General features: G+C 40.4%; 1 protein-coding gene across 6 annotated transcripts; it reads right to left on the bottom strand.

The window, feature by feature from the left end:
• Positions 1 to 45,848: 45,848 nt before the first annotated feature.
• SHROOM4 (shroom family member 4) lies at positions 45,849 to 253,522 on the bottom strand. 6 transcript variants are annotated; one of them, XM_081222329.1, is made up of 12 exons: positions 253,115 to 253,163; positions 178,278 to 178,410; positions 177,061 to 177,145; positions 148,196 to 148,347; positions 91,434 to 91,568; positions 86,634 to 89,094; positions 81,303 to 81,364; positions 59,357 to 60,160; positions 55,678 to 55,827; positions 54,620 to 54,800; positions 50,838 to 51,107; positions 45,850 to 49,927 (listed from the first exon to the last, which is right to left on the bottom strand). In XM_081222329.1, exons 4-12 carry the CDS (start codon positions 148,309 to 148,311, stop codon positions 49,658 to 49,660), a joined length of 4,449 nt encoding a protein of 1,482 aa, XP_081078455.1. In that variant the 5' UTR covers positions 148,312 to 148,347; positions 177,061 to 177,145; positions 178,278 to 178,410; positions 253,115 to 253,163; the 3' UTR covers positions 45,850 to 49,657. The 6 variants fall into 6 exon arrangements, with proteins under 6 accessions (XP_081078454.1, XP_081078455.1, XP_081078456.1 ...); XM_081222330.1 differs by lacking the exon at positions 178,278 to 178,410 and having other exon boundaries at positions 253,115 to 253,184; XM_081222328.1 differs by lacking the exons at positions 177,061 to 177,145; positions 178,278 to 178,410 and having other exon boundaries at positions 45,849 to 49,927; positions 253,115 to 253,522.
• Positions 253,523 to 288,358: the final 34,836 nt, after the last annotated feature.

The following is a 288,358-nucleotide window of genomic DNA, read 5'->3' as shown; positions in this document are numbered from 1 at the left end:
CAAGTATCCATATATGTGAGAGTGCTTTGGTGTGTTCTAGTGTGTCTCAGTTTACTTGTCTATACTTGTGCCAGTACCACACTACCTTAATGACAATAGCTCTCTCTATAGTCTTAGTATGTGGTAAAGCAAGTTATCCTGCTTTATTCTTCTACGTTAAGTGTGCTGTGGATATTTTTGGCCCTTTGCATTACCACATATATTATAGAATCAAGGCTTCATTACCTAAACACACAACCACCAAATATCCTATTGGGGGGAGAGACCTTCAAGATGGCAGGGGAGTAAGACATGGAGATCAACTTCCTCCCCACAACTACATCAGAAATACATCTACACGTGGAACAACTCCTACAGAACATCTACTGAACGCAAGCAGAAGATCTCAGACTTCCCAAAAGATGCCCTCAGGTGATCTACATGCAAAGGTGGGGCCAAATCCAAAGCTGAACCCCAGGAGCTGTGCGAACAAAGAAGAGAAAGGGGAATTTCTCCCAGCAGCCTCAGGAGCAGTGGATTAAATCTCCACAATCAACTTGATGTACCCTGCACCTGTGGAATACCTGAATAGAAAATGAATCATCCCAAAATTGAGGCAGTGGACTTTGGGAGCAACTGTAGACTTGGGGTTTGCTTTCTGCATCTAATTTGTTTCTGGCTTTATGTTTATCTCAGTATAGTATTTAGAGTTTATTATCATTGGTAGATTTGCTTATTGATTTTTTTGCTCTCTTCCTTTATATATATATATATATATATATATATATTTTCTTTTTCTCTTTTTGTGAGTGTGTATGTGTATGCTTCTTTGTGTGATTTTGTCTGTATAGCTTGGCTTTCATCATTTGTCCTAGGGTTCTGTCTGTCTTTTTTTTTTTTTCTTTTTCAGTATAGTTTTTAGCACTTGTTATCATTGGTGGATTTGTTTTTTTGGTTTGGTTGCTCTCTTCTTTCTTTCCTTCTTTTTCTTATTACTTTAAAATATTTATTTATTGTTAATAATATTAAAAATTATTTTAATAAATTTATTTTATTTTATGTTTTATTTCTTTATTCTTTCTTTTTCTCCCTTTTCTTCTGAGCCGTGTGACTGACAGGATCTTGTTGCTCCAGCTGGGTGTCAGGCCTGTGCCTCTGAGGTGGGAGAGCTGAGTTCAGGACATTGGTCCACCAGAGACCTCCTGGCTCCATGTAATATCAAACGGCAAAAGCTCTCCCAGAGATCTCCATCTCAATGCTAAAACCCAGCTCCACTCAATAACCAGCAAGCTACAGTGCTGGACACCCTATGCCAAACAACAAGCAAGACAAGAACACAACCACACCGATTAGCATAGAGGATGCCTAAAATCATAATAAGGTCACAGACACCCCAAAACACACCACCAGATGTGGTCCTGCCCACCAGAAAGACAAGGTCCAGCCTCATCCACCAGAACACAGACACCAGTCCCCTCCACCAGGAAGCCTACACAACCCACTGAACCAAACTTAGCCACTGGGGGCAGACACCAAAAACAACAGGAACTATGAACCTGCAGCCTGCAAAAAGGAGACCCCAAACAGAGTAAGTTAAGCAAAATGAGAAGACAGAGAAATACGAAGCAGATGAAGGAGCAAGGTAAAAACACACAAGAAAAAACAAAAGAAGAGGAAATAGGCAGTCTACCTGAAAAAGAATTCAGAGTAATGATAGTAAAGATGATCAAAAATCTTATAAATAGAAATGGAGAAAATACAAAAAAAAACGTTTAACAAGGACCTAGAAGAACTAAAGAGCAAACAAACAGAGATGAACAACAAAATAAATGAAATTAAAATTTCTCTAGAAGGGATCAACAGCAGAATAACTGAGGCAGAAGAACCGATAAGTGACCTAGAAGATAAAATAGTGGAAATAACTACAGCAGAGCAGAATAAAGAAAAAAGAATGAGAAGAATTGAGGACAGTCTCAGAGACCTCTGGGACAACATTAAACACACCAACATTTGAATTATAGGGCTCCCAGAAGAGGAAGAGAAAAACAAAGGGACTGAGAAGATATTTGAAGAGATTATAGTTGAAAACTTCCCTAATATGGGAAAGGAAATAGTCAATCAAGTCCAGGAAGTGCAGAGAGTCCCATACAGGATAAATCCAAGGAGAAACACACCGAGACACACATTAATCAAAGTATCAAAAATTAAATACAAAGAAAAAATATTAAAAGCAGAAAGGGAAAAACAACAAACAGCATACAAGTGAATCCCCATAAGGTTAACAACTGATCTTTCAGCAGAAACTCTGCAAGCCTGAAGGGAGTGGCAGGACAGATTTAAAGTGATGAAAGGGAAAAACGTACAACCAAGATTACCCAGCAAGGATCTCATTCAGATTCGATGGAGAAATTAAAACCTTTACTGACAAGCAAAAGCTAAGAGAATTCAGCACCACCAAACCAGCTTTACAACAAATGCTAAAGGAACTTCTCTAGACAGGAAACACAAGAGAAGGAAAAGACATACAATAACAAACTCAAAACAATTAACAAAATGGTAATAGGAACATACATATTGATAACTACCTTAAATGTAAATGGATTAAATGCTCCAATGAAAAGACATAGACTGGCTGAATGATTACAAAAACAAGACCTATATATATGTTGTCTACAAGAGACCCACTTCAGACCTAGGGACACATATAGAATGAAAGTGTGGGGATGGAAAAAGATATTCCATCCAAATGGAAATCAAAAGAAAGCTGGAGTAGCAATTCTCATATCAGACAAAATAGGCTTTAAAATAAAGACTATTAGAAGAGACAAAGAAGGACACTACATAATGACCAAGGAATCAATCCAAGAAGAAGACATAACAGTTGTAAATATTTATGCACCCAACATAGGAGCACCTCAATACATAAGGCAAATGCTAAGAGCCAAAAAAGGGGAAATTGACAGTAACACAATCATAGTAGGGGACTTTAACACCCCACTTTCACCAATGGACAGATCATCCAAAATGAAAATAAATAAGGCAACACAAGCTTTAAATGACACATTAAACAAGATGGACTTAATTGATATTTATAGGGCATTCTGTCCAAAAACAAAAGAATACACTTTCTTCTCAAGTGCTCATGGAACATTCTCCAGGATAGATCATATCTTGGGTCACAAGTCAAGCCTTGGTAAATTTAAGAAAATTGAAATCATATGAAGTATCTTTTCCGACCACAATGCTATGAGACTAGATATCAATTACAGGAAAAAATCTGTAAAAAATACAAACACATGGAGGCTAAACAATACACTACTAAATAACCAAGAGATCACTGAAGACATCAAAGAGGAAATTAAAAAAATACCTAGAAACAAATGACAATGAAAACACGACGACCCAAAACCTATGGAATGCAGCAAAAGCAGTCCTAAGAGGGAAGTTTATAGCAATGCAATCCTACCTTAAGAAACAAGAAACATCTCAAATAAACAACCTAACCTTACACCTAAAGCAATTAGAGAAAGAAGGACAAAAAACCCCCAAATTTCAGTCTTCCTTGGTGGTGCAGTGGTTGAGAGTCTGCCTGCCGATGCAGGGGACATGGGTTCGTGCCCTGGTCCGGGAAGATTCCACATGCCACGGAGCGGCTTGGCCCATGAGCCATGGCTGCTGAGCCTGCACATCCAGAGCCTGTGCTCTGCAATGGGAGAGGCCACAACAATGAGAGGCTCAAGTACCGCAAAAAAAAAAAAAGAAAAAGAAAAAAACCCCAAAATACCCCAAAGTTAGAAGAAGTAAAGAAATCATAAAGATCAGATCAGAAATAAATGAAAAAGAAATGAAGGAAATTATAGCAAAGATCAATAAAACTAAAAGCTGGTTCTTTGAGAAGATAAACATAATTGGTAAACCATTAGCCAGACTAATCGAGGAAAAAAAGGGGGAAGACTCAACTCAGTAGAATTAGAAATGAAAAAGAAGGAGCAGCTCAATCCTCTTAATTGCTGAATAGTGTTCTACAGCATAGATGTACTGCAGTTTGTTTATCCATTTACCTTGAAGGACAGCTTGGCTGCTAACAGTTTTTTGAAATTAAGAATAAAGCTGCTATAAACATTTGCATGCAGGATTTTGTGTGGACATAAATTCTTAAATCATTTGGGTAAATATTTAGGAACAGGATTGCTGGACTGCATGATGAGACTAAATTTAGCATTGCAAGAAACTGCCAAATTGTCATCCAAAGTGGCTGTATCATTTTACATTCCCACCAGCAATTAATGAGAGCACCTGTTGCTCTTCATCCTCACTAACAATTGATATTATCAGGGATTTTATCCATTCTAATAGGTGTGTAGTGATGTCTCGTTTTAATTTGCAGTTCCCTGATAACATATCATTTTGAGCGTATTTTCATATGTTTATTAGCCATCTGTATATCATCTCTGGTGAGGTATTTGCTCTTTTGTCCATTTTTAAATTGGGTCATTTGTTTTCTAACTGAGTTTTAAGTGTTCCTAATATATTTTGGATCCAAGTCTTTTATCAGATATCAGTTTTGCAAATATTTTCTGTGGCTTGTCTTTTTATTCCCTTAACAGAGTTCTTCAGAGAGCAGAAGGTTTTAATTTTGATGAGTTCCAACTTATCAATTTTTTCTTTAATAACATGTGCTTTTGGTGAGATATGTAAGAACCCTTGGTCTAATCAAAGGTCGCAAAATTTTTCTTTTATTTTTTTTAAGTCTTATAATTTTACATTTAAAATTTAGGCTTATGATCCATTTGAGTTCATATTTATATAAAGTGTGAGGTACAGATCAAGGTTCATTTTTTAATATGTGGATATCCAAATGTTCCAGCACCATTTGTTGAAAAAACTATCTTTATCCATTAACTTGTCTTCACATCTTTGTAAAACATCAGTTGACCCTATTTGTATTAGACTATTTCTGGTTTTCTGTTTTGTTCCATTGATCTATGTATCTGCCAATACAATAATTACCTTGATTTTTATGGCTATATAGTTAGCCTTAACATTGGATAGACTGATTTCTCCAAATATCACACTGGTTTCATTACCATAGTTTAATAGTTAAGCCTTGAAATGAGATACTGTGAGTTCTTCAACTTTGTTATTTTTCAGAATTGTTTCAACTATTCTCATTTCCTTACCTTTCAATATGAATTTAAGAATCAGCTTGTTAATATCTAGAAAAAAATCCTGTTGGGATTTTAATTGGGTTTCCATTGAATCTATAGATCAGTATTTGGGAGAATTGACCTCTTAACAGTATTGAATTTTCCAATCCATTAATATGGTTTCGAATCCATTAATATAAATATTAATATATTAATATTTATTAATATAGTAAATATATACATTTATTTCATTTTTATTTGATATTTTTCTCAAATGTTTTGTAGCTTTCAGTGTACATATACTGAACATATTTTGTTAGTTTTTTTTTAACCTAAGAATTTAATTTTTCTGGTGCAATTGTAAATTATACTGTTTTTTTAAAATAAACTTTGACTTCTAATTGTTCATTGCTAATAATATAGAAATGCAATTAGAGACCTTGTTAAACTCATTTATTAGTTCTAGTAGATTATTTTGTAAATTCTATGGAATTTTCTCATGTTATCTGTGAATAGAGATAGTGTTATTTCTTCCTCCATACTCTGTATGCTTTTTATTTTTTTGTTTCTTGCATTATTATGCCAGTTAGGACTTCCAATATGGTGTTAAATAGGAGTGGTGAAAATCAGGATGCTTGTCTTTTCTATGGTCTTAGGGGAAAAAGTATTCAATCTTTTATATTAATTATGATTATATCAGTAGATGCATGTTATTAGGTTAAAGAAGTTCTTTCTAGTTTTAGTTAGCTGTGAGTTTAAAACAGTTTTATTGAGGTATAATTTACATACCATAGAATTCAACTATTGTAAGTATACATTTCAATATTTTTAGTAAATTTATAGAGTTATGCAGCCATCACCAAATCCAGTTTTAGAACATTTACCACCACCCCCCAACCTCAATTTCTTGAATCTCTTTGTAGTCAAGCCCTGCTCCCATTCACAATCCAAGGCAAAACTGCTTTCTTCTCTAATAATGTGCATTTTTCAGGATATTTTATAGAAGGAGAGCAGTGCTTGTCCTTCCTGAATTTTGCCACTTGTGGTGGTGGGATTCCCCACTCCCAATGCTGTCAGGTCTATCAGTGTCTCTAGGTGAGCAAAGGGAGTCTTCAACTACAGAATACAAAGAATGCTTTCCAGGCTGGGCCACTTGTTGTAGTGGTATTACCCCTGCTGGTGCCACTGGGGCCACTGGGCATCTCTAGGTGAGAGAAGAAACTCTCTGGCTCACAGAAATAAAGATTATTTCCCCTGGCCACCTTTTATTTTTGGAGCTCCCACATGATCACCCTTACCACTGCCACTGGACCTGACTGGAATTGTCAGCATAACTCCCATTTAATCTGGAGAAAGCATGAACCTGCCTGAGTCACCTTCATCTAATATGTTAGGGTCAGGAGATGCGAGGCTTGGGTAGCCTTCTGTTACTGAGTGAGGAGTTGTAAGATACCCATCTGCTGTATCTTTCCTCCAGCACTGGAGTCTTTAGCCAGTCTACTTTCCTTTCTCCACCATCCAGAGTCCTCCCATGGTTGTCTCTTATGTCATGTTACAGTTGTACTTAGCAGAGAGAAACGAGGAGAGATGAGTCTTTGCCATCTTGTCCAATCAAAGTCCCTAGATAATTTACATTTAATTTAACTATCCATATGTTAGGGCTTAAGTCCTTCACTGTTTATGTGTGTGCTTGGTGGTGGTGGTGGGGTTCATGTTCTCTTTGTTCTCTCTGCTCTTCATTTCTGTTTTCTTTTTCCTGCTTTCCTATGGGTTACTTCAAGATTTTTTAGAATTCCATTTTGAATTAGCTAGTATTTTTTAGTGCATCTCTTCATATAGACTTTTTAAGTAGTTGCTGTAGATATTATATAATACTGTGCATATTACATATTACATAACTTATCAAAGTCTACACGTTTTATTAGTTACATTGAGGTATTTCCCTTTAGATTTAATACACCTTCTCCCATTCATACTATAATTTTATCAACTATATCCTCTATATACATTGAGAATCATATCAGACAATATTATAATTTTTATTTCAACCATCAAACATAATTTAGAAAAGTCAAGAGGAGAAGGAAAGTTTACTACATTTACCCGAAATTTTATCCTTCCATTGCTCTTTCTTCCTTTCTGATGTTCTAAGATTCCTTTTTTTATATTTCTTCTATGTTTCAAGAACTTCCTTTAGGCACAGCATAGGTCTACTGATGAAAACTTCTCTTAGTTTTCCTTCGCCTGAGAATGTTTTGATTTCTGCTTCATTCCTGAAGCATATGCTCACTGGATTTAGAGATTTGGCCTGATTTTCCATTCTTGTCATTTCACTGTCTTCATTTACCTTTGACGTAGGATTCAAAGTCCTTGCAGGGCCAAAGTCTAGCACAACTAGAGGTATAATTTTCACTGTGTTCTATACTGTGTTCTAGGACTGCCATTCACATATGAGAGAGTACCTCTGGGGTTGCATAAGGTGGAGTTTCTCAGCCCATTGCTGAAAAGAAGAGGGATTGGAGGGGTTTGATGAGTGTGGTGCCAATTTGAATAGGCACTGAATAAATGGGAGAGGAAGCTAACAAATAAAGAGTTAGCCGAGTGGTGCAAGAGGGCCCAACTGAGAAAAGAAGCCATTTGTTTGTGGTGGCTTCAATCTGCATAGCTGTGTTGTTTTTGTTTTTTGTTTTTAGCAGTCTGGAATAGAGGGTAGTTGGAGGCAGCAGTAAGAGGATAAGTTCAATGACAGCTTTTGTTGTTTTGCTCTTGTATTTCTTCTAACTGTCATGGTACCTACATTATCTACCCTCACTATAGAAATCAATAGTAACACCCAAACTACAGTTAACAGTATTTGTGGATATATCAGAGTATATCAGGCAGCAAAAAAAAGCCCTGTTTGGTTGAGTGGAAGGTTGAAAACAGGTGGGGATTACCTAATTGGACATTCACTCTTCCATCCCTTTCAAATCCCAAAGGCTGGTAGATTACAACCTGGGGACATTTGCTCCTCAACAGTGCTGCTTATTTCAAAGAGTATCAAGATGAAGCCTTGATCATAGCAGCAAATGGGAATGATCAACAGGTTCTGTGGTACCTGGGGCTCTCTTTTCTCCACTTCTTAAACACATTTTGGCTGACACAGACTAGGAGAGATAAGGTAAAACCTGTATATGTATATGTATGTACACATACACATACACACATATTTTAATGGCACTTAAGAATATCAAAGACTTCTCAAATCTTCCAGATAGAAAAGTAGAATTCTCTACAAAGGAAATAATTAAATTTATATAACTTATTAGCAAAACTAAATACAACAATCAAGTAATATTTTTAAGGGACTGGATCTATCATGTTTAAAATACTTTTAAACTATAATTTTATATTCAGTCATTTTTTATTTAAATGTAGTAGAGTAATAAAAATATTTGGGTGCATACAATGTCTCAGAAGGCTTGCCACTCAAAGATCCTTGTTGAAGACAATTTTGGAGGAGGTCTTCAAATGAGAAGAGGTAAAAAGAGATACTGCAAGAGATATGGGAAGTAAGGATAATTTAATATCATGGTATAGTTTATTTCTGATGTGAAAAATTAAAAAGACTGAGCAGAAAGAAGAAAAATCATATCCCTAGTAGCCCAGAACTAAAGTTTGAAACATTATCAAAGTGATGGGGAAGGTGTGATGGGATGCAAAGGACATAAGAACATTTTCAAATACTTGTATTGTTAAGAGGAAAATATACTGATAAATTAATAGGGGTAAATAAACATAGATGTTAAGGGAAACCACAATAAGAACAAAAATAGAATGTATAACTTTTAAACCAGGAGAAGAAAATTCCATCTATCCTATAGAAAGCAGGAAAGAAGAAAAAGATAATGAGTCAAAAAAGATTTCCAATGTGGATTTCCTATAAAGATCCACTGTGTAGTCATGGGTGACAGTGGCTGAAGTGAAATGGGGTTGAGGCATTCAACACAATTGAGAATCTAAGGTGCTGGGTGTCATGTCTGCATGGATTCCATTGCCAGAGATGAAAAATTTTATCTTCCTTTGAGACTTCTGTTGTTGGGATTTCCCATTCTCTACCCTCTTTGTCAAACCATATAATTTATGGGGAATAAGAAAATAAATTTCACCAGAGAGGGCTATTTGGAAAGTATAATCTTCATGGGAGTACCAAGTCTCAGTTAAGGAGGGCAACAAAGTACATTTTCACGAACTGAGCTTGCTTTACTGTGCAACGGAGTTCCAGGTAGAACTATGGAAAGGTTTTAAAAGAAGGAAATCAATAATGGGAAGAAAAGTGGATAAGGAATTCATGATTAGAGTACGAATGTAGGAGGAGGGTAGGTGATGGTGTGGGGAGGTGCTTGCCTTTGAGTAGTGTCTGTGTATTAAAGGATGAAAAGCATAGATGAAATTGGTTGTCCACAGACTCTCCAACATTCATGCACATTGTTTTGTACCCAGAATGAGCTGAATTATTAGGTGGAAAACAACCTGATACTAGCACCACTGACACCACCACCACTACTACCTCATTCTTAACTTGCTATATTAAAAGTGAAGATAAAGCCCCCTCCAGCCCCATTCTTCATTCCATCTCTCTGTTCCTTCTCTCATCTCCCACTTCTCTCTCACATCCCTATATCACATTCATTTTGGACAGTTAGGGACTAGACCAGATACACTTACTGTAACCATTGGTCAACCCATAGGACTTTAGACAGAGGTTGCCACCTTGTGGTTGGAGACCAATATAACCAAGATGGGATTGGTAAAACAAATGTGACTTGAATTTGGGGTCTCACACTTGAGTGTGCATCAGAATCACCTGGAAGCCTTGTTAAAACAGAGTGCTGGGCCCCATCCCCATAAATTCTGATTCAGTAGGTCTGGGTTGAGACTAGAAAACTTGCATTTCTAACATGTTCCTAGGTGAGGCTACTGTTGCTGCTTCAAGGACCACAGTTTGAAAACCGCTGCTTTAGGCAAACCTCATTCAGGATAGGGAGACCTCCATTTAGCCATCCAAGATTGGTAGAATTGGAGTTAGAACCTAGGAGTGTTCAAAGTACATGAAGTTTTTGCTACACTATTATTAGGAAGTGCAGATGGTACTGCTTGGGCAGCAGTCTCGATTGTATTCTGTATATCTGGAAAGGGTAACTACCTAAAAAAGGAAAGAATAGTATCCATTCTTTCTGCATGGATTAGATGTACCATGTTATAATTAACAATTTCCCTACTATTGGACATTTAGGTTGCTTCCAAATTTTCACAATTATTTAAAATCTTAACTGAACTTCCTTGTTCATAAACCCCTCTCTTGCTATTTACTGATCATCTCTGATGGAATCATTTTAATGTACTTTTATGATGCTAACAGTCTCCCTTCCCATGAGGGGTGAGGATAGGTAGGAGTAAGGGGGATATGGGGGAGAACCATATTCCACCAAAAGTACTGTTATAGGCAAAACTGGACACTGGCTCCTGTTCCTCTGGAGATTAGAGTTCAGCATAATACTCAAATATTAATCAACTAGTCATACAAATAAATGTAAAATTGTGGCAGAAAAAAATGTTATGAAGGAGAGGTCAACAGTATGGTAGGCAGTGTGATAGTGCTTGGAAATGTTATTCCCATATTATAATAATAAACTTTAAAATATTGACTACTAACAAATAATAAATTTATGATTAATATTTTGATATAATTTCAAATTTACTCTTGTATACAAGAATTTCAATATAAAATTAGGATTTGGGTGTTTGGCCTTAGCTTTGGCTGAATATTATTTTTGATACCTGGCCAAGCAGCATTTGTCCAAACTCTGAATTAGGTGAACGTCTACCACCTAACTAGCACCACTATGCGTCTGCGTGGTGAACAGGTTTTGAGGTAGACCCTTAAGATCCCCATCACCTGGTATTCACACTTCTGTGTAATCCCCTTTGCTTGAATGTGGGCAGAACAGGTGGCTTGCTTTTAACCAACAGACTATGGCAAAGGTGATAGGAGGTCAATCCTGTGACTACATTACATTACATAAGACTCTGTCTTGCTAGCGAACTTATTTTATTTATTTTTATTTTTTGAACTGAAGTATAATTGACTTATTATATTAGTTTCAGGTATACAACATAATATTTTGTTGTATATATTTACAACATTATCACCATGATAGGTCTAGTTATCATCTGTCAGTATGCAAGTTATTACAATATTATTGACTATATTCCCTACACTGAACATTACATCACCTTGACATTTATTTTATAACTGGAAGTTTGTACTTCTTAATATCTCTCACCTAGTTCACTCATCCCCCCAATTCTCTCACCTCTGGCAGCCACCAGTTTGTTTTCTGTATCTCTATTTCTGTTTCGTTATGTTTGTTCATTTGTTTTATTTTTACATTTCTCATATAAGTGAAATCGTATGGTATTTGTCTTCCTCCGTCTGACTCATTTCACTTAGTAAAATACCCTCTAGGTCCATCAGTGTTGTGGCAAATGGCAAGACTTCATTCTTTTTTGTGGCTAGGTAACATTCCATTTAATCTATTGAAGGGCACTTAGTTTCTTTCCGTACATTGGCTATGGTAACTAATGCTGCACTGAACATCAGAGTACACATAACTTTTTGAATAACTGGGTTTTGTTTTGTTCGGGTAAATACCCAGAAGTGGCATTGCTGGATTTTATGATAGATATATTTTTTATTTTTATTTAAAAATTTTTTAATTTATAATTTAACATCTTTATTGGAGTATAATTACTTTACAATGGTGTGTTAGTTTCTGCTGTATAACAAAGTGAATCATCTATACCTATACATATATTCCCATATCTCTTCCCTCTTGCGTCTCCTCCCCACCCTCCCTATGCCACCCCTCTAGGTGGTCACAAAGCACCGAGCTGATCTCCCTTAGCTATGTGGCTGCTTCCCACTAGCTATCTATTTCACATTTGATAGTGTATATATGTCCATGCTACTCCCTCACTTCGTCCCAGCTTACCCTTCCCCCTCCCTGTGTCCTCAAGTCCATTCTCTAGGTCTGCGTCTTTATTCCTGTCCTGCCGCTAGGTTCTTCAGAACCATTTTTTTTCTCTTTTAGATTCCATATATATGTGTTAGTATACGGTATTTGTTTTTCTCTTTCTGACTTACTTCACTCTGTATGACAGATGCTAGGTGCATCCACCTCACTACAAATAACTCAATTTCGTTTCTTTCTACGGCTGAGTAATATTTCATTTTATATATGTGCCACATCTTCTTTATCCATTCATCTGTCAGTGGACACTTAGGTTGCTTCCATGTCCTGGCTATTGTAAATAGAGCTGCAATGAACATTGTGGTACATGACTCCTTTTGAATTATGGTTTTCTCAGGGTATGTGCCCAGGAGTGGGATTGCTGTATCGTATGGTAGTTCTATCTTTAGTTTCTAAAGGAACCTCCATACTGTTTTCCATAGTGGCTGTATCAATATACATTCCCACCAATAGTGTAAGAGGATTCGATATCCTCTACACCCTCTCCAGCATTTACTGTTTGTAGATTTTTTGATGATGGTCATTCTGACTGGTGATATGAGGTGATACCTCATTGTAGTTTTGATGTACATTTCTCTAATGATTAGTGATGTTGAGCATCCTTTCATGTGTTTGTTGGCAATCTGTATATCTTATTTGGAGAAAGGTCTGTTTAGGTCTTCTGCCCATTTTCGGATTGGGTTGTTTGTTTTTTTGATATTGAGCTGCATGAGCTGCCTGTATATTTTGGAGATTAATCCTTGTCAGTTGCTTCTTTTGCAAATATTTTCTACCGTTCTGAGAGTTGTCATTTCCTCTTCTTTATGGTTTCCTTTGCTGTGCAAAAGCTTTTAATTTCATTAGGTCCCATTTGCTTATTTTTGTTTTTATTTCCATTTCTCTAGGAGGTGGGTGAAAAAAGAACTTGCTGTGATATATGTCACAGAGTGTTCTGCCTACATTTTCCTCTAAGAGTTTTGTAGTGTCTGGCCTTACACTTAGGTCTTTAATCCATTTTGAGGATTTTTTTTGTGTGTATGGTGTTAGGGAGTGTTCTAATTTCACTCTTTTCCATGTAGCTTTCCAGTTTTCCCAGCACCATGTATTGAAGAGGTTGTCTTTTCCCCATTGTATATTCTTGCCTAGTTTATCAAAGATAAGGTGACCATATGTGTGTGGTTTTCCATCCTGTTCCATTGAACTATATTTCTGTTTCTGTGCCAGTACCATACTGTCTTGATTACTGTAGCTTTGTAGTATAGTCTGAAGTCATGGAGCCTGATTCCTCCAGCTCCATTTTTCATTCTCAAGATTGCTTTGGCTATTCGGGGTCTTTTGTGTTTCCATACAAATTGTGAATTTTTTTTATTCTAGTTCTGTGAAAAATGCCATTAAGTAGTTTGATAGGGATTGCATTGAATCTGTAGATTGTTTTGGGTAGTAGAGTCATTTTCACAGTGTTGATTCTTCTGATACAAGAACATGGTATATCTTTCCATGTGTTTGTATCATCTTTAATTTCTTTCATCAGTGTCTTATAGTTTAATGCATACAGGTCTTTTCTCTCCCTTGGTAGGTTTATTCCTCGTTATATTATTCTGTTGGTTGCAATGCTACATGGGAGTGTTTCCTTACATTCTCTTTCAGTTATTTCATCATTACTGTAGAGGAATGCAAGAGATTTTTCTGCATTAATTTTGTATCCTGCTATCTTACCAAATTCACTGATTAGCTCTACTATTTTTTCTGGTAGCACCTTTAGGATTCTCTGTGTATACTTTCATGTCATCTGCAAACAGTGACAGTTTTACTTCTTTTCTGATTTGCGCTCCTTTAATTTCTTTTTCTTCTCTGATTGCTGTGGCTAAAACTGTCAAAACTATCTATCTTGAATAAAAGTGGTGAGTGTGGACAACCTTGTCTTGTTCCTGATCTCAGAGTAAATGGTTTCAGATTTTCACTATTGAGAACAGTGTTGGCTGTGGCTTTGTCATATATAGCCTTTATTATGTTGAGGGAGGTTTCCTCTATGCCTACTTCCTGGAGAGTTTTTATCATAAATGGGTGTTGAATATTGTCAGAAGCTTTTTCTGCATCTATTGAGTTGATCATCTGGTTTTTCTCCTTCAGTTTGTTAATATGCTGTATCACATTGATTGATTTGCATATATTGAAGAATCCTTGCATTCCTGGGATAAACCCAACTGGATCATGGTGTATGACTCTTTTAATGTGCTGTTGGATTCTTTTGCTAGTATTTTGTTGAGGATATCTGCATCTATGTTCATGAGTGATATTGGCCTGTAGTTTTCTTTTTTTGTGACATCCTTGTCTGGTTTTGGTATCAGGGTAATGAAGGCCTTGTACAATGAGTTTGTGAGTGTTCTTCCCTCTGCTGTATTATGGAAGAGTTTGAGGAGGATAGGTGATAGCTGTTCTCTAAATGTTTGAAAGAATTTGCCTGTGAAGACATCTGTTCCTGGGCTTTTGTTTGTTGGAAAATTTTTAATCACAGTTTCAATTCAGTGCTTGTGATTGGTCAGTTCATATTTTCTATTTCTTCCTGTTTCAGGTTTGGAAGATTGTGCATTTCTTAGAATTTGTTCATTTCTTCCAGGTTGTCCATTTTATTGGCATAGAGTTGCTTGTAGTAATCTGTCATGATCCTTTGTATTTCTGCAGTGTCAGTTGTTACTTCTCCATTTTCATTTCTATTGATTTGAGTCTTCTTCCTCTTTTTCTTGATGAGTCAGGCTAATGGTTTACAAATTTCGTTTTTCTTCTCAAAGAACCAGCTTTTAGTTTTATTGATCTTTGCTATCATTTCCTTCATTTCTCTTTCATTTATTTCTTATCTGATCTTTGTGATTTCTTTCCTTCTGCTAGCTTTGTGTCCTTTTTGTTCTTCTGTCTCTAATTGCTTTAGGTGTAAGGTTAGGTTGTTTATGTGAGATGTTTCTTGTTTCTTAAGGTAGGATTGTATTGCTATAAACTTCCCCCTTAGAACCTCTTAGGACTGCTTTTGCTGCATCGCATAGGTTTTAGGTCGTTTCGTTTTCATTGTCGTTAGTTTCTAGGTATTTTTTTATTTCCTCTTTCATTTTTTCAGTGATCTCTTGGTTATTTAGTAGTGTATTGTTTAGCCTCTATGTGTTTGTATTTTTACAGACTTTTTCCTGTAATTGATATCTAGTCTCATAGCCTTGTTGTCCGAAAAGACACTTCGTATGATTTCAATTTTCTTAAATTTACCAGGGCTTGATTTGTGACCCAAGATATGTTGTATCCTGGAAAATGTTCCATAAACACTTAAGGAGGAAGTGTATTCTGCTGTTTTTGGATGGAATGTCCTATAAATATCAACTAAGTGCATCTTCTTAAATGTGTCATTTATTTATTTATTTATTTACATTTTATTGGAGTATAACTGCTTTACAATGGTGTGTTAATTTCTGCTTTATAACACAGTGAATCAGTTATACATATACATATGTTCCTAAATCTCTTCCCTATTACATGTCCCTCCCTCCCACCCTCCCTATCCCACCCCTCTAGTTGGTCACAAAGCACCGAGCTGATCTCCCTGTGCTATGCGGCTGCTTCCCACTAGCTATCTACCTTATGTTTGGTAGTGTATATATGTCCATGCCACTCTCTCACTTTGTCAGAGCTTACCCTTCCTCCTCCCCATATCCTCAAGTCCATTTTCTCATATGTCTGTGTCTTTATTCCCGTCTTACCCCTAGGTTCTTCATGACATTTTTTTCTTACATTCCATATATATGTGTTAGCATATGGTTTATGTATTTCTCTTTCTGACTTACTTCTCTGTATGACAGACTCTAGGTCCATCCACCTCACTACAAATAACTCAACTTCATTTCTTTTTATGGCTGAGTTATATTCCATTGAATATATGTGCCATATTTTCTTTATCCATTCATCCGATGATTGACACTTAGGTTGTTTCCATCTCCGGGCTATTGTAAATAGAGCTGCAATGAACATTTTGGTACATGACTCTTTTTGAATTATGGTTTTCTCAGGGTATATGCCCAGTAGTGGGATTGCTGGGTCATATGGTAGTTCTATTTATTTTTTTTTTAAAGGAACCTCCATACTGTTGTCCACGGTGGCTGTTCCAATTCACATTCCCATCAGCAGTGCAAGAGTGTTCCCTTTTCTCCACACCCTCTCAACATTTATTGTTTCTATATTTTTGATGATAGCCATTCTGACAGGTATGAGATGATATCTCATTGTAGTTTTGATTTGCATTTCTCTAATGATTAATGATGTTGAGCAATCTTTCATGTGTTTGTTGGCAAACTGTATATCTTCTTTGGAGAAATGTCTATTTAGGTCTTCTGCCCATTTTTGGATTGGGTTTTTTGTTCTTTTGTTGTTGAGCTGCATGAGCTTCTTGTAAATTTTGGAGATTAATCCTTGGTCCCTTGCTTCATTTGCAAAAGTTTTCTGCCATTCTGAGGGTTGTCTTTTGGTCTTGTTTATGGTTTCCTTTGCTGTACAAAAGCTTTGAGGTTTCATTAGGTCCCATTTGTTTATATTTCTTTTTATTTTGATTTCTGTAGGACGTGGGTCAAAAAGGACCTTGCTGTGATTTATGTCATAGAGTGTTCTGGCTATGGTTTTATCTAAGAGTTTGATACTTTCTGGCCTTACATTTAGGTCTTTAATCCATTTTGAGCTTATTTTTGTGTATGGTGTTAGGGAGTGTTCTAATCTCATACATTTACATGTACCTGTCCAGTTTTTCACCACCACTTATTGAAGAGGCTGTCCTTTCTCTACTGTACATTCCTGCCTCCTTTATCAAAGATAAGGTGACCATATGTGTGTGGGTTTATCTCTGGGCTTTCTATCCTGTTCCATTGATTTATATTTTGGTTTTTCTGCCAGTACCATACTGTCTGGATTACTGCAGCTTTGTAGTATAGTCTGAAGTCAGGGAGCCTGATTCCCCCAACTCCGTTTTTCATTCTCAAGTTTGCTTTAGCTCTTCGGGGTCTTTTGTGTTTCCATACAAATTTTGAAATTTTTTGTTCTAGTTCTGTGAAAAATGCCAGTGGTAGTTTGATAGAGATTGCATTGCATCTGTAGATTGCTTTGGGTAGTAGAATAATTTTCAAAATGTTGATCTTCCAATCCAAGAACATGGTATATCTCTCCATATATTTGTATCATCTTTAATTTCTTTCATCAGTGTCTTTTAATTTTCTGCATAGAAGTCTTTTGTCTCCTTAGGTAGGTTTATTCCTAGATATTTTATTATTTTTGTTGCAATGGAAAATGGGAGTGTTTTCTTGATTTCATTTTCAGATTTTTCATCATTAGTGTATAGGAATGCCAGAGATTTCTGTGCATTAATTTTGTATCCTGCTCCTTTACCAACTTCATTGATTGGCTCTAGTAGTTTTCTGGTAGCGTCTTTGTGATTCTCTATATATAGTATCATGTCATCTGCAAACAGTCACAGCTCTATTTCTTCTTTTCCGATTTGGATTCCTATTATTTCTTTTTCTTCTCTGATTGCTGTGGCTAAAACATCCAAAACTATGTTGAATAGGAGTGGTGAGGGTGGGCAACCTTGTCTTCTTCCTGATCTTAGTGGGAATGGTTTCAGTTTTTCACCATCAAGGATGATGTGGGCAGTGTGTTTGTCATATATGGCCTTTGTTATGTTGAGGAAAGTTCCCTCTATGACTACTTTCTGCAGGGTTTTTATCATAAATGTGTGTTGAATTTTGTCGAAAGCATTCTCTGCATCTATTGAGATGATCATATGGTTTTTCTCCTTCAATTTGTTAATATGGTGTATCACGTTAACTGATTTGCATATATTGAAGAATCCTTGCATTCCTGGAATAATCCCCACTTGATCATGGAGTATGATCCTTTTAATGTGCTGTTCCATTCTGTTTGCTAGTATTTTGTTGAGAATTTTGCATCTATGTTCATCAGTGATATTGGCCTGTAGTTTTCTTTCTTTGTGACATCCTTGTCTGGTTTTGGTATCAGGGTGATGGTGGCCTCGTACAATGAGTTTGGGATTTTTCCTCCCTCTGCCTTATTTTGGAAGAGGTTGAGAAGAATAGGTGTTAACTTGTCTCTAAATGTTTTACAGAATTCGCCTGTGAAGCCATCTGGTCCTGGGCTTTTGTTTGTTGGAAGATTTTTAATCACAGTTTCAATTTCAGTACTTTTGATTTGTCTGTTCATATTTTCTATTTCTTCCTGAGTTAGTCTTGGCAGGGTGTGCATTTCCAAGAATTTGTCCATATCTTCCAGGTTGTCCATTTTATTGGCATAGAGTTGCTTGTAGTAATCTCTCATGATCTTTTGTATTTCTGCAGTGTCAGTTGTTACTTCTCCTTTTTCATTTCTAATTCTATTGATTTGAGTCTTCTCCCTGTTTTGCTTGATGAGTCTGGCTAATGGTGTATCAAATTTTTTATCTTCTCAAACAACCAGCTTTTAGTTTTATATATTAATGCTATAATTTCCTTCATTTCTTCTTCATTTATTTCTGATCTGATATTTATGATTTCTTTCCTTTGGCTAACTTTGGGGTTTTTTTGTTCTTCTTTCTCTAATTGCTTTAGGTGCAAGGTTAGGTTGTGTATTCGAGATGTTTCCGGTTTCTTAAGGTGGGATTGTATTGCTATAAACTTCCCCCGTAGAACTGCTTTTGCTGTGTCCCATAGGTTTTGGGTCATCGTGCCTCCATTGTCATTTGTTTCTAGGTATTTTTTGATTTCCTCTTTCTTCAGTGATCTCTTCGTTATTCAGTAGGGTATTGTTTAGCCTCCATGTGTTTGTATTTGTTACAGACCCTTTCCTCTAATTGATATCTAGTCTCATAGCATTGTTGTCGGAAAAGATACTTGATACAATTTCAATTTCCTTAAATTTACCAAGGCTTGATTTGTGTCCCAAGATATGATCTATCCTGGAGAATGTTCCATGAGCAGTTGAGAAATATATGCATTCTGTTGTTTCTGGGTGGATTGTCCTATAAATATCAGTTAAGTCCATCTTGTTTAATGTATCATTTAAAGCTTGTGTTTCCTTTTTTATTTTCATTTTGGATGTTCTGTCCTTTGGTGAAAGTGCATTGTCAAAGTCCCCTACTATGAGTGTGTTACTTTCAATTTCCCCTTTTATGGCTGTTAGTATTTGCTTTAAGTATTGAGGTACTCCTATGTTGGGTTCATAAAAATTTACAATTTTGTATCTTTTACTTGGATCGATCCCTTGATCATTATGTAGTGTCCTTCTTTGTCTCTTCTAATAGTCTTTATTTTAAAGTCTATTTTGTCTGATATGAGAATTGCTACTCCAGCTTTCTTTTGATTTCCATTTGCATGGAATATGTTTTTCCTTCCCCTCACTTTCAGTCTGTATGTGTCCCTAGGTCTGAAGTGGGTCTCTTGTAGACAGCATATATATGGGTCTTGTTTTTATATCCATTCAGCCAGTCTGTGTCTTTTGGTGGGAGCATTTAATCCATTTTCATTTAAGGTAATTATCGATATTTATGTGCCTATTCCTGTTTTCTTAATTGTTTTGCGTTTGTTATTGTAGGTCTTTTCCTTCTCTTGTGTTTCTTGCCTAGATAAGTTCCTTTAGCATTTGTTGTCAAGCTGGTTTGGTGGTGCTGAACTCTCTCAGCTTTTGCTTGTCTGTAAAGATTTTAATTTCTCCATCAAATCTGAATATGATCCTTGCTGGGTAGAGTAATCTTGGTTGTATATTTTTCTCCTTCATCACTTTAAATATGTCCTGCCACTCCCTTCTGCTTGCAGAGTTTCTGCTGAAAGATCAGCTGTTAACCTTATGGGGATTCCCTTGTGTGTTATTTGTTGTTTTTCCCTTGCTGCTTTTTAATATATTTTCTTTGTATTTAATTTTTGACAGTTTGACTAATATGTGTCTTGGCGTGTTTCTCCTTGGATTTATCCTGTATGGGGCTCTCTGTGCTTTCTGGATTTGGTTAACTATTTCCTTTCGCCTATTAGGGACGTTTTCAACTATAATCTCTTCAAATATTTTCTCAGTCCTTTTCTTTGTCTCTTCTTCTTCTGGGACCCCTATAATTCGATTGTTGGTGTGTTTAATGTTGTCCCAGAAGTCTCTGAGGCTGTCCTCAGTTCTTTTCTTTTTTTTTTCTTTATTCTGCTCTGCAGTAGTTATTTCCATTATTTTATCTTCCAGGTCACTTATCCGTTCTTCTGCCTCAGTTATTCTGCTATTGATCCCTTCTAGAGTATTTTTAATTTCATTTATTGTGTTCTTCATCATTGCTTGTTTCCTCTTTCGTTCTTCTAGGTACTTGTTAAATGTTTCTTGCATTTTCTCTATTCTATTTCCAAGATTTTGGATCATGTTTACTCTCATTATTCTGAATTCTTTTTCAGGTAGACTGCCTATTTCCTTTTCATTTGTTAGGTCTGGTGGGTTTTTGCCTTGGTCCTTCATCTGCTGTGTGTTTTTCTGTCTTCTCATTTTGCTTATTGTACTGTGTTTGGTGTCTCCTTTTTGCAGGTTGCAGGTTCGTAGTTCCTGTTGTTTTTGGTGTCTGTCCCCAGTGGCTAAAGTTGGTTCAGTGGGTTGTGTAGGCTTCCTGGTGAAGGGGAGTAGTGCCTGTGTTCTGGTGGATGAGGCTAGATCTTGTCTTTCTGGTGGGCAGGTCCACATCAGTTGGTGTATTTTGGGTTGTCTGTGGACTTATTATGATTTTAGGCAGCCTCTCTGCTAATGGGTGGGATTGTGTTCCTGTCTTGCTAGTTGTTTCGCATAGGGTGTCCAGCACTGTAGCTTGTTGGTCGTTGAGTGAAGCTGTGTGTTGGTGTTGAGATGGAGATCTCTGGGAGATTATAACCGTTTGGTATTACGTGGAGCTAGGAGGTCTCTTGTGGACCATTGTCTTGAAGTTGGCTATCCCACCTCAGAGGCACAGTACTGACTCATGGCTGCAGCACCTAGAGCCTTTCATCCACATGGCTCAAAATAAAAGGGAGAACATGTAGATAGAAAGAAAGAAAGAAAGAAAGAAAGAAAGAAAGAAAGAAAGAAAGAAAGAAAGAAAGAGGATAAAATAAAATAAAGTAATATAAAATCAAGTTATTAAAATAAAAAATAATTAGTAAGAAAAAAAATTTTTAAGTAAAAAAAAAACAAAAAGAAAACGCATGGACAGAACCCTAGGACAAATGGTGAAAGCAAAGCTATACAGACAAAATCTCACACAGTAGCATATACATACACACTCACAAAAAGTGTAAAATGGGAAATAATAATAAATCTTGCTCTCAAAATCCACCTCCTCAATTTGGATGATTCATTGTCTCTTCAGGTATTCCACAGATGCAGGGTACATCAAGTTGATTGTGGAGCTTTAATCCGCTGCTTCTGAGGCTGCTGGGAGAGATTTCCCTTTTCTCTTCTTTGTTCTCACAGCTCCCGGGCCTCAACTTTGGATTTGGCCCCGCTGCTGCATGTAGGTCGCCAGAGGGTATCTGTTCTTCGCTCAGAGAGGACGGGGTTAAGGGAGCAGCCGCTTCTGGGACTCTGGCTCACTCATCCCGGGTGGAGGGAGGGGTACAGAATGCGGGGTGAGCCTGCGGTGGCAGAGGCCGGCGTGTTGTTGCACCAGCCTGAGGCGTGTGTGTGTTCTCCCGGGGAATCCGTCCCTGGATCCAGGGACCCTGGCAGTGGTGGGCTGCACAGGCTCCCCGGAAGGGGGGTGTAGATAGTGACCTGTGCTCGCACACAGGCTTCTTGTTGGCAGCAGCAGCAGCCTTAGCGTCTCATGCCCGTCTCTGGGGTCTGCGCTGTTAGCTGCAGCTCACGCCCATCTCTGGAGCTCCTTTAAGCAGCGCTCTTAATACCCTCTCCTTGCGCACCAGGAAACAAAGAGGGAAGAAAAAGTCTCTTGCCTCTTCGGCAGGTCCAGACTTTTCCCCGGACTCCCTTCCGGCTAACCATGGTGAACTAATCCCCTGCAGGCTGTGTTCACGCCACCAGTCCTCTCCCTGCGCTCCGACCGAAGCCCAATCCTCAGCTCCCAGCCCCGCCTGCCCCGGCGGGTGAGCAGACAAGCCTCTCAGGCTCGTGAGTGCTGGTCGGCACCGATCCTCTGTGAAGAAATCTCTCCGCTTTGCCCTCTGCACCCCTGTGGCTGCACTCTCCTCTGTGGCTCTGAAGCATCCCCCCTCCACAGTCTCTGCCCGCGAAGGAGCTTCTAGCATGTGGAAACCTTTCCTCCTTCACGGCTCCCTCCCACTGGTGCACGTCCCGTCCCTATCCTATTGTCTCTGTTTATTCTTTTTTCTTTTGCCCTACCCAGGTATGTGGGGGAGTTTCTTGCCTTTTGGGAGGTCTGAGGTCTTCTGCCAGCGTTCAGTAGGTGTTCTGTAGGAGTTGTTCCACGTGTAGACGCATTTCTGATGTATCTGTGGGGAGGAAGGTGATCTCTGCGTTTTACTCTTCTGCCATCTTCCCCCTCTGCTAATGTGTCATTTAAAGCTTGTGTTGCCTTATTTATTTTCAGTTTGTATGATCTGTCCATTGGTGAAAGTGGTGTGTTAAAGTCCCCTACTATTATTTTGTTACTGTTGATTTTGCCTTTTATAGCTGTTAGCATTTGCCTTATGTATTGAGGTGTTCCTATGTTGGGTGCATATATATTTATAATTGTTATATCTTCTTCTTGGATTGATCCCTTGATGATTATGTAGTGTCCTTACTTGTGTCTTGTAACATTCTTTATTTTAAAGTCTATTTTATCTGATATGAGTATTGCTACTCCAGCTCTCTTTTGATTTCCATTTGGATGGAATATCTTTTTCCATCCCCTCACTTTCAGTCTGTATGTGTCCCTAGGGCTGAAGTGGGTCTCTTGTAGACAACATATATATGGGTCTTCTTTTTGTATCCATTCAGCCAGCCTATGTCTTTTGGTTGGATCATTTAACCCATTTACATTTAAGGTAATTATCGATATGTATGTTCCTATTACCATTTTCTTAATTGTTTTGGGTTTGTTATTGTAGGCCTTTTCCTTCTCTTGTGTTTCCTGCCTAGAGGAGCTCCTTTAGCATTTGTTGTAACGCTGGTTTGGTGATGCTAAATTGTCTTAGTTTTTTCTTGTCTGTAAAGATTTTAATTTCTTTGTCAAATGTGAATGAGATCCTTGCTGGGTAGAGTAATATTGGTAGTAGGTTTTTCCCTTTCATCACTGTAAATATGTGTTGCCACTCTCTTCTGGCTTGCAGAGTTTCTGCTGAAAGATCAGTTGTTAACCTTATGGGGATTCCCTTGTATGTTATTGTTTTTCCCTTGCTGATTTTAATATTTTTTCTTTGTATTTAATGTTTGATAGTTTGATTAATATGTGTCTTGGCATATTTTTCCTTGGATTTATCCTGTGTGGAACTCTGCATTTCCTGGACTTCACTGACTATTTCCTTCCCCATATTATGGAAGTTTTCAACTATAATCTCTTCAAATATTTTCTCAGTCCCTTTCTTTTCCTCTTTTTCTTCTGGAACCCCTATAATTCGAATGTTGGTGCATTTAATGTTGTCCCAGAGTTCTCTGAGACTGTCCTCAATTATTTTCAATCTTTTTTCTTTATTCTGCTCTGTGGTAGTTATTTCTTCTATTTTATCTTCCAGGTCACTTTTCCATTTTTCTGCCTCAGTTATTCTGCTATTGCTTCCTTCTAGGGATTTTTAAATTTTCATTTATTGTGTTGTTCATCAATTTTTGTTTGCTCTTTATTTATTCTAGGTCATTGTTAAAGGTTTCTTGTACTTAATGCATTCTGTTTCCAAGATTGTGGATCATCTTTACTATCATTACTCTGAATTCTTTTTCAGGTAGACTGCCTATTTCCTCTTCATTTGTTATGTCTGTTGGATTTTTATCTTGCTTCTTCCTCTGCTGTGTGTTTTTCTGTTTTCTCATTTTGCTTAACTTACTGTGTTTGGGGTCTCTATTTCACAGGCTGCAGGTTCGTATTTCCCATTGTTTTTGGTTTCTGCCCCCAGTGGGTAAGTCTTTTTCAGTGGGTTGTGTAGGCTTCCTTGTGGAAGGGACTGGTGCCTGTGTTTTGGTGAATGAGGCTGGTTCTTGTCTTTCTTGTGGGCAGGACCGTGTCCAGTGGTGTTTGGGGGTATCTGTGAACTTATTATGAATTTAGGCAGCCTTTCGCCTAATGGGTGTGTTTGTGTTCCTGTCTTGCTAGTTGTTTGGCATGGGGTGTCCAGCACTCTAGCTTGCTTGTTGTTGAGTGGAGTTGGTCTTAGCGTTTAGATGGAGATCTCTGGGAGAGTTTTCACCATTTGATATTTCGTGCGGCCAGGACATCTCTGGTGGACCAATGTCCTGAACTCAGCTCTCCCCACATCAGAGTCTCAGGCCTGACACCCAGCCAGAGCACCAAGATCCTGTCGGCCACATGGCTTTTGGGAAGTCTGATGTCTTCTGCCAGCATTCAGTAGGTGTTCTGTAGGAGTTGTTCCACATGTAGTTGCATTTTTGACATATTTATGGGGAGGAAGGTGATCTCCATGTCTTACTCCTCTGCCATCTGGGTTCAAGTGAAAGAGGTTCTAAACCATCAAAAGCTATTTCCAGTGTCTAGCTGGGAGATCTGAGTGGCCTGGGCATGGGCACCGGCTCTTCTCTATTTTTTAATTATTGATGAACCTCCATACTGTTTTCCCTAGTGGCTGTACCAATTTACATTCCTAGCAAGAGTACATGAGAGTACCCTTTTCTCCACATCTTCATCAATACTTCTTATTTATTGTATCTTTGATCATAGCCATTTTGACAGGTGTGAGGTGATATCACATTATAATTTTGACTTGCATTTCCATGATGATTGGTGATATTGCGTATTTTCATGTGTCTTTTAGTCATCTGTATGTCCTCTTTGGAAAAAGATCTATTCAAGTCCTCTGCCAACATTTTAATTGGGTTGTTTGTTTTTTTGATGTTGAGTTATATGTGTTCTTTTTATGTTTTGAATATTAACCCCTTATCAAATATATCATTTGCAAATATGTTCTCCCATTCAGTAGGCTGCCTTTTCATTTTGTTGATAGTTTCCTTTGTTCTGCAAACCTTTTTAGTTTGTTGTAGTACCATTTTTTCATTTTTGTTTTTGTCCCTTGCCTGAGGAGAGAAATCCAGAAATATATTGCTAAGACTTATGTCAAAGTGCATACTGCCTAGTTTTCTTCTAGGAGTTTTATGGTTTCAGGTCCTACATTTAAGTCTTGAATTCATTTAGTTTACTTTTATATATGGTGTGAGAAAAAATTCACTTTAATTCTTTTGCATGTAGCTGTCCAGTTTTCCAAACACCATTTATTGAAGAGGCTGTCTTTTCCCCATTGTATATTCCTGCCTCATTTGTCATGGATTAATTGACCATATACATGTGGGTTAATTTCTGGGTTCTCTGTTCCATTGATCTATATGTCTGTTTTTATGCCAGTACCATACTATTTTGATTACTATAGCTTTATAGTAAAGTCTGAAGTCAAGGAGCATTATTCCTCGAGCTCCATTCTTCTTTCTCAAGATTGTTTTGGCTGTTTGGGGTCTTCTGTGTTTCCATACAAATTTTAGAATTATTTATTCTAGTTTTGTGAAAAATGCCATTGTTATTTTGCTAGGCATTGCACTGAATCTGTAGATTGCCTTGGAGAGTATGGTCATTTTAGCAATATTGATTCTTCCAACCTATGAGCACAGTATATGTTTTCATTTATGTCATCTTCAATTTCTTTCATCACTGTCTTATATTTTTCTGAGTACAGGTCTTTTGCCTCATTGGTTAGATTTATTCCTGGGTATTTTATTCTTTTTGATGCAATTATAAATGGTATTGTTTTCTTCATTTTTCTTTCTGATAGTTTGTTTTTATTCTAGAGAAACACAACAGATTTCTTCATGTTAATTTTGTGTCCTGCAACTTTACTAAATTCATTTATTAGTCTAATAGATTTTTGGGGAGTGTTTGGGGTTTCCTACATATAGCAACGTTGTCATCTGCAAACAGTGACAGTGTTACTTTTTCCTTTCCAATTTGGTATTCCTTTTATTTATTTTTCTTTTTTCTTCCTTCCTTCCTTCCTTTTTTCCTTCCTTCCTTCCTTCCTTCCTTTCTTTCGCTAGGATTTCCTATACTATGTTGAAAAAAGTGGTGAGAGTGGGAATCCTTGAAATGTCCCAATCTTACAGGAAATGCTTTCAGCTTTTCAGCATTGTCAGATGTTGGCTGTAGGTTTATTGTGTTGAGATATGTTGCCTCTATACCCACTTTGTGGAGAGATTTTATCATAAATGGATGTTGAATTATGTCAGTAGCTTTTTGTGCATCTATTGAGATTATCATATTATTTTTATGCTTAATTTTGTTGATGTGGTATATCACATTGATTGATTTGTGGATATTGAGCCATCCTTACATCCCTGGGTAAATCTCACTTGATCATGGTGTATGATCTTTTTAATGTATTACTGAATTCAGATTGCTAATATTTTGTTGAAAATTTTTACATCTATGTTCATCAATGATATTGGCTGGTAATTTTCTTTTGTGTGGTGTCTTTATCTGATTTTGGTATCAGGGTAATGCTGTCCTCATAGAACGAGTTTGAAAGACTTCCTTCCTCTTTAATTTTTTGGAATAATTTGAAAAGGATAGGTGTTTACTCTTTTTTAAATGTTTGGTAGAATTCACCTGTGAAGCCATCTGGTCTTGGCCTTTTGTTTGTTGGGAGGTTTTTTAAATTACTGATTCAATTAATTACTGATAATCTATCTGTTCATATTCTCCATATCTTACCAATTCAGTCTTAGGAAATTGTACATTTTGAGGAATTTTTCTATTTCTTCTAGGTTGTCCATTTTATTATTGTATAATTTTTAGTAGGAATCTCTTGTGATCCTTTGTATTTCTGTGGTGTCAGTTGTAACATCTCTTTCCTTTCTGATTTTATTTATTTAGGCCCTTTCTCTTTTTTTCTTGATGAGTCTGACTAAAGATTTATCAATTTCTTTCTTTCAAAAGAACCAGCTCTTAGTTTCATTGATCTTTTCTATTTTTTTAGTTTCTTTTTTTATTTAGTTTTGCTCTGATCTTTGTCATTTTTTTCCTTCTTCTAACTTTGGGGGTTTTGTACTTCTTTTTCTAGGTCCTTTGGGTGTAAGGCTAGATTGTTCATTTGGGATTTCTCTTGTTTCCTGACGTAGGCTTGTAGTGCTATAAGCTTCCCTCTTAGAACTGCTTTTGTTGCATCCCATAGATTTTTGGATCATTGTGTTTCCATTTTCATTTTTCTCCAGATACTTTTTGATTTCCTATTTGATTTCTTTAGTGATACATTGGTTGTTTAGCAGCATACTGTTTAGCCTCCATGTGTTTGTGTTTTTGCAGTTTTTTTCTTGTAATTTATTTCTAGTCTCATACCATAGTGAACAGAAAAGATGCTTGATATGCTTTCGATCTTTTTAAATGTACTGAGATTTGTTTTGTGGCCTAGCATATGATATGTCCTGGAGAATGTTTCATGTGCATTTGAAAAGAATGTGTATTCTGCTGCTTTTGGGTGGAATGTCCTACATATATCTATTAAGTCCATCTGTTCTATGTGTTATTTAAGGCCCATGTTTCCATATGGATTTCCTGTCTGGATGATCTGTCTATTGATGTAAGTGAGGTGTTAAAGTCCCCTACTGTTATTGTGTTACCGTCAATTTCTCCCATTGTATCTGTTAATATTTGATCTATTTAGGTGTTCCTATTTTGGGTGCATATATACTTACAAATGTTATATCTTCTTGTTGGATTGGTCTCTCTGTAATGTCCTTCTCTGTCTCTTGTGACAGTCTTTGTTGTAAAGTCTATTTTATCTGATATAAAGATTGATACCCCAACTTCCCTTTTGTTTCCATTTTTATGAAATACCTTTTTTCCATCCCTTCACTTTCAGTGTGTGTGTCTTTAGATGTGAAGTGAGTGTCTTGTAGGTAGCATATATATGGGTCTTGTTTTGTATCCATCTGGCCACTTTTGATTGGAGCATTGAGTCCATTCACACTTAAAGTAAATCCTGATAGGAATGTATTTATTGTCATTTTCTTAATTGTTTCTTGTTGTTTTTATAGTACTTTTTTGTTCTTTTCTTCTTTTCCCTTGTGATTTGATGACTATCAGTTTTATGTTTGAATTCCTTTATCTATTTTTTGTATCTCTTACAGAGTTTTGGTTTGTGGTTACCATGAGGTTCATGTATAACAACATATATACAATCAAATATATATATATATATATATATATATATATATATATATATATATATATATATATATATATATATGATTATTTTAGGTTGATGATATTTTAAGTTCAAATGCATCTTATAACCCTGCATTTTAATCCCCCATAACACATTTAATGTTTTGACATCATGTTATTTTCTTTTATCACTTTAACTACTTATGGTAGATATGAATGATTTTACTATTTTTGTTTCTTAACTCTCTTACTAGCTTTATAAGTAGATAATTTACTACCTTTACTGTATGCTTGCCTTTACCAGTGAGATTTTTCCTTTTATAATTTTCATATTTCTAGTTGCGGAGGTCTTTTCTTTTCTGCTTAGAGAAGTCCCTTTAACATTTCTTGTAAATCTGATTCAATGGTTCTCAACTCTTTTAGCTTTAGCTTGTCTGTAAAACTGTTGATCTTTCCTTCAAATCTGAGTGATAGCCTTGCCAGGTAGAGTATTCTCTGTTGTAGGTTTTTTCCTTTCATCACTTTAAATATATCATGCAACTCCCTTCTGGGCTGCAAATTTTTGGCTGAAAGTCAGCTGAGAGTCTTACAGGAGTTCTCTTGAATATAACTCATTGCCTTTCTCTTGCTGCTATTAAGATTCTCTCTTTACTTTTAATTTTTGCCACTTTTTTAGACATCTTTATTGGAGTATAATTGCTTTACAATGTTGTGCTAGTTTCTGCTGTATAAAAAAGTGAATCAGCTATATGTATACATATATCCCCATATCCCCTCCCTCTTGCATCTCACTCCCTCCTACCCTCCCTATCCCACCTCTCTAGGTGGTCACAAAGCACCGAGCTGATCTCCCTGTGCTATGTGGCTTTTTCCCACTAGCTATCGATTTTACATTTGGTAGTGTATATATGTCATTGCCACTCTCTCACTTTGTCCCAACTTACCATTCCCCCTCCCCGTGTCCTCAAGTCCATTCTTTACATCTGCATCTTTATTCCTGTCCTGCCCCTAGGTTCTTCAAAACCATTTTCTTTTTTTAGATTCCATATATATGTGTTAGCATAGGGTATTTGTTTTTCACTTTCTGACTTACTTCACTCTGTGTGACAGACTTTAGGTCCATCCACCTCACTACAAATAACTCAGTTTCATTTCTTTTTATGTCTGAGTAATATTCCATTGTATATATGTGCCACATCTTCTTTATCCATTCATCTGTTGATGGACACTTAGGTTGCTTCCATGCCCTGGCTATTGTAAATAGAGCTGCAATGAGCATTGTGGTACATGACTCTTTTTGAATTATGGTTTTCTCAGGGTATATGTCCAGTAGTGGGATTTTTTATTGCCACTTTTAAAATAAAGTGTCTTGGTGTGGTCCTCTTTGGCTTCATCTTGTTTGGGACTCTCTGTGCATCCTGGACCTGGATGCCTGTTTCCTTTTCCAGGATAGGGAAATTTTTAGCTCTTATTTTTTTCAAATAAGTTCTCTGTCTCTTTCTCTCTCTTTTCTCATTCTGGGACCCCTATAATGTGAATGTTAGCATGCTTGGTGTTGTCCCAGAGGTCTCTTAAACTGTCCTTATTTTTTTTAATTGGTTTTTCTGTTCAGCTTGGGTGATTTCCACTACTCTTTCTTCCAGCTCACTGATACGTTCATCTGTACCACCTGTCTACTGCTGATTACTTCTAGTGTATTTTTAATTTCAGTTGTATTCTTCAGCTCTGTTTGTTTTTTCTTCATATTTTCCAACTTTTTGTTAAACTTATTGTGTTCACCCATTCTTTTTGCAAGTTCACTAAGCCTCTTTATGATCATAACCTTGTAGTCTTTATTGGGTAGATTGCTTATTTCATTTTGTTTAGTGGGTTTTTTTTTGAGGTTTGGTTTTACTCCTTAGTTTGGAACATATTCCTCTGTCTCCTCATTTTGCCTAATTCTCTGTTTATTTCTATGTATTTGGTAGGTTAGTTACATTTCCTGATCTTGGAGAAATGGCCTTATGTAAGGAGACATCCTATGGGGCCTAGCTGTGCATTCCCCTCTGGTCATCAGAACTATGTTCTCTAGGAGTTTCCCCCTATGTGGGTTGGGTGGGAAGCTCTGTTGTGGTGGGCCTGACTACTGTATGTGCACTGGTAGGCAGGACTAAACCCTGGCCTGGTTGGCTGCCAGGCCCTGCCTTAAATGGGGCTGCCAACCCACTAGTGGGCATGGTTGGGTCCCAGCATGGTTTGCTCTGTGGCCCAGAGGGTTCTGGTGCTGGTACTGGATTGCTGGTCGGCAGGGCTGGGGGCACAGTGTGACTGGCTGTGGGGCCTGGGTTTCCCAGGGTTTGTGCCAACCTGCTGGTGGGTAAATAATCCCTGGTGCTCTTAGGTTAGAGAGAGGACTCCAAAATGATGCTTGCCAGCACCAGTGTCCTCGTGGTAGAATGAATTCCCAAAAGTTGGTACTGCCAGCATCTCTGATTTCAGAGGGTGTCCCAGTTGCCACCTCCCTCTCCAGGAGGCTCTCCAAGATCAACAAATGCTTCTGACCTTGGTTACTTTCAAATTACTTCCTCTGTGTTGGAACTTGGAGCACATGAGGATTTTCATGTGCCTTTTAATAGAGTCTGTTTCCTATAGCTCTCCAGCTCTCCTATATGCAAGCCCCACTGGCCTTCAAAGCCAGAACTTTTGGGTCTTGTCTTCCCAGTGCAAGACTGCCGAGGCTGGGGAGACTAATATGGGGCTCAGACTCCTCACGCCTTGGGGAGAACCTTTGCAATTGCCATTATCCTCCCATTTGTGGGTTGCCTACCTGGAGGTGTGGGTCTTGATTATACTGTGTCTCTTTCCCTCCTACCATTCTCATTGTGATTCCTTCTTTATATGTTTAGTTGTGGAAAATATTTTCTGCTAGTCTTCAGTTATTACAGATAGTTGCTCTGTAAATAGTTGTAATTTTGGTGTGTCCTTAGAAGGAGGTGAATTCGGGATCTTCCTACCCTGCCATCTTGGCCATACCACTAGCTGACTTTTATAGAGTCTCTCTCTCTCTCTCCCCCCATTGCTGGCTTGGAGGAAACAACCTGCCATGATTCCTAAAGCCACAAGGAAAGGAATTCTGCCAACAACTGGACTAAGCTTGGAAGTGGCCCTTTCTCTAGTTGAGCCTCTAGATTAGAGCCCAACCTTGGCTAAGATTTTAATTTAAGCCTTACAGAGAACCCAGCTTAACTTTGCCTGGATTCTTGACACATAGAAACTGTGAGATAAGAAACGTATGTTGTTTTAGGTCATTAAGTTGTGGTAGCATAGTAAACTAATATACCTTCCTCACAGCACTTCAGCCCCTTAACATGTACTCAGTCTTCTCATTCTTTTATATGCCACCCCCTCTACTTGGAATTTCCCTCCAGTTTCTTCACTATACTTTTGCCTGGCTAACTCCTTCGGGTTTTACTTTAATTGTCATTTCCTTTGGAAAGAATTCTTTAACCTGCATTTTTGAGACTTTCCTTCCTTGAAAAATTTGAGATAGAAAAGTTGACATACTGGTTTTAAGCCATTCCCATAAGATGTGAACAATTTCCAAATAAGATATTTTTTCTTGAAAGAATAATGAAATTAATCACTAAAAATTAAGAATATACTTAAAGGTTATTTTGTTTAGTATTATGAATGTTAATACCTCAAACATGTCTACAGTTTAGAATTATAATATATTTGGATCTCTGTTACTTAAAATTTTTAAAGAATTTATAGTTTGAAATTGATATATTATTCTTCCTAAGGTTATCTAGTGAGTACACTATTTTAAAATTTGTATTAACCACCAATATATTTTTCTATTTAACTATTTGAAAGTTCTTAAGTTTTATAGAGGTAAAACTAACAGTTGTTACAACCAGCATTAGTTTTTGTTATATTTTACTTTTGCCATAATAGTATATATTTATTCTTCAGCTGATTGATAGAAGTAAAACATATAGAATATATGACAATACTTTCTCTTCAAATTCCATCTAAAATGCTTATCTATGTTTAAAAGCGAATGTTAGGGCTTTCCTCGTGGTGCAGTTGTTGAGAGTCCACCTGCTGATGCAGGGGACACGGGTTCGTGCCCCGCTCAGGGAAGATCCCACGTGCCGCGGAGCAGCTGGGACCGTGAGCCATGGCCACTGAGCCTGTGTGTCCGGAGCCTGTGCTCCGCAGCGGGAGGGGGCACAACAATGAGAGGCCCACGTACCACATTAAAGAAAAAAAAAGAAAAGAAAGTGAATGTTAATCGTGAAAATGACTATACTACCCAAAGCAATCTACAGATTCAATGCAATCCCTATCAGACTACCAATGGCATTTTTCACAGAACTAGAACAAAAAAATTATTTTATTTTTTAAACATCTTTATTGGAGTATAATTGCTTTACAAAAACGGAACTGGAGGAATCAGGCTCCCTTACTTCCGACTATACTACAAACTACAGTAAACAAGACAGTATGGTACTGGCACACAAAGAGAAATATAGATCAATGGAATAGGATAGAAAGCCCAGAGGTAAACCCATGCACATATGGTCACCCATTTTTGATAAAGAAGGCAAAAATATACAGTGGAGAAAGGACAGCTTCTTCAAGAAGTGGTGCTGAGAAAACTGGACAGCTACGTGTAAAAGAATGAAATTAGATCACTTTCTAACACCATATACAAAAATAAACTCAAAATGGATTAAAGGCCTAAATGTAAGGCCAGACACTATAAAACTTTTGGAGGAAAACATAGGCAGAACACTCTATGAAATAAATCACAGCAAGATCCTTTTTGACCCACCTCCTAGAGAAATGGAAATTAAAACAAAAATTAAAAAATGGGACCTAATGAAACTTAAAACCTTTTGCACAGCAAAGGAAACCGTAAACAAGATGAAAAGACAAACCTCAGAATAGGATAAAATATTTATAGATGAAGAAACTGACAAAGGATTAATCTCCAGAATTTACAAGCATCTCATGAAGCTCAATAGCAAAAAACAAACAACCCAATCCAAAAATGGGCAGAAGGCCTAAACAGACATTTCTCCAAAGAAGATATACAGATGGCCAACAAACACATGAAAGAATGCTCAACATCACTAATCATTAGAGAAATGTAAATCAAAACTCCAATGAGGTATCACCTCACACCAGTCAGAATGACCATCATCAAAAAATCTAGAAACAATAAATGCTGGAGAGAGTGTGGAGAAAAGGGAACCCTCTTGCACCGTTGGTGGGAATGTAAATTGGTACAACCACTATGGAGAACAGTATGGAGGTTCCTTAAAAAACTAAAAATAGAACTAATGTATGACCCAGCAATCCCACTACTGGGCATATACCCTAGGAAAACCATAATTCAAAAAGAGTCATGTACCACAATGTTCATTGCAGCACTATTTACAATAGCCAGGACATGGAAGCAACCTAAGTGTCCATTGACAAATGAATGGATAAAGAAGATGTGGCACATATATACAATGGAATATTACTCATCCATAAAAAGAAATGAAATTGAGTTATTTGTAGTGATTTGGATAGACCTAGAGTCTGTCTGTCATACAGAGTGAAGTAAGTCAGAAAGTGAAAAACAAATACCCTATGCTAACACATATATATGGAATCTAAAAAAAAAAATGGTTCTTAAGAACCTAGGGGCAGGACAGGAATAAAGACGCAGACGTAGAGAATGGAATTGAGGACATGGGGAGGGGGACGGTTAAGCTGAGCTGAAGTGAGAGAGTGGCATCGACATATATACATTACCAAATATGAAATAGATAGCTGGTGGGAAGCAGCCACATAACACAGGGAGATCAGCTCATGCTTTGTGACCACCTAGAGGGGTGGGATGGAGAGAGTGGGAGTGCAACAGAAGAGGGAGGGGATATGGGGATATGGGGATATATGTATACATACAGCTGATTCACTTGGTTTTGCAGCAGCAAGTAACACAACAATGTAAAGCAATTATACTCCAATAAATATGTTTAAAAAATGAATATTAAGATGTTAACAATAAGTCTTACTGACTTCCCTTGTTTATATTGCTATCATTATTATGATAATGAATATGACAGGTTATCCCATGATTATTGATTACACACAAGCTTAAGATTGCCAGAGATTAAGTATTTGGTAGATTGTATTATATACTTAACATTATTTATTCCTTCCCCACTCTGTAGGTCGAGTATACCTTACTGCTCCATCGTTTAGGGAATTGGCCAGCCATGTGACTTACTTCAGTCAATAGAATGTAGGTAAATGTGGTGTACAGACTCTAGAATTGTGTCCATGATCCTTACCTGGTGTTCGTGCCCTTTTGCAATCCCTACCCCTTGAGTTTGGGTGGGACTTGTAATATGCCTCTAACTAATGGAATATGGCAAAGGTGACGAAATGTCACTTCCATGATTATATTACATGATATAAGGTCTAGTCTTACTAGCAGATTTACTTTAGAGACTCTTCTTGCTAGCTTCATGAAGTCATCAGCCCTGTTGTCACATTGCAAGGAACTGTGGAGAGGCCTCTAGGAACTGCAAACAGCATCTAAAACTGTGGGCAGCCTCTAGGATCTGAGGGCAACCTTTAGGAGATGAGGGTAGCCTTCAGCTTACAGCCAGCAAGTAGCTGGTGAACCTTTAAGCAGTGGATCCAGTTAAGCAATGTCCAGACTCCTGACCCACGGGAAATGTGAGACAATAAATGTGTTGTTGTAAGCCACTAACTTTTTTGTAATTTATCATTTAGCAATAGCTAACTAATATAGTGGACATGGTATACCTCACATCAGAAAAGAAGGTTTAAACACCCTTTCATGGTTTGGCTCTGTGTCCCTCAAGCTTTAGCTTTCCAACAAGAGAAGAGTGGGCCAAAGGGAGTGGCAGTACCTTTAGCTTGGGTCACTGAATGAAAAGATTCATGAGGCCCAGCCAAGCAGCAAAGCTGTAACTAACCATTAGCCCTCATGTAAGAATCATAGGGAATGTTTGTTGTAAACCACCGAAATTTAGGAATTGTTTGTTGCCACAACATACACTAATTAATTAAAAGTTGAAGAATATATTGGCTATTCAGTCTGCAAATATCAAAGCCAAAGCTAAGGAGTGATGTCATCAAGATGGTGAAGTAGAATACCAAGCCTCTGTCTTCCCACAAACATCAACAATTACATAACTATCCACAAACAGAAACAGCTCTGGGAGACCACAAGAGTCCACTGAAGAAACTTCAGCAACACAGTGGAACAAAAAACCTAAGAATAATCACACAAAAAGAGAAGGAACAACAGCTTCATTTTGCCTGTATCATCCCATCCCCTAAGCTGACATTACTCAGTGCCAGGAAGTAACTCTCCAGTTAGAAAGAGTTCCATTGCTAGGAAAGGGAGAATGGGGTGAGGGACCAGCTTCCCCAGCCTTTCAAGGCACCACATGGAGGACCCATTTCAGTTTTTTCTCACCCAGTGACTGGCAAAGCTGAGACATATAGAGGTGGCAAGGAACAAGAAAGAGAGCAGGGCTACCAGTATTAGCTATGCAGCAGGAGAGTCCATGGTTCCCAGTGGCCTGCACTATAGAGGACCCAGCAGCCTTTGCCACTAAAGAAACCGATGGCCAGCACAGCCTGTGTGGATCTCCTGCAGATTTCACCATTTTTTGCTCCACAGGTATTCGCATTCACAGATGCCAGCTACCCAAGACCCTACCAGCTCCCTCTACCCCCTCCTGCTGGAGCCTGAGATCTGTACCAGCAGCCAGCCCAGGCCTCTGTAGCCATGTGAATGCAAGACACTAGTCTAGATGCCTGTGGCTGACCCTAGCTGCTATATGAGTGCTTGGGGATAGTCCCCCGAGCTGTGCACTAGCACGCCAGCACCCTGCCTCTCATCACTGCTATGTCTGTGCCCATGGCAAGTTCCTGTAGTCAAGGTCCTCACAGCTGCTTCTGGGTCTAGATTTGGCCTTATATCCAGTCACTGGCCTTATATCCAGGTGAGCCACCAATGGGCTCACCTGCAGCTAGCCTCCCCCATCCCCTAGCTATGCACCTGCATGCCCCTTGCCTGACCCGCATCACCCACATCCACTGTTGGGCACAAACCCATGTGGAGACACTGCATGCCATGCCAACAAACAAGGCCCCTGAAACTGCTGTGGACCTGGCTCTGGTCCTGTCTCCTGTCTTTAACCTGAACCACTGGTCTCACCTGCTACAAGCCCCTCCAGGTTTGCACCTGCATAACTCTAGCTGATTTCCTTCCCTGGCCTCAACTGCTGTATGTGCACTCATGGGGAAGACCCTACAGCAACAGGAGTGCATGCCAATACCCAGGTCCTCCACAGCTGCCAGTGTGAACCAACAGTTGGCCCAGTCCCTTACTGTTGGCCCTGGCCCCCACCACTGTGTGTATGTCTGCAAGCAGCCCCTCCCACCATACAGGCACCTGCAGCTGGCCCCCATAGCCAAGCATGCGCATGCCACCAGCTCCAGCTACCACCACTGCCTGCCCTGGTCTCTAGCTGCTAGACCTGGAGGTACAGCTGAGGACTCCAACAACCCCTGTAGCCACTGCAACCTCACACAGTGCTCACCACACATTTATTGATGCTGTGGATCCCAGCAGCCTGAGCTGACAAGACATCATGACCCCACTCAGACCTGGAGCCACCACATGCCCCTGAACTTGTGCCCTTCACCACCAGATCCAGGGTCACATCATGCTCCATCATGCTCCAATTGCAAGTGAAGGCCTTTCCTTACCAAAGTCAGTCCATAAAGTCTGGAAAGGGTGACTGAATCTTCAAATGTGCAGGAACCTATGCAAGACTACAGGGATCACAAAGAATCAGGGAAATATGAAGCCACCAAAGGAACATAGTAAACTTCTAGTAACTGACCTTAAATAAATGGAGTTATGTGAATTGCCTGACAAAGATTTCAAAGTAATTTTTCTAAAGATGCTGAGAGAGCTATAAGAGAACACAGATAAACAATTTAACAAAATCAGAAAAAAATACAAAAACAAAATAAAGTCCAACAAAGAGATAGAAAACATAAAGAAGAATCAAACAAAAATTGTGGAGCTGAGGATACAGTGACTGAAATGAAGAACTCAATAGAGAGCTTCATCATCAGATTGGACCAAACAGATCAATGAGCTCAAAGCCAGATCATTTGAAATTACTGAGTCAGAGGAACAAAAAGAAAAAAAAGAATGAAAAAGTCTATAGGACTTATGGGACATCATTAAAAGAAACAATCTATGGTGTCATTGGATCCCAGAAAGAGAAGAAAAGGAGAGAGTTTAAATAAATAATGGCTGAGAACTTCCCAAACCTGGGGAGAGATTTGGATATCCAAATTCATGAACCTAGGAGGCCACCCGATAATATCAATCCAAAACAATATTTTCTAAGAAACATTATAATAAAACTGTCTAAAATCTAATACAGAAGAGATTTTAAAAGCAGAAAGAGAAAAAAATCTCTTATACAAGGGAACCCAGCAGAAACCTTGCAAACCAGGAGAGAATGAGATGATATATTTAAAGTGCTGAAAGAAAAAGCTACCAACCAAGATGACTTTACCTAGCAACGTTGTCCTTCAGAAATGAAGATGAGATAAAGACTTTCACAAAAAAACAAAAGATGGGGGAGTTCATCACCACCAAATTTGCCTTACAGGAAATGCTAAAAGGAGTTCTTCATGCTGAAATGAAAGGATGCTAATGAGTAATATGAAAACATAAGAAAATATACAACAAACTGGTAATGTTAAGTATATAGTCTGATTTAGAAATCTCTAATACTGTAATAGGGTAGTATGTTGACCACATAACTCTAGTATAAAAGTTAAAGGACAAAAGTATTCAAAATAGGGAGGAGATATGGGGATATATGTACATGTATAGCTGATTCATTTTGTTATAAAGCAGAAACTAACACACCATTGTAAAGCAATTATACTCCAATAAAGATGTTTAAAATATAGCTACAATAATTTGTTAATGGCTACACAATATAAACACATGTAAATTGTGACATCAAAAACATAAAATGGAGGGAGCAAAAGGGTAGAGTTTTTGTATACAATCAATATTAAGTTGTTATTAGCTTAAGTAGACTGTTATATCAATAAAAGGTTTCCAATAAGCCTCAGGGTAACCACACACAAAAAATCCTATAATACATGAACACAAAATAGAGAAAAGAGAATCAAAGTACACTACTGTGGAAAAAAAATCAATTGGAAAGGAAGACAGTAAGAGAAGTAAAAAGGAGCAAAGGAACTTCAAAACAGCCAGAGAACAATTAATAAGCTTTTAATAGTAAGTCCTTACCTATCAAAAATTACTTTGAATGTAAATAGATTAAATTCTCCAATCAAAAGGCATAAAGTTACTTAATGATTAAGTAAAAACAAGACCCAGCTATATGTTGCCTATAAGAGACTCACTTCAGCTTCAAGGACACACATAGGCTCAAAGTGAAGGGGTGAAAAAGATATTCCACAGAAATGAAAACCAAAAGAGAGCAGGGGTACTATACTTATATCAGACAAAACAGACTTTATTTTTTTTATGGAATGAAAGATTTTTAAATTCTAAAGTGCTTTACAATTTTTATGTTTCACACACATGATTTCATTATAATCCCATAATAACACTTTTTTTTCCTCTACCCCTATATTGCCCCTCCCTCCTTCTCTCCCCACACTGGTAATCACTGTTCTCTATATCTGTGAGTCTGCTTCTTTTTTTGTTTTATTCACTAGTTTGTTGTATTTTTTAGATTCCACATATAACTGATATCATACAGTATTTTTCTTCTCTGTCTTACTTATCTCATGCATCGTAATATTCCCCCAAGTCCATCATGTTGGTGCAAATGGCAAAATTTCATTCTTTAGAGAAAACAGATTTTAAGTCAAAAATTGTATAAATTGGATAAAGAAGATGTGGCACATATATACAATGGAATATTACTCAGCCATAAAAAGAAACGAAGTTGAGTTATTTGTAGTGAGGTGGATGGATCTAGAGTCTGTCATACAGAGTGAAGTAAGTCAGAAAGAGAAAAACAAATATCGTATGCTAACACATATATATGGAACATAAGAAAAGAAAATGGTCATGAAGAGCCTACCAGCAAGAGGGGAATAAAGACACAGACCTACTAGAGAAGGGACTTGAGGATACGGGGAGGGGGAAGTGTAAGCTGGGACAAAGTGAGAGATTGGCATGGACATATATACACTACCAAACGTAAAATAGATAGCTAGTGGGAAGCAGCTGCATAGCACATGGAGATCAGCTCGGTGCTTTGTCACCACCTAGAGGGGTGGAATAGGGAGGGAGGGAGGGAGGGAAATGCAAGAGGGAAGAGATATGGGAACATATATATATATATATATATATGTATAACTGATTCACTTTGTTATAAAGCAGAAACTAACACACCATTGTAAAGCAATTATACTCCAATAAAGATGTTAAAAAAAAGACACTCAAATATTTAATAATTGTGTTGAGGCAGAGAAACCAGAATAAAATATCTCCAGAATATGAAGCTCATAGTAAAGACTTCATGAATGCATCCTCTCATAAAATATTACTACCCTCTATTTCTGAAGTGTGTACAATGAGCTAGATCCACTGTGAAAAGTGGACCTTTTCACCACTGTGAAAAGTGGTGGTCTAAATTACTTTCTGCCCTCAAAGAGCCCACAGCCTAAAGCAAGAGACAGAAAGCATAATTATCATATCCAAATATTATATACTCTTATTAGTATAATAAAGGGATGTTTCTGAAAGAGGTGAATTCCGAGTTGACATCAAAGGACAAGCTGGAATTAGTTAAATGGGTGAAGTCAGGGGAGGGATTTTCAGGCAGTGGAACCTGTCTTTCTGCAAGCACAGAGGGATTAGACTGCATGACATGTTTGGAGAACTGGCTAGAGCTGAGGATGAATGTGAGGAGGTGTCAGGAGTCCTAGCTGGAGAAGAGAGAGGCCCGCAGGAGACAGATCACAAATGGCATTGTATGCAAGGAGTCAGGACTTTATCCTGTGGGCAGTGAGGACAGTTAGAGGGACCTGGCCTTGTATGCCATTTGGGGGCCAGGTGTGGAGAGTGGTGTTACATGCACCCTATATTCAGAGCTTGGAGCCAGGAGGGGTATTACTTCTTTAATAACCCCAAAAGTATCTGCTTCACAGACCTGACAATGGAGCTCTAGGTCTCAGAGGGAGGGCAGAGATAACTCTAGGTCTAAGGGTCTGAGTGCCATTACAGCAAGGTCCAGAAGACATGTGATTTTCCTCATTTTCAGATTGTTCAGTAACAGACATGCTTTAGGCTATGTTTGTCAAAACCGGATTTGTCTGATTCTTACAACAGGCTTAGTTAATAGCTACCAGGCTGTGTGAAAGTGACCAAAATTATGTTCTAAATGCATTGCATTATCTAATTTACCCACAGTCTCATTACTCTTCTCTCCTCACTCTTACCATTGCCTACTTTTCTGAAAGAAAAATAAAGCTTTCCTATTTGTAAAAGGTGTTTAAATATATAGTCATGTATGAGACTTCTAAACAGTAGCTATTTAAGCTTAGCCAAAATAAGAGATTTCTCTCAATTAGAAGTTATCATTTATTGTATCTACTAATGGGTTTGGTCTGCTATTTTACCTTTCTCAAACTAAAAAATGTGGACAAATCAGGGAACAGATGATTTTTTCCAGCACTTTGACTTATTCACATTTAACCTAATGCATTTTCAAGTTGGAAAGATTTGTCACTCATGGCCTTTCCCCAAATTATTTCCTCTGTAAAAAATATGACCAACTCAGCACCCAAAGAAGTGAGTTCCATTAATTATATCCTTTTTAGATGGAAAATCAGTAGCTGAGAGGAAAATGGCAATTCAAACCATGTTGTTTCACTCAGTTAGCAGCAGTGAGCAAATCCAGGATGAAGGGACATATTTAAGAAACTTAGTTTACAAACAGAGCATGGTCTTTTAAGATTTACATTGCCCAGTAGCAGGGAGGCTTTTGCCAGAACGCTTTAGCCTGTGGCTATGTTTGAACCATGCACAAAATGGGCATTAGTTCCATGTGATATAAGTTAGTTGTCTTTATTAATAGTGGAATTCAACCTTTCTGTCTAAACCATCTTTAAATCCAGCTTCTTCAGGGACAGGGGTTTGCCATCCTTTTGCTAGGCATTTTTTAAAAATCCCATTACAAATTCCATTCAGTCAGAAAATAAGAATATCACTGCTAAAAATTAACATAAAATATTTTAGTTATTACAGTAGCAAAGAGAGTCATGAATTTAATCTATTGCTAATAGCTGTGGAATCAAGGAAAAGTCTGTTTTGTCTTGCTCTACTAGGGTAAAAAATGATTATGTGTGTATATTTCTATATATAAAGCATTATGTAATTGTCTCATTAGGATGAAAGCCTCATGAAGGTGGACAATTTGCCTGTTTTGTTCACTTCTGAATCTCTACTTAGTAAAGTGTTTAAAAGTCACAGAGATATTGTAAGGATTAAATGAGAGTTTTTGTTTAAAATTGTATATCTAGCTAGAAAAAAATAGTGGCACATATGTAAAAGTGCCTAACCTAGGGTAGGGAACTCAATGACATTTAAGTTGACACCAAATCTAAAGAGAAAGTTTGAGGAGAAGTAGAAGATTTCCCTAAGCCATCCTCAAATTGGAGCCCAAGTAGTCCACAGGCAAAATAATTCTTTCTCTACTGCTCTGAATGGGGTATGTTCTTAGAAATATAGGTGGTCATCTTGCAGGCAGCTTACAGATGGCATTGTTCCCATCAGATGGTAGCATTGAGCCTGCCAGAAAATTCTACTTACCATGAAGACCTCCTTAGTCTGAAACATTTTCTCTGCAAGTCCGAGGAAATCTTGACCTGGTTCACAGAGCAGGATGGGTGAGGAAGGGAACCACCTTTTACTGAGGACCTACTACATGCCTAGCTTTACCAAGGATCTCATTTGTTCCCTACCTTAGCTTTATAACAACCATTAGTATTCATTGAGTACTTACTGTATGCTAGGCACTATTCTAAGCACTTTACACGGATTAACTCAATAAATATTCATACTAACCCAAGGAGGTGTAAGTATTTTTGTTACCTCCAATGGACAGAAGAGGATACCCACACAGAGAAGTTTAATATGCTCACAGTCACACAACTTGTAAGTGGTGGAGACAGTATTCAAAACCAGGTAGTGTGGGTTCCAGTGTCTAGGCTTTAAACTGCCTCCTTAGAGAAGGATTATTATCCTCATTATCACAGGGAGCTTAAAGCTCCATAAATGAAGTGACTTCCCCAGGTCACCCTAACAGAGCTGTCTGATTCCAAAGCTGGGGGTGCTTTACTTTTCCTCATATGGTTTTGCTTCAATTTTACCTCAATAAAAATAATAAATTTAGCAGCTAACCTTTATTGAATGCTTACTGTATGGCAGGCATTATTTTAGGTGCTTCATGTGGATTATTTAATCTTCATAACACTTTGAGGTAGTGCTTTTTATTAGCCCCCTTTTAGAGATGAAGCTTGAGAGGGGTCAAGTAACTTGTATAGGTGACATAGTAAGTTGGTGGACTCAGGATCTAAAACCTGATTTATTTGCCTAAAGAGTTGAAGTCCTTATCTACTCTACCATACTCCTTGCCTAGAAAGATTGCCCTCTTCCCCAGTAGGTCCCATCCCTATTATTCCTGCTGAAGTCATGAGATAGAGCTGAGACCACTCTTACTCCTTGTGTTGCTGGGTCTGCCAAGTCTGCAAGGGGAAGGATGTAATGACAAGCTCCCTCCCCAAACACAAATGGTGTGAATATTGTATCTTTCAGGCTCAGGCATGAACTACATGCTTACCATCAATTCAGATTTTGGTCCATAGGAATGAGACTGACAGAAATAGGTCAAAGTGTTTTTCTTTTTTAAAAAAGCACTTTTATTGAGAAATAATTCATATACCATACAGCTCACTCATTTAAAGTGTACAATTCAATGGTTTATGGTATATTCACAGAGTTGGGCAACCTTGATGACAATCTAATTTTAGAATATTTTCATCACCCCAAAAAGAAACCCCATGCCCATTAGCAATCATTTTTACCAGACCACCAGCCTTTGGCAACCACTAATCTGCCTTCTGCCTCTGTAGATTTGCCTATTTTAGACATTTCATATAAATGGAATCATACAACATGTGATCTTTTGTGACTGGCTTCTTTCACTTAGCATAACATTTTCAAGGTTCATCCATGTTGTGGCAGGTATCAGTACCTCATTCCTTTTTATGGCTGAATAATATCCCAACAAAGTTTGTTTATCCCTTCCTCAGCTGATGGACATTTAGGTTGTTTCTACTTTATGGCTGTTATGAATAACGCAGCTTTGAACATTTGGGTACATGTTTTTGTTTGAATGCCTGTTTTCAATTCTCTTGGCTATATGCCTAGGAGTGGTATTGCTAAGTCATATGGAGACTCTATGTTTAGCATTTAAAGAAACTGCCAAATTGTTTTCCAATATTGCCACATCATTTTACATTTTACCCACCAGCAATGTACGTGTTTCAATTTCTCCATATCCTTACCAACACTTGTTATTGTTTGCCTTTTCTATTATAGCCATCATAGTCAGTATGAACTGGTATCTCATTGTGGTTTTGATTTGTATTTCCTTAGTGTTGAGTATTTTTCCCCATGCTTATTGGTCCTTTGCATATATTCTTCAGAGAAACGTGTATTCTGATAAAAAGAAAAAGTCTTTGCCCATTTTTAACTGGTTATTTTTTCATTGTAAGAGTTCTTTATGTGTTCTGAATAAAAGCCCAATATTAGATACTTTTCCAATTATGTGGATTGTCTTTTCACTTTATTGATGGTATTGTTTGAAGCACAAAAGTTTAAAGTTTTGATGTATTCCAATTTATTGATATTTTTGTCACTTGTGCTTTTGGAGTTCTACTGAAGTAATCATTGCCTAACCCAATGTCAGGAAGATTTATTCCTATGTTTTCTTCTAAGAATTTTGTAATTTTAATGCTTACATTTAGCTTTATAATCCATTTCAATTTAATTTTGTTGTGTGGTGTAAGGAATAGATCCAACTTCATTCTTTTCCATTTGGATACCCAGTTGTCCCTGCATCATCTGTTGACAGACTATTCTTTCTCCATTTTATTGTCTTGGCACCATTATTGAAAATTAAGTGACCATAAATATGAGGGTTTATTACTGTACTCTCAATGTTATTCCATTTATTTATATGTCTATCCTTGTACATATACTGTCTTGATTACTGTAGCTCTGTAGTGAGATTTGATTTTGAAATTAAGTGTGAGTCCTCCAATTACGTTATTTTTAAAGATTGTTTTGACTATTCTGGGTCCCTTGCAATTCCATATGAATTTTAGGTTTGACTTTTCCATTTATGCGAAGAAACCAGCTGGGATTCTCATAAGGATTGCACTGACTCTGTGGGTCAATTGGGGAGTATTGTGATCTAAACAATATTAACTCTTCCAATCGATGAACATAGAGTGCCTTTATTTAGATTTTAAAAATTTTCTTTCAATAATGTTTTTAGTTTTCAGTATAAAATTCTTATACTTCTTTTGTTGAATGTATTCCTAAGTATTTTATTCTTTTTGATGCTACTATAAATGAAATTGTTTTCAGATTGTTCATTGCTAGTGTATAAAAACAGAAGTGATTTCATATATCAGCCTTGTATCCTGAGACCTTGCTAAACTCATTTAGGCAGGTAGCTGTGAGCAATATGAGAAGAGCAAGAATGTGTCTGGGTTGGAAAAGAATGAATTAAGTAAATCAGGACTCGAATGATGGTTACTATGTACTGAGCCTGTTTGTGATAAGCTGGTGCTTCTCAACTTTTAATATGCACGTGAATCTCCTGGGAGCCTAGTTAAAATGCAGACTATTATCATTGGGTTTTGAGTGGAGCCTGGGATTCTGCCTTTCTAACAAACAACCTCTTAGTATATATAGCTGGTGGCTATCATTTATTATTTTTAAGCCACAACAGTCTTGTAAGAAAGATACATATTATTGTTTCCATTTTACAGATAAGAAAATGAACTCAGAAGTTGAGCAAATAAGCCAGATTCATAGAATAAGAAGTAAGTTGCAGAATCAGGATTCGAACACAGTTCACTCCAATACCCAAACTGGGCTCTTTCTACTGTACTGCACTGGATATCTGGAATAGGAGGAGATCAGTTGGGATATCAGTAATGTATGGATGGGGGGGGCAAGTAAGATTTTCAGGGTCAGAGGAGCTGCCTGGAGTGTATTTGGGTCTAAATCTTGAGGTTATCTTGGAAAGCTGATCAGTGACTAAGAGTAAAGGTGTGAGACTGAACTATCAGGTAGAAGTCAGATGATACTAGTAGAGAGAACTCAAGATTGGAGGAGGTATAGAAAGTGGCTCACCTCTGATCAGGATAGACTCCAGAACTGGACTCTGTATACTGCTGAGGTCTACACTTGAGATCATGCCTACTGTTGACTCTTCCTGAATTCTCAGTTATTGTACTGGGAATAATGAATGGTGTAGCATCAATGCTATCCCTGAGGGGCCAGCGTAAGGGTTTAGGGATGTGGGTAAGGCTGTGATCATACGGTTACCTATGAAGGACTATGGATAGGTGACCAAATTCCTTTCCAATACTTTTCAGCAGAATATTAGGGAATTTCCATGACCTTAGTCAAAACACGTGAGATAATTTTTTTTTGTCCTTAGCACCTTTTATTGAAGTATGACCCTTGATGACAATCTGGCAGGCATATCAATGTCAGCCAAGAAGGGAGTGGTGGAGGACACAAATGCAGAAACAATAAATTCAGAAAAATAATAGCTTCACATGGGATAGATGACCCCCCCCCAACATTTGTACAACAAACACTGGTTCTTTCTCTATAGAAATTGCCCCCTGCCCCACCCCCCTCTAAAGACCTACTAATCTTCAAAGAATACAATATGCTGTTACAGAAATATTATTGGCATAGACAACTCCTTTGGCAAAGACAGAGGGAGACATCAAGCTCCAGACAGGAGAAAGTGGCCAGAAATGTGCCCAGCTTCCTCCATTTGGGGCCTGCTACTGGCAGAGCAGCACCTTTAGGGAGGCTGAGGTTAAGGCTGTGGCTCCGGTGCCCCTTGGCAGCATTTTGGCACATGAGGTGAAATGGAAAACAGAACCTGAACCTGGCCTTGAAAGAGGCTTTTCATCTTTCCACCCTCTCCGTTCCTCAGCTTCCAGTCTCTCACTTTCTAGGGCTTTTTTTTTTCAGTGTCTCTGTCCTTTCTCTTGGCTTCCCCTTGAGCATTTACTGCTCTACCCTGGCTGAGTCTGCAGCTGGTGGGACTCAAGGAGACTCAATTACCCAGAGCCCCTTACACTGATTCCTCTCTAAATTTCAACCACTGTGCTTACACATTAACCACTGTGGCCTGTACGGGGAAATCCCTTGCCCTGCCTTCCAAACTGCTACTCCCCGGCAGGCCTTGGTGGAGGGCTGAGCACAGGAAATGAGAACGGGCAAGAGATATTGCATCTCAAGTAATACCGGCGGCTTTGCAGTGCTATCACTCATGATGGGCCTGCCACGTCAGCACTGTGGGGCATCTGTGCCTGTCTGGTAGTTCACCTTTGTCTGCCGAGCTTCACTGCTCAATATAGTATTAAGTGCTTTGGAAACTGTCCCTCCGTGTGAAAATGAGCATTCTTGTACTCTGATCCCAACTTTAGAATAATTGGACGTGGGATAAGGGACACAAATAACAAAGTCAATAGTACTTTTAGTCTGATAAACTTAAGATACCATCATTCTAATGCTGACTAGAAAAGCCCAGGCCATGGTCATGGTGTCCAGGTAAGTGGCCACTTTTTTCCCTGGGCTATATTCCCAAAAAGCTGTTCTGACAACAACAACAAAAAATATTAGAATGTTGGGCTACATTGGCCTCATCCTCCCCAATAGAGGACATCTCCGCCTGCTCACTGTTTAAGAGCCTGTTTACAAAAAAAAAAAAAAAAAAGATGGCAACCACAGCCTCTATTCAAAGCATTCCCCCATCTCATGCAACCTTGGCTTAGGTAAACCTAGCCCTCTATAAGCCATCAGCCTTCCTGAATAGAGTAGAATCCTCCACTTGATGGGAGAATGGCAGGTTGACATTTTAACAGTGGTTCTGACAGCAGCAGTGTACTAAGAGCATACTCAGGGCACCCCTCCCCACAGGACACCCCGCTGGCCAAGATTTTTCCATTGTTTTCAAATACAATGAAGAGGAAAGGGAAGCTAGCAACCAGTATTTGTAGCAGCAGCAAAGTTCCTTGGCAAATTCTTTGGTTGAATGAGGCACCCCTGCTGCTACAGTTAACCTCCAAGGACCCTGAGGAACTGAGCAGTAACTAGAAGCGATGCCAATGCCGGGTTGGCTGCACAGGGCTGTGCAATACCAAGCATGGGCCCCAGTTAGCAAGGAACAGAAGACTGAGCTGCGTAACAGGGCAGCATTTGGCCACAACTCCCTTCCTGCCATCACCCACCTGAGGGCTTTTCCAAGATAGAAACTGGCTACCGGTGGCCACAGCAGCAGCATTCATTATTTGTGTGCCTAAGATCCCGGCTGGATTATAACTTGCTCTGGCGGGCTGGCCCTGGCTGGAGCTTCCAGCTACCATGAATTTCGGTTCCTCGAGCCAGGCCACAGGATAAGAAAATGATTAGATAGCGGAGCTCTTCCTGAGCTCACCTGTACACCTTCCTTAGCTTGGAAATGGTAGAGAAATGGGTGAACCTTTGTCCCTTTCAGATTTCTTTGGTTTCAAGAAAAAATAAGAAGCAGTTGAAGCCTGTTGGGGAACTCTAAGCTCATGGTCATCCAGACTTCAAGGGAAGTATATGGCCAGGCCACAGTGGGGAAACTCTGAGTTCGAAGTGAGAACTCCTTCCTTAGACACTTGTCAGCTATGGTGGGAAGAATTCAAGGCCTTGGCACTTGCTTACCTAGCCATGGTGAATTCAGGCTGATCTGCAGAAAATGCTTTCCTTCTGGGCTAACTTTTCCCTCTCCAACTCCCCTCTTCTTACCTTATTAGTTAAAAAAGAAAAAAAGCCATCAAGACATAAAAATAAATAAAATCAAAAGGCCATTTAAAATATAACAACAACCCCCTCCCCCCAATAATAAAACATGTATCCAGAAGTCAGCTTTAGTAGAGCTATTCATGGCCCATAGGGTGAAGCCCTTAGGGTAGGCACCTGTAACTCCCAGCAGTGAAAAGGCACGAGGAAACAGGAAGTGGGAGGCCAAAGTCTTAGGACAGGAGGAGGGCCACACTAGCTGGGGCTGAAGGTAGGCCTCCTCCCCCTCAGCTAGATAATGGGGAAGGCAGGGGTAGAGCCAGTTTGTTTAAGCATAGCTCCTTCTAGCAGGGCATCAGGTGATTCCCAACCTCTGCTCACATTCTGTTAAATGTCATTTCTCCTTCTGTGCTTCCTACTGCAAAGCTGGGGTGAGGCCCTGAAGCTGGTGGTAGGTGAATGCCCTCAAGACAGCCAGATCTCTGTGGGAAATGGCTGGGCCATGAGCCCTGGGGAAGAGTGGAGCTGCACAGGCAACTTCTCTCTGAGACTTCGAAGGCTGATGATGGTGTGGGGGCGGGGGGCTGAGTACATGATGTTCCTGGTGTCCTAGTACAAAGGATAATGAGGGCACTTTGTTGGTCCTGTGTGTGGTGAATGCTTGGCCGTGCCAACTGTGCGAAGGAGAGTGTGGTTGTATGATCACACTTTGCTGCGGCTCCTGCTTCTTGCTTCTACTCCCTTGGGTAGAAGCTTGGGGCCTCCCCAGGTCCTCTTAGCTGGTTGGGAACACTGCTAGGTTAAGGGGCAGTGAGAGACGTCCAGGGTAGAGAATATGGAACAAACTGCTAACTAACTGTTACCTACTTGCTAACAAAGTGCTAACAAGGATTGAAAGCGCTTCCCATTATGGCGGGGCAGGGATGGTGCAGGCAGTCTGCTGGTGGAATTAGAAATTACTGGGCCCCAGGAGTAGGCTCTCCCTGAGACATTTGAGTTGCTCTTCCCCGAGCTTGATCTTCTCTTCCAGCTCTCGCTGTTCAATGATGAGAGCAGATTTCATCTTCACAAAGTGCTGGTAATCTTGGAGCTGGTCCTGAGGCAGATAGCGGGAGACCATACCAAACACCAGCTTCTCCCGGCGCTCCATGTGCTCCTTCAGCTCCTTGGCATCTGCCAACTGCCCTGTCAGCTGCTGCTTCTTCTCTATCAGCACCAACTGGGGAAGCAGAAGACCAATAAGGGCTATCCCAATGACCAGTCATCTGCCCGACCCAGTGCTCCACCAGTGACGCTCCCACAAAGCCACTAGCCCCTCTGCTCAGAGATCAGTCCTAGATTTCTTGCCCTGAAGTCCACCTTCATGCAAAAGACTTTCTTTTCTGTAGCAAGGGGAGGATAAACATGACAGCCATTCTGGATGGGGGATGAGCAATCACCTCTTTCTATCTCTAAACTGTTGTTAATCTGTGGACCACCACTGGGATTGGGGTGGGGGAAGGCTCTGACAAAGCCAGCTTGTACACCTTCCATCTGGTAAAAAAAAAAAAAAAAACCATCGCTGTGACGATGCTTTCAAAACAGTGTGTGTCTCTGTATGAGTGTGTGTGTGTGTATATGTATCCATGTGTGTATGCACAAGCATATGTGCCTTTCACTGTGGGTTCAAATTTGTATCCAAGAACCACTTGGATAGAAAAAGGTAATGCCATTTGGGTTTAGGAATTACGCAGTGTCCCAACCTATGAAATTGACAGACTCCCAATCCCAACTACTTGCTACTATTACTACTACTACTACTGGCAGCTAGCAATGATTTAGTGTTCACCTTGTTCCAGGCTCTGTTTTAAGTCATTAACATGGATTATCCAATTCAAGTTTCACAACCCCATGAGGTAGGTAGTATGTTTACCCTATTTTTGAAGGGATGGAGACAGTGAGGTTAAGTGAATTGCCCACAATCATACAGTTACTTAGTGGTAAAGCCAGAATTTCCACTTAAAAGCCAATGCCCACACTCTTCACACTATGCTCTGCTGCCTCCAGACTAGCCAAACTTGAAAGAGGGATCCCTGGGAAGAAGCAGATGGCACTTCCCTCCATGCACACCCTGGAGACCTCAACCCTACCTTCTCCTGGTTGGCCTCTGAATCGATGCTGTTGAGAGCATTTTCCACACGGGCCAGTCGACCAGAGAGTGACAGCAACAGGTTGACTACTTTGTCCAGGTCCCCAATAAACAAACGGTATTTTTCAAACTCATTGGATTTGCAGACGGCTTTTAGGTTGGTCTCCACCTCCTCCCCAAGGGCAGAATTGGCAGTGATGTCCTCCAGCAATCCTCGCTGGGCCTCCTGCAGGACAGAAAGTTTTCTGCCAATGCTTTCGATGAGCTGAATCTAGGAGAAATAAACAGGAGAAGCAAAGGATGAGCATGGGGACTGACAGAAACGGATCTGTCCCTGGAACCGCTGTTTTGAGATCTAAATAACCGAAGGCGGGCTCTACCCTAGTCACTGCAAACAAAGGAAACCTGAGCAAGTCACGAGCAATTCCAGCTTTCTGGACGGGCACCTTCTTTCCCATCTCTTCAGATCTGCTAGCAATCTCTGGCACCACCAAACTTCGTGGCATTAGATGAGTGGTACCCATTGGCTAGTTCTCGTTTGCCACATGTAACTTACTAAAGACTTGCTGAGGCTATTTAATAAACAGGAATGCTTGTGAGAGCGTAGGTAAGAAAAGCACTGCCATCAAGTGTTTGCCTATTACTTCATTCATTCTCCTTCAATCCCTTTCAGTACCTCTGATGTTGATGACACTGTGCTAGATCTTCCCCCACTCAGCTTGGCTCTTGAGGCCTTTTGGATAAAAGTGTGAGTCCTGGAGTCATAATGACTAGGTTTGACTGCTAGCTCTGCCACTTCCTAGCTGTGTGACCTTAGGTGAATTTCTGTATGAAGTTTTGCTTTCTTTATCTGCAGAATGGGGTAACTGCAGTACCTACTTCACTGAATTGTAATAAGGGTTCAGTGAGATAATGCATGCCAAGGGTTTAGCACAGACTAAGTGCTCAATAAAAGCAGCTGCTATGATTATGATTCAGTCTGGCCTCACCCTACCATTCTAATCTCATTCCTCAGAACCTCTGAGGATTAGCCCCCTCATGCTGTGTCCACAACACTCATTCTTATATTCCTGATTTGCTTATGCCAGCTCTTTATCTCTTCCTTCACTTTGGCTATTCCCATTCTTTCTTCAGAGCCCAGCTTTGCTCCTACCCTCCCTGCCGGAAGCCCCTGCCCCCATAACTCCTCTCTCAATGATCTTTTTCTTTTCTAAACTCTCCAGTCTTTTAGAATGAGAACCCTTGAGTGTAATTTGAGGTTGTTCAGTTTCTGTTTCCTGTGTGTGCATCTGATCCCTCTCCTACTACTGATTGTAAGTTTCTCAAGGGAAGGACTGCTTGTGTCTTCTGATTTGTCTCCCCTATAGGTGTAACCAGTTGTGGGACTGCACTCACAGGAAGGTAGTGTGGTAGAGTGGAGTTTTAGAGTCAGAGATGCCTGGATTCCAATTCCACCTCCTCCAAACTGTGTGACCTTGGGCAAGATACCCATTCCCACTGAGACTTCTGTTTCCTCATCTGTAAATTGGAGAAGTGCCCTCCACCAACCTTCTCCATTGTTGTGAGGGTTAGATGTGATCACAGGAGTAAAGTACTTAGTATTGTGCCTGGCACATTAAGTGCTCAATATATGTTTATTGATGCTGTTACTACTACTACTACTACTACTACTACTACTACTATTACTACTACTACTACTACTACTACCACCACCACCACCACCACCACCACCACCACCTGGCACTCTGAGCTAATGGATACCTGTCTACCTGCAAGGTCCTGACAAGAATAGACCTGTCCCAGATTGCTCCCACCCTTTGCAGTCAGTATTGCATTATGGTCAGTGGCATGGACTCTAGTGCCAGGCTATCTGGGTTTGAACCCCATCTCTGCCACAAAGTAATGGTGTAAACTTGAGCAAGTTACTCAACCTCTCTGTGCCTCAATGTCACCATCTAAAAGATGGGGTAAAAATATTACTTACCTCATAGTGTTGTTATGAGAATGAAATGAGTTAATATATACTACATGCTTAGAATAGTGTCTTCTATATAGGAAGTATGCTTCAGTGTTTTATTACTATTCCTGCTCAGGCACTCTGGGAGCATAAGCTTGTAGTTATGTAGAGTATGTTCTTTTCTCGTCCTTTATCTAGAGATGTCCAAGGTGACAAAGGACAAGAGAGCCTGCTCTGGGTCTGGGCCAGGTGTCATAATTCAGAACTGGTCAGAAGTCAGGAGCTCACCATGATCTTAGTGTAAAGTGTAATAGGTTTACATTTAGGGAAATTTCCAAAACCCACTGGAAATTAAGGATCAATGATATGAATGAGGCAACACAATTAGATGCCAAGAAGCTCCCAGTTATACCCGCACCCTCTGCTTTCCCAAACAAAACTCAGTGCCAGGGACAAGGGAGGGCTGGGGGCCAAATGATCAACTTGGAAAATCACCTACCTTCCCCCAGCTCTTAGGTCCCATAGATCTGGAAGTAAGAAAGTGGACAGAGCCCTTTGTTTCTCAGCACTTGGGCTTTATAACCTGAACTTCAACTCTGGGGAAAGAGTAGTGGATAGAGCTGTGGAGTCATCACAGACCCAGCTAGAGCTGAGTGGCTTTTCTGGGATATTACAAATTGGTGACCTTCCTCACCTATTTTCCTCAGAGACAAAAACTGTCTTAGCCCACCCACAATCACTTCAAGTCACTATCTGCTGTTCTGTGCTTTGCCATTTCTGATCATGTCTCTCTTCTCCTCATCAGACGTTTATTAGGTTTGCTCCTAATAAAAAAAAATCCTGGGTGAGCCAGGAGCAGCCCTGTCATACTTAGGAAACATGGAATCCAAGGAAGCAGGCACCTGGATCAATAAAACTTTGATGCCACCATGCTTCCTATTCTTTCCCTGACATTTTGCTTCAGATTGGAAAGTGGTGGGGGTCTCTTGCAAATGGCCTTGAGCTTTTGTACAGGTCATGTCCTGAATAAGAAATATGGGCAGAAGAGCAATTTGCATTGAGTTTAGATGTCTACAAAGTGGTAAATTGGGCCTTTGAGGTTGCCATGGAAACCCTATTTGCTTATGAAATAAAAGGGGTAAGTGCAGGGAGGGCAAAGTGATTCCAGGAATTTGATTAGAAACCCAGGCTAGTGGTACTTAGAGGAAGAAAGGGGAGGCTTCAGAACAACATCATCTCCATTTATCTATTTTAGTACTTTTAAGAGAAGATTGACTATCCTTGCAAATAAATATTAAAGTTGACTGGCCTATAATTTTTCCTTTTCTTTCTTGGCCAGTCTGCTCTCTCTTTGAAAGTTACACAGAATAAAATCAATGGCTGCCATTGGCTAGAGCTTACTGGCAAAGACTCTGATGTGCCTTGGGTAGCGAGTTACTTACAAGGCTGGCTTATTTCAGAGTAGAAAGTCAGACAGTCTTGACTTTGAGTCCTGGATCAACACTTAGTCTGTAACCCTGGGCAATCTGGTCCTCTCAACTGGTAAAAGGAAGACAGTAATGTCTATCTTATAGAGTTGGTTTTAGGATCTGAGAGACACTGGGATGATGATGATGATGATGATTACCATACTATTATTACTATAATTGACTGGATCAAAAAGAGACTGCAGTTACACTTGTGAGAAACCCAGACAGGCTGTTTGATTTCCATACTGAAAATACAGGAATGTACCAAGATATTCTGGATTGTGTAGAGGGCAGGTCAACCTCCAGACACACTCGAGCTAAATGCAGTAAATCTCTAAGGCATGCCAAAAACTTCACCTTTTTTTGAGCCAGTTCGTGGTCAATTTCCTCCTCTCCCAGGCCAATCTCTGCCATCTCGGGTTGGTCTTTCAACTTGTTCAGCAGCTCTGCTTTGGCCACGGAAATATTGTAATAAGCTGAATAAGAGGTAGGGATCCCTGGGGCACCTTGAGGAGGTGAGAAGTGCTGAAACTCTTGTCTGTGGAAACAAAAAAATGACCATTTGAGCACCTCTGTTGACAGCCTGCTGACCTTTCCGCTCCTTAATTTCCTCATTTATAAAGTGGGACCCCGCTTCACCAAGGAGTTATAAAATAAGGAAATAATGGACGGGGAGGTACTGTTCAAACATAAACAGGCCATGTGAAGGCTCTCTAGAAACCAAGTCAAGGCCAACTTTAAGAACTTAGAAGGCTATTTCTACATCCCTGACTTCCACAGCTGGGGGGGCTTCTTTAGAGGTCAATGGGTTTGGTCATTAACACCCCAATAAAATCCAGAAAAAACTAGCAGGCCCCTAAAGTTCCAGGCTTCTGATCATCAGTGATTCCCCTTGGTTCAGGGTCCCAGTATATGGATCCCGTGGGAGGGGCTAGGTGGTAGGGACATGTCTGAGACCTTAGCTATTTGTCCTCTAAGGCTGTTGGGCTCCAGCCTATCCATCCTGGATGCCAGCCCAACGTGGCTCTATCTAGTCCGCTTGCTTATAAAGGCACCCCTGGCTCTCCTGGACACACTCATCATTTTCACCTTTCCTGGTGGTGCCCCTCCTGCTTGAAATAACCCCTCCACTGCATCTCTCCCACAGCAAAGAGGTCACCCATGACCTCAGCAGTGGTCACCGTGTTGGAGGATGAGTTTAGCACCCCTGCCAGAGACTTTTCACGGCCCACCACATCTCTCATGAGCTCTTCTGAGATTGCCTGAGGTGGGGCAGGCCTTTGGCCTGAGAAGGGATAACACCTCTCAACTTCTGGCATATCCCCAATGGTCCCAGCCTCCTCCATGGTTGCAGAATGAAATGGGGGGAAATGGAACCAGTGGTGCCCAGGGGCTTGACAAGTGTAACAGCAGACCCTGTTGTCTTGGGTTCACTGAAGCCTGCGGGGTTGAGGTGCTGCTTCTCGGAGCCCCAGCCCATGAAAGAGAACTGCTCCTCAGGAAAGAAGTAGCTCTGGCTCCATGCTGGCTTAGGTTTGGACTCTTCTGCCATCAAAGCTTCTGGTCTGATGTGAGGAAAGACATGAAATGCTTCAATGTTAGGGTTCAGTGATGGAGGGGCAAATAATTCCGCCTATGTTTTATAAGAGGGGGAAACCCACCCCCCACTATGTTCTTGTTGCCTACCAGCCATCCCTACCCTCCACCTGTCTGTGTCACTGCCCCTTCACTAACCTCTAGCTGTTTGAAAGGAAAAATAGGAGAAACTCATTAGTCATTTTTGCAGCTATTTGCAGCTCTTAGATAAAGGTCAAAAATAATGGGTAAAAGGCTCCACAGCTATTTACTGATTCATGCTATGCTGTCTCCTAATTCATCACACAAAAGAAATTTGGGCATGCCAATATTGCTCATCCTAGGTATTCATTTTACATGTAGGTTTTTAAGCTGATAGCACTGATAAAAGAGCACCACTAGCTAACATTCACATAGTGCTTACTATACCCAGGAGCTGTCCTAAGATATATGTGTGTGTGTGTGTGTGTGTGTGTGTGTGTGTGTACATATAGACATAAAATGTAATGCTCATGACAACCATTTTATGGATAAGGAACATGAGGCACTGAGAGGTAAAGTGACTTTCCCGGGATCACGACAGTAAATGGCAGACCCGTGATTTAGACCTAGGTGACCTAACTCCAGAATCTGTGCTTTTAGCCACTATACTATACTGCCAAAGGGTCAACTTGACATCACATAAAACCCTGCACGTAAGGAATTTTCTGGTTGGACTGTATCTATGTTAGCAGAGAAGAGAGAACCTTCTGGAGGAAATATAAATGTATGAATTTAGGGAATTCCTACCTATAAGAAAAATATTTAGGGGCATCTGTGCGAGTTGAAAGTTAGAAAGTACTGAAAGAAGGCACAGAATTTTTTTTTAAAAAAAGGATGTGGCTATCTGTCAATTATATCTCAATAAAACTGGAGAAAAATTTTGAAAAAGGATGTGCTAATTAGAGACTCAGTTCCCTAGCAGACAAGGCCCTGTACTATATTATAGTGTATCATATCAGGCACTGTGTTCTAGGGCTCCTTTCCTCATACTCTCCATTAATAGGGCAGAGGTTATAGGAGATCTATGAGAACATAATTTGACCTTGATAATGAACTTTGTTGCAAACATAAGATTCCTTCTCCAGAGCACTGAGAGAAAATGCATAGAGTCCATAAGACAAACTATACCTGTAATTAAGTCAGAGTTATCAGATTTAACGAATGCTCAATAATTCCACTCACCTGCTTCTACATGTATCCTGACATTTTGTAACTAAAGAGTATGTGGGTTACAGAGAGACTCTAGTTTAACGTGGCTGAAATAAGGATGTCTTTTTTTTTTTTTTGCATTTGAGTTTCAAAATATTACACATCTACTTGCCCTTAACACTACTTTCCCTTACAAAACCTTAAAGACACTTCCTGCTGGGTAGAACCCTGTGCTCTCTGAGGGTCTGGAATAGGATCTTCTTGAGGAGCCCAGAGATCCTGGGGTGATGTAGTTGGCTACCTGTGATCTTCTGCAACTTAATTTATATCCCTGTGCCTCACTCTTCTCATCTAAAAACTGTAGGAAACTAATGGTATCTATTTCATAGGCTTGTTGTGAAGATTAAATCAGTCAATACACAAATGTGCTTAGAACAATACTTGGCACATAGTAAAGAGGCAAAAAATATTAGCTATGTCGGGAATGATGTTTCTCCTTACATCTCCATCACTCAAAGAAGCATCTATAATTGATTTTTTGCAGCCACAAGCCAGGCTTGTGTGCAAACAAATGTTTCCCCTTGCATCCCATAGTCATTAAGAAAAAAAAAAATCTGTGGAACAAGTTACAAGATCTCTAGTAATAGCAATTTCCTTCTCTCTGGACAAGGTGCCAAGATGAATGGAGGTACATAAAGGAGGAAGGACTAGGAGGCTGAAAGGGGTAAGCCTGGGGCCTGTAACTACTACCTCTGGTACACATTGCCTTCCAGGGGACAGGAGGTCTAAGTAAAGGCCTGGCTACTGCAGGAACCAGATCTCCCTGAGAGAGGCTGCCTAGGATGGCAAAAGAAGCATGGAATTTGGAGTAAGATCTGGCTTTGGGCCTTTTCTGTGTAATTCTGAGTTAGGTAGTCCCTTATTTTACTCAGCTTTAGTTTCCGCATCTGTCAAATGGGAATAATAATGGCCCATAGGGCCATTGGGAGAATTCAATGAAATAATAGATATACAATGACTAGCAGTGTCTGAAACATATCAAATGCTTAATACATGATCATTCATTCATTTATTCATTCTTCAGAAATATTAAGTGCCTACTATGTGCTAGGTTGCCCTCTCTTCTCTCTGCTGTGATTGATAGGTAACAATCCACAGTCACTTTCCACAAATGTTTTCTAATTACAATAAGAATACTTCCCAGGTAGATGGGCAGCTTGAGAAGCAGCCACTAGGGATCTGACAAATTCTCATAGTGTCTGGGAGCCAGGCCCTGTAAGTGCTGTGCCTGTGGCACCTTAGGCTGGAAAACTTGTCAACTAGCTCCAGATAGCCAAGTAATGGATTTGTCCATCAGTAAAAGACACAATAACAAGGTACTTCTAATAGCAACAAGTCTCAGGCAAGTTCCTTCTGTAAAGGTATTTAAAGAAAGCAGTAAAAGGATAGACACCTGCCCCTCATCACCATCCCCAGCAGAGAGTTGGTGGAGCTCTCTGCAGGAGGATTGGCAGAGCCGAAAGCCAAAGCTCTTTTGTTTTGGAGCAAAGAGGACAACCACACATTGTGGGGCACGCCAATGAGCATTGGCAGAGTGAAAGGAACAGTTCTGTGGCCAGAGTACACTCCTTCTTTGGCCTCTCCGCCCAGACAGCTGACCCTCTCAACTACCACTTTTGGTACTACCATTTGCCCACTGAAGCAAATGCAAAGAGGCAGAGGAAACAAGCGTGGGGGTGATGGAGAAAGTGGAAGATGAAAAGAATGCCTTTGGCTGTTGTAAGGAATGGTCACGGCATAAAGCATCCAACCCCAGGAACGCCTTTGATGCTGGGGGTGGGGGAAGAGTTTAGAAGCTCAGACAGGTCCTAGAGCAGAGGCAGGTCAGGTTGTGAGCTGGCCTCTTGTTCTAGAGAGCAAGCAGCAGAAAAGGCAGTAAAGGACCTGAGCCAGGCTTCTGGAAAAGGCCACAAGGCAATAAGGGTTTAATGCCTTATTGCTCAGGGGCCAGAAACTGATGCATACCTTAAAGACGAACTAGAAAAAAATAAATATAGTACCTTGATAGTGATATTCAGGGATAAGAACATCAATGACATTTACTGAGTACCTACTATGTGCTAAGTATGGGGCTATGCCTTTTACGTGGATTATCCTCATATTCACAACAACCATGTATCATCATGCCCATTTTCCAGGTGAGAAAACTGAGGCTGGAAATAGTTTAATTGACCAGCCCAAGGTCACACAGCTGGCAAATGGTGAAGGTGGAATTCAAACTCATGCTGCCACCTCTTCAGGGACCTAACGTCTTTCATAAGCACTTACTTGGGGGAATCAGTGGTCTCCTGCTCTGATGTTCTCCAAAGCCCACCAATGCCATAATAGCAAGGGGGCAGAGCCTTCTCAGCTTGAGATCCCAAATGGCCCCTTACTGGAGGCAGGAAATTGCTGGAATGGAGAGCAAAGGACTCTTGCTCTGCTGGAAGGCTTTGTGAGCCCTGCCTTGAAGCCTCCAGGTGGCCAAAGCCCAGCGGTTGGGGCTGCTCCAGGACCTCCTCAGGATTGAGGGCACTGGAACCAGTGGTTTCTGAACTGAAATACTGGGGTGGCAGCTCTTCCTCCTCCCCCTCCTCCTCCTCCACCCCCTCTTCCTCTTCTTCCTCTTCCTCCTCCTCTTCCTCCTCCTCTTGCTGCTGCTTTTGCTGCTTCTGCTGCTGTTGCTGCTGCTGCTGGGCTGCACGAAATAGCCTGTACTTCTCCCAGTTGGGAGGAGGAGGGCGAGGAGGAGGAAAGGCCTTCTTCCTGGCACCCAGAGGATCTGGCTGGATCTCATCAACTTTGGTAAAGGGCTCCTTCCTATGCTGCCCCCAGGCCCGGGAGCTCTGAGGATCCAAGCTGATGTGGCTCTCTGAGAAGGCCCGGCTGCGCAGTGGGCGGGGCACGGAGGCTAGGGAGCTCTCCTCTTCATAAACGGAGGTTTCCTCTGGTTTTTTTGAGGAGTGCTTGAAGTCTCCAAGGAGGTCAAGAGAAGAGATTGCTCGGTAGCTTGACAAGTCCAGTGCTGGGTTCTCAAAGCAAGGATGGAAGGGGGTTGCCCATGAAAAGCTAGCCTTGGAATGAGCCATTTCCCTGCAAAACAGCAGATAAAGGTTGTACAAAGCAAGCACGTTGCAGATGGTCCCATAATTTTGGATAACATCATTTATATAAAATTTAAAACGGCCACAAAACAATATAATATAGGTAGTAAGTGTAGTAATAATAATATATGATATATAATACTGATAGCTAACACTTACTGAGTGCATACTAAGTGCCAGACACTGTTTTAAGTGCTTTCCATGTCTTAACTTATTTAATGCTCACAATAACCCTAGGAAGTAGCTATTATTATTGTCCTGATTTTAAAGCTGGGGAAACTGAGGCATGGGCAGGTTAAGCCATTGCTCAGGGTCATAAAGCTGGTAAGTGGCAGAGCTAGGATTTGAACATGGAGAGTCTAGCTCCAAAGTCTGGATATACACAGCACCCCACTCAAATGTGCTGTGTTCTGGGGCTTGCAAGTGTGGTTATCCTGCTACATCTGTTGTTTTTGTTTTGTTTTTAATTATGAAACATTTCAAATGTTTAAAAACATACAGAGATCATTATAATAAATATTCATGTTCCCACCTACTGCCCACAATTAGCACATTTTAATACTTTACCATCTATGCTTCATGAATTTTTAAAATAATAATATCCTTTGTTTCACTCCCCACTTCTATTCCCCTGCTGCCTCTCTACATGCAAGCTATATCATGAATTTGGCATGTATACTTTCTGTCCATGTTCTTATACTGGTACCAAAAAACATCGAGCAGGCCATTCACAAATATCTGCTCTTTTGGATTTAAAACATATCTTTCTGATGCAATTCCAATCAGAATTCTCACCAGGACTTTTAACTATAGAATTTTTGTGTTAACTTGCAAACTAAAGCAGGATATGGTAGTCCCCATTTGTCCGCTGTTTCATTTTCCAAGGTTTCAGCTACATGTAGTCAACCACAGTCCAAAAAATAGTAAATGGAAAATTCCCAAAATAAACAATTCATAAGTTTTAAAGTGCACACTATTCTGAGTAGTGTGATGAAATCTCCCGCCGTCCTGCTCCATCCTGCCCAGGAACTTAAATCATCCCTTTGTCCAGAGGATCCCACCCATTAGTCACTTAGTAGCTGTCTAGGTTATCAGATGGACTGTCACAGTGTCACAGTGCTTGTGTTCAAGTAACCTTTATTTTACTTAATAATGGCCCCAAGGCCTAAGAGTAGAGATGCTGGCAATTTAGATCTGCCAAAGAGAAGCCGTAAAGTGCTTCCTTTAAGTGAAAAGGTGAACGTTCTTGACTTAGTAAGGAAAGGGAAAAAATCATATGCTGAGGTTGCTAAGATCTATGGTAAGAACGAATCTTGTATCCATCAAATCATGAAGAAGGAAAAAGAAATTCGTGCCTGCTGTCATACCTCAAACTGCAAAAGTTACAGCCAGAGTGCATGATATGGGCTTAGGTAAGATGGAAAGGCATTAAATTTGTGGATGGAAGACATGAACAGAAAGCATGTTCCTACTGACAGCAACGTGTTGCACCAGAAAACATGGAGCCTATACAAAGACTTCAGCAAGGGATCCCCTGAAACAAGTGACTTCAGCCATTTACTGCAAGTAAGAGATGGTTACAAAGATTTAGGAATAGGTTTGGACTGAACAACAGGAAAGTTACTGGAAAGGCTGCATCTGTCAATGAAGAAGCCACTGCCACGTTTCTGGCAGAGTTGAGGAAGTTGATCAAGGAGAGAGACAGAATTCATATAACTTTTATTACAGTATATTGTTATAATGTTCTATTATTAGTTATTACTGTTAATCTCTTACTCTACCTAATTCACAAATTAAACTTTATCATCAGTATGTATGTATTTAAAAGAAACATAGTATATATAGGGTTCAGTACTATCTGTGGTTTCAGGCATCCACTGAGGGTCTTGGAATATATCTCCCACAGATACATGGAGACTACTACTGTATAATAAAAAACATATTTTGCTACAGAAGAAATGGGGGATAAGTAAGGCATAAAGCATAATATAAAGCAATTATAATTAAAACGGTTTTACTGACTAATAGAACATAATTGAAAGTCCAGAAACCTATCAAACTATTTATAAAAATGTCATATATAATTCACCTTCCATAACAAGAAGATAAAGATTATTTAATAGATATTTTTGAGACAATTGCAGAGCAGTGTTATTTGGAGCCGCACCATATATTATATACCAAAATAAATTTCAGATTCAAGAGTTAAGGGTGTGTGTGTGTGTGTGTGTGTGTGTGTGTGTGTATAAAATTTTAATGTGTTATATGTGTATATATGTATATATATATATATTATATAGTTATAAGAAAAAACTATCAGAAAACTTTAAAACTATGACTTGTGAGGTGAAATAAGACTCTCATCTCATAAGTAATAGAAAAGTATATGCAAGGAAAACAAGTCCAGGTTTATTTAAATATGTATAAAAAGTTAAACTTCTGTATAATAAAGAGGGACCAAAGCAAAGGACATCTCTTTAATCTCTGAGTTTAAAGAGTTAAGCCCTCTAAGCCAGAAGATCTGGTTTCCTGCTGTAGTCTGTGAGCAATCAGCATCATGCTAAGTACTGCCTAGTGACAGGAAATTCCAGCAGTTCAATTAAATCATCAGACAGAATATCCATTCAGTAGTCACGTTGAAGACTGAGAATATTTCCTCAAAAAATCATAATACACATAATGGTGGCCCAGGTCAGATAGAATGGAAAGCAAAATCTCCTTCATTCCCCTCATCTGCAGTCCCCATCCTGGCTAGCTCATCCCTCATGTAGATCAGAAATTCATAGCCACACATCCCCATTCTCTTCTCATTTGGACCTTAGCCCACCTATAGCTCCTTAAGATTATAATAATCCCTTGTGTACAAACTGTTCCACCTGGCATTTCCTCCCTCAGGAAACAAACAAACAAGGTGGTGAGTGGGAAGTAATAGGATGATAAATGCTATCAGGCAGAGAGGCCTTTCCTGACCACCTTATCTAAAGTAGAGACAACTGATCCTTAATTATCATTTTTCTATTTTGCCTTTCTCAGAGCATACACCCCCACAAGGGCAGAGATCTTGTGTGTCTCATTCATCTGGTACCTACTGCCTGGCACATAGTAGGCATTCAATGAATACTTAATAACTGAGCTAATTCCCAAAAAACCCCCAAGGACCATGATACTCATATCATAAAAAAAGTTGAATTAAAGGCAAAAAGCAATAAACAAGACAAAGAAGGGCACTATAATATTAATGATTAGAAATCACAATTAAGATCTAATTACCCTGAATCTTTATGTACCAAATAACGTAGCATCAAAATTCATAAAGCAAATATGTAGAAAATGCAAAGGTAGAAAAAGCAGAAACAAAATATAAGACTTTTTCAGCTGATGACAATACTGTATCTAGTCACAATAACACTAGAAATTAATAGCAAAATGAAAAACAAATACTTCTAGCACACAGAAAATAAAAGGGAGAAAATATCCCCCGCTCTAGTCAAAGAGGAGATCTAATCTAAAATTGTAGACTACCTAGAAAATACCAACAATGAAAATATCAGAAGCAAGAGGATGTGGTTGATTAAAGCAATGATTAAAGGAAAATTGATAGTCTTAAGTACTTATATTAATACATAAAAACAAATTAACATAAATGAATTATGCTTTCAACAAAAGAAGTTAAGAGCCACAAAAATAGACCTAAGCAAAGCAGAAATAAAACTAATGGCAGAAATTAATACACTAGAAAACAAATGATAGAACTAATAACTAAAGCCAAACCTTTCTTCAAAAGAAAATATAAAACCATGAAACAGATAAACCTTTTGCTAATTTAATTAAAAACCCTAAATGCGCAAAATTAGAAATGGAGAAATAACCACAGTTACAAAGTAAATGAAAAGAGTAAGAGAACACTTTGCTCTACTCTATGAAAACAGATTTGAAAACTTAGTTTTCTAGGAAGACATAATTACCAAAACGAATTGCAGAAGAACGAAAATATCTAAACCACCAGTTATCATAGGAAAAAAATTTGATAAATTTGACCAAAAAAACAGCACACTCCCATGATCTTGTGCTAATTCTACCAACCTTCAAGGAACAGACAACCTCAGTGCTATTTACGCTTTCTAGATTCTGGAATCTAGAGACTAGTGGGAGAAGAAAAGAATCCTGCATAACATCAATACCAAAACCCAGCAACTAGAACATACATAAAGGAAGACCAGAGACCATTCTCATTGAGGAATACTAATGCAAAACTCACTGTTTTTTGCATTTAAAAACATAAATATTAGAACATTAGTAGATATAAGTAATGTATTAATAAACTACCAACACATATTAAAGGTGAATGCTCAAAACAATTCTTTCTGAGAAGGGTGCATGATCCAAAAAGTTGGAAACCATTGGTCTGAGGCAGTTGTTCCTAATCGAAGTGGCTCTTAATTGGAATTACCTGAAGATGCTCTTTAAAATCCAAATTCCTCGGCTCCACTTCTATCAATAGAAATTGAGATTTAGTACCTCTGTGGTGGAGCCCAGGAATCTACATTTTAAACAATTTCCCAAAGGGATTCTAATACCAGTGGTTCAGGGATCATACTATGGAAACAAAGGTCCAGGGTGAAAAAGATGGGAGTGTTGTGGTTTGGAGGTAGAGGTTTGGGGATAGAGTTATTTGTTCCAGTTAGGTTGGTTTCCAATCTGTACAGTATGTGTCCCACCCCTCAGCACACACATTCCTACCTTCTGTCCTTGCCTCTCCTGTTCTTCCCCACCTTCATCTCTAATCTAGATCTTATGAGATGCAGGTGGTGAAAGCAACGTCTCCAAAGGCTCAAGTTGGGCCAATGTCCTGCAGCTGTGGTGAGAAAAACCCTGCTCCATGATAGTCATCAAATTCAGCACTCTTTCCTTGCCAGGGCACAGGAAAAGCAACAGAGCAGAACACAAAGAACACAGTGTTAGAAAGACTTGGGTCTGAATTTCAGTAAAATTTAAAAATCTGCCTCCAGAACCCAAAAGCTGCATGACCTTGAGGAAAGTATTTAATCTACCTCAGTTTCAGTAAAATATCTATCTTAACAAAGCTGCTGTGAGGATTAACCATATAAAATAAAAGGGACCTAGCAATGATGCTGGGTACATGGAAAATTGATTAATAAATGACAGAACTATGCTTATTATTAGAGTGAAGTCCTTACTCAGGGCCACTGCATATGGTTGTGCAAACTGTGCAGTGTACAGCCTTCACTGCTGTATGCTTCAGCCCTGCTCCTTGTTCCCATCAAGGGAGTTGAACTGCACTGTCCCCTGGTTAATGTTCAGCCCTGCTTAATAGCCAAGAAACCAAGAGGCCTGGGGTCCCAGCTCAGCTACATGGCTGCCGGGCCAGGAGGCCCTAGATAACCAAGGATTTTAATCCTAGGCTCATTCACTCACTCTTCTCATCTACTAAAAGGGAGAGAGAATAAAAGGCAAGTTTCGGCTTAAAAGCAGTGTGACGATCAACAAGACTAGATATTCTATGTTGTCTTGTTTAGGTATGAATCACTTATGTCAGCGTTACAGAATTTACCTCTAAGTAGCCAACTCCAGAACCAGTTGGAAGAAAAGAGCACACCCTTCTAGGGACATCTGGTGCACCAATTTATGGCACTGTGACACCACCCTGAGGCGCTAGGCTCTAGCAAGGCAACCTGGAAATTGCTATTCTCTGCATCAATCCTAATTTCAAAAGCACTGCTCTCCCACCGACACAGCTTGTGTAAGGGCAGCCTGAACCTTGCAGAGTCATTTACATCAGGGGAGCAGAACTAGGCAAGACTCCAGAAAAGGGGAAGGACTGCCCTCGATGGGACCAGCTGGGCCAATGTGTGTACAAGTCATCCAAGCTGTCATTCAGTATTACACTGTGCAAGGTGACCAGATCTCAGGGGAGCAAAACCCGTAGCCCTTGCTTTCCAGGCACTAATAGCTGAAGCAGACTGGTGAATGGGAGGCTTCCATTGAAGTGTGTCAGGCTCAAGCCAAGGATATTGGTCTCTAGAGGCCCTAGTTTCAAAGGGCTCAAGCCACCTATATGCAGAGAAATCTAAATCTACAACTCTTCTTTGGGGTGAAGTAAGGATTCTTCCCTAGAGTGGAGGATAAGGAGCTAAATTAAGGGAAAAGAACTATGGTTTCTTACTTCTTACTTACTATGTGTCACACAATGTTGTAGGCACTTTCATGTAGGTATTTCTATTAATCTTCACACCAGCTCATTGAAGTAATTACCATTAGTGCCAGTTTGCAGGTGAGGATCCTGAGGCTTAGAGAGGGTCATTAATTTTCCCAGCTATTAAGAAGTAGTAATGTCCAGACTGAAACTTGCCTTATCTGGCTCCAAGGGAAATCCCACTGAAGCAAGGACTTCTGAGTTAAGGCAAAAGGTACTTGCACTACATTCATCCCCAAGGTGTTCTCAAAGACTTTAGCTCCTTGCTGAAGAGAGGGGAGGAAGCATGAAAGCTAAGTCTGAGAAAGGGCTTTGTTGACACCAGCAAGGGGCCTACATCTCAAAAACAAAAGCAAATCGTGTGCCAAGTCCTGGGCTGTTCTTCTCTTTTCCTCTTGGCACAGGTCGCCTGTTCTTCTGATGAATAGATTTTCCCCTTTTGTTACTATCTTTTTTTTGGGGGGGGGGAGGGGCTCATAGTAATTGAAAATGCAAACCAGTATTTTCAGAGACTGAAAAGTCTCCTCCCGCCTCTTCCTTAGGCCTTTTGAAGTTTTCTTGTTCGGAATTTTTATTTTTAACCTCACCACAATAGCTTGGCATTCCAGGATCTCAGCAGCAAGAGTGCACAGTCCCAGCCCCTCTCCCCTTCCCCTTTCCTGGGCAGCCAAAAGATAAGACTGCTCCAAGAGAAACAGCCACTCCCAGCTTATTGCTGAAGGAAATATTTACAAGATCCAGGAAGTGAGATACAAGGAGGCTACAAAGGGAGGGGAGAAGGGCCCAGAGAGCTTGTTGTTGCCACCCTTCTCCGCCTCTGGGGCCACAGAACTTCAAGCAAGGAACAATTAGTCTGGCAACAGCAAATACAAGTGGCAGGACTCACTCTGAGCCTTCTACAGCCCCCAGGAGCCTGCTGCAAAGTGTCCTTTGAAGAGATCAGAGAAGTCCTTGCTATATTGGGGCTGTTCTGGGTGAAGCTTAGATTCCTCTTTCCAATGACTCCAACTTGGAGTTTCCAAGAAGGTCTTCCCATTACTCCTCTGAACCCTACATAGTGTCACAGACATGGTGCTAAGGGATGGTAATGACCACTCTTGTTTACTCAGAGTCCACCATGTGTCAGGCACAGCACTGGACAGTTAACAGACTCCATCTCGTTTCAGCCTGAAGACAATCTTCTAGCCTGAGTATTCTCTTGCCCATGTTAGAAATGAGACTCATGGAGGTTAAACAACTGAGGGAACATCAAGAGAATAAGCAGCCAGGAGAAGTTACAACTAAGGTCCATCTGACTCCAATGCCCACGCTTTTGCCAGCACAACATGCTGCCTCTTCAGCATTCTCATAACCTTCTCAAGAGATTTAATAAAAGACATTTTAGGGGCACGTGACACATTGTGGAGGGGCCTGGAGGGTTTGATATCCATGAGAACAATTTAATGGAGGATCAGGCTGGCCGAGGTTATTGAGGCTCTATTCTCTAATAGGCAGTGGTTCTGAAACTTGAACATGCATCAGACTCACCTGGAAGGCTTATTAAAACATAGTTGGCTTAGTCCTACCCCCAGAATTTCTAATTTGGTAGGTCTGGGGCAGAGTGGAGAATTTTTATTTCTAACAATTCCCAGGATGATGATGGTATTGCTGGTCCCAGATCACACTTTGAGATCCACTGCTCTAAACAGTCATTATCTACCAGGTTCCCAACTCACCAGGGTATCTTAAGAGGTATAAAGCCATTAAAAAAAACCTCTCAAGGAGTCCCCTGGTGGCACAGTGGTTAAGAATCCGCCTGCCAATGCAGGGGACACGGGTTCGAGCCCTGGTCCGGGAAGATCCCACATGCCGCAGAGCAACTAAGCCCACGTGCCACAACTACTGTGCCTGCGCTCTAGAGCCCATGAGCCACAACTACTGAGCCCGTGTGCTGCAACTACTAAAGCCTGCGTGCCTAGAGCCCATGCTCTGCAACAAGAGAAGCCACTGCAATGAGAAGAATGAGAAGCCCGCGTGCCACAAGGAAGAGTAGCCCCTGCTCACTGCAACTAGAGAAAGCCCATGCACAGCAACAAAGACCCAATGCAGCCAAAAAAGAAAAAAAACTTTCAAAACGAAATGCATTTTAATTAACTATATACATACACCCATGTAACAAGTGCGATGAAGACTTACAAAATAAAATAATGGGAGGTCCATAAAGCTCTGGGAATCCTGATGCTATTTAAGGAAATTCGGTGCCCCACAATCATTAAACAATGGATGTGCCAGGGGAAGAGAGCAATTTTTGTATATTTGAGTCCTCATATATATCAGATGTTAATGTGCTAAATTTCGAAGACCTAAAATACAGTGGAATAGACTTAATACCAAAGTTATAAAGAACACGATTTTATCTCAGTTTAAAAGGCATTCTGGGTGCTCAATTATCACTGACAATTATTATCATAGAGTAGCTCTTTGGCATAAACATATTTAACATTTGAGGTTTTAACCCTTTGAGAGTAGCCCTAAAGATCCATGAAGTGTAATAACTGGTCATTTTGCAAAGGGTATGAATTTGACTTGCAAGGCCTCACAATACTGGTTTGTAGGGCAAGTCACCAAGCAAAGGAGGGAACCTAGTCAACCACTTGGCATTCCCATCTCAATGTGGCTTGATAGGTCTCTATTTGTTAACAAGGTACATAGGTGTGCAGTAACCATGGTAGAGAGAATATGTGCTTCTCTGTGAATAATGGCACTGAAATGCAAACTATTTGCAAACTAGTGCTGATGATGGAAGTGAAGAGAAATGTAACGGTCTTGAGAAAGTAATGGTTCTGAGTCAGATAATAAAATGTTCATTAGTGGGGGTGGAGAGGTTCTATGTTGTAGTAATGGTGACAAATTTGAAGATTCACAAATGTCCGGTGATGTACCCCCTCAGAAATGTCAAGTTCTCACAGATTTAGATAAGCAGAAGTGCTGGTTGATAGAGAATTCTAGCAAAACAAATTCTAGCTAACAGAGATCAAGCATGTCCGGTAAGTAACACTGTCTGTCATTGGTATGGGGATTTTTCTAAAGCCCTTGATCTTTAACTTTGCAGGCCTAAATCAAACCAATGTGAGCTGCCTCTTCTTCAGATTTTCTTTTTTATTATGAATTCCAGCAACTTGACATGTACCCAAAGAACACCATGTGCATTCAACTCCAGCTATTTACATTTTACCAGATGCCTTTCTGAATCTTCTTTGTGCAAGGCTACTATCAGATTCAACATGTGAGTTTAGAATTTAGCATTTTTTGTTGTTAATATTATTACAAATACCCATTTCTGTGTAAGACCCAATATTTGTATACCTGTCACTGTTAATGGCTATATTCTAGTCCATCATGATGATATATTAGGTTAGTAAATATTTTCCATGATTATAAATAGCACTACTTTAAATATCTTTAAAAAATTATTTTTTCCTTTTTAGGTTATTTCCTTGGGGGTATGCTGGATCAAGGAGTATGTACAAACAGTTTTGTAACTCTTGTCACATATTTCTAGACTGTCTTTTAGGAAAACTGAACCAATTTATACTGCTCCCCAAAACACATACTGTTTCCTTAAGTCTTGTCAAGATAGGGTTTTGTAATTTCTAGTTATAATTTCCATTAATTGTTGATAATTTAATAAGCAGGTTGTGATACCTTGATGTTGTTTTTATTTGCACTTCTTTAATTGGTAGAGAGGTTGTACTTTTCCAGGCAGTGATTTTACTGCCTTTATTTCCTCATGTGTAAATGGGCTGTTCATTTTCCTTGCCCTTTTATGAAGCTGAAGTTGAAAGCCGACCTTCTATATCTGTATCCATTCTTTATATTTTTCGGACAGTCAACTCTTATCTGTGATGCTGACCCCAGACATTTTCCTCATTCTGCTATTTAGCTTTTTATTACATTTTGTTGTACAAAGGTTTCTTCCCCCAACTTTTAAATATTTGAAACCATCCATCTTGTCTCTGATGATATCCTCCGTTTAACAGGCACAAATTTATCTTCCATCCATAGCTGGAATGAATATGCTGTTCCACTGGTCTGCCTTCTGAAATTTACTACAGAGTATTGTATGCACCGTGGCTCTAAGTTAATTATTCTCCATAGTGATACCTACAGTTCCCAACATTTATTGAAGACAGATGATTGCTTTCCAAAGTTCACGGTTGCATCCAGTGTGCTCTAGAGTCTTAGTATCTGTTCCTAGAATCTCTCTTTTTTATTTAATTTCACTGTTTGACCTTTTTTCAACCCACTATCATATGGTTTTAATGACTGTCACTTTATGACAGACTTTAAAATCTGATAGGGTAAGTCTACCACCATTACCTTTTTTTTTTAACATCTTTATTAGAGTATAATTGCTTTACAATGGTGTGTTAGCTTCTGCTGTATAACAAAGTGAATCAGCTATATATAAACATATATCCCCATATCTCCTCCCTCTTGTGTCTCCCTCCCACCCTCCTTATCCCACCCCTCTAGGTGGACACAAAGCACCAAGCTGATATCCCTGTGCTATGCGGCTGCTTACCACTAGCTATCTATTTTACATTTGGTAGGGTATATATGTCCATGCCACTCTCTCACTTAGTCCCAGCTTGCCCTTCCCCCTCCCCATGTCCTCAAGTCCATTCTCTACGTCTGCGACTTTATACCTGTCCTGCCCCTAGGTTCTTCAGAAACATTGTTTTTAGATTGCATATATATGTGTTAGCATACGGTATTTGTTTTTCTCTTTCTGACTTACTTCACTCTGTATGACAGTCTCTAGGTCCATCCACCTCACTACAAATAACTCAATTTCGTTTCTTTTTATGGCTGAGTAATACTCCACTGTATATATGTGTCACATCTTCTTTATCCATTCATCTGTCGATGGACACTTAGATTGCTTCAATGTCCTGGCTATTGTAAATAGAGCTGCAATGAACATTTTGGTACCTGACTCTTTTTGAATTATGGTTTTCTCAGCGTATATGCCCAGTAGTGAGATTGCTGGGTCATATGGTAGTTCTATTTTTAGATTTTTAAGGAGCCTCCATACTGTTCTCCATAATGGCTGTATAAATTTACATTACCACCAACAGTGCAAGAGGCTTCCCTTTTCTCCACACCCTCTCCAGCATTTATTGTTTGTAGATGTTTTGATGATGGCCATTCTGACTGGTGTGAGGTGATACCTCATTGTAGTTTTGATTTTCATTTCTCTAATGATAGTGATGTTGAGCATCTTTTCATGTGTTTGTTGACAATCTGTATATCTTCTTTGGAGAAAGGTCTATTTAGGTCTTCTGCCCATTTTTCGATTGGGTTGTTTTGTTTTTATTTCCATTTCTCTAGTAGGTGGGTCAAAAAGGATCTTGCTGTGATGTATGTCATAGACTGTTCTGCCTATGTTTTCCTCTAAGAGTTTTATAGTATCTGGACTTACATTTAGGTCTTTAATCCATTTTCAATTTATTTTTGTATAGGGTGTTCAGGAGTGTTCTAATTTCATTCTTTTACATGTAGCTGTCCAGTTTTCCCAGCACCACTTATTGAAGAGACTGTCTTTTCTCCACTGTATATCCTTGCCTCCTTTGTCATAGATTAGTTGACCATAGGTGCATGGGTTTATCTCTGGGCTTTGTATCCTGTCCCATTGATCTATATTTCTATTTTTGTGCCATTACCATATTGTCTTGATTACTGTGGCTTTGTAGTATAGGCTGAAGTCAGGGCATCTGGTTCCTCCAGCTCCATTTGTTTCCCTCAAGACTGCTTTGGCTGTTCGGGGTCTTTTGTGTCTCCATACAGATTTTAAGATTTTTTTGTTCTAGTTCTGTAAAAAATGCCATTGATAGTTTGATAGGGGTTGCATTGAATCTTTAGATTGCTTTGGGTAGTAGAGTCATTTTCACAATGTTGATTCTTCCAACCCAAGAACATGGCATATCTCTCCATCTGTTTGTATCATCTTTAATTTCTTTCATCAGTGTCTTATAGTTTTCTGCATGCAGGTTTTTGTCTCCTTAGGTAGGTTTATTCCTAGGTATTTTATTCTTTTTGTTGCAATCTTAAATAGGAGTGTTTCCTTAATTTCTCTTTCAGATTTTTCATCATTAGTGTATAGGAATGCAAGAGATTTCTGTGCATTTATTTGGTGTCCTGCTACTTTACCAAATTCATTGATTAGCTTTCGTAGTTTTCTGGTAGCATCTTTGGGATTCTGTATGTATCGTATCATGTCATCTGCAAACAGTGACAGTTTTACTTCTTCTTTTCCGATTTGGATTCCTTTTTTCTTTTTCTTCTCTGATTGTTGTGGCTAAAACTTCCAAAGCTATGGTGAATAATAATGGTGAGAGTGGGCAACCTTGTCTTGTTCCTGATCTTAATGGAAATTGTTTCAGTTTTTCACCATTGAGGATGATGTTGGCTGAACCACAATTACCTTTTTAAATAAATGTATTCTTTGGTCTTCCTGCCCACGTACTCTTTCACATAAATTTCATGGTTAATTTGATAAGTTCTACAAAGTATACCACAGTGACTCTAATTGGTAGTGCATTACATCTATATATTATTAACTTAGGGAGTATTGTAATCATTACCATATTAGTCTTCCCAAATTGAAGCAGAGTATAGCTATGCATTTATTCATGTCTTTATTTCTCCCATTAGGGTTTTATAATTTTCCTTGAATAGGTTTTGTGTGCCCAGGATTAAATTAATACCCAAGTATTTAAATTCACTTTGTCACACTCTTTGACAAATCCTTTCATGCCTCTGAAGGTTGCATTCTTCTTAGCTGGTAAAGCCTTCCTGAAAAGTGTACTATTCCTAATGAAATGAGATTCAATTCTGAACTATCCGTTTTCTTTTACTCAATAGGCAAATAGGAAATGTGTACTGGATATTCCACACTCTGCTCATGATGTTGTATGATAAAAAGAAGGAAGAGAGCCGTAGGCTGCCAACTGAAAAACCTGGGTAGTAGTCTAGCTTTGTCACGTAGTTGCTGTATAATCCCAGAAGTAATGGGCTCTGGAGTCAGATGCCTGTTTGACCTTGGGCAAGTGACTTTAATCTATCTGTGAGTAAGTTTCCTCATCTGTAAAACTGGGTCAATAAATGGTAACTATCTCATAGGGTCATGATTAGTAATAAATAAAATAATTCATGTGAAATGCTTAGAGCAGTGCCTGACACCCAATAAACACTTAATAAATGTTAGCTATTATACCTTTTGTTGTTGTTGTTGTTAATAATAGTATATAATACCTTTCCTGAGTCTCAGCTTCCTTATCAGTCAAATGGGAAAAATAAGGCTTCACAGAGTTTCTGTGAGGATTAACTGTGGTTATATATATATATATATATATATATATATATATATAAACACTCTACACATTCTAAAGGTCTATGCAAAGTAGAAAAATGGAAACGATCGCAGGAGGCAATTATAAGTATGGAAAACCAAATGAGATAATCTAGGAAATAATTTCTTTGGGCTTTTAAATGCTTCACATTTATGTAGCTTTTTCTCCCAGCAGATCTACTCACCAATGTTTTTTTCCCTCCTGCTAATATCAAAATGCGTTTGCATTCTCTGCATGCAAACTAAATAACTGTGGAGGGAGACAACCAAGAGTGTAACTACCTGGAATTAAAATTCATTGCAGGCTTCCAGGCAGAGAATGGCTCAAGAATATACATTTGATTTTCCCACCTACACCCATCATTCCAGTTGTGACAGAAATGATGTAAGAAATGTTAAAAATGTGTGTGTAGTGGGGGGAAGGCAAGCGGAAGCTGCATCAGGATTTCTCCTCTTTAAATGTCATCTCTGCCCTTGACCTTTCCTAGGCCTTCTCATCTTCCTTGAGATCATAAACTATGATCTGCTGCCTCCATATTCAGCATAAATATTCTTTCCCTTTCCATTGACCTCTCCTTTCTGCTTTTAAACTTAAATCAGTTTCCCAAGTCCTGATCAAACCATCACTTAAACCAGAGGTTCTCATATTTAGCTTGCATCAGAATTGCCTGAAGGGCTTCTTAAAACACACATCTCTGGGCCATGTCCCAGTTTCTGATTCAGTAGGTCTGGGTGGGGTCCAATAATTTGCATTGTTACTTCAGTTCTTAGGTGATACTGAGGTTGCTGGTCCTAGGACCACATTTTGAGAACCACTAACTTAAACCTTATCTCCCCCTCTAACTACCACCCCATTTCTCTCCTTCCTTTTCCTAGCCAACTTCTTTTTAAACATTTTAAAATGTATAAATGTCTTTTCAAGCACTCTTCTTTTAAACCCTTTTCCAAATCACACAGTAGCACATAATCATTGTATTAAAATTAATGAAAAGAAACTGAAACCCTCTTACTTTGCTGGTGGAAGTGTAAAATGGTACAGCTACTTTGGAAAACAGTTAGGCAGTTCCTTAAAAAGTTAACAAAGTTATCATATGGCCCAGAAATTCTACTCCTAAATATACACCCAAGAGAACTGAAAACATATGTCCACATAGAAATTTTTATGTGAGTGGTCATAGCAGCATTATTCACAAAAAAGTGGAAACAACCCAAATGTCCATTAATGGATGAATGGATAAATAAAATGTGGTATGTCCATACAGTGGAATATTACTTGGCAAAAAATGGAATGAAATACTGATATATGCTACAAGAAAGATGAACTGCTAAAGCTTGCTAAGTAAAAGAAGCCAGACTCAAAAGCCCACATATTGTATGATTCCATTTATATGAAAGGTACATACAGAATAGGCAAATCCATAGAGACAGAAAGTAGATTAGTGGTTGCTTGAGGCTGAGTGTGGAATAGAGAGTGACTGGAAATGAGCAAAAGGGATCTTTTTAGGGAGACAGACATGTTCTAAAATTGGATTGTGGTGATGATTGTATAGCATGCAAATTTACCAAAACTCACTGAATTGTACACTTAAAAGGTGAATTTAGGATGTGTAAAACTGTGTGCATTTCTTCTGTATGCATCCCCTTTACAGACCATCATGCCATCTGCTTTCTATGCCCACCATTTTACTAAGTTTGCTTTCTTGAAAGTCACTTGTGCGTCCAAAACGTCAAAGCCAATAGCAATCCTCTCCTTATCGCCTGTGATGGTACACTGGCATACTTCTCCTTCTTACCACTCCAGATGCTTGCCCCTTCAATCCCCTTTGCTGGCTATTCTTCTTCATCCTACCCCCGCTGGCTGGGTGATCAACAGTGCTCCTCAAAAGCATCCCCTTGTCTTCCTCACTAACTTTAAATTCAACATATCCCAACTCAAACTTATTATCTCCACCAAACCAGGTCCCCTTGTCACCTGCCCCCACTATGTCAGTAATTTTCTCTTTCTAAAGTCCTGGGGCAGAAAATTGTTTTTGGCTTAACTCCTTTCATTCCCAAGTTCTTTCTACTTTTTGCTCAAAAGTCGTCACGTATTTGTAAGCAAATTATCTGAACCAACAATTCACATGGGAATCAATGCAAAGATTAAACAAATACATGAAAAATGTTCAAACCAGAATAATCAAAGTAAGCAAATTGAAATTATAATATGTACCATTTATACTTATTGTATTAGAAAAAGAAAAATTTCCATGATGGCAAATTTTAGGGGAAACTGGTATTCTCCTATATTGTTAATGGCAGAGTAAAACACCTCCAGGGAAAGCAGTTTGGTGAAATATATCAAGAACAATAAGAATGCTAATTTTCTTTCAACAACTAATCCCAACTCTGTATAACTGTTTTTAATGAGATAATTCAAAATGAGAAAAAGGTTATAGCTGCTCAAAAATTTTCAGCAACATTACTTTATAATAGCAAGAAATTGGAAACAGCCTAATTATCCACCAATTTGGGAATGATTAAGCAAATTAGGGCACATTAAGCTGGTGAAATATTATGCAGCCATTAAAATTTATAACTATTAAGGAAGCCTTTATAGCAACAGGAAAAGTTGTTCACCAAGTAATGCTTAGTGGGGAAAAAAGAAGCAGGACACATAAAATCACACCTACATAGTTATTATAATCATGACATGACACCCCCACCCACAAATCTCTGCACCTATAGATAAAGGCTGGCAGGGAAATGAAAACAATCAGGGTGTTCGGGTGGTAGGAATAAGGATAATTTGTCTATGGTTCTGAAGAACCTAGGGGCAGGACAGGAATAAAGACACAGATGTAGGGAATGGACTTGAGGACACAGGGAGGGGGAAGGGTAAACTGGGACGAAGTGAGAGAGTGACATGGACATATATACACTACCAAATGTAAAATAGATAGCTAGTGGGAAGCAGCCGCATGGCACAGGGAGATCAGCTCGGTGCTTTGTGTCCACCTAGAGGGGTGGGATAGGGAGGGTGGGAGGGAGATGCAAGAGGGAGGGGATATGGGGATATATGTATACATATAGCTGATTCACTTTGTTATACAGCAGAAACTAACACACCACTGTAAAGCAATTACACTCCAATAAAGATGTTAAAAAAAGATACTTTTTCTTCTGTTTTTAATTTCCTGTAATATTGCTTTCACAATAAACATTTCCCCCCAAATATCCACATATTTATCTATCTCTTCTGTTACATTCCTATTGCACCCCCACCTACCCAATCCAAGGCCACACTCATTCATGCCTGGATCACTGCCCCTAATTGGTCTTTTTTCAATCCATCTAGGCTGCAAATGCTGCTAAATTATCTAAAGTGCCATATTTACCATGTCACTTACCTGATCAATAACCTTCAATTGCTTCCATATTTACCATCCTACTTAGTTTTCAAGCCCTAACTTATCCTGGTGCAATACTTCACTCTTTACCCTTTTTCTCTGCTGTTACTGTTGCTGCTGCTGCTCCTCTTCCTCCTCCTCCTCACTACAACTAACATTTACTGAGGGTTTATGGTGCCAGATTTTGCCCTAAATGCTTTACATATATTAACTCAATTACTCCACACAACAGTCACAGGAGGTAAGCACTCTTACCCCATTTCACAAATAAGGAAACTGATGGGGTGGGGTGAAAGAGAGGAGCTGGGCGGGGTGGGGGTCGGGGGGAAGAGAAAGCCACTTGCCAAATTCACACAGCTAGAGAACAGAAGAACCTGGATTTGAACCCAGGCAGACTGACTTCAAGGCCAGAATTTTTTTTAATTGAAGTACTGTTGATTTACAATGTTGTGCCAATCTCTGCTGTACAGCAAAGTGACTCAATTATGCACATGTATACATTCTTCTTTTTATATTCTTTTCCATTATGGTTTATCCCATAAGACTGGATATAGTTCCCTTTGCTATACAGTAGGACCTTGTTTATCCATTCTAAATGTAATAGTTTGCATCTACCAACCCCAAACTCCCACTCCATCCCTCTCCCTCCTCACCTCCCCCTTGGCAGGCACAAGTCTGTTCTCTATGTCTTTGAGTCTGTTTTTGTTTTGTAGAGAGGTTCATTTGTGCCGTATTTTAGATTCCACATATAAGTGATATAATATGGTATTTGTCTTTCTCTTTCTGACTTACTTCACTTAGTATGATAATCTCTAGTTGCATCCATGTTGCTGCAAATGGCATTATTTCGTTCTTTTTTATGGCTGAGTAGTATTCCATTGTATATATATATACCACATTTTCTTTATCCATTCATCTGTTGATGGACACTTAGGCTGTTTCCATGTTTTGGCTATTGTGAACAGTGCTGCTATAAACATAGGGGCACATGTATCCTTTTGAATTATAGTTTTGTCCAGATATATTCCCAGGAGTGGGATTGCTGGATCATATGGTAATTCTATTTTTAGTTTTCTGAGAAACCTCCATACTGTTCTCCATAGTGGCTGTACCAACTTACATTCCTCCCACTGACAGTGTAGGAGGGTTCCCTTTTCTCCACACCCTCTCCAGCATTTGTTATTTGTAGACTTTTTTTTTTTTTTTTGCGGTATGCAGGCCTGTCACTGCTGCGGCCTCTCCCGTTGCGGAGCACAGGCTCCGGATGCGCAGGCTCAGCGGCCATGGCTCACGGGCCAAGCTGCTCCGTGGCATGTGGGATCCTCCCGGACTGGGGCATGAACCCGTGTCCCCTGCATCGGCAGGCAGACTCTCAACCACTGCGCCACCAGGGAAGCCCTATTTGTAGACTTTTTAATGATCAGGCCAGAACTCTTAACAACCAGCAGGGTTTATTCCTCCAATACAGCCTGCTTAGTTTCCCCTCTGGGCCTTTCCTCCTGTAGGCCCCAGCCTTTAGTTTTCTTACACTCCAATGAACTTAAATAGGGCACAGTGATACTTATCATGTATTGGACCCTTACCATGTGCCAGGCTTTTCTTGTTTAAACCATGTATTTGACACTTTTTCATCTTATAGCAACTAGCCTGAGTTGAAAACCTGGCTTGTCCCTTTAGTATCTGTGAGATCTTGAGTAAGTTACTTAGCTCCTCTGAACCTCAGATTCTTTATCTGAGTCATTGGTTCTCAAAGTGTGAGCCCAGGACCAGCTGCATCAGCATCACCTGGGGAGCTTGTTAGACATACACATTTTGAGCCCCATTCCACACTTACTGGATCACACTCCCTGGGGGCAGGGTGGGAGCTACCATGTATCTGGATTTTTTATTTAACAAGCCCTCCAGGTATTTCTAATGCACATTCAAGTTCAAGAATCACTGCCCTAGTTATAATAATGCCTACCTGACAGTTTTGAGGAAGATAAAACAGGATATGTGTAACTTAGCTAGTGGCACATAGGTTGTTTTGCAACTGGTAATTTATTATTACTGCTACTTAACTTTGTGTGGATGAGTCTTCCTTGCTCAAGCTGGGGATGGGCAGGCATTATGCTTCCTGATGCTCTTCCTCTAATATTTCCCTGCTTGCCTAGAAACAGGCAGTACATATACTAGGTTTTAAATAAAGTCCTCTTCCTTGACTGGCTGATTAGTAAGAGAGCCATTTTGGAGGAGCACCATAGCATATTATAGTGTCTCTGAAGCTAGACCACCTGGGTCTAGTCAACTTACTAGCTGTGGGACTTTAGGCAACTGAATTTATCTATCTGTGTTTCAGTTTCTTCTCTCGGTCAAATGAAGAAACTAACAGTACCTACCCCTTAAGGTTATGGTGGTAAATAGATATTTGTAAAGCGCTTTGAATGGTGCCTCGAATAGAGTACTGTGCTCAAGAAATGTTAGTTGGCATTATTATTTTTGTGTCATTTTACCTATTCAATGGTGTAGGAGGCTCTGTTTCTTCATTTGGCAAGCAAATGACAAATACATCTTGAGCAACTTCTGTGTCAGGCACAGTGCTAGGCATGGAGAATACATCCGTGACCAAGGTGTGGTCTCCTTTCTCGACAGTCTCAGTCTAGTAGGGGAAACTCAGCAGACCCACTAGACTGAAATGACTTCTCCAAGAACAGTGGGGAATCAAGGCCAGCCATAGAATCCCACAGTATCCCCACCCAGGCCTTAGGTCCCTGAGACATGATACTGAGGGGTCCATTTGAAGAGTTTCCTTAGGGATCCTAATTGAAGCAGTTATAATGGAGAAAGCATGAACTTTGGGGCCAGACAAACCTGAGTCTGAGTCCTGGCTCCATCACTTACTAGCTGTGCGACCTCAACTAAGTTATATAACCTCTCTGGACTTCATCTATAAAATAGGTAGTAAAATTAACTGTTGTGGAGAATAAATGAGATTATGGGTATAAAAAGATCCAGCCCAGTGACTGACACTTAGTTGGTGATCAGTAAATGTTGGCTTCCTCTCTTTCCATTGCCAAATCAGAAAACCGATAGGTTTCCCAGACTTTGGAGTCAAAAGAAAGCCCAAATTATTCCTGACTATACCACCAAATCACAGGGGATAATACAGACCCTTGGAAAGAACTCTGGGCTTTTCAGAGGTCAGGGGATCCAGATTCTAGCCCTCTCCCTAGGTGCCCCCACAGAGGCACAGCTAAGAGCCATCTTCCCTGTCCCTCCTTTATTCCTGGAGTTTGAGTTAAAGAATCCATACAATTTACGGGCCTCTTGTCCTGGAGAAGAACTAGCTGAAAGAGTATGTCAAACAATTTCACAAAAGAGGGATTCCAACCAGACTGATGGAGAGCAACCTGGAGGAGGTAACTCTCCTCCGCATGGTCACCTATGGCAGGTAGGCCCATGTCTTTGGAGCATAAGTGCCAGGTGCCATGTTCCCCACATTACAGGAACAGATTCTCCACTCTGGGCGTTCTTTTTTCCTTAAGGGCTCTGCAGAAGCAACTCTTTCCCCTCTAGCCCAAGCCATACATACCATTTTGAAAAATGTCCCTGCCTTCTTTTAGGAATTCTAACCTATTGTTAGCATGATCTGCCTTGGATTTTTAATGAACAGACCTTAAGCTCTCAACAAGCCCTATAGAAAGAAAGGTGGCAGAACCCAAGAAACACTCTGAGGCAAAGGCACAGCAGTAGCTGGACAGTCTTACCTCCTCTCTGGCCCCTCCAACCACCCAGTGGCTGCTGGGAAGGCAAGCATTGTTTATGCCTTCCCATCTGTGTTTTAGCATGGTCTGGTCCCCTCTGGTCCCCATGTCCTTGTGCCTGGGCACCTGCCTCAGGCCTCTGAGCTGATGGGCACAATGTCCCACAATACTCCTGACTACGTATTCCAAAATGTTCTACCCATCAGTTTGGTCTATAGCCCAGCTGCCCGGTGGGCAGGCTGGATTACATCTTACAGCATCAAGGCCTTTGTACTGACACCAGACAAGGTTCCTCAAAGGAAACAGAGCAAATAGAAAACAGAAAACCTTACCAGTTTCCACAGAAGCCTCAGAGGTACTAACTCACCCCAACTCCCAGACTGGTCACTTACCTCCCTGACTGGCTGGTCTTCCTGTTTCCTGTTATTGGTTTCCATTTGTCCCCAGGAAAGTCCTGCAAAGCAAAATTCTGATAAGTTAGGGAGCTCTGGGCAGCCAGGGATATAGATGGCTTCAAAAACGTAAAGAGGTCAGGAGCCTGTCCTGGGCCAGGCCCAACCCCTCTTCCCCGCCCCTGCAGCTGGTTCCTTCTACTTTCCCATGCAGCCTATAGAACTATGTACCTAGAGGGCTGCCTTTCTGTCAGGAGGTCTGCTGGGCTGCTGGGGGCATGCAGAGTCTAAGACAGCACTCAAGGACCTGGACAATGTGGTCTAGAAACTCTGAGTTTCCCTCTCTTTCTCCACTCCCCTCCCAAACCACGTTAAAAACCAGTTTAGCATGTTTGCTGTTTGTTCTGGCTCTTGTAAAGAAAATCTCTTTGTTTGTTCTTCCCAGTGAACCTGCTTGTTCCTCTTGCCTCTTCCACCATAGAAAGCATCTTCTTGGAAGCTGCAGCCCTTGAGGGGGCTTTGAGGCCTAAAGCTCCTGCTGCTACAACCCTGTCCTAGCCCACCCTGTACTGCAGGGGCCCTTCCTCCTCATTCCAGATCCGCTGACAGTGGCTGAGGTGGGCTTATTTCTGGGGAGCATTCATCCCCCATATTACAGAAGGAGACTCTTCACCCTGGGCATACTGTCCTTAAGGGCTTTGCCCAAGCATTCTTTTCCCTGCAGCCCAAGCCACATATGCCATTTGTAAAAATGTCCTTGCCTTCCTATTCTAGCTCCAAGCCTAATGCAAATTTGCCTTTGACATTCTCCCTGATTTCAGCATTCAGTACCCTCTACCTCGTGACTCAGAACTTAGCCCAATGGGAATGCACAGGTTTTCCTAAACCTCACTGATCTTCCAAAGTCCTGCTTTCTCCAATGCTATTATTGGTCCCATTCAAAGTTTTATTAACTTTGCCTCAGTAAAAAAAAAAAAAAAAATACTACCTTTTGGGGTAAGACACCTGGTTGTCAGTCATTCTGGCTAAGATACTCATTATTTGAGGGTAGTTATGTCACTTCCCTGAACCTCAGCTTCCTGTCTGGCAAATAAGGACTAGGCTATCTAGCCTTGCTGGATTCCCGGGAGTGAGGATAAAATGGAATGTGTATAGAGAATGTTTAGCACAGCACTCGGCACATAGGAGGCTCTGGACGTTAGTAGCCATGGAAACGATGAGGTTTCACAGCTTTCACAGGACCAGAGCAGTCCCTGCCTGTACCTGTCATGTGAGAGCAGCAAAAACCACTTGTTCAACTTAGATTCTGCCTTGATGCCCTTGTAATCTTACTGCTTTCAAAGACACTATTACTCGTTTTGCCACAGTGGGAGCCAGGATTTCCTGTCCATGCCCTGTCTAGCCCTGTGGGAAGTGCTCAGTAAATAGAAGTGGCCAAACCAAAGTCCTGTCCCAACTCTCAATCTCCTCAACTCCCCAGTATCACCTTACTTTTTTTTTTTTTTTATCACTGAGCCACTTAGGTTGCTGTAAATTGTCCGCACTCTTTGAATCAAAGAGGCAGATATCTCCACGGCTTGCTGCAGATGGGGATTGATTGTGGTAGAAACTTGTTGCCCTAGTGGAAGTTATACTGCTAGAAGGCAACCTGTCAGAGTGGGGAGGGCCTGGGCTTTGCAATCAGCTTTTGCAGAGGCAGTGTAGCACAACTAGGAGCTTGGCCTCTGAGGCCACACTACATGGATTCAAATCCCACACTGAGTGTGACCTCAGGCAAACTACTGAGTTCCTCTTAGCTCATTTCCCCCAGCTATTTAATAGTGACCATTTCTTGATTGCTTTGAGGATGACATGAGTTGACACACGTAAAGCACCTAGAACAGCACCTGGTACGCCGTAGACACTCAAATATTAATTATCATTATGTTGTTCAAATCCTAGCTTCACCACTTGCAAGATGTGTGATCTCACTGAGCCTCAGCTTTCTCAGCTGTAAAATGGGGATCCTATTATAATGTATCTCATATAGTTGTTAAATGATATACTTCGATAATATATGCAGAACTAACTGGCATGAAGCATGAGGGATTTAGGTGTGTGCTGATTTTATTTCTCTTAACAGCACCAAAGAGGAGCCAATTGGCTCCCCATCCTCTTCCAGGGACCATAAAGAGCAGGATCTCAACCCTACTTCAGATAGCTACCATCACAACTACCTTAGCCACCTGAGCTGGGGTATCCTAACCCATCTACAAGTTTTCCCCATGTCTGGGGGGAGGGTGAGCTCAGATGGCAGGGGTAGAAATGGGCATGAAGTGGCTTCTGGACGGCTGTCCACATGTCTGAAAGCCTAGCATCTAAGCAGACCTACTTATCTAATCTAACAGACATTAGGAACCTAATGTGTCCTTCCCTCAGAGTACAAAAGGAGAGGCATGGTATGGGCACAGGCACACCTGCATTGCTGCTGTCAGCTGCTGCAGCCTGCAAGTTTCACCTCCTTCCCTTATGGAGTTACTGGCCCTAGGATGACCGTTCTGCAGCTGTCATCTGCTTACCCCACCGCCACCCCCAACTTTAGCCCCTTTTCTCCATTGTCTACTTGCAGGTCCTTGTTTCAGCAAAAGTTTCTCAAGGTAAGCCCCAATCTCCCTTTATTCTAAAAGATAATAACTCACCTTTAAAAAATGATTAGTATCTGGTAGTTACTGTTCTAAATGCCTTGCACATGTTACATCATTTAATCCTCTCAACCAACTTATGAAGTAGGTACTGTTATCATTTCCATTTTTTTTTAGATGGGAATGCTTAGGAATTCAAACCCAGGTAGTCTGGTTTCAGCATCATGCCCTTAAACCATATTTTATATTTCCTCTCCTTTTTTCCCCCTACATTTTATTATGAATATTTTGAAACACTTAGAAAAGTTGAACAAGTTTACAATGAACACCTATATATCCACCATTGTATAGTTTCTACAGTTAGTATTTTACTATATTTGCCTTATCATATCTATTCACTCCTCTATCCATCCACAAATCCATCTTAAATTCTTGATGCATTTCAAAGTACAACTTTATCCCCATACATCTGAAAACTTAAATGGCATGGACAAATTCCTTGAAAGGCAAACTACCAAAGCTCACTCAAGAAGAAATAGATAACCCAGATAACCCTATATCTATTAAAGAAATTGCATTTGTTGTCAAAAATCTTTCCACAAAGAAAACTCTAGGCCCAGATGGCTTCAATGATGAATTCTACCAAACATTCAAGGAAAAAGTAATACCAGTTCTAGGCAAACTCTTCCGGAAAATAGGAGAGAAGAGAACAATTCCCAACTCATTTGGTGAGGCCAGTATCTTGGTATGAAAACCAGACTCGGACATCATGAGAAAACTACAAACTAAAATCCCTGATATACATAGACAAAAATCCTTAACAAAATACTAGCAAATCAAATCTGGTACTATATAAAAAGGATACGATGTCATGACCAAGTGGGATTTATTCTGGCAATGCTAGGCTGGTTCCTATTTCACAAATCAATCAATGTAATTCATATCAATGGACTAAAAGAGAAAACCCGTATGACCATCTCAATAAATACAGAAAAAGCACTTGAAAAAAAATTCAATATCCACTCTTGATAAAAGCTCTCCCAACAAACTAGGAATAAAAGGGAATTTCTTCAACCTGTTATAAGCCATCTACAAAAAAATCTACAGCTAACATCAAACTTAGTAGTGAAAAATTGGGAACAAAGTAACAATATCTGCTCTCACCACTTCTACTAAACACTGTATTGGAGGTCCTAGACAGTGCAGTAGGGGCCTCCCTCTCCTAATAAAGCCATACACAGTGGAAATGAAGACAAAATTACTTATATTTACAGATGACATGATTGTCTATGTAGAAAATCTTTTAAAATCTACCAAGAAAAGTGAGTTTGGCAAGGTTGCAGGATACAAGGAAAATATACAGAATTAAATTGCATTTCTACATAATAGTAAAGAATTTTAACTTGACCTTAAGAAAACATTAGTATCTACAATGGCAGCAAAAACATGAAATCTTAAGGATAAATATAACAAGATATGTGCAACATCTGTATGCTGAAAACTAGAAAATAAGTTGTGTAAATCAATATACTTCAAAAGCTCAAGCATACATATCATTAAAGTTTGATATTTGTTTACAGTATTTTAGGCAAAATGTACTTCCAGCGAAATGCAAAAACATTAAGTGTACATCTGTTAAGGTTTGGCAAATGTATACACCTGTGTAACTCAAACTCTTATCAAGATATAGATCATCACCCAACAAATTTCCCTCATGCCCTTTCCTAGTCAATCTCTGTGCTGCCTGCCACAGGCAACCACTGTTTTGAATTTTTTTTCCATAGAATAGCTGTTTTAGAACTTTATATAAAGGAATAGTAGAGTATGTACTCTTCTGTGTAAGGCTTCTTTTACCCCTAAGTTTCGTTTCTTCAAAGAATATGTATTGAGCAATTTCATACAGTTAGTCTTTCAGAAGTGTAGGCCTATGCAAAAACAGTTCAACACAGGAACTAACTTCTGGTTTGAATGCACCAGCCAAAAGGTGGCACTAGGAAGGCCATGGGGAAGGAATCTGGTGGTAAACTGGCAACAGCATAGGGAGTCCTCCCACAGATACCCTGAGGGATGGTGGTGGCTTGTATTAGAGTTGTAGGTCATAACCAGGGTATAGCAACAGCCAGTTTAGACCTGGGTCTCTGCAAACAAAGCCTGGGAGACATCTGCAAGTTTTTCAGCTCCAGATATATTTTAAAGCAGGAAATGGAAGGGAATACATACCGTTTTGGATCAGGCACTGAGCCTGGCACTCTGTGTTACACAATCTCATTTGATCCACCCAACTAATTCATGAGGCAGCCATTACTTTCCTCCACTTTAGAGATGAGGTAATAAGACTTTATTTAGTACTGGCCATTTTATGAGGTAAAAATTCTTTTCTTTTTCCCTTTAAAAAGAATCACATAACTACAACTTTTGGTGGCTGGATGACTTGCTTAAGGTCACTCAGATACCAGTTATACAGTCAGGATATAAGGCCCAGTTCTGTTCATTTTGTGAAGCAAAAGTTATTTTATTCTACCTCTAAAGATGAGGTAAGTGCAATTTTGATCACTGAATGTCTTGCCCAAGGTTAGTAAGCTACCACCTGGTGGACCCAGCACTATATAATTTTAAGATATTATAATTGTTACGCTTTCGAATGATTTACCTAGCTTTCACCTCACAAAAAGAATAATGAAGCTCACCCATCCAAAAGCCAAGTCCTCACCTGCACTGTTGGATTCCTGGGTTTCCAAGTGTTGCCAGGTGCCAAGCTGCTGTCCTCAAGGGTACCGTGCTGGGGATTATGATAACAAGCTGAACACCGGATGCACTGGTGGTGGTGGCACCGGCAGTTGTAGCAGTTTGGCATCATATTTCTCTTTCGCAAAGCAGGGCAGACTTCCCCAGAACAATAAATGCAAGGGTCACGGACTACAGCTCCCTGGACGTTGCAGGAGTAAGAGCATGTCCTGCGGTAATCAAAATCACCACAGTGTAGTGGCTTACAACACATGGATTGTTCTAGACCTTTGCTTGCAAAACATTCTTTGTAAGTGGTAGTTTCTGACTGAAGGGGTGACATGGAATGATATGACTGGTCTGTGGCATGATAGGGTTGGTCTGTGGAGTGGTATGATTGGTCCATGGGATGGCGCCTCAATTCCCTATAGCTGGAGCTCACTGGCTGGAAGTTTTGGTCAACAGGTTTTGGTCTCTGGGTAAAAGTCTTGCTATGAGTGGTTAAACCTGGCAAATGAGATGTAGATAAGGATTTGCTACTCTCTTCAAAGAACTTTCTTCTGTCTGCAAAGGGCAAGAGGATGGCTTCCTCCCCAGCTTGGGCAGTAGAAGCCTTCAATTCCTTGTCACCCGGGTTGGAAGAGTTTTCCACGGCTAGTGTCACATGTGGCTGCAGGTTGTGCTCTGGCGACCATCTCCAGTGACCTCCACGGACTCCACAGTGAACATTTGTTTTTTCAGAGTCTGAGGAAGATGGGTCAGCTGCTTTCCACCAGGTGTTCAGGCTCAAAGAAGACTGGCCAGGTCTCTGGCTAGGGCTCATTCGTCCCTCCAAGCCCGTCCTAGATTCATGGCCCTCAGGGGCTTGGCTGAGGCACTCTGAAGACCTAGCCCTGAGTATCATGCTCTTGTTGAAGAGCTTGTCTCTGGGGCTAGGTGGTTTTTTATACGAAGATAGAAGGGATGAGTTAGAGGCAGGAAGTGGAGAACTTTCTAGGCGCTCCTCGGTCTCTTCCACTGGCTCCTTGGTGTCACACAGCTGTGACAAGGGACTTTTGCCTTTCTGGAGCTGGGCCTTCCTCCTCTGAATTTCATTACGTAGATTGGTAGCGAAACGCTCGCTCTTCCGCCGGTTTTGTATTGAGCGGCCCCGGGTCCCTCCATTTCGCCTACCACCCACCCGGCCACACTCCTTGGGCTCACTGTCCCCTTCTTCAGTTGTCTCTGTGCGGCCAGCTACTTTAGTGGTTTGTTGAACAAGGGAGCCAGGGGCAGAGGACTGCTGGCTGGCCAATTCACCGTCAGCTCTGCTTGCTCTGTTTGGATCCTGGAAACTTCTTTCTGGAGGGTGTCCATCAGCCTCTCCATGTGGGGAACTGCTTGGGCTCTGATGCCCCGAACCCATTAGTCTATCGTCCACTGGCCTGGTCTTTCTCTCTTTGCTGGGCTGGTCCTGGGTTCCTCCTGCAGGGGGACATGGGCTTTTCTTGCCTGTGTGGCTACTGTGCAAAGGGGATAGAGTCCACTCCTGCCCATCCTGCCCAGCTGGAAGCTCCGTCCCCTTGCTGTCCCTAGTATCAAGGTGCACATGCTGCAAGTGGGACGCCAGTAGCTGTTCAGGGGCACTATGGCGATGTCCTGTGAGGTGTGGAGGACTGCCAAAAGAAGAGGCCTTAGCTAGTTCTGCTGAAGCCTGGTTAAGTGGGCCGGAATCTGTGATGGAAGCTTTGTCATATGCTTTTGGGAATCCAACAGCTTTGGCCGAGGCCTCCATCAGTAGATGCTCAGAGCCCTTCTGGCTGGATTCAGGAAGTTGGCTGAGCTCACAGTTCTGATGGCCCTCATTTGTCACTTGGTCTTGCCCGCCGAGGCAGCAGAACCTGTTAGGGTGCCTTGGGGATAGCATGGTGTCCAAGCTAGGTTTCTCCTTCTGTTGCAAGGAGTCCACAAGCTCAGAAGCCCTGCTCTGCTCTCCATTGAGGAGTTGGGCTCTGGAGGCCTGAAGACTGTCTCGCCTCACTGGAGGTTGTGGTGGACCCCTGGCAGCCTTGGCAGGCCCTGAGTGGTGGACCTCCTGTGGACGGGATGATATCTGGGAGCTAGGAGTCAATTGGCCCCCACTGGTATGCCGGCCACCTCCTAAGGTTTCAGCCACATTAAGCTGGCCATTAGGGGCCTTAGTTGGCGCTGGGCCTTGCATGATGCAGTCCACAGAGCCTGGCTCCTCTGGCCTGAGGGAAAGGGCGCAGTCAGAGGCATTTGAGCTGGCTGAGAAGGAGCTATAGGCTGAGTCACGCTGATTGGGGTATGTGCTCTGGTCAATGGGCAAGAGGTGGCCCTCATAGGTGGCTTGGCCTGGTTGCTCCAGGCTCTCCATGCTGCCAATGGAGCTGCTTTTCTCAGTGCTGCAGTGCCGGGAGAGTGGACACCACTGCACACACACGTCACTGCAAGACACAGGACACACCAGTTAGTTACGTCACCGGATCCCTTTCCCACCTTGGCCAGCCCTGCCATGGGAGAAGCAGGACAACCCAGAGGCACCCATGTCACAAGTGAGAGAGAGATAAGGCAAAAGAGGAAGGAACGGAAACAGGGGAACAGATGGACACTGGGGGTACCACAGAAATGTGGTAAAATGGGAGACAAGATGATATGTGGAAGAAGGATAGGGCAAGATCCCAAAGACTAACAGTGTGAGAACTCCACTGAGGGTTGTGCTCGGTTTCTCTGCCTTCAGTGAATCTAGAATTGCTTCTGGACTATTGCTGTCCCCAGGGAGTCAGCTATAGCTCTCTGCTAGAAGAAACAAGCACAGACTATTAGCATTTGAGAGGGGCCCTAAAGGGCTGATTTAATTTCAGCCAGCCCATTTTGTAAATCAGTGGTTCTCAAATTTGGGCATGTATCAGAATCACCCAGAGGGCTCATCAAAACACAGGTGACTAGGTCTCATGCCCAGAGTTTTAGGTCTGGGTGGATCCTGAGAATTTTACTTCTGACAAGTTCCTGGGTGATGCTGGTGCTGTTGGTTCAGGGACCATGCTTTTGAGAATCACTGGTGTCGAGCAAGCCCTGCAAAGGGAAGTGATTTTGAGGATGTGATTTTCTCAAGATCGCCCAGCTCTAATTCATGGCCCAGACAGGGCCAGAATTTAGGCGTCCCCCTGTTCTTTTCTTGGTAATAGTAATCCTCACCATTTACCGAGGACCTACAATGTGCCAGGCACTTTACAATGTCTCATTTCAAACTGAAGGGGAGAGATTATTATCTCCACTCGACAAATGAGAAAACTGAAGCTGAGAGACGGAAAGTAAACTGACAAGCTCACACAGCAGCTAAAGACGCAGACCTGGAATTTGAACCCAGGCCTCTATGAGTCTAATGTCCTAGGTCTTCTGCTATACTGTCTGTTAAATGTAAATAATAGTAATATCTGTATCAGAGGGTTGCTTTGTGGGTGAAATCAGATAATAAAAGTGAAGCTCTTGTCGCAGCCTGGGCACCTAGCGAAGGTTCAATACCTGGAGCCGCTGCTCCCTTGACTGTTGTTTTCATGGCTATTGTTACCAGCATCCTCTCTACTACGACTTTTGATACTACAGTGGTCCCTGCCCACCCAGGCCGCCCTCATCCCCCATGGCAAAGCCAAACCGGGGAGAACAAAGAAGGGACTAGGATCAGACACAATCTTGAATTTTAAGTACCATTTCCCACACACGAAGCCAAGCTGAGCCAAGTCATGCCAGTAACACCCTGTGGCTAGAAACCCAGGAGGTTGCAGGCTGCCCTCAGAAAGGCCACAGTTCCAAACACCAGAGCTGAGCGGTAGCGGAAGCCCACAAGATCCCCCAGGTCAGCCTTTCCTAATTCTTGCTCCTTGCCTTGCCCCTTAGCCACTCCACTTACTTGACCTCTGGGCTAGGAATCCATCAATTACTCCTTGGCAAGGAGATCTGCTACCCAACCCACCACCCTTCCTGTTGAAAACAGCCATGCCCCCACTCAAACAGGAGCCAAGCTCAGAATGTATTTCTGTGTATTCTCCCAGAACACAGCTGCCCCTGCCTCTTCCCTGAGCCCCTGGTTTCCGATGCCAAATAAAGACACCGAGTCGGGGCAAACTCAACCCTTAGCTTCCCTGAGCCTCCTCAACAGAAATCCCTTCTCAGAGGGAAGATCTTGTTGTGGAAGGGAAAAGGCAGCTGAGGCCAGCAGCTTTGCTGGCTCTGGGCTTGCTGAGAAAGTTCTCTGAGTCTGCTGGGCAGCTGTTTCAACCACAGACCATCCCAAGCACCCTAAATTGAGAGATCCTCATTGCAGGTGGACCCTGTTATTCAGGGAGGTTCCCATTCTGAAAGCTTTGGTTCTGTGACAGAGCTGGGATGAGAGGAACAATGGATGAAGTCACCATGAGTCACTGTAGCTAGAGAAGAGGACCAGAACACAGCCCCAGGGCCACCGATACCAGAGACCGAGACAATGCAGAGGAGCCAGGGAAAGAGACTGCAAAGGAAATAAGGTGAAAAGGAGAGAGTGGTGTTTTGCAAGTCAAGCGAGGTCAGTATTTCAAGGAAACATTTTTTAAAAGGAAAGGGACTGTCCCAAAGTCACAGACAGTTCTCAGTAGACGAGGACCAGAAACCAGGCACTCTGGAACCCCACCCCATTTTCTGGGATAGCACTCTGGGCTCTACAGCCGCCAATGGGGATGAGAGCAGAGGAGAGGGAGTGGCTGGGTGATCTAGCCTCTACCCCATCTTGAGGGGAAGGTTCTAGACTTACCTCGTGTTGCAGCCGGAATGCCAGGACAAGCTGAAGGCTTCAGAAGGGAAATGCATGTTGGTGGCCGCTTCAGGGCATCCCTCCAGCAGCTTGGCCACATGCCATGAATGTGGCCTACTGACGGGGGTGTTCCTCCTACAGTAAGAAAGGGACAGGAAGTCAACTTAGGGAACCAGAGCTGAAATCACTTCCCAGGCAGCTTCCGCCCCCACCCCCTCTTTCCCTTAAATGAAGTAGAACATCTTGCAAGGAGCTGATGTAGGAATCTTAGTGGCCACCCCCTCAGCTCTCAGTACTCAAATCTCCTTCACCCCGAGGACAATCCCTGGAGATACAGAATGTTAGCGTCACAGGGCTCTTTTGCTCATGGGTGTATCCCAAGCGTGTACAGCAGTGCCGGATGCATAGTAGATGCTCAATAAATATTTGTGGAATAAGTGAGTGCTTCTGCCCAATGAACAGTGTGCCCACCCTAAGTTTTCTCTGAGAAAAAAATCATTCTGGCCATCTTCCCATTTTTCTCTAAGAAAGGGATAGGTAAATGACTGAGAAGTTTGAGCAAGTCAACACCAATTGGCTGCCAATTTTTGGCTTATTCATTTGATAAGCATTTGCTGTATGTGTCTTGTGTACCATCTGTACATAGCTCTGGGGATACAGAGATCAATCAAATATGGCTTTGCCCTTGAGAACTTACAGATTAGTGAGAGAGAAAGACCTAATTCAAATAAAGCATGGCACAGGCATTCAGAGAGTGAAGGATAAGATGGGCACAGAGGTGAGATCCCCAAGTTTGTAGGCAAAAGGGTGGCAAGGAGCCCCAACTCCTGCCAGGGAGAATAGAACGAGATGGTGGATGGTGTACTAGGCTGACAGGGGAGACCGGCTGTTCAGCAGGACAGGGGTGAATAAAGGGAAATGGGTCTGAGGCCAAGGCTCTAGATACAACCACAGCATCTGTCTGGTGCTGGAGGCTGCAGCCACAACTCTTGCACTGACTGGCTTCTACAGGACCCATCCCTGTGCTCAGGTATATTTCACATGAATAGATGCCACCCTTGCAAGTGGGGAAGAATGGGATGGGGAAGAGCATGTATGGGGCATGCGTAGTGCCAGAAGATAAAGAGATGATTGATGCGAGAGAGAATGAGGGGAGGGGGGAGAAAAGGAGAGAGGGGAAAGGGAGGAGGGAAGGGGGAAGGAGAGAGAGAGAGAGAGGGAGGGAAAAGGAGGGGAGGGGAGAGGAGAAGAGGGGAGGGGAGAGAAGGGGAGGGGAGAGGAAACAAGGAGAGAAAGATAGATGTCAGAAGGGCCAGACAGATGACAGAGATAAGAGGGAGAGATGGTACAGAGAAAAATTAAAAAAAGGAAGAAAAGTCTGAGAAAGACTATAAGGAACTACACAGACAGAAATGGATGATAGAGAACAAAATAATGACAGAGTAAGAGAAACATGATAAATAAAGGAGATGATGGAGAGATAAATAGATGATAGCTTATTTACTAATGTATTCATTCATTTACTGTGGCAGATTCCATACTAGACACACTGAGGGAGCAGATAAGGGCCCGTGTTTTCAACACTCTTGTTATAGAGGGGGTAAATCAGCTCTCTACCTCCCAGGAGCAGTAGTAGACAGACTCAAGCTGATTCCATCCTAGCTGGGAATGCCCCTCACCCCAGCGGAAACACAGAATATCCCAGCTGTGCAGAGCTCTAGAGGGCTAAGGCCTAAAAAGGTAGTCCTGAGGAGAATGACCTTGCTGGGGAAAACATGTGTTGAGCGGTAACAGGCCAGACACAGAGAAGGAGGTGTAAGAGGAAGGGCACGGGAAGCTGCCTACCAAAGGTCAGGAACCAGAGCCACAGGTCAGTAGCAGTGGCTAAAACTTATGGGAAGGAAAGGAGGTGAGGCCCCCACATTTAACCACACTGTTCTATTATGGATTCAGAGTGCCCAGCAGGGAGGCTCAAGGCACTAGAAGACCTTGTGGGGAGGCACCTGCTCCAGAGTTTCACACACAAAACCATGATGCTAGAAATCTCTCCAGCGGCTGTTACCCAGAAGTCATCCATTAACAACGATTTATAAAGCATCTCACAGAAGTACTATGTACTAGTATGTGCTAGGTACCATGTGTATCTACCATGTACCACATTTCTAGGCACTGTGGATACAGTGGAGAGCACGGCACCTCTCTTAGTTTGGGCCCTTCTTCCACATCCAGCATTCCTGAAGTTGAGTGCACCAACCATCCAGTCTCTTACTGAATTCTACTGAGCCTTCTTTTACAGTATCTCTTTGGCTTTTCCTCTTTCTATCTCTCCCCCAGCCCCCCACCACTATTTTCATTGAGGCTATTCCACATAATCATTTTTCTTCCCCACAGAGCCCGCCACCCACAGCTCCTGTTCTAGCCTTTAACACTTTGTGTCCAAAATGCTGTGTTATTCTGCCAGCCAGTCTCACCTTGTTCCACCTCCAGTCACTGCTTTTAGATCATATCATGTCAGACACCAATTGGATTGTGGCACTTTCCTATTCAAGAATCTTCACTGGCTCCCTATTTCTTAACCTGTCCTGCAGCAAATGTAAACTGGATCAGACTTTCAAAGCCCTTTATAAGCTATCTTTACCCACCCAGCCCAACCTCTCATGTCTCGGTTCCAATCACACCCTGCAACCAGCTTTGTGCCTCTGCTTTCGGTTTTCTAGTAGAATCTAGCACAGGCTCTGGAATTGGCTCTTGGAATCCACCACTTAAAAGCTCTGTTTCTTGGGGCTTCCCTGGTGGCGCGGTGGTTGGGAGTCCGCCTGCCGATGCGGGGGACACGGGTTCGTGCCCCGGTCTGGGGGGATCCCACGTGCCACGGAGCGGCTGGGCCCGTGAGCCATGGCCGCGGAGCCTGTGCTCCGCAACGGGAGACGCCACAGCAGTGAGAGGCCCGCGTACCGCAAAAGAAAAAAAAAAGCTCTGTTGCTTTAGACAGGTACTTTCACTTCTCAGAGCTCTAGCTTCCATGATAGTAAAATGGGGATAACGGTAGCGAATTAATGGAGTTGTAAAAAAATCAAATGAGACCATGAATGTCAACTGCCTAGAATAGGGTTTCAGTTGTTACTGTGAATGTTCCCTCTGCCTGGAATGCCCCCTCTCGTTTTGTTACTCTAAATCCAACCTGTTATTCAAGGTACTGCTCGAGTAATGTCTATTCCAGGGAGCTTGTCCTTAGTAATCTAGTCCCCACAATTTAGCCCATCATAATATAATGTTTGATATTGCTCATCATCATTTCATGTACGTTAGTCTCATCCTACCAACTATACCAAGCCAGCAGGCAACGAGACAAAAACAAGTGAGACAGATCTACTAGGTTCATAGCCTAACTACCATTTTGGATGTGTGATTCTGTGTAAGTCGCTTAACCTATCTGAGCTTTAGTTAGTTTTCTTATTCAAAAAAACCCAAACCAAAACAAAACAATAATCCTTACCTGGCTAGGTTACTGTGGGGATGAGAGAGAATATTCTCAAAGCATCTGGGACACATCCTGATGCATAACAAGTGGTCAATATGTAGTAGGCGCTATAGTAAGGGTTGTCAGCTCAGACTTTTCCTTCTCGATCGTTTAGGAGTACTTCCACCCAGATTTGTCCATCCACTGTCAAGGTTCCACTAGCATCACTCCCTTGCCACACTTTGAAAGATAGCTTACAAAGGCTCCTACTCTCTCTAGGCTTTCTCCAGGAGTGGGAAACAACCCTAAAGGAGACAGAAGCAAGGCAGTGGGGGCTTTGGGACCACTGGGAGAAAAGCACAAGCTGCAGGGAGGAAAATCCCAGTGGAGGAACTGTAGCCAGAGCTGGAGCCTTCCAGCCCTAGATTAGGAAAGGAGAGGAAACTATCTATAGGGTCTAATACTTGGCCTATTATTATTCCTGAAGAGCCCTAGACTTGGAGTCAGGCCACACTCACATTCCAATCCTAGCAGTGTGACCTGGGGCAAGTCACTTCTCTCAGTTGTAGATTCTTTATCTGTAAAATGGAGACGATCACCATCCCTTACTCATGAGTTAAAGTCTGGATTAAATGCAGTCCCATGTGTGAAATCACTCAGCATAGTGTCTGACGTACTATTAACTTAAAAAACCATAACACTATTAACTTAAAAAAAATAACACAGGGACCACTTACTGGGTACTTAAGATGTACCTGGCACTGCGCACTTTGCATGCATTAGCTGATTCATTCCTCACTCCAGCCTTTTCAGTAAGCGCTATTATTATGGCCCCTTTACAGATGAAGAAACAGAGACACAGAGAGCTGAACTGCTTTGCCAAGAACACACAGCTAGTAACCAGCAGTTGAGAATGAGGCTCAGGTCCTCCAACCCTTTTTAGGATACCACACGACCTCGCCTCCCCAAAGAGGGATCTATCTCAAAAAGCTTATACACCTAAGGCTTCTCCTAGCCATTCCTTCAAGAAGCAGTCAGAAAAGGGAAGTCTCAGTAGTCCTAAAGTTTAAACCATCCCCTCCTTAGGCAGTGGGGAAAGAGGATGGGGAGAAATAAGCACAGAGGTAAGAAAATGCCAACCACCAACCATGTAGCTCCAGGCCTAGCTGTGGAGGCAACAACCCCTTTCTCCTAAGGCACTATCATTAAACATACACCCTATCATTCATTACCCCCAAATTCCTTTCTTAGGAAGCAAAACAGGATATTGAAGAAAGAAAGCCAAAGGGGGAAGAGGGAGCAGCAGCCATGATTGCCATGGCTACCAGTAGTACCTACCATGGAAGTTGCCCAGGATGGGGAGATGGCTTAGGAGAGAGCTGGTTATCCAGCCAGCTCAGATGCTCCTCAACAACCCCTCCAGCCAGCCCCCTGGGCTTCTTTCTGCAGGCTGGATCCTCCTTTAGCAGAAACCCATCTGCCTTCCTTTAAGTCCTCTTGACAAGAGGGGCCATCAGCCCAAGCCCCTGAGTGTGATTCAAGGGGCTCAAGCACAGCCAGGTCCCAGTTCCAAGAACAGAAAGGAGTAGCACTGAAGGCAAGGTATGGCCATCAGCCTGGTTGGGCCTAGAGGAGGCCACAGCCTTAGGGAATGAAAGCCAGTGTCAAGAGCTGGATAGGAGTGAAGACGCTGCTCCAGAAACCAGCCAGCACCCTGGTGGCAAAGGGAAGGATGAAAGGCAGCTCCAGCAGCATAAACAGCCCCCCTGTTCCCTACTCCAGCCTCCTCTGAGCCCTGGCCCGCCCCCTTCCACAGCTCAGAGGCCAATAAGGAAGCTGGGCCCCCAGCCACTGCTAGAACTCAGGAAAGGAGCAAGGAAATGATGTTTGGGAAAGATAAAGCGGGTGTCTAAAAAGAATTTTTAAAAATACACGTAAGTGAGAGAGAAAAATACCCCAGACACATACACTTAAAAGAATTCCTGTGCTTCCTGGACTGGGTTGACCCCACCCAGCCATCTCCGCAGGTCCTCTGGGCCCCAGAAAAGGAAAGCCCAGATCAGCCAGGCCCAGCAGCCTCCAGGTCCAGAAAAGCAAGTAGCACTACAGCTGATTTTACATAGATGGGGGCAAGTAACCTAGAGATCTCCCAAGATGAATGTCCTGCTGAGATAGAAAGATTCACAAACCATTCTGGGCTGTATTTTCAGGGTCTGCACGTCCCACAGGCACCTGAGCAGACCCAAAGGAAATTGCATTTCACACCAGAGACTCCAACTCCAGAATAGTGCTGCTTGGAGTAAGCATCCCTGCCTCTGCCATGATTTTGCTCTGACCTCTGGCAATTTACTCCCCCTCTATGGGCTTCTGTTTCCTTTCTGCAAAATAAAACATTAAAGTCTATTGTCACAAACAACCCGTCCAACTATGGCATGCTCTGACGTAATAGTCCCAGGCCCGAGCCTGGGGGTCCACATGATGTCCTCAATGACCTACGCAACAGCCAGAACCCAGAGCAGCCCCACAGGAGTTTGTTGCACACACTAAGCCCAAGCTCAGGCATCAGAATTTGATTTCTCTTGGGGATTTAGAGTTAGGGTTTTCCCTTCATAATATTCCTGGATCCCCACTCCAGTTTCCCTTGGCCTCTGGTCCCGATTCCAGCCATTTCTGGCCCCTGAGAGGGTTTATGTGAGCTTCCTCAGGACAAGAAGGATGTCAGGACCTTCGCTTTCTAGGGAAATCATGCCGGGAGGCACCTTCCCCTCTCTTCCCTCTGTACCTCCTAGGGAGGTTTGGGTGGACTTTTGTCTGTTCCACAAAAGGCAGGTGCCAAAGCCCTCCTTTGGTAGTTAGAAGTACTGTAAGGGGGAAGTTTGGGGATTTTATGTGCATGTGGATCTGGCTTGGAGTCTCAGCTTTCCCACCCACTAGTTGTTTGGCCTTGGGCATGTCACAGAGCCTCAATTTCCTCATCTGCAGTGCAGGCCTGGCATGTGATAGGCATTCAATAAATGATATCCATTATTAATATGATCCTCTACCCAAATAATAATGGGAAGGGTATTGTTAGTGGCTAGAAAAAGAATGTCTTCAAGCCAGATGAAGAGGAGAGCAAAAGGACTAATTGAGAGAATGTTCAAAAGCCAAGCCTAGTTCTCTAGAGTAGCACTCCTTAAACTTCAGTGGCCAGACTAACCACCTGTCCATCTTGAATCAGATTCTGATTCAGTAGCTCTAGACTGAGCTCCAGATTCTGACTTTCTAACAAGCTCTAGAGTGATGGTGATGCTGCCAGTGTGATAACCACATTCTGACGATACACTAGGGAATATAATACCTTTAGTGTTCGCAGTACACTAGGGAATGGCCCCTGGTCTGAAACAGCATCAGAATAAACAGTCCCTTCTAATGTCATTATTCAGGCCTGGGTACCCAGCCTTCCCTAATCTGGTCGCCAAGTGCCTTCCTCCCTCCACTCAGTAACCCAGTCCATAAAAATGCTTCCCTGACCCCCCATTTCCTAACAAAATAAAGAATAACAAATTTCATAGCAGTCTGGCCCTGTCAGTGGCCAGGTGGGCTGAGGAAGTTTTGATTAAAGGTGCAAGCACGTTCTTGGGACTGGCTCAGGTAGGGAGGCAGGGTGTAAACATGACAGTTGGGTAGTCACCAGAGGAGGTGATATGATGGGCAGATGGGCACAGATAGCATATACTGAAGAACTCCTTGGGCAGAGGATGATTAGAGAGGAATGTGAGCAGTTTGGCCAGTTTGGGATTTAGAAAGGAGGCTGGGAGATGGGGTGGAGGTAAAAGAGGTACCCGCTCACTTAGCAGGGCTAAGTTCCAGACAGCATGAGCAACTATTACCTCCTATGTTCAGGGGAAGGAAAAGATGACTGCTTCGTTTCCAAGTACTAAGAGGATAAGAACTTGGCGTGGCTGCAAAGAGGGTGAGTACATGCAGGCAGAAGTGGAAGATCTGTCAGAAGCTGGCTCCCAGAAGAGGCCTCATAAAGGCTGTTGTGAGAGGTGAGGGGAGGGAGGTGGACCCATTCTAGAAGGAGTCAACCTCTGGCTGCTGTAGTGGGGTGTCACCCCAATACCTTCCGACAGCACTACCAGTCTCTGAGCCTGGCTCCCAGCAGACCCCTCAAGAGCTACTTGGAGGGAGGAAGGTAGAGGGCAAGCAGAAAGAGAACCGTGGCTCTGATCCAACCCAGGGCAAGAAGAAAAATATGGCCCCTGTTGCTTGGGGTTATGCTTAGCCTGAGGTCTGGCCCATAACCTACTGCAGGCTCTTTCCTTTTTTGAAAGTGTTTAGATAAGGAGAAGCACAAAAGAGTGTCCTTGATTAGCTCCGTTTACTTTCTGTGGCTCTTCCAGCCTCCCCCACCCCAAAACAGCACATTCCACCTGCCCCACATGAAGGAATCCATGCTCATTCTGGCCCGCTCAGCAGGAAGGGAAGCCCGCACACAGCTGGTGGACAGAACAATGCATGGCTTGTTTATCTGACAGAAGGAGGCAAAAGTCGCTTGATCACTGTACAGGGATATAGAGCTGTGAAGGCCTCCTCACACCCTCACACTGTTACCTGGGGGACCCTGCAACCTGGTGATCTGGAGACCTTCCTTATACAGACCCAACCAAGGGAGAACATGTATGTGTATGTAAATGTGTGAATGTATATGTCTGTGTACATGTATGGGTATGTATGTGTGTATCTGTGTGTATATCTATGTGTATGTGGCTGTATATATGCATGTATAATTTAAAAGAGAACTTTTAGGACAAGGCCTTTCTTGTCAGTTGGGGAGCTATAATTTGGGTCATCTGAGATACAGGTACTTTACATAGAAGGGACTACCTCCCCTCACCTCTCGGAATAGCCAGGTCAAGTTCTTTCATGTAAACCTGCTGGATCCCCCTCTCCAGCCTCCACCTCAGGATCCATTCATGGCTTAAAGGAAACCCAGGGTAGTGAATAAGAAAGGAAAGGGATGTTGGGGTGGGAGTAAAGACTCCCTGAAATGCTGTGCTGCGTGTCAAGGGGTGTCTTGTGGCTTTCCAAGTAAAGAGCAATACCCTCATCTGGCTAGGGCCTTTACACTTGACCTTTTGCTTTCATTTCTCCACTTTTAAACATTGGAATGTTTAAAACACAGGGACACCTCTTTTTCTAAAGAAGGTTGGCACGAAGCAACCATATGAATGATGTGGGAGAGCTCTGCCAATATTAGGGGCTAGAAAAATGCTTAGTAGTTTAGAAACACAGTACTTGGAATTCTCTTTCAGAGTGGGCTGTAAAGCATACTCTATCTACGTATAGTCTGATAACAAATACCCATCATAGACTATTTCTTGTCAATGATCCCAAAGGCAAGGAGGAGGATGGTGCATATTTCACAGCTTCTAGAAGCAAGGGGAGCAAGTCAAGAATCTGAATAACAAAGAGGGCTTTTCTCTCTTCCCTTATATACAAAAGCTAAGGGTGCAACACCAGAGGCCTGAGGGAGACTTCAGAGGAGCACATAGGGAAAATGACAATAGGTTCACAGAACCCCATCTGTTGAGTCAGCTTCTGCTGTGATGCCCAATTTCCTAAATCAACACCCAGAGTGATAAAGAAGGTGGAGGATGTTTGTCCTCCAGCTCCAATTTCTATCAGTAATATTTGTAGCATCCCTTGGGAAGAAGGTTACAGGAATAATATAAGATTTCCTTTCTTTTCCCTTTCAGCCAAATACCTCCTTCAGCTCAAATTCAGTATTGGAGTACCAATTTTCAGCAAAATGATGGACTCCACAAAAGTTTTGCCTAAAGTCAAGTCTCAAAACCTTTAGAATTGCTTCTGGCCACTCCCTGAGTCATCTCCACTACTAAAGGCATGAAGCCCAAAGACAACGTCCAATAACAGTGAGGACCTAAATAGAACCAAGAGAACCTACTCACTCTGCTTTGAGCAAACATGACAATGAGGAATGGCCAATGCTCAGCAGAGCTGGAGCACAGTGAGCAAGGTAGACAGTACAGGGCCATGAGGTGGGGGAAGTGCCAAGGCCAGATCATGGAGTTTCCAAAGGCCAAGATAGGAAGTTTGTGTTTTATTCTCAGTGTAGTGGGAAGTAAGTTACTGGAGGTTGTTAAGCAGAGGACTACCATGATCTAAGTTTTATAAACATCTCACTTGGCTGATAGATTTAGGCAGGACAAGAGTAGAAGCCAGGGAACCAGTTTAAAAAGGCTCTCATAGGTAAGAGATAATGGTGATTTGTTCTAGGGAGGAAGCAGTAGGGGTAGAGAAAAGAGGTTTGATTAGAGGTATCTTGAGGTAGAGCTTACAGTATTTGTTGATGGATTGGCTGTGGACAGTGAGGGAAAAAGAAGAATAAGCCATGACATTTGGGTTGTCTGGTATCTGTACCTTCTTAGCACAGAATTCATTCCCGAAACTGAGTCATTAGTAGTTCTTAAAAAAAAAGTTGGCAGTCTTTACCATTCTTTTATTCAAGCATTTATGGAGCTCCTATCTACATTTAATGTGCTTGGAGAGGTACTATGGAACATGCCAAAATGAAGAAGATATAATTCCTGCGCTCAAGAAATTTATAGTGTGGTAGGGGGTGAATAAAAATAGCTAAGTAACTAAACAGGGCAGAATATCGTGTCATAAAGGAAATGCTAACAAAAATGAGAGTTTATAAAAGGAGAACAACAAGGATTTACTGTACAGGGAACTATATTCAATATCTTGTATAACCTATAATGGAAAAGAATCCAAAAAAAGAACCTACACATACATACATACATATCCAAATCACTTTGCTGTACACCTGAAACTAATACCACCTTGTAAGTCAACTACATTTCAATAAAAATTTAAAGCCACTCATGTAATAAAAACATTATTAAGCAAGCTTCCTTAATTTTTTGTTGAAAACACTATAAAATTGCTGTCTAAAACCAGACAATGAGGAAAAAAAGGGGTAAGTACAGCTGATTGAATCAAGGAAGACTTCACAGAGCCTCTGATTTTGAAGACTCAGGACAATTTCAGCTGGAGGAGACTGGGGAAGAGGTCATGCCAGGTTTTGCAAAAACAAGAGTGGATAAAGCAGGAATATGCTGAAGGAAGAACACAGTTTCTGTAAGGCACACAGGAAGTAAAATTAGAATGATGCAACAACACGGTGGGCCTTAAGTGTCAGGATAAAGCATTTACTTTACCAATAGCCGAGAGAGAGAGGCTTTGGAGGTTCCAGGATAGGAAAGCAACATGGTAAAAGCATATGTTAGGAAGGTTATTCTCAGAGCCACATGTAGAATGAATTATATGGATAAATACTGAAAGCATAGTGAAGTGAGTAGGCTAGTGTAATAGACATAATAAAAGGTAGAAGTAGAGCAATGACAGTGAGGGTGGAGCAGAAGGGAAGGATGTGAGAAAGGACATAAGAGACAGAATCAAGAAGCTTGGACTTGGGCTTCCCTGGTGGCGCAGTGGTTCAGAGTCCGCCTGCCGATGCAGGGGACACGGGTTCGTGCCCCTATCCCGGAAGATCCCACATGCCGCGGAGCGGCTGGGCCCGCGAGCCATGGCCGCGGAGCCTGTGTGTCCGGAGCCTGTGCTCCGCAACGGGAGAGGCCACAGCAGTGAGAGGCCCGCGTACAGCAAAAAAAAAAAAAAAAAAAAAAAAAAGAAGCTTGGACTACTAATTAAATATGGAGTAGGAAGAGGAGTTAAGGTGACCATGAAACACCTAGGAGAATGGTGGTATCACTAATCCAGATAGGGAAGTTGAGAGCCAGAGCCGGCTTCAGGAGTCATGAGTTTGATTTTAGACATGAGCGTGTTTGATATGCTGTCAAATATGCTAACACATATATATGGAATCTAAGGGGAAAAAAAAGATCATGAAGAACCTAGGGGTAAGATGGGAATAAAGACACAGGCCTACTAGAGAATGGACTTGAGGATATGGGGAGGGGGAAGGGTAAGCTGTGACAAAGTGAGAGGGTGGCATGGACATATATACACTACCAAATGTAAAATAGATAGCTAGTGGGAAGCAGCCGCATAGCACAGGGAGATCAGCTCGGTGCTTTGTGACCACCTAGAGGGGAGGTATAGGGAGGGTGGGAGACGCAAGAGGGAAGAGATATGGGAACGTGTGTATGTGTATAGCTGATTCACTTTGTTATAAAGCAGAAACTAACACACCATTGTAAAGCAATTATACTCCAATAAAGATGTTAAAAAAATGTAGATAGTCATGCCCAGCAAGCAGCTTGACATCTGGGCTGCAGTGCCAGAAAGAGGTTAGGGCAGGGTATGGACATGTGGTCATTATCCACAGAGAGGAGGCAGCCGAGGCTGTCGCAGTGGATGTGACTGCCCACGGTAAATGCGTGCAAAGGAAAGAGGGTGGGTGACATATCTCTACAGAACAGCTACAGAGGAAGAAGAGCTAATCAAAAATACAAAACAATAAAATGCCATTTTCAATGATATTGGCAATACATTTTTTAAACTAAGTGTCAGCAAAGTTGCAGGGGAAAAGGCATTCTTATACATTGCTGAATGGGAATGGATTGGGTATACATTTGCTAGAGGGAAACTTGCCATATGTCATCAAGAGACATAAAAATGTTCCTACTGTGCTTGCTTTAGCTGACATATACTAAAATTGGAACAATACAGAGAATATCAGCATGGCTCCTGCACAAGGATGACATGCAAATTTGTGAAGCACTGCTTGTTTTTTCTGAAATTAGACAGTGGTGGTGGTCATACAACCTTGTAAATATACTAAAAACCACTGAATCTCATACTTAAAAGTAGTGAATTTTATGGTAGGCGAATTATATCTGTTTTTAAAAATGTTCCTACCTTTAATCTAATCTTTCCATTCCAAGGATTCTATCCTAAGAGAGCAATTAGAGATGCACACATTGATTTATGTACATGAAGTGTCATCGAATGCAGGGTTATTTATAATGTAAAATTAGGAATATCCTAACTGTTCAACATTTAGGAAGTTAGGTGAAGTACTGTATATCTACAGGAAGGAATAATAGTCTGCCATTACAAAAGTGAAAAAACAGTGTACAAACCTGTATGTAGTACCAGCCCAATTCAAAAAATATATATCCATACACATATATTCATGTATAAGCATACACATATTAAAAGGCTGAATGAAAATGTACCAGTATCTTACCACTAAGTATTTACCTCTGTGTGGCAGAATTAAGGGTCATGTTAATTCTTTATACCGTTAGAAAATTTCAAAGTTTTCTACACTACACATGTATTAGTTTTGAATGAGAAAAGGTTTCCAAAGAAAAAGGACACCCTTCTACACAGACATATCATTTACCCTGGCAACTGTCTAATACAACTGTCTGACACATTCCTAAGTTAGAAATCTGCAATTATACTTATGATTCCACTTAACTCTTTCAAACATCTGGATTTTGCCCTCAGGGAAATCAGCTCAGAGCCCACCAACCTAGCAAAATGGTTTCCCCAACAAATGCTTTCCTGCTTGGCAGTGGATTCCTCTGTTTATGCTACTAATTAAAAAAAATTCCATCTGACAGTTTTTTACCCCAATGTCAGCACTAGTTGCTGTTCTTTGCTGTGAGAGGTGGCCAGGGCTGGAAGAACGAGGGGCAAGTTGAGAAGAGGCCAGTCAGAGGAAAAGGGAGGTCAAGTCAAGGTCAGCATTATGGCCATGCCCAGTGGGTTAAAATTTTTTTTTACTACTCAGGGCCTTCTTGGCTTTAGTTTTTCCTAGGCGCCTGATGGACTTGGTGGGACAAAGTTGTGTGGAGAGGGGACAAAGCACAGGAAAATCTGCTGGGGGGGGTGGCAGCAAGTACTATTTGTGAAGCCGTTTAACTGCTAATATTTACAGTTCACAAAGAACTTTCATAGACACCATGCTATTTAATCCTTCCAACAACCTTATAAACTCCATGTTAGAAAAGAAGAAACTCAAGTTCAGAGGTGAAGTAAATCATACAAGGCTTGAATCCAAGTTCTTTGCTTCCAAATTCCTGTGTTTTTTTCCCTAAACAGTAGTTCTCAAAGTCTGTCAAATAGATCAGCATCAGCATCACGTGGGAAATTTGTAAGAAATGAAATTCTGGGGCCCCACTCCAGACCTTTTGAATCAGAAACTCTGAGAGTAGAGCCCAGCCATCTGAATTTTAACAAGACTGCCAAGTGATTCTGATGCATGCTCAAGTTTGAGACACATCACTCTAAAGAATGCTATCATACATTTGAAAACAGATTTTCAAATGGCTTCTTTAAAATACTGGCTGCTGCTGGTTTGACTTATGTGGGGTCTTGTCTTCCAAGGGAGCCTGGGAACCTTCCTTCAACTTCCAGCGGCTATGTACACAATAGAGGGCAGCTGCTTGAATAGAATTTGGACTCCAGGGGCAGGAACATTCTACTTCATGGTGAGGCGCATCCCAGAACCAAGAGGGCAGTTCCCACATCACAACTTCCCATGTTGAGTGGAGATATGAGCTGACAAGCAGCTGCCATATATCTGTCCCCCTTGCTGAAGTTTCTCTTCATAAAGCTTTCACATGGTTTCACAATGCTCCACATGAGCCGCTGAGAAATTCCCTGTTCTGATGTATTTACGTTTACGAAACTCTAGTTCATCAAGCTTTTCATTTCTTTGGATTTCAGTTTGGTTTTCTAATGGATTTGGAAGCAACAATTTAGAAAAAAAATAGACAGCAATTTGAACAAAATTATTTTCCTTCTGGGGAACCTGGACTCCCTACTCCCGCCTCCCCAACCTACTCCCTACCCAATTTCCTCACTGCAGGTAACTGTTCTTTCTCTCTCTCTCTCTCTCTCTCTCTCTCTCACACACACACACACACACACACAATCATACACATTCCTTCCCCATGGGATGGAAAACAAACAAATCAGCATTTTTTTGTAAAATTGGACTTGATTTATATTGGATTTTAACTTTTGTCAAGGTGATGTTTATAAAATTGAAACAAAACCCATACATGGATATGGATTTAATTTGAAAATGCTAAAGCTGAAAGACAGAATCATGGACTGAAAATTATAAAGTTTTCAAAATTCTAGGAGTGAACAGAATTTGTTTTATTTCCCCTTCTACACAGGTACTTGCATTGAATTCATTCCTTTATTTATTCATTCATTGATTCTTTCATTCATTAGTTACTGAGAGCCAAGAAAGCACTGTTCAAGGTGCTGGGGACAAACCAATGAATAAAACAGACTAGACAGACCTCAGGGGGCTCAACTCAATAAATATATAATATGACAGGTAGTGCTAAGTGCTATGAAGACAGAGAAAGCAGGGTAAGGGGTAAACTGTCAGACAGGGCTATGTGAGGGCCGATTCTATTTTAGAGTGTGGTCAGGGAAGGCCTCTATTAGGAGGTGATATCTGAGCAGCGACTTAAAGTCAGGGAAGGAGCCAGGCGAATATCTGAGGGAAGAATGTTCTAGGCAGAGGCATCAGCCAGGGCAGTGGTCCCAAGATAGGATCAGCTTGCCATGGTCCAAGAACCATGAAAGCCAGTGTGGCTGGAGCAGAATGAACAAGACAAAGAAGGTTAGGAAATGAGGTTGGGGAAGGAGCCAAGGGCCAGGTGAGTGGGTCATTGTAAGGACTTGGATTTAATTGTAAGACTGATGGGAATAAATGTGTCTATCATGTGTTTAACAGGTGCCAAAGAGTCTTAAAAAGTCTACACTATGATCCTTGCTCTCAAGAAGCTTCAATCTGTCATCCATTTAGGGAAACAAGCCAGAATTACAGGAGACTTGAAAAGGGGTGGGGATTCTTGCTGACTCATATATACTTGTTCCTAATACTAACGAGCCATCTTTAGTAGAAAAGAGCTCCAAAGGAGAAAAAGGCCTGCCTCCTATGCCAATTTGAAAAGATTCTTCCACGCCATACTTCAGGCATTTTTATATCAAAAGCACTTATAGTGTTCACTATGTATTACAAATATTAAAACATTTAATACTCATAACAACCCAATGAAGCAGGTGCTACTCATCTCCATTGTGCAGAGAGGAAAATCAGAGGTTTGGAGAGGTTGAGTAACTTGCCCAAGATCACAGAACTACAAAGTCACAGAGATCGTATTCAAACACAGGCAGCCTGGCTCCACAGCCCATGTTCTTAACCACTATTCTAACCTGCCTCACCTACAGGTAGAGATAGAAGGATGGGAAGGGGGGCATGATGAATCTACAATTGAGAATAAAAGAAAAAGTCTCCCAGATGTCCTGGGTGACCAAGAAGAGTTCTGGGGCCTATGGGAGACCTGGGGAGAAGACTGAACTAGCTGGGGAGAGAGCTAGAGAAACAGGCTGCAGGATACTGTATCCATGTTGGGAGTCCATGAGGAATGTGAATGCACAGCATTCAGACAGGAGTGCTTTGATAGTGGAGACATCTCCTGTGGGAAACTGAGAGGCCATGGGACTTTAGGGTATCCTAACCTGCCTAGTACAGAATACATAATGTCTAATAGCCGGCAGCCAGAAAAACCCACATAAAGGAGGTCATGCTTGAGGTCTGGTCTTGAAGGAAGGGTAGGAATTGACCAAGATAAAACATACTTCTATAGAAGGAGTAGTATGTAAAAATCATGGAAATGTGAGGAAAAAATAGTGTCCTGAAGGTAGGGTGTATGAGGAGGGGTGGTGGGAGGTAAGGCTAGAGAGGCAGGCTGGGCCAGAACACAGAAGACCCAGGTTGCCATGCTAATGAGTTTGGACTTTTCCCACAGGCACTGGGGAGCCAGTGAAAAACTGTAAGCATGACAATAGCAGAATCAGATTTGCATTTTGGAAAGATGTATCTGCTAACATTTTTAGGGAGAAAAGAAGCAGGTGTACCAGTTAGGAAATGAATGTTATAGTCCAAAGTGATCTATGATTCAGGGATAGAGTGGCAAGGCAGATTTGAGGCTTGTCTGAGAATGGTCTAGGAGGTAGAACCAATAAATCTTGGTTCCCAGTTGGACAAAATGTGAGGGGTAGAGGCAGGAGCCCAGAGTGTCTGCCATATTTCTCATTTCAACCAATAATTGAGCCTGTCACCAAGAAGAGTGGGGAGGGAAATTAGTCCAATTTTGGACAAGTCGATTTTTAAGTTTTTATTTTTTAAAGCAATACTTGCAAAAGGTAAACCATTCAAACAGTACAAAAGCATATACAATGAAAAATGAGTTCCCCACACTCTGGGGGAAACCACCATTAACAGGTTCTTGTTTATCCCAGAGCAGCAGTATGGCATAAACATAAGCTCTGGAACCAGACTGTCTAGATTTGAACCTGCCACTTCTGGCTGTGTGGCCTTGGGCTAGTTATTTAATATCTCTGCCTCACTTACATTATCTGTAAAATCGGAATTATAATAACAGAATACAAAAGAAAACATACTAGAATACTGTTCAGAACCTTGCTGTTAGTGTTTAACAATATATCTTGGAGTTAATTTTGTATCTGCATGTAATTTTTCACAAATTTTTAATAACCGCCTAGTGTTGCACTTGTGTGACTTTTTCATAGTTTATTTAACCTTTACCCAATTAATGAAAATTAAGGTTGTTTCTAATTTTTTGTTAATACAAATAATGCTGCAATGAATATCTTTGAACATCTCTTTACACACATATATGATTATATCTGTTAGATAAATTCCTGTAACTGGAATTCTGGTTCAGAGCATATGAATGTTTAATTGTGATAAAGTCTCCTGAAATCCAAAGAGGTTATGCTAATTTGCATTTCCACCAACAATGTATTAGAACAGTGCTTTTCAAACTTTCATGTGCAAACAAATCACCTAGGGATCTCGTTAAAATGCAGATTCTGATTTAGTAGGTCTGGGATGGGGCTGCATTTGTAACAAGCTCTTAGTTCATGCAGATCCTGCTTGTTCAAGGGTCATGCTTTGAGTAGCAAGGTATATAGCAGGGTGTAAGAGTGTGCATTTCTCCACATGCTTGCCCAAAATTGTATATTACATGCTGTGATTTTTGCCATTCTGACTGGTGAAAGTTGTATCTTAAGGTGAGAGTTGTTGCTTAAATTAACCTATATTTCTTTCATTATGAGTGTTGTTGAGCATCTTTCTGTTTATTTTTATAAGCCAATTTTCTTTTTCCTTGGACTGGCTGTTTAGGTCCTTTTTTCCTCTTTTTTTAATAATGGTTTATGGGTATTTTTCTAAGTGATTCTCAATCTCAAGAGCTCGTTATATATACAGGGAACCAGCCCTTTCCCATATCAGATGCAAATCCTTCTTCCCAGATTTTTGTCTTTGGATTCTGTTTCTGTATTTTTGTGGTGTTGTAAATTTTAACTTTCATGTAGTCAAATTTAACAATTTTCTCCTTTATGGCTTCCTTTGTGTCTTGCTTAGAGAGACCTTTAATACTTAATAATAAAATCATATATTAAAAAATCTAAATTATGGCTTTGGATCAATTCCTAGGCTCAATTATGGTCCATTGATCTGTATTCATGTGGTAGTACCAGACTATTTTAATAACTCTAGTTTTATAATATGTTTCAACAGGACTGGTTCCTTTCTCCCTTATCACTCTTCTTTTTCAGACCTTTCGTGACTAATCTTACAGATTTATATTTCCATATGTACTTTAGAATCAGCTTGGGCATGTTGAATTATGATATGTTTGGGAGACAACTTGGTGGCAAAGTGTAACATGCAGTTGAAAATGATAATCTGGTGTCTAGTAGTGTGGTCTTCTCTGGATATAGAAATCTGAGAGTCATCAGTGATACCTAAAGCCTCTCAAGAAAAGTCCATAGAATGAAAAAGAGGGTCTGAGGCTGAACTCTAGGTTAGTGTGGTTCTCAGAGTTCAGTCCTCAGACCAGCAGCACCAGCATTACCTGAGAACTTCTTGGATGCTGACTGGATCAGAAACTTGGGGCGGGGGAGCAATATGTTCCTTAACAAACCCTCCAGAGGATTCTAATGCACACTCAAGTTTGAGGACCACTCTTCTAAGGTATACTGTAGTTAACAGACAAATTAAGGAAAGAGAGCTGAAAATAAGTAGTAGTAAGAAAACCAGGAGAAAGATATATTTAATAATCAAAGAGAAGAAATTTCCAGAAAAAAAGTTCAATAGGGCCAATATTAATTAAGCAACAACTATTTTCAAAGGGCTTTATACATATTACCTCATTTACTCATATAACTCTATAATGTAGATACCATTATTCCCATCTTGCAGATGAGAAAATTTTGGTTAACTAACTTGCTAAAGGTCAGCCAGATGATATGTGATTTGACACCAGTGCTGTTATATACCAATGGCTATGTGCCTTCCGTTGTACTCCTTCCACTGTATTGCTGAAAAACTGCTATTGAAAAATTGCCCACTGGAAAAGGAGAAAAAAAGATGCTCCTTGATGTTTTTTTCTCAACCTGGAGGATACTAATTCATCTGGAACTATAGAGAAGACTGTCATGTAGTGGAAGAAGGCACACTTCAGTGAGAAAATGAGAAGAAGAAAATGGAGGATGAAAGTTAAGGAGAGCTGAGATTTTTAGGATGAAGTGACCACCAGAAGATATTTATGTGTAATTGAGATCAGCTTAGATTAGGAGTAACATTCAATAGGCCTAGGACAATCTCTGGTCCTGATCTGTACCTAAACAACACACCACTTCTACCTATGCTCTACAACTGCCAGTTGAATCTCTACATATCCCATCAATCCCCTCAAACTAAAGACAAAACAAAACAAAAACCAAACAAACACTGACATCAAGCCTAGCTCTTCCTAATTTATCTTTTTATTTTGTCTTAAATCCTTAAAGGTCTGACTGGCTCAAACCTTGTAACCATTGTTTCCTTCTCTTCTTCGGCCTTTATATTGAATCACTCACCAAGTCCTGGCTTTGAAATATCTCCCCCATTAACTCGTCCTGTCCATTCCTACTGTCACTACTTTACATAAGCAGGCATGTCACATGGCCTCCCTACATCCAGTCCAACCCACACCAATTTCCCACAAACACCAATTTCATTCTTATTCATCTATTCACAATCCTGCAATGACTCCTCACTGCCTACTAGATAAACTTTGCTTTACTGGGCCTTCTATTAGTTCAAATTTGCCTCTCACTGATGGGTAAATTTGGATGGGCTTCCTAAATATTCCTCAAACCTGCATCTACATTTCTCTCCATCCTCTCTTCATGCCTTCCCACATACCATTTAGGAATTGAGCCAACCTCCCCTTCTTTTGTTCAAGTTCCTTGTGATGTTCTTCTTCCAATTTTCATAACCACTTGCTGCTGGTATCATTCATTTTGTCAATCACCTACTTCCTTTCTCAACCATTTTACCTATATATGTCTTATCTCCATCACTAGAGTTCAGGGGTGGAACATACTCCTGCTGTGAGCCCCACTACATTGTTTAACATATTGCTATATACATGCTAAGCACTCAAGCTCAAAAACACTTATTAAATCAATGAAATTGTATCATGAGAACTTGGTATTTAAAGAGATATTTGGTGAATTAATGTTTAGAAAATGCCTACTTTATTTTTCACTTTCAAATGTCATATTAAAAACAGTACACATTCACTAGTTATTACCCAGTGTCTAGTACTATTGTAGGCACAATCTCATGAAGTACCTATTTAATCCTTACCAGATACCTGTCAGGTGGGAATTACTGCCCTGAATTACTCATAAGTACAAGACTATGAGATGGTTAAAGACTTGTCCGGTATTTCTACTGAGTACTCAGAGCCTACAATGAAAACCCCCAAGTCCACTGCTCTATCCTCCATAATACAGATTCCTTTCTTTCATTGTAATTTTTTTTTTTTTCGGTATGTGGGCCTCTCACTGTTGTGGCCTCTCCCGTTGCGGAGCACAGGCTCCGGACGCGCAGGCTCAATGGCCATGGCTCATGGGCCCAGCCGCTCCGCGGCATGTGGGATCTTCCCAGACCAGGGCACGAACCCGTGTCCCCTGCATCGGCAGGCAGACTCTCAACCACTGCGCCACCAGGGAAGCCCTCATTTTAATTTTTAACCAGGCTCCTATGGTTCTTAGTTGAACTATAAACATGGTTTTTCTATAGTCTTGATGTAAGAAAAAAATATGACTAACAAAATAGGTAAATAATAAATATATTTATATCTCAAATTTAGTGTCTAATTACAGTTACTATGAATAATGAGAGAAAGTACCTGTGTGTCCCCGAAGTAAACTTGTGCCATAATGCAAATAAAGATGAGATGCAGCAGAGTGCTATATTAACATTCATAATTATGCATCTTATGTTCCAAAAATGAATTGTTTGCCAGCAAAGGAAAATGGCAATAGTAAGAATTATGGCAAAAGCACAAAAGGTTAATCAACATATAATCGACTCTCAAATATGCACATTTTAGCTATTTTCTTTTATTGGTGCTTATGATTTATTATTTAGAAACACTGTAATCTACCAGAATATATTTCCCTATTAAGGACACCCAAAATGAAAACACACTCACATCAAGTGAATTAATTTTTATGACACATAGTAGATATATCACTTAAGGGAGATTTTGTTCTACAAATGCAATAACCTACATGTAATAAGGTGTCAACTTCTTCAGTGATATTTGGTCTACACACACACACACACACACACACATGCACTTTGGGGGCAATTTAAACTTTCTGGGAGAAAAAGACTAGATTAAAAACTCTTTTTTCAATATCTCCTAATGCATGCTTTATTAAACATAGCACAACCCAAAGAAACAGGAGGAATGCAGAATACAAATGACAACACTTTCCCACTGACTGAGACTGACCCAGCTTCAGGTGACAAAGGAAGATGCCTTCACCCAGCAGATGGCTATTGGATGTCTTTATTAAGGTGCCAAAACCTATCAGTTCAGCTGCAAACAGACCCATTCCTAGAACCTTAACTCTCACCCTATCTAAGAGCCAATTAACTCAGATTATTCTTCTGTCAAGATTAGCAAGTATCCCAGGTCAAGGCAAAGCTTAAGCCTGGATGTCTGAGAAAGATTCATTTGTCCTCTCAGACTACTTCTTACACTTTCTTTTGCTCTGGGCTCTACTGGAGTGCAAGGTTACTGATGAGGATAATACTAACAGGGTGAGGCAAGGGAGAAAGCATGCACAGCCTAAGGATTTTTAAAGTCACACAAGGATTTCTTGAAGATCTCAACCAATATATTCAATTTAAAGCCTCGGACAGAAGCAAAATAGTAGGGAAGCAGGTAGGTAGGAACAAATGAGGTATTACAGACAGCAAACTATATACTATGGAGTCAGATGGAGCTGGCTATGAGACAGTGGACATGTCAGTTATTTCATTTCTTTGTACCTCCATCTCCTCATCTGTAATATAGGGATATATTCATCCCTATACCTCATAAGAGAGCTGTGATGATTAAATGACATGATGCACTTGAGAGCTCCAAGCACTGCATCTGACCCACAGTAAGTGCTGGGATAGGGGGACAGAACTAACATTTACAGAATGTCTATTAAATCTGAAAGTAATCATGGTTCTGGCTGTACCGCTTCAGACTTAGGTGGGAAGGCACCTTGGAGAAACCCTTCGTCCTGAATCCAAAGCCCTGTGGAGAACTCAGTTCATCCTTACTGGTCTTAACATATTCAAACGAACTACTTGGTAGAGAACTGATACAGCACTATCTCAGTGAGTTGTAGAACTATGACAGTCCCTATGACTGGAATTCACAGCAATGTTAATACAGGAAAAAGAGATGGATTCTGGAGTCACACACAGAGACTGGATTCGAGTCCCAGCTCTGACACTTATTAGCTATGAGGCTTAAGACAACTGACATGTCCATTCTGAGCCTTGGTTTCCTCACATAATACATACTTTGTAGAACTTTGGTAAGGATTCAATAGATGTAAGGGTGCTATCACTAATTAAGTTCTCTTGATCACATGAGGTCTCAGGCCAAGCAAGCCACTTAGATCCTCGGATATAATACACAGGCAACGCAGAGCTACTTTCCCTGTCCAGTTGTGGCAAACCAATGGCTATTGCAAGTGTTTACCCTGATAAGCATTAGGGAGGAAAGAAGAAATTCTTTTTACTGTGGCATGACAAAGTGCTTCTAGCAATTCTTCATTCTTCGTGTTCGGAAGGATTCATCATAATCGTGATCCTGAATCACATATAAGAGATCAGCCATACTCTCCATCACTTCATGAGTGCCCTTCTCCACTCATCCTTTTTTCTTTGGCTGTGCAGCTTGCACGATCTAAGTTCCCCAACCAGGGACTGAACCTAGGCTCCCTACAATGGAAGCATGGAGTCCTAACCACTGGACCACCAGGGAATACCCTCCACTCACCCTTAAACTTTTCTTTATTAAACCTCAAGCTTCTCCCAAGAAGTACAGAGTAGCAAAGAATCTCTCCCTCTCTCTCCCTCTCTCTCTCCCTCTCTCTCTCTCTCTCTCTCTCTCTCTCCCACACACACACACACACATATACACACACAAAGAGAGAGAGAAGGAAGGATATCACAAGAGAAAATTTTCCTAATTTCATACAAAATTCATGTACCAAGACTAGTTTTGAATTTTTGTTTCAAATGTTCCATTCTGTTGGAAGGGCCATGAGTACTTTAAGAAATCTATTCCTGAAGTGCAAAGAGGGATAACCCCAGGTAAGTAACTTTCACTGTATGTAAATTTATTTATTTATATACATTTATTTATTTATTTATTTTGGCTGTGTTGGGTCTTCTTTGCTGTGCGCTGGCTTTTCTCTAGTTGCGGCGAGTGGGGGCTACTCTTCGTTTCAGTGTGCAGGCTTCTCATTGCGGTGGCTTCTCTTGTTGTGGAGCACGGGCTCTAGGCGCCCAGGCTTCAGTAATTGTGGCTCGTGGGCTTCAGTAGTTGTGGCTCACGGGCTTCAGTAATTGTGGCTTAGGGGCTCTAGAGCACAGGCTCAGTAGTTGCGGCACACGGGCTTAGTTGCTCCGCGGCATGTGGGATCTTCCCGGACCAGGGCTCAAACCCATGTCCCCTGCACTGGCAGGCAGATTCTTAACCACTGCGCCACCAGGGAAGACCAACTGTATGTAAATTTAAATCACACAAGTTTTATGACTGAGAGAAAGAGAGGGCAGGTGATGTTCTGCTCCTTCCCCTAGAGAGAAAAACTATCCTTCATAACTTCTCAAAGACTATTCAAAGGCATACATTAACTTTATACTTAACAAAATTGAAGGATATTCTGCACCCTCATCACAGGAAAAAAAGGAAGAATATATCTTTGCATTAGGAGCCAGAGACATAATCATTTTTAGCTGAACAAGGATGCCAGAACGGCCAACCAATGCTTTCCCTTTGATTAGCTGGAAAGCAATCAATGCACTCTTGCTAGATTGAAGCTTTCACTCAAAATAGAAACTGGCCTGAAGTCCAGAGCTGGCAGTTCAGAGACAAATCCCCAGAAGGGATCTTGACACTTGCAATAAGATCCAGGTTTGGCATATTCATTAGGATCCAAGTTTAAGACTGGGGCTTGAAGAAGCTAAGTAATAAGGACTGGTGAAAAATAAAATACTGACTGCCTTCAGGATTCACATGTTTCTTTCATCAGCTAAAAGAAACACTTTTGGTGCTTAAGGTTTGCTTAGTTTAGCTGTTGTAAAAAAGATATTGGATTTTTATATGTATAACTGATTCACTTTGCTGTACACCTGAAACTAACACAACACTGTAAATCAACTATACTCCAATAAAAATGTTTTAGAAAAGAAAATGTATAGAGACTATTTTTTAGTGTAGATTTAGATTCATAGCAAAAGTAAGAAGTTACAGAGATTTCCCTTATACCCCTTGCCCCTACACATGCATAACCTTCCTCATTATCTATATCCTCCACCAAAGTGGTACATTTGTTACAACTGATAAACCTACCTTGATACAACATTATCACCCAAAGTCCATAGTTTACATAGTTTACTCTCAATGTTGTACATTCTATGGGTTTGGATAAATGCATAATGACATGTATCCACCATTAGAGTATCATGAGAATAGTTTCACTGCCCTGAAAATCCTGTGTTCTGCCTTTGCATCCCTCCCTTCCTTCCCTCTAACCCTGGGCAACCACTGATATTTTCGCTGTTTCTATAGTTCTGCCTTTTCAAGAATGTCATATAGCTGGAATCATACATTATATAGCCTTTTCAGATCAGCTTCTTTCACTTAATAATATGCATTTAAGATTTTTCCATGTCTTTTCATGGCGTGATAACTCATATATATATATAACACTGAATAATATTACACTGTGTGGACATACCATGGTTTATTTATCCATTCATCTACTGAAGGATATCTTGGTGCTTCCAAGTTTTGGCAAGTATGAATAAAGCTTATATAAACACCCATGTGCATGTTTTTGAATGAACATAAGTTTTCATCTCATTTGGGTAAATACCAAGGAGTGCAATGGCTGGATCTTATGCTAAGAGTATATTTAGTTTTGTGAGAAACTGCCAAACAATCTTCCAAAGTGACTGTACCATTTTGCAGTCCTACTAGCAATAAATGAGAGTTCCTGTTGCTCCATATCCTTGTCAGTATTTGGTACTGTCAGTATTCCAGATTTTGACCATTCTAACAGGTATGTAGTGGTATCTCTTTGTTATAATTTGCATTTCCCTGATGACATATGACATGGAGCATCTTTTCATATGCTGATTAGCCATCTGTATATCTTCTTTTATGAGTTGTCTGTTCAGGTCTTAGGCCCATTTTTTTTTTACATCTTTATTGGAATATAATTGCTTTACAATGGTGTGTTAGTTTCTGCTTTATAACAAAGTGAATCAGTTATACATATACATATATTCCCATATCTCTTCCCTCTTGCGTCTCCCTCCCTCCCACCCTTCCCATCCCACCCCTCCAGGCGGTCACAAAGCATGCAGCTGACCTCCCTGTGCTATGCGGCTGCTTCCCACTAGCTATCTACCTTACGTTTGGTAGTGTATATATGTCCATGCCTCTCTCTCGCTTTGTCACAGCTTACCATTACCCTTCCCCATATCCTCAAGTCCATTCTCAAGTAGGTCTGGGTCTTTATCCCTGTCTTACCCTTAGGTTCTTCATGACATTTTTTTTCTTAGATTCCCTATATATGTGTTAGCATACGGTATTTGTCTTTCTCTTTCTGACTTACTTCACTCTGTATGACAGACTCTAGGTCTATCCACCTCATTACGAATAGCTCAATTTCGTTTCTTTTTATGGCTGAGGAATATTCCATTGTATATATGTGCCACATCTTCTTTATCCATTCATTCGATGATGGACACTTAGGTTGTTTCCATCTCTGGGCTATTGTAAATAGAGCTGCAATGAACATTTTGGTACATGACTCTTTTGGAATTATGGTTTTTTTCAGGGTACATGCCCAGTAGTGGGATTGCTGAGTCATATGGTAGTTCTATTTGTAGTTTTTTAAGGAACCTCCATACTGTTCTCCATAGTGGCTGTACCAATTCACATTCCCACCAGCAGTGCAAGAGTGTTCCCTTTTCTCCACATGCTCTCCAGCATTTACTGTTTCTAGATTTTCTGATGATGGCCATTCTGACTGGTGTGAGATGATATCTCATTGTAGTTTTGATTTGCATTTCTCTAATGATTAATGATGTTGGGCATTCTTTCATGTGTTTGTTGGCAGTCTGTATATCTTCTTTGGAGAAATGTCTATTTGGGTCTTCTGCCTATTTTTGGATTGGGTTGCTTGTTTTTTTTTTTTTTTTTTTTTTTTTTTCTTTTTGCGGTATGCGGGCCTCTCACTGTTGTGGCCTCTCCCGTTGCGGAGCACAGGCTCCGGATGCGCAGGCCCAGCGGCCATGGCTCACGGGCCCAGCCGCTCCGCGGCATATGGGATCCTCCCAGACCGGGGCACGAACCCGTATCCCCTGCATCGGCAGGCGGACTCTCAACCACTGCGCCACCAGGGAGGCCCGGGTTGCTTGTTTTTTTGTTATTGAGCTGCATGAGCTGCTTATAAATTTTGGAGATTAATCCTTTGTCAGTTGCCTCATTTGCAAATATTTTCTCCCATTCTGAGGGTTGTCTTTTGGTCTTGTTTATGGTTTCCTTTGCTGTGCAAAAGCTTTGAAGTTTCATTAGGTCCCGTTCGTTTATTTTTGTTTTTATTTCCATTTCTCTAGGAGGTGGGTCCGAAAGGATCTTGCTGTGATTTATGTCACAGAGTGTTCTGCCTATGTTTTCCTCTAAGAGTTTGATAGTGTCTGGCCTTACATTTAGGTCTTTAATCCATTTTGAGCTTATTTTAGTGTATGGTGTTAGGGAGTGATCTAATCTCATACTTTTACATGTCCCTGTCCAGTTTTCCCAGCACCACTTATTGAAGAGGCTGTCCTTTCTCCACTGTACATTCCTGCCTCCTTTATCAAAGATAAGGTGACCATATGTGTGTGGGTTTATCTCTGGGCTTTCTAACCTGTTCCATTGATACATCTTTCTGTTTTTGTGGCAGTACCATACTCTCTTGATGACTGTAGCTTTGTAGTATAGTCTGAAGTCAGGGAGCCTGATTCCTCCAGCTCCATTTTTTGTTCTCAAGATTGCTTTGGCTCTTCGGGGTCTTTTGTGTTTCCATACAAATTGTGAATTTTTTTTGTTCTAGTTCTGTGAAAAATGCTTTGGCCCATTTTTAAATTAGGTTGTTTGTTTTTTTATTGTTGTGTTTGAAGAGCCCTTTGCATATTTTGGATAACAGATGTATTTTTTAAAACTATTTTCTCTCAGTTTGTGGCTTGTCTCCTCATTGTCTTGACAATGTCTTTCCCAGAGCAGAAGTTTATAATCTTAATGAAGCCTAGCTTATCATTTATTTCTTTCATGGATCCTGACTTTGGTGTTGTATCTGAAAAGTCATCACCATACCCGAAGTCATCTAGGTTTTCTCCTACGTTATTTCCTAGGAGTTTTATAGTTTTACATTTTGCATTTAGGTCTATGGTCCATTCTCAGTTAATTTTTGTGAAGGGTGTAAGGTGTGTTTCTAGATTCATTTTTTGCTAGATATTGGTTTTTAATAAAGACATTTATTCAGTTTAGACACTTATTTAATTTTGAATTAATTGAAGATATGGGGAGGTAAGGCTTAAAAATCTCAGGATGAAGGATTAAAACATTATTGAGACTTCCACTTCTGTGAAAATCTAGTAGATGAACTTTTCCTTATTCCTTCCACGAAGTACAACTAAAAATCTTGGACACTAAAACAAACATAAGACTCTCATATGTTTTCCTCTGATACCACTTACTAGGAGGAAATATTTGCAAAACATACATTCAACAAAGGACTAGTATCTAGACTATATGGAGAAATTTTAAAACCCAATAGTAAAAAACAAACAATCCAATTAGAAGAGTCTTAAGGTAACGAAGAAGACATCTATTACATTAAAAAAGCCGACTGACAAAGGACCTTCCTTTCCAAGGAACAATATGGTTGTAAGTTCCCTGGGCTTCCTTTTTGCCTTATATAGCCAAGGCTTGGATCTGAGAGGCAACAAACTGGAAATGCTAAATGGGCACAGACAAAATAAGTCCCAACAGAAGTCTGCTCTTCCTGTCCAGAGAACCAGGAGAGGGGTAGACTAGCAAGACAGAAAACTTTTAGATATAACTTCTCTATTCCAGCCAAATACCACAGAAAAACTGTGGCCCCATCTCTCCTCATGCCAACAAAGGCTGAATGGAGAGCCTAGATTTCCACCCTGGCCATGCTATAATAAGGTCTTTTCTGATATCATCACAGCCAAGGTGGTGGCAGAAAAGGCTGAATTCTGGGATAGGACTCTCATCCATGCTGGGTGGTAACAAGCCCTTCTCTATCCACTCCTCTCTCCACTGTCATGGAGACCATGTAAGGAACATGGTCATGTAATCCCACCTGGGGTAACAAGGAGGCACCCCCTCTCCCTATTGAGGTGGTGTCAGAGGAGGCCACATGGGGAGCACCAAGGACAGATTTAGCAAGAGAAAGGAGCCTCTCTCCTTGGGTATTAGTAAATTCCAATCGGGAACCTGGACTTCTACCTCCATGTGGTAGCAAGGAGGCAGCAACCCCTTTCCCCTGCCAGAAGAAGCCAGCTAAAACAGAAAGTTTAAATATGACTCAAAGTTTCATAACATAATACTCAAAATGTCTAGATTTCAACTGCAAATCACCTGTCATACAAAGAACACAGGAAGATCTCAAAGTGAATTTAAAAAGATAATCAATAGACACCAATATCAAGATGACAAAAATGTTAGAATCATATGACAAAGTGACCATAATAAAAATGCTTCAGTGATCAAATATATACATACATGAAACAAATGAAAAAAACAGAAATTCTTAGCAAAGAAATAGAAGCTATAAAAAAGAACCAAATGGAAATTTTAGAACTTAAAATACAATATTCAAAATAAAAAACTAGATGTATAGTCTCAATAACATAATGAAGGGAACAAAAGAATCGGTGAACTTGAAGACAGAATAATAAAATTTACCCATTATTAACAACAGGAAGAAAATAGACTGAGAAAAATAAAGAGAACCTTAGGGACCTGTGGGACTATAATGAAATATCTAACATTAATGGCATTGGAGTCCTAGAAAAAGAGAAGAAAGATGACAGGACTAAAAAAAATACTTGAACAAATAATGCCTGAAAACTCCCCAAATTTGACAAAAGACCTAAACCTGGAAACTCAAGAAGTTAAGCAAACTCCAACAGGATAAACCCAAATAAATTCATACCAAGACACATCTTAGCCAAAAATCTGAGCTAAAGACAAAAGAAAATCTTAAAAGCAGAGAGAGAGAAATAATACCTTACCTGTATAAGAAAAATAATTTGAAAGCCATATGATTTCTCACATAAATCAATGCAGCCAGAAAGAAGTTGACACAATATTTTTCAACTGCTGGAAGAAAAGAACTATCAACCCAGAATCCTATATCCAGAGAAAATATCCTTCAGGAATGAAGGGGAAATCAGGACATTCCCAGATGAAGGAAAACTAAGAGAATTCATCACTGGCAGACCTACTCTAAAATAATGGCTAAAGGAAGTTCTCTAAAAGAAAGGAAATGACAAAAGAAGAAATTCTGGAATTTCAGGAAGGAAGAAAACAAGGCAAAAAACTGGGTAAGAACAATAGACTTCCTTTTCCTCTAGAGTTTTCTAAATTATGTTTGATGGTGGAAACAAAAATTATAGCAATGTCTGATATGGTTGTAAACGTATGTAGCATAAATATTGAAGACAATTTTATTATAAATGTTGGGAGATAAAGGGCTGTAAAGGGAGATAAGTTTTCTGTACTTCACTCAAAATGGTAGTGACAACACCAGTAGACTGGGATAATTTAGGTACATATAATATAATACCTATAGTAGCAACTAAAAAGGCTATATGAAGAGATATGCCCCAAAACTAGAGATAAATAAAAATGGAATTCTAATGAATGTTTAAGTAACCCAGAGTAAGGTAAGAAAAACAAAGAGTACAAAGAGAAAGAAAAATAAAATATTTTACTTAAGCCCTAATTTATCAATAATTATATTAAATGCAAATGGTCTAAATACACCAATTAAAAGATAAGAGATTGGCAGAGTGCATAAAAACACATGACCCAACGACATACCATCAAAAGAAACTCACTTCAAATAAAACAATATAGGCAGGTTGAAAGCAAAAGGATAGGAAAATATATTATGTGAATACTAATCAAAACAAAGAAGGAATGGCTATATTAATAACAGGTAAAGCAGGTTTCAGAGAAAAGAAAATTACTGGAGAAAGGGAAGGACATTGCAAAATGATAAAAGGGTCAACCCACCAAGACGAAATAACAACCCTAAATGTGTATGCATCAAACAACAGAACTGTAAAACGCATGAGCAAAAACTGATAGAACTAGAAGGAAAAATAGACAAATCCACAATTATACTTGGAGACTTCAACGCTCCTCTCTCAGCAATTAATAGAGCAACTAGACAGAAGATAATCAAGGATACTGAAGAATTCAACATTACCATAAACCAACAAGATCCAATCTACATTTACAGACTACCTCACCCAACAACAGTAGGATGTGCATTATTTTCAAGTGCTCATGGAACATATACCAAGATAGACTATATCCTGGGATATAAAACAAACCTGAACAGATTTAAAAGAACTGAAGTCATACACAGCATATTCTCTGACAACAGTGAAATTAAACTAGGAATGAATACTATTGTAGAAAACAAATGGAAGCTAAACAATATACTCCTAAGGAATCTATGGATCAAAAAGGAACTCTCCAGAGAAATACAAATTACATTAACTAAATGAAAATGAAAATACAACATATCAAAATTTGTGTGACACAGATGAAGTAGTGCTGAGGAAAATTTATAGCACTAAATGCTTATACTTGTAAAGGAAAAAGGGCTCAAATCAATAATCTAGGCTCCCATGTCAAAAAGCTAGAAAAAGAAAAGTGAAAAACCCAGAGCAAGCAGAAGACAGGAAGTAGTAAAGATAAGAGCAAAAATCAGTGAAATTTAAAGTAAAAAAATAGAGAAAATCAATGTGTAAAAAAAGCTGATTTTTTGAAAAGGATAATATAATTGACAAACCTCTAGCAAGACTGACAGAGGAAAAAAAGAGACAAGATACAAATTACCAATATCAGGACTGAAACAAAGGCTCTCACTATAGACTTTGCAGATATAAAAAAGACAACAATGAACAACTTTATACACATCAATATGACAACTTAGCTGAAATGCACAAATTCCTTGAATACTACAACTTACCCAATGTGAAACAGATCATTTGAATAGTCCCATAATTATTAAGGAAATTTAACTTGTAGATAAATATTCTTCTTAAAGAAATCCCCAAACCCAGATGGTTTCCCTAGAGAATTCTACCAAATGCTTAAAGAAGAATTAGCACCAATTCTACACAGTATCCTCCAGATAAAATAAATCCCAATTTATTTTATGCAGCTAGTATTACCCTGATATAAAAACCTGACAAAGACAGATTTATAAAACTACAGGCTGCATGAATAATGACACAGGTAATAAAAAATCTTTAACAAAATATCAGAAAAAAGAATTTGGCAATATATAAAAAGAATAATATAATGTGGCCAAGTAGGGTTTATTCCTCTGATGTAAAGCTGGTTCTATTTTCAAAAATCAGTCAATGTGATATATCACATCAACAGGCTAAAGAAGAAAACTCATACAATCATATATTCACACAGAAAAAGCATTTGACAAAATCCAACATCCATTCATGATAATTCTCAGCAAACATGGAATAAAGGAGAACTCCATCAACTTGATAAAGAGCATCTACAAAAATCCTACTGCTAACATCATACTTAATAATGAAAGACGATGATTTCCCCCCAAGATAAGAAACAAGGGAAGGATATCCACTCTCCCCACTCTTATTCAAAATAGCACTGGAATTTATAGCCAGCACAATAAGGCAAGTAAAAGCAATAAAAAGGCATTCAAATTGGAAAGGAAGAAATAAAACTGTCCCTATTTATAGATGACAAACATAGAAAATTCAAGGAATCTAAAAACAAAAACGAATAAAGGAAATTCCTGGAACTTCCAAGTTCAACAAGTTTGAGACATACAAGATAAACACAAAAAGCAATTGCATTTCTATACGTTAACAACAGACATGAGGAAACAAATTTTTTAAAGTATCATTTACAATTGCTGCAAAGGAAATGAAATACTTAGGTGCAAATCTAATAGGACATGTATAGGATGTGTGTGTGTTGAGAATGACAACAATGCTGATAAATCAAAGATCTAAGTAAACAGACACACTGTGTTCATGGATTAGAAGACTCAACATAGTAAAAATGTCAGCTCTCCCAAAATTCATATACAGATTTAATGCAATTCCTGTCAGAATCTCAGCAAGATTGTTTTTGTAGGTATAGACACAATTATTCTAGAAAGACAGGGACCTAAGAACAAAATAGAAAATCCAGAAATAAACCCAAACAGATATGCCCAACTTATTTCTGAGAAAGTTGCAAAAACAATTTAATAGAGGAAAGATAGCCTTTTCAACAAATGGTGTTGAAGCAATTAGACTTATGAACCTTGACATAAGTCTTACACTTACACACAAAAAACTCAAAATGGATCATGGATTTAATGTAAAAATAAAACCATAAATTTAGAAAAAAAAGGAGAAAATCTTTGGAATCTAGGGTTATGCAAATAATTCTTAAACTTGACACCAAAAGGACTGATCCATTAAAAGAAAAATTGATAAATTGGATTTAGGTTACATCATTCATTCTTTATTGTTATCACAGATCATTAAATGCTGGGATTTTAAAGACGAGTAAGATGCAGTCCCTGCCTTCAAGGTGCTCATAGTTTAGTAGGAAAAGAGATACCTAAACTGATAGGTATGATGAGATACGGTAAGTGCACAGAGGAGAGAACCATGAGCTCTCCTGTGGGAATGAGGAATGGCTTGTAATATATAGTGGGGCCCTTTACAATGAGTAGGGGCTTACCAGGTAAAGAAGGGATGGGAGACTATTCCAAGCAGAGAGAAATGTATCTGTAAATGGCAAAGAGTCATTAGAAGATACTAAAGTTAAGTTAGAGAAAGACAAATATCATATGATATCACTTATATGTGGAATCTTAAAAAAATGATACAAGTGAACTTATTTACAAAACAGAACCAAACTCACAGACTTCGAAAACAAGCTTATGGTTACCAAAGGGGAAACATGGGGCAAGGGGAGGGATAAATTAGGAGCTTTGGATTAACATATATGCACTACTATATATAAAATAGATAATCAACAAGGACCTACTGCATAGCACAGGGAGCTCTATTCAATATTCTGTAATAACCTATATGGGAAAAGAATCTGAAAAAGAATATATATATATATATATATATATATATATATATATATATATATATCTGAATCACTTTGCTGTATACCTGAAACTAACACAACATTGCAAATCACCTATACGCCAATAAAAAATAAAAATTAAATCAAATTTAAAAAAAAAGAAGATGCTGTATATTCAGGGAATGATTAAGATGTTCAAAGAGGCTGAAAGCATGAGGTGTGAAAGAAGACATATTTGAGGTAGAATCAACAGGATTTGGTAACTGATTAGATAAAAGTGAAATGGGTAGCTAAGAGAAAGGAGGGATCAACATGTTCCTCTACGTCCTATGTTAGGTGACTAGGACTATTAAATGAAATAAGGAACAGGAAAGGAAGAGGGGTTCTTGTTTTTGGAGGGGGAATATCAAGAAATGTTGAGGTCGAGGTAACTGTTTTTAGACAGAAATGTCCTTTGACAGCTGGAAATATGAAGCTAGTATTCAGAAAATAGTTCTGGGCTAGAGATGTAAATGGGAGAGTAATCAGAATTCAGGTAGTTGAAGCCATGGTAATAAATTGCATTACATGTTGAAAGGACAGACTGGGAAGCTGTGTGTGTGTGTACATGTGAGGGACAATAAGACACTGATGGAGCAAAGTCCAAATGTTCTTTTCTGACTGCTTGCCATTCAGTCTTCACAAAAGTAGTTTAGATTCCCCTCAATGCATTTTGAGAACTCTGTCTTGAATAAAATAAAGAGATGAAAAGGCTGTAGTTCATCCATTTCTCAGCCATTGCTGCCAACTCCCTTCTCCTGTTCTGTCTCAGCACGGCATCTCTGGGGAGGTAAGGATCTGCTGAGGTCAGTAAAGAAAATTCCATAGCTTTCTTTGGTAAATTATCACTGACTACAGAAAGTGATTTGGAAGTCCTCTAGAAGACCTAGCTAAAATCCCTTCTGCTACAAATGATGCCATTTCCTCTTGTGCTGTCCTTAATGGAAAAAGAAAACAGTTAGACATCCTGTTGTGTGTGTCACAGAATGTATTTTCTGGTATGGACAGCATGGGAAAGTAGATTTTTTTAAGAAAAATAAATTGGCTGACGGGAAGTCTTAGGGTCGACAGGGAAATGGGGGTGGATAGAGGAGACCATGGGACTCAATTCCTAGCATTCTAGAAACGTGGATTTTTTTTCCTAGAGAATACTTTTCAATACTTAAAAGCAATTATTAAATCATGTCTTCCTGTCTTGCAAAACAAATATATAAAGAATCCAACACAAGGCTTATTTACTTTACAAGGCAAAATTCCTCCATGAACATTAAATTGGTTGTGGAATGAGTTAACTTGGCATTTTTTGTGTTTTGCTTTGTTTTTTAAACCATCCATGGTAAGTGGCTATTTCTCAAGGTCTGAAAATTTTATCTTCTTTGGGTTGAATAATCTTGCTTCTTTTACAAAGCCTTCACTTGAATGACTTTTCAATCCATGAATCATTTTACCGCACTTCCTAGATTGCTCACCAAATTCTCTGCACCCATCTTTAGCTGTTATGATAGGATCACTTTAGCTCTCTGACAAAAAACTATGTTTAAATATTGTCCAAAACATTCTGTTCCGTGCAAGGGATATAAGCCCTTGGAATAAACATTTCAGAGAAAAAAAAGTGTCAGGCAGTGTTGCTAAAGGAAATGACCTGCCCTGGGATATTAATTAAGCCCAGTTATTGTATCCAAATTAAACCAGTGTCTCCTAACTCCAACTCAAAAAGCAGCAAAGTGGAGGGAAGAGAAGAAATACAAAAGAGAAAAAGAGAAAATAACCTTCTGCTTAAGGACAAGAGAGAAAAGAGATTTTTATACATTTTTAATGAAGCTATTCTTTTATTTATAAATTCTGTCTGGTGTGGAACGACCAAAAAACGACAGAACGAAATCCAGAAGAAAGGAGGTGGAAAAGGTAAGCTTAGAATTTCTTCCACTGGTTAGCTCCAACAGCTAAGGCCAGCGGAGCAGCTTATCTGTGGCCAACATAGTGTGAATTACAGTTAATCACTGAGAGCGGCAGCCCCGGGTGTTTTGGATACTGACCCGAGTCCCAAGGATGAGGACATGTTGCCAGAGAGCTTTTTTATTTTGTTTGCATTAAGATTTAGGGTTGAGCTGATAAAAGCAAAGTGAAGGAGTATCATACCCGATAGTGCCTTAGCTGTTTATTGTTTTTAAAAATTGCTCTAAAATTGCCTGCTGTGTCGGTTAATGGTAAGCTAAGCTGTTTTAACATCAATATCTATGATTTTTTAAGAGAAAAGGTATAATTTTCTTTATTTCCAACATGGTAAAACATAAACAGAAAGTTTGACTTGTTGGGAGAGACTGAGTCTGAAAAATAAACAGGAACTAGAGCTAATACTTTTTAAGGTGATAAATGCCAAGCATCTTATCTACATGCTCTTATTTCATCCTCAGAAGCACCCATTGAAAAGGAAATGAGAAGGCTGATTCAAATATGTTAAGGAACATGTTCAATCTATCAGTCCTGCTTGTATTATACTGGTATTCCTAAGTGTTCTTCCCAAGGTGCCATTCATTAATTCATTAGCTATTTATTCCTCAAATACTATATTCCAGGCTCTGGATTCATGTCCTGAAATCAATGGTAAACAACACAAGGCCTTAATTTTAGGGAGTTTTACCTGTTCCTAACCATCTCTTCAAGTTTTGAAGAAGTTTGTCTTCTCCTCCAACCTCTTGGCCCCCCATTCCATATTCTGTCATCAGCCATATTCTGTCCCTGCCTAATCAATGGACATTCTCTTTGTTATAACCCTGTGGTCAACTCAGGTATGAGTCACTCAACAGCAGGAAAACAAAATGATCAACCAGTTTTTTCTCTGACACAATCAACCAAATTAGTGTAGGAAAAAGCTATTAGGTCATATCCAGTCCATCCCTCTGGGAACAGAGCAAAACCACTCCTTGTATTATGCTGCATTATTTCTCAACTACATTGTCCTGCCTAATTGTAAATAATTATAAATGACTCAGTGGCAGGGTTTCCACTATTTCCTCTCAAAGGTTAGCCCACAATCCAGTAATTTTCAGTGTCAAGATGGTTTCTCTGATAGCCAAAATATCCCTTGTCTTGATTTCATCTAATTATGCTCTGATCAACCCTGATCCCAATGTCTGCAATTCCTCATTTGTTGTTGTATTTATACCCTTCAAATATAACTATATGGCTATCACACCCTATTCCCTCCCATCCCCAAGAGTCAACTGGCTGACTCTTAAGCTAACATCGGCAAAGGAAACTCTGCAGCCCCGTCACAACTTCTAGCCACCTCAGTATTTCCTACCCTATGCAGAAAACACCATCTAAGTTCTTGCAGTTCTGGGGTCAGACCTTCCAGGTCTCCACCTATACACTGGGCAGTGGTGTGGGTGTCCAGACACCACAGATTGCATTTGAACTTCCTCCTTTGTCATCTCCGTTCTTCTATTCCTCTAGGGTACAGAAGCACCTCTTTAGCTATTTTTTCCAACCACTTGTTTTGAGGGTAGTAAAACAGATACAATTTCTCAAAAGAACATCTTAGAAGATTTCATTGACTCTATCTGGGTACAGAATTCATTCATTCACTCACATACTCAATTTTTATTGAAAACCAGCAGTGTCATATCCTGTACAAGTTACTAGGTATACCATGTGAATCTGACATATTCCTCTTCCTCAAGGAATTCACAGTCTAATAAAGAAGATAAATAGAACGTTCTCTCCAACTTATTATCCCCTACCTCCTTTTCTTTTTTTTTAAATTTTTATTGGAGTATGGTTGATTTACAATGTTGTGTTAGTTTCTACTGTACAGCAAAGTGAATCAGCTATACATATATGTATCTCCCCTCTCTTTTGGATTTCCTTCCCATTTAGGTCACCACAGAGCACTGAGTAGAGTTTCCTGGGCTATACGGTAGGTTCTCATTAGTTATCTATTTTATTATACTTAGAATCAATAGTGTATATATGTCAATCCCAATCTCCCAATTCATCCCACCACCACCCTTTCCCCTTTGTTATACATACGTTTGTTCTCTACGTCTGTGTCTCTATTTCTACTTTGCAAATGAGATCATCTATACAATTTTTCTAGATTCCACATATATGTATTAATATATGATATTTTTCCTTTTCTGACTTACTTCACTCTGTATGACAGTCTCTAGGTCCATCCACGCCTCTGCAAATGACCCAATTTCATTCCTTTTTATGGCTGAGTAATATTCCATTGTATATATGTACCTCATCTTCTTTATCCATTCGTCTTTTGATGGGCATTTAGGTTGCTTCCATGACCTGGCTCTTGTAAATAGTGCTGCAATGAACGTTGGGGTGCATGTGTCTTTTTGAATTATGGTTTCTCTGGATATATGCCCAGGAGTGGGATTTCTGGGTCATATGGTAATTCTATTTTTAGTTTTTTAAGGAACCTCCATACTGTTCTCCATAGTGGCTGTATCAATTTACATTCCCACCAACAGAGCAAGAGGGTTCCCTTTTCTCCACACCCTCTCCAGCATTTGTTGTTTGTAGATTTTCTGATGATGCCCATTCTAACTGGTGTGAGATGATACCTCATTGTAGTTTTGATTTGCATTTCTCTAATAATTAGTGATGTTGAGCATCTCTTCATGTGTTTGTTGGCCATCTGTATGTCTTCTTTGGAGAAATGTCTATTTAGGTCTTCTGCCCATTGTTTGATTGGATTGTTTTTTGGGGTTTTTTTGATATTGAGCTGCATGAGCTGTTTGTATATTTTGGAGATTAATCCTTTGTTGCTTTGTTTGCAAATATTTTCTCCCATTCTGAGGGTTGGCTTTTTGTCTTGTTTATGGTTTCCTTTGTTGTGCAAAAGCTTTTAAGTTTAATTAGGTCCCGTTTGTTTATTTTTGTTTCTATTTTCATTACTCTAGGAGCCTATCTCCTTTACTAAAGAATATTATTTACAAATACAGTTCCTTTTATCCCGTTTACCCTTCACTGAAATTGGGCCTCTGTCTCTAATATTTTAATGAAGTCTTTTCTGCCAACGTCAACCAGTTACCTAATTAGCAAAGCCAATAGCCTCTTTTCAATATTCATACAACTTCAATTCAAGAGCATTTAACATTATTGATCGATGGCCTGCTCCTTCTTGAAATCCTCCCCCTGCCCTTGGTTTCCACTCTCCCATATGTCTCCTCCTACATCTCTGAAAACAGCCTCATATTTCCATCACTTCATTACCAACCTACCTTGCTTTACCTCTTCTTAATATAGATCATTATGCTTAGTTTTTAAAATCAAAGTTCAAGCCCCTATTTCTGCTCAGACCTCCCAAGGACTTTGCTGCTGAAATTATCCCTTATTCTCTACACCATCTATTTCTCCCTCACTACTGGTTTATCCCATTAGCGGTCAGATATTTAATATTAAATAGTCAGATATTTAATATTAAATCTCCCTTTCTTGATCCCAAATCACTTCCAGCTAATACTCCACTTTTCCATACCCCTTCACAGCTAAACTCCTAGGGACTTATTATCTTCACTTCCCATTCTTTAATGAAATAATCCATTCAGGCTTTTATCTCCAACATTCCATTGTCAAGGTTACCAATCACTTCCATGTTGCCAAAATCAATAGTCAGTTCTCAGAATCAATGTCTCATCAACATTTGACACAGTTGACTACTCCCTCTTTCTTCTTCTTCTTTTTTTTTTTTTTTTTTGCTCTGGATGCGCAGGCTCAGCAGCCATAGCTCATGGGCCTAGCTGCTCCGCAGCATGTGGGATATTCCCGGGTGGGGGCAGGAATCCGTGTCCCCTGCATCGGCAGGCGGACTCTCAACCACTGCGCCACCAGGGGAGCCCTCCCTCTTTCTCTAATCAGTTTCTTCACTTGGGTTGTAGACACCATTCTCTTTTGGTATTTTCCTACCACACTGGACATTTCTCAGCTTTTTTTTTTTTTGGTTGCTCATCTGACCTACCTCTAAATATTGGAGTACCCCAAGGCTCAGTCCAAGGACCTCCCCTCTTTGCTGTCTACACTTAACCCATTAGAGATTTCATCTAGTCTCAAAGCTTTATCAGAGGGTGATTCTAAAATTTAAATAGTTAACACTGACTTATTTCCTGACATCTATGTCATTTCTTTGTAAATATTAGCATGTGGCTGTCAAATGGATATCTTAAACTTAACACGTATAAAACCAAGCTATTTATTTCCTATTCCTTCTTACCACTCACCAAACTTGCTCCTCTTCCAGTCTCTCCCACTTCAGTTTTCTCACCTTGGTTTTCAGGCCAAAACCAAGGAACCTTTTATTCCTTACCTACCCACTCCATACCACAACGCTGCCCAACTCAAACCTAATCCATGAACAAGCCCTCCAAAACAAATTCCACATCCAACTACTTTTCACTATTTCCACTATTAAAATCCAAGCCAAGCCATAACCACCTCTTGCCTGAATTAATTAGCCTCCTAACAAATTTCCCTGCTTCCTCTCTGCCCCCTACAGTCTGTTCTCCATACAGCAGACAGGGTGTTCATCTCCAAGTGCAAAACAAATCATAGTGCTGTCCTGCTTAAAACAGGTTTGCTCTGCAATTAGAATAAATCTGAACTCCTTACCAGAGCTTACAAGGCCCTATGTGACTGTGTTCCTGACTACCTTTTCAATTTCATCTCCTTTCATGCTCCTTTTTGCTTACTACAATCTAGTTTCAGTAGCTTTCTTTCTGATCCCTGAATACATCATGTATTTTTCCATTTAAGGACTTTTATACTTGATATCCTTCTGCCTGGAATGCTCTTCTCCCCAGATCTTTATATGGCTGCCTGTCTCTCATCATTTAATTCTTAGTTCAAATATCTTCAGAGAAGCCTTCCCTGAACTAGCTAAAGTCTCCTCTGTCCCCATTGTATCCACACTCAGTCATTTTATATGCTCTTACACTTATTTGTTTTCCTTTACAGCACTTCTCACAAACTGATATTATATAATATGTTTACTTGTTTGTGATTATTGTGTACTTCCTCTATTCCCACTAGAGTATCAGCTTCATAAGAAAAAGAACTATTTTGTCCCGTGGTATATCCCCAGTTCCTATAAGAGTACCTGGCACGGAGTATGGCCCTAGTAGATATTTGTCTGATGAAGGAAGAAAGGGAGGGAGGGAGGGAGGGAAGGAAGGAAGGAAGGAAGGAAGGAAGGAAGGAAGGAAGGAAGGAGGGGAAGGAGGGAGGAAGGAAGGAAGAGTTTCTCTCCCTGTGCTTAGCTCTTAAGTATACGTCCCCCAGGATTGTGTCCACCCCTCTTCCCTTCCCCTCTATACTGCCCTTTTTGGAAGATCCCTCCCACATCCCCAAGGTTTCAATTACAATCTACCCAACTAACTCTCAATCTAATTTTTGCGTCTTTGTTTCTTTTCTATACCCAAGACTTATAATTACAATTGACTGCTGGACATTTCTACTAAGAGGTCTTAATAGATACTTCAATCTCTGTCTGTCTAAAACTGAGCTCATTATTTTACTTCCTTCTGATATAATGTATATAAAATACTGAGTCAAATGAGCCGTGTCTAGTAGGGACTCAATAAATCCTAGTTCTTGTAACTCCATCTAGCCTATTAAGCAAGAAACTCTGGACTCATCTTTGACTCATATTTATTTTCTTGAACCCACCACCTCAATTTTCAAGTATTTGGAAGTCTGACAACCCAACACCCCTGGGATTCTCAGCTTTTAATCCTCACTCTGGTAACCCTGATTGCCCTTGCCTGGCACACATTCATTCAATTCAATTAGCTATTCGATGAGTATTGAACTTGTATCCCTGCTAGGCACTATGATGGCTATGTCAAAGATACAAGGATAAATAACACATGGACACCACCCAAAATTTATAGGGGGAAATGGATGAGTAAACAGGCTGTTACAATATAGAATAAGCATTTCTAGACAGAGGAAATCAGCGGGTGTTGTTTATGGGAGGAAAACTTAATACAGTCCAGGGATGAAAGAGCTAAGGAAAGAGTCTTACAAGTGGCAAAGCCTTGGTCAAGTCTTGAGTTAGCTAAGTAAACAAGAGGAGGGAGCAGTCATCATGCCAGGAAGAAGGAGCAGAATGTGAAAAGACACAGAGATATGGGAGATGATGTCATAGTTGGGGAGTGCCTGCAGTTGAACATGGGCATAGCATAGATTGGAAGCTTGTGTAGAGATAAATATGGTTATATTCTAAAGGGCTTTGTTCAACCAAATTAAGGAGTTTGGATTTTATCTTAAACATAATAGGGAACCTTGAAGGGTTGTGGTGAGTAAGGGTTTCATGACCAGATCCAAGTTTAAAAAGAAGACTCTGGTTGTAGTGTGGAGAACAGATTCAATTCAGGAGGTGGAGAGCATGGAAAGGCTAGAGGTAGATAAACTAGTTGAGGGCCTACTGCAGTGAACACATAAGCGAGGAGAAATGTGAGAAATTTTCAGTAGGTAAAAATTGCCAAGACTTGGTCGATTAGATACAGGACTGAGTAGTTGAGAAAACTGAGTTCACTGGGAACTATTTACTTATACAGAGGTACACAGGAGGAGAAGCAGATTTCATCAGGTGTTGGAGGTGGAGGTTAATAAATTTAATACATACATGTGGAGTTTTTGAGATATCTGTGGGGGCATACAAATATCCATAAAGCAGTGGGATATATGAGAGAGTAGTATGGGATAGAATGAGATATTTAGAAGTCTTACTTGCTAAGTAAAATCATGAGAATGAATTAAAATCACCGAGATTGTACAGTGTGAGAAGAGTAGAGAACCTTGTGTAGAATTCTGGAGAATATATACTTAAGGGGAGTGGAGGAATAGAAGAGAAAAAAACAAAGAAAAACTAGGGGAAATGTAGTGTTACTGGAGCCAAAGGAAGAGGAAATTTTGAGAAGGAAGCAGTGTTCAACAGTGTTAAGTACTGAGGAAAGGCTGTACTGGGTTGAATCGTGTCCCCCCCCAAATTAATGTCCACTCAGAACTTCAAAATGCAAGCATATTTGGAAATAGCGCTTTTGCAGATGTAACTAGTTAAGATCAGGTCATACAAGATTAAGGTAAGCCATAAATCCAATAAATGGTGTCCTTATAAGAAGGTCATGCAGACGCAGACACAAAGAGAGAAATGCTATGCACAGAAGGAGGCAGAGATTAGAGTGATGTGCCTATAAGCCAAGGAACACCAAGAGTTGCTGGCGACCACCAGAAGCTAGGAAGAGGCAAGGAGGATTCTTTCCTAGAGTCTTCAGAAAGAGCATGGCCCTGTTAACACATTGATTTCAGATTTCTAGCCGCCAGAACTGTGAAAGAATTTCTGTTGTTTTAAGGTACCCAGTTTGTGGTACTTCGTTATGGCATTTCTAGCATACTAATGCAGAGGTGAAGTAAGATAAGAATAGGAAAAAGTTCATTGCTTTAAATAATTAACAGGGCGCTGGTAATATTGGCCAGAGTCACTTGAGGAACATGGTGAGGGACAGAATTAGATTCTTATGAGTTATGTTGTGAATGGAAAGTGGAAGAGTAGGAACAGTGAGTGTAGACAAGGTAATTTAGCTATGAAAGAAAAAAAGGGTAATATCTAAAGATAAACATAGGTCTGACAAAGGTTGTTTCCAAGATGGGAAAGATCTGAGCTGGTTTGAAGACATAGAGGGTGGACTCAGGGCAAGGAGAAGGATAACAGGCTGATAATATGTGAAAAAAAGGAGAGTGGGAATCAAAAGTGCAAAATTTCTCCAGGAAGTAGAGGGGAATGAGGACCAGGCCACAAGTGAAAGAATTGGGTATGTCCAAGCGAGGAGATAAACACTTCAAATGCATATCCCTTGAGTTTCAGGGAGACGAGGATAGAAAAAAAGTCCTTTAGACCCATCTATACAGGGTCTTCAATGCTGGAATGAAGTGGCTGGACTTAATTCTGGAGGCAATTGCAGCTTTTTTTTTGAGAAAGGGAATGACATGACCCAGGCTAAGCACAATTGAGATCTCATAATTCATGAGGTTTACCCAGAGCACAATTACTGCAGATTGAAATGAATACGGAGATGTGCTTTAGGGAGATTCATTTGGCAGAACTGCAGAGAATGGGTTAGAGGGCATCCAGACAAGAGGTAATGAGTCCCTGGCAGTAGCAGGAAGAAGGCAAAGGAGATAGATGAGTTGGATATTAGAAACACTGCAGAAGAAGCTCAGAAAGGGCTTGGGGACTGTTGGGGATAAAAAAGGGAATGGAAGAGGATTCTACAGTTGTGAGCTTGACTTACAGGGGTGGGAAACATGCCATGGTCAGAAATAGAGATAGTAGGTGGGGAAGATGGGTGAGGGGTAATACACACTTTGGAATGGAAGTCTGCAGGTCAGAAAGAAGGTAAAGTTGGGCAGAGGTATCTGGCAGTCTCCTGCATCTAGGAGAGAGGTGAAACACTTGGATGTGGATCAATTGATGAAAGAGTTGGCAGAGGGAAAAGATAAGGTAAAGGTTAGGACAGTGAAGGTACTTTGGGTGTAAGAAGATGATGTCTCCCTCAAGTGCAGGAAGGCTTCTTAGAGGAGGTAGCAAATGTGAGACATCCCAGAAGTGGTGAAAAGAATGCTTAACTGGTAAGCAGAAGCTGCTTGTTTAGTCCTACCTCTGTCACTTCTAAGCTATGTGAACTTAAAGTCTTTTCCTGTCCTGGGCATTTTTTTCACATATAAAATGGGGTTGCTAAATACAGTGATTTAGAGAGACCCCTTTTAGCTCTGACAGTACATTTTCCTTTGATTGCAGCTTGACTTTAGTGTATGGCCAGTCTTTGGTTCAGCAGAGAAAGGTGAAAAACTTTCTAGGTCAAGGAACACCATAGAAAAGGCAAAGAGGCACATTCAAGGAACGAGAAGTAAACCAATTTGGATCTAGTTGTTTTTCACAACTTGTGCTATCCAACCTAATGATTATTCTGGTTGACAGTTATTATTATGATTGATAATAACACCTCATCTATGTTGTTAAAACTGCTAGCCATTAAAAGGAAATCTGTGTGACATAGTTTTAACCAGTATTGTACTCCCTGCTAAAGTCAGTACTGACAGATAAGGACTGCCATCTTTTTATTTATTGGGAAAAGGAGAAGAACAATCATTAAATCCTACTTTGCTTCAGGTACTTTCATATATTTGACTAAAATGCAACTTCCATGAGGGCAAGATTTTCTCTTTAAATCTACTGTATTAACTGCTGTATCACCAATACCTGGAATAGTGCCTAGAATATAGTTGGCACTCGATAAATATTCTTTGAATGACTTGGGAAAAAAATATATATAAAATCTCATTTAATCCTTACAACAAACTTGCAAAAGAGGCATTAGCATTCTCATTATACAGGAGGGAAAAGAATGGCTAAAAGAAGTTATGTAAACTTGTTCAAAGTCATGGCAGGGTCAAACACAATAGACTATAAGCTACATATGGGCAGGGAATGTGTCTGTTTTATTCTTTATGGTATCCCCAGCAGTTAGCTCATTATCTAGATTAGAGAAGCACTCAATGCATACCTTTCTTAATGTATATGTATAACTGATTCACTTTGCTATACACCTGAAACTAACACAACATTGTAAAGTAACTATACTCTAATAAAAATTTTAAAATATATATCTTTTTTATTGAAGTACAGTTGACTTACAATGTTGTGTTAGTTTCTGGTGTACAGCAAAGTGAATCAGATATATGTGTGTGTGTGTGTGTGTGTGTGTGTATGTATACATATATATAAACATACATATATACATACATATATATTCTTTTTCAGATTCTTTTCCATTATAGGTTATTACAAAATATTGAATATAGGTCCTGTGCTATATAGTAGGTCCTTGGGGTTTTTTTTAATATATATAGTAGTGTGTATATCTTTTGAATAGGAGGAAGCAAGCAAGCAAACACATACTTGTATGAACACAAATCATCACCCAAACTCAAAAGAATAATTGAATCTCAAGAATTCATCAGTTGGCCTCACATGTTTGTTGGTTTAAACATTCTGTGATTTTTTTTATGCAGTCTCACTTGTAGACAGTGGTGGTTCTCTTTCAGTCCTTTTAACCTTTAGATAGTCTCAAGGTCTTCTTTTTGGAGGATGTTTATACCTTCTTTTTGGAGGATGCTTCTTTTTGGAGGATGCATTAAACGTTTTCTATAAAGAGCCAGGTAGTAAATATTTTAGGCTTTGAGGGCCATATGTTCTCTGATGGAAATACTCAACTCTGCCATTGTGGTATAAAAGCAACATGTAGATGAATGAACATGCCTGTATTCCAATAAAACATTATTTACAAAAACAGGTAGCGGGCCAGATTTTACAATAGACCATAGTTTACCTATCCCTGTTTTATAATAGTACTTCGATTCTTCCATCTCTTGCCTTTCCAGGACTTCTCTAACACTGTGTCAACTGTGAAGCTCCTCCTATCCTTGGTATATTAATACATGACAGGACAAATAGAGTTTTAATGAGTTTTAACAGTTAAACCCCTTCCATTTAATAACTGTAGATGGCAGAGGCATAATCACGAGAGAGAAATATCAGCTTTCTGATCTTGAGGAACTTTCCTCAAAATAATAAAGGCCATATATAGCAAACCCACAGCCAACATGGTCCTCAATGGTGAAAAACTGAAATCATTTCCACTAAGATCAACCACGAGGGAGGTTGGCAGGGAGCCTGGACAAAGCCCCAAAATGTGGTTCCTTCTCCAATCATGTTGGTAGAAGATCTGGACACCAGGTTTGCAAAGAAAAAAAACTTGATTTTTCGGCTTTTTTTCATCAGTGAACCTAGACTTGGTCACTTAAAAACAGGCTCACAAATAACCATACCCATAAGAGACTGCATGCAATCTCATAGGCCAATTTAGGTGACCATGAAAACTATCAAGTGGACCAATTACTCATATTCTCTACTTTCCTACTACCCTACATCAGGATGTGTAAAAAAAAATCTTGAGTATTAATCAAGAAGAAAAGGGAGAAGACTCAAATCAATAGAAATAGAAATGAAAAAGGAGAAGTAACAACTGACACTGCAGAAATACAAAGGATCATGAGAGATTACTACAAGCAACTATGCCAATAAAATGGACAACCTGGAAGAAATGGACAAATTCTTAGAAATGCACAACCTTCCGAGACTGAACCAGGAAGAAATAGAAAATATGAACAGATCAATCACAAGCACTGAAATTGAAACTGTGATTAAAAATCTTCCAACAAACAAAAGCCCAGGACCAGATGGCTTCACAGGCAAATTCTGTCAAACATTTAGAGAAGAGCTAACACCTATCCTTCTCAAACTCTTCCAAAATATAGCAGAGGGAGAAACACTCCCAAACTCATTCTACAAGGCCACCATCACCCTGATACCAAAACCAGACAAAGATGTCACAAAGAGAAAACTACAGGCCAATATCACTCACGAACATAGATGCAAAAATCCTCAACAAAATACTAGCAAACAGAACCCAACAGCACATGAAAAGAATCATACACCATGATCAAGTGGGGTTTATCCCAGGAACGCAAGGATTCTTCAATATACACAAATCAATCAATGTGATACACCATATTAACAAATTGGAGAAAAACCATATGATCATCTCAATAGATGCAGAGAAAGCTTTCCACAAAATTCAACACCCATTTATGATAAAAACCCTCCAGAAAGTAGGCATAGAGGGAACTTTCCTCAACATAATAAAGGCCATATATGGCAAACCCACAGCCAACATGGTCCTCAATGGTGAAAAACTGAAATCATTTCCACTAAGATCAGGAACAAGACAAGGTTGCCCACTCTCACCACTCTTATTCAGCATAGTTTTGGAAGTTTTAGCCACAGCAATCAGAGAAAAAAAATAAATGAAATGAATCCAAATCGGAAAAGAAGAAGTAAAGCTGTCACTGTTTGCAGATGACATGATACTATACATAGAGAATCCTAAAGATCCTACCAGAAAACTATTAGAGCTAATCAATGAATTTGGTAAAGTAGCAGGATACAAAATTAATGCACAGAAATCTCTTGCATTCCCATACACTGAGGATGAAAAATCTGAAAGTGAAATTAAGAAAACACTCCCATTTACCACTGCAACATAAAGAATAAAATATCTAGGAATAAACCTACCTAAGGAGACAAAAGGCCTGTATGCAGAAAATTATAAGACACTGATGAAAGAAATTAAAGATGATACAAATACATGGAGAGATATACCATGTTCTTGGATCGGAAGAAACAACACTGTGAAAATGACTCTACTACCCAAAGCAATCTACAGATTCAGTGCAATTACTATCAAACTACCACTGGAAAATTTCACAACTTGTATGGAACACAAAGGACCCCAAATGGAACAGGATAGGAAGCCCAGAGATAAACCCACGCACATATGGTCACCTTATGTTTGATAAAGTAGGCAAGAATATACAGTGGAGAAAAGACAGCCTCTCAAATAAGTGGTGCTGGGAAAACTGGACAGCTACATGTTAAAGAATGAAATTAGAACACTCCCTAACACTATACACAAAAATAAACTCAAAATGGATTAACGACCTAAATGTAAGGCCAGACACTATCAAACTCTTAGAGGAAAACATAGGCAGAACCCTCTATGAAATAAATCACAGCAAGATCCTGTTTGACCCACCACCTAGAGAAATGGAAATAAAAACAAAAATAAACAAATGGGACCTAATGAAACTTAAAAGTTTTTGCACTGCAATGGAAACCATAAACAGGACGAAAAGATAACTCTCAGAATGGGAGAAAATATTTGCAAATGAAGCAACTGACAAAGGAATAATCTCCAAAATTTATAAGCAGCTCATGCAGCTCCATATCAAAAAAACAAACAACCCAATCCAAAAATGGGCAGAAGACCTAAATAGACATTTCTCCAAAGAAGATATATAGATTGCCAACAAACACATGAAAGAATGCTCAACATCATTAATCATTAGAGAATTGCAAATCAAAACTATAATGAGATATCATCTCACACCGGTCAGAATGGCCATGATCAAAAAATCTACAAACAATAAATGCTGGAGAGGGTGTGGAGAAAAGAGAACCCTCTTGCACTGTTGGTGGGAATGTAAATTGATACAGCCACTATGGAGAACAGTATGGAGGTTCCTTAAAAAACTAAAAATAGAACTACCCTATGACCCAGCAATCCCACTACTAGGCATATACCCTGAGAAAACCACAATTCAGAAAGAGTCATGTACCACAATGTTCATTGCAGCTCTATTTATAATAGCCAGGACATGGAAGCAACCTAAGTGTCCATCAGCACATGAATGGATAAAGAAGATGTGGCACATATATACAATGGGATATTACTCAGCCATAAAAAGAAACGAAACTGAGCTCTTTGTGGTGAGGTGGATGGACCAAGAATCTGTCATCCAGAGTGAAGTAAGTCAGAAAGAGAAAAACAAATACCATATGCTAACACATATATATGGAATCTTAAAAAAAACAACAAAGGTTATGAAGAACCTAGGGGCAAGGCGGGAATAAAGACACAGACCTACTAGAGAATGGACTTGAGGATATGGGGAGGGGGAAGGGTAAGCTGGGACAAAGTGAGAGAGTGGCATGGACATATATACACTACCAAACGTAAAATAGATGGCTAGTGGGAAGCAGCCGCATAGCACAGGGAGATCAGCTCGATGCTTTGTGATCACCTAGAGGGGTGGCATAGGGAGGGTGGGAGGGAGGGAGACGCAAGAGGGAAGAGATATGGGGACATGTGTATATGTATAACTGATTCACTTTGTTATAAAGCAGAAACTAACACACTATTGTAAAGCAATTATACTCCAATAAAGATGTTAAAAAAAATTCTGAGTCCTTCTTATGTGCCATAAGCTGTACTAGGTGCTGAGGACACAACAATGAATATGAAGCAGCTGCTCCCCTCATGGTTCTTCTAGTCCAGGGGTCAGCACATTTTTTTCTGTAAAGTGCAAAATAATATTTTTTTGGCATTTCAGTTGTGACAGTTCTGTCACAACTACTGAGTTGTGCCATCATAGTGTGAAAGCAGCTATAGACAATATGTAAATGAATAGGCATGGCTCTGTTCCAATAAAACTTTATTTATGGACACTGGAAATTGAGTTTCATATAATTTTCACATGTCATAAAATCCTATTCTTTCTTTTCCCCAACCATTTAAAAATATATTTTAAAAAACACTCTTAGTAGCAGGCCATCCCCAAAAAGGTGATGGGTTGGATTTAGCCCATGGGCTAAACTCCTGGCCTGGTGTAATGGGGAAGATAAACGTAGAAACAGATTATTTCAACACAATGTGATAAAACCTACTAGAGTTCTATGGGAGCCAGAGAAAGTTCACCTAACTCAAGCCAAGGCATCAAAGAAAGTACCCTAGAAACATCCCCAGAGCTGAATCTTAAAGGTTAATATGAAGGCATTAACTAAGGAAAGAAAGAGGAAAGTATGCTCCAATAGAAAGCAGAGAATGATCGGAGTCAGAGGTGACAAACAGCATGAAATTCTTAGGGAATGGTATTGCTCTAGCACAAAAGACAAGTGTCAGATGAAGTTGCAGGTATGGGTAGGGATGAAGATATACAATGTCTTATTTACCATGCCTCTGGGCAACGAAGGCCACTTACAAGTTTCCAGTAGGGGATTAATATAATTGAATCTGTATTTTAGATTTACTTCTGTGGCAACACCTTGGCAGACAGATCTGAGACAGCCAAGAGGCTACTGAAATAGTCCAGGGGAGAGATGATAAGGGCAATAGTGGTGAAAATAGAGGGAGGAGTGTAAATTCTGGAAATGTCTAAGAGGTTAAATCAACATGGCTTAGTGAGGGAGAACAAGGAGTGAAAAATGACTCAGGTTTCTCACTTGGATGGCTAGATGGATGAAAGTACCACCAACTGCTATTGGAAAGGGAGAGAGTTTTATAAGCCAGATAATGAGTTCAGATTTATACACATTGCCTTTCAGTTTCTGCTGGGTTTTCCTGTAGAGATGTTTACCAGGCTGCTGTGCATATGAGCTTTGGAGAGAGATCAGAACTAGAGATATAGTCGTGAGCACAGAATAGTGTAAAATGATATTTGAGGGCTTGATGATATTGAAGAGCAGCTGTAAAGAGAATGGGGTATGTGAAAGCCAGAAAGAGGTAAGGCTGTTATCAGAGAGTTGAATTTAGTCTTTCTCAGCTGATTCCTGAGAATTAAGCCCGAAGCCCTCAAGACAGTGGTTCTCAAACTGTAAGCTTTACACCTGGAAAGCTTGTTAAAACATATTGCTGAGTACAACCCTCAGAGTTTTGATTCAGTAGGTCTATGGTAATGCCCAATAATTTGCATTTCTAACAAGTTTCTAAGTGATGCTCGCCAGTAAGAAACACAGCCCTGAAGAATCCATTGTATGTAATGAATTAACTTCTCTCTTCTGCATCTAGCACACTCCTAGTTATGTGCCATCCTTGGGAAAATTGAGATAATGGTCACTCAACTTACTTTCTTTCTTCTGTGATTCAGATAAGGAACTCCAATGGAGAAAGACTGGAAGGTGTCAGGGTTCCATGATTGAGTCACCAGACCCCAGCCTAGGTTAGACATTCAATAAATACTTGTTGACTGAAAGGTTGGCACAGTCCATGGTACAGTCGGGGGGAGTGAGCTGCTGATATAGAAAGGTTTATCTCTGAAGTTGAGATCAAGGACCCATAAGACTAAAGTTTGTGATTCTTTACAAGAACAATGAAATCTTTCAGTATGACGGCAGGAACTGGGGGAGAGAAGATGATGGTGAAGCAGGTGCCAAAGTATAAAACGGAAGTGGGAGAATGACCTGCAGGCTGATAGCTGACATTGGTAAGGAAATGAAAATGATAAAACCTGCTTGTTTGAATTTCAAAAGGGATTTTTGTGTGAGGGTAGAGGAATAATGGTTTAGAAGTTGTCTGTGGAAAGCATGCCTAAACCAGGGCATGTGTATATACAATCCATCAAATTGTGTCTTAATTTTATCATTACAACAGTGTCCTGAGACTTTACCCACGTGATAAAAAATAGCGTCTACACATTTTCTCTTTCTGGACAGTTTTGTAATTTCCAGCATAAACAACTTCTTTCTTTCATACATATTTCCTACTAAGGTCATTTCTAAGAATTGTATGTGTTTGGTTGCTATCGTGAATGGGATATGTTTCTCCTTATAGCTCCTCATTGGTTAACGTGGTCTCGTTTTAAATTAAATTTGTGCTTCTTTGACTTATCCTTTGAACTGGTTGTAACACCTTACAATTTTCTTATTAATGTTAAATAAAAATCTTTAACACGTTCATTTTTCTATCGCTATGAGTTAAGATTTTATCTTTTTAAAAATTATCTTTTAACATTTGCAATGAATTGTTATTGTCCAACATTACTGAATTAGATTTGATAGAATTTCATTTATAGGTTTTCCATCTAAGTTCAAAAATTGGATAGAGGGCTTCCCTGGTGGTGCAGCGGTTGGGAGTCCGCCTGCGGATGCAGGGGACGCGGGCTCATGCCCTGGTCCGGGAGGATCCCGCATGCCGCGGAGCGGCTGGGCCCATGAGCCATTGCCACTGGGCCTGCGCTTCCAGAGCCTGTGCTCCACAGCAGGAGTGGCCACGGCAGTGAGAGGCCCGCATACCGCAAAAAAAAAAAAAAAAAAAAAAAAAAAAAAATTGGATAGAATGTTCTTTTTGGAGCAGTTTGTCAGATGTTGGTATCAGAGTGATGCTACCTTCAAAAGCAATGTGAATAACTCTTCAAGGTGTTCAATTGTATAACATTGCTATAGAATTGAATTTGTCTATTCCTAGAAAGTTTGAAGGAACTCACTGGTAAATACATCTGACCTTAAAGTATTTGTAGAAGTTTCTCTTTGATGATTGTTTTCAATGTTTTTACAATTACAGGTCCATTTAGTTTGCAACTTCTCAATAATGCTTGCCATTTAATATTTATTAGATATTTTAAATTTCTCTGAGATTTTCAAATTTATTAAGGTACAATTTAGTAGTATCCTATAATTTAAGAAGCCTTTGTATTTGCTCTTATATTCCATTTATCATTTAAATTTTATTTATAATTCATCATTGTTTTCTTGATTAAATTTGCTAGAGGCTTATCTACTTAATTCATCCCCCCATTAAAAAAAAACCTACCCGTTGGCTTCATATTATATTGGATTCTTAGTCACATAATTTCATTCTTCATATTTAATAATGAAATATTTAAGGCTATAAATTTACTCCTGAATATTACTCTCAAAGATTTGATAAGTCGTGATCTCGTTTTTGTTATTTTTTATTAGTCTGCCAGTGTTTCTTTGAGCTAATACTTGCATATAAATTGTGTTCTGAAATATTCATGCAGTTGAAGACTTCTGCTTACATTTGTTTTCAAGTTTATAAAAGTTTTACATTATCATCAGAGAACAGAGAAAGTGTGCCTACTTGCAAGAGTTTGCAAAGGTTTTCTTTGTGGCATATCAATGATCATTTTTTAAAATGTTACCAGAATATTTGAAAAGATAGTGCATTCACTGTCTATAGAATACAGTTTTGACATTTATTAATTAACCCTATGAATTATGGTTTTCAAAACTTTGAAGTATATAGTTCAGGTCTACTTTATCTGATACAGTTAAATTACGTTAAAGTTTCCCATATAGACATTTATATAATTTTTTTTCTTTTATTAAAGGTTTTTTCTTTACATATTTATAGTTATATCCTTTTTTTTCCTCAAAGAATGGTTTCATGAATACCAATCCTTAATATAGTCTGTATCTTCTATCTCTTGGGACCAATGTGATTGTATGGTTATTGGTCCTGTTTTGTTTTCTTTTTTTCAAATAAATAAGTGACATGAATTGATGCTTATTTGGAGAATGGATTGATTGGAAGGAGGTGAGACTACAAGATGAGAAGCCAGTGAGAAGACTATTACAATGGTCCAGGTAAGAAATAATGAACAATTGGATTAAGACAAGGGCTACAGAGAGGTTTTTAGCAAGTAGAATAATCAAGACTTGGAATAACTTGGATTGAAGTGGCTTGAGGCAAGTGAGAAGAGTTGAGGGCAACACCTAGATTTATGACTTAGTTAACCATTATCTAAAGAGCAATATAGGAGGAAGAGCTGGGCTGGCTTTTCAGAATAAGCCATTTTCTGAAGTTCCTTCTTTATATATTCGCCCACAAACACTCAAGCTCAGACCTAAAGCTCAGTGTTGAATCTTCGTCAGTTGATTGCTTTACTCAAACCAAAGACTTTCTGCCTTAGTATAAAACACTAGGCTAAATATTATATTTCATGGAGATCACATTTCTTTTACGTGCTGAGAGCTCTTTCATAAATTAGAAGAATAACTTGGACCAGGAAAGAAGGAATAAGTGTCCTACACCATCCCCAGGGTAGTCCATAGGTGAAGGTTAAGTTTTCCACAAGAGGGCAGCATCACCTAATAAATTATGTCATTGAACGCCTCCTCCAATAGGGGTTGAGACGGGGAAGGTGAAAGGGTAGACGACGTAGGTTCTGGGAGCCATAGGACCTGCCACACCATGAAGACCAAAGGGCCCGATTATCTCCAAGGCCATAATTATAGCCACTCTTAAGTGACTGGTAGTGGCAGATGTCACCACAGCAGGGAGAAAGAAGACATGGAGCTCACCAAGGGAGGATGAGTGAGTGACACACCTGAACACTCTCATTCTTATGACTGGATCAGAAGCCAATACGGATCATGTCTACATTCTTTCTAAGTGCTGGTACCTCTGTATAACCAGTATTTCTCAAGGGGCTTTATTTCCTGTCAGATCTTTTTCACCCCTAATGGTTTCCCAGCAAATCTTGTCTCTGAAGGTTAGGTTGCAAAGCACAATACAGTTTGATTATCTCCTTATTTCATAATGGTGTTTGGTTACTCCAATTATGCTTCTTTTATACCCTAGGGAAAGGAATGGGACTGAAATTCACTGAGAACCTATTATGTTAAAGGCATTTTACATAAATTGCCTCACTTAATCATCATCCTACTATATAGGAACTATTATTTCCCATGTGACAGAACCAGGAAGTAGCATACATGTGTCTATCTGATTCTAAAACAAAAACTTCTAAATTCACCAAGCTGCCCCTTTAAGAAGGCTTATTTAAAACCTAAATTATGACCTATCCAATACTGAGTCAGTGACAATGTGTCTATTGTATAAGACATTATTTAACATGTCACCTCTTACCTAGGTACATGGGCAGGCATGGCTTAGTCTTATGTAGCAGCAGGTAATATAATAAATCAATGGGATCCTATATAACTTCACCCTTACTAACTCAAAATCTTTCCCCCTAAGTATTCTCTCTCCTCAGGATAAATCATTTTGCATATAGAGCAGGAGAACAATGGAAAAATTAAAGATGGCTTCTGTGTTTCTGGCTTGGTTGACTAAGGGCATGGTGGTCCCCGTCACTGAGATAAGGAGCTTGGGAGAAGAAGAAGATGATGCATTAGGTTTTGAGCATGTTGTGTGTGAAATGCTTCTGAGACATCTAAGTATAAATGTCTAGTAGAAGTTGGTTATAGGGGTCTGGGGCGTAAGAGATCTAGTCATCCACATACAGATGATAATTGAAACTCGGGGACCAGGTGAGATTTTCCATGGTATATTGATGAAATTAGAAAGGGTAGAATTAGGGGAAACACCAACATTTAAGGGATGGGCAGAGGAAGAGCAGGTGGCAGAGGAACCTCATTTTAAAAAATGAACAGAGAGATAGAAAAAGAACAAGGAAATGGGGTATCTTGAAAGCAAGAAAGGAGAGTTTCACAAAGAAGGGTGTAATCCAGAGCAACAATGTCAAACGCCACACGTAAGTCATACATGATGAAGACTAGAAATAACCCATTGACTCTGACAACTAGGAGGTAATACATATATTTTGACAGAGTAGTTTCAGTGGACTTCTGGGGGTCAAATTCAGACTGCAGTGGGTGGAAACCTAAACGGTAGGTGACGGTAGGTGAAGTAGAAACAGTGAGTATAGACTCGCCTTTTGAGAGACTGGATATGAACAAAAAGAAGACGGGGCAGAAGCCAGAGGGGGAAGTATGAGTACAGGAAGACACAAAATTTTTTCTAATAAAAATAATTAAGATGGAAAAACTTAGGCATGTGTATAGGATAAAGGAAACTAACAGAAAGGGAGAAGTATGAGCTCCAGGAGTAGAGAACAAAGATACAGCAGCAGAATGAAAGGGAGACCTATGGTAAGCTCACCTATAGGTGGATGCTTTGGCAGCAGTAGAATGACTGTCCCTATCTTCCAAATATGTCCTTATCTTCCTCCTGCTTGTGCCACTCCACTTACCTAGAAAGCCTTTCCCCTCCTGATGGTTTCTTTGTCAAATTCTACCTGTCTTTTAGCTTAGATTCCACCTCCTCTATGAAGTCTTACCCTAACCCTCTCTTCTGAAGTGCTTTCTCTTTCTCTTGAACTCTAATAGCAATTTCTGTCTGTTCATTTGACAATCACCCTTCACCCTGTGGAATCTCCTTTATGGCTTTCTTTAAAAAATGTATTGCTAATTAATTTGTCTTATGCGTGTCTTTTCTCCCCTGTTAGACTGTACACTCTTCAAGGGCAGGCTTCCTGTCTTAGAGTTTGCCACAGCCTCCAGAGTGTCTAGCATGGCTGGGAGTAGGATCTCTTTAAATCTATGTGGTTCAGCAGTGGCAGCCTTTTATGAAGGAGGATTCAGAAAAACACTGGTTAGGTAGGCCCTTGGTGTGTATTGAGTCATTTAGTTCTCTCAAAAGCAAATGAGGAGAGTGAGTCTTGCAGAGGTAAAATAAATTTATGCAAGATGACATGGGTAGTATGGGATAGTGCCAGGATTTGAACCAAAGGCCCTTTCTCTTATGCCATTCTGCTTCAGTTGTCTGCAAAATTCTGTTCACATGAAACACCTCTTTCCTTGATATTGATAGAGACATGCCTCTATTGAGGCTTTACTACCAACCAAGTGGTTTCAGCGGCCCCTGCACCTTATAGCAAATCTCCCTGTGCCTTACCTCCTGACAATCAGCTTGAGGATCCGGAAGGAGCCTTTGATGAGGATGAGGGCCTCTTGGCGGGAGCCATACAATGGAGTGCCATTGATATTCACCAGCTCATCACCAGTCCTCATCTTCTGGGACAAGGCTGCCTTGCCTCCATCTTCAATCTGTGTTGCAGAGGACAAAAAAGAAAGCAGGTGGTGAGGCGATTCCTTCCCCCAAATTCTACTTCCTGGCTCCTCCCAACTTCTGAGCCACAAATAGTCCTGGGGGATGGCACCAAGACGCTCCAGGGAGCAGCTAAGAAGTTGATTATAGGCCATTATTTACTGAAGGAAAAGCTTTGGCAAGCCCTTGAGGAAGAAAACAACACAGACATAATGCACTCTTTGCCCTGGAGGAATCAACAGTCCATTTGGGGAGACAAGTGCTTCTAAATAAGAAAACGATGTTCGAAGGAACTCCACAGTGTGGGCATGGAATAGCAAATTGTGCACACAAATTAGAGCCAGAAGAACTAGGATTCAGCAAAATGACCTTTGGCAAGTCCTTCTCTCTTTGGGCAGGTTCTGAAGTCTGACAAACTTGAGTGTGAATCTTGGCTCTAGTACTTCCTAGCTCTCTGACCCCAAGCAAGTTACCTAACATCTCCATGTCTCAATGGCCCCATATGTGAAATACAGATAATAAGCATCCCTACCTCACAGGGTTGTTAGTATGTGAAGTATCTGGGAGCAAGGGGTTGACTCTGAAGACCTTGAAGGTGGCTTCCAGCTCAACCTTCTGTGAGTGGAATTGCAAATCCAAAAGATACAAAGTAACCGATCATTTATCTATATCTCTTCAACAAGTATGTTGTTGACAGTGGGCACTGACCAAATGCTGGGAGCATGGGTGTTCACTGTTCCACCATAGCCTACAGTATTTCCATTGGTCAAGGGCAATCTTGGCAGGAATGTAGTCAGGCTGGGGCATGGGCATTGAAAGAAAAGGAAGAAATAATAGCCACTAGGGTAGGCAAAAGCAAAGCAAAGCAGAATGTTCCCCCAAGGATCCTTACTTACGGCTACTTTTGTATGTGACATTTCTTCTACTACAAAGGTGAGTTCCACCGACTGGAACATCAATTCCATCCATGGTGGTAAGAGTCATCTCATCCATCCATTAATCCATCCTCAAGTTTTTTTGTTAATTTCTAGTATGCAGGGGACAACATGCTTAGTGCTAGAGATACAGAAATGAACAAAGTACACACAGCTCCCAGATTCAGGGGTGGGTTACCATCTAAAGTTCATATGTCCATGGAGATGGGCAGGTGAAAAAAGGTCCAACTCACTAATGGAATCAGGAAGAGGTGTTTGTTTGTTTCTCTCAGAAGCAAAAGAGTTGAGGATGATTAAACCATACAATTCTTAGGGAAAGGCAGGTTCTAAATGGTGCAGCTAAGGGCTGGTCTTTGCTGCAGGTGTTTTTACATTTACTTCTACTCTTGTTCCAATCTTCCTTTCAGTCCTTTATAGCATCCCTCCAATCTATCCCCACACCACGTAAGTTAGAATATTGCTGAGCTTTAGGTTGGCCAGCTCATGTGCAATTTGGCAGATGAGACCTCCTGAGTTCAGAAAAAAATGTTAATTCAGGATTTTAAAAATCCCATCAAATAAATGGAAATTCTGAGTTAAATCACAGACTGTTATTAAATTTATTGCTGCTAACCCAACAATTTTTAAAATTAACCTTTGTCTGACAAATCATAGGTTAGCCAAGTGACATTGAATATATATATACCTTTGTTCCAATACCTGGGCCACCACTCAAGACAAAACAAGCCAATATTGGTAAATGGGGAACAACTCTCAGCAAATTAAGTAGGATCACACTCTTATTTCCATTGTCATTATCATTATTACTTCACAGTCACTGCTGCCAAAAACAAAGAAAAAAGAAAAAGAAGAAGAAGCCAAGTGCTGTACTTGAATTTCAGAAGTTCTGTTTGAATGATTCATTCCTTTGGCATCCATGGAAGGCCCTCAGCATCAGGCAGGACTTTCAACAGGCATCATCAGCCATTTGAAAGAGCTTCCTCAGGCTAACAAAGAACCACAAACAAGAGTCTAACTAATGAATGCTAATAGATTTTTCCTGTTGATGTACATTAGTCTTAACTCACTCTACCCATTTTTAAATTCATATAACTCAATTATCCATATTACTGTTAACCATAGCAAGTCTTTCCTTCAATATGTATTGATATTAAGTACCACCTCGGGTTAATTAAGCACTTTGTTACATCAATAAGATTTGTTTATTCTAGACCAGAAAATGAAAGAGGGGTACCTTTTAAACTAAAATGCTTAATTATGGCTGCAGCAAAAGATCAGGCATTTTGCATTCCCTACTGCCACTTTGTTGGCCACTATCTGAATCCTTGCAGGGACTCTTTCTTGGACTATAGCCTCAAGCCAATTGTCCACGCCCCTTTTTCTGTTCCATGCCCTTTCTCAGTCACCAGCAGCATCACCTTCAGAACATGAATAATAGTAACTCCATTTTAGCACAAGTTTGAGGGTTCGCAGACAACAAACCAGCAAATTATGGCACCAAATCCCAAAGTACAGACAGGTCCAGATCAGGAAATGAAACTCCATTTGGTTGAAGAGCCCTTGGACTATACCCCAAACTAGCCCTTTCCCAAACCCAGGGCATTTACTGAGCTATACAACAGATTCCTTCTTATTCCTCCTAACTTTTGGACTCTTTTAAAAAGTATTGCTCATGGGTCTTCCTCCTCCCCCCTCCACCTCTAGACTCCTGGGATCCAGCACGCCTTCCATTTATTGTTTGGCATCCTGACAGACAGTTCTCCAGGTTGATGGCTCAACCACATATTTGTTTATATAGAAGATAAAGCAGCTGTTCATTTTTCTAGCAAGGAAAAGGAATGAAAAGGAAAGGAAAGGAAAGGGAAGGGAGGGGAGGGGAGGGGAGGGGAGGGGAGGGGAGGGGAAAGGGAGAAGGGAGGGGGGGAAAGGGAAGAAGGAAGGGAGGAGAAACAATATGTATATTCTCCTATAAAAGATTTTGTTTTTCCCTTCCCACTGTGCCACTCGTAACTCTGGCTGGGGCACAGAAGAGGTGTGAATCAACAAACATGTTGAGAATAACATGTCCTTCTTGAGAGGGCTGTATAGCATCATTTGATGCTGTCCGTTCAGTAAGGCTGGTCAACTTCCCAGCTCTTCCTGAATCAGCCCTTCAGGGTGGCTTTCTTGTTTCATTTGAAGTGTTGTGAATTCTCAGATTGGACCCAGACGCATTGGAATGTCAGTATAAACACACACCACAAAGCCCAATGTAAACGATGGTTAACTTATGTGTCATTTTGGATTATCCAAGTGATCGCTGGGCTAGCAGTGAGTGGTCCAAGTAATTGAAAATTGATTGCATAAAGGTCATACAGCCAAAAGCCAGCTGTTGCCTGGAAAGTTGGGAAGAACTGATTGACCTTGGACAAGTCCCTTTCCCCTCTTTTGGCCTCTTTCACCCTTACTGGTAAAACGTGGGGGTCTGACTAGATGGTCTCTGACGACCCGTGGAGCTCTGACATTCAGTGACCTGTGTACAGTTAGCAAACTCGTGCATTACCATTCTGCTGACACAGATAATCCCACTGTGCTTTGCCTTCACCTATGTTTCACTCCTTCGAAACTAATCAACATCCATCTCTCATTTCCCTGTGGTCTTTATCCATTGTTTCAGAGTGGTCCATCAAGGTTTGAACACTTATAAAAGCACAGTTGGGACACTGAGAGAAAGAGATTCCTGAAGCCCCATTTTGTGCTAATGAGCTGATGAATTGGAAATTTTTGATGGATCTTCTATGAAGCATGAAGTGCTCTAATAACTGTCAACAAAGTGACAAGTTGGCCACTTGAGAGTAAAGGCAAAGGAAAATGGACTTAACAGTACTTACTGGCTTTCTAGTAGCTTTTATACTAAATAAAAGATACTAGCAGATACTTGCTTAGGTCTCTTGACTAAACTAGGAAATATGAGAAAGTGAAGGAAAGAAAAGTTAAGCCAGATTTATCTTGGGGGAAAAATGCATCAGCAGGAGACATGCCATCTGCGACAATAACCAGCAGGTACTGAATGCTTATTACAATAGTGTAAGAGCAGTATTAAAGGTCAATGGCATGATTGTGAATACCTCTGCTTGCTACAAGAAATTTATTGGAAAAACTAGGCATTAACTGAAACTTTGTTGGCCAGTTCTAGGAGCTTCTAGAACTTCTAGAACATGCCACAGCACATGTTCCGCAGAATGTTCCGGCATTCCACGGGTTCATCTGGTTGGCTGAATCCACAGATGCAAAATCCCATGCATGGGGGGGGGCACCTGTAAGGTACTTGAGCTTCCATGGATTTTGGTATCCACGTGGGGGTCCTAGAACCAATCTCTCACGGATACCTAGGGACCACTGTACCCGCCCGTTCTCCTACCTCCACCAGCGTGTCCATTGTCTAAGAAGGCAAATAACATAGTTAATTGTAATGAATTGATTTTTTTTTGACTACATAAATGGAAAAGGTCCACCTAGAATACAATAGTTATATTGCTTTTTTTAAAAATAAGTATATCCTCTGAATGTCTTTTTATCACTTTTTGAAAGATTTTCAAGTTTTTAGTAACACTCCAGACACCAAATCAGCAATTTGGCCTTTTCTGGGGAATCAATAGAGAGAAAATGTAGAGATGGAGATAATCTGTCTTTGAGAAGTTTAACTATTAGGAAGTAGGATCATCAAATAATAAAGTCTGTGCTTATTCTGAAACTTAGTTTGACTTGAGCAGACCACAAGTTGGGGGCTGTTTCTGATCTGCCCTCTCTTACCCCATTGGTATCCCTTAGAATCTGATCATGCTAGGAGAGATCAATCAGAGTGTCCTGGACAAGGGAGATACAGGCTTTGAAACCTCTGTGATCCCTTTGCCATGACTTTCAACGGACTGATCCCGGGTTGCAGACAAACTGCCTGCCCTAACTTGTTTCTTTTAGCAACTTTCTCCCTTCAGAATCCCTCCCAAATTCCAAAGTAGTCTAGATTTGAAAAATAAGAAATTGCTGTTCCTAATTTCATCTTCCCTACCTTACCCCAGCTTCCCAAAAGGCAAAACAGAAAACAAAAACCTCTCTCAAATAAATGAGAATTCAAAAACATCACCCAATTAAAAAGATGTAAGTAGGCATGGTTCTAAGTAGTAAGTCCTATATGGAACTAGACTGAGGAGGTGAACACCAAAGGAAAAGATATTCTTTACCTTACCAGCTAAGAATCCTACAAGGGGCTGCCCCAGAATGTTCAGTTCTGTGGATCACGCCCATCGGCTCTCTTGATCTTGGACCAAGGGAGCTATGCTGTGCCCCACAGTATGACCTATCCTTACAGACAGCTCCTTCCTCCCCAGCTGCTTAATTACCATCTATTTTACTAATCCTCACAAGGAAAGCTCTCTAAGCTACAAATCATTAAATTTCCCCGGGGATTACCCCAAGTCAAATTCTAAGTATCTTTGCCAAAAAGCCAGTCCAGAGCCAAGCTCAGCTCTAGGAACTTGGTAATGAGAAAAGGGATAGGGAGTCAAGAGCACTGTACCCTACATCAGCGACCAAAAGCAAGTCTGTCTTTGCTCCTACCAAGTCAGATTAGTCTTGCTGTCTCCGTAAGTCAGGCAAGGGAGAACAAGCATCACTGTGCAAGAGCAAACTCAGAGTTTCTTACATTATCAGCAAATATGCTCATTGGGGTCCTCTTCACACTTTGTCAACTCTCGCCATTTGTTAACACTGAAGGCTTTTGCTGACATTAATGTTATCAGTGTTTGTCAAAAATGTCATTTAGTCTTTGGTGCTTTAGAACAGTAGTCTCCAGGGTGGATTTATATATCCCAGGCTATGCACAAATGATCTACTGGAAAGGGTGATAATGGAAGTTCGGTTTATATTTATCTAATTTTTTTTTAAAAACCAAGCTTTAGGGCCTCCCTGGTGGCGCAGTGGTTGAGAGTCCGCCTGCTGATGCAGGGGATACGGGTTCGTGCCCCGGTCTGGGAGGATCCCATATGCCGCGGAGCGGCTGGGCCCGTGAGCCATGGCCTCTGGGCCTGCGCGTCCGGAGCCTGTGCTCCGCAACGGGAGAGGCCACAACAGTGAGAGGCCCGCATACCGCAAAAAGAAAAAAAAAAAAAAAAAAAAAAAAAAAACCAAGCTTTATTAGTATTTAATATTGGTGGTGGTAGATTGTATCGTCCATAAATAAAATTATGTATATTGGGGACACATGCTCAAAACATTTTTACTGACATAAATTTTTACTAAAAAAATTTTGGTGAGATCATAGACTTCAATGAGAGGGCTAAAACCATAAAGCTTTCAGAAGAAAACATAGGAGAATATCTTTATGACCTTGAGGTGGGCAAAGTTTTATGGGCAGGATACAAAAAGCAATAATCATAAAAGATATAGTGTTATATTGGAGTTCATCAAATTTTAAAAAAGTTCATTTAAAATGTCACTGAAAAAGTGAAAAGCCAAGCCACAGATTGGAAACATATTCATAATACGTATATCTGACAAATGACTTACATTCAGAATATAAAAAGACATGCAAATCAATTAGAAAAACACAACCAATTGGCAAAAGACTTGAACAGGAACTTCACTAAAAAGGTATGTACAACAATATGAACTCCACATTTCTGGTGGGAGTGTAAAATTGTACAACCACTTTGGAAATCTGTGTACCTAATTTAGCACCTAGAAATTCCACACCTAAGTATCCCCAAGAGAAAGTAGCATATGTGGCCACAAAAAAAAGGACTTGATTATTCATAGCAGCTTTATTCACAATAGACAAAAACTAGGAATAATCCATCAAAACATACCTACACACAAAGTAGCACACTTCATAACAATAAAGAAAGAACAAACTACTGATACAGGCAACGAAATGGATGCCTACCAAAATATTACACTGAGTGAAAGAGACCAGACTAAAACAATACATACTGTATGATTCCATTTTACTTAAAGGACAAGAACAGACAAAACTCATCTATGGTGATAAAACTCAGACTAGTAGTTACCTTGAAAGGGTGTACTGACTGTGAAGGCACATGAGCATAACTTTCAGGGGTGCTGGAAATGTTTTACATGTTAATCTGGGAACTGATTACATGGAAATATACACATCTAAAAATTCACTGAGGGCTTCCCTGGTGGCGCAGTGGTTGAGAGTCCACCCGCCGATGCAGGGAACACGGGTTCGTGCCCCGGTCCAGGAAGATCCCACATGCCGCGGAGCGGCTGGGCCCGTGAGCCATGGCCACTGGGCCTGCGCGTCCGGAGCCTGTGCTCTGCAGTGGGAGAGGCCACAACAGTGAGAGTCCCGCGTACTGCAAAAAACAACAACAACAACAACAACAAATTCACTGAGATATGTGTTTTATATATATATATGTATAAAATATATATATATATATAACTTATTCCTTAATTTAAGAAAGAATTTTAAAAATTAAGAACTCTACACTATACGGATATACAGATTATATTTCTGAGGTAGGGCCCAAGGATTGGGCACTATTTTCACATACTCATAGCTTTAATCAAGGCAAAAACATCTCACTTAAAGGGTAAGTCTTTACAATAGGCCTATAATTTATGAATTTGCCCATTGTTCCTCTGGGCTTTGAGACAGTATTCATCTGCTCTTCTTCCCACACCCACCCTTCCAATAAGGTGGATGATTTCCGTAGGAAATGAAAATGAAGACAAACATTTTGTTTTCCTTACCTGCCAACTGGTAAAGATGAAAAGTGGTTTTTTTTAAATCACCAGCCAGTTTCTATCTTGACATATCATAAAACCGGAATCAATCCCTCATCTAATCTTGGAGCCATCCACTTCTGTTCCTCCTGTCTCTCCCAGATACCTCTCTTTGTCATGGTCCCTAGGGTTCCTGCTACCCACTCTGAGAAGCAGAACTTTAGGTCAGGCCATTGTCACAGAGGCAACAATCTCTTCTTCAGGTATCATTACTGCTTCCTACTGGATTACCTATGCTCCTTAGCTGTCTAATAAGCTATGAATTTCAGTGGTACAAGTGAGCAAAGAACCTTGCAAAGCTGATGTGGTAGAGGGAGTTCAGGGAGGACCGGGGTGGAAGAAACTTGACAAAAGGATATGGTAGCATGTTAAGGACTTTGCTCCTGACTTCTAGAAGCAGTTACCAGCAAGAGTTCACTGTATACAACCATGATATAAGCTCCCCTGTATAGGGTTAAAACATAAGTCTAAAACAAACCAGAAAGTCCATGATGCCACCCAGCATTAAGAGAGTATAGTATGCAGATCTAGTGGCTGAGCCCAGGGGGCTGAAAAGACAAAACAGTCTTTTATATACCACCTAATAGAAAAACACTGTAAATAGGACACATTAACTTATTGGCATTTATGAACTGTGCATGAATGCTTGTAAGAAATGCCCAAATTAAAAATACAAGTGGGTGTTACTTTTATCACCAGATTACTACACAGAGATGGAAATTATTCTTCTTGGATTAATATAATCTTTCTTTCTCTAGTACCAACCTATTTTTGATGTAAAAACTATTCTTCAAGTTGATCAAAAGTATCTTTTTAACTTTCTAGCTGAATGTGAATGGGTTAGATACAGCCTTCCAGCCCAAGAGAATGTGATTAACTATCTGGAATCTGAACCATCCCATAGCCAAGTTCACTCAATAACTCATTTCTGGTTCCCTGAAGCCATTTATTTATAACCCATTATGTAAAAAGCTAAAGACAATTTCTAAAGAGTGCACGTACCCCACATTAGTCATTTCTGACTAGAAAAAGACCAAAGGACTAACACCCTTCCGGGAAGGGACGAAAGGCTGCCTCTGGAAACCACTAGGCCAGCTCTACCGCCTGGAACCCACTTGTCCAGCTTCCTAGGCACCCGTGTGCCCTCTGCCAACGTGGACCAAGGGGTTGCAGCGGGGGTGCCGGTGGGGGGCTTGCTTCCTATTGCCCACAGCTGGGCCCCTGCATTCTGCTCCCAGAACATTGTTTGCCTCTGCCCAGGTCCCCTTCACCCAGCAGTGATTTGAATCTTTGGTCTTCACTTAGCCCTTGGAACAGTATTAGATAAAGATGGGGGGGAAAGAGGCATTTAATTTCCTCTCACCCTTCTGCATAACTGCTACCAAAGCAAACAACTCCCACAGAAATAACCTACCAAGGTATATATACATGTTGCAAAGGGAATAACAATACCATTCCTTACTGACCCTAGGACAGATCCAGTGTTAAATTAAACCGGCACACTTGCCGCTGCTTTCACATAGTGCTGCAAATCTGGGAGCAAGTAAGCCATCATACTGTTGTGTTCCAAGCTACTGTCCTGTTCACGTGGTGGCTGAGAAGTGACATACCATCTCTTTTCCGCTCAGTGAGATGCGTCAATAACAGAAAACAAAACTGAGTTTCCACAAATGAAAAAACCTAAAGGGAGAGAAAACGTACTCAATTGTTCGCGTGTTAGTGTTGGATAGGGACTCTTACATCAGAGCGCATTTCCCTTTGCAATGCCGGGATTTGCTGGGGCAGAAAATAAGGAGGAAATGATGGGCATTTGAGCTCAAGGTCTGAGGAATCAATAAGGGTAAAGCAGTACAGAAGCCTTTCTCCTGATTAGCAGGCTTGCTTTTCAGGTTAAGGCTCGATGAAAAGAAAGAACCAAACTTTTGCCTCCTGCCATACTCACTCCCCCACTTAAGATTTTAAACACAAAGGCAGAGCCCTGCCCCTTCCCCTATAATGGTTGACCCTTCTGACAGTGGACTCCACAAACCTAGGCACTGAGGGTGTTTCTCATAGCCAAGGTCGCTCTGGTGCTTTTCCTCCTCCCTCCAAACTTTCTCCAGCCCTCTCTAACCATTTCCCTTGTGTACACACTCACTCTTTCATCCCCACCTCTCTCTCCCCCAAGAATTTGAGCTTTCATTCTCTGTTTTAACCCCCACATCCACCCCCCTCCACCAGTGCCTCTTCCTGGGTTTCTCTGTGGGTAAATATCAAGCAGCCCTATCATTAACATCTGGCACTTATGTTTACTAATTGAATCAGAGAGACCAAGGAATGATTCTTACAGTGTAAATAGCAGCAGATTAGAAGCCCTACACAATCTGGCTATGTCTGCCTTTCTGGTCTCATTTCCTACATGTACTGCAGTCATACCAAACTTTCTGTTCTTCAGAGAGGTCAGGCCAATCCTCACCTCAGGACCTTTGCACTTGCTGTTCTCTCGGTTGAGAACATTCTTTTTTAGATCTTTATGTAGCTCCTTTCATCATTCAGTTATCAGCTCAAATGCCACCTCCTCAGAGAGGCCTTTCCTGACCACCAATATCAAGTAGATTCCTTCTTTGTTTCCCCCACCCCAATCCCCATCATTCTCCATCACGTTACCTTGTTTTATTTTCTTCACAGAATTGATCATTTTGCATTATTTTATTTATTCCTATATGTGTTGACTTTCTGTCAGGATACTTGCATTATAGTGAGAGAGACAGACAATGTCTTTTTACAGTTCTATCACTGGACCTAGGAAAACAAACGTCTGTACTGAGTACATAGTATTTGCTCAATAACTCTGTTGAAATTAGAATTAGAAGGGACCTCAGGATATCACCCCACTCATTTGCCTAATTCTGGACAAGTAACATTATTTTCACTTTTCCGATCATGTAACTGAGATTCAGGGATGTTACGTGACTTGCCCAAGATAGAGAATCTGTTAGGCTTCAGATATTTTCTTCTGCAAGGTTGTGACAAAGCACTTTTGTTCTCCATGGGTATATTGCTAGTCATGATCCTTAACTAGAAATGCAAAGAGTTCTGGTTAAAGAGGCACTTTAGGTTTCCAAGCCTTTTAAAAAGCATTGTTATTATTGGCTCAGAATTATTATCCTTTGAGCTAAACATCTCCTCTTTTTCTTTTTTAAATAGATCTTTATTGGAGTTTACTTGCTTTACAATGTTGTGTTAGTTTCTGCTGTATAACAAAGTGAATCAGCTATATGTACACGTATGTCCCCATATCCCCTCCCTCTTGAGCCTCCCTCCCATCCTCCCTATCCCACCCCTCTGGGTCATTGCAAAGCACCGAGCTGATCTCCCTGTTCTATGCCGCTGCTTCCCACTAGCTACCTATTTTACATTCGGTAGTGTATATATGTCCATGCCACTCTCTCACTTCGCCCCAGCTTCCCCCTCCCACCCCGTGTCCTCAAGTCCATTCTCTATGTCTACATCTTTATTCCTGCCCTGCAATAGCTTCATCAGTACCATCTCCTCTTCTTGGTGAGCGCCCAGAGGTGAATGCTAGACTCTTAATTTGGTGGGAGGAATGAAACTTTTAAGTAAATTTAGGTGCATGGCAACAATACCTTGTATCCGTATATGATTCTGCTTAGTTTGTAACATTCCCGGCCTTAGGAAGTTAATTTAAAACACACACAAGCCCTCACAAACAGACGTGAACACTGAGAGATTTAACTGCTCCCAGCATCTGGGAATTCAAAGTAACATCTACTCTACCTTCCTGTGTACAGAAATTACAACAGGCTCCTTCAGTCTACCATCCCTGGAAATTTTAAGAGCAAATCCAGACGATGGGCATAAACCAAATTCTAATTTGATTTAGTGCTTAGTTAACCAATTCCCTCAGACCCCTAAAAAGGTGTGTGTATGGGACCCTCACCAATGTTTGAATGTAAGTTAGCCCTGACCCAATTTCATGTAACTATAGTTCCCTCCTTAAAGGCCATTTGTTCAGTGTTTAACTAAGTGTGATTTAGTGTTTATACTTTTGTGAGGTTTTTCATATAAACATATTCACAAGTCTGAAAAAAAATCCTTTGTGAAGCCAGGATTCCTGATTTGGGTTTTAGAAAATATGGCCATCATGATATGACTTTTAAAATGTTTAAATATCTGTAGTATGCATTCAGCACTAATGGATAATAAGTGATAGGGAAGTTTTGTCAGGTCTGATTCAGATTACCTGTGGCTGCTGTGAATTATATGGAATTACAAAGAGTTTAATGGTTCTCTGGCAATTTGCCTTGGCTCGGCGCCAAGGCAGCTAATGCTTCAATCAAGCTGTTCTCTCCACCCCCACCCCAAGACAATTTCTGTTCCTAAGTCTTTAGTGTATCTGTGATGAAGCCTTCAATGACACCCTCATACAAATGCCAACTTCTTTTTTTTTTTCTCTGTCACTTTCTCTTCCTTCTTTATGGCTGGGTATATTAACTGCTCCTATAGCTTTGCTGAGACAAACTGCCTGGCTAGCATTTATGAAAGGGAGAGCTTTTAAGGTTTTATTAAAAAGGAGGGGCCAAGAGTGAGAAGATGAGAACAGGACACGTATCAGTTGGCCCTATGCTTTTCCTGTGCAGCGCCATCAGCTAGATCTATTTCATTCTGATCAGCAGAGGCCCTGAACCCACCCTACAGTGTGACCTAAAACAGCACATGAAGAGCTCAGTAATGCATCCCACCGAAGGCATGTAACCCCCCTGACAAAGAGAGTCGTTTCATGTGGCAAGTTATCCTCCTCTCTTTAAGAACCAAACTGGCCCTGAGGCTGGGATTCTGCCACAGATCTGGCATGACTTTCACAGAGTTGGTGCAGTGGACAAAGGCCAAGTACACAAACAGAGGCCAGACAAGTCCTCCACAAACTTGCAAAAAAAGGCATGTCCAACTCTGAGGTGCAATCATCTGGTAGATAGCAAACATTCCAGATCCAATCTCTCTCACAGATCCCTATTCACCTCTGCCCCCCCAGCCTCTCCTAAACCTCACGTGGAGCTTCGGCACTAGCACCTCCTGCTCTTTGGCTAATGTGATTCCTAGACCCTTTGCCCAACTGATTCCAAAGTCACATTTACTGGCCATACTAAGGAGAAAGCTTATTTTAAGAGACTAGCTGCCATAGAACCAGCAGGAGGGAATGGCAGAAACCACAGGATTCCTACTCTGTGCTGATTGCCACTAACTCATTTCAGCTGCTAAGGGGAGGCCCCGTTGGGGGAGCTGGGAGAGGAAATGGGTTCCATGTACAGTCCACTTTAAATTGTTCACAATTGTGTGCTCGAAAATAGTCTCTACTAAACATTTAGCACGGCCATTAGCACAAGTCATAAAGCTTTAGGCTTTGCTGCACTGTTGGTCCAAACTGCCTAAGCTGCTTCCCCACGGCAAAGATGATTAAATGGTTGGCAAGTCAGATACACGCAGGAAGGATAAAGGAGCTCCAAGGATGGTTAAACCTGGGCCCAGGAAGGATGGTTTAATGACTTTTAAGCCATAAAGAATGTAGAGGGTGAGGACCAGCTGTTCTCAATTTTGATTGAAAGCAGAACAAGGGAAGAGAAACTGAAATCACAATGAGAGGGACTGATGTTAGCAAGAAGGAAGAACTTCCTGCCAGAGAAAGTAGGTAAATATTAGACTGAGTGGTTGGTCAATGAGGGATGTGGAATTTCCTTCTTTGGAGTGAGTGGCTCTTCTGTCTGGGCTATTTCTGTGTGGTCCTTCCAGAGGGCGGGGGAAGGAGGAGAGAGAGGCAGCCAGAGGTCCAATTCAGTCCCTCTCAGCACTCAGAATCTCATATTCATAACATTCAAGGATCTGTAACAGGGATCACTGAGAGACGCTTGTCAAAAAAGGAGCAACAAGCAGCTTGTTGCCGATCTCAGATGTTTAGATTTACCCCAATTCTTTAGCCCTTTCTATGAGCCAAGCTTTATGCCCTGGCCGCCACAATCTCAGGAAAGAAGGGGAAGACTTGCTTTTGGCTCCCCAGGACACCTAAGCCATGCATATGGGAACAATATTTTTTGAACCCAAAGCGGGACATGGTCTGCCAATTATATTTATGGGGACAAGAGGATAGAATATGTGAAATCAGAGCTGTCCTAGGAAATCTGGTATGTATGGTCTCCGTAGCCACATATTATCTCTTTCTAAGGGTCCCAACACAGGAGGGAGTGAAAACTGTGCCATGTGGTTTAAGGCCTGGGTTCTTTCCTTGTCTGCAGCGAGATCAGTTAGGAGCATGAAGAAGCCAGGGTCATAATAAGCCCAGTACGAACTGAAACCCCTGCTGTGGCGGTTGCAGAAAGAAGTAGTGTGTATGTCTTCTCCAGTATCCCCTGCCAACTCTAAAACTTAGCAGGAACAGGCACACCCTCTACGGTAGTGTAGTGTAGGGTGTGCCTGTTCCTATTTATTGTGTCCTACTATAAACAATACCATAAGGTTATAGAGGGGAAAAATGCAGTCTTGTACAAGAGATCCTATTCACTCATTCATTCATTCAAGCAGTGGTCCTCAAAGTGTGATCCCTGAACCAGCAGCACCAGGGTCTCCTGGGAGCTTGTTAAAAATGCCAATTTTCCGAACCCACCGTAGGTGTACTGAATCATGAACTCTGAGGGTGGGCCCCAGCCATTTGTGATTCAATCCCTCAGGGTGATTCTGATAAACTCTAAATTGTGAAAATTCCTGGATCAGAAGTCCTAGTAGTGATGATCCCATTGCCCGCCAGCAACAGTACCATTAACCAAAAGGACCAAAGCCACAGGCATGTTTGGTAGGCCCATCAATATCTCTGCCAGTTCAGCCTAAATGCCTTTCAAAATCCCCAGATCATAGAATAGCCTGACTCTTACTACATACCAGATTACTCGAAGCCTGGGTTTCAAGGAGGTAACCCTGCTTATCTGTTCCAATAGCCCTCTTTCAAATAGGGCAAAGGACCTTTGGGTTTCTCATTTAGGTCCTACTCAGGCACACACACTCCTTTGGGTGTTCTATGTATATTTCAACTCTTAGCCCTGATCTGAGTTTCAACGAACTGACTAGAGTTCACTTTGACGTCCAAGCCGGGAACGTTTTATCTTTAGCAGCATTACTTTTACTTTAAAAAAAACACAGACGAAAGATTCCCTGCTGAAAAGAGCAGGCCCTTATACATTACTGACATTAAATTACAATAAAATAAAACAAATTAGTCATTGTTTCACTTCAGTTTAAACTGATAAAGTTAATTGCCATAATCAACGGGCAACCTTTCACAAATGTTTGCCTGAAAGGAGAAGAAGTGCTTCTAGGCGAAATTTATCAAAGTGAAGGGACCTGAGGACCAAATCCTGTTAAGTGCCACCTGGTTCACTCCCAAAGCATCAGTCAATGAAGGAAAAGCAATCTCAACACATCCTCCCAGTTAGAATCATTGACGTCTGCCTTTCAGTGGAGTTGCTGGTTCAGTTAGGGAAGCTGTACAGCACAGTTAAAAGCAACATATGTGAAGAAAATTTCTGTGTTGATAACATTCTATATATTGATAGGGGTTTGGGATACACAGGTGCAAAGTGTGTCAAAACTCACCCAATGGTACACTGGAGATTTGTATATCTCATTGTATGTAAATGTTACCTCAAAAGAAAAAAAGAGAAGATTGGTTCAAGATAGCAGAGTAGAAGGACGTGTGCTAACTCCCTCTTGGGAGAGCACCGGATTCACAACTAACTGCTGAACAATCATTGACAGGAAGACACTGGAACTCACCAAAAAAGATACCCCACATCCAAAGACAAAGGAGAAGCCAAAATGAGATGGTAGGAGGGGCGCAGTCACAGTAAAATCAAATCCCATAACTGGTGGGTGGGTGACTCACAAACTGGAGAACGCTTATACCACAGAAGTCCACCACTGGAGTGAAGGTTCTGAGCCCCACATCAGGCTTCCCAACCTGGGGGTCCAGCAACAGGAGGAGGAATTCCTAGAGAATCAGGCTTTGAAGGCTAGTGGGATTTGATTGCAGGACTTGGACAGGACTGAGGGAAACAGAGACTCCACGCTTGGAGGCCACACACAAAGTAGTGTGTGCATCAGGACCCAGGGGAAAGAGCAGTGACCCCATAGGAGACTGAAACAGACTTTCCTGCTAGTGTTGGAGAGTCTCCTGCAGAGGCAGGGGTGGCTGTGGCTCACCGTGAGGACAAGGACACTGGCAGCAGAAATTCTGGGAAACGCTCCTTGGCATGAGTCCTCCCAGAGTCCGCCATTAACCCCACCAAAGAGCCAGGTAGGCTCCAGTGTTGGGTCACCTCAGGCCAAAAAACCAACAGGGAGGGAACACAGGAACACCCATCAGCAGACAAGCAGATTAAAGTTTTACTGAGCTCTGCTCACCAGAGCAACACGCAACTCTACCCACCACCAGTCCCACCCATCAGGAAACATGCACAAGCCTATCAGATAGCCTCATCCACCAGAGGGCAGACAGCAGAAGCAAGAAGAACTATAGTCCTGCAGCCTGTGGAACAAAAACCTAATTCACAGAAAGACAGAAAACATGAAAAGGCAGAGGGCTATGTACCAGATGAAAGAACAAGATATAACCCCAGAAAAACAACTAAATGAAGTGGAGATAGGCAACCTTCCAGAAAAAGAATTCAGAATAATGATAGTGAAGATGATGCAGGGCCTTGGAAAAAGAACAGAGGCAAAGATCGAGAAGATGCAAGAAATGTTTAACAAAGACCTAGAAGAATTAAAGAACAAACACCTAGAAGAATTAAAGAACACACAAACAGAGATGAACAATACAATAACTGAAATGAAAAACAAACTAGAAGGAATCAATAGCAGAATAACTGAGGCAGAAGAACGGATAAGTGACCTGGAAGACAGAATGGTGGAACTGACTGCCGCAGATAAGAATAAAGAAAAAAGAATGAAAAGAAATGAAGACAGCCTAAGAGACCTCAGGGACAACACTGAACGCAACAACATTTGCATGATAGGGGTCCCAGAAGGAGCAGAGAGAGAGAAAGGACACAAGAAAATATATGAAGAGATTATAGTCGAAAACTTCCCTATCATGGGAAAGGAAATATCCACCCAAGTCCAGGGAGTGAAGAGAGCCCCAGGCAAGATAAACCCAAGCAGAAACATGCCGAGACATATAGTAATCAAATTGACAAAAATTAGAGACAAAGAAAAATTGTTGAAAGAAACAAGGGAAAAATGACAAATAACATACAAGAGAACTTCCATAAGGTTAAGAGCTGATTTCTCAGCAGAAACTCTACAAGCCAGAAGGGAGTGGCATGATATATTTAAAGTGACGAAAGGGAAGAACCTACAACCTACAATTACACTACCCAGCAAGTATCTCATTCAGATTTGATGGAGAAATTAAAACCTTTACAGACAAGCAAAAGTTAAGAGAATTCAGCACCACCAAACCAGCTCTACAACAAATGGTAAAGGAACTTCTCTAGGTGGAAACACAAGAGAAGAAAAGGACCTACAAAAACAAACCTATAACAATTAAGAAAATGGTAATAGGACCATACATATCAATAATTACCTTAAACATGAATGGATTAAATGCTCCAACCAAAAGACACAGGCGGGGCTTCCCTCGTGGCGCAGTGGTTGAGAATCTGCCTGCTAATGCAGGGGACACGGGTTCGAGCCCTGGTCTGGGAGGATCCCACATGCCGCGGAGCAACTAGGTCCGTGAGCCACAACTACTGAGCCTGCGCGTCTGGAGCCTGTGCTCCGCAACAAGAGAGGCTGCGATAGTGAGAGGCCCGCGCACCACAATGAAGAGTGGCCCCCGCTTGCCACAACTAGGGAAAGCCCTCGCACAGAAATGAAGACCCAACACAGCAAAAATAAATAAATTAGTTAATAAACTCCTACCTCCAACATCTTTGGAAAAAAAAAAAAGACACAGGCTTGCTGAATGGATACAAAAACAAGATCCATATATATGCTGTCTACAAGAGACCCACTTCAGACCTAGACTGAAATTGACGGGATGGAAAAAGATATTCCATCCAAATGGATATCAAAAGAAAGCTGGAGTAGCAATACTCATATCAGATAAAATAGACTTTAAAATAAAGAATGTTACAAGACACAAGTAAGGACACTACATAATCATCAAGGGATCAATCCAAGAAGAAGATATAACAATTATAAATATATATGCACCCAACATAGGAGCACCTCAATACAGAAGGCAAATGCTAACAGCTATAAAAGAGGAAATCGACAGTAACACAGTGATAGTGGTGGACTTAAACACCTCACATACACCAATGGACAGATCATCCAAACAGAAAATTAATAAGGAAACACAAGCTTTAAATGACACAACAGACCAGAGAGATTTCATTGATATTTACAGGACATTCCATCCAACAACAGATTACACTTTCTTCTCAACTGCACACAGAACATTCTCCAGGATAGATCACATCCTGGGTCACAAATCAAGCCTCAGTAATTTTAAGAAAATTGAAATCATATCAAGCATCTTTTCTGACCACAATGCTATGAGATTAGAAATCAATTACAGGGAAAAAAAAACGTAAAAAACACAAATACATGGAGGCTAAACAATATGTTAGTAAATAACCAAGAGATCACTGAAGAAATCAAAGATGAAATCAAAAAGTACCTAGAGACAAATGACAATGAAAACACGACGATCCAAAACCTCTGGGATGCAGCAAAAGCAGTGCTAAGACGGAAGTGTATAGCAATACGAGCCTACCTCAAGAAACAAGAAAAATCTCAAATAAAGAATCTAACCTTACACCTAAAGGACCTACAGAAAGAAGAACAAACAAAACCCAAAGTTAGTAGAAGGAAAGAAATCATAAAGATCAGAGCAGAAATAAATGTAATAGAAACAAGGAAAACAACAGCAAAGATCAATAAAACTAAAAGCTGGTTCTTTGAGAAGATAAACAAAATGGATAAACCATTAGCCAGACTCATCAAGAAAAAGATGGAGATGACTCAAATCAATAAATTTAGAAATGAAAAAGGAGAAGTTACAACAGACACCTCAGAAATACAAAGCATCCTAAGAGACTACTACAAGCAACCCTATGCCAATAAAATGGACAACCTAGAAGAAATGGACAAATTCTTAAGAAAGGTATAACCTTCCAAGACGGAACCAGGAAGAAATGGAAAATACAAACAGACCAATCACAAGTAATGAATTTGAAACTGTGATTAAAAATCTACCAACAAACAAAAGTCCAGGACCAGACGGCTTCACAGGTGAATTCTATCAAACATTTAGAGAAGAACTAACACCCATCCTTCTCAAACTCTTCCAAAAAAATTGCAGAGGAAGGAACATTCCCAAACTCATTCTATGAGGCCACCATCACCCTGATACCAAACCAAGGATACTACAAAAAAAGAAAATTAGAGACCAATATCACTGATGAATATACATGCAAAAATCCTCAACAAAATACTAGCAACCAGAATCCAACAATGCAGTAAAAGGATCACACATCATGATCAAGTGGGATTTATCCTAGGGATGTAAGGATTCTTCAATATGTGCACATCAATCAATGTGATACACCATATTAACAAACTGAAGAAGATAAACCATATGATCATCTCAAGAGATGCAGAAAAACCTTTTGACAAAATTCAACACCACTTATGATAAAAACTCTCCAGAAAGTGGGCATAGAGGGAACGTACCTCAACAAAATAAAGGCCATATACAACAAACCCACAGCAACCATCATTCTCAATGGTGAAAAACTGAAAATTTCCTCTAAGATCAGGAACAACACAAGGATGTCCACTGTCGCCACTATTATTCAACATAGTTTTGGAAGTTCTAGCCACGGCAATCAGCAAAGAAAAAGAAATAAAAGGAATCCAAATTGGAAAACATGAAGTAAAACTGTCACTGTTTGCAGATGACATGATACTGTACATAGAGAATCCTAAAAGTGCCACCAGAAAACTACTAGAGCTAAGCAATGAATTAGGTAAAGTTGCAGGATGCAAAATTAATGCACAGAAATCTCTTGCATTCCTATACACTAATGATGAAAAATCTGAAAGAGAAATTAAGGAAACACTCCCATTTACCACTGCAACAAAAAGAATAAAATACCTAGGAATAAACCCACTTAGGGAGACAAAAGACCTGTATGCAGAAAATTATAAGACATTGATGAAAGAAATTAAAGATGATACTAACAGATGGAGAAATATACTATGTTCTTGGATTGGAAGAATCAACATTGTGAAAATGACTCTACTACCCAAAGCAATCTACAGATTCAATGCAGTTCCTATCAAATTACCAATGGCATTTTTTACAGAACTAGAACAAAAAATCTTAAAATTTGTATGGAGACACAAAAGACCCTGAATAGCCAAAGCAGTCTTAAGGGAAAGAAACAGAGCCCGGGGCTTCCCTGGTGGCGCAGTGGTTAAGAATCTGCCTGCCAATGCAGGGGACACGGGTTCGAGCCCTGGTCTGGGAAGATCCCACATGCCGCGGAGCAACTAAGCCTGTGCACCACAACTACTGAGCCTGCGCATCTGGAGCCTGTGCTCCGCAACAGGAGAGGCCGCGACAGTGAGAGGCCCGCGCACCGCGATGAAGAGTGGCCCCCGCTCACCGCAACTAGAGAAAGCCCTCGCACAGAAACGAAGACCCAACACAGCCATAAATAAATAAATAAATAAATAAATAAATAATAAATTAAAAAAAAAAAAAGAAACAGAGCTGGAAGAATCAGACTCCCTGACTTCAGACTATATTACAAAGCTACAGTAATCAAGACAATACGGTACTGGCACAAAAACAGAAACAAAGATCAATGGAACAGGATAGAAAGCCCAGAGATAAACGCACGCATCTATGGTCAACTAATCTATGACACAGGAGGCAAGGATATACAATGGAGAAAACACAGTCTCTTCAATAAGTGGTGCTGGGAAAACTGGACAGCTACATGTAAAAGAATGAAATGAGAACACTCCCTAACACCATACACAAAAATAAACTCAAAATAGATTAAGGACCTAAATATAAGGCCAGACACTGTATGACTCTTAGAGGAAAATATAGGCAGAACACTCTATGACATACATCACAGCAAGATCCTTTTTGACCCACCTCCTAGAGTAATGGAAATAAAAACGAAAATAAACAAATGGGACCTAATGAAACTTAAAAGTTTTACAAAGCAAAGGAAACTACAAACAAGATGAAAAGACAACCCTCAAAATGGGAGAAATATTAACAAACGAATCAATGGACAAAGGATTAATGTCCAAAATATATAAACAGCTCATGCAGCTCAATATTAAAAAAACAAACAACCCAATCCAAAAATGGGCAGAAGACCTAAACAGACTTTTCTCCAAAGAAGACATACAGATGGCCAAGAGGCACATGAAAACCTGCTCAACATCACTAATTATTAGAAAAATGCAAATCAAAACTAGAATGAGGTATCACCTCACACCAGTTAGAATGGGCATCACCAGAAAATCTACAAAGGGCAAATGCTGGAGAGGTTGTGGAGAAAAGGGAACCCTCTTGCACTGTTGCTGGGAATGTAAATTGATACCGGCACTATGGAGAACAGTATGGAGGTTCCTTAAAGAACTAAAAATAGAATTACCATATGACCCAGCAATCCCACTACTGGGCATATACCCAGAGAAAACCATAATTCAAAAAGACACATGCACCCCAATGTTCATTGCAGCACTATTTACAATAGCCAGGTCATGGAAACAACCTAAATGCCCATCGACAGACGAATGAATAAAGGAGATGTGGTACATATATACAATGGAATATTACTCAGCCATAAAAAGGAACAAAATTGGGTCATTTGTATAGACGTGGATGGATCTAGAGTCTGTCATACAGAGTGAAGTAAGTCAGAAAGAGAAAAACAAATATCGTATATTAACGCATATATGTGGAACCTGGAAAAATGGTACAGTTGAACCAGTTTGCAGGGTAGAAATAGAGACATAGATGTAGAGAACAAACGTATGGACACCAAGGGGGGTAAGTGGCGGGGGAGGGGGGTGGTGGCGTGATGAATTGGGAGATTGGGATTGACATATATACACTAATATGTATAAAATGGATAACTAATAAGAACCTGCTGTATAAAAAATAAATAAAATTCAAAAAAAAGAAAGAACTATGAACAAGGATATATGATATGCATGCTGAAATGTTTATAGAGACCTGTACTGATGTCTTCAATTTACTTTGAAGTGCATCAGAAAATAACAGGGATTGATGGATGCAGAGAGAATCAATAAACGAACAGATATGTGATCAAATAAATATAACAGTATAACATTAATAATAGAATCTAAATGATGGGTATTTGAATGTTCAATGTAAAATTCTTTCAGTTGTTCTGTATGTTTGAAAAATTCAGTTATAAAATGTCAGAAACACATACCAACAGGCCCAAAAATTGCTCCTGGATATAGCTGTCTAAAAGACTGTTCATTCATTTATTCATTCCATAAACAGTATGCATGAGCTGAGACTCTACTGTGTGTTAGGCATGAGTTCAAATCCTGGCTCTGCCATTTAGTAAAGGTTTGAGCTCGGGCAAGTCACTTCACCTCTCTGAAACTTGCCTTCTTATCTGTTCAGTAGGGAGAATAATAACTTCACTAATTGGTGTGAGAAAGGTGAGGTGTTCTATTTTCAAGGCCAGGCCCATGCAACTGGTTGCTTCTGGCTTTTGTGAGTCCTCCAGCTGGTTTGGAGCAACAGGGAGGCTGGCTGTGTCCCCTAGGAAAGCACTGTCAAACTGTGGGCCTGGGGAAGTAACTTGAGGACAGGCAAGTGGGTAAGTACCTCAGGAGGTAATAAAGCACAGAGCCGGCCAAGGAGCAGAAACCTGGGCCTGAGAAGCTGTCCAGGAGGGTGCTTTATGAGCCTGTGAACAGCAGAGCTCTCTGGAGCACAGGAAACCATGCACCAAAAGTGCAGCAGACTTTCTAGTGGTCAAATCCAATCAGGCTCTAACTAAGGCGTTTTAGGAGGCAAAAGCCTTGGGCAGCAAATATCTCTACACAAGAAAGTGGTGACATGTAAGGCTTTGTCACTGAGACTCAACATCTAACCCTGAAGTCTGGTTCAAGGATAGATTCTTTTTTTAACTTTTATTTTTATTGAAGTATAGTTGATGTACAATGTTGTGTTAGTTTCAGGTGTACAGCAAAGCGATTCAGAGATATATATATATATATATATATATATATATATATATATATATATATATATATACACTTCTTTTTCAGATACTTTTCCATTATAGGTTATTACACGATATTGAATATAGTTCCCTGTACTATACAGTAGGTCTTTGTTGTTTATCTATTTTATATATAGTAGTGTGTACCTCTTAATCCCATACTCCTAATTTATCCCTCCCCACCTTTCCCCTTTGGTAACCATAAGTTTGTTTTCTGTCTGTGAGTCTGTTTCTGTTTTGGAAGTAAGTTCCTTTGTATCATTTTTTTACATTCCACATATAAGCAGTATATGACATTTGTCTTTCTCATAAAAAAGAATGAAATAATGTCATTTGCGGCAACATGGATGGACCTATAGATGACCATACTAAGTGTAATAAGTCAGACACAGAAAGACAAGGATTAGATTCCGCAGGCCTTATATACCCTCTCTCCACAGCACAACCAGCAGGTTCAGGGAACTGATAAGGTTGATGAAAACAGCACGTGAAAAATACTAAAAGATTGCCTTATATTTAAAGAATATTTTGTTGTTTTAAAAATGTATATAAACCCTTTATGAATACAGTTTTAGATTAAGGTATGTTAAGACAGCAACATAGGATAGAGAATTGTAACTTTTAATGATAGGATATGTGAGGCTCTTCAGCCAAATAATCTTTTCTGAAAAAGCTGATACACATGCCCCAACCAGTTATTAGAGGTCCAATCTTCAGCAACCCCCAGAGGATATGCTATAGCAGATCATGAGGCGACTTAGGAGGATACTGTTCTGTCAATGAGAGTCAGTGTTCCATGACATTTTTTGAGGCCCCATTATGCATGGAGATGCTTAGGTTTCAGACTGTAGATGTGGACTGGAACCTCTAGGGAGCATATGTGGTGGGTTAACCACAACATATGGAGACGAGGGAGGAAAGAATTCGTCACTCCATTGTTTTCTACAGGCTCTACTCTTTAGTTTGCTCCTCAAGTATAAAGTAAGAAGGCTGTTTGGGGACATTGTTATATAGTTGTCTATGCCAGATGGTTCTCTTCTTATCTTCTTATTGCTTTATAAGCTCCCAACACTACTCCTATCCCTTCCCTGTGTAGCCTGGATAGGTTAGTAACTCCTATGTACTCCCAGAGCTCTCTACACTCACCTCTACTGTTCCATGCACTTACCGCATTGTACTGAAGTTGTCTGTTCGTGGGTCTGTCTTCTCTGCTCTACTGGGAACTCCCTGAAGACAGAGACTAGGTCTTTCTCATATCTGTTTCCCCAGCACCTATGGGTGCTTAGTGGATGTTTGTTGGACAGTTTGGGGGAACTTGAGGGTATTAACTGAGTTTTATTTTAACCTTGTAATCTAACAGTACCTTATACACAGTAGGTGTTCTATGTATATCTTCTCTGATAAAAGTAATTTTTAAAGGGCTTCAAGATATATGGTACTGTCATACAGAGTGAAGTAAATCAGAAAGAGAAAAACAAATACCGTATGCTAACACATATATGTGGCATCTAAAAAAAATGGTTCTGAAGAACCCAGGGGCAGGACAGGTATAAAGATGCAGATGTAGAGAATGGACTTGAGGACATGGGGAAGGGGAAGGGCAAGCTGGGACGAAGTGAGAGAGTGGCATGGACATATATACACTACCAAACATAGAATAGATAGCTAGTGGGAAGCAGCCGCATAGCACAGGGAGATCAGCTCGGTGCTTTGTGACCACCTAGAGGGGTGGGATAGGGAGGGTGGGAGGGAGACACAAGAGGGAGGAGATATGGGGGTATATGTGTATGTATAACTGATTCACTTTGTTATACAGCAGAAACTAACACACAATTGTAAAGCAATTATACTCCAATAAAGATGTTAAAAAAAGATATATGGTACTTTATTTGGCTTACCAAATGCTTTCGCATTATGTCACATGATCCCCACCATGAGCTTGTTAGGAACCAAATCAGATATAACAATTGTCATTTGACATGTAAGGGAACTGCCTCACAGCAGTTAATGGACTTGTGCAAGGCCACACAGCTAATGTGAACTCGGTGGGTACTCTGAATCTACCCTACCGCTCTACACTGCCCATGTTTCTCTACTATCTATAAAGATGGAACTGAGAATGTTGGACACCAACTTGGTTTCCTGGACTTCCTAGTTATTAGATTCTTCTCTCTCCTGCTGGATAAGAACAAGGTAACCCTGGTACATGTTGACAGTCATTATGATCAGCTGAATCAACCCATCTTGAAGCCTACTCTTTCCCTGGACTTCCTGTTATGTGAGATAATTTCTAGTTACAGTCAGTTTCAGTTACTTGCAGCCTAAGTCATACCTGATGAATGAGGCTTGTTGACTAAGTTCTTTGAAGATGGGGCCCAGCCATTCTCCCAGCCTGGTCTTCTCTACAGTCCTTACAGCTTGGCTGGCTACAGTGGACTATTCTTGTGGCGGTGGGGAAGATAGGTTGTAAGAGAGCTTCCTGAAACAAAAGTTAGCTTCTTGCTCAAGGGACCACCAGTTATGAAGCCATGTTAATGAAGCAGAAGCTGGCAACGAAATCAAGAGAGATGTAATATATTCTCCACCCCAACCCCACAAACTGGTGTCTTCCCTGGCAGCGCTGGAGGAGAAGGGGCAAGACATTTACATCACTTCCGACAGATAGGCCTCAGGCCCCCCTTAGAGAGACTGCAAGCCAGCATCTCACCAGAAGTCAGTGGTCTACAATTACTCACATTAGGACAGCAGTGTTCACCCCCAAATCCCAAAGGGCTTTACAGCACTGTGGGTAAGGGAAAGTTCCAGAGACATGACTGTATGTCTCAATTCTATTAAGCATTCATTGTGTGGTTGAGACACACTCTTGAAATATTTCCATTTCGCAGTAAGAGAATGGAAATAGTATTTGCTCTTTCCCTCCAACTTCAAGGATATTGGAAATGTGAATAACATTCAGGATGTATGTAGTAAGACCAGGAAAGTGCCTTGCATCAGCTTCAGGTCTGGACCCTGGAGTAGTTTAGAGGATTACAAACAGAAGAGTTCCATCTACCAGCATTCTCTATGTTAAGAAACAAGCATGTATTGAGTGTCTACTATGTTCTGGGTTCTGAGCTGGGCTATGGGACTACATGACGGAGTCACTGTCTCTGCCTGCAAGAAATTTCCAATATAGTTAGAGAGACAGGTGTATCAATCCAGACATGGAATATGAGGACTTCAGTGTTATTGCCATCTGTGGGGAGAACTTGTGAGAGATGAGGCCAGAAAGATGATCTGGGATGAGATGAACCATGAATGCAGAGATAATCCTCAAAATATTTAAAAACCAGAACATCAGGAGCACTGACCAAGCAGAACAGATGCAGATCAACACACAAAACAGTGTCCTCCAGGCTCCCTGCTGTGCTGGGCACTATCCCTTTAGTTTCTGGGTCTTGCGGAGGTTAAAAGTGGGTCCAGGAGTGGGGAACAGGGCAGAAGGAGGGGTCTTGAGAGGACAAAGAGGAGCAGCTGGTATTAAAATATTCCACAATTTTAACAAGAGGTGTGACTATATCTGTGCCCTGCTTCAATGTCATGTGAAGGAACATGTATGTTACCTTGTGGGCAACCAGGAGCCCAGGAATTCCATGTGGGTTGGAAAGGGCACTTTAGCAGCAGTATGGAGGCTGGACTGAATTGGGGCAGCACGCAGCCAGGGAGACAAGTAGAAACGCTTTGCAATACACCAAGGAAGACAGATAGCAGGGCTTACTGCAGTGGCAACAGGTCATGTATTTCTGTAAGCATGCTCAAAGACGTTTGCACAAATCCCCATCTCTATATACCACCTTTGTTCCTAAGAGTTCTCCAGTCTCTTTGCTGTCATGCCTCCAATATCCTAGCCCAGTGCAAGCTTATACATACAAACACATATATACACAAATACATACACGTGTACACTTGTGTGACAGGTCCTGTTTAAGTATGCACACTCAACCAGTGGCTGGCAGGCTATAATTATGGCAAGTAAGAGGCCTGCCAAGAAAACTTCATTTAAATACTGAGGTCATCCTATTCCCAGCTGCAGGAGAGTGGCTGCAGTATAAACATCTACCTTCATGATACCAACCTATGTTATGGATCGTCCTCTCTAATTTTCCAAGCCTAGTAACACAATTATCTCATTTGTTTTCTTAACAATGGTCCTGGGAGGTGGGTAGGACTGGTATTATTTAGTTCCAATGTATAGATAGGGAAACTGAGGTTTGGAAAGAAGGTCATTCGTGATGGGTCAGTGGTACCACTTGTTTCTGTTTTGTTCTTCTGCCTCTGTCTCCTGTTTCTCTCAACCTTCCATGTGGAGGCCTCCTTCAGAATAATTCCTGATCATTCTTGTTCTCACGTCCTGCAAACAAATACTAATTCTAATGCACATTGCTAAGAGAGTACTGTGAATGACTCAGAGTCTCCAACCCTATCCTCCACGGCCCTGCTCAAGTCTTACCATCCCCTCCAGGAAATCTGCTCTGGGACACCAGTTCAGTAACCTCAACCCCTTCTCCTTTAATATTTAGTTTGTATTATTGCCTTAGTGCTTTCTTTATTCTCTCCTATTGTGTTCTGATTTCTCCATCTGTGACTTCTGGTTCCCTGGCTTCTTTTTTTCTCCCTGTCTAGCACAAGGCTTGGCACACAAGGGAACACTTAATAAAGCATTGTTAATGAATAGCTGGATCCAATAGAGCCTTACCCTGGCATTGTAATGCCTGAAATTCCCAGTTCACAACAAAGCACTCTGAATATGTGTGTGTGTGTGTGTGTGTGTGTGTGTGTGTGTATCCATGCACCACTCATCCAGTGACCCTGAGGATAACTAAATCAATGCCTTCAAAGTGCAGCATCAGCACATAGTTATTGTACATTCCAGTAGGAATTGAAGCAAGGCAACTTTTTTCCCTCTAATTTTTTAAAAAATAAATATTGCTCTGGTTCCAAGTGGTATATTTTTGACATCTTGTGTACATTTCTGAAATAGAGTCCAGATGAGAAATGAGCTCGTGTATGTCCATCTCAACCGGAGAACAGTAGATTCCTATTCATGGACAATTTCATTTCTGAAATCCCAATTGCGGAAAAAAGCCTAGGGAGCAGGTTGCAGGAAAGAACGAGGCCAACGTGGAGTGACTGCTTGATAATCTCTTTGAGGCTTGAGGACAAGAGCAGGGCATGAGGAAGAGAAGAAAGAGGCACTAAAATGTTACCCTCCCCTCTCATACCTGCCCATTTAGATTTCTAAGGGACATGAATGGGAAGGCAGCTGATGGCTGCTCCAAAGAGGGCAGGATACTTGCAAAACACCCTTTAGATATGAGGGTGGCCAAAGGCAGGTGAACCTCAAGAAGACAACTAGGTAAAGCAGGTCCCAGAGAACATCACCCACTAGTTTGCCTGGAGGGAAATGCCTCCATAGAGTCCCAACTGAGGATGAAGGAACAGTTTTTCTATCTCTTTTATAACGTGTAACATTGCCCAAGTACCTACCATGTATCAGGTACTGTGCTTGGAACTTATAAACATCAACTACTTTGTACTGTTGGGATTCACATTCCGATTTTACAGGTATGGAAACTGAAGCTCAGAGAGAAATTAAGTCATTTACCTGTCATCGCACAGTCTGGCTGACTGCATATTCTGGGTTCTTTCCATTGCACCACTCTGCCTTCCTCAGGTATATTCAGTGAGCTCTGGCAACAAGAAAAAAGCTGAAAACCACTCCCAGTGAGCACTTGGTCTTAAATGATGAGTGAGACATCGTCTAATGGAGAAAAAGAGGAAAACGGTATTCATTCCTGGCTGAAGGAATAGCAGATGCAAAGGGGCTGATGAAGGAAAGAAAAAAGCACATTCGGGAAAATGGTAAATAGTTTTGTGGGGTTACTTGAGAGTGAGTACAGGTGATGAAACATGAGGCTAGAGCAGTTGAGGCCAGTTTATAAGGGGTCTCATCTATCATGTTAAGGAATGTGGTTTTCTCTCGCAGGAGATGAAAAATACTAGAAGAGAGGGAGTAGAGATCACACCTCTGTTTTAGAAAGAGCACCAAGGCATTCATGTGGGCAGACAGTTTGGAAGAGGCACTGACTGGCTGCAGGGAGACCAAGTCGGGAATGTGTGGTAACAGTCAAGGCGAGAGTCAGGGTGGTGAAACAAATGGAGGCCCAGCTTATAAAATGCTGCCTCCAGAAGAGTCATTGCAAGTCAGCCTCAGTCTAACTTCAAAGCTTGGATTCCAGGCTTCGCAGCATCTACCCCCACAGCTCTTAAACACTGTGTGTGTTGCTTTGGCCTCAAAACTAGTAACAAGTCTTGTTTTGTCCTTTGGGGCCTTGCCATTTGTCTCCATCTTCTAAGCTGGCGGCTTTGTAGCTCCCCTGAGCCTAGCCTAGCCCAGCAGTCTGGCGAGGGAGGAGAGAAGTCAGGTAGGCTCCAAGCAGAAAGGGCCCTGATGAACACATGTTCCACGTTCCCCACATTGCATGGCAATTCAAAACCAAACCCTATGGGATTGTTTTCTTAAAGATTTGGGATGGGTTTGGGGCTTCTTCTCTTTCCTTCTTTTTCTTCTTTTTTTATTATGTGTGTTTCTGGACTGCAACTATTTCCTCTGTCCTTGAGTTAAGTAATAGCAGAGGGTGAGAGAAGATGAAAATTTGCAGCAATGCAGAAAAGATGTTTCTGGAAAAGTCCAGAGGAGGGAAGGAAATCCAGTGTGGGGGCTCACAGCAATGTTCAGAGAAGGCCAGAGAATGTGGCTGTGGAGGGGTGGCAGTGGGGTTTCAGCTAGGGCAAGTGTATAGAAGTCAGGCAAAAGCCTACCTAAGGGACATGGCCCCTGACATGCAGGCTAGTTGAAGCCCTTGGCTCCTCTGCAATCAGCACTCAGATTGATTTTGCTCTGGTCATCAGCAGCTGTATAGCACCAGCACAGCCCTCAAGGTGTGGGCTCTCCCTGTTAACCATGGAAATTAAAGCACTAAAATGAACCAAAAGCACTTTACAGGTAAAGGCAGCCAACAATGCACTCCTCAGAAGCCCATGCTCCCCAAGAACTGGAGGATCTTACAAAAACCTCCCAGGCTTCCCTCTATATATAACTGTACAATTCTGAAATGGAGCCTAGATGAGAAGCCAGGTCATGTGTATGTCTCTCCCAGTCTCAGAACAGTAGATTCCTACTCATGGACAACTATATTCTTGAAATTCCAATTGTATAAAAAAGACTAGTGGAAAATAGATAACTAACAAGGACCTACTGTATAGCACTGAGGACTATACTCAGTATTTTGTAATAACCTATAAGGGAAAAGAATCTGAAAAAGAATATATATACATATACATAGAATATATATATACACATATATATACATATATGTATATATATATATATATATATATATATATATCTGAATCACTTTGCTGTACACCTGAAACTAACACAACATTGTAAATCAACTATACTTCAATATAAAAAAAGACTAGTGGAACAGATTTTGTTTTATTTTCCATCTCACTCCCTTTCTATCATTTCCCTTAAGATATAATGAGAAAGTACAGCTGAAGTCTTCAGACAATGTGTAGCATTTAGGGGAACAATTATTTATAATTTTTAATGAATAGCTTTGTTGAGATACAATGTATATACCATAAAATTATCATACCATAAAATCCATCCATTTTAAGTATATTTCAAAGGTTTTTAGTACATTTATAGAGTTATGCAACCATCACCACCACATCTAATTTTAGAACATGTTCATACCCCCAAGAAAGAAACTGAGCTCATATTCAGTCAGTCCATGTTCCTACCCACGGTCCTAGGCAACCACTAATCACTTTGTGTCTCTATAGACTTGCCTTTCTTATAAATGGAATGATAAAACGTATGGTCTTTTGTGCCTGGTTTCTTTCACTTAGCATGTTTTTGAGGTTCCATCCATATTGTGGCATGCATCAGTGCTATCAATTCTTTTTATTGCCAAATAGTATGCCATTATATGGATGTATAATAGTTTGTTTATCCAGTCACCATTAATGGACATTTGGGGCATTTCTGCGTTTTGACTATGAGGAATGATGCTGCTAAGAATATTCATGTACAAGTTTTTGTGTAGACATATGTTTCCATTTCTTTTGGGTAGATATCTAAGAGTAGAATTGCTGGATCATATGGTAATTGACCATAGATGTATGATTTTATTGCTGGACACTCGATTCTATTCCATTTATCTATATATGTCTTTCCTTATGCCAGTACCACATTGTCTTCGTTACTGTAGCTTTGTACTAAGTTTGAATTTAAGAGGTGTGAGTCCTCCAACTTTGTTCTTCTTTTTCAGGATTATTTTGGCTAGACAGGGTACGTGCAATTCAGTATGTATTTTGGAATTAACATTAAATGGATATGAATGCATGAATGAATATTCAGCTTGTCAATTTCTGCAATATCTGCAAATCAATCAATATGAAACACCTCATTAACAAATTGAAGAGTAAAAATCATATGATCATCTCAGTAGATGCAGAACATTCTTTTGACAAAACCCAACATCCATTGATGATAAAAACTCTCAAGAAAGTAGGTATAGAAGAAACATACCTCAACATACTAAAGGTCATATATGACAAGCCCACAGCTAACATCATACTCGATGGTGAAAAGGTGAAAGCGCTTCCTCTAAGATCAGGAACAAGATAAGGATGCCCACGCTTGCTGCTTTTATTCAATATAGTATTGGAAGTTATAGCCATAGCAATCAGACTAGAAAAAGTAATAAAAAGGATCCAAATTGGAAAGGAAGAAGTAAAATTGTCACTGTTTGCAGATGACATGATACTATACATAGAAAATTGTAAAGATACCACCAAAAAACGACTAGAACTCATTAATGAATTGGGTAAAGTTGCAGGATAAAAAATTAATACCCAGGACTCTGCTGCTTTTCTATACACTAACATAAACTAGCAGAAATAGAAATTAAGAAAACAACCCCATTCATAATTGCATCCAGAAGAATAAAATACCTAGGAGTAAATCCAACTAAGGAGGTAAAAGACCTATATTCAGAAAATGACAAGGCACTGAGGAAAGAGATTTAAGATGACACAAATACATGGAAAGATATACCATGCTCATGGATTGGAAGAATTAGTATTGTTCAAATGACCATACTACCCAAGGCAATCTACAGACTCAAGGCATTCCCTATCAAAATACCAATGGCATTTCTCACAGACCTAGAACAAGTAATTCTAAACTTTGTACGTAAACACAAAAGACCCCTAATAGCCAAAACAATCTTAAGAAAGAAGAAGCAAACAGGAGGTATCACACTCCCTGATTTCAAACTATATTACAGAGCTACAGTAATCAAAACAGTATGGTACTGGCACAAAAACAAAGAGATAGATCACTGGAACTGAATAGAGCCCAGAAATGAACCCACACTTAAATGGGCAATTAAGTTATGACAAAGGAGACAAGAACATACAGTAGGAAAAAGTCTCTTTGATAAATGATGTTGTGAAAACTGGACAGCTATATGCAAAAGAATGAAAATGGGGCACTTTTTTACAAAATACAAAAATAAACTGAAAGTGGATTAAAGACTTAAATTTAAGACCTGAAACCACAAAAGTTGTAGAAGAAATCATACACTTGTGCTCTTTGTTATCAGTCTCAGAAATATTTTTTTTTTTGGATCTGTCTCTTCAGGCAAAGGCAACAAAGCAAACATAAACAAATGGACCTATATCAAACTAAAAAGCTTTTGCACAGTGAAGGAAACCACCAACAACACAAATAGGCAGTGTACTGAATGGGAGGAGATATTTATAAATGAAATATCCCACAAGGGGTTAATATTCAAAATATATAAAGAACTCACACAACCCAATTTAAAAAAAGCTGATTAAAACATGAGCAGGGGATCTGAATAGACATTTTTCCAAGGATGACATATGGCCAACAGGCACATGAAAGATGCTTAACATAACCAATCAAATCAAGATGCAAATCAAAACCACAATGAGATATTACCTCACACCTGTCAAAATGGCTATTATCAAAAAGGAAAGAAAAAAGAAGTGCTGGAGGAGATGTGGAGAAAAGGGAACACTTGTGCACTGTTGGTATGAATGTAAATTTGTTTGGCCACTATGAAAAACAGTATGGAGGTTCCTCAAAATATTAAAAATAAAACTATCATATGATCCAGCCATTCCACTTGTGGGTATTTATTCAAAGAAATTGGAGACACTAATTCGAAAAGATATGTGCACCCCACCCCATGTTCACTGCAGCATCATTTACAATAGCCAAGATATTGTAAGTGTCCATTGATAGATTAATGGATAAAGAAGATGCTTTTGCAAATATTTTCCCCCAGTCTGGTGGCTTGTCTTCTCATTCTCTTGACCATGTCTTTTGCATAGCAGAAGTTTCTAATTTTGAATGAAGCCCAGCTTATAAATTATTTCTTTGATGGATCATGCCTTTGGCGTTTTATCTAAAAATTCTTCACCTCACCCAGTCATTTAGGTTTTCTTCTATATTGTCTTCTAGGAGTTTTATAGTTTTACATTCCACATTAAGTCTATGATCCATTTTGAGTTAATTTTTGTGAAGGGTATAAAGTCTGTCTTGATTTTTTTTTGCATGTGGATGTACAGTTGTTCCAACACCATTTGTTGAAAGGACTATCTTTGCTCCATTGTATTGCCTTTGCTCCTTTGTCAAGAAACAGTGAGCTACAATATCAAAAACACAAAAAAAGCAATCCAAAAATGGGCAGAAGACCTAAACAGACATTTCTCCAAAGAAGATACACAGATTGCCAACAAACACATGAAAGAATACTCAACATCATTAATCATCAGAGAAATAGAAATCAAAACTACAATGAGATATCATCTCACACCGGTCAGAATGGCCATGATCAAAAAATCTACAAACAATAAATACTGGAGAGGGTTTGGGGAAAAGGGAACCCTCTTGCACTGTTGGTGGGAATGTAAATTGATACAGCCACTATGGAGAACGGTATGGAGCTTCCTTAAAAAACTAAAAATAGAACTACCATATGACCCAGAAATCCCACTACTGGGCATATACCCTGAGAAAACCATAATTCAAAAAGAGTCACGTACCAAAATGTTCATTGCAGCTCTATTTACAATAGGCAGGACATGGAAGCAACCTAAGTGTCCATCAACAGATGAATGGATAAAGAAGATGTGGCACATTTGTAGTGAGGTGGAGGGACCTAGAGTCTGTCATACAGAGTGAAGTAAGTCAGAAAGAGAAAAACAAATACCATACGCTAACACATATATATGGAACCTAAAAAAAAAAAAAAAAAAGAACCTAGGGGCAAGATGGGAATAAAGACACAGACCTACTAGAGAATGGACTTGAGGATATGGGGAGGGGGAAGGGTAAGCTGGGACAAAGTGAGAGAGTGGCATGGACATATATACACTACCAAATGTAAAATAGATAGCTAGTGGAAAGCAGCCGCATAGCACAGGGAGATCAGCTCGGTGCTTTGTGACCACCTAGAGAGGTGGGATAGGGAGGGTGGGAGGGAGACACAAGAGGGAGGATATATGGGGGTATATGTGTATGTATAACTGATTCACTTTGTTATAAAGCAGAAACTAACACACCATTGTAAAGCAACTGTACTCCAATAAAGATGTTTTTTTAAAAAAAAAGAATCAGTGAGCTATATTTATGTGGGCCTATTTCTGGGCTCTCCATTCTGCTCCACTGATCTATTTTTCTATTCTTTTGCAAATACCACACTTTCTTGATTACTGTGGCTTTATAGTAAATCTTAACAGGCTTCCCTGGTGGCACAGTGGGTGGGAATCTGCCTGCCGATGCAGGTGACACGGGTTCGATCCCTGGCCCGGGAAGATTCCCACATGCTGCGGAGCAACTAAGCCCGTGTGCCACGACTACTGAGACTGTACTCTAGAGCCCGTGCTCTGCAACAAGAGAAGCCACGACAATGAGAAGCCCACGCACCACTCACTGCAACTAGAGAAAGCCCACGCACAGAACAAAGACCCAACACAGCCAAAATTTTTTAAAGAACAAATAAATAAATAAATTTATTTTTTAAAAAATCTTAATGTCAAGTAGTGTCACTCCTCCAACTTTGTTCTCCTTCAGTACTGCGTTGGTTATTCTGGGTCTACTGCCTCTCCAAACCAACTTTAGAATTAGTTCGTTGATATCCACTAAATAATTTGGTGGGATTTTGATTGGGATTGCATTGAATTTATATATCAATTTGAGAAGACATGACTCGACAATATTGAGTCTTTCTATCCATGAACATGGAATATCTATCCATTTATTTAGTTCTTTTTTAATACCATCAGACTTTTTGTAGTTTTCCTCATATAGTTGTTGTACATATTTTGTTTGATTTATACCTAAGTATTTCATTTTGGGGGGTGCTAGTGTAAACGGTACTATGTTTTTAATTTCAAGTTTCACTTGTTCATTGCTGATATATAGGAAAGTGATTTACTTTTCTATATTAACCTTGTATCCTGCAACCTTGCTGTAACTGCTTATTCGTTCCAAGTTTTTTTGTGTCCATTCTTTCAGATTTTTGATATATATCGTCATGTCACCTACAAGCAGTTTTCTTTATTCCATCCCAAACTGTATACCTTTCATTATTTTACTGCATTATATAGTACTTCCGGTACAATGTTGAAAAGGAGTGGTGAAAGGGAACATCTTTTCCTTGTTTCTGATCTTAATGAGAAAGCTTATCATCATTAAGTATGATGTTAGTGCTATTGCTTTTAAAATAAACTTTTATGTTAGAATAGTTTTAGATATACAAATTGCAAAGATAGTACAGAGATTTCCCATACATCCCATACACAATGTCCCCTATTATTAATGTATGACATTAATATGGTACATTTGTAATAACCAGTTAACCAATATTGGTACATTATTAGTAACTAAAGTCCATACTATTCAAAATTTCATTCGTTTTTACCTAATGTCCTTTTTCTGTTCCAGGATGCCATCCAGGATACGACATTACATTTAGTTGGTACATCTCTTTAGGCTCTTCTTTCCTTTGACAGTTTTTCATACTCTCCTTGTTTCTGACAACCTTGACATTTTTGAGGAGTACTGGTTAGGTATTTTGTAGAATGTTCCTCCATCGGTATTTGTCTGATGTTTTTTCTCACGATTAGACTGGGGCTATGGGTTTTTGAGGGGAAGATCACAAAAGTGCAATGCCCTTTTCATCACATCATATCAAGGGGCATACTATCAACATGACTTAATACTGGTGATGTTAACCTTTATCACCTGGCTGAGGTAGTGTTTGTCAGCTTTCTTCACTATATATTACTCTTTTTTCCTTTTCCATAGTGTACTCTTTCAAGGAAGTCACTATACACAGGCCTGACTTAAAGAGTGGAGAGTTATATTCCATGTACCTGAGAGAAGGGTATCAACATAAATTATTTGGGATTCTTCTGCATGAAAGAGTTGTCCATTCTCCCCATTTATATATTTATTCAATCATTTATTTATACCCATATAGACTCATGGATATTTATTTTATATCTTGGGATATAGTCCATTACTAATTTATTGGGATTTTTTTCTGCTCAAGCTGTTTCAGCTTTGGCCATTAGGACCTCTTTCAGTTGACTTCAGTGTCCCTTTCACATACCCCCTTCAGTGTGTGTGTGTGTGGGGGGGGGGTTTGTTTTGTTTTGTTTTGAGCACTTCCATACTTTCTGGCACTACAAGATTCTCCAGGCTCATCCTGTATATTTTTTAGCCCAGTCCTAGAATCAGCCATTCCTCCAAAGATCCCTGGTTCCTTTTATTGGAGAATGGTACTACAATCTAAAATCTTGGTGCTAAGTATGCTCATTGCTGTTTCAGTATGCTATTGTTTTTTAAATAAACTAAGGAAATATGGAGAAGAAATATGTAATTATACTGTCTTTTAGAGTTACTACATAATTACTTTATAAGCACTCTTTTTTTTTCTGTATGGATTCAAATTACTGTCCATTATTGCTTTTTTTTTCAGCCTGAAGGATTTCTTTTACTTTTTCTTGTAAGGCAGGTCTGCTAGCAACAAATTCTCCTCATATTTAGTTTTCTGGGAACATCTTTATTTAATCTACAAAGTTAAAGTTAGTTTTTCCAGATATAACATTATTGGTTGATTTTTTTCATGCTGAATATGTCATCCCCCCATCCCATGATAGCTATTGTTTCTGATGAGAAGTCAACTGTCAAACTTACTGGGGTTCCTTTCTGTGATGGGTCTCTTTTCACTTGCTACTTTCAAGATTTTCCTCTTTGGCTTTGAATTTCAACATCTTGACTATGATATCTCTAGGTGTGGATCTGTTTAGTTTATCCTACTTGGAGTTCGTGAACTTCTTGGATGTTTAGATAAATGTCTTTCATCATATTTGGAAACTTTTAAGCCATCCTTTCTATGAATAATTTTTCTGCCCCTTCTCTCCTCTCCTTCTGGTACTCCCATTACACATATGTTGGTGTGCTTGTATTCTACATGTGTCTGTTCAATTTTTTTATTCTTTTTATTTTCTTCAGAATGTATACTTTCTATTGATCTGTTTTCCAGTTCACTAATTCTCTCTTCTGCCATGTAAAATATATTGTTGATCCTCTTTTATGAATTTTTCATTTAGTTTATTGTACTTTTACAATCCAGAATTTCCATGTGGTTCTTTTCTTAAATGTGTTCTATCTTTTCATTGATATTCTTTATTTGATTAGTCATTGCCATTATATATCCTTTAGATCATAAAACATGCTTTCCCTTACTTCTTTGAATATATTTATAATAGCAACTTTGAAGTGCTTATCTGACAAATATAACATCTGGGCTCCATCAAAAGTAATTTCTATTACCTGACTTATTTCCTTTCCATGGTTACACTTTCCTGGGTTATTTTTGGGGGGGTGGGAAGGCTCATAATTTTTATTGCAAACTAGATATTTTAAATAATAGAGCTAAAATTAGAGCTACCATATGACCCTGCAATCCCACTGCTAGGCATATATCTGGAGAACAACGTGGTCTGAAAGGATACATGCACCCCAATGTTCGTTGCAGCACTGTCTACAATACTCAAGACATGGAAGCAACCTAAATGTCCATCAACAGAGGAATGGATAAAGAAGATGTGGTATATATATATATATATATATATATATATATATATATATATATATATAATGGAATATTACTCAGCCATTAAAAAGAATGAAATAACGCCATTTGAAGCAACATGGATGGACCTAGAGATTATCATACTGAGTGAAGTAAGTCAGACAGAGAAAAAGAAATATCGTATGATACCCCTTATATGCGGAATCTAAAAAGAAATGATACAGATGAACTTACAAAACAGAAACAGACTCACAGACTCAGAGAACGAACTTATGGTTACCAGGGGGGCAGGATGGGGGGAAGGGATAATCAGGGAGTTTTGGACTGACAGGTACACACCACTATATTTAAAATGAATAACCAACAAGGACCTACTGTATAGCACAGGGAACTGTGCTCAATGTTATGTGGCAGCCTGGATGGGAGGGGAGTTTGGGGGAGAATGGATACATGTATATGTATGGCTGAGTCCCTTTGTTGTGTACCTGAAACTATCACAACATTGTTAATTGGCTATACTCTGATATAAAATAAAAAGTTAAAAAATAAATAAATAATACATTGCAGTAACCTTGGATTCTGCTTACCTCCCCTTCTTGGGTCTTATTTCTGTTTCTATTTTGTCTTGTTTTTCTCTATTTGTTTAATCACTTGCCTGGACTAATTCCCGCTGAAGTCTATTTTCTCTGCAGTGTGCAACCTCTGACATCATGCTCATTTTTCCCTTTGTTTTATTTTTAAACCTGGCTTTCTGGGAGTCACCTCTGGTTCAGCATAATTAGTTTTAGCCTGTGATCAAGTGGTCAAAGGTTTTTCTTAGGCACCCAGATCCAGTAAAGCTTCTACCCTTTGCCAATGTATTTTGTATGGCTTGTGGAATGCCTTCATAGTTCAGGGAGGTTTTGATTCTACCCTGCATTCAAACAGAATTCAGCAGTTCACAAATAACATTTCTGGTTGCCCCTGCATGGGTTGCTCCTACCTACAGCATGTGTACAGCCCAAACTAGGGATAAGTTTGATCTTAGCAGGGCCCATTTTGATGGTTTCTTTCCCTAGGTCTCTCTGCAAAATGTCTGGCTGGTCTGCTCTTTTCTGTCTGCTACTAATATATAATTGCTCTTCTAATTTTCACTACTATGATCTCTATGGTTTTCAACAACACCTTTAGGCATGAGTTCCTTCACGCTCTGTTCTAAAGAAAGTCAGCCTCCATAGGCTGTGCAACTATGCTGGAGCTAGGTGAGGAAAGTGTGATATGGCAGCCTGTTTTTTTCTGGAGTGACACCTCTGCCCTGTGAGCCCCTGAAGTCCTTGTCTGACAAGTACAACATCTGGGTCCTGGCCCTGGACGGGGGAGGGAGAAAACAGGAGTTGCCAGTCTTCTCCAACTGCCTCTCATAGTTTGCTGTACCTGCCGAGGAAACAGACTTCATCTTAAGAGTGGGAGCTGGGCCGGGGATGAGAGCCCTCCATCTTCTTGGCCATTTTCGCCCAGAATAAATCTTCCACAACATAAAACTAGGGGGCAGAATTAGAGTCACTAGCAGCCTGCCCATCCTGGAGTGAAACTATACCCTATAACCAGGAGTCAGTGAAGAAGAGAGCCCTTGTGCTTTCTGTTTGTTTGTTTGCCTTTTGGCTGTGCCCACCTAGAATAAATTTTCCACAATATAAAGCTAGGAGGAGAAGTAGGAGCAAGTCCTGGATCAAATGCCGCATATGACAATTGTTCTTACCAAGATTCCATAGATGTTCTTAAATAAATGCTTCTCAATGTGTTGCATGCCCTTAAACCAATTTCCTGACACTTTAAACAGTTGTTTCTGATAAAAATTTTACCAGTTTAATGGTTATTTCACTAGTGAGGGTGTCTGCTGAGCTTCTCACACAGCCGTTCCAGAAGTTGGTCTGTCACAATTATTTATCTTAATTCAAGAACATACTTAGCGAGCACTTACTACATGCCAGGTGTTATAGTCACTGGGTTTAAGTAAGAGCTTTATTAAGGTACAATTGAAATACATTAAATTGCACATGTTTAAAGTATATTATTTGATGAGCTTTGACATATGTATGTACCATCACCATAATCAAGATGGTGAACATATGTCAAAGCTCATTAACACCAAAAGTTTCTTTCTGCCCTTTGAACTGCCACCCACCCTTCCGTGGCCCCCTCCACAGGCTTGATCATCTTTCTGTCACTATAGATTAATTTTTGTGCTTATTTTTAACTTATAAAGCTGGTTGGTGGCAAAGTTTATCCTTTACTAAGTAACCCACCTCAGCCAGATTGCTCTTTTCTTGTGAGCAGAATATTTTAGGGATTTTCTTTTTGTCTCTAGGGCAAGATTCCTCAACAGGAAACAAAGATTCCAGTAACCTCCCTCCTCCCTAAAGGGAGCTTTGGTGACTGGCTCACCAGATTCATGAATATACGTTTATAGAACGCCAAAATGGCAGCAGCATTTGACTCCTGCTTGGGTTGATAAATCCAAGTACTTGCATTTAAAGAATTGTGGGCAAGAGAACAAGCAATACATTACTCCCCAGGGTTCTTCTCAGTGTTTTTGCCCACATGCCGCCAAGGGCTATTAAACAACCCAGTGTATTCCCATTGCCCTTCAGGTGAATGATTATAAACTTCTAGCAAACTCTGAAGGACTCAGGGTGGCTTAGTTTCTACGTGAACCCAGGAATTGAATCCCCAAATCATGTACATGATATTACTCCTTTCACTCTCCAATAGGGAAATGATACTGCAACTCCAAGGGGCTTAACTGCTATTAACTGGAATTGATCCTAAGAGCAATGATTTATTGCTTGCCTACCATATGCCAAGCACTGTGCTAAGTGGTACAGAATTGTTAACCTCATTTATAATACTCACAATAAATACTTGGTATAATTCTTCCCCATTTTATACAAGATAAAGCTGAGGTAAGGTGAGGTCAAAGGACCTGTCCTAGATCATACAGCTAGTGAATGGCTGAGATGGAATTCAAACTCAGATCTGACACCAAGACTACCCTCTCTTCACTCTACTATAACGTCTGATTGCCAGGCTTAGGGATTTCCCTCCACACCCCAAAATCCTCTCATAGAAGATAATTCTAACGATGTGACCTTTCACTAGTGTGGCACTAAGAACCATTTGGGTCCCTGTATTTTTATTGCTCTTATGCAAACCTACATCACCCTGTCAGAGGAATTAAAATACCAATTCATATACATGTTCCTTCTCAGAAAGAACACAGGAATCATATTATCCAGAAGACCTGTGAATGAAATTCATATTCAGGCTGTGATTTTTACTGTTTACCTGACAATGAACAACAGAAATTGGATTATATTCCAAACATCAATGATTAGCACCTTGGGATCTTATAATACTTAAAAAAAAAAAAAAGTCTCACCAATAGCTATCCATGCAGTATAGAACTCTAATTCAGTTGTGCTGTGTCAGAAATTGGCAAAGATATCTACTGCAATATTTTTACAAGAACTACTTTCTCAAAACTGAGTCCAGTCCACCAGTTTATGTTATATCTCATATAAGACTGCCATTCTTTAAAGGGCTAAAAAGAAAGTGAATGGAACAGAGCTACTTGGCTCAAACCAGAAATGAGAAATGCAAGTTCAAAGCAGTTACTGACTCTCCTCAGTAGAGGGCAGTGGTAGGCAGGACCAACTGGCAGGAAGAGAGGGACATTAACTTCTATTGTGTACCCACTAAGTGCTCAGGCACAGTGCTTAATGTTTTATAGATAGTATCTCTTGAATCCTGACAATGACCCTATGAAGGAAGGATAATTAGCACTCAAAGAGTCCCAAAGAAGTTACATAAATTGAAAACAGATCTTGTGCCCTCCAATTCAACTAGACCATACTGTTTCAGGAGAGGTACTATTTCAAAGTCCCTTAACTGGGTACTTATACTGATTAACTAAAAGAGCAGACTCACCTAGAACATGGCAGGTCTCACATATGATGGGATCTTAAAGATCTGGACTGGCTGGAATAATGGGAAGCATTTAACAAGAATATCATGTAACAAGTTCCAAACTTTGGAGCCAGTGACAAGGTGGAAATTATCTATAGAAGTGGTTCAGAGGAACCTGATACATGGGAAACAGTTGAGGGACCTGGAGAAGATTAGACCAGGGTGCCTGGCACTAGGAAGGTGCTCAAAAATATGGAAAAAACTGAATTTAGAAAATATGTCATGAGGAATCCAACACTGTCATTAACTACCCAAAAGGCAGTTGGTTATTAAGAAGGTACAGATCATTTTTTATGGACCAGTTGGAGGCAGATTTTAGTTCCTTAAAAGGAATAATCTTCTAAAAGACAGAGAAACCTCTAGAAGGGGGAGCAACTCAAAACTGGTACGAGTTGCTTTGTGAGATTAGGTTATACAGATGACCTTCAGGAAGGCTTTTAACTCCAGGGTGCTCAGATTTTTGAGCTGGTCAAGATTCCTAGAATGGCTTCTTTACCCTTGTCAAGTGAAAGTCTTAATGTTTTCCAAGAAGTAACCGGTTGGTTCACAACACTTAGAAGCCAAAGCATTCAGACCCAGAACAACTTTACTAAGATGTACTTGTCCACAGACCTCCTAAGAAATTAATTATAGGAGAAATTCTGAGACTGCCTCACAAGAGGGAGCCAGTGGTGTTCCACTGGAATCTGGGAATTGGACCAATTCACTTGAAGGCTACAAACGTACCTTTCGCTCAAAGAAACAAACAAAAAAGCTCAAAAAGTTTAATCATTCCATTAAACAAGAGGTCCCTGAAATACACATACACAGGGTATGATACCAAATAAAGCCTACTGATAATGGAATTCAGAAATATGCAACCCCAACCACATCTGGATAAATAATTCAGTTACTTAATCGGCATTTACCTGGTTCAGCATGCTGTATGCCAGTCTCTGTTCTGGCTAATAGAGATAACAGAGATAATAAGATACAATTCCCACCTTTGAAAAGATCACAATGTAACAGAGAGATCTCCTCATAGATGATTTACTTCCTAGTATGAACAATGCTAGAATAGTTCTGTAAAAAGGAGAGGGGTATACTCTAGAAAGGGTACAACATGTGCAAAGACAAAGCGGTGGGAAAGATCTTGGTGTACTTGAAGAATATAGTTTATCAGGTATGGACTGGTTAGGGCATAGGATGTGTGAGGAAGTGGTGAATCAACTTCTTGATATTCTTGCTACGGGGAGATTCTCTCTAAAGCTAGACTTTGGGGATTAACATATACACACTACTATATATAAAGTAGATAATCAACAAGGATCTACTGTATAGCACAGGGAACTCTACTCAATATCCTGTAATAAACTATATGGGAAAAGAATCTGAAAAAGAATGAGTATATGTATAAGTGAACCACTTTGCTGTACACCTGAAACTAAAACAACATTGTAAATCAACTATACTCCAGTATAAAATAAAAATTAAATTAAAAAAATAAAACTAGAGTTTCAGCAAGCTTACCAATTGCTGATACCCTGAACTGGCTTCCACTGCTGACCCCAGACTGGGCTGTGACCTTGCCACTAGAAATCTCGTTGTTAGAAGACCTCCATCAGCTATCTCTTGAGGATTGTCAAAGCCACAGTGAACTGGTCTTGGACAACAGAGACACTTCTTGGGGACTTGGAGCTGGTCATAAGCCACCAACAAAAGTGGGAAGCCACCTCATTATTTTGGCCTCCTCCAGGCAACACTTCCAGGAAGGGAAGGATTATTATGGAGGTCTTTGCTAGAATCTAGGCAATGAGACTCTAATACTGAGAGACCAGAAAGGAGTGCCATATGTGCCAGCCCACCTGGCCAACATCAGCTACTAAAGGCCCATGCTTTTCCAGAGGAAAGTGTCCAAAGGGCTTCAGTCAGGAACTCTTATTGCTGCTATTACAGGCCCTTCCTAAAGGGATGAACTTCTGAATTTGTCGGTAGCTTTCTTTTTAAAGTGGTTCCAAGAGGTCCTATTTCTATAGCTATATCTCTTCGGAAGCAGTCAAGTCTCTGAATTATTTCTAACTGCATTTACCTCAGTTGAGTTTAAGGAGTATAAGGAAAGAAACCTTATAATGTTCATCATCATCCTTCATCACCCTCAAGCAAATGATCAGGTTGGAAAATGGTAGACAGTAGTAGTACAGTGCTGGGCATTTAATAAAAGCTCTCCAACCACAGCTTGGTTAAGATTGTTCTGAAATGGGTTACTAGAAGAGGTTGGTCATTAAGACTTGTCAAGCCATTAAGACATCATTTAATATATCACTCCATATGTCTTTCTTGCTCAGTAAAAAGGGGATGAAATTTTAAGACTTGTCTTTGTTATCTTCACCCAAGGTTTCACAAAGACATACATATAGAAGAATGTATTTTTAGAAGCACTGTTCATTGAACCCATCTTTATTCATTTATAATAAGACAATTGGTTTTGTTAAGACTTATGAGGCAATGAGAGAATTCTATCATTCTAATTGAAATCATGGAGTCTATGCTAAACACAGTCCAGAATATAGATGGACCCATGTGGTACCACTGCTTTGATTAAGTGTGAAATTTTTGCTTCTAGGGTGATGTGACAGTGGGACAAAACAATATTGGAACTTTTGTCGTCAAGAAATATCAGGCATTGAATCCGCAGCTATGTCTCCTAGGGAAATAGTAAAGATCTAGTATTTCTTCACCCACTGCTATAACTCAGACCTAGCCTTGCCAAAAGGGCGTTTCTCCATCACTATGGCAAAATAATGTTAGCGAAGGAGCTAATGATATTCTGCATACCAAGCAGAGCTGGGGTTCATTGTTAAATTTTGGTCCAGGTTTGTTTTTGAGATGGTTTGGGGGAGGGTGACCATAGTCATTTTCTTTAGTAACACTGGACTGTATTGTTGACAGCTCTTTGTCCAATTTTCCTACTACCCAACATGAAAGCAACCAACACCATCAGGGAAATACAAAGTCTGCTCTGACCTTAGAACTGTTCCTGATCATGTCAAATACATGCTGTCTCTACTTTACATTATTAGTGTTTAATTATTGTTAACATAGAACTTTCTTTTCTCTGATTGTTTCTTGAGAATAGATGTCATGTCTCCTTAGCTAAACAGTAAGACAAGACAGCAGCATAGGGCAGTGGGAAGAATGGGCTTTGGAATAAGGCGTATCCAAGTTTGAATTCCCCCTCACTAACTATAAGTCACCAAAGTCCTATAGATATCATTAGTCCCCTCATCGATAAAGTAGGGAAGATGCCATCTACCCCATAGGATGGCCTTAAGCATATGTAAAGTGCTTGGCACATTTCTGTAAGTGAAAGTTACCTCCCCCTTTCGTCTCTACGATTCCTACATCTGGGAAGATAACACAGGATGTTCTAATCAGGTGTTCAGTAAATCTTGACTAAACAGAGGATAAACAATTTTATTCCACGCTTTTTGTTCCCAATATTTACAAGGATTCCTTTTCCTGATCTCCCTCTAGCTTTAACCCAGGTTTAGTCACTCCTGGCTGCACATGGTTCTTCAATAGCAGACTAAGCCCTCTGGGAAATGTGGTCTGTAAGCACCTCCTATTCTGATAGAGCAGACAGGGTAAGTCTCACCCACACCTTAATCCTCAGGAATGTGCCTTTTTTCTTCTCTTTTGATGCACTGGCTTAGAGCCACATCTTCTCCCTGGGGAAAGCAGACAGCAGACAATCTGTGATTGTGTCTGTTTCAGAGCAGGAAGATGGCCACCTGTCTTACTTTTCAGATGATTAACCCCATTATCCAGATTGCCTTTACAAGCAGTATGAGGGAACCCCTGATGTGGCTTAAGGCCTGCTGGGAAGGGCTCCCTGAAAAGTACTACTCTCTCATCCCTTCTTTCCTTTCTACCCCGAAAGGTTAAGAAAAGAAACCTGCCTTCTCTAAGGGCTCTCTTTTAAAACACATTGCCAAGTCACCAATCAAGGAAGATTGCCTAAAACTTAAGATAACTCTAAAGCCCTTTATGTGAGAAAATAGATTTAAAATACTGTCTTCCAAAGGAGAAAAACCGATTCCAGGTTTGACTCCTCCTTTGTGGCAGACAGCCCCTGCAATGACAGGGAGAGTCTGTCGCTAGAAACTGTCAGGTGAGCTCAGGGCCTAAATTCAGGCTACACTAATTTGTGTCACTTTCTGAGAGGACACGAACTAGGAAGATTTCTTTTACTTGATTATTCCTAGATATACTTTTGGGGCTGTAAAGTCACCTATCCATCCCTTACACAGCTGAGTTATGACAGCACAGACACAGTCCCACAGACAGCCACACGCTTTCACACAGCCACACACATGAGTGCACACGCTCACACATACAGTTACATATCCTCCAGAGTGCAGAGGTGAGACAGGGAGCCCCTGAGAGATGGACTGTCCTGGGAAAAGAGATTGACTATGGGAAAGGGTACAGGATAGAAAAGAGAGAGAATTCCCAGGCTAGTAGGTAGTTCTTTGTTGGTACTTCCCCTGGATCACTTGAAGGACTTGAATACCAGGGGCCTCTTCTTTGATGACTCTGATGTTCCCACCTTAAATCACTTCCTGCCTCAGTTCATGGCCACTCTCCAGAGGCCTATGACCTCCCTGCCTTGGAGAATATTTGCAGAATCAAAATGATGTCGTGCTTTAAGAGAGTTGCTCTCCCAAAAGCAGTGGAGGAGATTTTGAAGGAGCTTAAAGGACTGTTAATGTTACATGGGGTTCTAACCTCATGATGTGCAGCCCATGTGGGTAATAATTGAAAGAACAGCTTTCTGCTGAACAAATTATTATCAGGCTCATTCCCACTAATGTGCCTTTCTTCATCACCTCACAGAAAGGTATCTAATACATTCCAGTGTTCCTGAGAACAAGGCCTAGCGCTGAACTGTCCTGTCCACTACCTACCCACTAGCCACATGTGAGTACTGAGCACTTAAATGTGACTCGTCTAAACTGAGATGTGTTTGTAAGTTTATTATACACACCAGACTTCAAAGACTTAATATGAAAACAAGAATGTAAAATGTCTCATTAATAACATTTTATATTGATTACATGTTGAAATGTAAACATTTTGGATATATTAGGTTAAATATAGATTAAAATTTCTTCCAATTTTTAATTGAAGTATAGTTGATTTACAGTGTTTCAGGTGTACAGCAAAGTGATTCAGTGAAAAAGAATATATATATTCTTTTTCAGATTTTCCATTATAGGTTATTACAAGATATTGACTATAGTTCCCTGTGCTATACAGTAGGTCCTTGTCATTTATCTATTTTATATATAGTAGTGTGTATCTGTTAATCCCAAACTCCTAATTTATCCCTCCCCCCCTTTACCCTTTGGTAACCCTAAATTTGTTTTCTATGTCTGTGAGTCTGTTTCTGTTTTGTTAAATAAGTTCCTTTGCATCAGTTTTTTTAGATTCTACATATAAGTGATATCATATGATATTTGTCTTTCTCTGTCTTCCTTCACTTAGTGTGAAATCTCTAGGTCTATCCATTATTAAAATTTATGTTGCCTCTTTTTCTTTTCTTTTTCTTTTTTTTTTTTTTTTTGGCCACACTGTGCAGCTTGTGGGATCCCAGTTCCCCGACCAGGGATAGAACCCGGGCCCTGGCAGTGAAAGCACCGAGTACAAACCACTGGACCACCAGGGAATTCCCTCGCCTATTTCTTTTTACTTTTTTAATGTGACTACTTGATCACTTACAATGGCATATACATAGATCTCATTATATTTATATTGGACAGCACCAGCCTAGAACCAGGCCTGCCACATAGTTGACATCCTATAAATGTTTGTTGAAGGAACAAAAGAACAACAACAACAAAAGGGACAAGAACTTTAATGGAAGTATCAAGGAATGGTTGGTTCAGCCCTGGGTTTAATCCAATCCGTTTCCGCCTCCTTCTGAGTCTCCAAGCCCAAGAGGGGCAAACTGTATTGCTGGGACTCCTTATGTGACCCTTTAAAGCCCCTTTAACTAGCATTAAATAGATTTAGGATTTTTAAAAGAACATTCTTGAAAGGAGAGGCTGTATTCATATGGCTCTGACTCATCTGATATAAGGTAAGCATTTTGGGGGGAGCATCTCAAGTACTGAAAGCCAAAAGAAAACCTTTGCGAGTTAGATATGATGGAGTTTGTAAAACCATTGCTTGAGATTTCATTCATCTTCTGGGACTAAATAAGATACTCTTACCCCAGGGGACTTGCTGAAGCATTTGGGAAGAGGAGAGGTAAAGTTATTTGATGTCTCTTGGTAGCTCCAAATTACTAGGCATCATAGTTATGGGAAATAGGAAGAAATGGTGTTAGAAAATGTAAGTGTTTTTTTTTGTTTGTTTTGTTTTTTGTTTTGTTTTTTGTTTTTTTTGTGTGTGTGGTACGCGGGCCTCTCACTGTTGTGGCCTCTCCCGTTGCGGAGCACAGGCTCCGGATGCGCAGGCTCAGTGGCCATGGCTCACGGGCCCAGCCGCTCCGCGGCATGTGGGATCTTCCCAGACCGGGGCACGAACCCGTGTCCCCTGCATCGGCAGGCAGACTCTCAACCACTGCACCACCAGGGAAGCCCGTAAGTGTTTTTAATCACATTTCAGCAGAGCAAGATTCCCTTTCCCTTCAGAAAGTCTAAGTGTCTGGCATACAACAGAGCTTAGAACTTAATAAATGTTCCCTGAATCAATGAATGATTAGTAACACAGAAAAAGAGGCAATGTACTATATTAGAGCAAGTATAGGATTAATAGTTGGGGGAAACTGGGGTTGGTTACTGGCTCTTCTCCATACTAGGAGTACAGCCTTGTGGTGCAATCTATTTAAACTCCCCAGGCCTCCATTTCCTCATCCATAACATGGACCTAATTGTCTCTTTCATAGGGCCATTATGAGGATTTAACATGTTAATGCATGAAAAACACTTATCTCTCTACCTAACATACTGTAAACACTCAATAATTAGTAGCTATTCTACCCAAAGACAATGAAGAGGACTTCCTAAAGCAATCTCATCTCATCACCAAGTAACATCATTTGTTTTTACATAATTACTAATGAGATCCTTAGCTGGCAAAAAGTGAGGAGCCTCAGTGTTGGTCTCTTAGAGATCTCTGAAAAAAAACTTGCTTTCAAGTAGTAGCCAGGTCTGGAAAAGAGCTACAGGCCTGGAGGCAAATCATCCATTCATCCATTCATCCATCCCACATATTGAGTGTCAAGCACTGTTCTAGACAACAGGGATCTAGCAATATACAAAACAGACAAAGATTCCTGTTGTTATGGAGTTTTATTTCTAATTTTAAAAAAATAGGGGACTTCCCTGGTGGTCCAGTGGTTAAGAATCCGCCTTCCAATGCAGGGGATGCGGGTTCAATCCCTGGTCAGGGAACTAAAATCCCCCATGCCACAACTAATCCTCACACCGCAACTACTAAGCCCACGTGCCTCAACTACTGAGCCCACATGCCGCAACTAAGACTCGACGCAGCCAAAAAAAAAAAAAAAAAAGGCATAGATTTGTTTTCAGAAAATTGCTTCAATCATTTATGTTCCCTAACTTGATTTGAAAACCACTACCTCCAGGGACAGTAATGACCTCAAATGGACAATTCTAGGCCTCGCCTGAGGCCCAAAAGGATTGTGTGCTGCCTCAGTGCCGCTACCACTCCTCTGGAATAGTCAGGAACTCCTGGCTATTCAATTCAGTCCCTCCTTAGCTCAAATTAATCAAAGGGTTTAGAAGTCCCCTGCCCCACACCAAGGTCTTCACCACCTTCCCTTCCTGCTGCCCACAGAGAGATTACCCTAACATCCTCTAGCAAGTGAAATGCACTTCAAGTGATGTGCATATGTCCAATCCCCAGAAGGTGAACAATATCTAGGGCACTACCATTGGAAAAGTACATTGTCTCATTCTCTCTGCTGCTAGCTTTGCTGTAGGAGGTACCATGGTACAATGAAAGTAGCATGGGATTTGGCATCAAAATGATCAGGATTCAAATCCTAGCTCTGCAGTATACTGTGGGGCTTTGGGCAGACCATTTTAACTCTTTGAGCCTCCATCTACTCACCTGTGAAATGGGTATCTCCCTCACAGGTTTATGAGGAGTACTTAAAGGGCACAGTGCCTAGCACAGAATTGGTATTCCAGAACCATTCATTCTCTTCTCCCCAAAGTCCTTCCAACTAAGTTGGGTAGAATTTCAGAGACAGTGTGAAAGCTGTCTAGATTAGGGATTAGGACTAAGCAATTACCTCCCAGAAGGCTCAGACTGGATAGCTTCCCACCTCTGCATTCAGTAATATCATGTTAATAACTTGAAACTGACTATGGTGGGAGTATACCCACTATGGAAATCACAAATTCAACAAATCAGGTTTTATTCATTTAATTTCCCTGGAGTTCCTGTTTACCAGCACACCACTGGCTTAACCCCCAAACAGAGGGACAGCTCAGGGACTAAGAGAAGGCAATTACACACTTGCCATTTTGAAATAGAGAACTTTATATAGGTTGAACAAAAATTGCCATGAAATATAGCTCTTTAGAACTTCTACACAGAATATTTTATATGCCACATTAAAAATTCTTATTGTTCCCCAAATATAAAGATCAGCAACATAGGCCACCACAAGTATCATCACAGGGTCAAGTACACAGCAGATGCTTATGTCAAATGCATAAACCCCAGGAGAAATTATGTTCCCCCTTTGGTCAAAGAAATAGAACCAGCAGTTTGAGAAAAACACTCATGATTTGGAAATGAAATAAAACCTCAGGAGAAAAGGACTTTAGGAGAGAGATGAGAGCACAAACCATAATGCTGGGAGAGAAGGAAGTTCTGGAAGGGTAAATAGGCTCAAGGCAAGTGAAAAGGTGGGACACAGAATTGAAAGGAAGAGGTCCATGGTAGGGTACAGAAGGGGTACGTGGAGGAAATTGACAAATGGAACAAGATCCTGAAAAGGTAACAGGAATAGAAATTTGGGAGTTATACTTTATCTGGGAATAGATTTTATAATTTGTTTTAGTGATCTTATTCTTTATAAAAATCATCACAATTATTACTTTCTCAAACTACTGCATTTAACAGCTTTGTTGATATATAATTTACATATGACAAAATTCACCCATTTAAAATGTACAATTTAATGAATTTCAGCATATTTATAGAGTTTTGCAACTATCATCCAATCTAATTTTAGAATATGTCCATCATCTTAAAAACCCTTGTGCCATTTACAGTCAGTCCCCATTCCCATACCCAGCCCCAGGCAATCACCAATTACCTTGTCTCTATAGATTTGCTTTAAAAAAAAAAAAAAAGAAACACTCCATATAAATGGAATCATACAATTTGACCTTATGTGTCTGACTTCTTTCACTAAGCATAATGTGTTGGAGGTTCATTCATATAGTGGCACGTAACAGTGCTTCATTTCTTTTCATTGCTGAACAATATTCCATTGTATGGATATACCACACTTTATCCATTCATCATTTGATGGACATTTGGGGTGCTTCTGCTTTGGGACAAGTGTGAATAATGATATTATGAACATTCACATACAAGTTTTGATGTGAACATGTTTTCATTTCTCTTAGGTAAATAGGTATCTAGGAGTAAAACTGTTGATTCATATGGAAATTCCACGTGTAACATTTTGTGGAACTGCTAAACCATTTTCCAAAGAACTGCATCATTTTACATTCCCCACAGCAATGTATGAGAGAGTTCCAATTTCTCCACATCCTCACCAACAGTTGTTATTGTCTTTTTAAATAATTATTATGGCCATTCTAAGAGTGAGAAATATTCTCATTGTGGTTTTGATTTTTATTGCCCTCATGTCTAAGGATGCTGCGTATCTATTCATGTGCTAGTGGCCATTTGTATATATTCTTTGGAAAAAATATTTATTCAAATTCTTATCCTGATTTTTAATGGGTTATTTGTCTTTTTAGTCAGTACTAAAGTTGTAAGAGGTCTTTATATATTCTGAATTCAAATACTTTAGAAGATATATCATTTAGAGGTATATTCTCCCAGACTTTGGGGTGACATTTCAGTTTCATGATGGTATCTTTTAAAAAGTGAAAAATTTTAATTTTGACTAAGTCCAGTTTATCATTTTTTCTTTTATCACTTGTGCTTTTTTGTCATGTCTAAAAATCTGTGGAACCCAAGATCATGAAGATTTACTCCTATGTTTTCTCCAAAGAGTTTTATAGTTTAAGGTGTTATACTTAGGCCTATTATACATTTTGAGTTAATTCTTTGTGTATGGTGTGAGGTCAAGGACCAAATTCATTATTTTGCATGCGGATAGCCTATTGGCTAAATACCAATTTTAGACAGTCCTATTGGCTAAATCCTATTAGCTAAACATCATTTCTTCCCTTTGAAATTTCTTGGCAATTTTGTCATGAATCAATTGATCAAAAATGTAAGGGCTTATTTCTGGGATCTCAACCAATCTCCATTAATCTATATGTCTGTCCTTGTGCCAGAACCACACTGACTTGACTACTGTGGCTTTGTAGTAAGTTTTGAAATGAGCAATTGTAGGTCCTCCAAGCTTTATCTTTTTCAAAATTGCTTTTGGCTATTCTGGGTCCCTTGTATTTTTATGTGCATTTTAAGATCTATCTGCTTGCTATTTTCTGAAAGAAAAAAAAAAGCCACCTGGGATTTTGATAGGGATTGTGTTGAATCAGTAGACCCATTTGGTGAGTACTGACATCTTAACAATATCATCTTCTAATTCACGAACATGGGATGTCTATTTATTTAGGTCTTATTTCATTGCTTTCACTAATGTTTTATAGTCTTCAGTGTACAAGTCTTGCACTTTTTGTCAAATATATTCCTAATTATTTTACTTTTGGTGCTATTACAGGTGGAAATTTTTTTTAAATTTCATTTTCAGATTGTTCATTGCTACTGTACAGAAATACAAGTGCCTTTTAATGTTGATATTGTATTCCGCAAACAAGATGAATTTCTTTATTCATTATAGTAGTTTTTTTAGTGGATTCCTTAGGGTTTTCTATGTATAAGGTCATGTCATCTACAAATGAAGACAGATTTACTTTTTCTTGTCTGGTTGCCCTGGCTAGAAGCTCCAGTAAAATGTTGAGTATAACTGGTGAGAGCAGACATCCTCATCTTCTTCTCATCTTAAGCAGAAAACATTTAGTCTTTCTCGATTAAATATGATGTTACCTGTAGGATTTTGATAGATGCCCTTTATCGGCTTGAGGAGTTCCTTTCTCTTCCCAATTTGTTGAGGGTTTTAATCACGAATGGGTGTTGATTTTTGTCAAATGCTTTTTCTGCATCTATTGAATTGATCATGTTCTTTTTGTACTTTATTCTACTAATGCAATGTTTACATCGACTGATTTTTGGATGCTAAACACCCTTGTATCCCTAGGATAAATCCCACTTGGTCATGATGTATAATCCTTTTTATATGCTGTTGGGTTCAGTTTGCAAGTATTTTGTCCTGGATTTTTACATAAGGGATATTGGTCTCTAGTTTTATTTTCTTGTGATATCTTTGGCTTTGGAATCAAGGCAATACTTGTAAAATGCATTGGATTGTTCCCTCTTCTATTTTCTGGAAGAGATTGTGAAGGATTGGTATTAACTCTTCTTTACATGTTTGGTAGACTTCACCAGTGAAGCTATCTGGGCCTGGGCTTTTCTTTGTGGGAAGATTTAAAAATACTAATCCAGTCTCTTTATTTGTTATAAGATTATTCAGATTTTCTATTTCTTCTTGAGCAGTTGTGACAATTTTAATTTTTCCAATAATTTTTCCATTTCATCTGTTATCAAATTTGTCGGCATACAGCTGTTCATTGTTTTCTCTTACCATTTTTATTCGCTTTTCTGTAAGTTCAGTAGTGATGTTCTCTCATCATTCTTGATATCAGTAATTTCATTCTTCTTTTTCTCAATCAATATATTTAAAGGTTTGTCAATTGTTATGGGATGAATTGTGTCAACACAAAATCCATATGTTGAAGCCCTAACTCCCAGTATCTCAGAATATGACTGAATTTGGAGATAAGGCCTTTAAAAGAGGTAATTAGGTTAAAATGATGCCATTGGGTTGGGCCCTGATCCAGTGTGACTGGCATCCTTATAAGAGTATGAAATTTGGACAAAAGAGACAACAAAAGCATGCATGTGTACAGAGGAAAGACCATGTGAGAACAGTAAAAAGGGGGCCATCTGAAAGGCAAAGAGAGAAGTCTCAAGAGAAAACAAACCTGCTGACACCTTGATCTTCGACCTCTAGCCTTCAGAACTGTGAGATAAATTCTGTCATTTATGCTACCAATAGAAAATGGCTATTTTCTAATGTATCATTTAAACTACTTTAATTTTTCACTCTGTTTCTTAAAGTTATTTTCTTATTTGTTGCTCTGGGGATTACAATATACACCATAAGTTATCATACTCTAGTTTTATACTAACTTAATTCCAATAAAATATAAAAAGTTCACTTCACTATAGCTCTATCCCCTACCTCCTCTGTTGTATTACTAATGCCATATATGGCTATGTACTTTACAAACCCAACATCAGTGTTATAATTGTTTCTTTAAATAACCATATGCTCTTTGAATGAACTAGGAAAAGAAAGGGAAAACTATATAAAGTTTTTTTTTAGTTGAGCTTCTTATTTACCACTTATGGTACTCTTTGTTTCTTCCTGTGGATTTCAGGTACTCTCTGGTGTCACCTTCTTGCTCTCCTATCACTTCCTTCCCTCCCTGCTACTTTGTGCTGTCATTGTTAAGTGTATTTCCATATGCTACAGGCCCCAAAATTCAATTATACAGATATCTTAAATGCTATTGTTTTTTAAATCAATTAAAGAAAGATGAGAAGAAATATGCAATTATACTGTATTTTATAGTTACTACACAATTACCTTTACTAGCACTCTGTTTTTTTCATGTGGATTTGAATTACTGTGTGATGTGATTTCCTTTCCGCCTGAAGAACTTCCTTTAATATTTCTTGTAAGGCAAGTCTGTTATCAATGAATTCTCTCCACCTTTGTTTATCAGAGAATGTCTTTATTTTACCTACATTTTTGAAAGTTTTGCTGGATATAGTATTCTTGTTTTCTTTCTTTTTTTCCCCCTTTAAGCACTTTGAATATGTCACCCCTCTGCCACTGGTCTCTATTTTTTTCTGATGAAAAGTCAGCTACTGATCTTATTGAGGTTCACTTATACATGATGAGTCATTTTTTCTCTTTCTGCTCCCATGATTTTTCCTTTGGCTTTCAACATTTTAACTATGATATGCCTAGGTGTAGACCTTGGTAGATTTTGCAGGTGTAGACTAATGTTTTTTTACAATGTTTTGGAAGTTTTCACCCACTATATCTTCAATTTTTTTCCTACTCCATTCACCCTCTCCTCTCCTTGTACTCCCATCATGTGTATGTTGGTGCACTTAATAACGTCCCATAGGTTTCTGGGGCTCTGTAAATTTTTTTTCAGTTATTTTTTCTGTTCTTCAAACTGTACAATCTCTAATTATTTATCTTCAAGTTCACTGATTCTGTCTTCTTCTAGATTAATTCTAGTGCTGAGCCCTTCTGGTAAATTTTTCATCTCAGTTATTGTACTTTTCAGCTCCAGAAGTTTCATGTCACAGGGCTTCCCTGGTGGCACAGTGGTTGAGAGTCTGCCTGCCGATGCAGGGGACACGGGTTCGTGCCCCGGTCTGGGAAGATCCCACATGCTGCAGAGCGGCTGGGCCTGTGAGCCATGGCCGCTGAGCCTGTACGTCTGGAGCCTGTGCTCCGCAACGGGAGAGGCCACAACAGTGAGAGGCCCGCATACCACACACACACAAAAAAAATTTAATGTCACTGTTTTTTAAAATATAACTTTTATCCCTTTACTAATATTCTCTCTTTGATGATTCATTGTTATCATATCTTCCTTTCATCATTTTTTAAAATGACTCCTTTAGTTCTTTAAAAATATTTATAATAGCTATTTCGAAGTGTTTGTCTGCTATGTACACCATGTGCCCCCCCGCCCCCCCCAAAGGTAGTCTCTGTTGCCTACTTTTTCCCTGTACAATGGTCACACTGTTTCTTTGTATTTGTTGTAATTTTTTGTTGAAAACTGCACATTTTAGATAATATATTGTAGCGATTCTAGATTCTGATTAGTCCCACCACCACCACCACCACTGTGGGCCTTGTTGTCTGGTGGCTTGCCTGAATTAAGTTTGTGAAGTCTAATTCCTTTGCATTGTACAACCTCTAATGTTACTGCTCAGTTTTTTCTCCTTGTTTGTTTCCTTGTTTTTAACTACCTCAGAGTTGCTCCTGGGTCAGCATAACTTAGTGTTCAGCTAGTGACTGGTCAGAGGTTGCTTATGCCCCTTGAGCCAGTAAGGCTTCAAACTTGATGATGGATCTCTGTGTGGCTTGGGAAATGCTTTTAAGTCAGCTCCACGTTCAAGAAGTGGCTAGTAGCTCTCAAGTGCCCACTCAGGTTGTTTTTGAAGGAATGCAATGTAGCATATGTGCACAGCCTTCCCCACCCCCAGGGATAAGTATGATTTTAACAGGGCTCTTTTTTAGCTGTCTCTCTCTCTCTGGTTCTGTTAAACTTCTGGCTGGTCTGCCATTTAATTTGTTGCTCCTTGTTTCATGGAACTATTAGCCTTCTACCAGTTGTTCAACACAAAGATCTGTATTGTTTTTGACAATACAGGAAGGAGTGCATCCATGCTCTGTTCCAAATAAAACCAGGTCCCTTAACAGAGCTGGAGCTGCTGACCCTCCAGTCTTGCCTAAGCCCCTGCACAGAATTTCTATACTGTTTCACTGGAGTGAGGGTGTGGTGAGGGCCTGATCCTCCCTGAGTGATATCTCCACCCTATAAGCAAGAGCTGGAAGGTGGAGATGGGAGCCCCCATCTTCTTGGTATGCCCTTCTTGGTATGGAATCTCCACCGTACAAGCAGGACCTGTGGGAGGTTGGTAGCCCATGGTCTTCTATGGTTGCCTCTTCTAGCATGGAACCTCTGCCCTACACATGGGAACTAGAGTGGGAGGACCCCAGTCTCTTTGCCCATGCCAGCCCTAAATAGAGCTTCCACAACATGAAGCTGAGAGTGTGGGAAGAGAGATGTTGGCAGCCTGTCCCCAGTGAGGTGAAACCACTGCCCTGTGACTGGGAGCTGGGGCTAAAGGGAGCCCCATATTTTGGCTACAACTGTCCAGAGTAAAGCATCCATAGCATGGAGCTGGGTGGGGGAGATGTGACAACTAGGCACCCATTGTTTTCACTGAGACTTAGTAGATTTCCTTGAATAAATGTTTCTCAATATATTGAGGTCAATATATATAGGTCAACTTCAGAGACTTTAAATGTTGTTTTTGATAATTTCATCAGTTAAGTGGTTGTTTCTCTGGGAAGAGGGTCTGTCAAACTCCTCACACAGCCTCTCTGGAAGTTCTGCTCCCAAACCACTAATTTTCAAGCCTCTGACTAAGCTTTTCTTAGCCTCTGGAAAACAACCCATTTTCAAATTTGCAGATGGCTTGGCTCCACTTACCAATGGTTTAATTTCTACACTGTAGTCTTCATGCCCACAACAAGAAATAAAACATTTCTCAAATTAATTAGGTGTATGTTCATGTAAGCAGCCACATTCAAGTTAATTTTGTGTTTCATGAATATTGGCCCCTCATTTTTCCATCAGAAGGTGGCAAGGAAATATTTTCCCATAACCAAATCTTCTTGATACCTGAACTTCATTCCTTTAAGCACAGACACTTCATTTTAGCCATCTTGATGTACTCACTCTAAAATGTCTCCTAAATAACTTAAGCAAAAGGTAGGTGATCCTAACTACTTGAAACAGAGAATGAAGGATTACTAAAAAGGAACCAGCTGCAATATATCAGAAAGATATCACAAACCCTGTCAATTGTATAGCGGTATCAGACATACTGATAGACACTGTAAAGGGTAGACGTGATACTGCCAAGGAACCCAAATATCAAAAAGGTGCACACGTTTACTGTACTCACATTTCAGAGAACAGTCCAAAGAGATAACAGCCTTCCTAATGAAATGGACTGGCCTAGAAATCCACTCTGGTCATGGCACTTTCATATCTCTAAACCTTTTCCATGCCAAAACAAAGGAAGAATCAATGCCTCTTCTTGACATTTGAGGCCCCAACCTTCCTTTCCAGTCTCAATCTCCATTATTCCCCAACTTGTAACTTTCTCCTACCACGTCCATTTCCCTTTCTACTACCTCCTCCTAGTATATTTCCTTTATCCACACCCTGTTTTGCTAGTCTGAGAGCTCCTTGAGGTCAGGGATTACGTCTTGTTCATCTCTAGCCCCAGCACCAGCATGAGGCACAGCAGAATACACATTCAGTACCTGTTTTATTAATGAATGAAATCCTGTCATCTGAGCCCTTCTTAAATGTCATCTCTACTTTGAAGCCTTTCCTTGTCTCGTGTGGAATGTCTCACTCCTTTAAATTCCCATGGCTTCTTGCTTTTAACCTCTCTAAGAATACCTATATCATAGTCTTCCTTGTGCTTTGTTATAATTATTTAAATATCTAGGTAATTACTGCCACTGCCAGCCTTCCGTTCTTCACAGAAACAGGGAGAGAAAGAGGCAGACAGACACAGACAAAGGATAACATACTTGGAAAGCATGGGCTTTGCCTCATTTTTAAAAAACTTCCTTGTGGTACTTAGCACAATGTTTAGCACATAGGAGTTCAAGAAATATTTGCCAAATTGAATTGCTAAAACATTTGGATATCAGTATGGAGATTTTACTTTAGATCCATACCTCATACCATACACTTCAACAAATTCCAGATGGGTCCAAGAATTAAACACAAAAAAGAAAAAACACCCTGGGGGAGTGGGAGGACAGAATCACATATTTGTCCCAGCTGTGGAGGAGTGGTAAATTTCTGAATATTGAAAAATGAAAGGAACATCAGAGACAGGATGAATGGATCTGAATACATAAATGTGAAAAAGAACACTTTTGCATAGTGAAATATTATAAAGCACACACAAAAATGAAAGCAACAAAATTGGAAAAATATGTGACAAATATAAATGATAAAGTTGAACTATCCAAAATATAAGGAATGGATAAAAATATAGAAGGTCAATAGATTTTACTTGATAAGTGTTCAAAGAAAATGAATAAGGAAACAGATGGCAAATTATGACATTAAGAAATGTAAAGCTTCATTAAATAAATAAAAATTAAAACAAATGGAGAGTATACATACATACCTATTAAGCTAGCAAAAATATTAAAAATGATAGCGGCTTCCCTGGTGGTGCAGTGGTTAAGAATCTGCCTGCCAATACAGGGGACACGGGTTCGAGCCCTGTTCCGGGAAGATCCCACATGCCGCAGAGCAGCTAAGCCCGTGGGCCACAACTACTGAGCCTGCGCCCTAGAGCCTGCGAGCTACAACTGCTGAGGCCCGCGCACTACAAGTGCTGAGGCCCGCGCGCTACAACTGCTGAGGCCCACGCGCCTAGAGCCCGTGCTCTGCAACAAGAGAAGCCACTGCAATGAGAAGCCCATGTACCGCAACGAAGAGTAAACCCTGATCACCACAACTAGAGAAAGCCCGCGTGCAGCAATGAAGACCCAATGCAGTCAAAAATAAATAAATAAAATAAATAAATTTATTTAAAAAATTAAAATGATAACATTCAGTGCTGCAGGGCTGTGAGAAAATAGGAATACTTAACACAGTTTAATCTTTTGGGAGTACAATCTGGCAAAATGCAACAGCTATAAAACAACTCATACCTTCTGACCTGGTTATTATATGTTTAGTAACATATCAGAAAGCAATAACTCTGAATAGAAGAAATGCAATTTGTACAGAAACCGTTTACTATATCACTTTTTATAAGGGTGAAAAATTTTAAATAACAAATCCCCAGTAATAATAGAATGGCTAAGCAAAATCTGGCATATCAACACAACAGTATACCACAATCTTATATTTTTGTGTGGAAGGTTATCTCCCTATTCCATATTACCAGATTTTTCCTTTTTGTGTTCTCTCCATCCCAGTCGTTCGGTAATCACTCAACTGTCATTGTGCCAATTTCTAGGGTAAACTACCTACTGAAACCTATGCAGCCTGCTACCCCCAATTCTAATTTACTGCTTGTGTTCCGCTATAACTGAGGGAATGACAGGTTCCCATTAAATTAAGGATCAGTGGGTCTTTCTGAAGTCAAGGCATCAGGGCCTCTTCCCCTGTACCATGGGCTCTGTGACAGCTGTATCAAGATCTCAAAGCCTTCTCTTTTTTTTTCTAACTTATTACTGGGGTCCAGGCTATGTTCTGAGCTCCTGGATAAGTGAGGCATTACTGCAAATGGTTTTGCCTTAATTACAGGCCTTTAGTAAAACTGTTTGCATTTCATGAACACTATGTTTTTGAACAAAACTCTTTCAGTTCATACTAGAAATATTTTCATATGGAAACAACTCGGAGCAGGAAAGATAGCCTTAAACTCTATAAATTATAAGTCTTGAGAATACATGTGGCCATGTTATGATTAAAGAGAAACTTGGGAACAAGTAACAGCAAATTCATTTATTAAGAGTCATGCTCATATGCCTATTATCAACTAAAATACATTTATTTAAACTTAGGTTTATTTGGTTTATTACAGCTTACTACTGCTTTGAAATAATAGATAATGTGCTTGAATTTCACAAACATATGAAAATTACAGTCTTATATTTATCACAAAGAACCAATTGCAAAGATTTCTCATCAAGGACCCAATCTCAAACTAATTTGTAAAAAACAAAATGTCAGTTCTCTGTGAGTCATAGGTTTTATTTAAGGCCATATATGATTAGCCTTCAAATCTGAAATCAATGCAGGGACCAAATACAAACCCTAACATAAACATACTAGAGCCTTTTTGTGAAAGATCTAGACACCAGTCCTACCAAAGAAGTGAATAGACGCATTAAAGGCAATTCAAAATAAATAGAAATAAGAACATTTTAGGTGGAAAAAAGTGATTGCTGGCAATGTTAAAAGAGAATGATATCTTCATTTTGACCAGTACAACCAACAAAACAAAATACTCAGAAGAAATTTAAGCTGTGAAAACTTGGCCGTGATGACAAGAAGATAAAAAAAGTGAAGAATTTCCCACCTTGAATCTGTTCCCTAGATGGGGCCAGGGGTGTTAATTCTGCTTGTGTGATAGAAACAACCATCCTAACAATTCTGCAAGGAATCCGCGAATGGGAGCCATTCCTTACTTTTGCTCTTTCTGCAAATTGCTTTATCTATAAATCTTTTTCTCTGCCTATGAACATGAGCTGCTTAGTGCTTTGGCCAGCAACAAATACAGTGTACCCTATTAATTCAACTTTAATGGATCCAAAGCTTCCCATATGTTGAGCATCTGAAATAAAAAGACAATGCAGGTTGATGGGCAGGAAAGGAAAGAAGAGCTCATGGAATCGCAGAATCAAAACCCACTTTCAGAACCTACATCTGCTGATGTCTGGCACCGACACTCTGATACACATTTATATGAATTAGATTGGCAGGTTGATAGATTTCTCATGACCAAAGTTGGGTTTCTTGAACTCTTAGGACACTGGAAGAGAATATTTAGACAACAATCATACCAGCAGCAGGCCAGGAAGGTGAGACCTGCAGGAGATACTGACTGAGCCATTTCCTAAGCATATCAGAAGGAAATTATTTCAATTCTTGTCACAGGATAGGCCAGATGCTCTGTCCTGCCCTAGCCTCACTGTGCTCCCCCTTCCAAAACAAAGAGGGAGGAAGGAAAGTAGAAAGGGAAGGAAGGGGGGAGGGAGGGAGAGGGAGAAGGAGGGAGAGAGGGAGGAATATTACAATTAAGCTAAAGCAAGGATTAACAACTGTAAGAAATAAAGGTTACTTTTGCATAAAATGGAAATATAAAAGGTCAGTGTTCAGGAAATGTTAACGTACTAGCTCAGTTACTCTCAGTTCATAGGACTGAGTCATTCGGTTTAGCGGGCTCAGGGAATAGTACCATAGCTTTTTCGCTTGCACTTTTATGAGGCATATCTGTGCTGGTGGCAGCTAGCAGACTGGCAGCGCTACAAACTGGCATGCCCTCAGGTCATAAACTAATTATGGCACAATCATTCACTTGTTCTAGCCATTCTGCCGATTACTTCATAAATGGGGAGGGCGGGACCCTTGTCTAAGGCCAGCTCTGGAAAAAAAGACCTCCCTGGTTCAAGCCTTCCTTCCTGGGGAGTTATGTGGGACTCTGTAGAGCCATCGACAGTCTCAGTAAGCCTAGTAGTCTCTCCTTCTGCCTTAATAATCAATTCACTATTAAGTATCTGTGTTGTATTAGACCCAGAGAGGAAATGCAAAAATAAGGAAGACTGTACCTTCAAAGGGCTGAGTCTAGAGGGGATGGGGAACATAAGAACCATTCAAAACCTTCACTTGTCTTAAGCCCACCTGCACATCTCAAAACCCACATTTTTCCTGAACAGAAGAGACCTTTTGACTCTAGACCCCGCATTAGTCATCTGAGTCTACCCCCACAAGCTCTAGAAAAAATGAAGACATTCTCTTCCAGAGTCAGTGTAATCTTCCATCTTTTCCCCAACAATGGGAGATAAGTTCCCTGTTCATAATTCAATTAAGGACTCAAGGCTGCTTGTCCAAAAGAAGGGCCAACCACTCCACTCCAGTGCAATAGCTCTCTTGCCTGCCATCCTGCCTCTACTGAACACACAGTCAAGGTTCCTGATGAGGTATACACAGATGATATCCCTTCAATCACAAGAAGGCTTACCCACATCCACACAGACTTATAAATAGCCTCAGGGAGCCAAACATGCATACCCAGAAATGCATATGAACATACGAAAAGGTATGTACACAGGTTTGCTTACAGTCAGAAGAGAAAGTAAACAGATTGGGGAGGGGTGGTGAAAGTTCACAGCTCAGTGAGCTGGAGACCTGGGTAGGAAGGAGAAAGAATGAGCCCAAAATACCCACAGAGTACTGCTTTTCAAGACAGCAGCATACACAGAGCCAGTAGTGACAAGTGATTTGGTGGGACTGGAGAGAATGGATTTGTAGCTAGAACTCAGGAAACAGTTTGAGGATCAATAGGCCCCATCAGTATGCCAGTGATTTCATAGTAATATAGTCAAGGTCCCAGAATAAATCATTTCCATGCTCATTACTGCTTATGGCAAACATCACCCAATTCAGACTCCAAGCTTCAAAGAGCCCAAGATCTCTGACAGGCATCATTAAAAACATTCCTGCAAGAAGCACCCTTCATAAGGTGGAGCCTGGCCAAGCACACAGGCATCTGCTCCCCACCATGGTCACATATTCTCCTGCTGCCTTCTACCCTCGTAAGGCCCCCACAGTCTGTTTGCATTCCCACACCTGGCCCCACCTTCTAGCAGGGGCCAAGAGCATCATTTCTGGATGAGTGCCCAGCCTTTGAAGTCAGAGAGAATTCAGGCTGTTAGATGAGGAGATCCAGATTCAAGACTTCTCAACACACACTTCCCCCTACTCAACAATGCTTACAATAAAGTTACACTCAAGAGGTACTCTGGCTGCTAGAAAAACAGGAAGCCAGGAGTGGGTGGGTAAGTTAGTGTATCTAGGCTGGCCTGAGCTCTGTGGAATGTCAGGCTCCCTGCAAAGTTGAGTCCCTCCACTGAAGGTGTGACCAAGGGATCCTTAAGCTGGGTGCTGACAAACCAGCCTTGCCTTTTTTTTCTAACCAGTTTTTAAAATTGAAGTATAGTTAATTTACAATGTTGTGTTAGTTTAATTTGTACAGCAAAGTGATTCAGTCATATATATATATATGTATATATATATATATATATATATATGTATATATATATATATACATATATATATATATATATATATATTCTTTTTCGGATGCTTTTGCATTATAGGTTATTACACGATGTTGAATATAGTTCCCTGTGCTATACAGTAGGTCTTTGTTGTTTATCTATTTTATATACAGTAGTGTGTACATGTTAATCCCGAACTCCTAATTTATCTCTCCCTTCCCCCCACTCTCCCCTTTGGTAACCATAAGTTTTCTATGTCTGTGAATCTATTTCTGTTTTGTAAATAAGTTCATTTATATAATTTTTTTAGATTCCACGTATAAGTGATATCATGATATTTGTCTTTCTCTGTCTTCCTTCACTTAGTATGATAATCTCTAGGTCAGTCCATTTTGCTGCAAATGGCATTATTTTGTTCTTTTTTATGTCAGCCTTGCCTTTAAAAAAGTATTTCTCCCCGATACCCCCTACAGCCCCCACCCCACCCCCAGACACAAATAAAGTCGCCAGGACCTCAGGCTTGGGGCGCAAGAGCATAGCAGAACAACTCAGGGCAGAACTATCTTGGGAGACCTTCTTTATTCCAGTGCTGTCCTAGAATTAAAGGTTGGCAAAGAAATAGGTGTGAACATCTGGTTAAAAGAGCCATGTTTAGGGGCTTCCCTGGTGGCGCAGTGGTTGAGAGTCCGCCTGCCGATGCAGGGGACACGGGTTCGTGCCCCGGGCCGGGAGGATCCCACATGCCGCGGAGCGGCTGGGCCCGTGAGCCATGGCCGCTGAGCCTGCACGTCCGGAGCCTGTGCTCCGCAATGGGAGAGGCCACAGCAGTGAGAGGCCCACGTACCGCAAAAAAAAAAAAAAAAAAAAAAAAAAAGAGCCATGTTTAAAAGCAATTTTTCAATTCAAGTTTACAAGAGGCTTTCTTCATCTTTGAAGTCTGGGGGAGGAAGTGAAGATATAGATCCTTTAGGATAAACGGTAACCACCCACTTATGCATGCATGTTCCTATAGGTGTGATTCATGGGAATCAGGGAGAAATTGAGCCTTCCCCCCTCTTCTAGTCCTTAAGGTCATCATTCTGCCATGCCTCCAACAATAACAACTGCAAAGCAATAACTCGTACTTATATAGCACTTGCCAGTTTACAAAGCTTCCTCCCATTCATTATCCCATTTAATACAAATTAACCCAGTATGTGCTGTAGTTAATGAAGGGGATGATATTTAAAGTGTATTCCATCTGACCTAGCAATTCTGCTTCTTCTATGAATATCTCCTAATAAATAAAATAATTAGACAAGTGTGTGAAGATGTATGTACACAAATGGCCACTGTAGCACTGTTTATAATAGCAAAACATTAGAAGTGAATTAAATTAATGTGGTTCTGATTAAAATATTTATAGTATTCATACAGTTATAAAGTGTGACACTGTAAAGTCATTAAAATGATTATGTAGACTGGAAAAGATTTCTGCAACATATTGTCAGGTATAAAAAAGTGGGCTACAAAACAATATACATTCTATGACCTCATTTTTAATATGTGTGTATAAACAGAAAAAAATTAGCGTAAGATATATATACACCTAATTATCAATCTGGTTATCTCTAGGTGATAGAATGCAGGTAATTTTCATTTTCTTCTTTAAACGTTTATGTATCTTCTAAGTTAATATTAAAACAATAAACAGTATTGTTTTTGATTACATGGAAAATAAAGCTATATTCATTTTGAACAGGAGAAGAAATATGGTATGCAACAACAGTAGTAGCTACCATCCATTTATTGAGCAACTATTATGTACCACAGCTTCAAACACACATCATATTTTAACCCTCATAACAATAGCAGGAGGTATGTAATATTGTCCCCCATCTTACATATGAGGAGTCTGAGGCTCAGAAGGTTTAAAGGACTTCCCAAGGTCACATACCTAGAAGTGACAAAACTAGGATTTGAACCAAGGTTTCCTCTTCACTCTAAATCTCATGCTCTTATTTGCTGTTCTATCATCTCCCTTCTCAAGGGCCATTTCTCCATTGAAGTGCTCAATGTACCAAAGCCAATTTTTATATTTTTGAGTACTTATGTCAGAGAGACCCCATTATGAGTATAACTGTTGTCAGCTCAAAGCAAGGTTTCAAGAATATACAGAACCATCAAGGCCTGGTACCAAAAGCCCAGAAAAAGCAGCAATAGCCCAAACTGAAGTCTGGTCCCTAAAATCTCACAAAGGCAAGGAGAGTCCTTGCTTGATTCAAACCTTTGCTTCCTCCATCCATCTATTCCTTCCCTGAGTACCTATCATGTGCCAGGAACTGTGGGAGTGCAAAGGTGAACAAGGCAGACTCCTGGCCTTCAGAATTACTTGAGAACAAACTTCATGATGAAATGTGACCAATGGCCAAAGGGCCATAGAAGGAAACTTGGAAAGACAGGAAACAGGTGGCCAAATCCTTCTTTACTATACTTTAAAAGAATAGTAAATATATGGATTCAATTACCCAAAACCATCCAACATTATTGAGCAATGACTATGTACCAGGCCCTGTGTTGTATGCTGTCACATATCTTACTAGTATTACTATTATTGCTACTACTAAGGAAAATAGCAGCTAACATTTTATTAAGTCCTTACTGGTAGTGGTGGAAACTGGGCTAAGTGCTTTACATACAGCATATAGGTTCACAACCACAATTCTATTAACTTGGATTAAGGTAGAGGTTTAATATGAAAACAAAAAGGAACAAACCCAACAAACAAAACCTGTAGAGTTCTCCACAGATTCCCCTATTCACAACTAGAAATACAATGGTCATCGTAGAGGTAAAATGTTTGAATATCCAGACAACTCTATAAACACTTTCCATCTGTTCCTTTTTTTTTCTTTTGGCTCGATACAACACATATTTATTATCTCTCAGTTTCTGTGGGTAAGAGTCCAAGAATGGCTTAGATGGGTCGTTTGTATGGCTTTAATCAAGGTGTTGGTCAGGGCTAGGGTCTCATCTGAGGCTCATCTGGGGAAGAATCCACGTCCAAGCTCATGTGACTGTCGACAGGATTCAGTTCCTCGTAGGCTTTTGGAGTCTTGCTGCTTGTCAGCTAAAGACTGCCTTCATTTGCTTGCCACATGGCCTCCTTCATAGGTAACTCACATTCATGTCAGATTGCTTCTTCAAAGCCAGTAGGGGAATAAGGATCCTGTTCCCTTCTTTAGTCCAGATCAGAGGCTCACATACTTAAAGCATTACTGTCTAGGGTTCTATACATAGATGTAGCGCTTTACTGCAATACAAGGGATTTTCAGGGAGAATTTCCAGTAATTCATGATTTTTTGTCTTGTGTGCTATTTCTAGTACCTGACTTAAAGCGTGCATGAGATAATAATGATGATATGAAGATTATATGCCCAATAAATGATAGATCTTGCCTTAATATACTAAGCTTCACAATAACCCTATCATAGAAGTACCCTTGATCTCATTTTACAGGTGAGTAAATGTGGTTCAGAAAGGGTCATCCCACACTATTTCAGTGTGACAAAGCCAAAGTTTAGACCCAGTTCTGACTGACACCAAAGCTCCTTGCACAGCTTCATGAGAGGTACTTCCTTTTTGATAAATAAATTAGGTTTTAGCTAAAAGGAATGACAAGGGCACAAAGAACAAGATGGATCAGAAGGGGGAGCATGAGGTAGATGCAAGGAAGAGTGGTGAGAAAAAAAGTGACACTATCAAAGTTGGGCTTTAGGAAAATTAACCTGATGGTGGTGATACCTGTCCCCTGAGGCAGTGTTGCATCTCATTTGAGGTAGAATACAGACAAGAAACCCTAGTCTACAGAACAAGCTCCCTTTTCTGGTGGAGGACTCCAAGATACTATCTGAGGTCACCTGTCTCCTTGAATTCCCAAACTGAGGACTCACAACCACATTCTTGGAGGTGATATAGAAAGCTAGGACCCCAGTTCCCTATCATTGCATATTATAAAGTTCATGCTGAAGAAGACACCTCAGCCTCCCTACTGTCTCAGAATGGTGTCAGGTAGCAACAACACCCATTAAAATGTCTAAAATGTGCTATTTTTCACCTGAACCATCTGCATCTAATTTCACAAAAGACCAACTTGGGACTGGAGAATAGAGCTCCTGCCAAGCAAAATACCAAAGACCATGCACAGCTCCCTCTCTCTACCTAAGCTAAGCTTGCAGGGGTGCTTCTCCCTGTAAGGTCTGTTGCCTCATCCAAGGAAGACTGAAGAATTTCTCTTATTCTTTTGCCTATTTCCTAGGATAGCAAAAAAAATCAAGGATGACAAGCCGTACCCACCAGGTACCCTACTTATATCCAAAAAGATTTGAAGTACCTTACAATAAAAATTCTTATAGCACAGGACCATAAAATTAAAAGAGGTTTAAAAAAAACAGAGGAGGAGATGATTTTATTTAAAAGAAGAAAACCTTTTGTTGATATGTGCTTCAGTTGAAAATTCAAATTTGCCCCAAGCTTCCTAGCAGCCAAGGCATAAAGGCAAACACTATAGGTTCTAAAACTTTGGTCTGATAAAAGGAAACAAGCTAACTTGTCAGGAGGCAAACTATTGGTCGGCCCTGGATTCTACATATGAATTATACAAGGGACAATTGAAAAAACTCACAAAGGCTGATCTGTTCAACATCATTTTGGCAAAATGTACTTTTGTCATATAATCATTTCTTAAATTGACCCTCACATCTTAAATCACCCTCCCTATGTGAACGATCTTTTTCTGTGTCCTCACTTGATTCCCAGTACTCTTACTGAGGTACCTGTGAACAAGCAGTGCCAACGCACTCCTGAAACTGCAGCTTTGGATCTGCACCAAGTTCTTGGATACTTGGTTGGGATCTCAAAAAATGCTATGCCCAGAGAGCAGAGAAAATACCAGTTTGGGCCTAGAGTATGTTTAGGGCTATGTGGTGTCGACTGCCTTAACTAGCAGCCTAGTTCCTTAGAAACAGCTGACACTAGGCTTTGAGTAGGAGAGTCAGTGGTACCTAAGGGCCTCTTTCTACTGCAGCTTATGTGCCTGTTGGACCAGAAGCACAAAAAAAGAAAAAGTAATCAGCATCAAGCAAGCCAGACCAGAGGCAGGCCCAGTTTGGATTAAAGATCATACTCAGGAGAAAAGAATTCTAGGTGTGAATACAGAGAGTGGGGCCGGGGGAGGGGGTGTTAACCAGCAGACAGTTCAGTTTTTAGGAACAGTGCCAGAGCAAGGACTCCAAAGCTGGAAAAAAATGTTTGGCTTTAATCATGGGAAACCTCCCAACCCCCACCCCAACTGACCTGGAGGTGGGGCAAGTCTGAAGCAAGTAAGGAGAAATAAATGGCATGCTGACAAAGGAAGGTAAAAGGGAGGTTGAAAAAACAGAGTCTGGGAAGCAAAATTCTGAATAGCTAGTTAAAAGGACATTTTTACTTACGTTATGAGACCAACAGCTGACAAGTAAAAGGAGATACTGTTAGGAGCCAAAGTCTCATCGAGGTGTGAGATGTGAGGGAAGTGGTCCTAGTCCAGGCTAAGAGAAGAGGTGGAGGGTGTGGTGTCTCGAGGGTGGGAGGGAGGGAGATGCAAGAGGGAAGGGATATGGGGACATATGTATATGTATAACTGATTCACTTTGTTATAAAGCAGAAACTAATACACCATTGTGAAGCAATTATACTCCAATAAAGTTGTAAAAAAAAAAAAGCCAAGCCGAAATTCCAATAAGAAATGAAAAGAATAGAATTTGCACTCAACCACTGACTAAACACAATCATTATTACTCAATTTAATTGTCCTGACAACAATCCTGTGACCTAAGAATGACTGCCCTCTGACAGATGAGGAAAATGAGACACAGGTTGTTGCTTCACAGAAATTACTCAGGGTAATTACCTGGCTAGGAAAGAGAACTTCCAGGCTTTGAACCAAGATGTCTGTGGCTCCACAACTTGTAGTCTTTCAACACATCCCCCTGAACAGTGCCAGTCCTGCACAGCTAAGGAACCAAGGCCCCAACATCGGTGGTGGCGGGGGGTGTGGGGGGAGCAGCAACTTCACCTTGGCAGTCTAAGAAAAGCTTCTTTCCTGAAGTAGGACCAATCAAAATTAGATTTCTTTAAATTCCTACCTATTCTATTCTTTCTAAATATAACTATAAATATAGATGTGTGTGTGTGTGTGTGTGCATAGTTATATTTAGAGAGAACAGAATAGGTAGGAATATATATATGCATACACACACACACATATATATATAATGACATATATTTTAACCTTTTATTTAAATAATATCAATATATATTATATTTATATTATGTTATATTATATATTAATAATAATAATACTAGGTAGTACTTATTACCTAGTAATAAGCATTACTTTGTGCCAGATACAGGACTAAGCACTTCATGGCTTAGATCATTTCCTCACATGAGAAAATCTACATATAAATCTTATTATCCACAATCCACAGATGAAAAATTAGGCTTGGAGAGGTTCAATAACTTGTCTGAGGTTACACAAGGAATAAATGACAGAATTTCAGTTCAACTCAGCCTCCAGATCCATACGACACTGCCTTCCTAACTCTTCCATATAGATACTTCAGAAAATAGAGATGAGCAAAAAAAGGAAAACAAAATCACCCATAACAGCATAGACATATCTGCTTTTCTCTACAGACTTTCAAGCTACATACCCCGGTGTTTTGATTTGATCTGTTCCTTAATTATCCCACATGTGTCTGTCCCCAAAGAGCTGATAAGCCCTTTGCAGGCAGGAGTTAGGCCTTCTATTTTGTTCCTCCCCACTGTCTCACTCCAGCCGCAGCACAGAGCCCAAAGGGTAGTCATACCTGTTGCCGATGGACCACCATGAGGAGAGTCAAGCTCAATGATGATACCAGAATGCAGCAGAATTTTCCAAGACATGATTTCATGAACCTGGCAGCCCAGCAAGAGCTCACTGTGTCATCTGAGACAATGAGAGATGCTTGGGTAACCTCCTCAAGCCCTAGGCTGACCCAATCTTTTATCAAGCATTAAGTCAGCCAGTTGTAAATCAATAGCAAAACTTCTTAAAGAGTGATTCGTCTTTAAGTAAATTATCAGATGCTTGGACCGAGACGTATGTACAAAGATATTCTCCACAATGTTATTTATAATAGCAAAAAAACTGCAAACCTAAATGGCCAATTACATGGAAGTAGTAAATTAAATTATAATGCACCCATATGGGGCTATTATTATGCAGTGATCTAAAAGTAAGTTTTAAAAAATTCCTAATGACAAGGAAAAAGAGCCATAATAAGTTAAGTGGAAGAATTTGAGGGAAGGATACAGACAATATAGCCATGTAGTATAATCTCAAATACACATTACTTTTATAATAAAAATATATTACTCTTAATGAGAAAAACATCAGTTTATAAAAACAAGATGAATAATTGTGACCTTTTCCCCTGTGTCTTTTCTCTTACAATTAGCTTTGCCTTTTCTCAGACATGGTTTAAGTTGCTGCTACATTATCTCAGGGTCATTTGTAAAATAGGGGTGAAAGTAGCTACTAATCTCCCATAGTTGCTGTATTGATGAAATGAGATAATGGATGTGAAAGTGATTTTTCAAACAGAGTACTATTCACTTCTAAGCTATTACTGAGGAGATCCTAAGTGTGCTAAATTTTTGGTGGTTTGCAGAAATCAATCTCTCTTGGAGCCAGTCTCTCCTGGGGCCAATCTCTGTCTCTTCCTGCCCATTTCCACTGCCGTAATCACACTCCAGGCATTTACCCTCTAATTGCCTGAATTTCCACACTAGTCTCCTAGCTGGATCTCCTCCAGACTCTGGCCCCCACTATCCACCCTCCACAAAGCACCAAGAATCACCTTTATGACCATATTAATCCTTTGCTCAGACTCCCAAGTACTCTTCACATACCACACCAATTTTTAAATCAATTCTTCTACAACATTCTCCAACTATCACCCTAGTCCCCATATAATCAGCTTAAAAGTCTTCAACATGTCTTTGCTTAACTAGAAAGCACCATATTACATAGTAGACCCTCGATGTGTCATACCCTTCTACTCTAAGTGTGGTCTTTGGACCAGTATCATCAGCCTCACCTGGGAGTTTTTAGACAGGCAGAATCTCTGGCTGCAGCCAGACCTATCGAATCAAAGTCTGCATTTAAGGGTATCCAAGGGGCTTCCCTGGTGGCGCAGTGGTTGGGGGTCTGCCTGCTAATGCGGGGGACACGGGTTCGAGCCCTGGTCTGGGAGGATCCCGCATGCCGCGGAGCGGCTAGGCCCGTGAGCCACGACTACTGAGGCTGCGCGTCTGGAGCCTGTGCTCCGCAACAAGAGAGGCCACGATTGTGAGAGGCCCGTGCGCCATGATGAAGAGTGGCCCCCGCTTGCCACAACTAGAGAAAGCCCTCGCACAGAAACGAAGACCCAACACAGCAAAAAATAAATTAATGAACTCCTACCCCCAACATTTCTAAAAAAAAAAAAAAAAAAAAAAAAGAGTATCCAAGTGATTTGTATGCACAGTAATGTTTGAAATGCACTGGCCTAGGAGGCCCTAAAGCTGTCAAGGTAAAGCGAAGTATTGACAGCTGTAATTAATTGACAGATTTATTAACTCTTTCCAAGCTGTCCTTACTGCTTCTCTCGTGTGTTTGTCCATCTCCTTTTTTGGATGGTAAGACTATTTAAAAAGTTGTAACTTACATAACCTATATGGGAAAAGAATCCGCAAAAGAATGAATATATGTATATGTATAACTGAATCACTTTGCTATACACCTGAAACTAATACAACATTGTAAATCAACTATACTCCAATAAAATTTTTTAAAAAGCAAAGTGGAATTGAATGGTAATGTTTTCTATTCTTCAATTAAATTAATTTTGACGGAGGACAAACTATATTTAATTTTTCTAGAAAAAAATCTTCTCAGCAAAAAATAAAAGTAACTTACATTTTTCTCTTCCTTTGTCCCAACTCCTATCATCCAGTAGGCTCTCAGTAACTGATCATCAACTCAAAACAGCTTTAAAGGCCATATTTAAAAGTAATCATGATCAAATTTATTTAATATGGCACAGTAGTTAAGAACATGGAATCTGGAATTGCCAGCCTGAGATCAAAAACCTGGCTCCACTACTTTCCAGCTGAGTGACCTTGGGCACTTAACCTCTATGTGCCTCAATTTACTCATCTGTGAAATGGAGATATTAATACATATTCAAAAGATTGTTGTGAGAATTAAATGAGTGAAGCAATGGGAAGCTCTTAAACACCATCTGCCACAGTTACCACTATATAAGTTTTAGGTATTACAAATGTTGCCTTAGAAGAGCATTATGATAATGATTTCAAAATTTAGGCCATTAACAATCATATAACTACAGAATTATTTCCAAGATGGAGTGTGTGCTGGGAATTGAGCACGGATAGTCATTCTGAATTCTCACAACTCTTCAATGAGATTGACAGTCATCTTATTTGACAGAAGACAGAGTTTACACAGCTAAACTTGAATTCAGGCCTGAAGAACTTCAGAGTCCATGTTCTCTAAAGTGTGTAAACAGGGGGCTTTAAAGGCAATAGAGAAAAGAAATAGTTTATGGTTTTAAGAAATTAATAAAGAATGAGGTAAAAGTTGATGGCTTGACTATTGGGGGTACCCAGATTTTGGAAAAGCAAGATCTAACTTTGTAAGAGCTCACAAGCTCACTGATACGAATAATTAAAATAGTATTGTGGATATTGCACTCAGTGAGCTAAACATGAAGCAAACAGTTTGCGGAGGGTAAGCCAAAGGCAACCATCTGTGGCTCTGGGATTTCTCCCTCAGTATTCCAGGCCAAGAAATGGATAATAGAAACTTGTCTGTATCCCCAGCTACCTAGACTGTCCCTGGACAGGAATTAGGTGTAGATATTTCTATGTGGGAATGAGAGGACATGAAACACCCAGGAAGGAGAGGCCCACAATGGCCTGCAACACTCCTGTCCTGGACATTGCTACCTCTGGTTCTTCTTTCCTGTCCTAGAGATTCACCTGGTCACCAACATCACCACCACCACTACTTAAGGCAAACCGCCACAGTGTTCTTAAGAGAAGTCAGAGGGAGATAATGCCTGGGATTAGAGCCAAAACTAGGAAAGCAGTACAATGTTCCCTTTCTGCTGAAAAAACTGGAAGGGGGATGGGGCAAGTGAGGGCCTTTGGGAGTCCTCCAAACTCATAGCAAGCAGTGGGAGCATCTTGTGAAGGGAAAAGGCCCAGGGGCCAGAGGCATAGTGAGCTCCCAGTATGGTGTTTGGCACGTGGGCGAGGACCTCTTTGTATGGCTGTTCAGTAATAAATTCCTTGGGCAAGGAAGTATGCAAAAGAGTACTGAGTCAAAAAAAAAAAAAAAAGAGTACTGAGTCAGCCCTGTGTATACCAAGGGCAGGAAAACAGACACAGAATTCTCTGTGCATACAGGTGAGAGAATTTTAGCCACCTAAATTAATAAGATAGTTTTAAAAAGTCAACCAAAAAGTAGGCAGAGGTCATGGGGCCTAGAATCAACAGTATGGTATTCCAAGCAAAGGGAAAGAAAGTGAGGAAGAAGAAACAAAGATTGCATTGCAACCTCAAAGGATGCTGCAGCTGAATATGAGTCCGTGACAGCAGTGATAAGATCTGATTGGAAAACTCAATTATAAAGAGTTAGAAAAACAAGAAAAAATGAGTCCTATCTGAAAAAGACATTATGAAAAGCGCTATTAATGAAATCACAAAGCATCCAAGCACTGTATAAGGTCCCCAAGCTGAGGAATAAATTGGAACCTGGGCTCCACTTGGTAAGCCTGTTGCTCTACACAGGGCTGAATGCACCCCAGAAGAAAGGAGGATCTTTTTGTAATTGGCATAAAAGCACCATACGGGCTAGTGGCAACTCAGGAGTCTGTGTCCTCAGAGGGTTTCATATTAATAAAAACCATGACTATAGAGACAAATATTAAAGTGTTGACCCCAAATAGATCCAGCTATTTCATCTCTAACTCACTTGATCTCTTTTCAAGAACATATAGCTGGATATTATAAGAGTTTTATTTGATTGCCTGCAAAGCTAAAACTCCCAACAGAGTTAAGATTCAAATGGGTAGTTTAAAAAAAAATTAATCTGAAAATAAACCATCATCATCACCATTATAAATAATTTATTAAGCCCTATATCACACTCACAAAGGGAAAACAAAGGTTAGGATAAGAATTCTTGAGGCTGACAGGGTCCTTAGTTTAAATCTTCACTACAGATAGGGGAAATGAGGCCTAAAGAATGGTAGTCACTTGCTCAAGGTAACAGATCACGTAAGAATTTCAACTGTGGACTGTACGGCATTTTGCTTGACATGAACTAAAAATCTGGTGAGGGTGGAGTATGATAGGGTAAAGTTCCCTGAAGTCAGGGACCATACATATTCTCCATTTCTAATTCTATACTTGAGATGAATTGAATAATCATCTCAAATAGTCACTTTGCTAAACCACAAACAGACAACCCCCCAATAAAAAAAAACAACACAGAACAAAACAAACAGGCAGAGAAGGAAATTACCTAAGTTTCAGAAATGGGACCTTACACATAAGAGATGCCAAACTTTGGCTTACTGAATGCATAGGCAGTTTTGGGGAAAATAAGTTAGAAGACAGATGGGGCCTACCTACGTATATGCAGAATCACTGGGGGCAACTTAAACAGCCAGGCTACTAGGATTTCTCTCATCCTCCCCACAGTAAAGTCTCAAATTGAACTTATGCCTGGGCACAATCCTCCTTCCCTTATCCCCACATACCCCCACACCCCCATCCCTCCAACTATTAGAGTCAATTTGAAATCACTGGGGTATATTCTCTTTAGTGCAAGGCTCATCAAACTATATCAAGTTAAGCTGCAAATTTTCCCTCATTCTACATCTTTAGGTTCTAATTTAGACTAGGATGGTAATAGGAGGTTAACATGAAAGGACAATATGGTATAGGCACCTTATCTCCATTTTTCTAATCCAAAATTCTTATTTTGCTCCACACAGGTCATGTAAATAGAGCTGAAGCCCACTGCAGGTTAAAGGGGAGCAGGTAGAATTGGTAGGCAGCTCTATAAATATTCATATATTTCCAGTGAGTGCTCTTGGTTAGAGGGACAGAGATGGGAGTGCAATGAGGGGGATGGTTGGACACTTCCAAAGAGGTTTTTTTCTGACACCCTGGCTACTTATACTTGTATGCCGAGAGACCAAGAGACCTCCCAGCTACTCCAGATAACAGTCTCAAAAGGGACAAGTATAAGGTAATTAATGTTTTTTATGTTTTTGTGGGGTTTTTTTGTAGTATAGGTTCTGCCTTTGGGAATATGGGCTCCAAGCTATCAGCTCTAAATAAGAAAAGAGATCTGGAAAGCACTGTAGACTGTTTAATGAAGACAGCAGCCTAATTTGTTCTTTCAGCCAAAATAAGTATTGGTCTACGCATGTCAGGAATGGAAAAAAAATGAGATGTTCCTTTCCCTCACTCCCTCACCTCACCCTGCCCTCAATTCCTTCCTTCATGGTTTGCCCTCATCTGGGATACTGTGTGCAGGTCTGGTCATTGCATCTCAGGGACAATACCATCAAGCTGGAAAAGGTCCAGGAAAAGGCTTAAAATGGTAAATTTATAGCCAATAAAACAAAGTCCAACTTCATCAATTAGTATACTTAGAAAACATATCCCCTCCAAAGATTAGACAAGTCTGACAATACAATGTTTTTTTTTTACATTTGGATAAATTCATTGACAGATATTAAAAAAGGAAATTACCGTTTGGAGAATATCACTTACTATAGATGTCGACTAGGCCCAAAGATGAAGGTTTAGAGGTTATATATTCTACCAGGTCCCGCACTAGTAACATTACCTATGTTATCTCATTTAATCCTCACAATAACCCTATGAGTAGGTACTATTAGATCTCCATATTAGTGATGAGGAAATGGAGGTTTAAGAGAAGTTACATAACACGTCTAACTCGCACACTGCTGGTTAAAACCAGGTTTCGATATGAATAGGAAAGGAAGTGAAATCATCTTTATGTAGAGATGATATGATCAGCTAGGTAGAAAATTCTAAGGATTCTACAAAAGGGCTATTAAAACTAACAAAAGATTAGTACGGTTTTGACACAAAATCAATATACATAAATCAATCACATTTCTATTACCAGCAATCAAGAATCAGAAAGTAAAATTTTAGAATACTAACCATTTATAATAGCATCAAAAATATGAAATACTTAGGGATAATTTTGACAAAAGATGTCCAAGAGCTGTAGATTGAAACTACAAAACACGGCTGAAATAAATTAAGAACATTTAAATAGAGAGATATACCCTGTTCCTACATTGGAAAAGTCAGTATTGTTAAGGTGTTAATTCTCCGCAAATTTATCTACAGATACAGTGTAATCCCAATCAAAATCCCGGCAGGCTTTTTAAATAGAAATTGACAAGTTGATTCTAAACTTTATATGGAAATTCAAACAACTGGGAGTAGCCAAAACACTTCTGAAAAAGAACAAAGTTGGAGGGTTTACACTATTTGAATACAAGACACTATAAAGATACATTAATCAAAACAATATGGTTTTGGCATAAAGATGAACATATAGGTCAAAGGTACATACTACAGTGTCCATGTGTATAGAGTCAATTGATTTTTGACAAAGGTACCAAAGCAATTAAATAGAAGAAGGATAATCTTTTCAACAAACGTTGCTGGAACAATTGGATGTTCACGTGCAAAACAAACAAAAACAAAAAGCAAACCAAAAAACCCTCAGCTATTATCTCACACAACTTACAAAAATTAACCCCAAATGGATCCTAGGCCCAAGTGCAAGAGCTAAAACTATATAACTTCTAAAAGAAAATATAGGAGAGAAATCATAGTTACCTTGGGTAAAGCAAAGACTTCTTAGGACACAAAAAGCTGAAATTATAAAATGTTTAAAAATATTTAAATGGACTTTATCAAAATTAAAACATTTCACTTTTCTTTTTTAATATTTAGATGATTTAATAGACATTTCTTCAACAAAGATATACAAATGGCCAATAAGCACATGAAAATATGCTGCTCAATATCATTAGTCATTAAGGGAAATGCAAATCAGAACCAGAATGAGATATAACTTCACACCCACTAGGACGGAGAGAGAGAGATCTAGACAGAGATGGAGATAGAGACACAGACATTTAAAAAAAAAAAAACCTTTTACTTTTCAAATGACACCGTTAAGAAATGGATAGGCAAGCCACAGACTGGGAGAAAATATTTGCAAATCACATATACCCAAAAAAGGACTTGTATCTAGAATATAAAGAACTCTTACAACTCAATATCAGAAGAGAAAAACTAATAAAAATAGGCAAAAGATTTAAATAGACACTTCACCAAGGAAGATATACATATGGCAAATAAGCACATAAAAAGATGCTTAACATCGCTAATCATTATAAAAACATAAACTAAAACTACAAAGAAATACCAATGCATACCTTCTAGAATGGCTAAATTTTTAAAAATGACCATAATAAGTATTGGTATGGAATGGAACTCTCTTACACTACTGGTGTAAGATATTTACAACCATGTTGGAAAATAATTTGGCAGCTTTTAAAAATGATAAAGATACACCTACCATATGACACAGTCATTCTACTTGTAGATTTAACCAAGACAAATGAAAGTATATGTTTACACACAGACTTATACATGAATGATCACAGCAGTTTTATTCATAATAGCCAGAAACAAGCCAAATGTTCAACAACAAGCGAATGGATAAGCAAACTGTGGTATATTCATGCAATGAATATTACTCAGCAATAAAAAGGAATAAACTGTTGATACATGCAAGAACATGGAAAAATGTAGAAATATTTATACTGAGTGAAAGAAGGAAGACAAAAAATATATACTAAATGATTCTATTGATATAAAATTCTAGAAAATGCAAACTAATCTATAGTGATAGAAAGTAGTTGTCTGGGAGTCATGGAGGTGGATTATGAAGGGGTACAAAGAAACATTTGGAGGTGAATCATATGTTTATTACCTTTATTATGGTGATAGTTTCATAGGCATTGTCAAAATTCATCAAATTGTATAGGCATTTATACATGTATAATTTCTTATACATCAATTATAGTTCGATATAAAATATAAAATCAAGTCAAATTTGCCTCAACGCAATAGTTAACATACTTGTAAAATAGGGATTGATTTCCCAAACAAATAAAAATAAGTATGCTTATTTTGTAGCCAAACTTTACACAGTATATATAGTTCATTCTGAAAAAGGAGACTAAATAATGACTCCCAGACCCTTCTAATCCAGAAGAATTGTTAGTCAAAAAAAATAAGGGGTCATGAAGGCTGCACACTAATATATACTGCAATAACTAGTATCTCCCTCCTATAGAACAGATTTCAGGTGTTAGCTGAAAGAAAAGAAAAAAAGAGGGGTTATGAACTTGCGCTTTACTGGATGATAAACTTAAGACTGGGCTACTTGCTAATAAGTTCTTCAATAGTTAAAAACTAGTATGGTTGTTTTTTAAAAAAATTCATTTAGGGGGCTTCCCTGGTGGCGCAGTGGTTGAGAGTCCGCCTGCCGATGCAGGGCACACGGGTTCGTGCCCCGGTCCGGGAAGATCCCACATGCCACGGAGCAGCTGGGCCTGTGAGCCATGGCCGCTGAGCCTGCGCATCCGGAGCCTGTGCTCCGCAACGGGAGAGGCCACAACAGTGAGAGGCCCGCGTATCGCAAAAAAAAAAAAAAAAAAAAAAAAATTCATTTAGGAAGACATAACCATAATTCAAGAAAGTAGAAGAAGAAAAAAAGAAGATGTGTGGTTCCTATATGGTTCAGTAATAATCACAACCAGTCCCTTAAACAGTCTGTTGAAAAATATGAAGGGAGAAGAAAAGGGGGCCCTATGAAAGGTGTACAGGGTTAGGGTGGGGATTGACAAAGATATTATGGGGCCAGAGAGAGATATCAAGAGCACGTTTTTAACTTTGCAAAAGCAACTTAGAGACCCTTAGGTTAGGTGGCTTATACTCATGTAAAATACCAGCCAATCCATCAACAGATTTTTTTGAAGTGCCCACTAGTGATTTATAGCTAATGCTTAGTGAACTGGAACACTGCAACTGGAACTACTTAAATTTTTCTGACTTCTGAAATGTAATTAAATTGGTACACACAGGGAATTAGCAAAAGTATCCTGATCCTTTAGAGACCAATGTGTTACCCATTTAATTAGTCTGTCCATCTGGGTAGTAAATCATGTTCTTGTCTAACATGCTAGATAAGCATATCTCACTCAAGTAGAGAACTCAGAAACTTCAGATGGAAATCATTTATAAATACAAATGGGAAACCACAATAACTACCAAAAGAAGGGAGGAAAGAGAGAAGAGGGAAGAAAGAAGAGAGGAGGGGAGGGGAAGGAGGAAGTTCTGTAGGAAGTAGCATTTTAAAGGGGCTTTATCTGCACAGAAAACATGGAAACTTTCTACTTCAGAAAGAATCACCCCCTCAACCACTCTACCACCACCACCACTACCACTCTCTGTCTCTTTCTCTCTATCTCTATTTTTCACACACACTCTCTCTCACACACACACTAAATTTTACAAGTTCAAGTGGTGAAGTATCTATCCATACATCTATGTGAAAAATCAAAATTCATATCAGTTTCTAGATAGCATAGCAATAAATGTTAAGGGTAAGAGACAGGGAAGATGAGAAGTAGTAAATATTAAGCTAAAAGCTTATCCTCTAAGATCAGGAACATGACAAGGTTCCTCATTCTCAAGACTTCTATCCAACATAGAACTGGAAGTCCTAGCCAGAGCAACTGGGAAAGAAAAATAAATACAAGGCATCTAAGTTGGACGGGAAAAAGTAAACTGTCTCTGTTTGCAGATGACCTTTTGTTATATATAGAAAATCCTAAAGACTGTACCAAAAAACTGTTAGAACTGAAAAACAAATTCAGTAAAGCTGCAAGAAACAAAATCAACATACAAAAGTCAGTTGTGTTTCTATACGTTAACAATGAACTATCTAAAAAAGAAATTAAGGCCAACAAACACATGAAAGAAAGCTCAACATCATTAATCATTAGAGAAATGCAAATCAAAACTAAAATGAGGGGCTTCCCTGGTGTCTCAGTGGTTGAGAGTCCTCCTGCCGATGTGGGGGACATGGGTTCGTGCCCCGGTCTGGGAGGATCCCACGTGCTGCGGAGCAGCTGGGCCCGTGAGCCATGGCTGCTGAGCCTGCGCGTCCGGAGCCTGTGCTCCACAATGGGAGAAGCCACAACAGTGAGAGGCCCATGTACCACAAAAAAAAAAAACAAAACAAAACTACAATGAGATATCATCTCACACCGGTCAGAATGGCCATCATCAAAAAATCTACAAACAATAAATGCTGGAGAGGGTGTGGAGAAAAGAGAACCCTCTTGCACTGTTGGTGGGAATGTAAATAGATACAGCCACTACGGAGAACAGTATGGAGGTTCCTTAAAAAACTAAAAATAGAACTACCATATGACCCAGCAATCCCACTACTGGGCATATACCCTGAGAAAACCATAATTCAAAAAGAGTCATGTACCAAAATGTTCATTGCAGTTCTATTTACAATAGCCAGGACATGGAAGCAACCGAAGTGTCCATCGACAGATGAATGGATAAAGAAGATGTGGCACATATATACAATGGAATATTACTCAGCCATAAAAAATGAAACTGAGTTATTTGTAGTGAGGTGGATGGACCTAGAATCTGTCATACAGAGTGAAGTAAGTCAGAAAGAGAACAACAAATACCATATGCTAGCACACATATACGGAATATAAAAAAAAAAAAGTTCTGAAGAACCTAGGGGTAAGACAGGAATAAAGATGCAGACCTACAAGAGAATGGACTTGAGGATACGGGGAGGGGGAAGTGTAAGCTGGGACAAAGTGAGAGAGTGGCATGGACATATATACACTACCAAATGTAAAACAGATAGCTAGTGGGAAGCAGCCACATAGCACAGGGAGATCAGCTTCGTGCTTTGTTACCACCTAGAGGGGTGGGATAGGGAGGGTGGCAGGGAGGGAGATGCAAGAGGGAGGATATATGGGGACATATGTATATGTATAACTGATTCATTTTGTTATAAAGCAGAAACTAACACACCACTGTAAAGCAATTATACTCCAATAAAGATGTTAAAAAAAGAAATTAAGAAAGCAATCCCATTTACAATAGCATCAAAAAGAATAAATTTAACCAAGGAAGTGAAAAACCTATGCACTGAAAACTATAAAACAAATTGAAGACACAAATGGAGAAAAGAGAACCCTCCTATACTGTTGGTGGAAATATAAATTGTAAAGCCACTGTGGAAAACAGTATGGAGGGTCCTTTAAAAACTAAAAATAGAGTTACCATATGATCCAGCGATCCCACTCCTGGGTATATATCCAGAAAAGACAAAAGCTCTAATTCAAAAAGATACATGCACCCCAATGTTCATAGCAGCACCATTTATAATAGTCAAGACATGGAAGCAACCCAAGTTCCCATCAACAGATGAATGGATAAAGAAGATGTGAGATATATATACACACACATATATATGTATATAAAATGGAATATTACTCGGCCATAAAAAAGAATGAAATATTGCTATTTGCAGCAACATGGATGAACCTAGAGACTATCATACTAAGTGGAATAAGTCAGAGAAAGACAAATATCATATGATATCACTTATATGTGGAATCTAAAAAATAATACAAATGAACTTATTTACAAAACAGAAACAGACCCACAGACATAGAAAACACACATATGGTTACAAAAGGGAAAAGGGGAGGAGGGATAAATTAGGAGTATGTGATTAACAGATACACACTACTATATATAAAATAGGTAAACAACAAGGATTTACTGTATAGCACAGGGAACTATATTCAATATCTTGTAATAATGTATAATGGAAAATAATCTGAAAAAAATATATATATATATAAACAATCACTTTGCTATACATGTGAAACTAACACAATAGTGTAAATCAACTATGCTTCATTTTTTTAAGAAAAAAAGGAATAACTAAGCTGAATATCCAAGAACAAAGAAAAAAACAAAATTAAAGACACAAACAGAAAGATATACCATGTTCTTGGATTTTAAGAATTAATATTGATAAAACATTGATGCTACCCAAAGCAACCTACAAATTGAATGCAACTCCTATCAAAATTCCAGTGCATCTTTCACAGAAATAGAAAAAAAAATCCTAAAATTCATATGGAACTACAAAAGACACTCAATAACAAAGCAATCTTGAGAAAGAAAAACAAAACTGGAGGTATTTCACTTCCTGATTTCAACCTATATTACAGAGCTATAGTAGTCCAAACAGTGTTATGCTGGCATAAAAACACAGACCAATAGAATAAAAATAGAGAGCCCACAAAAATCCAAGTACATGCAGTCAACTAATCTTTTACAACGGTGCCAAGAACACACATGGGGGAAAGGATAGCCTCTTCGATAAATGCTGTTGGGAAGATTGAATATCCACATGCAAAAGAGTGAAACTGAACACTTACCTTATACCACTCACAAAAATAAACTCAAAATGCATTAAAGACTTACAGTCTTGAAACCATGAAACGCCTAGAAGAAAACAGGGATAAAGCTTCATGACATTGGTTTTGGCAGTGATTTCATGGAAATGACACTAAAAGCACAGGCAACAAAAGCAAAACTAAACAAGTGGGACTACATCAAACTAAAAAGCTTCTGCACAGCAAAGGGAATAATCAACAGGGTAAAAAAGCAAACTACAGAGTAGGAGAAAAATATTTGCAAACCATGTATCTAATAATGGGTTAATATCTAAAATATATAAGGAACTCAAACAACTCAATAGCAAAAAACAAAAAAACAACAAATAACCCAATTTAAAATGGGCAAAGGACCTGAATATACAAAGGACCAGTGGGTACATGAAAAGGTGCGACAAGAGATAACAAGTGTTGGCAATGATGTGGAGAAAAGGGAACCCTTGTACACTGTTGGTGGGAATATAAGTTGGTATAGCCATTATAGAAAACATTATGGAGGTTCCTCAAAAACAGTAAAAACAGAACTACCACATGATCCAACAATCCCACTTCTGGGAATATATCTGAAGGAAACGAAATCAGTATTTCATAGAGATATCTGCACTCCCATGTTCACTGCAGCATTATCCACAATAGCTAAGATATGGAAATAACCTAAGTGTCCATTGACAGATAAATGGATAAAGAAAGTGTCATGACAACATGGATGAACCTGCAGGGCATTATGCTAATTGAAACAAGCCAGACAAAGAAAGACAAATACTGCCTGGTATCATTTATATGTGGAATCTAAAAATAAAAGTCAAACTCATAGAAACAGAGAGTAGAATGGTCATTGACAGAGGATAGGGGGTGGGGGAAATGGAATGTTGGTCAAGGGGTTCAAACCTTCAGTTATAAGATGAATGAGTTCTGAGGATCTAATGTACAGCATTGTGACTATAGTTAATAATACTGTATTGCATACTTAAAATTTGCTGAGAGAGTAGATCTTAAGGGTTCTTTACCAAAAAAAGTGTACATGTATCAAATCATCACATTGTACACTTTAAATATGTACAATTTTACTTGTCAATCATATCTCAATAAAGCTGGGGGGGAAATTAAGGTTTTTTTCTTAGCATCTACCTCCAACCATCCAACAACCACCACCATCACCTACTCCCCCCACACTTCACACACACACACACTCACAATCTCTAGATCAAGTGGCAAAGTATCTACCCTTCCATCCATCTATCCATTGATGTAAAAAAGCAAAATTTATATCACTTTGTAGATAGCATAGCAAAAAATGGGCTAGGAAGAGGGAAAATGAGAAGTAATAAATGTTAAGGCAGTCATATTGGGAATAGAGGCTCTAAGAAAATCCCTGCTTATTTTTAGGTTGCTCCTCATTCAGCTCTCAGTTTAAATAAATAAATATTTAATATAATATATAATTAATAAATATATAAAATTCATATTACATTTTATAAATGTAATATAAATGTAATAAATATATAAATTACATTACTATGCAATATATACTATAAAATATTACTACAGATGGCAATGCTTGAACTGTTGGGTTTTTGTCCCTGTCACTGATGGTACTTGGGAACAAATGTACAAACTACAGGGCAATGACAGAAATGCAATTTTGAGGTGAAGAAAGAAACCAGATTCAGAAAGCAAAGATTCATATAAACTTAAAATATGAAAAAAAAATCTCCATGAGGAATATAAAACAGGTTCACACTGCTCATTAGAAAGAACATGATGAGCTCTAGCAGAGACATGAAGAAAACTATAAGGATTTTATGGGAGGAAAATGGAAGAAGAATGGAGGGATGGAAGATAGAGTAGAATGGTACCAGAAGGAAGTATAATTTGTGTTGAGCCTCAAAGAATAGGCAAGGTTTAGTCAGGTAGATAGGACTAAGAAGGTGTTGAAAGAAGATGATGAACAAAGCACTGGGTATGTTTAGGAAATTGTGAATTGTCACATTTGGGGCTTACTGTGTATGGCAGGGGTTATGGACGCGGGTTCTCAAAACAGCCTTTCTGGATTAACATCCTAGCTCTACCAGTTACTAGCTGTGAGACTTTGTGTAAATCACTTAGAATTCCTTATGCTTCATTTTCCTCCTCTGCAAAATGGGGAAGAACAATAGGAATGTATATGGTTGCTGTATGGATTAAATAAGATAATACATGTAAAATGACTTAGAACAGTGTCTGGCATCCAGTAAATGTGCAACGAATGTCAGCCTTTTTGTTTGTTTGTTTTTTGGAGGAAGTGCAAAGGAAGTATCCAGGATTTAAGGCTAGGAGAGAAGGTAGAAGCCATATTATGGAGAACTTGGGTTGCCAAACTTGAGGGGTTGGTACTTAAATCAAAACGAAGAAAGTTTTGAATAATAGAGTGCCATAAAGGCAGAGTAATTGTTGTCCATTTGTGGTAGGAGATTTTTACAACTCTAGCTGCCTGACAGTGCAAAGGGCTGGCTTGTGAGAGAGTTTTTACCATCAATGGAAGGGTTCAAGCACAGCCTGGTCAACCAAAGTCAAGGGTGTCATAAATGGTAGTCAGGCAGTGGGTCAGTGTTGGCCAACTTGAAAGGCCTCTAAGATTCCTTTCAACTGTAAGATGATTTCGGATAAAGATGCTAGGACCAATATGGAGGAGAGTTTTATGCAAGACTAAGCACGGAGACAGAGCAACTGTTCAAGTGAGAGAGGGCAGTACGAGAGAGTCAATGGTGGGTTTGCTGGTCTAGAATATCAGAGCTGGAAAGAACCACAAAGATCAACCAGCCAGTTCAGCTTCTTCACTGTACAGACAGGGAAATTAAAATTCTCAGATAGAGGAAGTGGGTAAACTTTAAAGGGGTGAGCCTAGAGGCGGGGAAGCCAGCCAGAAATCCAGAAATAAATAAGGGCTTGGAAGAGGGTGGGAGTAGCAGGATTTGAAAGGAAGGGAGTTAGATATGAGGGCTATTTTGAAGGAAGAAGGACTGACAGCATGTGGTGATTGATTGGATATAGAGGATGAATAAGCAGTGACTCCAAGATTTCAATGCTGGCTGAGTGGAAGGCAGGAGGCCAAGGACAGAGCCTGTTTGGCAAGGGGAAGATAACAAGTTCCGTTTTTGATATATTGGGGTTTGAGATAAAAAAAGAGAAAAGTTATTCAAGTAGACACTGTCCATCAGACAGTTGAAGAGTTTTTTGTTTATCACTTCCCCTGTCCCAGTGTGAGAGGCATCATGGGCATTGGGAAGAAAAGGCACTCTAAAATCTGAATTTTAATACCAGCCACTTACAAGTCCAGTGGAATTTGGAAACTCTCTCAGCCTCAATTTCTGCCTCTTAAAATAGGGACACTACTAAGTACATATCAAACACCGTATTGTTGAATCCTGAGAGTCTAATTCACATATTTAAAAACCTTCCAGGGGCCTCCCTGGTGGCGCAGTGGTTGAGAGTCCGCCTGCCGATGCAGGGGACGCGGGTTCGTGCCCCGGTCTGGGAGGATCCCACATGCCGCGGAGCGGCTGGGCCCGTGAGCCATGGCCGCTGGGCCTGCGCGTCCGGAGCCTGTGCTCCGCAATGGGAGAGGCCACAGCAGTGAGAGGCCCACGTACCGCAAAAAGAAAAAAAAAAAAAAAAAAAAAAAAAAAAAAAAAAAAAAAACCTTCCAGGAAAGCTTGGGAATGACTGGTCTGTGTGACCTGCCTCTTCTCCAATGCTACGGCATGCAGAACGCGGGCAGAGGAATAGTTAATATGGGTATTAGAAAGAGAACGTGAGGCACAAAAAGAGGATTTGACACAAAATTCCAAAGTATAGTGGGACAAGCATAGGATTTGGGGTCGAGCCAAGCTGGGTTCAAAGCACAGCTGTACCACTTATTGGCTCTGTTACCTTGAGAATGTTGTTCGGCCTCTCTGAGCCTCTTTTTTTTCCATCTGTAAAATAGGAATCCTATCACTTAATTTACAGTACTGATAAGATGAGAGATTATGCCCATAAAATTCCCAGAATGTAATTGGCAGGTAATCAATGGTAGCTTTGATCATCCCCATCCCAGAGTTGACTCCCAAACACATGAAAATAGTGATGACAATTTCCTACCGTGTACTTCCATTCTCTTGCTCCTTCGAACCAGCCCTCAAAAAATAAAAGCACATCAGCCATCCCTTTGATTTTTCACACACCTATGAGGTCACCCAAAGCATTCCTTCCTGCCCTTTGAACTTTTAATTCATTCTCAAATGATTTACCGCCTGCTTAGCCTCCAAATGACCATGCTAGCAGTCGTGTCCTTCCTCTCTGAGGCTCTGTCCTTTTGATAACAACAGTGCCCCTGATGGGGTTAACATTCCAACACTCTAAGAGCACCCTCCCAAGACAAAATTGTCAACTTCAGAAGGACCTTAATGGGAACATTAATTGTGAATTATATCTCCTCTAAGACTTTCTCAGATTGCTGTACTCCTTGCAAACTTACTATGCGGTCCTGATGAGGATAAACATTTCCCTGTGGTCTCTTTCGAGGCCTGTTCCTAAAGTTTGCTCCAGCAATCAAACTCTCTAGCACTAGTCTGGGCAGGAACAAATTCAGAGAAGACCCCACAGTGTATCTTAAACTGTCACAGTACTGCCAGTGTGAGTTTTGATGTGTTTCCTTTAGTGCCCTGACATAACCTAACTGACTTCCACAGAGACAGCTGTCAATTAGATGAGACCCCCATTAGGAAGGGGGACAGAGAAGGTTCCTTTTGGCCTTTTTCAGCATTCTCAGCTTTAAGTAAAACAGTGAGAAAAGGAACGTCATGGTCAAATAATAAGGACACTTAAGGCACTGGGTATAAATACCAGACGGTGACTCATATCCAAGGCTAGTCAGACAGAACACGTTAGGGCTTGCTTAAGCAAAAGTGAAAACACACACACACATACACACACACACACACACACACACACACACAGAGAGTAGGTTCACATTGCTTCAGCTGAAGCGATGAAACACTTGAGTCAGGCAGAAGCCTCACACTCTACCCTCCCTGAACACATAGCAACAAGAGGGGTGGCTGCTGTTTTAAGAGTCTCGCAGCAACGCTTCCCAACAGCAAGGGAATGCTGTAATCATCAGCCAGCAGGCCTCTCCCACATACAAGCCTCAGGAACACAGCTCACGCACAGGAGTTGCAGCGGCAAGAAACCCAACCACTGCAAACCCAACTCGAGGCAGCTGTTGGACAAGCAGGTAGATGACCCTAGCCTCCACTGCCGCCCTCGCTCCTCTCATCCAGGGTTGCACCTGGGATCCCTCTCCATGTCCACCTGTACCACTACTTCCTTCTAATTGTTCCCTCTGTCCCAAGCTCGTATGTGTCTGTCATTCAAGGCTCACTCCACTTACTAGGTTTCTCAGAAAGACTGGAAAATTCGGCTAGTATATCCAGCTCTTCAAGTCATATTTGCTTTCTCACTTGTAATGGGGAGAAGAAAGGGGGATGTGACCAGTTACTGAGTACAAAAGTTTTGCTTGACTCTTCCAGCAAACCATTACAGAGAATCTGCTCTGCTCTGTGCTGAGGATAGTAAAGATACAGAAGACACAGCCATTGTCCTCTAGAAGATTTTGGTCCAGCAAACCAGACACAGGGCAGTCAAAGTCCCCAGAAATTTCTACTGGAAAATCAGAAGTCCAGCATTCCAAAAAGGGAGAGATTACATCCACCAGGAGCAGACTGAGTAGAGCTTGAAGGTTAGGCCCAAGTGGGAGGGGAGGGGAGAGGGGAGCAGGCCTTCTGAGTCGGCAATATGAAGCCGAACCACTCAAGGAACATCGCGACGGGAAATTTGGAGGCCAGAACTTCCCAGGTGTGTTGGTAGGGGGAGTGGAGAGGAAAACACTCTGCCTGAGAATCTGGATCCTGGAAGGAATGCTAGAAAGTAAGACTCGAGCCCAATGGACAATGGTCCCTACACCAGGCTAAAGCAGTTTGGGCTCTATTTTGGAGGTAGCAGGGAAATAGTAAATAATTTTAAGTGGGAGGGGGGGTGATCAAAGGGAGGGAAACCACTGAAGAGGCCACTACAATAGTGTAGTTGTTCCAGAGGGATGATTCTTCCTGCCTGTCCCAGCTCTTGCAAGATCCTCCTTCAAAGCTGCCTTCTCTGTCTGAGCTCACAATTTCAGAGCTCATTACTATGCATCTCTTTTAAGTTGGGTGAGATATCAATGACATTTCTTATTCTGAATGAGACTCCTAATGTTGTACTGAAGTTGGGTCAGGGACTTAAGAAAAAAGTAGAAGCTTCATACCAGACTCCCAGTTTAGAAGAAAGGAACTATGATACATCATTTCCATTTCTGTAATAGCATCGGTTGGCTTGGCCCCTGGTCTCTTCTATGATCCCAACAAAGGAGCTGGAGGGGAAACAGGGAGAAGGGAGAGAGAGGGGGCGGGGGAGGCAGGAGAGGGAGGGAGGGAGGGGGGGAGAGAGAGAGAGGTGCCAACATAAGTCAAAACCTGATTGTCAAGTGCTTTTCTGGGGCCTGTTCCAGATCACTGTCACTTACAGGCTTAGACTAGAGCTCAGCCCTAAATTAGGGCTCTAACCTAGAAGCCGGGATGGGAGGTGGAAGGGCCCCACCTGGGTCTTAGCAGTGGGAATTAACTCTCCCTGATCCTTAATTCTTTTGGCTTTTATTAGTGGCTGGAAGGGGAGAAGGATGAAACCTGAACCCTAATGCAGCTGAGAAGGGCTAAGAGCCAAAACCTTCCTTAAGCAGATACAATATGTGCAGGGCCTGGGCAGGTTTCAGAACACTGCACATTTCTCCAGCCAAAGGCATGGGAAAACATGAAAATTACATATTTAACCCTTTACATCCAGAAAGGGAGAGTATCATCCTCCCACCAGCGCTCACACAGCAGAGACAAACTGGCAAGCTGGCTCTTGCAAAAGCCCCAGCACTTGGTGCTTTGTGACCACCTAGAGGGGTGGGACAGGGAGGGTGGGAGAGAGACGCAAGAGGGAGGAGATATGGGGATATATGTATATGTATAGCTGATTCACTTTGTTATACAGCAGAAGCTAACGTACCATTGTAAAGCAATTATACTCCAATAAAGATGTTAAAAAAAAAAAAAGCCCGAGCACTTGGGTAGCCTTTTTCACAAAAATACCCCCAGCAGCTAGATACTCAAATCAGTTTCAAATATAAATTACAAGCTATTTCACCTGGTCAGAGTTAGGTAAAGGGAACCCATGTGCCCATTAGATTTTTAGCATGAAATGAGTTTTGTCTAAGAGGAGGGAGGGAGTGAAGAGACCAAGTTCCATGGCACAAGCATCTTTACAACATTCTGAATTTCAGTTTTTCCCCATGCAGAAAAGCATGTGATGCTGTACAAAAAAAGTAACGGATCTAGAAAGCAAATCTAAGAAGGATGGAGGTAGGAAAGTTAACCTTTCCCGAGAATTTTCTGTAAGTATACAGGACATCCAGTCTAGGGTTTGGGTCAGATAATCACTCCAAATGTGCAGAAGTCTCTTAATAATAAAGTGATGTTTTCCAGCCATATTTGCAGCCAATGAATTTGTGAAGTAAATCCCTATTTCCTTTTCTTAATTAATTTTTATTGGAGTATAGTTGCTTTACAATGTTGTGCTAGTTTCTTTTTTATTTTAATATAAAACTCAGGATGAAAGTACGGTGAGGACATCACTGAAAACAATTAAATCATATTTGCAAGTTTAACAATGCGTTTTCAAAGGTCACATTTTAAGAACCAATGCTACTGCAGAAATATGAACAATGATATTCACAGATTAATAATACTCCCCCATGCAGAGAGCATAAAACTACTAACAACAAAAATGCAATCCAGACTTGAAACTCCAGTGGAGTTTGCCTTAAGAAGCCTCCACATTTTACTTTTCATATAGCGAAAACAATCCTTAAATATCTTGGCAAGACAACTGATGTTTTTTAACAGCCTCGAATCTTTTAACATTTCCAGCTTCATGTCTGAACTTTGGCGTTTTGACAGCTTCTTCTATTTTTTGTTTGTTTGATTTTTGGACTTCCCCATCACTTGAAAGTACTAAGTTAGGCAGAAAGAACTTCAACCAGTTAATACCTCAGGTGACTAGGCAGATTGGAGGAGATTGGAGGAGATAGCAAGACCAAACTATGACCAGAAAAGCCCATTAAATAACAATGCAGGCCTGTTCCAATGTCTGTTGGGGCATGAGATTGTCTGGCAATTAAGTCATTTCCACAACAATCAGCAGATTAGTAAATCATCTGTGTTAACCATTATGTTCCTAAAATAATGATTTGTTGTTTTAACTGACCAGTGGCCTTAAATAAAATTCTTTTTCTTTTTCTGAACTGCCTATGGAACTCCTTTCCCTGATGGTCCTGTGGTCTCAGAAGATCCAAAACTGAACTAAACCTGGTTAGCCCTCCCAATCTCCATCACCACCTAGAGCCTTCTAGGTTAGAAATACTGGATTCATCTCTAACTCCTGCCTCTCCCTCATTTCTTCAGATCCAAATGGTGTATATTACCACAACCTCTGGCAACTTGCTAATGTGTTAACAACAGTCAGCACGTTGCCAAGATGACTGATTCCTTTATAATGCCATCTCCAATTGTTCAGTACAGGTCTTTCCTCGTGAAAGCAGTTATATGGCTGGTACTGTGTTAGATGCTTTATTTTGAAAACTTTAACTCTAATCCTCCAAAAAACAACAAAATGGCTACATACTTCCAACCTGAATCCATCCTATAGCCCAATGTTCTGGGTTCTTCAGAATAACTGGCTCAAATCCATTCACCCTTATGTCTCATTACACAAGCAGATCTTCACTGATCCACTTATCCAGCCACACAAGTAGTATCACATTGGGCAAGTTACCTAACCTCTCTATTCCTCAATTTCCTCATCTGTAAAATGGGGTTGATAAAGGAGCTAAATATGTGTTAAAATAGAAAACCAGTGCCTGGTCCAAGGTACGCCCTATGAAAGTATTTTTAGAAAGCAAATAAAAGTGACGTTTATGGGGCTTTGCGCTGGTTTCACAGGCCATAGGAAGTATAGCTCAGCTCCTAGAACAGGCACTCAATAAATTTAATGCATGAATTAATAAGTGAATAAATGAAGAAACCACACATACCTGGCCCTTGGGGAGCTCATACTCTTACTCAGTTCACTGTGGGGGTGAACCAACTGGCCTGTCGCCTGAGTCCTTAGGACATGGAGCACTTGTACTAACTGGAATGAATGCCTTTCTTCCTCCCCAACCTACCTAAATCCTGTATAGCCCTCAAGGCCCAGCTTCAATTCTTCCTTTCTCCACAAAGCTCCCTAACCACATCAGCCTGCAATGAAATCTCTTCTCACTGAATAGATGTTGCTCTTCCTCACAGACATAGAGAACAGACTTGTGGTTTCCAAGTGGGGGTCGGGGAGGGATGGATTGGGAGTTTGGGATCAGCAGATGCAAACTATTATATACAGAATGGATAAACAACAAGGTCCTACTGTATAGCACAGGGATCTATATACAATATCCTGTGATAAACCATAATGGAAAAGAATATGTAAAGAATGTATGTATATGTATAACTGAATCACTTTGCTGTACAGCAGAAATTAACACATTGTAAATCAACTATAGCTCAATAATTTTTTTTAAAATGTTGCTCTTAGATCCTAGCCCATGGTTTCAGCACTTAAATTAAGGTTTCTGTTCCCCAGGCTTGCAGTAGTGCCTCTCTTCAACAAAACTGTCATTTCCAGGGAAGAGGTCTTCCATGGTGGCTATCTCTTGTATTCTCTAGTTTAGGGTAAGGCACTTTACAAAGTGTTCAACAAATACATGTTGACTGGTGGACTGATTGATTGATTGGAGGCTTAATTGAGAGCTCTTAGGTAGGAGCCAAACAAGGCTTAGCATAGCCTTTCAAATTGCTGTCTCTTCAAACATTAGCCAGAAATCATGTCTGGTCCTCCAACTTCTGCCAGGAGCAAACGTCACATTAAAGATGTCCTGCCATTCCATACAACTTCCAAAGATTTGGTAACTTCATACACTTAATTTTTTAAGTTCAGAATTCCCTTAAGAGCATTTCTGCTTAATAAGGGACACCTGTAGAATGCTTTTCCTTTCTTAAATCACATACACATCTAGTATTTATATGAGATAAAAGATAAAATCAATCTCCCTCCCTGCTGGGGAAAAAATGCAAGTTTTATTATTTTCATTTTGCAAATGAGGAAATGGAGACACAGAGAGGAAAATGACATGCCCAGTCATACACAAATATTGAGCAGCAAAGCGAAGACTGAACTTCAGGTCTCCTGAATCCAAGCTTATACTTCTTACCCTGACTTGAGATTTAAAACAAAATAAAACAAAACAAAACCTTTCCTTTGACCCTGACCCCTGATGGGCGTGTACTGGTAACAGTACCAATTTTTGCAGTAAGTTACATTTCTCTAATTTCTCTCATTCCCCACCCCCTGTCATTTTCTTATCCAGTTCTTTTTTTCTCTCTCTCTTTCTTTCTTTCACCTATGTAAACATGATAGTGTTGAAACAGCCTGGGATATGGAGTCAGACAGAGGTCAATTTGAATGCCAGCTCATCCATGTGGAGTCTGTTACTTAACTTCTCCTGAGCTTCAGTCCCCTCATCTACACAATGGGGAGATCAATATCTACCTCAAAGAGTTACTGTAAAAATTAAATAAGAATATATGTAAAACACCTAGAAGTAGCAGTATTTACCACATAGCAGGTCCACTACCTCTCCTATCCCCCCATATCTATGCTTGGATCACCCATTTAGTTCAAGAGGTTACTGAGATCCAACCAAATGGCATTACCTCCATCCAGTGAGGCACAACCACACAAGTGGAGTATCCAGGTCCCTGCTTGGTCCACTTTTCCTCCTGTTGCCTTGCTACTCCCTGATTACAAATTTAAATTAACACAGAGCTCCAAACTCTCAGTCAAGTCCTTCAAAGAACATGAGAGTCAAGAACTGATCCTTACTCTCCCCTGAGTCTCCAAGATATCATCCCTCACCCTCTAAGTCAGAGATAATATGCCATCAAAAACTGCCTACCTGCAGAAGTTTTCAGAGGAGGTTTTACTTACATCAAACACAAACAAAAAGAAATGGAAAGCAGCAAGGCAGCCCAACAAAGACAAGGCTTTAGCTTGTCATGTTCTCATAAGCAAAGATGGGGCAGCAGCCATGAGACTCTCACCCCTTTCCAGAATAACTAGTTGAACGAGCTTTCCTCCCAGGTCTACCTCATCTCACCCCCAACCCCCTCCCCCAAAAGAAAAATCAATTTCTGATGGACCGTGAAAGGCAGTATAGGAGAACCATTCAAAACTTCCCTGCCAGAGGCTCAGGAAGAGAGAAGACCATACAGCTGGGAATCTGCTGAGTGGCGTTAGGGTGGGGGCCAGAAGACACCACAAAGGGTCTGTCCATCACTGGGCTTAACCCTTGATCCTGTCAAATTAGTCCCACCTCCCGCATTCCTCACAGATGTAACATTAAAAGACTTGAGTGAAAGTTAACAGACCATGGGGCATGCCATCCCTGAGAACATACCAGGAAACAGCCACTTCTGGAAGCATAGGAAGTAGGAGCGTGGAGAAAAGCTAAGCCCTGGAAGAACTGCCTGCTGTCAGTCAGCCTTTACACTTCCACAGCCTAGATCATGAGCGAAGATCCTGGAGCTCTTAGCATCCCGTCAGTAAAGCAGAAGCTTGCCCCTCGGAGAGGCTGAGAAGAAACAGGAGGGTACAGAGAGGTGAAATAACATGCCAAGATTACTCAGCGAGTTGATAAGAGAAGATCAGGAATGAGACAAAGGTCCAGCCCTCCACTGAAACAGGACAGAGAGAGACACAGTATGAGAAAAGTTCCCCCTGATCCAGCTACCAATTTGCTGAGAGTTTTCACACTTTATCAACCTTAACTCTGTGAACTTCTCTCCCCCACCTCCCCACACCAGAAAGTATGGCTGAGCCAAGAGGGACAGAGCTGGTACAGCAGCCTAGAAGGGCCCACTGTACCAAAACAGGAAAACAACAACAAAAAAGCTGGGTTTTGGACAGCGGGCAGGGAAGACAATGAATGAACCAAGAAGCAGTGACACTTGAATGAGACAGTCCCAAACGTAGGCCTCAAGCAACTTGGTGCTGGTGGGTGGGGGCTGGGAACCAAAGACTGGACATGAAAGAAGGGTAGCCTAGATGCATGGAAAATCTGTCTCTGTTGCTACCAGGCAGTGCTCATCCCATGGCATGGCGTAGTCACAGACTCGCACTGAAAGAGGAGGGAGTGGAGGTGAAGTCAATGGGGAGGAGTTAGTCTCTTTGAGAAACGAAGTCATCTTGATCTTTGCAATGTCAGTGCCCAGCCAGGATGGCTATGTGCCCAAGTAAACATGCCAGTGTGATGTGAGGAAGGACGAATCATCCCTTGCAAAACTAATGCCTAAGATAATCTTTCCACTTGGCTTGTCTACACTGGATGGGGCGAAGGGGTGTAAGGAGACAAACCTCTATCCCTTCCCAGTCCTTGGAACACAGTCTTCAGCAGGGAAAAATAATATCTCAACTTGTTCATTAATGACTTAATTGAAGTCTGTCTGAAGCGGGTATTTCAGGGGAGCACCAGGAAACAAAATATTGCCTTCACAGAAACTGAGTGAAAGTGACCTAGCTACCAACATAAGTCATATAAAAGGGTCACTTGCTGATTACAAGATAAATCAGGTAAACCCGGAGTTCAGTTTCAGAGAGACATTTAATGATGCATACACTGCATGTACACACAAATCTGGCCCCAGGATCAAGGATATGAGTACCTGGGCAGTGATAGTAGTAGAAACCCCAAACTCATCTACATCTATGTAACAGATATCTAGAACACTTGTTGTCCCTGACTTATGGATTGTTTTCCAAGATTACCTTTCGTAAATAAGCAGCTTGGAGCTTTGAATGCAGTTCCCTATAGACAGAATATTGTAAATGGTGGTTAGGTTTTGTAATTTCATCAGTGATACACTATGGATGAAAGAGGTCTCTCCAGAACTGTTCTGAACGTGGCCACTATCAATAAGTGTCAGGGGGACATATTTCCTAGACTTTAACTCTCTTCTCCAGGCCTCTCATCCTTCAGTGATAATGAGGATTAAGCTCCACTTCAATACACTCCCCGATCAGGGCTTCAGGAGCAAGAAAAGGTATTTGCCCAACTCAGGTGACACACTGGTAGATGTGAGGGTGTGGGGGAGGGGCGAGACTGTCAGTGCAAGACCTCCAGAAGGAACGACTCTTGTGGGTATTCCAGGTACAGACAGAAGACCTCAGAACACAGGAATGGCAGCAACAATAGGAGATTTGCAGCCAGTGCCAGCGGCAATGTGCGCAGAAATAAACATCTGACAGGGCTGGGGACTGCTGTGTCTAAATTCCTACCGAGGGGTTCTGTAAGTTGGAGACTGCTTGTATGTCACATAGGGTCAGCATCTTCAACCTTGGAGACACCTATTTGTTCCAGAAGGGGAAAATTAAGTTCAGAGAGGTTATTCCTACAATTTCCAAGCCAGCAGTTGGTTAAAAATCAAATCAAATCAATCTGATGTTCTAGAGGTCTGATTTTGACACTATTCGCCAAAGGCCACTTCCTTCTTCTATTATACAAATTCCTTGTAACTCTTTGTAGAAATATATATGCTCCTGGAATTCATGATTTATGTCTTCTCTATCATCTCCCTTAGAACACTTTTTCCAAGGCTGACCTGGGCTAGGGGCAGGGCTAGGGGCAATTCTAAATACATAGTGAGTGATGAGATAGATGTGTCCCTCCTAAATCTCTTATGTAGTTGTCCCAGGTGCCTAGGTAGAGGCCTTGGGCAGGTGTGGCTTAGCAGCAGCACAGATACTTCCACTAAAAGGCTTTGCTTGACACAGAGTCTTCGTATGGCATGGATGCCAGAAAGAGCCAAAGTGGTCTTCAGCTGTATTTTTTTAAAGAATGGTCCTACCTAATTTTGGTCAGGCTCTCCTCAGTTACTGCATTCAGCTGTGGGCTCCCTAACTCAAGAGGAACATGGCCAGGCTGGAGTGCATCCAGAGTGGGAGGAGGTTGGATCTCAGATCCTGTAAGGAACAGCTGAAAGAGCTAAGGCTCTTTAGCCTAGAAAAATGAGACAAAGAGACACAGTCTGTCTTCAGACCTCCCAAAGGTTGTCCTAAGTAAGAGAAAGCATCTTGTTCTGTGTGGTCCCAGAAGGCAGAGCTATAGGACCCATAGAGAATAAGCAGATGGAGAATGATTTCAGCTCAACCTGAGAAAAAGCTGTCTACTATGGTCAAAACTTTTCAACACTGAAATGGACTGGCTAAGAAGGGAGTGAGCTCCCCCGTGACCACAGGAGAACAAGCTCAGGGCTACTGCACATGGATCGGTTAAGATTAAGACCAGGTGACTTCCACAAGGCCTTCCTCACCCTGATAATCTGTGATTCCAGCCACCTCAAAGAACAGCATTCCGTTAGCAGGCCTGAGTTGAGTCTGCCCTTTGGTGAGGGGCGGGGAAGGAGGGTGCTTAGTGAGAGCAGCCCTTGACTTAATCTCTGCTGTTCTTCATTAACTTTTCTCAGACAGGTCAGCATCTTTTTGTCCCCTGGTTCTGAAGGAGCCTAACTATAAAAATTCTGATGTTCCCTCCAGATAATCACTCCATAAACACCAACCTCAAATCTGAGTCTCTCTTTTCTCTTAAAAAAAAAATTCCTGGGAGGAGATGGAGGAGAGCAAGGGGCAAAATCATCTGAATTCTGTTTAAGGGACAACATTCAGGTGTCTTCCAGCTGGAGTTGAATTATTTTCTTTGAGGTTTTAGAGAAGGAAAAGACTCTAATAGGCTTGGCCTTTTTTCACTTCAGGGAGCACATGTGTGGATTGCAGTAGGTTACCAGGTGTATTGTGACAGCCCAGCAGGCCCCAAAGTAGTGTGTACCCAAAGCTCAGCCAAGGGTTACCAGACATACCACCCACCCTCTTTGCCTTACTACCTCCCTCCAACCTTCTTTGTATTTCTCTGGATGGATTCCTACCCCATGTCCCCATGAGAGAGAGGAGCATTTGGGGAACTGAGATAGTAGACATCTTTGCTGATTCTAGAGGCAGAGATGAGGAGGAGATTCATCTAAGTAACCAGGCTGGACTAAGCTCTCAAGAAGCACACCCCATGAAGGGTCCCTTTGTGAATGCCAAGCCCTGGCCTGGGGGTGGGCCCGGCCTGTAACATAACTAAGAAGGTTTCACAGAACTACCATTTCTCGCATAACACTACCTCTGCACCCAACAGAACTCAAAGTCAGAGCCAAATCTACTGCCAGCCACAAGACAGCCTGAATCTGACTTTACCCACGTCCTCTTGAAATCTCAAATGCCTCTTTGTGTGCTTCTTCTAGAAATAAAGTCATAGTGGGGATGGGGGAGGGTATAAAAACAACTTAAAGAGCATGTCCTGCCATTTTCCTAGGCTAAGGATGGCACATAGAATTAGGGTTTGCCCAATTCATTTTCACATCATCTGTGCTAATAAAGATGGGCCAACGACCCCCATTTGGCAAATAGAATCTTGGGTCCAAAGAGGATTAAATAATATAGGAACATCAGTGCACACTAAGTGGAGGAGGTGAAGCTTCTTCCTCCTCCAGGCTACTGCCCCACCCCACCCTACTTGGTTCCAGGGCAATAACTAGCGTCCACTTCCTTCACTGTGCCAGATAGAGACTGCCACCAAAAATGGGCCAGGAACAGGGCAAATATGTAGGGTGAGCCAGTTTCTGCAATGTCTTGTCCTTCTCCCCAATTTTCCTCCTACTCCTTTTCCTGCATCCCCACATTGGTCTCCACCCCTTCTTTTCTCCACCCTCAGCCAACCTCAGGGCACATTTCCAAGAACTCAAAATGAGTATAGGAATCTTACACTACAGCTTAGCAACTCTCTCTCTCACACACGCACGCACGCACACACACCACAGGAGGATACAATTTGAATCTCTGAGGCCTCTGAGAGGCCCTATCTGATGCATAATCATTGGCGCCAGAACCTTGGAAAGGTCACCCACCCTCCAAAGTGGATCATTTCCAGTGCACGGAGCCAACTTCATGGATGACTGTCTACACTGTAGAGGGGGTACAGGGGGACCCCTAGGTAGCAAATAGCCAAGTCTGATTAGAAGAGAATCTCCACTTCATCCAGATAGGCCCCCTGGGTCAACAAGGTAGATGCTAACCAAAGGAATCAATAACGCCAAGGGCATGGGCCCAATTCTCTAGTTGGTCACATTTCTTTGGGAACATCACACTGTATGGGGCAATCATAAGCCATCCCTTAACACATGGGATAATCAATAATAATAGTTGTTTTTTAACATTTCTTCTTTTTTTGTCACTTAAGTGTTAAGAGAAGGCTATACCAGTCTCCACAACTTCGGCAGCTGAATTCCCTACTTTCAGGGAAATCATAGGAGCCTATAGGAACTGATGATTTCCCCAACCTGATTATTTCCTGATCCAAAGGATCCCCCATAACAAATATGAAATACACTTTCACACTCTATGCACTCTTCCCACTAATCATCTTTCCTCAAATTCCTCCACTCCCAAGATGCCTCCACCTGTTCCACAAGCTATCTCCAAGCATGGACACCACCACATCAGACCCAAATCGTTTTGGGTGTTTTTCCCCATGACACCGAAGGAGGTTCTCCAATATTTACCATGGTTCTGGCACCTTACCTCTGTGTCTGCCTGACCTTAGATCATCACAAGTGATTTGGAGTCACCAAAACATTCCTCTCCTACTCCCTGAGCCCAGACTCCACTAGGGAGTGTCTGCAACCCAGTGCTCACCTACTCTGGAAACACAAGCTGGCATGCAAAAGGTCACTGGGGTGGAAGGCCGCCAAGACTGGATACATCCCTCAATGGTATTGCCCCATGCCCCTTCACAAACTGCAGTACTACCGGAAGAATTGAGAAACTCTCCAAGTAGAGGATGTGGAGAAAAGGGAACCCTTGTGCACTGTTGGTAGGAATGTAAATTGGTGCAGCCAATATGGAGAACAGTATGGAGAGTCCTTTAAAAACTAAAAATAGAACTACCATATGATCCGGCAATTCCACTACTGGGTATAGAGCTGGAAAAAACAAAAACTCTAATTCGAAAAGATACGTACAACCCAATGTTCTTAGCAACACTATTTACAATAGCCAAGTCGTAGACACAACCCAAGTTTCCATCAACAGGTGAATGGATAAAGATGTAATATATATATGTATAAACACACACACACACACACACACACACACACACACACATATATATAATGGAATACTACTCAGCCATAAAAAAAATGAAATATTGCCATTTGCAGCTACATGGATGGACCTAGACAGTATAATGCTTAGTGAAATAAGTCAGACAGAGAAAGACAAATACTGTATGATATCACTTTTATGTGGAATCTAAAAAATAATACAAATGAATCTATATACAAAACAGAAACAGACTGACAGACACAGAAAACAAACGTATGGTTACCAAATGGGATAGGGAGAGGGGGAGGGACAAATTAGGAGTACGAGATTAACAGATACAAACTACTATACATAAAACAGATAAGCAACAAGGATTTACTGTGTAGCACAGAGAATTATACCCAATATCTTATAATAATCTATAATGGAATATAACCTGAATAAAAAAGAATCACTATGCTGTACACCTGAAACTAACACAAAATTGTAAATCAACTATACTTCAATAAAAATAATAATTAAAAAAAGAAACTCTCCAAGTGGTAGAAAATATGATAGATTTGGAGCCTACCACTGGCATAAAGGATTGGCTACCAGACTGTCATAGTCTTATTTAAAGACTTGAACCTCGTAGTAGACATGGAGACACCTAAGCCCAGGGAGGGCAAGTGATGCACCCAGGATCCTGGGGCTAGTGAGTGGCAGAGCAAGGATTAGAACCCAAGTTTTCAATCTGTCAATACAATTCTCTGTCTACACCCTTCCATCCCATCCTCACCAATGTGTACAGACTGAAGTTATTTTCAAGAAGAAATCTGTATTGTTCTGAAGCATAAGGGGAAACAAAACTAAGGTAGAAAAATTAAAAGGGGGTTAATGAACTATGCCACATACTGTCTTGGCAAGAAAAAAAAAATACAGGCAACCATTGCACCTTACAAAAATGCCATGGCCCCTTTATATACTAATAGGGCTAACCAGCTTATATATAGCTGGCTTTTACTGGAAGGAATCAAGCTATCTGGGATAGATGGGAGAAATGATATTACCCCCTGCATATCCAAATGTGTGTCATAATGAGCCTTCATATATAATAGGGGTCAACTGTACATTCAGCAGAAAGGGAGTCGTTAAAAGGTACCCTGCCTCTCAACACACGAGTCATTTCCTCAACAGCTTGGCCAAGGAAACCCTCATCTACCCTCAAATAATTCCCCAGCCAGACCACAAATTGTTGGCTGCCCCATACTTAGTAACACCCCCCTGCCATGCTCCTGCTGGCTCACAAAACAATCCAGGACCACAGCAGCAACCACTCTCTGGGGTGCTTCTCAGGATGGGTCAGCCCTGGGCAGGGGTGAAAAATGACCCCTCCAAGGCAGGTTGTCTGGGCAGACTGGAAAGTCTGTGGGTGGTGTCAGGAGAAAAAGAAAGGGGGGAACCGTCAGACCATGGAGGGCTGCATAGACAGTTCTGACCTTGATGGAAAGAGCAGGGAGAGGAGGAGTTTGATTAGAAGAAATTCCTGAAGGCCAGGATTCCCTTCCTCAAAGGGGTTGTTTGAGAGTGTTTAAAAAAAAAAAAACTTATTACTCCCTCCGGATAATACTGGAGGGAAAGGGGTAGTGCCTTGTGTGTGTGTGGGGGGGGGGGAGAAGGAATGGCGTGACAGTGGGTGACCAAGCAATCTTAGGCTGGTTAGAAATACATGACTAGTATGGGGAAAGGGGGTGCTGGTGAAGATCTGGGCTGGTTATTGGTGTTTGGGGAAGCTAAAGATCCCAGGTTTCCCTGACAGCCCCTCAAAGTTTTGCCTCAGGCGCTCAAGATGATTGGTACACTCCATGGCAACATCCCAGGATTGCTAACAGTGTGGCCCCCAAGGCCTGAAGGACCCCCTACAAGTTAGCCAGCAGCTCCGGTGCCTGGCGAAAGGGGCACAGGTTACGCGGGGGTGTGGCGGGGGCATTCGCCACCCCCTGCTGAGACGTGACCCACGTTAAGAAGCCAAAACAATAAAGTGACATTTGTTCCCCACAGAGAAACCACATCTTTTTATCTGCAGCCCAAACCCACGTCTTCCACCTCAACTGCAATTTGAGCGGGTTGGAAGGGGAAGGGCTTTTCAGATTTGGGCATTTCAGAGAAACAAAAACAAAAAAAACAGGATAAAGTTTGTGAAGTTCGCTCCCTTGGCCATCTGGCGCCTCAAGGTGAGTCGTCCTGCAAATCTCTCTTCCCAGTTACAGCCCCCGCGGCCCCCACCCCCTACACTCACCCCTACCGGGGGATGGCTTGCTCAGGGATTCTGGAGCGCTCGGGAGAGCTCCTCTCCCCTGCCCTCAGCTGCAACTTGGCTTCCAGCAGACCACAGCCTCCTAAAACAAACAAACCCTGGCGGCGGCGGCGGCGGCGGCGGCGGCGGCGGCGGCGGCGGCGGCGGCGGCGGCGGCGGCGGCGGCGGCGGCGGCGGCGGCGGCGGCGGCGGGCGGCGGGCGGCGGCGGCGGCGGCGGCGGCGGCGGCGGCGGCGGCGGCGGCGGGCGGCGGCGGCGGGCGGCGGCGGCGGCGGGCGGCGCAGCTGCGCTCCATGGCGCAAAAGTTTCCTCCACTCTCCTCAACGTGCAGGAAATCTCGCCGGCGCTGGGGCAGGACTCCGGCGGGAGGGAAAGGCCGAGCCCAAGCGGCAGCAGCAACGCCCCACCGGCTGAATGCATGTGCGCGCGTCCGGCCGTGGGAAGTGAGGCTGACGAAAGCCACCGATGCCTCATCTCCGTTCCCACACCGGACCCTCGCCCCGCAACCTGCCCGGGCGAGATGGCCCGCCGGTCGATCCAGGGACCGACGCCGTGAAGAAATGTGCCAAGGCGCCTTGCCTGTCCGTTCAGCCCCTCGCTGTCCCGCAGGGGCACGGGAACTTCCAAGGAGGAACCCCCAACAGCCACCACTTCCTCCAGCTCCAACGGAGGGGAGCAGCCGCCCAGACACTGGGGAGCAGAATCGGCCCCCGAGCCCTCCCGAGGGTGTCTGCGCGCGGGGCTCTAACCCGGGGTCGGCCGCATTCTCATCCAGCGCTCCCGCCACCCCGAAGGGGTGTCCGCGCCGGGGCTGGTGGCCAGACACCCCCGCCACCAGTGCAGCTAATGCTTCACGTCGGGGCTTTGATCCCCAGCACCGAACAAGTTTCAAAGTTGGTCTGAGGGCCGCGTCCCGCGGCAGCCTGCGCACCCGCTTGCCCATTCAAAGTTGGGCACCGCTGGGACAGAGCCGCCAGTTCTTACCTTAGACACTGTGAGCGGTTCGCAGTGTTCCAGACCCCCCTTAAGGGTGAAGCCCCAGGGCGCCCCCCCTTGCAGCTGCACAGGGACGTACTGGAAGGACCCAGGCCGGTTCTCCATCCTCCGCTCGGCTCAGGGCCGCGGGGCTCCTTTTCCGCGGGGGCTACGTTGCCTCCGCCCCCAGCGGCTCCACCACCATAGCCCTCCAGCGCTACGCCACCCCGCACCGCCCTGCTCCGCCTACTCTCCTGGCTGGAGACGCTCGGGCAGCGAGCGAGCGCAAGGAGGAAATGACACGGAGCTGGAGAGAGGGGGAGAGAGGGGGGGAAAGGAGGAGGAAAAAAAAAAGAAAAGAAAAGAAAGAAGGAGAGGCGGAGGGATAGCGCGTAATGGACAAGAAAACGGAGCAATGGGGAGGGGCAGTCACTGGGACCTCGCCTATAGGATCGCTGGGGAGTGGGAGCAAGGCGAGGCTTCACATCAATTGTTACATTGTTTCATTCAAGCAGGCCCCCCTCTTTGGTTCTCCTCCTTACTGCAGAGTTCCCCGCCCCTCCAGCCAGCCGAGGCGAGGGGAGGTGAAAGTAGTTAGTGTGGATGGCCCGCGTGGCTGAGTGGGCCGAAATGCTGGTTTCCCGATTAGCGCGTTCATGTTTCTCTGACTGCCTTTTTCTTCTGAAGGTCCCGAGAACCGGGTCCTGGGAGGGTCACAAAGCTGCTAATTTGTGGACCTTGCCTACAGGGATGGAAAGTCAAGCAAGCAGGCCAGCGAACACAGTGGGGCTGTGTGTGTAGGCTGCTCTGTGTGTATGAGCTAGGTGTGTGGGGTCATTATGAAACATCGCCCCGGAGCACAGTTTAAATAAAGAAGCACTTTGAGGATGCCCCCTGCCCAGGCTCAGCCGCACCCTGGCTCAGTGCTGGCGTCTATGGGTAGCACTGTGCTCATGTATGTTCCAGTCATCTGGAGTTCCTGGCACGGCCTTGCACTTGCCCCACTGAGATGACCAAGCCAGGAATCAGCAAAGTTTATGACTAGCAGTATTGTTTTCACTCCTAAACAAACCTACAGGAAGGAGCATCCATTGATAAGCTGGCCAATTAACAATGTGGTGACTTTTGGAAGAATCGGCTTTTAGACAGGGGCCAGAACGTCTCTGCTCATCTGTTCATGCTTGAGGCTGTAGTGTCTGAGCTGAGCTTTTAGAACAGACCAAACAAATACCCACACTAATAGTCCCCCAAAGTGAATTTGTTACTAAATCTTGGGCTGATTTCTCAGTCTTGACCTGGGCACGGTTACCACCTCTCTCTGCGGTGTTGTCTCTGGAGCCACATTCAGGCAGTGAGTTTTTAAAGAGCTTCGTAGTAGCGGGGAAAGTTTGGACAACTCAGCGGTGACTCCACAGAACCCCTCAATGCCCTATTGCCTGTTCCATCTCTTGCCTTCTTCTTGTGCAGTTTCTTCTTCATCGCCAAGAACACACACCATGACACCCTTACTTCCACAGTCAGCTTTCTGCAGACAAGGTTGTCACTCTTTGTTTCCATTTCCTCAACTGTCACAGCCTCTTCAACACACTTCAGCCTGTGTGTGCCCCTTCAGGCCACTGAAACTTCTCTCACAGGCTCTCCTCCCTCCCCCAATCCTTTCTTCTCCGCCTCCTGGACCGCCTGCATTATATGATGGTGACCTGACTTTTCTTTAATAAAACTGCAGCTTTGGTGTTTATAACCTGCTTTTTAAAAGTCCTTAGATATGTATAACTGATTCACTTTGCTGTACAGTAGAAACTAACACAACATTGTAAATCAACTATACTCCAATAAAAATATTTTTTGAAAAACAAAGAAAAGGAAAAAAGTCTTTAGAGATGATTCACATGGGGAACCACCTTCAATCTTTTAGATTTTTAGACCTGCAAAAATCCTTTCAATCATGTTCATTTTTTTGTTTGCATTTCTCCTACTAGAAAGCAGAAAAGTTAAGAAGATGGCAGCTGAGTTTCTTGATTGCATGTCAACCTATGACATAACACTCATTTGTTCTGTCCCACCTTGAAACTGAGCTTTTTTTTTTTCTTCATCTTCTTTTTGAGATAAGACTTCTATCTCCATGATTGTCACTTGGTAAAACTTAGCATGTTTCAGTTTCAGCATATTGAAATCTATAAAGTGCAGTTCACAGGATCTGTGGTCATCACTCAAGGTCTACTAGAATTATGTGTCTAGACTAGAGAAAAGAGATTGGGAAGCAGGAGACACACATGTGAGCCCTGGCCTTGTCACTAACTCGATGGGTGACCTTGGGCAAATCAGTCTCATTTTTTTTCATCTGTAAACTTCAGCTAATAAGCCCTGACCTCCCTCCCTCCCAGGCCTGTTGAAGACTAAAATAAAATAATACATATGAAAACACTTTGGTAAGGAAAGAGTCAAAATCCTCACAACCTTATTATGAAAGCAAGCACTGAGCTAGCCTTTAACCAATCTATTTTCATTCCAAGACTTACTCCACATTGATTTCTTGTTGTACTCTTCAGTTTATCATTTCCATTATTACAGCAAAAGAACATAAATTATGTAGCCCCTGGTGCAAACAGCACATAAGGAGCCATTTTGAACATTGGATGGCTGGATAATCTTGCTGCTTTACTGATAAAAATTACTGCTAGTGGCAGGGATCTCATTCTTCCTTGGAAGTACAGTTAGTGGGAGCATGATTATGTAATGGAAAGGGTACAGGGTAGGCTGTGAGATGCCTGGATTTTAAGCTGGTTCTGCCATTAAATTGCTGTGTGATATTAAGCAGATCACTGCCCCTCTCTGTTAATGGAAAAGATTGAGCTACATGATTTCTTAAGTTCCTCTACAGTTTGAAAATTCTGGGACTACTTCCTGGCAAGCGGCTAAACATAGTTATATGTGCAAACAAAGCCTTAATGATGGAGATGAACCATGTGAAAATAAAGCAATGGAGAAGAGTCCAGGGGTGTATTTCTCTCCTCCTTTCTCTCTCTCTCTCTCTCTCTCTCTCTCTCTCTCTCTGTGTGTGTGTGTGTGTGTGTGTGTGTGTGTGTGTGCAGCCAATGGACAGATGATAAATTCACTCTAAAGTATGTTAAATTGCCTGTGGGTAAAAAGGTGGAAAGTCCAGTAAGCAGGTAGGAATAGGAAACCGCATGTCAAGAGAGGAATGGTGATTGGTAATACACATTTGGATTATAGTTGAAGCCATGTGAAGTGGAAATCTCATGCAGGGATATCAGAATGATAAGAAAATGGAGATTTAGATGAAACCTTGGATTATGCTAATATTTAAAATATTATGCTAGTATTTAAAAGTCAAGAAGGATCACAAAGGATCTAAAAATGAGCCAACAGCGGAGATGGGCAAAAGGTCCATCAGCAGAAACAGGGAGAGAGAAATTAAAAACAGGTTGTTTACTTCCACCTCATAAAAAAAAAATCCTCACAGGAGTCTTTTCTCATTAGAAATCTATTGACCAGTGTACCTTTATTGGTAGGAAGGAGATTGAAATAGCAGTCCTTCTTTGAACTTTTTTATTTTTTAACACAAATTTGAATACAATTTTCCTCATAGTAGTGCCTCTAGCTCCTTTCTGAATTAAGGACTCTTTTGAGAGTCTAGTGAAAGCTATGCACTCTCTCCCGTAGAAACTCCTAGAAAGCTATACATTATCACCCCATGTTGCATATAGTTTGGGCTAAGGCTTAAAGACCCTAGCTTCAGAATCCTTACTCTAGTAAAAGATCAGATTTTTTTACTGTGGCAAAAATATATGACATGAAATCTACCCTCAGAACAAATTTTTAAGTGTAGAGTACAGTATCATTAACTACATGCACAATGTTGTACAGCAGCTTTCTAGAACATTTTCATCTTGCTTGACTGAAACTTTGTACCCATTGAATAGCAACAACCATTCCTACCTCTCCTCAGCTCCTGGCAACCATCATTTCACTCTGATTCTATGAATCTGACTATTTTACATTTCTCATATAAGTGGAATCATGCAGCATTTGTCTTTTTGTGACTCACCTATTTCACTAAGCAATGTTCTCAATGCCCATCTATGTTGTAGCATGACAGTATTTCCTTTTTTAGTGCTGAATAATATTCCATTATATATATATATATATATATATATATATGCATATGTCTCACATCTTCTTTATCCATTCATCAGTCAATGGGCGTTTAGGTGTTTCCACCTCTTAGCTCTTGTGAATAATGATGCAATAAACTTGGGAGTGCAGATATCTCTTCAAGATCCTGATTTAAATTCTTCTGGATAAATACCCAGTTGTGAGATTTCTAGATCATATGGTTGTTCTATTTTTAATTGTTTGAAGAACCTCTGTACTGTTTTCCATGCTGGCTGCACCATTTTACATTGTCATCAACAATGCACAAGGATTCCAATTTTTCAACCCCCTTGCCAACAATGGTTAATATGAATTTCTGGTTTTTTTTTAAATAATGGCCATCCCGAACAGGTATGATGTGATAGACATTGCATTTCCCTTATGATTAGTGAGCTGTGCATCTTTTCATATACCTGTTGGACATTTGTATGTATTCTTTGGAAAAAAGTCTATTCAAATCCTTTGCCCACTGTTTAATCAAGTTATTTTCTTTTTTCTTTCTCTTTTATGCTGTTGAGTTGGATGAGTTCCTTATAGATTTTAAATATTAACTCCTTATCAGATATATGGTTTGCAAATATTTTCTCCCATTCTATAGGTTGCCTTATCTACTGTTTGTTTTGTCAGGTTTTGTGTTTTCTGTGCAGAAGCTTTTTATTTTGATGTAGTCCCATATACTTATGCTTGTTTCCTATGCTTTTGGTGTCATATCCAAGAAATTGTTGCCGAGACCAACATCACAAAGATTTCCCCCTATGTTTTCTTCTCTGAGTTTTACAATTTCAGGCCTTATATTTAAGTCTTTAATCCATTTTGAGTTAATTTTTGTGAATGGTAAGATAGGGGTCCAGTTTCATTCTTTTGCATGTGAATATCCAGTCTTCTTAAGATCATTTGTTGAAGAAACTACCCTTTGCCCATTGGATGTTCTTGGCTCCCTTGTCAAATATTAGCTGAATGTCTGTGTGGGGGGTTATTTCTGGGCTGTCTATTCTGTTCTGCTGGTTTATATGTCTGTTTTTTATGCCAATATCCTGTTGTTTTGATTACTATAGCTTTCTAATATATTTCAAAATCAGGGACTGTAACGCTTCTAGCTTTGTTCTTCTTTCCCAAGATCGCTGTAGCTATTTGGGTTCTTTTGTGGTTCCATACAAATTTTAGGATTTTTTTCTATTTCTTGGGAAAATGCCATCAGTTCTTTTAAAGGGCTTACCTATTTACTGAAACAATGTTTCAACAGAAAATTTAGTATTCATTCAGTGGGCTTAATTTGCCCTACATTCAGAGGACAATTGCTAAATGCTAGGCACCATGCAACACATTTTTCATGTATTGTTGACAATGATTACAATGACCCTGCAAAGTAGGTATTAGTAACTGTTTTCCAAGTGAGGAAACTAAGTCAGGAAATGGTAAAACCAGGATTTCAAGGCAGGGAGGCTGCAGAAGCATCCTGCGATGACTTTATTAATCATGTCTCTGTCATAGTCTCCTCTTTTTCAGGGGAGGGAAGGGTTTGGAATGCTCCATTCTGCTCTCTTCATGTTTCCATTTGGGAGTACTTCTGTTAGAATAACTCTCTTGGCCTCTTTCCCCACCTTTGGGTGAGTTGGCAGTTCTGTCTGGCTAAGTGGGGAGGGTATTAAGAAGCCTATTATGGACATCTACATATTCCTTTTTCTCCAATCCAGATTTTAACAGTAATAAACAGATATTTTAAAACTCTGCCTCTCTGCTTTCCATGTCTCTCAATTGGTTCTGAACTTGTGTGTGGATGAGAGTATTAATATTCACCACTACCGCCCAAATATATCTACCCAACCCATTTTATGCAATTTGTGTGTCCTCTGTCCGCTTTCTATTCCATCTTGTCTTCTGAATGTCTATATGGACCTGTTTCTGAATGCAGCCCTGATTGCCTAGGTGCCTCTGTGTCTGTACATCTGTATAACAGGAAGTGTATGTGGGTGTTAGGCCCAAGCTCCATGCAGTCCTCAAGGGAGGTTGATCTGAGTATGTGCTGGGGAGAGGGGGAGAGAGAATGAAGATGTGCTCCTTGAACTTAGCTTTGAGGGCCACCTTCCCACAGTGATCATACTGATTCTTGAAGCAGGCTCTACCTTCTCCCTCAGAAGCAGGCTCTACCTCAAAAGACTGCTTAGTTGCATTTCTTTCCCTTTCCTTCCATTCTGGGGTCACAGACTTCCTACTTCCTGTCTGTGTGCTAGCAGTCACTATTTCAGAAACCCTTTCTGTGCTGCCTCACAGACTGTTTGAAGATTATTTAGAGACTAGGGAAGTTCTCATTCGTCATAGGCAAATGATCCTATTAGAGAAATCTAACCTGTGTTTTCTGATTGTTATCTTGTGTACTATGGCACATACTTCTAAGATACTCAAGTCATCTTCTTAATTTCATCACTCCCTTGGGAAAAATAAGGTAAGAGTCAGAATTAGAGTCACCATTTTACAGGTGAAACCAAAGACAGAATAGATTCATTGCTTTACTAATCATCCCTCCATGCTTTCTTGGAAAATCAAGTATTGGTGGACCCAGAATATTCCTGAGCCAGTTGACTCATAGGCAAAGGGGGACCCAAAACATTTTTTAATGAAACAGATTATGTCATAAATGATATCAAAAAGTGTTCATTTTTTAATCTCATCAATTGGATCTATTGGACTATTCTACTTGGATTTCTAAGGCCCTTGTTTCTCAATTTATCCCCACCCTGCCCAACAATTACCCTGGCTCTTCTGAATGTTCCTCACAGAGGAGAGATCTGGGACAATGATAATTATCAGTGGAGAGGGCAAAAAGTCTAGTGTGGCAGGTATTTTTCATATACAGATTACAAGGAAATAATAGCAAGCTCCTCCCTCCCACCTAGTATACACCTAAAGGCGTGTGTGTTGTTGGGGGGAGGTGGGAGGTGAGGGTTGCAACAAAGGACAAATCTAAGTAGACTAACCTACTAAAGAGTCTGATTCCTGGGGAATTTTGCCTGGGGCTAGGGAAAGACAATACGATAGAGGCCTGTTTCTTTTGAATTAAAGCTAGTATAACATTAGCATACAAAATACTGTATCTGGGACAGTACTTTTGTTAAATAAATCATAAGTACATGCTGCTGGAGAAATATGGAGTTTCAGTTTCTCCTTAGGTAACTTTATAAAGAATCCTTCCTTCTATTGCCATTTGGGTCAACCTATGCTTTTACCCACTCAGAAAAACACCAATTGTCTCATGGAATCTCAGGATCTTGGCCTGGTATTATGTTTGAGACTATAGCTTTAGAACTTCTTCCTTCCTTAGTAGACAAATCTAGACAGCTTTTGTATGTGTGTGTGTGTGTGTGTGTGTGTGTGTGTGTGTGCAAGAGGCTGCCATCTGTTGTGGTTGGTGTTCTCCAGGAAGGCTTGTTGGAGCAGGAGTTGGTTTGTTTGTGTTCTAAGCTCACACTAATGTCAGCCCAACTGGAAACCTTCAATTTGCCCTTGGGGAAATAAGTCATCTGGTACAGGTTCAGCTGGGCTGTAATGAATGTTTACCATTGCTCTACAGGAGTTTCAGCCAGGGATTGACCCCATATCAAGGATGTGAATATCAGATGAATTGCTGAGATCCAAAATGTGGGCTTCTACTGGGCATATACCCTGAGAAAACCATAATTCAAAAAGAGTCATGTACCAAAATGTTCATTGCAGCTCTATTTACAATAGCCAGGACATGGAAGCAACCTAAGTGTCCATCATTGGATGAATGGATAAAGAAGATGTAGCACATATATACAATGGAATATTACTCAGCCATAAAAAGAAACGAAATTGAGCTATTTGTAATGAGGTGGATAGACCTAGAGTCTGTCACACAGAGTGAAGTAAGTCAGAAAGAGAAAGACAAATACCATATGCTAACACATATATATGGAATTTAAGAAAAAAAAATGTCATGAAGAACCTAGGGGTAAAACAGGAATAAAGACACAGACCTACTTGAGAATGGACTTGAGGATATGGGGAGGGGGAAGGGTAAGCTGTGACAAAGCGAGAGAGAGGCATGGACATATATACACCACCAAACGTAAGGTAGATAGCTAGTGGGAAGCAGCCGCATAGCACAGGGAGATCAGCTCGATGCTTTGTGACCACCTGGAGGGGTGGGATAGGGAGGGTGGGAGGGAGGGAGACGCAAGAGGGAAGGGATATGGGAACAGATGTATATGTATAACTGATTCACTTTGTTATAAAGCAGAAACTAACACACCACTGTGAAGCAATTATACTCCAATAAAGTTGTAAAAAAAAATGTGGGCTTGACGCTGGCCTCTTATGGTACCCAGCTTGGACAGGGGCCACCCCTTGCTTTGAGCTGTGTGTTAGCCAGTCCATTCTGCTTCTCAAATTCTGTTTTCTGTGAGTCATTCATTACTCCTTAGTCATTAATAAAATAAAATTTTGGTGCATATTAAGCTCTTACCTCAATTACTTCAGCCATGGGAAGAAAAAAATCACATGTTCATATACACACAAAATCCAGCCCTTTTACTTTCAAAAAGTTTCCATCATTTTGCCCTGCAGAGAAGTGACAGAGAAGATACACCAATGCACTGAGCATTTGAGCAAAACAAAGTCCCCATTATGGTTTTGATGAAGCTCTGGAGAAGTACACAGTTGACAGTCAAAATATAGATATAGATATCCTTTTTTTCTTTGATAGTTTACTTTTACTCTAGAGTAAGTAGAAATGAACCCTATCTATGAAATACTGGCTAAAGAGGAAACCGTTTTGCTTTGGCTTGGATCTAGAATGACCTAGCCCAAAGAGGAAAGAATAACCTGCTGCCTTTGTCCAGGAGTGTCAGAGGGACTTCAGAAAAATATGACTTTCTCCAAATATTTTCTTTGGGGAGGTGGTCCCAGGCATGTGTACGTGTGCCTAGATGTGTATACATCCACCTCTTCACCCATATAGATACATGAACAAAGCCACACATAAGGCCTCATGTTCAAATTTGGGAATGCCTGGCTCCTTTCTCTGAGAGTCTGGCAGCTCAGATTGCTAAAGAAATAGCTCCCTAAATTCTGGAATAACTGTCAGGCACCTGACAATTACTTGATGTTTTAATATCTAGGGCACTTTCAGCGTTTTTTCTTTCAGTGTTTTCATTATTATTATTTATTTTATTTCTTTTTTCTTTCTTTCAGTGTTTTAATTTCAGATTAAACTTCAGAAATCTGGATATCATACTTAACTTCTCCCTTTTTCTTCCCAACCACTGACATCCACTCAGCCACCAAGGTCTGTCATTTACAGTCCTAAAATAGTTCTCAAATCCATCTATTTCTCTCCATGCCCACCACCACTTCATTATCATCTCACACCTAGACCATTGGAACAGATTCCTAACTGGGCTTCCTGATGGCGCACATCCATTCTCCACTTTGCAGCGCTTTGTAGCCAGGATGCTCTTTCTAAAACACAAACTGTATGTCACTCCTCTGTTCAATTTTTTTTCAGTGGTTCCCCATTGTTTACTGAATAAAATCTAAGTCCCTTGACTAAGATCCTTATTTTGTGGCTCCTGCTTACATAGTACTATTCCCCCTGCCACCCACAGCCCTCTTCCAACCTCCCCCTACAACACACCCTTGGATCTCCAGATGTACCGAATTATGGGCAGTCACCCTAAGCACAATCTGTTCTCTTGTACCTCTAGGCCTTTTCACAAACTTTTCTTCCTGCCTAGAATACCCTCCACTTTATCCTTGTCCATCTGGCAAACCCCTACTCCTTCTTCAAGTCAGTTCAAAGATCACACTGGTAGAAGAAATCTTCCTTGATACCTGTAAAGTATTCTTTCCTGATATACCCACTGCCCCCCTTATATTATTCTACTGTGGCCCTGATCATATTTTATTGTAATTGTTTCCTCCCTTGGGCTGGATATTCTTTGAGGGCAGGAACCATGTCTGATTCTTCAATATGCTCCCCAATGTCTAGCACAGGGCATGGACATGGTTGATGCTCAGTCATCACTGAACACGTGATGCTGAGACTGGAAGACCGAAGGCATTTTTTTGTCATATGGAAGGAACATTCTGGTTGGTGCCTTGATATATCTCTTAATCACGGAATGGAAGATAAAGATTGCCTCCCCTAGAGCAGCCAACAAATAGGACATCACAAAGAGGCTCCTCTAGTGATTCAGAATTCATAGTGGATCCTGAGATTGACCAAACTCCAAGCCTAGAGAGCTTTCTACTTTGATACTATTTGTTGGTACATGTTACTGGAGAAAAATTACAAAGAGAAGCAAAAATGTGTAAAATTTTTGTAAAAATTTGGCTGGGCTGTAGAAAATGCATATAAGAAATACAGATTGTCATCTCCTTAACACAACATTCCAAATGCTCCACAAATTGGCCCCTGCCTTGCTCTCTAGCTTTGTCTCTTCGTCCTCTGACTCTCACTTTACCCTCCCACCACACCAAACTGTTTACTCCCACCTCCCCACCATGCTGTCTCTCTGCCTTGAATACATTTCCCTTTGCTTTAGGTAACTCCTACCAACATAAGATTTAGCTCAGGCCATACTTCTTCCAGGAAGCCCTCCCTAACTAACCAACACACCAGTGTATATGTGTGCATACGCTGGCATGTGCACACACACACAGAGTCTAGATAGACGTTTGTATAAATCACGACTCTTTTGCTTGAAAGTGACAGAAATACAGCACAAATAAGCTTTAGCCAAAAGAAAGGGGTTATTGATACTAATAGAAAAGCACAGAGGTAATTTTAGGCATAGCTAGATCCAGGTGCTCAAATGATGTCATCTGCAATTTGTTTCTCTCTCTTGGCTCTGACCTCTTCTACGTTGATTCAGTTCTCAAGCAGGCTCTCTCTGCATGGTGGCCAAGATAGCCACCAAGAGCTAGAGATTTGCATCTTACCACTCAGCAACCCCAATAGAAACACAGACCCACTTTCTCAATAGTCCCAGCAAAAGTTTCTGAATTGAGTCTATCCCCAAACTAATAACAATGACAAGATGTATTAGTCAGGGCTCTCCAGAGAAACAGAACCAATTGTTTGTTTATTCGTTTGTATGTTTACTATAGGAATCATGCAATTAAGGAGGCTGAGAAGTTCCCTGACCTGCCACCTGCAAGCTGGAGAACCAGGAAAGCTGGTGGTATGATTCAGTCTGACTCTGATGGTCTAAGAACCAGGAGTGCCAATATCCAAGGACAGGATATTCCAGATCAAGCAAACAGCAAATTTGCTCTTCCTCTGCCTTTTTGTTCCATTCAGGCCCTCAACAGATTGGAGGATGTCCACTGGCATTGGTGAAGGTGATCTTTATTCAGTCTACTGATTCAAATGATAATGTCTTCCAGAGACACACTCACAGACATATCCTGAAATAATGTTTTAACAGCTATCTGGGCATCCCTCAGCCCAGTCAAACTGACATTTAAGATTAATTATCACACCAGAGTTGGGTGATATACCCATCTAAGTGAGATGAGATATGTTACCAGAAGAAGACATGTTGGACAGCAAAAGCACTATATGTTCACACTTAGTTTTCCTCTTCTGTCCTCCCATGTTCCTCTCCATTTCAATGCTTCTGATCAGACGGTATCATTTGTATTTGTATATATGTCTGTCTCCTGCACTAGACTGTGAGTTCCTATGTCTATTTATCTCTGTATCCCAGGAGACAGTATGGGGGCTTGCCTTCTAGTAGGTATGTTCAACCAGTGAAGGATGAATGACTTTGCTGAGAATTTTGAATGGATGAGTAAATTACATGGAGCCATACTGAAGGCTAATCCAGGCACATAGTTTAATTTGCTAATTAGACAAATTAATAACATGACTCTATTTAATTAAATGCACAATTATTACTAGGTTGCATGGTAAAGAGATATAAATAATGAATGGTTCATTCAAAATTATGTAATAAATGCCTTCTCTGTGTCAGGCATTATGCTAGAGACTAAGATTAGCCTCTGCCTATTAATTAGCCCTTTACCATTAATGAGAGTCAGTAGTGTATAGTGATTGTAGGTGTGGGCTCTAGGGTCCTAGAGTAAAATCTTAGCACTTGCATTTACTAGTTAAGTGACCTTCTGCCAGTTTACTTAACCACTGTGTCTAGTTTCTTCTTCTGTCAAGTGAGAATAGTACCTACCATACAGGGTTGTTGTGAGGATTAAATACAGAAATGGTAAAGAACTGAGAATAGTACCTAGAACATTTTAAAGTCCTTAATAAGTGTTAACTCTTATGATTAGCTATTCACAGAAACTCCTCTCTACTTAAATTTCACTTTAACCATTATACTTGGCCTGAGGCAAGGCCCTTGGGTTAGGGATTTAAAATTGAGCCTGAATACAGCTTCTGGGTTTTCAAAAAAAGACAATAGAGCAGAATAGAAGCTTGTTTTAGCCCTGGCAGAGTTGTATTTGGACATAAAACCTAGGACCTTGGCTCTCTTAGTGGGAAATTACCATTTCCTAGTGAGCCACTAGTCCAAGCCTCATAGATACAGAGAAGGAAGAAGTGGTCTTTTCCCTTGGGGAAGAGGTGCTGTTCCACAAGAGCTAGGAGATGACTCAAATCCCTGCATTGCCACCTCATGTGGCTCCTAGGAGAATCAGAGTACAAGCAAATAATTTGGGTGGCTAAACAGGGTTTGCTAACAACATACACTAGTTCTAAGTGGGCTCTTTGATTTAATGAAGAGAGGATGCCATTTGGAGGCCAGCAAATCTGGGCCAGAATCCAAGCTCTCCTCTTTACTGACTGTGGCATCTTGGGTAATAACAATGATCACAGTTCAGACTTTTTGGGTGCTTACTATGTGCCAATCACTGTTCAAAGCACTTTGCATATATTGTTTCCTTCAATCCTTGCAAACAAGGTAGGTTCTTCTATTATTATCTTCTTCTACAAGTAGAAGAAACTGAAGGGTGGAGAAGTTAAGTAATGTGTCTAAGATCACATAACTAGTAAATGGGGAAGCCAGGATTCTGACCTAGACAATCTCACTCTAGAACTCATGCTATTAACTACCTCTTCATGCTGCCTGCCAACTCAACCTCTCTGAGCCTCAGATTCCTCATCAGTAAAATCAGCTTAATTGTACCCACCTCATAGGGTTGTTATGACAATTAGAGATAAGTTGGGGGAAGCATTTCATACAATAATGAACACAAGGAAGGAGCTCTGAATAAGAGTTGTTATCATTCTGTCTCTGCATTGTTCCTAGGGGCAGCTGGTCTGGACTTTCCTTCTTTGCTGCCAGCACTGCTTCTTGATTCTAATTAGTATGACTACAAATGAGTTTCCATATGAGGGAGGCACTACCAGGTTAATTACACAATGGAGGGAACTTTGATGCCAATGATGATTTTTAGTTCATCCTTAAACTGTGATTCTACCTTCTTGTGTCCTGGTTACATGCGCCACTCACCAGGTCCCTCAACACTGGCTGATGTCCCTCCCACTCTCCATCTAACCTTCCCAACTGGGGCTCCTGCCAGGTTGGCCATATTTCTACCTGTCATCTCATTATGGAAAAAATGGATCTGAAAATGACTGAAACACCAGCCTGCGAGCAGATCCTCATGGACACAAATACATCTGAAAGGGATATTAAATTGTGGCCAGTTGTTTCATTCCTCATTGGTAATTTTTATTTTCCTGTCACCTTCCCACTATTTTGAGTATATATGTAATCACTGAAACAGTAAAGTTTAAGACTCAACTAAAAACATGGATAGAAAAATAGCAACTAAAAAACCCCATCCACCAATGACAAGCTTGCACTCTCACAACTGCAATGCAAATAGGTCTGATCCTTTGGGAAAGCAATTTGGTAATTTGCATTAAGAGCCATAATTATGTTCTTGGCCTTTGACACTGCAATCCCCCTGGGGACTCTATCCTAAGGACAGACTTCAGCAGAAGGAAAACACAAGCCTATAGGCACAAAGATTGTCAATGCAGTATAATTTTTACTAATGAGAAACTGGAAATAATGTTAATGTTGAACAACTTGATGTATATTAGGACCTGTCAATAAATGAAATAGGAAAGATAAAAGGTTCACTTTATAATATCAAATGAATAAAGCAAAATACAAAATAGTTACAACCAGCTCAAACTGTCTTTATATGGACACAACCTAGAAAGGACTATAGAAAATGAAAATTATTGCATTAGGACAGTGGGTCAAATGATAGTCTCTTCCTCTCCACTTTGATGTCTTTGATTATTGACTTTAGAGGTTTTTTTTTTTTTTGGTGGTACGTGGGCCTCTCACTGCTGTGGCCTCTCCCGTCACGGAGCACAGGCTCCGGACGCACAGGCTCAGTGGCCATGGCTTGCGGGCCCAGCCACTCTGCAGCATGTGGGATCTTCGTGGACTGGGGCATGAACCCACGTCCCCTACATCAGCAGGCGGACTCTCAACCCCACTGCGCCACCAGGGAAGCCCCCGACTTTAGAAGTTTTCATGTGTGTTTGAGTAGGAGGTGAGGAGTGTGAAAGAGTTGGAGAAGGAATTTCAAACGCCAGCCCCCTTAACTCCATTTCCCAATCATCACCTTACAAGTAAAGCCAACTAAGAAAAAGACTTAATTTTGTCTTTCAATACAAAGATATACAGTAGCCATACTTACTCATCCTATCAGATATACATACTCAGTCTGGCTCCCACTCCCCAGCCCTTCCTTTTCTTGTCCCATTGTGGCATGCAGCAGGGCACAGGAGCAAACACATTCATATTTCCATCCCCAAGCTGCCACTATCAGCTGCGTGGCCCTAAGTGTGTTACTTTAACTTGTCTTTGGCTTAGTTTGTTCATTTGAATAATGGGGCTAATAATGGTAGTTACATTTTGGGATGGTGTGAGAATTAAATATGTTAACATATGCAAAGTGCTTAGCACTGTACCAGGTACCATGTAAATGCTAAATAAATCTTAGTTTCTGACTACGAAATTGGAATAGTACTAGCACCTACCTCAGAAGGTTCATAGAGATGAAATGGGAGAATAAATTTCAAGCTCCTTGCCTAATAGGTGTTAAATGTATGGTAGCTGTCAGAAAAATTGCTGCACTGGGTAGTCTCGTCTAGTAACAAAATTATTTAGATGATAAAGGGGTCATTTAATGCTCATGCTGATAACAAGTAGATTGGTGCCTGGAGAGACATACCTGTTAAAAATTCCTTCTAAGCAAGCAGTATGAATCTGAAGGTCAAGGGGAACCTGAGATGGTGACTCAGCAGGGAAAACATGTGCAGAATAAAGACGAAGCTCTTTTCAAAACCGTGAAGAAACTAGAAAGTAAACAGGATGATTAATGCAGATTGTAGAAATTCATGGGGCAGTCCCCAAAGGAGTATGCTAAGAGGTCAGAGGCAAGTCAGCTAGAAAACCTTAAGAGCAAACTTAGCGAAGTTGCATAGAAGTGGGAGGTGGGATCTGAACCCAGAAAAGAAAGAGGCTGATAATAATAGCTAGTACCAAATCTATACTATGTGTCAGCATTGTGCTAAGCAATTCATATGCATTATATCATTTTGTCTTCCTTATCATGCTACGAGGTAAATTTTTATTATTACTCCCATATTATGTTCTGGACCCAGCTATGCCTGACTACAAAACCTTAAAGTATACCAGGTCCCAAAAGAGTATCTTTTGAAAATAAGCTATTGAATAAGGTTTGGAGGATCCAAAACAGAATTCATCATCTTTTCCCAGGGAATCCATCCTTCATTCTGTACTTGCCATCAGAGCACTACCATCTACCCAAGTCAGAAACTTGGGAACCACCTTGATTTTTCATTCTTAATTGAATCAGCCACTAAGGCCTTCCTAAATATTTTTGAAATCCATCATTTCCTCTGTCTCCTGCAATTCAAGCTCTCATTCTCTCCAACATGGGCTATTCTAGTAGTGTCCTATCTGGATTCTCTGCCTTTAGTTTTGACTTCCTTGTAATCTAGCTTACAAACTGCAGGCAACATGCTCCCTTTTCTTCTACTTTCTTTTTTTTCTACAAAATAATCTCACTAACATGCAAATCTGATCATATCATTTCTCTACCCAAGAACTTCCAGTTGTTCCATAATTGTCCTCTGAGTGATGTCTGTGACTTGACTCTCCATGTCCTCCTGACTTGTACCTACTTCTCTGGCTTCATCTCCTTTCACTCTCTATCCTCTGAACTTCAGTGTAGCTCCTTCTTACTCACCTCACTAGTCCATGGGCCTCATGACTTTTGCTGGTGTCATTTCTTCCACCAAGTTCACCCCTTAAATTCCTTTCCTCTCAGCCTTTAAGTCTCAGCCTAGGCATCAACACCCCCTGAAAGCCTCTCCTGACCCTTGACTGTGCTAATTGACTCTCCTCTACCCTTTGTCCCTCTCGCCCCATGTCTAGTCACTTACTATAGTGTATTGAAATGATCTGTGTGGCTATGGATCATGTCTTGTTCATCTTTATACCCCTGAAATCTAGCGAGTCCCTGGTCCACAGTTAGGTTTTGATCTGTGTCTTTGAACTGTTGCAGGCACTTAGGTTCTGTATGCAAGTAATGCTTGAGGTATAGAGACCAAAGAGACTTAGAAATATCTACCATTTATGAAGTACCTTCTATGTGTGATGAAGTACCTTCTGTGTGTGACGATCTCCAACTCTGAGTGGCACTCACTAGCCCTCTATCCTGTCTTATTTTTCTTCATAGCTCTTATCACAATCTATCATATTATATATTTTACTTATTTAATTGTTTGTTAGACTTCCTTCACTATAATATAATCTCCATGAGGTTAGTAATGTTTGTCTTTGTTCATCGCTGTATCCTCAGTGCATATAGCAGTGTCTGGCATATAGTAAGTTCTCAGTAAATATTTTTGAATGAATGTGGAGGGTAGGCACTTTCAATGTATTATCTCATTTAGTCCCCACGACAACCCTGCAAGGTAAGTATTAATGTTTCTATTTTAAAGGTGAGGAAAATAAAGTTCCTCATTATCCCACACAGAGAATAACAGAGATTTTGAGAAATTGGTATATTTACTGGGCCTATAGATTCAAAGATGATTGACTCAAAGATCAGGGCCACAAGGTCTGGGGATGCAACAAAAATACAAGCCCAATAAAATACCTATTAATAAGTGAACAAGCTGAACTTAATAGAAAGACTGTATACTCTCTTCCCAGAGAGAGATTGTATACTCCCACATTCTGCAAATGAAGTCAGTTTTACAGCCTGAATAGCTAATGTTATATCTTCTGTTCTAAAAGAATCTGGGGGCTTATGAGGACTTCCATAGGAAAATTATGAGGCAAGGCCATTGAACCAAGGGTATATTTTGGCAGACAAGTCCCTAAGGATTTGCAGACAAAATTTAGTTTGTGGTACAGAGAATTAGGGTACCTGTTGCGTGGCCCCTGTAGTTCCAAACCACACCTACCGCCATAAGGGTAGATGAGAACCAAGCTCTTTGCAAAAGGCCTTGCAAGGCTGTCTCTAGTCAGGGTCTGGGATGTTGCCGTTGTGCCTGGAAGTTGGCCAGATCTCAGTACAGATGACATTAGCTCCAGAATGCTTGAATTCTATCTCAAGTTTTGGCCTCTGTAGTCCCTCATTTCACCTTTGGTTTCTTCCAGCCCATTGAAGACTTATTTTCAAATTTCCAGCCCATTTTGAGTCTAGATAAATTAGGAGGGGAGAAAAAACCCAGGCTTAGGATAGACAGGGCTGTTCCTATATTTTCTTGAAACTCTTTTTATTGCCCCAGAAGGGAAAAGTTTCCTAAAAGATGATCTAAAAAGTAATTTTTTTTTTCTGTGTGTTAGCTCTTCCCCAAAGAAAAATATCTGGCATTTGTATAATACTTTATAATTCAATAGAGTGCTTTTCACTTATAATAGGGCAGTTTAATCATTACAGTCATTTCATAATGGAGGAAAGGGTGGCTCAGCAAAGACATATAGCTAGTTCAAGGCCACACAGGTAGAAAAGGGTAGAATTTGCTTTGCTAGTCTTAAGTGATAGTGAATCCCAGCCTTTATATCTTACCTTTGATTAGATTTCTCCACTTGGATGTCCCACAGGCCCTTCGAGCTTACTGTGGTGAAAACTGAACTCATCGTCTTTGTCCCCTACCTCCCAAAACTTGCTCTCTTTCTCTCTTCTCTATCACAGAGGATGGAGCCTTTATCCACCCTGGTGTTCAATCAGGCACCTGGGAGTTAACCTTGACTTCTACTCCCATGGTGTCTCTTGAATGTTCCCTCCTCAATAACGCTGCCTCACTACATTATCCAAGATTCTCATCTCCTGTTATCTGAACTGATGCAATGACCTTTTCACTGGATTTCTTGCCTCCATTCTTACCCTGCTTCATTCTCCAAGCCAGAAGGACCTTTCTAAACCACAGATTAGATCGAGTTATTAAAACTCTTCAATAACTTTCCATTGTCTTTAGGCTAAATTATGAATTTCTTAGCTTGGCGTCACATCCTTCCTCCTTTTCCCCCACCTTCCCTGACATGAACTCTGTAGTCTACTGACTGAAACTTTCTAGTTTCCTGAAAGGGATATAAACTGAGCTCATATTTATTGGGCACCTATTATGTGCCGGGTTGTGGCCCAGACATATCATCTCTTAAAATTTAATCATTAGCAACTATCCTTTGTGGTAGATAATGTCATTATCCCCATGTGACAGATGAAGAAACTGAGACAGAGAGGCTAACTAATTTACCCAAGGTCATGCAGTTAATAAGTGGCAGTTTCGGGATTTGAGCCCAGGCACTTTGGTTCCAGAGTCTGTGTTCTTAACTACTACCCTACCTCTTTCATTCCTTTCTGTGTGCCAAGAATGTCCTTCCCTCCTTCTCATTGTCCACAGGCTAAACCCTTTAAGGCTTAACTCAAGAGTCTTCTCTGGGAAAAGTTCCCTGACCTCTCCACATTCCTATGCTAACTCTGATCCCCGCTCCCAGCTGAATAAGCAATCTCTCTTCTGGTTTCTCCTAGAACCTGTGCATTCCTCTAATTATAGTACTTGACACATACCTTATGTGTCTATTCATGAACTTCTTGAGGGCAAGAAGCTGACTTTAGTCACCTTTTATCCCAGCATATATATAACACAGTGCCTGGCACACAGTAAATGTTTTTTGAGTAATTATTCTTCTCCTGGAAGATTTCCCACAAATAACTTGGATGAGTTCATATCTGCCCAAACACGCAAATCCACAGGTGACATCCTTCATTATCCTGGAGCCCTGAGAGCCCCCACAAAACTAAGCAGGGAAGACTTCAAAAGAAGATGGAATGGATCATGAGCTGTAATGTTTTATTTTTTAATGTTTTATTTGGATATGTTTTCAAAGTTATAGAAAAGTTGTAAGAATAAGAATTATACCAAGAAGACTCAAGTACTCTTTACTCAGATTCACCTATTTCCAACATTTTGCCCATTTGCTTTATCATTTGCTTGCTCTATCTATCATCTACCACCTATTTATCTATCTATACATATGTCATAGTTGATTTTTCCTGAACCATTTGAGAGTATGTTGCACATATCATGGCCCTTTTCCCCATAAATACTTCAATACTCTCTTACATAACCACAGCACAGTTATCACCACTAAATTTGACATCAATATGATACTTTAATATCATCTACTTTCCATATTTCTTATGTGAGATATTCCATATTCCAGTTGTGGCAACTGGCCACTGTTGATAGCTTTTTTTGTTTGCTTCTGCCAGTATAGGATCCAGTCTAGGATCAGGTAGCTGTCCTGTATCTTTACTCTCTTTTGATTTAGAACATTTCCACTGCATTTCTTTGTACATATTTTATGACATTGACATTTTTGAAGAATATCGTCTTCTCCACCCTATGCTTTTTAAAAATATGTAATGTCCTTCATTTTAGTTGCCTGATGTTTCCTTGTGGTTAGATTCAGGTTATGTATTCCAGGCAGGAATATCACATAGGTGATGCTATGTCCTTCTTAGGGAATTGTAGAAGGTGGCACCCGTGTCAAGATGTTGCCCAATCATTTCATTGTATAGTTAATATTTTATCTCTTGCATCTGTGGGAGGACACATTAATAGCCTGCAAATAAACTGCTTCTCATTAAAATGTTCCATATTTAGTATCTATTGATCCCTGCCTGAATGAATCTTTACCGTGATGGTTGCAAAATGATGATTTTTTTTCCACCTCTAGCACTCCCTCCACATTTACCAGTCAATTCTCAGTATTCTACTATAAGCATGAACCCTCCATTCTCCCCCTTTATTTATCTTCCTGTTACCACTATGAACTCATGGATTCCTATTTTTCCTCAATGGCTTATAATTCATTACTGTCCTTAATTATTTTGGTGCTCAAATTGTTCTATGTTTGGACAGTGGGAACCCTTTCAATATCTGGTTCCTGAGTCCTTGAGATAAGTGCCCGTTATTTTCTTGAGCACTTCCTTACTTTCTTTTTTTAAAATATTTACTTATTTATTTATTTGGCTGCGTTGGGTCTTAGTTGCAACACACGGGATCTTCGTTGTGGCATGCGGGATCTCTTTGTTGTAGCGTGTGAGCTCTTCACTGCGGCGTGCGGGCTTCTCTCTAGGTGTGGCGTGTAGGTTTTTCTCTTCTCTAGTTGTGGCATGCAGGCTCCAGGGCGCGTGGGCTCTGTAATTTGTGGCACACAGGCTCTCTAGTTGAGGTGTGTGGGCTCAGTAGTTGTAGCGCGTGGGCTTAGTTGCCCTGCAGCATGTGGGATCTTTGTTCCCCAACCAGGGATCGAACCCACGTCCCCTACATTGGAAGGCAGATTCTTTACCACTGGACCACCAGAGAAGTCCCAGCACTTCCTTACTTTCTGGCATAATTAGACGTTCCAGGCTCATCTTGTACCTACTCTGTTCCAACTCTGGGATCATCCATTTCTCCAAGGACCTCTGATTCTTTTAGTGGGTAATGGTGTTGGAGATCAAGATCTGGACATTAGGTGTTGAATTGAATGACAGAAAGGTCCAATAGGAGCTGGCCAGATAGAAGAGAGCTTTCTTAGCTATGGGGGAAAGAGAGGAAAACAGGGATTAGATGATGTTCTCAAGAGTATGTGCAGCTACCATGGCAAACATTGTAGGTTGCTCAAATGACAGCCTTACATGCTCACCCCATATGCTCAAGGAAGAACCCAGAGTTGTTCTTTGTCCAACCTAGGAGATGTGTCATTATTGGATTAAGCCAATCATGGCAATCCCATTCCCACTTGCCTGGTGAAACCTACTAGTGAGCATATGACCAGTTCTGGTTAATGAGACCTTAGGGGAAGTCTGTTGTGGGGTTTCTAGGAAAGAATATACTCTAATAAAAACTGCGAGCCTTGAAATAAAACAGCCTCTTTGTCTCATGACTCTTTTTTGCTCCTTAGAATGTTGTTGTTTGAGGATGTGATGTTAATGCTGTAGCAGTCATCTTGTGGCCATTCATTAATTCAATAAATATTTATTGAGTGCATCCTGTGTGCCAGGCAATGTTCTTGGTACTGGGGATACAAAAGTGAACAAAAGTCTCTGTCTTCATGGAGTTTACATTCTAATGTGGGAGAGAGGAAAACAAATAAATAAAATATATGCTGGATGGTGATAAGTGATATGGAAAAAGTGAAGCAGGGAAGGAAGAGAGGGAATGCAGAGATGGGGTTGTAATTTTTTATAGGGATTTTGAGGACAGCCCAATTAAAAAGGAGTTATTTGGCAGTGCCTTGTGACCACCTAGAGGGGTGGGATAGGGAGGGTGGGAGGGAGATGCAAGAGGGAAGACATATGGGGGGATATATGTATATGTATAGCTGATTCACTTTGTTATAAAGCAGAAAGTAACATACCATTGTTAAAGCAATTATGCTCCAATAAAGATGTTAAAAAAAAGGAGTTATTTGAGAAAAAAATGAGTTGCTTCATGAATTCAGGTATCTTCATATAGGGCCATGTAATCTTCTCTGTATTGTTTCAGTTTTAGACAATATGTGGTGTTGAAGAAAGGAGAGACATTACAACACTCCTAGGATGGTAGAGCGTAAAGATGGAAAGAGCCTGGGTCTTTCTTTGATGACATCACTGAATTCCTGAATTAAGCAACCTGGGAATTTACTTTGTTCCATACTTCTTGTTATGTGAGCTCATGAAATGTCTTTATTGTCTAAGTATGAATTAGTCAGATATCTGTAGTTGCAGCCCAGAGCACTGTAACTGAAACAGAGGTCATTAAAAAAGTTTGCTTGGGCTTCCCTGGTGGCGCAGTGGTTGAGAGTCTGCTTGCCGATGCAGGAGACACGGGTTCGTGCCCCGGTCCGGGAGGATCCCACATGCCGTGGAGCGGCTGGGCCCATGAGCCATGGCCGCTGAGCGTGCGCGTCCGGAGCCTGTGCTCCGCAATGGCAGAGGCCACTGCAGTGAGAGGCCCGCGTGCCGCAAAAAAAAAAAAAAGTTTGCTTGACTGGCTCAGGAAGTAGTTAGAGGGTCAGCTTTGTGATTTCTGTTGTGCAGGATTTGGAAAATGGGAGTGCTAGAGTTGGGGAAATCATCATTTTGCAACCATTACAGTAAAGATTGGTTCAGGTAAAGATGAATGGACACTACATCTGGGGGACGTTTTAATGAGGGGTAGGTTACAGACTAGTTATAGGGTCAATGTTAAAGGCTGAATGTTACCAGGGGTCTCAGGAAGGGAATTACCAATCTGGTAAGTTGAAGATAACCATGAGAACATAAAGCCAGGGAAGGATAAATGTACTAGAGGAAGGGAAGTTATTTGGGAGATGGGAAAGCACATGAGGCAAGAAAGCACAGCCTTTGGCATAAAAGGCTTGGGTTGGAGCTGCAGTTCTGATGATTGTTGATTGGGTGAACTTAGGCAAGTGGTTTCATCTCTGGGCTTCAGCTTCCTTGCCTATAAAATGAGGGTGATGATGCCTACCTTAAGGTAGATGTTCGAGGATTAAATGAGGTATAGTGGACTTGGTTGATATACAATATAGCATAGCAGGTAGGCATTTGGGCTCAGAAGTCAGACTGCCTCAGTTCAAAACCTTGCTCAGCCACTTACCAGCTGAGTGACTTGGGCAAGTTAAATAATCCCTGGATTTCAGTTTCTTCAACATCAAATAGTGACGATAGTGATTTCTACCTGAATAGTTGTATTAAATTAGACACTACACATAAAATGCTTAGAATAGTGCCTGGGTGAGTAAGTGCTTAGTAAATGTTAGCTGATATTATTAAATGTGACAGATATTTCAAGGACGATCACTGCATTATGATAAAAATGGTGTATTCTTCTGTACTCAGAACTATCAGAGGAACAATGACAGTAATTAACAAATCCCAACTTACAGATTTAAAGAAAATCTTGCTTGCCCTTCATCAGAAGCTCTTGGAACATATTATTAAGCTTTATAACACTAAATCTACTTTGTTACAAAGAGCTTAAGTGTCTGACCTCAGGTCATAATGTTGGGAATTAGAACCCAGTCTTTCAATGACTCTTCTTCAGCACCTAAGTTGCTCTGTATTTCCTCTTTATATATAGTACAATAAAATTCTTCCAAATTTGGCTTCTCAACATTGAAGTGGTTGACCCCAAGTCTCATGTCCCCTCTCCCAGACAAAAGACCTAAGACTTAATCAGAGGTAATATTTTAAAATATTGAACTATCTTTGGTCTCATCAGGAGCTGGGTCTGGAAGGCTCCCTGCATGTCAGTCATTTCCCCGTAGTTGAGGCATGGCAGGAGCCTGGGGAGGGGGAGGCTCAAGTGGCCAGGGCCAAAGGAGTACTTGGGAAGCTTGGGACAGTGCTAATTACAAACCAGTACAGAAGTATGTTAATATTTTAACCCCAGATAATTTTTTAAATTTTTTTTACTTTTTGGCTGTGCCCCGTGGCATGCGGGATCCTAGTTCCCTGACCGGGGATTGAACCTGTGCCCCCTCCATTGGAAGCACAGATTCTTAACCATTGGACCACCAGAGAAGTCCCAACCCCCGAGAATTTTAATCACAGTGCATACCAGCTGTATGAGAGCATTCTTAGCCATCTATCCAGTGTCCACCCCTAGCACTGACATAGAGAATTTTTGAATTCCTTGAGATCCTCTTGTCAGCTATAATTAGGCATACAGACAATACCACAGTATTACAAAGAGATGGTTTAAATAAGTCTCTAAATTCTTCTACTATCTACCTTGGAAAAGTGTGCTGATGACACCAGTAATACTAGAGTCTTGACCAAATTGCAAACCGGGTAATACTTGTCTTCTGGCCTCATCCTAAGTTATGCTGTTCTATTGCTGCTGCATTTATACTTAAAGCCAAAGAGCTCACTGGATATGGGGATTGCAATTTGCTGATGTGGTAGAGTTAAGCTAGAAGGTTTTCAAGTAGAAGGTGTCTTGTGGTTTGAGAATGGCCAAGGGTTAAGGGTGAGTCTGCTCAGCTGTTCATATTTCTCCAGTGTTGGCTGCCAAGTGTAGATAGTGCCCTGAGTCCCTTCTATTCTCCTGTTCCCAGGGTGAAACTTTAGATTCAGGGTGCTGGGCGGGAGAAGGGACCCCAGTGTGGACGTGGGGCCTGCATGGCTGCAGGAGAAACAGCCCTGTGTCTTTGGGAGGCAGAAGTTTCAGTCTCCCATCTTGAACCTCAAAGGCTCCCCCTTGGTCACCCTGAAAACAGGTGGGGTTGAAACTGGGCAGGCAAGAGACAGAGCTGAAGCAAGGCACCCGAGTGTCAGGTACAGAAGGGGCCTGGGGTCCATCTGTCCCACTTCATCACTCCTCCTCCCTCCAGGCCCTCGTCAGACTCGGGCTAGAAACTCTTTCAGCTCACCTGCTCCCACCCTCTCTACCTGGTGGAGGACGCCCCTCCTCAGCCTTCCTGCCAAGCGTCCCCACCCAGTTTCCAAGTGACCTGGGACAGACCTGGAAGCTCCGTGCCTCAGCGGGCAGAGGATTCCACTTGACAGAATGTTCTTCCTGCTGGTGAGCCAATCCTGCTCCCTGCAACTTCCTTCCACACACCCACGTTCTGCCCTCAGGACAACCAACCAGACAGGACAGCTCCTTATTCTCAGGAATATCCTTCACATATTTGAACACAGCTACCTCTGCCATTCTTCCTCCCTAGACAGGCTTCTCTTTCCCAAGGTAAATACCCCCATCTCTTTCCGTCACTCCTTATTGATGCCAAAGGAGGTGATGCTTATCTTGATGCTGGAGTGAGGCAGCTAAATGCCCAATTTGTGCAAATTGGGTTTGATTTACACTTGTGAAACTTTGGGTAAGTCACTTTGCCTCTCTAAGACTCATTTCCCCCATATGTATATTGGTTTTCTTTGTGGTAGTGGAATGTATTTACATTCCATGCCAGAACTTGTGGGACATAATGGCCAGATTATACCTGACTAATCATATTTTTTCCCTAGGTATCTCAGTGTGGTGTTAATAGGTGAGGCTGCCCATATACTAAAAGAAATTCAGTGATTGGTTCATCTTAGCTAACATTTAGCTAACAAGGTGTTCGTGTCGTGTCATTTGTCGTGTCATTGGCTATAGTCTTAATTTTGCATGTTTCATGGTTACCACTTTTTGCATTTTCTCTCTAATCCTCCAAATTATTAATGGCTCAAAAGTGGTTTATTCAAGTACAAGATCAGTGATGAAAAACCACAGTAGCTCAAGGTAACATTAAAAACATAAATAATGAACTTGACTTTGGGATAAATATAGAATGTGAAAACATGTGCATTAGGACAAGTAATGTGAAAATATGATGATTTGATGTAGCAGGCAAAAAAATTTACAATGCTACTTTTTCATAACTAATAAGATTAATATGTGGCTTCTCTATGATTAAAAAACAATTTCTGCTAACATAGCAACAGAAATTAGGAAACACTGACTTTTGTGAAGATCATAGTGTTAGGAAACTTGATCCAATGATGCCACCAAAGCCTTCATAACATTTTCATAGAAAGCACAGGGACCACTCTGGTAACCAGTCATATGTTTCCAGAAAAAGCAGAAAATAATACTTTCCAATACTAGATTGATGAATATTATTACTAACAAGAAATAAGAGGCCCAAACTACAATGGCATCAACAACAATTGCACTGCTTAGAGTATATGCACTCCTTTTAACATTTTTTCTAAGAAATACTAACCACAGAGTTTGTGGCAACTATTATATTCATAAACATTCAGAATGAATATTTGGCACAATTGGCTCATTACTATCATATGTTGCATAATATTATTGGATGACATAGTGGAAGAACAATTTCTAATATGTGAACATATTACAAGACATTTTCAGTTGGCATATTGATATACATATTCAAGAAAAGTGCTGGTTAACTTTTGTTCCATTAATCACTGAAAAATAAGCCTTCAAGAGAAGATAATATTCACTTATTTAAAGATCATTTTGTGATATATGATTAAAAACTGAAAAAAATAGGGCTAAAATAAAAATTGACAAAGCAGCAGTTATGCATGCAACAAGGAAGGATCCTGCGGCCACATGAATAAAAGAACTTGCACCTGAATGTCAATTCACACTTAGAAGTATTCAGAGAAAATTAGTGGTCAACAATATACCTCTTGATTTTGATTCAGTGTTGAAGAAAACGGTCAAGATTGAGACTATGATAACATACCTCCCATTGAGTGTTCATCTTTGCATGATGCTAAGTGAAGAAATGGGCAGTAAGTACACAAGTCTATCTTTCCACAGTGATTTATGAGGACTATCAAGGGGAAAAATATTCTCCCAAGTTTTTTGAGGAATGAAACATAAAGCATTTCTTTATGACAGTGATAACACCAAAGAAAATCTGTATTATTTCAATAGAATTGTTCAGGTGGTATATCTCAGCAATGTATTTTGCATTTTGAACAGCCTGAGGCTTATCACTTCAGGATTAAATATTACCATTTTATGGTATCAGGATTTCTTTAGATGACTCAAATGTGATACAAATGGTTCAGTGATCAAGAGTTTGACTTGGTGATTTTCTTCACTCATCGGAGAAAGAAATTCATTGTATATTAAAACCACATCCACATGCTGTAATGAAATGTGAAAAAATACCTTTCAGAGCTGAATACAACCAAAGAAAGGATTAGATCAATTTGCTACTATCTTCCAAGTTGAAACATTCACCTTTTCAGTTTTTAAGTGTAAATGCTTATCATCTCCCTGTCTGTCTGATGGAGTGTTGAATGTAGCCCGTAGTGAGAAATTATTTCATAATTTCTAGGTTAATATTCTATCTGAACATGAATATCCAAAACAATCTGCCAGAACCACCAAATACTTACTGCCATTCCTAACAACTTTAATTTGTGAATTGTGTTTTTTCTTTTAATCAAAATAAAGGTAAGCAAAGAAACCAAAGAGATGTAGAACCTGACCTATAACTCCAGTCATTATTTATCTGGATGTAAGTGTCTTGGTGAAATACTGCAAATAAATTAACATTATTCTCACTATAATAAAATTATTATCATTGAATTTTAGAATTCAGTTTTCCTGTTTTTAGTTAAGGTTTGTAATGGATATTTGTGTGTGTGTGTGTGAGAGAGAGAAAAACATGGAAGACCCTAACTTATATAATTTGAATTGGAGGCTGGAAAACATTTCCAACCCAAATATTTCCCCTATGCCTAAATATAGACCATCAGAGTTTTTTCTTTTTATATTTTTCATAATCAAAATGAAAAATCCCACTGGCAGCTAGCACATTAAGCTTCTATCAGTTATCAATGCCTTATTGCAGATGAATTTATTAGATCTTTTTCCCAATTGATAGATGAGAACAAATTTTGATAGGGAAAAAGGTGAGGCAGGGAAGACAGGCTCAGAGAATAGGATTAGAATCATCATCTAGGAAGCTATGAAACAATACTGATGCCCAAGCTCCACCCTAGACAATTGAATAATAATAATTTTAAAAGTTCCCAGATGATTCCATCATTCAACCAGGGTTGAGAACCACTAGTCCACATGCTTCCAGCCAGTTTTGTTTCATTGGTGGTTTGGGGAAGAGGGTGGATCTTGGGCTCCTGACAGGGCTGCAAAAAGGGAGATGCTGGGAAGAATCAAGAACATGAATGAAAAGGAAGACAGGATGGGCCCTTTAATAAAACTGGTTTAATTTTCAGTTCAAATTTTATTCAAATTACTTAGTTAAGATGGAATCCATATGGCCTCTTTCAATTTTCTGGAGCACTTTGTAAATAAGACCATTGTTAAGGGGTTTTTAAAGGGAACCAGCTAGCAAATTTAGCAGTAACCTCAGCAATGTATGTAAGCAACTCTCTGCTTGAGGCACTCTTGTAGAAGGATGGAATGTGAAGTGAACGCTAATAGGGAAGGAGGAAACATACACAAACACACACACACACATACACACACACAAACTGCCCAGGCAAAATGGCTATAAAACTGTAGGACTGGGGTAAACCTGCTAAGTAAGTGGGGCATTTGGTGTTACTCATGGAAAGAAAGAAAGGAGAAATGTTAGAGGAGAGAGATCACTATTAGTCTTTCTCTCCTACCCCTTCGCCTCCACTTAAGGTGTTCTTTCAGGCTGAGAGAGGGAGAGATGAAATAGGAAGGCAAATTGGTCTGACAGCTCAGATGAAGGCTAAAGAGATTTTTATGCCAAACAGAGGTGCAGGCTAAACCGCCAGGAAAATCTTTCCTTTCCAAAGTATGGCAAGGGAAAAAAAATGAGAACAAGAGAAAGGGAATAAAGATGTCTCATTTTATCTAATAACTTTCTTTACAAGCTGCCCTGAAGTACCAACATTCAAAAGGAAATATTGGTTTCAATTAATTGTGCTTTTAATTCTTATGGCCTGAGTTCAGAATTCCCATGTAACTCTCCAGAAAGACACATGCTTTTCTACTTACCATTTGACACTGTGCACAGACCACCCTTGCTCTCTCACTAGCTTCTCCAATGGAGAGACAGCGCTTCAGGCAGCGTGGTATAGCAGATAGCCCATGAGACTTGGGCATCAGACACACCTGCCTTCAGATCCCAGGACTGTTCTCATGAGCTAAATGACCTTGGGCAAGGTACTTTGACTTACTGATATGCAATTTCCTCATCTGTAAAATAAGAAAATAATAGTATCCACTTGTTGGGTTTTTTTGAAGATTAAATGAGATGATGTATATAGTGTGCTAAGCACATAGTAGGTGCTTTTGTAATTACAGTACCAGGTGTTGAGCTGTATTTTGTCCTTGTTCTTTTTAAAGATATTGAAAATGTCCTGTGAAAATGGGGCCCAAGGTTAAGGGAGACCAAAAATACAGTGTTGAAGTGAGGAACCACAAATATGCCCGATTCACTGCCAAGAGACGAGTTTGCGAAGGTGAGACTTTCTTGGCAGACTATAATTGGTACCACCTTTTTCTTGAATGCATAAAATCTGAACATAGGCATTCCAAATACATTTTCCTTATTTGAGTAAAAGGGGATTCTTTATGAACTGGATGCTTTAGAAAGAAGACCAGGGCTTCCCTGGTGGCGCAGTGGTTGAGAATCTGCCTGCTAATGCAGGGGACACGGGTTCGAGCCCTGGTCTGGGAGGACCCCATGTGCTGCGGAGCAACTAGGCCCTGTGAGCCACAACTACTGAGCCTGTGCGTCTGGAGCCTGTGCTCCGCAACAAGAGAGGCCACAATAGTGAGAGGCCCGCACACTGCGATGAAGAGTGGCCCCCGCTTCCCGCAACTAGAGAAAGCCCTCGCGCAGAAACGAAGACCCAACACAGCAAAAATAAATTAATTAATTAATAAAAAAAAGAAAGAAGACCAAACTGTTGGTTGCACAAATTTCAGAGAGCATAGCTCTCAACATAGCTCTGTAAGTACCATCTCAGTCCAGGGGTATTCAACAGATGGTCTCAACAGAACAAGTTGTTTTGCTCACTGGCTCCATTTCAATTATAAAGACAAATTTCAGCAATAAGGCAGGTTATGCAATGAATTGGAAGTATTCCATTTTGAAGCTGTGTTGTATTTGGAGCTACCAAGTGTAGTTTCTCTTCTGGGTACCAGGAAACCACGATGTTTATATATTTGCTGCCTCAGTGTCCAGCACTCATCCTTTTAGACCTAGCAGGCTAGATCCTGTCCATCATACTACAGTGATAGTTAACCAAAACGCATTATCTCACTTTGGTATACCTCTATGTATTTGGGCTTCTCTGAGTTCCAGGTAGCCAGCCCAAGGATAGGGTTGCCTACAGTTCTGTGCTACTACCTCACACCTGCTCATGAGAGCTGACAGTTAAACTTTCAGGAATTTTGCAAGGAAGTGGTTAAACACAGTCATCGTTAAAAATTAAATTATATAGACTTACATTTAAAGTAATAAATACTCATTATTCACTAATTATTTCACTACATTTTATTATGATCTATGATTTCAAAGTTATTTGTATCTGTTGTATCTATATGGTGGAAATATGATATCATGGTGTGCTACAGAGCATCTCTTCTCAAGTCTGCATTCAATCATGCCACATGGATAGCTTGAATTTGGCCGTGGTGGGAGTAGTTACAAGAAGAAAACTGGCAAATGTTACAAATTAAGGTATTTTCCCCCCAGAGAACTAGTTGTTAAATATTTACCAGCATACCGTTGGACTTACCGCCCTTAAAACTCTAGAGAATCTGATGGTCATCATCTCAAGTGGAACACTAAGACTTCTCTCAATATCTCTGAACCCCAAACAGAATTTCCTTGTACAGTCTTGTAATTGGCTGTTACTCCTCACTGCCTTCTTCTCATTCTCATTCTTCTCCCTCCCTTTCCCTCTCCCCACCTCCCTCTCCCTCTCTCTTTCTCTGTCTGTCTGTCTGTCTCTCTCTCTCTCTCTCTGTCTCTCTCCCTCTCTTCTGTCTCCTGTCTTTATAAAAGTATTCTTTTATATCTCTTCTTGGGAACGTACATTGAAATAATTTCTCCCCTTTAAGCCCTTAAAGCCATGAGTTCCAAACCCTTTTAAATGCAAAGAAGGAAAGAACTCTGGTTTCCACTGTAATCAGTGGAGATATGCAGGCAACTTTATCCATTCACTTATTCATACATTCAAGAAACTTTCATCAAGCATTTACTATGTGCCAAGCAGCTAGGTACTGAGACTCCTGAGATAAAATAAGATATGGTTCTGCTCTTAAGGAACTCACAGTCTAGAAGGGAAACAGACAAGTAAATATGGAATAATCAGATAATATGATAAGTGCTGAAACAGAGATGTGTATAGAATATAATGGGAACCTACTGTATAGCACAGAGAACTCTACTCAGTGTTCTGTGGTGACCTAAATGGGAAGGAAATCCAAAAAAGAGGGGATATATGTGTACATATAGCTGATTCACTTTGCTGTACAGCAGAAATTAACAAAACATTGTAAAGTAACCATACTTTAATAAAAATTAATAAAAAAAAGAATATTATGGGAAATGAGAGGAATAAGCAACTAAAGTTTTCTGGTGTGAGTGGAGACTGGGGAAGTTTTCACAGAAGAAGAAACATTTGAATTGGGTATTAAAGGATGAGTAGATGTCCTTAAGACCAAGGAGGCATGGAAGGGCATTCTGAGGATTGGAAACAAGGACTTGATGTAAAGGGGAATGGCAAGCATCATAGTTAAAAATTGCCAGACTTAAGCAAATGGGAACAAATAAAGGAGTTTAATGGAAGATTTGATAAAGGATTTGGGGGGAAATAAAACAAAATACACATTAGAGTGTTTCTGGGGATCTAGGTAGACAGGAATGGATGTGTGGCCTTTTCAAGGTACCACCATATGGCTGAAGCAGTTCCAACTCTTTTCTGTCCTTGAGCTCAAGATTACAATTTCTGAGAGAGGATGTGTTTGGTATACCATTTATCACATGCCCATCCATGCCCTGGATAGAGTTGGGCAGAGCACCATGTATGACAGTATCACCAAGACTGCAACAAATGGGAGAGAAGCAGTTCAACAAAAGGTATCCAGCACTGTGTTCTCTAATTCAAGTGGCATCTTGGCTGTAGCTGCGTCTCTTCCTAAGTTCTAGTTTCTGCTGAGGAACCTTCCCTCAATTGTTATAGCTTCTACCTGGCAGCCTCTACAATGAACTTGGCACCTAGGCTATAGTAGCACTGCCTTCTCCCTGTCTTCTTGCAGTCCTCGGGATGATAGGCAGGTTTCTACTATGGCTAACCTCTGAGTTGCCCCACTTTCTCCTGGTTGGTCTCTCAGCTCTCCCACTTCATTCCCCCTATTAAATTTCATCTATTGGACACTTGATATGGGCTTTTCCCGACTAGATTCTTACTGTTGTAGTTTTATTTCTTTTGGCAGGGTAAAAACTGACAACAATCAACACAGGGACCACCGGGCTCAGAAGAGCCCACATATCAAAGCTGAAAATAGGGCTATTCACATACCTGGACTTTAATCTTTGAATCACTAGTGTTGAGCAAGATTAGCAGAGGAAGCTGAAAAATCACAGCAGTACATCAAGGGCAAAAGAAGTAATAGCTATAAACTGTAACCAAGCATTCACTAAGCTGTTGTTTTGTCCTAAACCTCCATGGGGGGTATTTTAAAATGAGTTTTCCATTGACTTAGTTAATTATTATAGGCTTTTTCTTGTGACCTTGTCCCTTTTTTGGAAATAAATGCTTTGCTGTTGTTGCTTTAGAGTAGAATCATGCTGTGTCTCGGCTCACAGCATGTGTGCAGGGTGTGGTATGTGGACTTTTAGGGGAGCACGTGAGTACAGGGGACTGGGTGTGCATGCCTTCAAGTCTGGTGACTCCAGCTAAGGCTTTTCATCTATACTCTTATAGAGGAGGAGGACACTGACCCTAGACAGTGAGGCTGGAGATTTTTGCTGTCTCATAGGACTGGTCCTTTCCTCCACACTCTCAAGTCCATTTCTGCAAACGATTAGTCATTACTGGTCAAGGAAACTTCACCTGGCTTGGCATCAAGACAGAGGTAAGGCTTTAAACTCATAATCTCCACTAGTCACTCCTGAAGCTCCCAGAAGAAGCATACATTCTAATTCAAAATAGTATTCAAATGCAGTTTCAGAACAAATTTCCTAGTCTTTACTCACCCTGCCCATTTACAAATAGAACAATTATTCAAGCTTTTCCTACATGGAAATTCAGCAGCCTCCACTGCCCCAGAACATCTTTTATCTGAGATTCACTTGAATTTCCTTCAGTATCTGAGTTTTGGGTCTATGGCCTTTTGCATGGCTATCAAAACCAATAGTAACCTTGCCTCTATAGAGTGGAATTAGGCCAAGGTCAAGTCCTAGATTTCATGTGTCCATCCATACATAGTCTGGCTTTACTCAGACTTTGATTCACCTAGGTAAAAGTGCACTAGTATAAGGGCTGTAGAGCCAATGTTGAGTGGCCATGACTGTCTGTCCTCTTTGGGAGCAGTAGAAAAGGGAGACATGAGCGGAGGTCAACTCACCACTGGACTCCTGGTCTGGATTTCTCAAAGAATCCTGACATAGAGATGCCAGAGAGTACCACAAATGCTCCAGTTATTGTGCCCCAGGAAATCTTTTAGGCCTTACAAGATAAGTTCTCAAAATTGATCTTGCATCAGAATCACCTGGAGGGTTTGTAGGAGCTCTCTGCTCCCACAGAAACATCCAAAAGCAAGCAAATCAGACACAACTTTGTCAGAACTCTGGTAAATAATGAAGGGTTTACAGCCACCAATCAAATGCTTAATCAAGAAAAATGGTGGAAAAGCTTTGCAGCACTTTTACTTGCCTTCTCTCACCGCCTCCCCAGGGCAGCAGCAGACTTAGCCTGTATTCCCAGTGTGGGATCCTGGTCCCTGGTTCCAGAGGAAGAAGAGACCTTACTTACAAATTATTGAGTATGTCTGTTTTAACCTGTCTGGAGTTACCTGAAGGACTGACACAAGATGCTCATCTCTGTCTAACTAATTTGGAACTCAGGTCAGAAAAGCCTTGGGCACTGCTTGAAAACACAGCCAACTGAACTAAGAACCCACGGATGCCTGGGGCAAAAGATAACTTTCAAAATAGACAATAGACTGGTCTAAAGCCTGGCAACATAAGCTGGGGAGAGTTTCTTTGGGAAATTAGGACATTCAAAAGCACCATGCATACAGGGGAATCTAGAAGGCCACATGCATGCCTAGGGCAAGACACATGCTCAGAAAAGGCTTGAGAAAACCCTAAACCTTCACTTTGGGCTGATCCCTAGGCTCTGTGCAAGCTCGGCTAAGAACCAATTTGCAAAGATTGAAAGAGGTATTTGTCTATTTGTTTTAATCTGTGTTTATTCAAGGAAATCTCTGTCAAAATATTAGCTGAAAACAAGCTAAGGAACAGACACTTCAGTGAACACACACAACATACCAGAACTTATGGGATACAGCAAAGGCAGTGCTTAGGGGAGAAATTTATAGCTGTAAATACCTATAATTAAAAAGAATAAATATCTAAAATCAATAACCTACTTTACACCTTGAGGAACTAGAAAAAGAAAAGCAAACTAAACCCAAAGCTAGCAGAAGGAAGGACATAATAATGACTAGAGTGGAGAAAAATAAAATAGACTATAGAAAAGCAATAGAGGGAATCAATGAAATCAAAAGCTGGTTCTTTGAAAAGCTCAACAAAATTAACATATCTTTAGTTATTCTGACAAAGAAAAGAAGAAAAATAAATATATAAAATAAAAATGAAAGTGGGGATTACACTTTACATAAATAAACAAGGATTGTAAAAGAATACTATGAATAATTCTACACAAAAATATTAGATAACCTAGATGAAATGGAATCCTCAAAATACACAAACTACCTAAGCTGACTCAAGAAGACGAGGAATATTTCAACAGACCTATCAAAAGTAAAGAGATTGAATCAGTAATCAAAAA

The sequence above is a fragment of the Mesoplodon bidens genome, assembly GCF_964165515.1.
Source record: "Mesoplodon bidens genome assembly, chromosome: X".
Taxonomy (NCBI): Eukaryota; Metazoa; Chordata; class Mammalia; order Artiodactyla; family Ziphiidae; genus Mesoplodon; species Mesoplodon bidens.
Note: the sequence above shows the minus strand (reverse complement) of the source record. Positions and strands in the feature narration are given on the sequence as shown.

Excerpts from the sequence above, each read along its gene's own strand:
- SHROOM4 (XM_081222328.1), bottom strand. The coding sequence starts at position 253,231 with ATGGAGAACCGGCCTGGGTCCTTCCAGTACGTCCCTGTGCAGCTGCAA. Across the intron at positions 81,365-86,633 it reads CCAGGAATCCAACAGTGCAG|GACTTTCCTGGGGACAAATG; the intron begins GTGAGGACTTGG and ends TTTGCTTTGCAG. Across the intron at positions 54,801-55,677 it reads AGTGAACCCAAGACAACAGG|ACAAGAGTTTCAGCACTTCT; the intron begins GTCTGCTGTTAC and ends TTGTTTCCACAG.